Here is a 205,066-nt window from a genome sequence, read left to right on the forward strand (position 1 = left end):
CAGAGGAACTTTCTTCATGTGATGGAAGTGAAGAAGTCTGCATGCATTCCTTTTTATATTCAGCAAGTCTTGTTCTCTCAACTTCTCCTCGCTTTTGCTTCTTTATCAGTCTGTTATGTTCTGGAAAATCTGGCAAACCAATTTGGTGTGGTCCAATAGAACCAATCTTGTTTCTCTGGCCTTTAATGAAAGCAAGTTCTTTCACTGGGATCTTCTTGTCTTTAGAGCATGTACAATTAATGTGAGCTTCTTTTGTACAATATGTAGCACAGCCAAATTCAGAGCACATAATGATTTCACATTTGCAATTGAGAATGTCAAAGAGCTTGTCAAGCTTTGAAGCAAAAGCTTCTTTAATATCTAACTTGCCCCTTCCAAGAGATATGTTTTTTGCTTGCTCCCAACTTTCTTGAATCTTTGCTAATACTGTAACTCTTGAATTCACAACAGGGAAAACAAAAGAACAGTTTGCTCGTTCCCATTTTTCAAGTACTTTAGGATATATGTCTTTTGCAATACTGGCAGCTGGATAGTTTCTCATATCCTCACCACTTTGTTCTCTCAGCAACATTCCATATCTTAACACGTCTCGCAAAGTTGGTAATTCAGAAGGCAACATGTCTCTTCCACTTCCAATAAGGTTGCTCATATGTGTGAATGTTCCCTGTCTTGTTCTTTTCTTTGTAGTCATAGTGAAGCAGTTATCACTGGTTGTAGAAAGCAAAAAAGATATCACATACCGTATCTGCCACGCCACAGCCACACTGTCATTGACACAGTTGACACCGATTGCAACTCTCAAAATGGAAATTCTTCAGTCTCTGTTGGAAAAAAGAAAGGAGTATAATATTAATATTAACAAAATATAACATACTAATAGCAAAATATTAATAGTGCAGATAACTACAATACATATATAAGAGAACTACAATAACTTGTAATCAATTTTAGGCAGTTATCAACATCTGTTTTTATAAAAATTTGGGAATAACCCATACGTTTAAATGACAGAAAAAATTAAAAAATGTTAAAAAGTAGGAACTTTTCACATAGATATTTACCAAGCAAGACCTAAATATTTACAAGTAACCAAAATATATTTCAAATTACCTAATCATACCACAACTTTTTAACACCCCTCAAATCAGGATTTTTAAAGATGAAAAATTCAACACGCCCTAATGGTGCAATGTTCTCAGAGATATGCCAGAGCAAATAACAAATATATGCCTGATTATGATCCAGCACGGCCATCAAATTATATATTGTATGTAGATGCCAACAGCCTCTATGGTTACGCTATGATGGATAAACTGCCATATTCAGGGCTTGAATGGGTTGAAGATTTCAATATTGAAGATCTTAAGGATTTTGATGACAGTGACTATGGCCTCTTCTTAGAGGTTGATCTGACAATTCCTGATGATTTACACAACAAATTTTCTGATCTGCCCCCAATTCCTGAGGTTAAGTGCTCACCTGGCTCTAAACAGAAGAAGCTCATGATGACACTGGAGCCAAAACAGGGTTATGTCATATATTACAAGAACCTCCAGTTCCTGATGCATCATGGTGTTCAAGTGACCAAAATTGGAAAAGTTTTGAGGTTCAGGCACTCAAAATGGTTGAAGCCATACATTGATACAAACACAGAGCTTCGAACATCTGCAAAGAGCCAATTTGATAAATCTTTGTTTAAATTGATGGTAAATTCTGTATATGGCAAAACTATTGAAAATGTCAGAAAACATACCGATGTTAAAATAATTACTGACCCCAGCCTGAGCAAAAAATTGATAGCAAAGCCTAATTTCAATTATAGAAGAATTTATGATGAAAATATGGCACTTTTCAACATGAAAAAAACAAAGATTAAATTTGATAAGCCTATTTATGTAGGGGCTGTAATATTGGAATTGGCCAAATTACATATGTTAAAATTGTATTATGATGTGTTGAAGCCTTTTTATGGTGATTGTGTAAAATTGATGTACATGGACACTGATAGTTTTGTTCTTGATATTCAAACAGAAGATGTTTATCAAGATATGTCCCAGCCTGAATTGCTTGAATATTTTGATACCAGTGAACATACAAAGATTCAACCCCACAACAAAAAAGTGCCTGGTAAGTTAAAAGATGAGACACTTGGTGATGTTATTGTGGCATTTGCTGGGTTAAGTGCCAAGATGTACAGTTTTGAGACATGTAGTGGTGCTGTTGCCAAAAAGGCCAAGGGCATTGGCAGAGTGACTGTTGACAAAGAGCTTGAATTTGAAGATTATAAAAATTGTCTCAAATCCCAGAGTTTAATCAAAACATCAGAATCCAGAATTCAGAGTGAGGATCACTTGCTGACTAGCAATATTGTAAGAAAAGTGGCTCTGGACCCACATGATGATAAGAGATGCATTTTATCATGTGGCATACATACTTTACCATGGGGTCATTGTTATTTGAAAAATGGCAAACAATGCCCAATTACAGAGCATGATTTGAAATAAATAAACATGCCTATGAACTTATTTGGGTTCAAAAAACGGGCTGTTATGGAGCTGCCAACACCACAACCCTCTTCTGATATGCAGTCTATGCTGTCTAAACTGAGTGGTTTCTTAATTATTCATCTGAACAGCATACTTACAGATGTTGATGATGAAACAGGCAAAATATTGTACATATTTAACAATAATTTAAATCATTACCAATTACCTGTAGGTGGGCAATTACAATTTATTACAACTCCTGAGGGTGATGTTAAAATTTCAGTAGGGAGAAATATTTACAGAATTAAGCACTCAAACATGATTTCTGGCACTGTTTATACTGTTTCTGCTGGTGACTGCTTATATATTGAGGTCCCGGGATCATATGACAAGCTTATACCCTTTTTTATAGAATTAAGAATCAGATACTCAATAATAAATAACCAATAAATCAAAAATGCCTAATGATATTTTTGGCCATACAAGACATGAAGATCACAGTGATGAGATTTTGATGCTTGATGTCAGAGTCAAGAAATTAAGAAGTGATTTACAAGCTTTACAAACCACACTCAATGCCAGTCTTCAATTAGAAATTACAAATTTGCAATCACAATGCATGGACCCTCTTCTTAAAATTGATTCTGAACTCAAATTGCTGCTTCAGAAATATACTGATTTGGCCACATTGGATAATTTTCAAAGTTTAGAAGAAGCTGTAGCAGCTCTTCAAGCCAAATTTAAGACCCAGGCCACCAACTCTGAGCAATTGAAACAGCAATTGGAAGAGCAGATAAATAATGTCCAGACACAGCTCCAAACAATTGTCAAAAGCATAAAATCACAAGAAGATTTTGATCTAGTGATTTCCACTCTAAAGGAACAGATTCAGTCACTCCAAATACCTAATCTGGACCCTCTGAACAATGCCATAGCCGAGGTTAAAGAAAAAATTGAGACACTTGAAAATTTTTTGAACAATTTGCCATCTTCTGATGCTTTGAATGCAATAACTCGGAGTGTAGCAAATATTAAGCTCCAACTTGAAACATATGAAGATTTTGGAAAAATTCAAAGTTCCATAACCCATCTTGAAGGTACAATAGCAGCAGTGCAAAGTGATTTGGCAAATGTACTAGAATCCCGATTGCCTGGGATTGTAGATACCCTTGTTAGTGTCCAGCAACAAATCACAAAGCTTGAAAACCTCAACACTGAATCTGAACTGTCTCATTTTCAACACTTGATAGATGATATCCAAACAAAACTTGAAATTTTACAACAATCCACACCCACTCAGGCAGATATAACCCTGCTCCAAAATGCTATGCAAAATGTGGCTGATGCTTCTGAATTAAACAATATGAAATTGGCACTTGAATTTTTACAAAATACAGTATCAAATCTGCCTACATCACAGGAACTTAAAAATATTAAGAGGGCAGTGAATCGCATATTGAAATCAGAAGATATCAAAAATATCCAAGCAGAGATCAAACAACTCACTCAGACAGTGGCCACTCTACCAACCAATCAACATATTAATGAACTGCATGCCCTGTTTGAGGATATCAGAAGACAGGTCCATGATCTTACTGCTCAAAATTCAAAATTGGCAGTTGTTGAAAATTTGCAACAAATTGTAGCTAATATCAAGCAACAGCTAGGGACCATGGAATCCAATCAAGCAAATGCTCTGTCTGTTTTTGCCACCCAGCTACAAGAAATTGTGCAACAATACAAGAGACTTGCTGTGGACATAAAAATCAAGCCAGGCCATGATGATGTTGTTAGGACTATCAATGAGCACCTTGAATCTGTAACAAGTAGATTGCTCACAGCAGAAAAGGAAATAACAGGCATAATTGAAAATCCTAAACATACAGTAATTCTTGAATTGTACAGCATCCCCAACAAAGAATATGATTCTCCATTTACACCAGGTGGCAAAATATATATGCTGTCCCCTGCACAATTTTATTACCAGTTTTTTGTTGGGGGCACATTGAGACCAATCAAGATCAAATATTGGCTACAGCCACAGGCACACCACTACCCCACCTTATCAATAACAAATGCTGATAACAAAGTAAAAATCACCCGTGTAGAATTAGAGGATTTTACAGACCCCAATACATTAGAAACAGCCTATGTTGAAGATGATGGCTCTTTGGAATTTAAAATACATATAGGGGACAAATTATATTTAGAAAATCCTGCAGTATCAGCTGCTGAACACCCTATAGTTGCAATATTCTTGTTTACATATTATGTCTAGACAAATTATTGTTGATGAATTACACAGACAAGCCAGACATAATTTTAAGAGACTGCCAGTAGTTACAAAAAGCATAGATGATTTATGGCAGAGCGACTTGATTGAAATGTCAAGTGGACAGTTGAAAAACTTAGACAAAATCAACAAGGGCTACAAGTATCTACTCACTGTAATAGACACATTTTCAAAATTTGGCTGGGCTGTGCCACTCTAATCCAAGACTGGAAAATGTGTTACAGAAGCTTTTAGAACAATCATCAATCAGAGTGGAAGATCACCGCGCTATTTGCAAACAGATAATGGCAAAGAATTTTATAATTCAGTGTTTCAACAATTTATTAAAAGCCAGGCAATAAAACATTATTCGAGTTACAGTGATCTCAAGGCCTCAATTGTAGAGAGATTCAACAGAACCCTAAAAAATCTTATGTATAAACAATTTACACTGCAGGGTAATTATAAATGGATTAATATTCTTCCAGAACTTCTACATAAATATAACAACTCGGTCCATTCTACAATCAACATGAAACCCTCTGAAGTAACTTCATCTGATGAGCAAAAATTGATCAGCACTGTTTATTATCCTAAATACCAGCCAACAACAAGAAAGGCCAAATACAGGGTGGGTGATCAAGTAAGAATCAGTAAATATAAGCACTTATTCAAAAGGGGCTTTACAAGAAACTGGAGCACTGAATTATTTACAGTGGTTCAAATTAAACCCGGGACCCTTAACACATATATAATAAAAGACCACCGAGGAGAAATTCTCAAAGGCAGGTTCTATGAACAAGAGCTCAGCAAAACTAAACAGCCTGACACATATCTCATAGAAAAAATTATCCGCAGAAAAGGCAACAAGTTACTTGTCAAATGGCTGGGTCATCCGGAAAACAGCTGGATTGATGCAAACAAAATAATAATATGAGCACCTGGGATGTTATAAAAAGGCTGCCAGAACCTGAACAGCAGAATAAGAGAAATGGGAAGTTGCTACCTGATAATATTAGGTGTCTTATTGTTGGGCCATCTGCTTGTGGTAAAACTACACTAATGGTTGATAATTTTTTATTGGCACCCAACTGGTTAGACTGGAAAAACAGGCACTTGTATGTTTTTTCTAAGAGCTTGGAACAATTAAAATATCAGCAGCTGATGAAGCTTTATGATGGATTGGATATTGCTATTTTTGAACCAGATGTTAAGCCACTTCATGAATGTCTCGATAATTCTGTTGTTGTGTTTGATGACATTATACTGGATAATCAAAACAAGGTTAGAAACTTCTTTACACAGGGCCGGCACAAAAATATTGATTGCTTCTACCTGGCACAGACTTTTTCAAAAATTCCGAAGCAACTGATCCGAGACAACAGCAATTTTATATGTGTGTTTCATCAAGACCATACCAACCTCAAACACATACATGAAGAATATGTAGGTGGGGACCTGAGCTACAATGATTTTTCTAAGTTTTGCAGCAGGTGCTGGAATCAGGACAGTTATGGGTTTGTCACAATTGATATGACAAGAACACCCAATAGTGGCAAATACAGAAATAAAATCAACAATTTTCTAGACATTGAAACATAAATAAATAACCATGAAAAGGCCAATCATTGATGATCTTAAATTAAGAGATTATCTTGTAAAAAGATTTAAGGGATGGAAATCAGAGAACCGAGGAATTTATGAAAAACACAAACAAACAGAACAGCCCATAATTGATGCTATTAGTGAATTAGGTAAAAATATCAAAACTGTTACAGAGCAAAATCAAAATTTAATCACAGAGCTTGTACCTGTAGCTGCAAGGAACATATTAGATTATCCATTCACCCCACTTTCCAGTATTCATACACCTAGTCCTATTGGTCCTAGAAGAATTGAAGCTACTCAGGATCCTATTGAATTGGGTCTTCTTGCTCAAAAATATTTAACCACACCTAAAGACAATAAAGATGAGGTGTTTGGCTTATATGCCGACACAGAGCTTGATGGTAGCATTATACATAGAATTGGCAATTTCAGAGTAACATTTATGGGGGATGATCTAATTGTATATTCAGAACCTCATCTTGAAGAAAAAGGTGCTTTTGTTAAGTACCCCGGCACACCTGGATTGTGGGAACTGATGACTAGGAAAAGGCCTGGCAGCTATACAGATCAAGATTATGAATATTACAAAGAAATATTAATAAAATCAGATGCTCTATACCAGAACAATGATCCCACACAAAAAAGAGTCAAGTCTAGCAGTGGAGCAAAATACAACAATTTAATCAAGCCCATATGGTCACAAATCAAGACTGGAAGTGGAATCAAACAATACAACACCCTGCCTAAAGAATTTGTCTGGGTTGATGATGTCAGGAAACTTGTAGATAGGTTATTGGTGATAGCTGGGGAGGAAAATGCTGGCAACCACAATTTTTACAATGAAAAGGTTGGAATTATGGACATGATAAGCACCAAATTGTCTAATTTTATAGTGAATGACACTAAGGGGATTGGATATCTTATAAAAATTATTAATATTTTACCCCCTAAATTTTGGAATATTTCTGAGGGTCGGGGCTTGGTTAATGACATTATAAACAAGCTGCCATTTGAACTACACATTCCAGGCTATCAGTATTGTGGTCCAGGCACAAAATTGGACCATAGATTAAACAGAGGTGATCCTGGTGTTAATCCCCTAGATGCTGCTTGTAGAGACCATGATATTGCATACAACACACATTCTGATCTTGACAAGAGACATGTTGCAGATAAGAAATTAGAAGAGGCTGCATTTGGCAGATTTGTAAGCAAAGATGCATCTTTGAGTGAAAAAATAGCAGCATTGGGAACCACCATAGCTATGAGCACCAAACAAAAATTGGGGTGGGGGTTGTGAATATGTATATAATAAACCTACAATGAAGGCCAAGGGTGTTATGTATCAAATACCTTATGCAGGTCTCAAATCTCTTGGGCCTATTGACAGCCTTTTAACCAAAAAACAGCGCAAGAAAAAAAGCTCTTGTATTGCCAAGGGCCATGGTATGAAATTGTTGCTTAGTACTCCCCAATTAAAAAAATTACAGCAATCAAGAAAAAAATCACATGTGGGGGGATTTATATTTACCATCCCTGCCATCTTAGCTGCTCTCGGGGCTGTTGGGAGCTTGGCTGGGGGATCAGCCCCCATAGCAAAAACAGTAATAGATGCCAAGAAAAATAAGGCAGAATTAGATGAGCAGAAGCGCCATAACCTGGTCATGGAGAAACAAGGCAAAGGTGTTAAGAGAGCCATGAATAAGTTTAAAAAAAACAAGAGCCGCTTACAAACCAAGATATTGAAGCTTTAATCAAGCCACTGGGCATCAAACATTTTAGAGGTGTGTACATGTCTGATTCTTTGCCAGAGCAACCACTCAACAAAGAGTGTGGCATTGTTAATTTGGATAAGTTCAAAAATCAGGGCACTCACTGGATCTGTTATCTTAAATATTTAAAAGATGAGGCATTTGTGTTTGATTCATTTGGAGGTGTTCCACCTGAAAATTTAATAAAATATTTAAATTCAGCTAATCTTTATTACAATAATACCCGTGTTCAAAACTTCAAAGATGTTAATTGTGGACATTTGTGTTTATCTGTTCTTAGATATATGTCTCAAATAAATAAACCATCAATTGAAAATTTTCAAAAAGCCTTGTGGTATCTGAAACATCATGGGGGTATTCCATCTCACCAGCCAAAATTCAATATTGAAACTCAAATTGCATGATGACATAGTGTATCCCAAAACAATAGCTCTCAGAGCATTTTATGGCATGTACCTGATCCCTAATATTACACACCACAACAACACAATTGCAGTTGGGAATGAAAAAATTGTCATTACTCCAGGGCAATATAATCTGTCCACTCTAAATGCTCAATTACCCAGAGGTATAGTATTAACTCAAAATTCTGTCACTCACAGAGTAGAAATTGTATCTGCTACAGAAACAGTGGATCTGGGTACTATAGGAGAGCTGTTAGGTTTTGAGAACAACACAAAACTTGAACCAGGCATCAAACACACTGCTATGAATATACCCAAATTCTTAGCCATAGAAACTCTAAATATTCACTGTAATGTGGCAGAGGGTATGATCACCAAATCAAATGGCATAGGCACTCACAAACAAACAGGCATTATTGCAACATTCAAACCTAATTCTGAATTTATGGAGCCCATCATCTACAATCCATCCCCAACATTATATTTTCCTGTGTGCCATAATAGAATAGATTATATTGAATTGATGGTCACTAATGAGAAAGAAGAATTAGTTGATTTTGCTGGAGCCACAACAACTGCTATCATAGAGATTAACATTTAAATAAAAATACATACAAGAATAAAATGGAAAATATTGAGAGTTATGAGCTACAATCATTCCCCCCAAACAGGAGGACATTTGCAAATTTAAATCAACCCAACACAGAGATTGAGGTTGATCTTGATGTAGGGGATGGATTTATACACCCCCACAGAGCAGATCTATACATCAAATTTGATGTTGTAAAGCTCGATGGTACCGATTATCCGGCAAATTCAAATATAAGATTGGTAGATAATTTTGTGCCACATCTATTCTCTGAAATTGAGGTCAGAAAGCATGGCGTTGTTATAAACAGAGTGGATTATCCCGGCATTACCTCCACAGCTTTGGCCACATTAAAATTATCCAAAACCGAGGCTTCTTACTACAAAATAGGTGGATTTGAGGCTGGTGATAAGATATTATCCAAGAGCCACACAGTGCTGTTCCCTATGCGCCTGTTGCCAGGATTCTTTTCAGATTACAAAGATATTATGTGGAAGGGTGGTTTAAGAATCACATTTAGAAGAGCTGCAAATGATAATAATGCTTTGATGAGGTACAGTGCATTAAACTCTACAGGGGAAGCTCTGCCTAATACCCTACCTGATGAGGGCAAATGCATTATTCAGACTATGGAGCTAAGAATCCCTGTTGTTGAATATGAGGCCAGTTATGCTCTTAAATACAAAGCTGATATATTAAAAAATCCACAGATTTTTCTACAATTTTATACATATCAATGTGTACAGAAGCCCGCATCTGGTACATATTATGAGTTTGATGCTACAAATTCATTCTCCAGCATACAATATGACATGCCGGATTTTGTAGTGGTGCTGTTTCAGACTGGAAGACACAATAATCAGGAAAAAATTTCAAGTAAATTTGATAACTGCAACATCAAGAACATTTATCTTAAAAATGGCAGAAATGAGGTCTTTCCTAGAGAAAATTAAAATTTAGACATGTCCAAGGATGATTTCCTCAAATTATATGAGGCATTTACAGCATACAAAAGGGTCACTACTGGCAATACTGACATGTATTACACGCCAGATGAATTCAAAGCACAGAGACCCATGTTTGTAATCAACACTTCAAAAAGGAAACAAGTTGTGGTTAATGACAGGACAAATATTAAAATTATCTGTGAATTCCATGAGGCATTACCTGATGACACCATATGTAGTGTTATTCTCATAGGTGAAAAATCATATGTTTATGATGTAAGAAATGAAAAAGTCACGGAGCAATTCTAGAGGGTCTCTGCATATTGCATTGTTTTAATATTAGATAAACAAATTGAAGCTGGTATCCAATTGAACTTAAACCAGAAGTAAATATGTGTGAGGGGGGTATGTATGTGTGTGTGTGTGTGTGTGTGTGTGTATGTGGGTGTGTGGGTGTAGGTGGGTGTATCTTGGCTTAATTTTAAGTGTGGCCAAAAAAAATATCAAGAGGGGCATATTTTTAACAAGTTTATGGACAACAATCTCACAGAAGTGCCTTTTATAAGTGTAGCCAAATCTGCTTGAGGGGGGTTCATACTTTCCGAGAAATTCCCGAGGGCATTTTTACAAAAATCTTGGATTAGACAGGGTTCCACACTTGAGCAAAAAAGCTCATATGCTCATGTTGAGCTTGTTTTAAGTATAGCCAAATCTGCTTGAGGGGGGTTCATACTTTCTACACTTGTAAGTGGTGCTGGTTATAGCATAAACTATACTACTCACGTTAGGACTTGACTTTTCCGTCAATACATTAACTGTATGGTTCCATTCCTCGACTGCATTGTTAGACCTGTACCGCTGTTGGTAGCAGTTGTACATGGAAATGTCGAAAACAGAGTTGTTCATCCACTGTTCAAGCTATTGCTGCTGCACGTACGCAAATGTCGCTAATTCTGGTAAACAAATTAGAAATCGTAAGGGAAAATCCAAGCAGTGTCGCTTATGACGGGAAAAAACAGTTTTTGCCTTAGTGTCGCAAATGACGGTGTCGGAAATGTCGGAACTCCGACGGGAAAGGGGTTGAACGGGTCCATGAACCCCCGCTCTGGAAATTGACATCGTTCATATAAAGATACAAGAAAGTCAAAAGTTTGTTACTCTTATTGTTAAGAACAGAAATAAAGTTAATCTAGTTAGGATTCGAACATAATAATCAACTTAAAAATTCATTGGATCGAAAACATTGAGTGAAAAATACATGAACAATGTTATGTTCTACCATTTCATCCAAAGAACAAATGGTTCCACAGTTTTCAAAATTCTAATATTTTGAGTTGTAGGTGAGAGGTCACACAACAAACTTTATGAACAAAATCTTTCCCTAACATTTAAAGCTTTTTCTTGAGCAGGACGTGCAAAAGTTATTATCAAAATGCATTTCAAATACTAACTGCATAAAATGCAAAATAAATCATGGAAAATAGTTGTGCTCGTATTCACTCGTTTGGTGGATCGAGTCTCCACATTCATATAATAATACTGTATTATTTATTTTGAATAAAATTTGTTTTTAATAGTTTATATTTATTATTGCATAATGACATTTATAACCGTGGTAATAAAACTCATTGTTAATTTTTTGTGCTATTGAGCTTTCATCATTTGCCGCCCCCCCCCCCCCACTTCAAAAATTTCTGGCGACGCCCATGGTCTGAACTTGTATACAGCGCCAAAGTAGTTTGACTTCAATTTGAATTCTAGAATTTGTAAAGTACAGTCTAATTATTATTATTAAAATTAGGGAGCGGAAGTTGATGAAATGTCATCTTTTTTCTGACATCTCGGACACGATGCCCATTAAATATACACAATATTACACTTCGTCTAGAACCCAAAAAAGGTAATTTTAAAGTGCATTTCTTTGCATTTTTTGCCAATTTTCAGGTTTTAGGTCATTTTCCCCGATTATCGACATTTTCCCGTCATTTTTCGCAATATTCGGTGTATTGTTTCGTCATATTTTGCCACTTCTTTCATTTTGGTAATATTCTTGAGTCTTTTCGCCAAGGTGAATTAATGAATTTTACACCAATTCATGCAGTGTATACGACTTTTCATTAAATTGTTTGAAAATTATTCGGTCGTTCCCATTGGAAATCCTCGTTGCATATTTTAATTGAATGCGCATGTGGTATCATTTGGTGCCTTTTTTAAAAAAAGCTAGGTTGCATTTTGTTTAATTACCTTTTTTTTTTCAATCTTTAACCTGAAACTAACAAATTTAATGGTCATTTTATGCATTTTATAGCTACGTCATTTTTTCCCATTTCTTAGGACATTCTATAGGTCATATACCTATATTATTTAGGTCATCAACTTCCACTCTCCATTAATAATAATGCTAGCAATAATATCAACAATGATAATATTAGCAATAATAACAATAATAATAAAAGTTTCTATGACTGAAGAGCACAATATGAAATCCTACTCTACCCCCCCCCCCCCCCCAACCACCTGAGAAAAAAAACAACCTGAGGGCGACATTGCCTGATGGCAGGAAGATCAAAAGAACGACCGATGGAAGACTGTTACGAGGTCAGAGGCGTTGAAGGTGCCAATCAATATATCCTACTGCAACACCAGCACTAACAGCAACACTTCTTTACAGCCCCATTCAATGTTCGCCCCAGTGATCGCAAAGCCGATAGCGCTTCACGGAAGAGTGGCCGCTGGAGTTACGGTCGTCTCAAGGCCAGATTACGTCACAGAAGTCTTGTGCTTTATGCCTGCAGTAATGACATTAAGATCAAAACCATTCATTTACTTCAGGAATGAAAAACGTGCGAAATATGAATTACATTTTGAAACCAATGTGTTAGTTTTATCACTGTGTAAACTAAGCTTTTCCCCACGTTCCTATCGAAGCAGGAAAAACGCTTTTGAATGATTGATTTGGTGTTTTAAGTCCACTTTATGCACAGTGAGGCTAATCGGGACTGGACCTACAGTTTAAAGTGGAATACGAACCACTATGTGCATCCAACGGGTATCGAACCCGGGACACCTTGATTACAAGGCGAAGGAAAAAGGCACAAAACTACACGTACGCTCAATCTTTTCTTGTGAGACGGGACAAGTAAATGTATAATATTACTTTAAAATGCAGGTCTAGTCCCGATTAGACTAGATTTTCATAAAGTGGATTTAAAAACTCAAACGACACAAAGAGACTTACCAATGAAATGTGACAATTTTGCATTGAAATGAGACAATTTTCTATTGGAATGTGACAATTTTTATTGAAATGTACCAATTTTTATTGAAATATGGCAATTTTGCATTGGAATGTGACAATTTTGCATTGAAATGCTGCAATTTGTCATTGGAATGTGGCAATTTTTATTGAAATGTGGCGATTTTGCATTGGAATGTGGCAATTTTACATTGGAATGTGACGATTTTTATTGAAATGCAGCAATTTTGCATTGGCATTGGAATGTGACAATTTTTATTAAAATGTGGCAATTTTTATTGAAATATAGCAATTTTGCATTGGAATGTGACAATTTTGCATTGAAATGCAGCAATTTTTTATTGGAATGTGGCAATTTTGCATTGGAATCGGCAATTTTTATTGAAATGTGGCGATTTTGCATTGGAATGTGGCAATTTTACATTCGAATGTGACAATTTTTATTGAAATGTGGCACTTATGCATTGGAATGTGGTAATTTTACATTGGAATGTGATAATTTTTATTGAAATATGGCAATTTTACATTGGAATGTGACGATTTTTATTGAAATGCGGCAATTTTACATTGGAATGTGACGATTTTTATTGAAATGCAGCAATTTTGCATTGGCATTGGAATGTGACAATTTTTATTAAAATGTGGCAATTTTTATTGAAATATAGCAATTTTGCATTGGAATGTGACAATTTTGCATTGAAATGCAGCAATTTTTCATTGGAATGTGGCAATTTTGCATTGGAATGCGGCAATTTTTATTGAAATGTGGCGATTTTGCATTGGAATGTGGCAATTTTACATTCGAATGTGACAATTTTTATTGAAATGTGGCACTTATGCATTGGAATGTGGTAATTTTACATTGGAATGTGATAATTTTTATTGAAATATGGCAATTTTACATTGGAATGTGACGATTTTTATTGAAATGCGGCAATTTTGCATTGGAATTGGAATGTGGTAATTTTGCATTGAAATGTGGCGATTTTACCGCCCAAAATTCGTACTCTGGTCAAGGAGCAGGGCCGGGTTATGTAGCCCTGGTTGGCCCTTCTTGACATGATCAGAATTTGTAACTCGGTTACGAGGCCATGCCTAAATGTAGAAAAAGAAACACGTACTTAAAACCCGAAACTTGATCATTTAAGTAGCCGTTCTCTTGTAGGTAGTTGTGACATTGTTACCCCTTTGAACTCTCGTGACATCACTCATGCCGGGGAATATGATTTACACTTGTTTGTGGCAGTTACAATGGCAGGAAGCTATTTATGCTCCGCGGTTGAACAATAACAAGTGAACATTGTCTGCATTAATTGTTCGTAAGTGCCATCATTACTGCTTGAATAATCGAGCAGCTCCGTTTGCGGTGGCGTACACAGTAAATGATATGCCCTGCCTCTGCTATGAACTGTTCTTTCCGACGAGAATGCGCCACACAATCTACAACGTTGTTACTTTATTGTATATCTTACTTCAACTTGCTTGCAAGCAACATTTGAACCTTCCTCTATATACGTCTACGCTCTCTACACAGCGTTGTGAAAGAACTAGAATAAAGCATAAAAATTAAAAGAAAACATGTTTTTTTTGCGATGGTTATTGTTATGTATGGTAGTTGGCAGCAGCAGAAAACTAAAAAAAAAGGATTTTTTTTTTCCCCCTCTAAATTTGTATGTGCTCTCATATTGGAATTCTACAAACTGCCATATTCACATTCACATCATATATTAGCCTATGCAAGTGTACAATATGCATGAAAAAGGAATTTGAAGCTGTTACTAAAACTTTGAAATCCAGTACAAATAAATTGTCGTTGATCGTTATACAAGTACTGCGTGAGATGTATATATCAACAGGTTTCATAATTTTTTAAAATATGCGAAAGAACAGTTCTATTTTTAAAAATCTGTTATAGCTCTTTTCAGTTCTTACGGCGGGCGCTCTAGAAGCTGGCAGGGAAAGTGGGGAGCGGAGATTACGCAACAGACCAACCAGACAACAGCAGTGGCGCCGAGAGACACGAAGCGGCCGGAAAAAGTACTACGTGAAACTCGTTCTACTGGCCGCTACGTTTCTTATCGTGCTGGATTGGTCGGTTCCCCGCTCCTCACTTCCCCTGCCAGCTTTTAGAGCGCCCGCCGTAAGAACTGAAAAGAGCTATAGTGAGGGTGAGGGCACGAGGTGGTTGAATAAACAATCTTCAGAAAATAATGATTCTCTGCTGAAATATATAAGAAAATTAAAGTTTAAAATGTAACAGTATGAAAGTATTTTTATAGCTATTACTAATTTACGAAATAAAATTACGTACTAAATTATGCGTAATTTACATAAAAAAACGTAACGAGTAAATTACCTTTTCAAGCCTGTCTCTCAACCAGCGTTTCTCAACCGCCCGGGTTCGGTCCGGCGACCGGCACCGGGCGTCAATTATACCGGAGCGAGATTGATTGTCCCGACGTTTTCGATTTGCAGCCCGAGCTGGTAACCACCTGGAAAGATTGCCTTTCTTTCTGGATCCACAACCGATAAAGAGGAAATTCTTGCTCGATAGTGCTGGTGAGAAATCAAGACTTTCCAACTTGCAGCCTCCAAATTTGAATTGCAATTGTGGGGTCGTTCTCGAGGTAGGGCCGGAAGGGTGAAGCGACTTGAAGCACGAGCTGACAACCTCCTGGAAACAGTGGCGGCGATTGGGTTCCAAAACTGGGGGCGCAAGGTGCCAAAATTAGGAGGGCAAAGCAGTATATTTCCTTTTGAAGATAAGATTTAGCATAGTGCGGCAACAAAAGTGGCAAAAACGTGTGACGGGGGAGGGGGGGGGGAGGCAAATGCCCCGTAATCGCCACCACTGCCTGGAAACATAACCTTTCGTTCCAGTTTCCACTGCGATAACACAAAATGCTTTCGTATCAGTGGTGGTAAGCGATCAAACTATCTAACCACGGTCAATTTAACTTGTGTAGCAATTTCTAAAAACAAACATATTGAAGTGGAAATATTGGAATTTTTCTGAGTTCGAAATGGAACATGAAAATCAGCACATGCATTTATTAATGTTCAATTTCAAGGGTACATATTAATTTAAAGGTATAAAGTTAAATATAGAAAGCTATTTTCGAGTAAAATGTTGAAATCGGAGCAGGCATCGACTTTTAAAAAAACGAATTTATATGGCCGCAGGCTCGTGAGAGTTGAGAACGACTGCTGTACACAGTTCTCTAGTTTTAATGTTCAACCACCCTCACACAAACACACCACACACACACACACACACACCACAACTGCTTTAGTTATAATTTTGTTGCACAAGCTAATTTATTGACTGAGTTGCTGTTTTAAGTGCACTTTATGCACAGACTGGACTGGACCTACAGTTTAAAGTGGGGGCCGGCCCCTGTGGCGGAGTGGTTAGCCCATCGTGCTATGACGACAGGGACCTCGGGTTCGAATCCCAGCCTGGGCATGGATGTTTGTGAGTGTCCATTCATCAATTTCGTCATGTCATCACTCATCCCCAAAAGCCAAAAGTGTCACAAAAGCGAAGTGAAATAAAGCAAATCGATCAAGTTTAATGTGGGATCCGAACAACTATGTGCCTCCGCCGGGTATCGAACCCGTGATCGGCAACGACGCTACAGCTACTCCATTGGGGTGCTAAAGCTAATAAATAGGAAGTAAGAGAATTTACCGGAGGCTCTCAGATCTTCTTTTGACGCCAAGAGATCCATCAACACCAGCTATAAACCGCAGAGGAGTTATTATTGAGTGCTTGCTGGCGCTTTACAGACACCAATGACCATTTCTAAACAATGCATGGCATTCAAAAAGTGCTTGCTCCGATGTGAATACCTGTTATTATGGAAAGTGCCTTCGAAATTAGTGTCCCATAATTGAAAAAAATTGCCCCTAAGTAACAATAAAAACTCAAGGAGGAGGAGATGATCATTTGAAGTAGCACGTTTAGCCTCCAACATCCAATCTCCATTGGGCCAAATGGTGTGGTTACTCTTTAGATATTCCTATCTCTGGAAATTTTGACAGTTCAAAACACAGAAAGGATTTGATGTGACGTTTAATCTATTTCCGTTCGTATTAACTGAATTATCAAAGCAAATATACTTCTCACACAGGATGGCTACTCTAGGACCATGACGAAACTCAAGTATAATTCTTGGTTTTCAAGGTGAATTTTCCAAAAATTCAAGGCTACAAGCAGATCTTTTCTCTATTTCAATCTTACGTATTACCGACTCTCAACACACACACATAACGCACACACAAATATAGTAACAATATAAAGGGTCTGTGCGATTCCAATGTATCAAAAAATTCTAATTTAATTAAACGGTATATTTAAAACATTTAATTTGAGGTCCGTAGTTTACATTTGCCATTTCACATACTCAGACTCCAAATAGACAACTAGAAACACAAGTCACAAATGTTACGGTATATATTCTAATCTGCGAAAAATTGTTAATTGTGTAAGAATTTCAAACTCAAATCTACCTAATCATCATCAAGATATCTTACCTTGCAATAATCTTCCGTCTGTCAGATTGCTCTACAAAGGACACTAACAAAGAAAACGCATCGAGAGAATTCTGTTTTATTTTTCACACAGCATTACTTTCCTTCCTCGATAAAAACAAAAAACAAATTTTGAATTTGAAGTGAAAATTTTACGGGGCCCAGCCCCTTACCATAACTAAACAAAAACATAATTGTTATGTCGTGTCACTAAAATATTAAAATATTCTGACTTCCATTACAAGCTGAGGTTGCAAAAGGGCACTCAGCACACGTAAGGACAATAAACAGGACAACATACAGAATTATACTGGCCATAGGGTCAGTCGCCAGAGCCTCGTTTGTCTGCAAAATGCAGTCCAGGGTGTACTATGTGGAAGGGAGGTTGAACTGAACTGGGAAAAACTCGCCTCGGGGCATTTATAAATATGTATATATATTTAATAGGATTTGGATTAATAAAAGTTGTATTTTTTAAGCCTACTGAAAAAATTCAAGCATAATTCACGCAGAATTCTCGGAATTTAAGGAATTCCCGATGAGTAGCCGCTCTGGCACGTGTACGTAATGTATCACTGACACAAACTTGTGGAAACATTAACATTGGACATAAAGAACCTTGCTGTGAATAATATTAGTCTTCAAAGAAGAATTTCAGGTAGCTGTATTGTAATATACTTCCATTAGGCTCTGTGACACACCCCTCCCTTATGTGTCTTTATAGTTCGATTGATTTGGTTCATTTTACTTTGCTTTTCAGCAACTTTTGGCTAATCGTGACGATGAGGATGAGTGTTGAAATTCATGAAGGGACACTCTCAAAGAACACCCATGCCCAGGCTGGGATTCAAACCCGCACATTGTAGTGCGCTGTGCTAACCACTCCGCCACAGAGAAGGTGCACACAATTTTAGAGTTAATAAACGTTTTCAAGAAATCTCTACACAAATTCCTATAGTCTTTATTGCACTTTTATTTTAGTGCTACCAGTTTTAAAAGTCGTCTGCGTATTTGTTAGAAACTTAAAAAACTAGAAAAGTCAATGTGTAAGAACTATCTTTCAAAAGAGAAAGTAGTTCTTTTCATTTTGTGGGGAATCTGTTCCTATTAGCAGTCAGCATGCAGAGAAACGAAGAGTGGAGAGAAAAAAGAATAGCTGAATAGCAAAGTCAATGGAAGCTCAAATGAAGATGTAAAACGTCCCGGTCCGTCGAAAATTATGAGGTCGGCAGAGCACGAGGGATAAATTGCAAAGAAGTTGGCCAATTATTTACTTACGGTTTCAAAGTTAAAACTCTTAGATTTTTTTGACCCCCCTACTTACTATTGCTTTGCACCTGTTCAGTCACAGTATTGGAGGGACCTAACTGGTCTAACCGCTTTCGTTGGACGTTACAACATCAGCAATCAAACAGTAGTTCTCCAATTCCAGTGGAGATTCACGCTCGAGTCTATCTTCCAACAGATCATGCTCACTCGTAAGTGATCCAACTCAAGAAAAAGACGGGAGGGATTTTGGCAGCCTGTGGGGTACCTCAACGCCGAGGTCACGCACAGTCGATCCAATTCCGCGCTGAGGATCCTGAATGCCAATGAGGAAGACGTCATTCCAGACAGCGGCACGAGCAATCTTTGACCAGGGCGGACGTTTCTTAATTTGCATTCACCATTCAAGATGGTTCCCTTCTCCCTTTCAAGCAGGCACATTTAATAGTGACCAATAGACTGTATGAGGAAGCAGAGTGCTAGTGGTCAAAACTCTTACCGTAAGCAGTCATCCATCTTTCTTGTACAAACACACGTCCCTCTTCCCAGTGAAACCTAGCATTTACGACTCACGAGCAATGAATTCCATCTACATCCATGGATGATTTAAATGATTAAGTGATGGGAAATTCCTTAGAGGTTTAATTTCGTCACGCCAAATCAAAACGTAATAAACAAACAAATAAAAAAAATCACTGCTTAAAAGAACACAGTAGTCACTACTATTCAAGGCAAAGAGAACAAGGAAGAAACTATACAAAATATGCCACTGCTATGAACACACTGTTCTGCTATGTTGTTAGTGAAAGAAGGAAGGATTTATCTCTATGTACGTTTTCTATCCTTCTGTTAGTTCACCTTTTGAGCGTCTCATTACTTATAAGAAATTTTGCAATTAACTAAATCTCAATTTGTGTTCTTGCACATTTTCAATTTAAGACAGCAAATTGTTTGTTAATGGACGATATAATGATTACAATTTAGCGGAGTATATCACTATAAATATTCCTTGACATGAGTTTATCATGGTTTATCTCAACAGGAACCTCAGTTGATCTAACATTACTTTTCCACGATTTATTGTAGTTTTCGGGTTACTATAAGAAACATTTGATATTGCCATGAATTTCCAAATTACCTCAAAAACTTTAATAACCGTCTGATAATTAGCCTAAAATATTTTGGTTACCCAATTACAAGCAAGCACGCACCCACACACACACATAACTGTGTATATATATATACAGTATTGTGTGTGTGCTTGTACAAGCAAGCTTGTTTCTTACTGTAAGTATTGTGTTGTGTGTTAACAGTGCTAATTTATTAAATTCACAATAATTACAAACAAGCACACACACACATATTATACGTATATACCTATGTATGTATGTGTATATATATGGTGTGTGTGTGTGTGTGCTTGCTTGTAATTATTGTGTTGTATGTTAACAGTGCTAATTTATCTGACTTTCAAAGAATTTGTTTTCTCTCTAAAATGTATCCTACCATATTTTCGTAGATCCAATCTCTTTTAATGCTTCATCATTGTTCCACATACACAAAGCTTTTAAAGGTTTTTGTGTATTTTCCAAAGAAAATAATTCATACTGGAGTTTACAAGATCCAATGGTTGGTCTACATTGCACGAACAAATGTCATTTTAGCATTCAAATTAGACCCATATTTTTGAATTTTGAATAATAATGTAATAAGTAGTTCATTGATTGAATTTACTTATTTTGCTTTGCTATCGAATGACAAATTTATAGTGAAATTGTTTCATCTTCATTAGAGAACAACTATCTAGTTTAATTTCTAAAATATAATGCTCTATCTGGCACTGGCAATATCAAGTCCAAGTTATTGTTGCGTGCAATTGTTCTATCTGAAATGCCAATAATTAATTAGACCATAAATACCTAACCAAACAACTACTCCCTCTGTCCCATAATTATTGTCCGGTATGCCAAAATGGTAAATTTTTATTTAGGTTCTTTTGGATACTTGATCGGCCAATTTGTACTGATCCTTGAGTAATAACGTTGTATGACACATTCCGGTATTTCACTTTCTTCTTCTGTATACACCAATGTCACAGTTTGAATATCGGACAATAATTATGGGACAGAGGGAGTATTTCTTTTTAGAGAGGCTTCAATACATCAGCCTTTGCAATGATACAAACTTGCAACGCAATGGTGACAAAGGTATAATAAATATATCAAGTCAAATTTTAAAGGTCTCGCCTGAAAAAATGAAAAATTGGGGATGGAACATTTACATTCTCAGTGGACGAACTATTAAAACATTGATGAGTTTTTGCTTACAGAAAGAGGTATTTTTTTCAAGCACTGATCTTTTCCGAAGAACGCCAATTCCTTAATATTTAATGACATTTTTAACCTTTAAGAATCAATTACAAACACAACTATTACTTATAATGATTTTTCTTATCTTTGCAGATAAACCAAGACGCTTCAGCTACGTCTCCAGAGAAGAAAGCGACCTTGAACTGAAGCATGAGTACCACTGAACATAGAAAACTTCAATGGAAATCAAGACGACAATACTAGCGGCAGTGTGGTGATACACGAATCGTGTGGGCAAGGGTTCACATCAAATGTGGGAAAGGTTACGAGAATCGACGAATGCATGCGAATCAGTGACAAGTGACTGGACATGTAGAGTGAGGACGAACAGCATGTCGTGGGGGAGCAACAGACGTTGGGGAGGTGATTTCCCTTTGTCCAGCTGATCGTCTCCACGCCAGGATAATGGTGAAGTGCAACCAGGAGGAGTTCCGACTAAAAGATCGGGAGCTGGAGAAAGAGACGACGTCCAGCATATGCTCCGATCAAATTTCCATCTACAAGCAGAAAATAGACTCCATGTTCGGTGACCGCCGATCGTGCACGAGCAGCAACCCGAACAATGACGTCAGCAGCTGCGACCATCTCAAGAACCGTTTGCTCTTTCGAAATGGTAACATAGTGAATGTGGAGAAGCCAAAATCAGGTAGTACCAATAGTTACAATGAGATCAACAATGCCGTCCAGGCTCGCATCGAGAAGATGTTTGCGGACATCGTTGCAAGGAACGCTGAAGGAAGAAGAACTCACGTGTCGAAGAGTAGCAACAGCGCAGCAAGAAGCGACACCTCCAGCCAAATCAGCGGAAGCATTTCGAAAGCTTTGGCTGTGTCCCAGTGCTTGATCCATGCCAACCGTATCTCCTTGTCTTCCATGAATTCTCAATCCTCCTGTGCCTCATTAAATGCGAACCATAAGTTCTCGGTGGATTATTTAGGCTCTGTTCCTTTAGCGGATAAAGTGACCACTTTGCAAGGGCTGCAGAAACCACTAAAGGACTTGTATTTTGAATACAGATCTCTAGAGAATCAGAATCGAAAACCCGCTCCTGGTACTCTTGAGATCTCGGGCCATGGACTCAAGGTGCACCATTTCGGTGGCGAGGACAAAGGGGAACTGGAGCAGTTGAATCCGTTTCCCACGATAGCGGTTTGGGCGGCGGTGAAGTTCGTCTGCAAGAAAGAGCTGAAGCCTAACGGACAGATGGAGTTGCGATACGCCTTCCTGCCTCTAATAGCCGATCCTGACAGCCAAGAAAAGACAACTTTATACAACCCACTTACTACAAAGGAGGCAACGCTTGCAAATGGAAATCATTCACCTATGTTCGCATGCGTCATGAGAAAAATTGGTGTATCGAAGCAGCTGGAATGCCATGGTTTTGTGTGTGCCTGCTCGGAGGACGCCATCGTTATAGCAGCAAATTTGTACCAGGCATTGATAGCAAACATGAAAATTAGGCGTGGAATAGAAACATCCCCTGATTCCTTAGTGGTCGTGCACGATTCTGATTCCACTACATCCAATGTGAGGCGGGATAAACCAAACAGTGTGGCGGCTAAGAAATCAGATGCAAGCAATAGTTACGGTGGTAAGGGAAGGAATACAAGCAGAGCGAGTGCTCCCAGTGTTACAAGCTCCGCACTTAGACGAAGCGCCAGCAAGTGTAGCCAGAAGGACATAAGACAGTCTCGGAAATCTCCTCTTCCTGTAAGACCTCCGAGAAGAAAGAAGACCCCCAGTCAAAATGGAGATATTTTAAGTCGGTCAGCATCGGAGGAAGTCCTCGATAATCCTGCAGGTGAGGTGGAACCGCCAAGAAGTCGCATTTTAACCAGAAGTGGTAGCGACCCACACAATTTCATCAGGACATCCAGAAGCAACAGCAGTTGCAGTCGTAGGGGTAGAGTACGTCGTACTGTATCAGATCGAAATACGCCCAGCGTTGTGTACGAATCAGGTGACATTCTCACAAAAGTAGCTATTCCTCGCAGTCACAGTTTCTTAAACTCCCCAAAGACAAAATGCGGCCTTAATGAGCTCTTCCAAGAATTTCGCATACAGGAAGGACTGACAAACATTGACGATATCTTGAGCCAGATAATCAATCCTAACGGAATGTCCTTCAATGAACTAAAGCCGATATATAAGGAATTCCTTCTTAAACTGGCTGTAACTCTTACCAAAGATGAACTGTACCAGAGGAGCAAGAATATTATGAGGAGACAAAACAGAAGGAAAAAAGGCCCAGGCAGAGTCCTAGCGAAGTCTACATCATCTCTTATGACCGTTGAGTCAGAAACGGGAGGCTTAAAGAGAGTCTTCAGACGTTCCTTTTCGAAGCTAAAAGTAAAACCATCGAGCAGTTTCGAATTTTCTTCTGTCCTTTTCCCCACAAGAGTTAATGGCAACTCGTGTTGCGATAAGCCATACTCTTCTTCAACATCTTCATGTTCTTCATCCAAAATAAACAGCTCCCGCCGAATAGGCCTGTGCAGCCAATCCAAGAGAAGTAGAAATGGTAGGTATCAGAACCCGCCAAAACCACGGGTAACGAGAGGTTCTTTCCGTGATGCCAACAAAGCAGATTTTGGCCTTGGGATTAGTACGTCCGATGGATGCTCCGACAGCGATTTCTGCAGCGTGAACAAGCCACATTGCGAAAACGTCTCGAACATTCCTAGCGGGTCCCCGTCTCCCACGGGATACAAATCAGGTTTCGTTCGAAACTCCCAACACCACCCACTCATCCTTGCCTCTATGACGTCACGGCGTGGAACGCACACTGGTAGGTCGTCCAGTGGTTACGTTTCGTGCAGCGAATGCAGCTACGACAGCGAGTCCTGCACTTCTGAGAAGTGCTACTGCTCTCTACCCAGGTATATCAGACAGCACCAAAGTGGAATTACAAGATCCTGCGAACCAACACTAATTGACAAATGCAAGAGGAGAGGAATTCAGGACTTCTCATCCTGCGGGTGCGATACTGACAGTTGCACCGAGAGTGACAAGTGTTACTGCTCGTACCAGAAACAACAAATTGGAAAATCTTTGAACAGGATACCTGACGAATCCGATTCCTCTGACTCCACTCTGGTTGGCTCAAAATTTCGTGCTCCTCTCTACATGAAGAATCAGATAAACAAGCTTTCGCAGATGAGGCAGAAGGGTTTGGCAGGTTCTGACTCTAGCTTGTCAAGAGCAGATTCGCCACTGACAGCTTGGGAGAAAAACGAGAAAAAGTATGGTTTTGATCCAGAGCCAGTGTATAAATACTCTAAAAACACAAGTCAGCAGCATAGAAGTTACCAACACGGAAGGGGGAAGGCCATGGCTCCTCAGCCACCAAAGACGAAGAACAGTACCAGCAGCGGAGGTTTGGATTTACCATGGAAAAAGAAATCCCAGAGCAACCATGAAAAGAAAATGGACGTGTACGACAACGGATCTCGTGTCGTTCGTCGAGCGGGGACGACTTCTTTATGTGGAGGCATTCCTGGTTCTGTGGGTCTCTTCAGGAAAACAGAATCCCCACCCTTTCGCAGCTACAGCTCCGATAATCTAGCACTAGATTACGACCTATTTCTTGAGCGAAACGGCAGCGAAAGGTCCAGAAAGTTTGATTCTTCGAGTACGACTTCTGAGAGAAGCGCCCAATCCCTACCGTACGAAGACAGCGAGGGGAAGCTTGTCCGTTCCGCGTCACGCAGGAAAGTTCTTCTGGTGTCTGCGAGAGATCCTTGCGGAAAGGTCATCTACATGGGTGCCTCGAGTTCCTCGCAGGAGAAAAACCACATGGAGAAGGCTGCACAGGAAGCCTTATCAGTGAAGAAATCGGCAGAGATTGCGGCGCTGTTTTCAGATGTGAAACTAAATCAAACGACCAACATAATTGAACACAGTTCTCCGAGTAACGACACCGACACTGTGTCCAATCAAGATAGCAAGGGAACAGAGGGTGAGGCTTTTTACAATACTTTAGAACCACCAGGACAACAGTCATCAGGCAACAATAACCATTACACGGAATGCAATCTTGAAAACTCACTTGGTTATCTCCCTTAGACAAATTACACGTCGGGTGTTACCTTTGCCGATTTTATCTTGTAATATTTTCGATTGTTCGAATTCTTGTAAGATAGTAGTAAAACAAAGTAAGAATGAAGTCAACACAAAGAAGTTACCAAGAGACACTTCGACAGCACATTCTACCCACTCAGCACATACCTAATGTTGAACGTTAGGTGCCATTAATGCAACTGGTGGATACAAAGTGTAAGCCAAGTATCCACCTTCATGTGTATTCACTATTTCTCTGCATTTGAAGTTGTTTTACACAAGAAACTATGAAACACCAACAAATTTGAAAATCGATATGGACAAAGCAAATACTACATATATCCATATTCTTAATCAACACTGCAACACTTACACCTTTACGTAAAACAAACTTTAAAAATCTTGTTTAAATTCCCTAATAGTTATTCTCCTTTTAAAAGGTCAATTTATTGCTCGTGATTATCGCAGATTTATTAGTTAGTACTGAGAAAAAGTTCAGCAACAGAATATGCGAAAATCATTGAAGCGATCAAAGAATATGTACTCCGCCATAGCACCTTATTGGCTTTCGATGTTCTGCTGTCAACTGTGGGATTGATTCTCGTAGAATATATAGAAAGTTCCTCCGATGTTTTATATAATTTATTACATGTAACATAAAAGTCTAATATGTGAAAGATTACAAGGGTTCTACTGTCTGCCCAAGATAAAATGCATCCATATAATATAATTTAAGGCCAGAAGAACGTTATTTTTTCTCACGTAAATTGACATGGCGAACATAATTTTTTCATAGATTCTAAACGAAGAAAAAGCTAAGCCATTGACCAGATTAGTTGTGTCAGTCTTCACAGGCAGAAAAGCTGTAGTAAACCGATTTTGATGATCACACGCAAACTTTCGGATTGAATTGTATCGTGCTAATTATTTTCTTCAACAAAAGATAACAATAATTATATTGAGATCATTAACAAACTAAATTTATGTTGTATTTAGCAGCACGAATTTAGGATTGATGTAATAATATTTTTAAAGACCTTCAACTTTTAACTATATTCGTTAACATTCGATATTATTACTTTAGCGAAGCATTTTTTTAAAAATAATTTATTTTAACATATTTTCTGCATTTAATGACTGAACACAATTTCACTTATTAACTTCATGGGTACCATAATTGTATTTCAATCCTTTGCTTTTAAAACCACGTGTGTACATGTTATTTCTCAAATTTATATTTGCACAAACAGTATGTCAGTAATATACATATGTAAACAAAATGTAAATAATCCTTAGAGAATGTACGTAAAGACAAAGTTTGCACAAAACTGTTCACATGTAGCTAAATTTTCTGCATTGATTTCGACATTCTTCACTGTGTTGTGCAGACTTGCCTCTTCCTCTTCATATAATGCGATTTGATATCTGTCAAACGCCGTTTCAACTAATTTAAATGTAATTTATAGTTTGAAGAACGTCTGTTAAAAATTTAATGTATATTTGCTTATTTCGCTTGGCTTTCTACTTTTTAGATTAATGACAGGGATAAGTATAAACGATAGATACATAAAATATACGAGCAAACTCATGAAAATAAACATCCATACCTGTCTCGAGATTCGATCTTAGCGACGTTACTTCCCTAACCACCCAACCACGACACCAGCAAGACGTCGGTTTATAATTAAATACAGAATCATTCGTTAAAATGAATGAGACAAGTCAAAGGTAATGTGATTAGAAATTATGAATGTAGAAAATACTTGTGAACTTCTTCAGTAGTAACGCAATATTCAAATGCTGGGGAGACAAATGTTTTATTGAAACGCTTTGTAAAATAAGACCTTATATAAAAATGAGAAGATATGAAGATAATTTTTATCTTATTTTACATACTTAAAGCTACATAAAGTCATCGTGATAACATTGAAACTATCGATCATAAGCTACCAACACGCAAATTTGCATATACTTAAGATAATGTTTAAATATAATAAAGTGCAGGACGCTTACTACATTCCAGCAGAGTGAAAAGATAACCCAAACCAGCTCTTCACCCTAGCTTTGGTATTTGCTTCGTTTTCTGCCTGTGAATTCTGGAACAACTAATCGCTAACGTTTGTACATTTCTCCAACAAAATTAACATTACGGCTGGCATTCAATGTGTTACATCTCAATCATTTCAACAGTCATTGTCATTTCAAACTGTTACGTTTATCTTTCTGAAAACCTTAATACCACAGTTGATGGATGGGGTTCGTGATGCTATTTCTTACCTCCCTTGTGCAGAACGCTTTCAATAATAAGGTTTCGCTAAAGTAAATGGCATGGTGCACAAATACACATGCACATTTTCGTTGATTTTATGTTTAGTCTTGCACGGTGTGTGCGACACAATAATTATTTCTAGCATTTGGCATTGGATCTGCACGAAGTAGCTGATATTTGGTGTATCACTTGCCACAATTGATAACGATTTTTTTATTTTAGTTTTCCACGTTTATAATTTACTAAGATTTCTTTCCCCAAAAAACAAAACATGACACAAGAACAAGTAACTTTTAATGCACGTGAAACCCCTTCTCAACACTCTGCGCATGTCAACCCTGGACAATGTATAATTTTTAATTCGTGTCACAACTGCACACCCGTACATAGCACGTTTAATTTTCTTTGACAAAATACATACACTACACAAAGCCAATGGCAAATTACTGTCGCATGCAAAAACATAGCAGCTATAATGAAACGCATAGCTATGACCCCTGTGGGTAGTTTTCTTGTACATATGTTGTAAAATTACTGTGTGAATATGCGTCTGTGCTATACTTTCCTCAGGGTGATGTTGAGAAACTTCGCGAAGACAATTTCATTGAGACAAGAATCGTAAAGGCACATCTAGATTAAGCGTGGCCTCTTTTTCCAACTGGTGTGAAGTGCACGGAAGTATATGTGTCCGCCTTGAACTAGAAAGCAAGCAAGCGAGATGGTGAGCTACAAAGTTACGGTCAAGGTGAATCATGTGAAAGAAAACCAGGAAAACTATAGTCTTCGTAGGTTTGACATTGAAATTGTGCTAATACGATTAAAAGGGCTCAAGATATGGTGATCAGTGTGCAGGATCACAATGTATTTGTGGAACAATTTTTTTTCATGTAGTTATGTTGTGTAATGTTTAGTGAAATTTTGAACATGTAATGTGATGCTTTAAAACATCGCTGAACATCAATTTTTTATGTTGATGCTACATCTTATATTGTATATTTGCTCACACACTGCAGCAACTACTAAATACGTGATATGATAAATGTATGTGCAATATTATTAGTAAACATGAAATAGCACTCTTTTGGTCTCATATGCAAAATGTGTCATATATTTTATAGTTTTTGATCAGATTTTGAAATTCTTATGTGAAAAGCATGACGAGATGTACAAAATTATTTGTACTCAGTAACTTAACACGCGTTGTTGAAATGCAAGTTGTAATGGAACTGAATAAAATATACAAAAAAAGACAACCTCGTTAGGAAACATCAGAAATGATTACTAATTTTTATGTATCTTTTATATTAATCAAATATATTATTCGCTCTTGTGACACATTTTGCATTGCAGATCCCCTGTAGTGACACATGTCTCCTCACTGTACATAGAGATACCATCCATACCAATTGTTAATGATGTTTACGCTTATTCAGTTTTTGACAACAGGTTTCGCACACAATTTTTATACGACTATGTAACAATTCACAGAAGTATAATTGTACAAAGATTATATTTATTATGATGTGATAATTATGTTTATAAATCAATTGCACATTCTTCACTTTTCTCAAAAATAAATATTACAAACATATCATTTGTTCTAGTTTAATTTCTTAGACTATATCAGAAGTTTTCCTATGTTAGATTTTAAGGAAGAACAATAATAATTATTTACGATGGATGCCTTTCTTCCAATGCTATGATTTAAATATATATAGCTTTAGATTAATGGGTGATATTCAACGATCAACTTCCCCCACAATTTATTGCGCCATATTTCGTTCAAACAAATCAGACCCTGCTTTGAAAACCATACAGAGTACACAGAATTATGACGTCAAGTTGAATATCATTCATTGGTACAGGACTCTGTTAAAACTTATTAAATAGTCCTGTTTTCTGAGTTTCATCGTCACCATGGACTACTTGAGGAGTAGAAATTAATAGCAATAAAACTATTATTATAATGGTTATGATTATTATTATACAATAATAAATATAATGTAATAAACATAAACCAATTTATCCAAAATTTATAACAATAATAATTATTATGATACGAAGAGACTTTTCAACTCGCTTCAACAAATGAGTGATTATACAGAATTCTTCATTATCTTTTCGTATATTTCTCACAGTTAGTGTTCTAAAACGAATAGTTATTCTCCTATCAACTTTAACATACCTCACTCAAGAAAGAGCGAGTTTTGTTTTAAGTCCACTTTATGCATAGCAAGGCTAATCGGGACTGGACCTACAGTTTAAAGTGGGATTCGAACCACCATGTGATTCCACCGGGTATCGAACCCGGGATCTCTTGATTACAAGGCGACGATGTTCCCACTACGCCATCAGGGAGGCCCATTCAAGAAAGAGTTTCAAAGTGAAGTGGAAATATTAGTCATAAATTTTATGTTGTTTGACATCTCACATAAAACTAAATTTTGAAAATTGTAGGATCATTAACTTATGGTAGAATATGATAAAAATATAACCGGAGTCCTGCATTTTACAGCCAATTTTTTCGATCTAAGGTAGTTCATACTTCGGTTATTTCGTTCGGATAAATACTAACTGAAGTTTATGTCTGGTATTAACAATAAAAATAACAAGCATTCTGCCTTTTTATAACTTGAACAGGATATATATAACAAAATAATAAATCCAAAGTTCTTGACTTTTTAATGACTTTTTCTTGACCTTTCATCCTTTTTTCTTAACATTCATTTCATCGCCCGTACTTAGGTACAGTTGGAATCTAAGAAAATATATATTATTATTGAATGAAAAACCTCTACCAGAAGGTCGGTTAAGATGGAAATTGAAGCTGTACTTTAACAAGAGATTTAGACTTGCTTTAATGCATGTAAAAATTAAGGCTTCAGACTTCATCCTAGGTGGGGAATGGCCACATTTCTTTAATATTTTTACAAAACTTATAACACCATTAAGCCTTGTTTCCATGATTATGAAAAACTAAATATGCTGACGAAGGCAGTAATTTATTTTATTAAAAACATAAACTAAAACGTAACGTTTCAACCTTCTAGCAAGGTCTTCATCAGACTCTGTATCAAGTACAAAATGTATCAAGTACAAGACTTTTGTACTTGATACAGAGTCTGATGAAGACCTTGCTAGAAGGTTGAAACGTTACGTTTTAGTTTATGTTTTTAATAAAATAAATTACTGCCTTCGTCAGCATATTTAGTTTTACAAAACTTGACGCATATATGAATGTAATTCTTAAGAAAAGAGCGAAAAAACCTTAAATACAACTCAAAACAACTTTAGATTTCCAAATAGTCAATTTTATCAAATCCCAGTTTAGGTATATAACAATGTAAATCCATTGTATTGTAAAAAAATAGCAAGAATTCTTGACCACAAGCATAATTTCTTGACTTTTTCTTCACTACTTCTTAACTTGCTTGACTGGCAGACACTGTTGAAATTTTCAATTTCCAAAGAGGGAGGGATGACGAGCGTTTCGATTCCCCCCTCGTCACTTCTCATAATATTCTACAAGAGCAGCAACGTTTAGGGGAGACTATTTGTAATTAAGCTCTGGAAAGCTAATAGTTCCAGGTTTCATTCCTTGCTTGACGTCAGAAGGAAGAAAAGTTTAACGCCTTCCTTCCGTGATCATGAGATAAAGCTGGTTAATTCTCACAAGTCATGCTGACAGACGTGTTCTTGAGACGGGTCGTTTACCCTGAGATAAATACCCTTGTAACGACATTTGCAGCGACAAACAGACAATTTCAATTCTCCACAATGTGGATATGAACAGAGTATATTATGTATATATAATATTAATAATCTTTCACGACATGCACTAGAAATTAGCTTGTTTTGTGGCTCAATATAATGTTTTAATTCTTCTTCACGACAATAATTGTTGGGTTCTGTAAAAGGGCGTACCCCAGGTGAGGCTGATGGAGTCCCAGGCACCCAAATCCATTACAAAGAAAATGTCTAGGAAACAAAATTGTGGAAAGCTGAATATAATTTAAAGTAGCATACGTATCCTGAAAAGTACAAAATTACTCGAGAGAAAGATTTTGTTTCGTATCACTTTGTTCTATATTCCTTACGACGTTACTTACATTGCCGACGTTAAAACTATGGGGTGTCTTTTCTTCCACTTAAACCATACGTTACGATATTTTCTACATGTACATATATTCATTAATTCAAAGCAACACATGGTTAAATACTCTCACCCTTACATACACGCGCGCGCAAAATACAAAGCAAATACATAAACATTTACGTTAACAAAAACGTCCAGTCAGTATACATTAACCTTAATTAAATATAATATTTTAAGACAAGAGATATAATAATTATCACTGTGCCTTTCTTTCTAAAATCTTTCTCTATAAACGTTACCCAGTCAAACTTCTAGATCTAGTTTTCGTGTAGTTTTAACTGCTTCTTGGACGTTCCAAATGACTGATTGATTGATTTGATTTATTTTACATCGCTTTTCTGCCACTTTTGACTAATCGCGAAGATGGGTATGAGTGTGATGAAGGGACAATCACAAAGAACAACCATGGCCTGGCCGGCTATTCGAACCAGGGATCCCTGGCGTCGTAGCGCGTTGTGCCAACTCCGCTATATTAGAGCTCGGTGTTCCAACTGATTACGAGCCATCGACTTCAGGAGATAATGTTCTATATAGTTTTCAAAAAATATTTTCTTAAAAACTAATTAATCTCTTATTTTACTCTGAATCGACAATAAGAGAAAACTCGCCTTGTAATTAATGGGTTCCGGGTTCAATAAACTGTTAAGGCATAAAGTACGGTACTTCAGATACCATTTAAAACTGTAGGTCCTGTCTTAATTTGCATATCTGAGCATCAAGAGGGTTCAAAACATGGTCATTCCACGCCATTTCAACGAGGTCATGTCAACCACCAACTCCGATTTCGATGAAATTTGGTACCCTTCCTTTATGGTTGAAAGAAACTCACTATTTTTTTCACTCTATCTCAAACTGTTTTCATTTTACAGTCTTGAGACTCTCGACACAAGATACCCTTATTTACATTTTCTTTCTACTTTTACCTACTAAAAAAAATATAGCCTACACCTCGATTTCCCTTCAACATAGAATATCAGTCAGTTTTAAAACTAAATTTCAGCCATTTGCATTAGATATGCTGAAAAAAGTTTCGGAACATAAAATATAGCCTGAAATGTACTGAAAACAATGTTTTTTACCCCAGATTTCTATAATATTTCTTAGCTGAGTTATCATAATCATAGCAACTGTCTGCATACGCCAGAAATTTTGCAAGTGATGAAACAAAAATGGCCGCCATTTTCAAACGAAGTCTAGTTTTAGGAAATTTATGTCTGTTTTGAACAACCCTTGTACAGGGGTTACAACCACAAACAAACAAATAAAAAAAATGGTCGAGCTACCAGTGGTGGAGCATTTGGTACAGATTAACCCTAAAATTTTATGCAATATCCAAAAAACGTAAAATTTTTATTAGAAGGAGTTAAAAAACCACAAATTTCATTCTTTGTAGAGAAAGAGCATGTCCTTGCAATGATTTTCAACATCAAAAGCTTTTGATTCCATCATATCCCCATGATGAAAATTCAGATTTTCGTAACCTAGTTTTCCCACCACAAAAATTAGGCTACAAGTCCATTATTAGTCTTTCTATAGACATTTGTAAAACTTTTTGAGTGCTGATGTATTTTTTTCTGAAATCCTCATTATTTCATTGAACTTTGTGTAAAATTTCAGAGATATCTGATCATTGGTTAAAGAGGAAAAAAATGTAAGCAAGGGTATCTTGTGTCGAGGGTCTCATGAGTGACAGACAACACTGATTTAATGACATTTCAAAGTGCTGTAAAATAAAAACCGTTAGAGATAGAGTGAAAAAAAAGATAGGGTGTTTCTTTCAACCATAAAGGAAGGGTGTATACCAAATTTCATCGAAATCGGAGATGGTGGGTGACTAAATCTTAGATATCTTGCGTTGATTTGATGTGGAATGACAATAAGCAAGTACTTAGATTTCACCTGTGTTTTCATTTGGTACTAGTCCTGTAGTACATATCGACACAGATGTTTATCAAAGGATATTTTATATGTACGTACAGTCAACAGCAAAGATAACAGTAGCCAATCTTCCATCGCACTAACTCCATTCTCATCTCATGCGTAAAAATCTACATCAACAGCTACTTTGTACAGTAAAAACATGACTCAATGATTTCTGGGGAACTATTGAACCTGAGTGTAACGTATTTTATACGTTTGTACACACAAATAATAATTATGCACGTTAATTGAAAAATCCCTTTTTAAATATTTGTTTTGAATCTCAAGAAATGGAAATAAAGCGTATGTCTGGAGCCCCTTCGAAATTTTCACCTTACGCTCTTGGCTTCCTAAGCACGGCTCAGTGGGTGAAAATCTCGCAACGTGAACATGGGAAGCTCTGAAATTTCTCCCATTTTTTCAATTCAAACGCTGCGTGGGAAGGATACCAGTTCCGTACATTGTGGCAGGTCAGTGTTCGATCAGCTGATAGTTCAAGGCTGTGTAGTGGCTTGAAAGCAGCACCTCCTTCCCCCATTCTTCCAAGACAACGAGGAAGTGCAGCAGAAAGGAAGAGTGACCTTCTGTTCACGTGTGGCGGATGCGATGCTAGCTTTGGTATATCCCTGTACAAATCGAGTTGCCAAAACCACGATTAATGCAAAAAAGATAGAATGGACCAACTGTATCCCCCTCGAGAATTACATCGAATTTTTTCATCGATAGATGTTTTATGTCATATAAAATATGTTTCATTGCTCGAAAACTTGAAATAACCGTGATATTTGATCCCAAAGTATGGCTCGCGCAAGTTAAACTATCTCTGTGTACTTCCAACAGCATTTTTTTTTCGTGGAAGTTGATTATATGCACAGAGAGAAAAACAGATGCAAATGATAACGCCACCAAACCATTTTACTCCCAACCTAACAACAACTTCGAAAATTAATATCAGCGTCGAACTTAACACTCCTAAGCTAACAATGTAATTATATTAAGGTCATTAAATCTAACACACTTAACGATAGTCTCACTTTTACTTTCGATTTCCGAACTAATGCAATTGGTACTAATCTGATATTCCCCGGACAGATTTCTTCATTTTTACAGAAGAAACTACTTACGGTAATAAGTTCCTGTAGCATTGTCTAACATCTGGAAGGTGTTTTGTGTGATGTGGGAATGTTTCATAGCAGAAATTCAACCACTGACGCATAGCCCCACGAACCATTTCCGGTAACGTTAGGTTAGGTAGGGTCACGTATAGGTTACAATAGTTAAAAATTAGTTTCGAAAAAAATATGCGTAGCCCCACACACCATTCTCGCATAACCACACGAACCACACGAACCATTTGCGGAAACGTACGTTCTTCAGTTACAAAAACACTTTAAAAAAATAAATTAAAAAAATTGCAATTACTTTCATCAAAAAAACGTGAATGCACCTTCAAGAATGTTCCGCGAAGCAGATGGGCAAGTACGAACGTCAAAAATTCACAAAAAGGAAAAGTTATAGGTGTCAGGGGACTATCAGATTTTCACCATGCAATTTCTTCGATCACAATGTTAATGGTGTTTAGTTTCATATTAAAGGAATTCTGCACCTTGGATATGAAAGCATTGCTCTGGATACACTTCTGTACTCCATTATTTTAAAAGTTTATATATTTTACCATTGGAAATTGAACAATGATTAGAAAAAAAAAGTTCCGTAATGGTTGCTCGAAGTGAGGGAGAGGGGTGCAGGGGGATGATATATCCCCAAGCTATAGCTCTTTTCAGTTCTTACGGCGGGCGCTCTAGAAGCTGGCAGGGGGAGTGGGGATTACGCAACAGACCAACCAGACAACAGCAGTGGCGCCGAGAGACACGACGCGGCCGGAAAAAGTACTACGTGAAACTCGTTCTACTGTCCGCTACGTTTCTTATCGTGCTGGATTGGTCGCTTCCCCGCTCCTCACTTCCCCTGCCAGCTTCTAGAGCGCCCGCCGTAAGAACTGAAAAGAGCTATAGCATAATTGTCGCAAAGCATCCCCCCAGCTGTCCCATTGCCACTGTAAAACCATAGAAGCAGCTAACAATTTTCACTTCAAGCGCTGGGTGCTACGAAACCAACCCTTTGAGAGGCCCCTTTTACGTTGATGCCCTCATCGTCGCCATGAATCTACGCAGTCAAAAACCGTACGCTACATGTCGAATATGGTATCTACGTTTAAAGATACGTTATGAGAGAATCTTCACTAACCCACACATGTAACTTATCGTGGAACAAATGTTAATCATAGAATATCGTAACAAACTCACAAAACCTTCAATAACTGTGTAAGGTATGTAAATAGTTCTACTTACGTACGTTTTAAATCTTCAACAGACTGAATTATTCACTGCAGTCTTTGGCGTCAAACTGATGATGCTCGGGATATCACTAGAAAAATACACACTTTCAAACTGTCGATACATAAAATCTAACGTTTAAACTTCACTAGAAATCACTGAAATACAAATACTATGCACTTAAAGCAGCATGAAATCAACACGAGAACAGCACATTGAAAGCACCCCGCAAACTCTTAAGTTCACAAAACTGCCACTAGAGGGTGGTGCTGTAAACATATCGAAATCGCTTCCAAAGAAAAATCCAGAAAAAGGGGAGAGTTGATCAAACTCAGGGTTACGTTCTGAAGCGCGATAATTTGTAGTCCATGTGACGTCACATTTAGGAGACTATAGGAGTCTTTGTATAAGATGTGTATATACAGTAGGCTACATATATATGTACACAAACATAGGGTTGCTATATTTCGTAAGTGACGCCGCTAACTGGAAGCCTGTAGGGTAGTCTGGATCCGATAAAGTATATGCACCATACTTTATTTTCATTCTTTTTTATGGCTATACACTAAAACTGTCGTAGGTTTCCACAGATGGTAAGGTATTTCAGACACGATTTTAAAGGACGCGGAGGAAAAATTAAAACACTGCCTTGTAGTATAATTTTAGTGGGTACGTAAAAGTCGCAAAAATTCGATTTAAAAAGGATTTTAAGGATTTTCATGAAACCATTTTCTCTCGAATTATCTCAACACATAATTTTCATTGATGCATTAAAAATGCACCGGATAAGAAATTCCGATCAACAACGAACTAACAAGGACACCCACGAATACATGAATTGATGCATCTGAAGCCATAAAATAAATCTGATGTATTTTCTTTTCTGTGTGTACGTTTACTGTAAGGTAAGGGAATTAGGTAAGTGGTGATCGAGAAAGCAATTGAACAAGAGAATGCAGAGGTGCATTTAATGCGGTCATCTTCAGAATGTCAGCAGTTCAGGGGGACAAAGAGAGGCATGTATGGAACTGGAAGACAGATGAAATGTCATCGCGTTGAAATCGAAAACATAAGCACTCACGGACGAGTTGAATATTAATTTCAGGTCGGAAACTGGAAATGTTAAACTGGGCCGGCGGAAAATGAAAAATGGGCTTGAAGTCGAGACAGAACCACTATCCGGCACAATGTCGAAAAAAGCAGTCTACTAATAGAGCTGGATTGTTATAAATGTGATTTTCTTATATTACAATGCATTAGCCTATGGAGAGTCACACTTTTATTTGGATGATTGACCTGGTTCTTCTTGTAGCCTATTTCAAAAGAAGTATAATGTGTGTTCGTTTGATTTACACTTTCTTAACAACTTCGGCCTATCTCCGTTGGGAAAGGTTAGCACAGCACGTAACGACGCCAGAGGTCCCAGTTTCGAATCCTGGACTGGGAATGCATGTTCTTTGTGTGTCCTTTCATAAAATTCATCATCTCATCACTCGTCCTCATCTTTGCGATAAGCCAAAAGTGGTACAAAAGCGAAGTAAAATAAGCCAAATCAATAAAAAAAAACATTCTTAACAGCTTAGGTGTCATTTGCTCAAATATTCATACTTGTCTTTAAACTAAGAAGTGTCCAAGAACCTTGGCAGCAGATTGATTGATTTCCTTCATTTTACTTCGCTTTTTGTGCTACTTTCGGTTAACTTGCGAAGATGAGTGATGATATGATGAAACTGATGAATGGACACTAACAAACATCCATGCCCAGGCCGGGATTCGAACCCGGGAACCCTGGCGTCGTAGCCCGATGTGCTAACCACTCCGCCACGGGGACCGGCTGCTTGGCAGCAGAGTATCACTTTCCAACATCAGGGATCACGGGTCCGTAAACTAAGACGAGAGTAAACAAAAAGATGAAATTACTTTTTAAAAAGGTCAGTACGGCGTCTGACTGTCATGCGGAAGACCCAAGTTCGATTCCAGTGGTGGATGATCTAAGGTGGGATATTTCCAACAATAACTTACATAAAGCGCCTCACCCACTTTTCGATCTTTTCCTTTTAGTAACTTTCAAAACAAGTTTCTAACAATTTCCCGATTTGTTCAAATTAATTTAGCTTATTATAATTATTTTAAGAATGCATACATAACATAACACAAAATATTCACCCCCGTAACCAAACTGTCTTAACCATACCTTACCAGTACCGTACAAGAAACGTAGCTGGTGGGGGGGATGCATATTCTTTATCACTAAAATTCAAGAAACCATTTTCATATTGAATCACTGCTTCGGTGTTCCTTATATAGGTGCAGTTATATAATAATTTTAAAAATTACCATCGTTAATAAAAATCAAGAACCAATTATTGTGTGAGTCTCACACACACATTTCATAACTTACTAAATCTAAAAAAACAAAAAAACAACATATTAATGTCAAATAATTCTTAAGTTTTCGTGCCGGTGAATGATGAAGAGGTTTCTCGGGAGAGTCCGTGTCGCTTGGGCGGAGTCATTTGCGCCGAGGGTTATCGGGTCATTTCCGCCGCGACATATGTCAAGACCTTCCTTCGTGGGTTTTCCCACAATCCGGAGTGTCATTACCGCCGCGCGCACCTGTGTTTATGACGTTTGTGTTTATCTTCGATTGAAAAGAAAGGTGATTGGTAAATGAATGTAAGATGAAAGTATATATGAGGGATATACATTGGGAAATTAGTATTTATGTAAAAATGAGACTTGTAAGAGACGACAAGATGGCTGAGAATATGAAAATATCAATAGATCGAAATGAATAAATGTGTTGAGTGTGTACTTTCGAAGTACAGAAGCTCAGGCGATCTTCAAGGATGCCTTCGAGCATTTGCATACCTACAAGAATTCAAATAACGTTTGTACTGTTCTTGTGCAAGTGTATCGAAATATTGTGTTTATATATACGTAGCTATTACTTATATAATGTTTGCAAAAATAACACTGTATTTACAATGTTTCTTTGACGATTAACGATAAATGATTAATAGTTAATAGGCTGATGCTGATTTATGTATTTTGTGTTGTGCAATAAAATTGATACAAGTAAGCCTGTGTAATGTCTTTTGAAATAAGTAAAGAAAAGTCATATTTGATTCTCTGGATAGGTTTAACATTTCAGTGTAAACACAGCTTTGCAACGTCATAAACACACGTTTCATTTTATGTTTTAAGTCCACTTCGCCATTAGCCATATGGCCAGGAAAGTGAATTACAATGAACTAAATCAATCAATCAGTCAATGTGATAGCAAAAATTCTTGACCATAAGTATATTTCTCTTGTTTTTATTGACTTCTTCACCTACTTGTTGATTTCTTTACTTTCTCTTGACTTTCATGACTGATAGACATCCTGTAATTATAATAATTACAAAAATTAGGAACAGAAACTTTGAAGGATGAATCTGACTTTATCAATGCTCACAGGCCTCACGTGCTTGCACATCCAGAGATCATTCGACAACTTTATCTTCACGCGTGCAGGAGTAGATGATGTGTTATTATTCTAATCTCTTGTTAGCAATTCAGCCCACGGACGGTGATACTGGTTATGGAAGTGCATTAATAAGCCAAGGCCTGGGGGAAGAAAAGAGGTTGGAAATTATTTCGCTTGGAGGCGACTTGACCATACAGCAGAAAGGACCATCTCCGACGCTTCTGTTGTAAATCTTCCGACGAGAAGTAACTCTACCTCTCCCTATTCTACATTCCAGTAGATTTCTTAGTTGGTACCCAGAAGCGTCTCTGTGAAGATGGGAGTTGACTGCCTCAGTCATACTTGTTTTCCATTAAAATTTTCCTCCGGCAATAGCATCATAGAATGTACGCGTTTCATCTTGTTATATGGTATGATATTTTTCGTGTCTAACTTTCCAAAGAGAAAAATGCCACCGCTAAGTTTTCAAACGATATGGAACACGACTTTCTATTAGATTAAAACATCCATAACAGTAACACTGACAGTGTCAGAAAAAAAAATAGTGGTGATGGTTTATTCTGTGGGGAAGACGCATTTAGTACACACCGAAATACCGTACAGAAAATTCACATTTGGATTAAAAGAGCACACATACCAGAGGCGTATATTCTAGGCTACCTGCGAAACGATGGAAAATCGATCGGAAAATGTGCATAAAATTACTCATTTCAACGAGAAGATGATGGCGTTTCAGGAGTTGGCATACTTATTTCTAACAAGTTGTTACACTTATTCCTTACGAGTTGGCAATCTTGCCACCTTACTTTCAAATTCACAATACGTAGCATAGGCGACGACTCCATGGGGCTTGGGGGGGGGGGCTCGAGGCCCCCCAATGTTAACGATGTAAGGAGCAGAGCCCCCCCAATAAATTTTGCTTAAGAGGATCTAATGTATTATTTCGCTTCTCTTGTAAAGTTTACTCTGAATTGTGCCACATGAACTTAACTTTAAATACACATTTGAAATGTTCTAGACCATCAACTTTGGGGGGGGGGGGGCTATGACCAGAGACAGCAAAACACATGACTTGTTACTATATACTAAGTATGTAATTATGAGTATTGTTAACATTTTTACTAAAAAGAGTTTCAAAAGACGATGTGCATGTACTAGGGGAGTGGATGGGACGTTCGGGCTACAAATGGCTCTCACATGACATTCAGAACGAGATCATTGATATATTAGGGAGACCTGTTTTGCGCTCCGTGGTAGCATATATTAATAGTCGGGAATATTTTGCTATTATGGTTGACGAAACTTGTGACATATCCATCCGTGGACAATTAATATTCTGCATTCGAACTGTGAATAAAAATTTTGATATTTTTGAGGAATTCATGGGCTTTTATGAGATTCCGAACACTGAGGCCAAAACTTAAAAAATGGAGAGAGTGAGTCATTCATTAATTTATTTCAGTGAACAGAGCCCCCTCCAATAATTTTGACAAGTCTGCGCCCCTGATACGTAGAAAGGCATGGAAGGAGTCCCGTGAGTTTAGCATGGAGGTCATCTAGCATGAATGCAGTCAGTGTTGCGAACACTCTGTTCCAAGCGTGGACTTATCCCTGGAACGGGGGAATTTTGGAGCGAAGAAAGGGGAAAAGAGTTGCTTATGACAGGGAAATTCCTCCCCCTCCCCACAAGCAATTTTTTGTCCATTCGAGCATTATGACGTAGCGAGTTATACCCCAAATTCTGTACCCAGTATACGCCACTGACACATACATATATCATCGTACGAGAACCAGAGTAAAGTAACTCAAAAAATTCGCCTTTCAGTTTTGTTTAAATAAATTCCTCTGAAGAGCTCTATTTGAAGTAAGATCAACATTTCTCCACTTCTAATCCTTAGCAGCAAGGTGGAGTCACGTATCTACAATTTACTTACTCTTAAGAGCCAGACACATTCCTAAGATTACATAATTTCATCTCCCCCCCAAAAAAAAATAATGAATTGGAGTTACCTCCCTCTGGTTCTCACACGACTATACGTATTTAGTTGTATATTTTTCCTGAGGGGCGAAATGAGGGCGCCTGGTCCACCAAAGTCCGCAATTGCCGGAGTTCCGACATTTCCGACACCGTCATTTGCGACACTAAGGCAACAACTGTTTTTTTCCCGTCATAAGCGCCACTGCTTGGATTTTCCCCTACGATTTCTAATTTGTTTACCAGAATAAGCGTCATTTGCGTACGTGCAGCAGCAATAGCGACTCTGAAGAAAGTATTTCCCGAGGCTCAGATCAGTGGTTGTAATTATCACTTTAACCAATGTTTGTGGCGAAAGGTGCAGGAGTTGGGACTGACAAACGATTACAAAACAGATCCAGACGTGCTGCTCTGTATAAGAATGTGTTCAGCTCTGGCTTACCTCCCTGTGGCTGATGTCGATGATGGATGGCTGTGTGTGATGGAAGATGCGCCAAACCACGACATATTGAGGAAATTTTTGGATTATTTCGTTGAACAGTGGATGAACCATACAGTTAATGTATTGACGGAAAAGTCAAGTCCTAACGTGTACCAATTAGTGAGGACTTTAAGATTAGAAGCTGTGTACAACGACTACTTATGTGAGAGGAGGGCCTTGAATCTTAAAGGGAAACGTAGACGACGTCAGTACATTACATTAGATGAGAGAATACAAAGAGCGTTTGCCGACTATGAAATGCATAGAGATCTTAAGCGCTTTTTGAGGAGAATGGCGTACGTTCAGAAATTAGAATGAAAATAGTAAGATGTTGGTTCAACTACAAGAGAAACGACGCATTCTACATTTCTACATTGACAAGGGATTGCAGTCTGCTCCTATACTGACAAGGGATCTAAACAATCCGTCATTGACAAAGGATAAATACATCCAGCTTTTAAACACCCAGCTTCCATGATGCCAGTGTGAAGGAAAACTAATAAAGGTTTCAAAAAACACACCAGCTTCCATGATGCTGCCAGTCCTAAGCCTGGATAAAGTGTGACGGGAAGATATTTACACTTTGTGTCGCAGATGACGTTGTCGCAACTGTCATGGAATATATTTTCCATATAGTGTCGCATACGACGGTGTCGCAAAAGTCGTGGATTCGCAATTGCCCCCTGCTCTCCTTCTGGAGGGTCACAATACATTTCGTAAAGCTGATAAAATTATTTCATATTCGTATATGCCATTTTCAGCAGTCCTCCAATTTTCTGATAATCAAAAACATAGATTCCTGTTTCTGATTCCTGTCATGCCCCTCCCAAAAGGAATTACTGAATGGTATTGAAAGTAATGATATCGTTATATTGAATTGCTGTTTTAAGTCCATTTTATGCACAGAACGGCTAATCGGGACTGGACCTCACATTAAAGTGGGATCCGTACCACTTGTGCCTCCATCGGGTGTCGAGCCCCGAACCCCTTGATTACAAAGCGACGACGTTACTACTACACCAAACAAACAAAGAAAGCTTGCTCGAACAAGATATAACCTTCGGTTAGCTATATGCATTTTCAAACAACCAAAGAATAGAATGGAGTTTAGCACAAATACGCTAATACACTGGGTTTGCCGGACACTGGAATGTGCGCTACTGGAAATCGAATGTAGGATTTTCATTTCGTCACATTTTTACTTTTGAATTATAGTAATTTGTCTATCAAAATATGTTATAATGCATAACCTAGCCTACCCTAATGTAACCAAACTTAATCTAAAGCTAACATACACAGTCCGTCCAGTAGGAAAGGTGACTGATTTTTTTGCCACGGAACCACCAGTGCCATCTATGGAGAAGTGTAAGTACTACGTAGCGACACATTTCGACTTTCTTCCGGCAAAGTTGGAAACCACTAGCGTCGACGGTCGATGCATACGAATCTTGTGACTGACAGTACCTGCTGAACGTCGGTCGGAAACGGAGCAATGTTCCAGCATTAAATTCTGTTTCACATTGGGTAAAAGTGCAACAGAGACGTTTCAAATTATTCAAACTGTTTACGGTAGTAAGGCATTGAGTCGTAAGAACGTGTTTAAGTGGTATGCAAGATTTCGTGATGGTCCAGGGTCCAGGCTCTCCAAAACCGAAGAGAAGAGCCGAATCAAAACCCTGCTCACGGTTATCTTCGATTCCAGAGGCATCATCCACAAGGAATTCACTCCAGACGATCACACTGTGAACGCTGAGTATTACGTGTGTGTTTTGCATCGTCTATTGGCCAGGATTCGTCGAGTTCGGCCTGAATATCGGGAACAGGGCTCATGGTCTCTGTTGCACGACAATGCATCCGTGCACAAGAGCAGGTTGGTACGCCAGTTTTTGGCCAAAAAAATGGATAGTGGAGCTCCATCACACCCATATTCTCCAGATTTAGCTCCATGCGACTTCTGGCTATTTCCAAAACTGAAATTGGCGTTGAAAGGAAGGCGTTTCGACACCATTCCAAACATCCAAAAGGCTTCGACCGCGATTTTGGAGGCAATTCCGAAACAGGAGTACCAAGACTGCTTCACAAAGTTCTACAACCGCTTCAGTGCATGTACTGACTCACAAGGTGTCTATTTTGAATGAACGTTATTGTAAACAACCAGTCCACAACGTCTTGTCTTTCATTTGTCATTAGTACCTTTCCCACTGGACGGACTGTGTAACGCCGGATAGCATTGGCGCCCTTATTTCAATATTTCTGTAGTTAGTGAGTAATAGTGTATGTATGTATGACATTTTTTTTTTTTTGATAAAAGCCTTCTATGACAAAATGGCTGCCAAAATTTTGATTAACTACCATCAAATGTTTTTTACCCTGACTTAGGCATGTAACATCTTGTACGAAAGAGTCCTTCAAGATCTTTCTAACGGTATATGAATCACTTCTATAGGTGCCCTGATTGCCGAAATATTGCAATTTAAAGTTAAGAAGATGTTGAGGAAAAAACGGCCAAACTCGTACCTTTTGAACCCCTGCAAAAGATCTGGATCAGCTTATTTTCCTAACATTCAGTTTTTCAGTATCGCAAATTTCAAATGAATCCAAAAATTGAAAGTTGAAAAGTGCCTGTTCATTGGTTGATTTCACATGGAATGGCCCATTAAAAAGTCAGAACGAAAATCGGCTGAGCAGAAACAGTTGAAGGCAGCATATGTGGCTTCTATCTCCTTTATGGTCGTATAACATGGAAGCAACGCCTTCTGTGCATTACTCGTAGGATCTTCTAACGGTTGTGAACAGTTGTCTGGGCAATAAAACACATTCTTTCGAATCTAAAGCGCTCTCGTAAACCAACGACGTTCAGCTCTATCGTGCAATTCGTATCTGTTCAGCTTCTGCTTGCGGGTTTGAATAGTTTTTAGTTTGTAATTTCCCCGCAAAGTGCGTGTGTGAGGGTCAGGAGGTACAACCACGAGTGACCATTTACACATCCACTGGGCAAAAAAAGAAAACCTCCTTTGAAGAGATTGTTTGATTTGGTTTGTTTTACTTCGCATTTCTGCCACTTTGGCTAATCGCGATATGAATGAGTGATGAATTTTAATCTCTTCTTTGATTTTTTTTGTTTTAAGTCCACTTTATGTACGGATAGGCTAATCGGGACACTCTGTCCAGGGTCAACGGTACGTTTTGCATCACCGAGCAAAACGGAGAAGGTTCAGCGGAAGGTCGAGGCGCACCTACCGTCAGACGGAAGCCGTAACATCGCTATTTGTCGCGCGAGAAACCTTTTTGCGTTACCTAGCGAAGTGGGGCGGTTTTGGCGGATATCGGGTGCACCCGTACCGTTACATAGGAACCGTAACATCGGCATACTCGCTCGAGAAGAAATGGAACATAACTTTCTCTAAAATCATATCCAATGCATGAAACTGTCAGGAACAGGCGTAGGCCACGTGATTTACACGTGTATAAAGTATAATTTTAGGTATATTTGGCAGAAAAGGGCTCACATTTGAAGAAAAAATAACACCAATTAAAAAAAAAGGAAAACATCGGTAAGACTGAGTCATATAAGTTTAATTCCACTCCTGATATACATATTACAGGGTCCAAGTAAGCAATTCCAAGAAAAGATACAGTTTTGTATATTTAAGAAAAAAAATGTTTCATACTTGAGATCCGATCTATTCTACAAGTATGTTACTTTTAAGGGATAACGGAATTTCTGATCAGAATCATTAATAACAGTCGTTAAGCTCAAAATAACTCTAATCAGAATATACCAATAGTAATTTGGGTTCAATTTCTTGAAAACTGTTATATTATTTCGTGAACTTTCAATCCAGATGCAAGGATATGGGAAGAAATAGATATAGTATTTTAATGTGAGACAAGAAAAGTTAAACGTACTGACACCTACACCGTTTTCTAAAGGTGTCAACATTGGTGACGATGCCAGAGCAAATTCAAAACTAGATAAATGCTATTTTGCAACAAAAACACACAGAATACAAAGTGTCTACTGACTAGGGTGACCAGACGTCCTGATATTCGCAGGACAGTTCTTCTTTTGAAGGTCAAGTCCTGCGGTCTGCGATGCTACTCCAAAAAAACAGCGTCCTGCAAAACACCCAGACAAATTGTTCATCTTGGCGAAACTGTTAATGGCTTTCAAATTAATAGTATTGTACGCTTGCAAAGAAATACTTGTAGATATAAAAATTTTCACGCTCGCGACCTTCATCTTACTGTAAAGCTTATATTTATTGCTTAGAAGCAGATATTGCATTCAGTCTGTTCACGATATGATATGCAGGAGTGCTTTGAAAATTGCAAATAGCCCAATTCTGGAAACCTGCATGTTTCATGCAAACACATTTGACATGACACACATTGATGAGATGATTACTACATCTGTGGCAAGAGACAAATATATTCTCAGTATTGATTAACATTTTAATAATATTTCACAATGTATATATGTTTTAAGTAAGAACGTAAGGAAACAGTAAGAACGAGAGAGTTAGGACGGTTAATCTGTAAAATTAAAAAGCAAAATGAGGAACGAAAAATATAGAAATGAAAGGGAAATATATAAGAAGGGAAGCCCTCCTGAGATCCTTGGGTCGAATCCCGGCCTGGGCATGGATGTTCTTTGTGAGTTTCCATTCATGAGTTTAATCATATATCACCACTACAGCGCCTTGAATAACGTAGTGTGGAAAACGGCACAGTTCTGCGCGCTCTGGCTGGTTCCACTCGAAAATGATCCGCTAGAGGCGCTGGTGTTGAACCCGGTGCTTGGTATTCGTCTGCTTATAATGGAAGTAAATGGAGTTTTCGCTGCAACGTCTGATTCTTTTACATGAAGCATTTCTATGAATGTGACAATTGCTATGATATTTGGTACAGTGGTCGCGAAGATAACACAACTAAATTTTTGTGTATGAATTAGGTTAATTATTATTATCATCATCATCATCGTTTCTTTTAAAGATATACACACTGAAGCATTTGTATTTTGGATATTTAATGTCTCTTTTCTTCCGCTTTAAACTTATCGCGGCGATGATGATAATGATGATTGCATGAAACGACAAGGGGAACCCCACAAAACTTTCTTAGTGCCATCGACATGAGTGTAAGGAAACTTTCAAACCAATGGGACAAGCGACACGGGATGTTCACACTGTCACACTAGTGACACACACTTCCAGACTGTAAAATAGCATTCATTGCACATGAGGGTCCAAACAGCAAACGACACGTTCATATGGCGTATTCGTGTGCTACTTGTTACTTCGGTCGGAAAGCTCCTTAAAGGGAGGGTGCTCAGACCGAAGCGACGCGCTACAGGGGGAGTTCCCAACTAAGTGACAAGCGACATGGTGCCTTCAGTCTATTGGCAAGCATTCGCTGCTAATTGTGCGAACAACAGATAGGCGACACGAAAAACCGCACATTACAACAACAGATCTAGGCGACACGATAAGTCACACGTGTCGCTTGTGCGTCGCTCAAACTGGGCCATTTCCTCAATAGCTTGCAACATGTTGCCGTGGTTTGTTGTTCGCGCATGCGCGATGCAATGAGTGTCTTGCTTTAGGGAGATTGTGCACCAAAGCGACAAGGGGCACGCGACACTTATCGCTTGAGGATTTCACCAACCGAACGCTGGCCTGTGCTTCCCGTCATGCCGCTACGATGTGAAATGTTGCTCTTGATTGGCTCCTTTCCAAGCAACATGTGTCGCTTCGGTGTGAAAGTTGCCTTGGACCGAAGGACCCGTGTCGCTTTGGTGTGAAATCTCCTTGAGGAAACGGTGCAGTCAGAGCTTGTGTCCCTACGGTTCGAAAGGCTGCATTGATTACGGACTGCTCGCTTCCAAGCGACACTTGTGGTTTGTCGCCTCGGTATGAAATATCTCTCAGGATACTATTTATATTCTAATAACATAGAAAAAATAAAACTCTAGTACACAATCCAACATCTGACGTCCGGAATCACTTTGCGATGTTTCTTCTTGTGTTACGCACGCTATTTATTTATTTATTTTATTTTACTTTTCTTTCCAAATTAATGTCATTTCGTGACTGCAAATCACTCCACAAATATAACTGTTTCCATCAATTCACGTACCGCCTTTCAAGACAAACAAATCTACATAATATATTCAAAAAACTAACAAAGCTGCATTACTTTCATAAGAAAATTAGCACCGACATTGATCGCACTGCCACCTATGTTTCACATCCGTCTGGGGAACCAGTTTCTTGGGTCGTTTTCCACACTACGTTATTCAAGGCGCTGTAATCACCACTAATCCTCATTGTCGCAATTAGCCAAAAGTGACAGAAAAGCGACATTAAACAACAAGAATCAAATCAAGAAGAAAACAAATCAAAGAGAATTGTGAAATATTTCAAGAGACATGTAAGCAGTATGACTTTTCTCCTTTGCCAAAGAGGGGGGGGAGGGGTGCACTTGACCTTTTAGTTACAGTTGCAATCCCCCCCCCCGTACACATCCATGGATGTCTTGCCTTTCGTTTCAGAAAAACTGCTCACCCTACTACCGACGCAAATCTATTGACTATAAAGTGCGTAAACTGCTAATGATAAATTTGGGTGCATCGAAACGCAGCACATAAACGCATCAAAGCGCACGCAGAGATTGAGAAGATCACACACTAACATTTCCAACATTTCGCCTTGTAACCAAGGGTTCCCGGGTTCGATACCCGGTTGAGGCACATAGTGGTTCGGATCCCACTTTAAATTGTAGGTACAGTCCCGATGAACCTTACTGTGCGTAAAGTGGACTTAAAACAACAAATCAATAAGAAAATACACCTTTACACCAAAAGTGCATCAACCTTAATTCGATAAATTTCGATGCACTTTTGCATGGTATTTGGGAGTAGCTATACCAAATGGGACTGCCCCCTCCCAGAAAATATTCCTACCTGCTTCCCGATTTTTTACTTTTTATTTATTTTATTTTTTGCGCCGTCACTGGTGATTCTTGCTCATAACTAAAATACATAATGATACACGCCAAAAGAAAGAGCTAGAATGCTGCAATGGAGTTTCCATTTTATGCATTATAAGCAGACCTCCGATTTTTAGGTTCTAAATAGTGTACTTATAGGTTCCTATAACACTGACAAGTTTAAAAACAAGACGCTGCAAGTAGCTGTTGCGCACCTCACACAACATTTACTCACTCCCTTCTCCGCGTCGACATTGGTTCGCAGTGTTGCAACCTGGAGGGAGCGGAATGGTCTGAGGTTTTTAAAGAAATTTGTCTTCGCTTTTTCCTGGGCTATTTTCTACCTGTCGGAGTACATAAATTCAGCTCACCTTTCGCCAACGACTCTTTTTCCTTCTTTTAAATCTTTAGAAACCATCCATTTAGATACTCCCGTGGCGGCGATTGTGGACTCGACAACATTATACTTAGGTTTATGTAACTCCTTCTGATTTCACAAATATGTTGCAACATTGGCCTGTCCTCTAAGGGGCTTCCAGAGCAGATTGTGGATTTCGTTGGACCCGGCATGATTAGATTTTTGCATTTCAAAAATATGCAGCTAAGAGTAAAGAGCAAGAACATTTCAATGCTTTAAAAAAGAACACAGGCAAGCGTGTTATCAGATTGCCTTCTCGTAGTGATTGTTGTATACGTTAAACAAAGAACCCCCACCCCACTCGGCTTTAAAAAAGAAAACTAGGCCACTGCTTGATGTCGCATTCAGAAAATGAAGTCATTCATTCGCCCCGTAGTTTCTCTTCGTTATAAACCTTAACGCGGGTGCGTAAACTACAGTTTACGATCCGCGCACCGCACGCATTTTCAAAGACCGGATTAAATAAAATGAACCACTGATATAATATGAGCTGGTACCATCAGGCTACACAGTGAAAATCGTTTGTCATATTTGTTTTAGCTTAATTTTGCTGAGTTGACACCACTGGTACTCTCAAGGCCAGACTAGTACGTTGAAGAGTAGTGGGGAGGATGACGTAATAGGAACTGTTCCACAGCGATCTGCGCATATCGCGACTTAACTTGTCAGGTTATAAAATAGGCTCTAAAAATCGAAAAATAGGTTTAAAAAATCCTAAAATAGGTTCAAAAATTCTAAAATAGGTCCTGCAGTAGGTTCAAAAAAACCTTAAAATAGTTCAAAATTCCTGAAAAATGCTGATCAGCAATGAAAATGGGACACTTATATCCTGGAATACGCACCATCTTGCATAACGTTATGTGTGTTGCCTAACCCTACGGCGATGGCAGAACATACCATTGGAAATTTGCTATTAAAACCCACTCTTCGCCGTATAGTTAGGCAAAAATCTTTTTTCATGTTACCCACAGTCAAACTCCGCGAATTTGTCTGTGAGGATCATCTTATATGCTGAAAATAATCTTTCAACAAAAACATAGTCAGTGGTGCAAACTTCAATGCTGAAATGTTAGTTTGCCTTTTCAGCACCACCAAACTCCATTATTGTAGCTTTGATGAACAGCGCCTCATGCGGTCAACTTTGCAGCTACAGGAACCTGTAATGAAACGAAAAAAAAACTCCTTTGCAACTAACAATATAAACTACAGTACAATAGTTTTCTAATAATAAAGTTTCTAAATTTGGACTTACTTTAGATACACGCTGTATTCGTAGAATATCAAAACCTTATGGCCGAGTCTGCTGCCACGCACGTGTCAGAATTAAGAATAAGCTTCAAATTTGCTCCTACCACGTAATTCGTCTGCTAAGAGGATGTTACAAATATTAAGAACAGATTGAGACGAGAGAAATGCAAGTTTATGATTAGTGGGAATGAATGTACAGGTAACTTAGAACATTTTTCTTTAGAAAGCATTTAGCGATATTATTTTAATACTAACAGAACCTAACCTAACTACGAGAGCATTTAGGTTTATTATTAGAAGAATGTTGAGTTGAGTTGGTGTTTTAAGTGCACTTTATGCACAGTAAGGATAATCGGGACTGGACCCCTTGATTACAAGGCGATGACGCTACCACTGCGCCATTGGGGACCTAATCTTAAAACATTTATGTGAAAGTAATCGCTACAACTTCACAGTATGTGTTACAGACGTAATTGCATACATAACATGATGAAATCACGATAAGACAAAGACCGAGTCTTCTGCCACGCGCATCTTTTTTGAGGTTCTAGCAGAAAAAGAACGTGGTAGCAGACACTACCAAACCTTATTCAGTTTCTTCAGTGTGTTTATATAAGTATATTGAAGAAACTGAATAACCGCAAAAGCTTAGACGGGTATTTTTTGTCGAACACACAAAATAGAGGGGGCTTTTGGTAATATTTTGGAAGGGGGCCTCATTTTGTAGATCCACTGATACTTACTCGATACTTCGATTGTGATTGATTTGGTGTTTAAAGTCCACTTTAGGCACAGTAAGACTAATGGAGACTGGACCTATAGTTTAAAGTGGGATCCGAACCACCACGCAACAACCGATGAAGTTTTAAAGTGCGTAAAAACATTTTGCCTGTTAGAACCTATTTCAGGTTCATGCGACTAAATCAAGCTTTTTTTAGGTTTTTATATATGTTTTACAGAATTTTTATGTCACACAGAGGCATTTGCTTTGTTTGGTCACGAAAAAATACAATGATGAATGTGTTTGAAACGTACTGTCGATTTCCCTTCCTCCAAGTCCATGGTGGTTTTTCAAAGCTCTTCACAAAGCAAAATGTCTGGTGCCACTGTTACCTGTACAATCCAAAGTGGTCTGATCTGTATGGTCTTGCTCACTTTCGCTCACTTCGGTGCTTTGTGGCATTCACGCCTGTAGTGATGCAAGAGTCTCCCCTTTGAAGGAAATAGAGTCCGGGGTGAAATTACAAATTACAAAATTACAAATTTTTACACAATTCATCAAAGTGTAGATAATATGTAACCATTATTATTTAATTACAGTAATTCGAACTTTCTTGCATAAAACAACACAATGGTGTTGTTGGATTCACGATAGATTCCTTTGTGAGTAAAAATCTTGCATACTGGGAACTAGAGGGAATAATTATGAAGCATGAATTATAAAGGGCTCCCTTAATCAGTTTTGCAGAGAGGCCCAAGGATGTTGGTACATATTAATCATCTATTAACATTATCGACCTGTAAATATCAAGTAGATACAGTCCCTATTAGCTTATTTATGTTAAACGTTATATTCTTTGCAGTGGCGTGCCCAGGATTTTCGAAAGGGAGGGGTTATGTCTACATTTCTAAGTAGTCAGTCCTCATTTTGCCATATTTTCCTACCTTTGACGTTCTTTTTTTAAAATATTATCGAAATATTGATATTTGATGTTGCTCGAAGTTTTTATTGTTCGTTGCAGTTTCAAGATATCATCCCTTTTCTGTTACTTATCTCTTTTGGGGGAGTGGGCAAGTGCCTCTGTGTACCTTGCTATATCTGCCAATGCGACACAATATATTAAGAAATTGCCCTCTCTGGAATTGACTTCAACCCCCCCCCCCCTACAAAAAATTCCTGGCTACGGGCCTGACTACAGTACTGGCAACAATCGAAATCTTACTAGATAAACCTGACTTCTCGAGAAAGCGCACAATAATGAACGATGAGTCGACAAATTCCGAGTAATTTCTCCGCTACATTGCTGGTCAATATGACGCAACAATAAGCCCAAACTCCACTAGCCTTCATTGTCTACGCAAGAGAATTCGCTGTTCCCTGGCACCTAGGCTGGAGAGCAGCTGTCACGGGAGACGTCGATTAACGGTATCCGAGCATCTTCACTTGGGGTATACTCACGTGTCAACATGTAACATCTGACGTTTCTCGACACGGAAGTATCAGACTCCACCATGGGTAGTCTTGCAAACTTGAGAGAATAAAATTCTTTGAGATTTCTTTACAGCCTTAACCCTAGGTTTTCCGTGCCGTAAGAGAAATTTACTTACCGCCCCTCAGGCCCACACTTCTTTTAACCACTCCGCCACGAGTGCCGGCAAAAACTCTTAAAGACAACAATCAGGGAGATTGAGGGAAGATTTTGATTGATTGATTGATTTGGTGCTTTAAGTTCACTTTATGCACAGTAAGGCTAATCGGGACTGGACCTACAGTTTAAAGTGGGGTCCGAACCACTATGTAGATTGAGGCAAGAAAAAATACATGTAGCAATTGTATTCTATATATATCTAGTATTTGGAAACTACATGTACCTATAGAATTTCCCTTCAACACATCTATTTCCTTTCTATACACTGTATCACTCAATATTAACTTCAGTTGTAAAAAATACGTAAAATGTACGCCAGTTTCGTTTACTGACGCTATATTCTTCTTACATAATTTAAAAACAAGAAATAAGAACCCTTTTTAAACAGTAGACGATATGATAAAATGTCGTAAAGCCAGGTGGCGAATATAAGCATCACCTTAACTTTTCACAGTTGAAATTTGGATAAACACTACGGCTTGTTTTCGGATCAATGCGGTATGTAACTTTTATTTTAAAACTGTGTATATATGGTTTTTATATGCATTGTATAAGGGCAGACACCTGTTGTGTGCAAGTGTTAGAATCGCACAGCTTTGCCTTGTGTAATAAAGGCATGATATGCTTAATACGACAGAACATTGTCTCAGGCAAAATTGCCACCCGTAGAACAGTCCTCCTGTAATGGGTTAATATGCTCACACACGATTTGAAGATTCTGCTCGTCCGGTCCAGCAAGCTCCAAGCAGCAGAGGTGCATAAATCAGAAATCTCGACGTCAGGGCCTACTAGCACAGCTGGAGACAAGTGCCAGGAGAGAAAAACATATTCACCGGCCACGGAGCCATTCATCCAACAAGCCTCATTCAATTAGTTTGTTCAGGAAGTCTTTTCGAGTGCTTTATGCCCAGGGCCGGATTTACCTCTTTGCCGCCCCTAGGCCAAACAAGCTCTGCCGCCCCCATACGGTTTATCAAGAATGAAAGAAAATCATTATTTTCTCTATTGCTATTTTTACTATTAACGGCATGCAGTATTAATTAAATGATAGTTGCATACAAAAAATGTAACAAAGCGATATGACATAAATTATTAAACTAACTCTCTAGCTTTCTTAAACCCGAAGGTTCATGGCTGCAGCAACACAGGCCTTCCATCTGTCCCTATCTTGAGCAAGATCTATATACTCTTCCATCCCTACCGATTTCCTTTAGGTAAGTATCTCATTAACTGCACACTGAAATGCCCCAGCCCGGTAAAGGCTCAGAACATTCCAGGTGTCTAATTTAATATCCTTATTCCTAATGTAGGTTTTTTCCTTAGTCCAGGGACCTCCCAAAGTAGTCCCCGCCCGGATATCCGAATGGGGGAGTATTTTACCTCCGGAATATTTAACCTTGGGAACATCCATGGCCTCATATTGCTGTTTCTTGACATGTCTTTTTACAGTGCAGAGTTGTCAGCTACACCTAAACCCCAATATGAATGGAGGACCGCACCTGTCGTTGGTCAGCGGATCCCTCGGATCTAGCTGGGAGGATCGCATTGTAGTCCACCACTTCTGCCGATTGTGGGACGCTCATAGAGCCATGACAGGACAGCTCTGTAAATCCCAACAGAGCAAAATGGTGACCATTTCACTCTGTTGGTTGACTAACTGCAGTGAACAAGTCACTGGGCGATGAGGTCCTCACATCCCTACGCCTAGGACATAAATTATATAAATTACATTTTAACATTGACCTTGTTTTTCAGAGAAGACTTTTATTTTTACTTTATTTAACTTATATTTACAATACAACTACATTAAGTCATTCCATTCATGTGTCCGGAGAAAATAGAGGCAATCCGAGAATTAAGTATTCCTTATAAATTTAAAACAAACAATCGTGTATACCCATCGTCTATAATTTTCAGTTACTTGTGGCGATATCGTGAAGTTTGAAGTTCTGTTTTGAGTTTACTTTATGTACAGATAGGCTAATCGGGACATATAACTCTCACGTATATCGAACAAGTTTGTCGAATATCGGGGACAAGCATTTCCCCCCGACATCAGTGCCATTGGCCATATATAATGTCTAACATATCGCTAACAATATACAAAGATCCTGTAAAACAAATACATATTACGCATAAAAATATGTTGTCCACAATTGTGCACATAGTTCAATGTGAGTAATTCTATACAGCGAGACTACAAAGTCAAGTATAGATCTCTCAGCAATAGTTGAGATTTAAAAAGAGGCTGTTGAAAATAAGGAATACTTTTTTAAAAATCTGCCGTATAGAGGAATGGGAGGCTTACGGTCACAGTAAATTATTTATTTGTTATTGTAGTACAGAATCACTGTAATTTTACAGTAAACAATAGAATCATATCAGTAAGGTATCATAAGGTACCTAGTGACAGTATCATGGGAGGAGAATTTTATGCCAGGTGTCCTAGAATTACCCAAACTGAAACATGCACACACACACACATATGGTGGTCTGTATGGCTCGCGTGAGATACGGGTTCTTTTCCTGCCGTGGGTGATTTCAGGGGAATTTTTCGAGCGATGTCACGCATGGAGTAGTTCCCACCTGGAATCGAACCCAGGAACGTTCGCACCAAAGGCGAACACGATAACTATTTGCTTACGCGATAGCCCATTAGATTGAAGATTACGAAAGATTACTATTCTATCCCGTTGTCTGTGCCAGCTATTGTACAATTTACATTAATCATTATAACTGCAAGTGCATACATGTAATTACATATATCCTACAGAATAGAATGATTTAAGAAAGAAGTGGAACAATTATTAACGTATTATCACATAAAAATTATGTTATGTTGTGCATACACCCACGAGAATTTTCAAAATACGACGCCATTTCTCTTTATATTTCTTTTTACAGGAAGAGTTCAATACCAAAGAAAAATGTATTTCATATTGATGCAAAACAGCGACAACGGCTACACTTTCCTCTCCTGCCATCAAACTTGAAATTATTGAAAATATAGCTTACTGTATAATGGGTGAAGGTGCGCCCAAAAGTTCTACAAGGTTGGGAGGCTCAACTCCAAAACAAATAATCTGAAAGCAATCATGAATAGGAAAATGGGTCTATATAAATAAATCGTCATGCTTTCTTCAGGATAATGAAGCAGTGTTGCCACATGAAGGGAAATTTCCCATTTGCAGGAAAATTCTTACCGAATTTTTAGGGAAAAGGGAATTTCGATACCACAATTTAAGGGAAATTTTAAGACATCTGACTTTACAATATTGCAGTTTAGTTTACAGTTGCATATCCATATTATTTTATTAATATTTTTTTTATTTGCTGTTCTTTCTTATTGCTGGTCCTTTGAATCTATTTATATTTTTGTTAAGTGTATTGTACGTTGCTTTTCTGCATCTTCGGATAAGATGATGACCATTAACGATTTAATGGTTTCCTTTCCACGATTTAAACCTGACATCTGGCCTGGCCAGGAAGCAATGAGCTGACATGGGGGAAAAATTGTTGAACATTTTTTATTCATACGAACATGGACCAATGGAAATATTACTACTACTACTATCACCACCAATAATAATAATAATTATTATTACTGCTGCTGGTTCTGCTGCCATTTATTATTATTATAGGTGAAGGGAAAAAGTGGTCCAAAAAGGGAAATTTTGATCCTTGGAAAGGGAAATTGTCGCCTCAGATTGAGGCAACACTGTAATGAAGTCCAAAGGGGAAAGAGGTTGTGAGCCTTTGAAATTATCACCTTCCCCCTTCGATGAAATCATCGGTTTCGTTTCATTGATTTATTACACTTCGACCTCTGTGGTGGAGTGGATAGCACAGCGCTCTACGACGGCAAAGGTCCCAGGTTTTATTTTACTTGCTATTCTGCCATTTTGACTAATCACAAAGATGAAGATGAATAGTGATGCGATTGATGAATGGACAATCACATTCATACGGACAACACAACATGGGCTTCACGGAGGATTGTACTGGCCGTGAGTCAAGATGTCAAATCCTCGCTAGCATGGGCGGAGTTTGAGCTTTTGCTTTGGGGGGTGCAGACTCTGGGAGAAGCATATGATGTACCTGAGGGTTGTTGAATATCCCCTAGCTTATAAGGGGTCCGGAGACCTTTCCCCGGAAATTAAAAAACAACAACTTAAAAACACTGAAAATGTTAAATTTCCTCGCTTAAGTAAACAAATATTAATTAGTATATTAGTTGTCAGTTTTAAAAGAAGCAAAACAGTAAGATTATTGCATTTTGCATTTCATTATTTTTTTATTGATACAATACTTGTATTACTTTCAAAACTTACGGTAGGTACAATAGTAAGCTTCAGAAATTTTAGAAAAATTAAATTGAAAAGTTATTTTGATGCCTCAGCAGTAACTGTTGACTCAACACAAAGTCATTTTACGTTTTTCTTTCTTCAAACTGTACACATCAATCAAATCGTCTAAGACCCGCTATTGCGGCGCAATTACCGCACATGCCATCATGCCAAACGTCAAGATTTGCGGTATGGCTTCATAACAAGAATGTAGGAACTGAACTTAATCATGTGTTTCTTTTTAGTCTTTTTTAAGTTGGGGGCGGGGGCAGGCCCCCTCTGGCCTCTCCAGAACTTCGCCTATGCTCGCTGGTCTGCAAAATGTCCTGTGGTGCATGATCGCCTGTCCTAGCTCGCTTCCTGCGTATATAATGTTAAGTCAGCAGATGAGAAGGTGTTTGGCCCGACTTCCGCAAGGACGGAGAGAATAGACAGTGTTTGATTGGATTGTGTTGAGACAGGGAGGAGGCTTCGATTAGTGCGAGCTAGTGTGGAGCGACCGTGCACCATCATCGACAGGTATGTGTTTTCCAAAACAGGGTCCGATTCCTTATTAAATAGCATCAATAGTCCGAATTTCTATCTTTCACCTTTTACTTCCTTTAATTGTATAATTTGAGGCAGAGTCATTTGGGGATGGTTCCCCAATATCGCGGGCATACTATTTTATATAGACCGCCCCAAGGGGCTCTGTACAGTACTACCAGGGTCAGGCACGTATCTAGAAAAAAATTCGGGGGGGGGGGTTGAACCAAGTGTCTCAGTAGTAGTAGTAGTAGTAATAATAATAATAATAATAATGGTTCAATTAACATATATAAATTAATTAATATTATATTATTATTACATGAGTAGGTAAAAAGACCGAATAAGAATATAGATATCGGGTGTCCCAGAAGTCTTTCCCTGATTACAAACTTTATTCATATCCGCTATAGGCAATGTAGAGATGTGAAAGTGGTGCCAAAATGTTGTAAAACTAACCAAGTTTATTTGTTGCAGGTTTCAGTAATGTGGCTGTAGTGTAGCAGTGTCAGTTCCAAGGAATCCGAAATTAATGCTCTTGACATCAGGTGGCATCTTTTCATACAATGTTTCTTGGACTTGACAGGATTTGGGAATTAAGATAAATTCCATTTTTTAAATTCTAGACGAAAGAATTCTGTACATTTGAAAGTTCCTCTGCACTGTTATTGGTGACCGGGTCTCGTGATACCAGAGGACATGCTGAGCTTTTTCCTGATTTGTGAACATTTCCGGTTTTCTGTCCACTGACACTGCTACACTACAGCCACGTTACTCAAACCTGCAACAAAAAAACTTGGTTAGTTTTCCAACATTTTGGCACCACTTTCACATCTCTACCTTGCATATAGCGGATATGAATAAAGTTTGTAATCAGTGAAAGACTTCTGGGACACCCGGTATAACAGCACTTATTCATTATCTCGGCATAATTTCAATAAAAACAAGTGACCTGGCAAAGAAATTAATGTCACATAGATGAAGAATTGAATATTTATTGAATTAAAAAAGAAGGTTAGATTCAATTGGCGAAAAGTAAAGTTCTTGATTAATATTTTATCCATATTATCATAAATAGTGGTGCGCAAGCATAAAACTTTGGCATTGTCCTTCACAGCCTTATGATCCCGATATAATCCTTGCCTTCCAAAAGGTTCAGAGGAAATTATAACTATCGATTACACAATAAATGCTAAACAAGTATATTTTCATTATTTAATTTTAGTACGTGGTAAGTCTTTCAGGGTGTTTGGACCCCCTGGACCCCCCTAAATACGTCATTGTCAAGTGTGTACTGTGTGGAAGAGTGGTTAACTTTTGGGTGCCCCTTACACCCCTCTCAATGTTTTATGTAGTTCAATTTGAAGACATATTATTTGTAAATGTTTAATAAAAAACAGCCACTTCCTAAAATGTATTAATTTAATGCGTTTATCACAGGATTACGCAACTAAATTTCAATGCCAATGCAAATTCGAGCTACAATTCTTGCTGAAATCCGAAACAATATTTGCTCCATTCTTTCTCAATTAGTCGATAGAAATTTTAAAAGACATATTCTTGTTTTGTACATTAGCACAGCGATAGCATGACCTTAAAGTTATATTTAAATGCACGCCTGTGTGGGTACCTAACACATCGGTCCACCGAAATGAAGGCCGCACGTTCCTCAATGAGGCACGCAACAGACTGAATGTGGGAATCCACGGACGGCGTGAACTGCCTCCTTTCACGCTGGACACAGGAACAGGAGAAAGCCAAGGTCAAGAGCGAAGGCGCTCATTTTCAGTAGTGGACCTGCTCAGTCCTTGACCCCAACGACACGAGGGCCCCACTAATTAATTCTAACAACCAGGTTCAAGAGAGGGAACCTAAAAAACGGTGAGAAAGAGATTGAAAAAATGACTCTGTCCTGGGGCTATACTCTTCTCTTCTGCAATGGATTTCCAAAGAAAGTGCAGTGTGAGGTTAAAAAGAAGAAAAGTAGACTATGCCACAACACGACCTTCACGATATTTATACATCTATTATTACGATGTAACAACTTCGAAACCAATATTTTTAGGTCTTTCTGGCAATTCGTGAAAATTAAATTTCTCCCCTGTGCATCACACCGGAACCTAACGACGTAGAAATGAAGATCCACCAATTCACAAACTAGCTCTTACATATCAAATTAATGGTGAACGGGTAAAGTTTATAGCGAATAGCAGGGTGGATAAAAATCATTATTTGTATTTTAAAAATAATTTTTGATTACTTTTTATAAAAATCGGATTTTTAAAATTCAAATCGATTTTTTTTTAAATATATTTAAAAACACGCTTAAAATTGCTTGTATGTTTTTTGGCATCGTACATATAGATATAGATATTTTTTATATATAGAATTAATTCTCTCCTGGTAAACGGCCCTGTAAAACATTTGAACAGTTTCATTAAAGCAATTTTTCTGTTTCTGAACCTACTATGGACATTTTTGTTTTGTGTGTTAATTAAACTATAATAATAACAGTACTCTTTTTCCAGTGAAAATAAAACATACTATATTATTGTAACTTAAAATATTTGTATAGTTTTTATAGCTGAATTTTGGCGATATTTTTATAAAATAGTTTGCAAAATATCAGCTCCCATGTTTATTTACAACGCAATGATGACGACACTATATATGGTTTACGATGATTAGTATTTTGTACATTATTCTACACAAAATTTTTGCTCTTTTGCCTATGAGAATTATTGAATTTTAAATTAAGAGAATTTTAATTGAATTTACAGTTTACATATTATATTTCCTTTCTTATGAGCTTCACCCTATCAGTATATATATATCTTGTTATCCTTCTCTTTCTATCTTAGAACTAATAAACACCATTCAATGATTACAATATTAATTTACTTTCATCGAAAGTGATTCTGATATCTACAAATTCTTTTATTCTATAAATTATTTCTTTAAGTGATTTCAATCAGTGATTTTTTTTAAAAATTGCCCGATTTAAATCAAACCATCTTAGCGAATAGGCGATAGTAGTTGCCTATATAATATGGGTCTTATGGGAAAGGACCCTGCGATTTTTAGAGTTCCGTTGATTGATTGATTTGGCTAGGTTAGGTTCAAATTATGAAATGAACCTAAAAAAACCTAGGAAAATTAAAAATCAGGCTCCAGAAATCTGCAGTATTTGGTAATTTTAGTTTTCTAACCATTGATACAAGGCCATCAGACGTTCTGATTATTATTGCTATTATTATTATTGCATATTAATTATGACTTTTATAACGATTTTCTTTAATTTTGTTATACCAGCACCACTGCCTCTATTTGGTACAAGGTGCATAAATCTTAATCTTAAACCTCAGCTATAATATCTACAGGGTAGGATACTTTGTAGACAACTAAACCAGACAGGATGCCTTCCAATGGAGACGTTTAAACAAATATATTATATAAGCAAGCATACATGGAAATAGAATATTTACATGATAAGCTACATTCTTCTATAATTCTTGTTTACAGGTAATTTTCATCTCAATCTGTTTTTAATTATTTCTTTTCTTCAATTTGTATTTTCTTCTATTTGGGCTTCCTTCTTAATGGATGGTCTGGATATGGACTTCCTTCTTAATGGATATTCTGGATCTTGACTTCCTTCTTAATGGACGTTCTAGATCTGGACTCCCTTCTTAATAGATTTCCATTTATTTATGTTTTTGACGATTTAATAAATTCCTTTATCCTTTTCCTTTAAGCTTTGGGAATTATACTAATATCTTCCCTTGCGGCTGCGATTGGAACGCGCCGACACTAACTGGGTACAACAGAGTGTATACTTGGTGCCAAACGACTGACACGCGCATCCAAGTAGGTGCTACGGTTGAACCGCGCAACCAAAAGTGCTGTGGGGCATCGACTGGAACGCGCCGCCACTGATGTAAACAAAATTTCCGCTATGGGAATGGTAAATCAATCAGACAGATGCAATATCTGTTCAAAGCCACAAACTTGTATCAGTGCTTTGACTTCTTTAATTTTCATATTAATTTACATATGATCACTGATTTGATTTTTCGGATATATATATTAATTTATTTCTTTTATATTTATTCCTTATCTTCTTATAGTAGATTGTATTGTTTTTCATCTTTCCCATTCGTTTTATTCTTATTTATATAGTTTTTCGCATATATTATGTTAATTCTTAATCTTGCACGCCTGGTGCTGCCATCTCTATTCCGCTTTTGCAGACTATTTACATTATTTGGTCCAGTTGGGTACGTAACAAAGAGTATATTATTTTTAATCTCTGTCCCGACTTCTTTCGAACTGCAGTGATGATGTGAAAATGTGAAAACGTAAATTTGCGGAGTAAGCGACTGTGTTGTCTGGTTAGGGTGATCTTCTCCCCCTTATAAAGATCCTTTGCTACAACAATGTTCACGTAACATGAAAATTACTTTAAGTATCTTGGATTCACAAACATTTAAGAGTTCCTTTGCTGTTTGTGGTAATTAAATCAGGGTTGTTAATGATCCAGTAATCCATAAATTCTATTGGGTTCCGCTGCAGGACCGAAACCTTCTTTCCTCGCACAATTTGAGTTCGGTACAAGTTGCGAATTGTTTCATTGGAAAAAGGTTCCTGGACCGTATTTAAATTAATCCGTAAAAAATGTTCCTGGACCGTATTTAAATTGATTCGGTAAAAAGGTTTCTGGACCGTACTTAAACTGATCCGGAAAAAGGTTCCTGGACCGAATTTAAATTCATCCGGAGAAAGGTTCCTGGACCGTACTTAAATTCATTCGAAAAAAAAGGTTACTGGACCGAATTTAAATTCATCCGGAAGAAAGGTTCCTGGACCGAATTGAAAAGCATTACAGATAAAACGGTTCGTTACGGTCCAGAACCCATTTACACTTGATTCTCTTTCCTGGGCCGGAATTGAATTTATTTAAAATTCCTGGACATTTTAACAACCCTGGATTAAAATCCACCTTCAACGATAAAAAATAGATCTTTCACTAAATCCTTAATTTTTAATAAACAGGTAATCAAATTCAGTTTATGTAAATTCGAAAAGCGACAAGATGAAGTACGAAAACTTCACTTATTTGCAAAGATAATATATACATACATACATATAATATACACACAAACACACACACACACACACACACACATATATATATATATATATATACAGGGTGTCTATACCGAAATGCCCTATTTTTTGAGGCAGTTTAAAAATAGTAAATCTTTCTCGTTTCAGGTCTGACTTGTCCGTTGGGTGCAAAAGGCCTTAAAGTTGCTGCCTAAATTTTTTCAACGTGTGGCGCGCATTGGTGTTGATGTAGTTGTCCATCGAAACCAAAATGGCGTCAGTGCAGGAGAAGGCACAAACTGTGCTTTGGTACGCGGAGTTTAAATCCATTGTGATGGTGCAAAGGCACTTTCGTTGTGTTTACAGGAAAACAGCACCAGATGCCAAGAGGATAAAATCATGGCACACACAGTTTCTGGACACTGTCAGCATTCTAAAGCGGCATGGAGGGGGTCGGTGTGTCTCCGAAGAACAAGTTGAGAATGTCCGCCAAGCGTTCCAGCGAAGTCCACGCAAATCAATTCGTCAGGCTTCACGGGAACTTCAGATGCCACGTGCAACTGTTCATAAGGTCCTCAGAAAGCGGTTGCTTCTGTATGCATACAAGGTGCAGATTCTGCAGGCCATCAAGCCTGATGACAAGCAACGACGATATGACTTTGCATGTGACATGCTTAACCGAATTGACCGGAATCCTGCCTTCTTGTCAAGTGTAATGTTTTCTGATGAGGCCACATTCCATGTCTCTGGTACTGTGAATAAGCATAACGTTAGAATTTTGGGGTCAGAGAATCCACACAGTATCTGGGAAAAGGTGCGAGATAGCCCGAAAGTGAACGTTTGGTGTGGCCTCTTGTGCGACAAGATCATTGGACCGTTCTTCTTTGCTGAGGAGACTGTCACAGAAACGACGTACCTAGACATGCTGGAGTTGTTTTGTTTTCCCCAGGTTGAAGACCTGTAACCAAACCTTTGGTTTCAGCAAGGTGGTGCTCCACCTCACTGGTCGCTGGATCTTCGGAAAACTCTGAATGAAACATTTCCAGGACGCTGGATTGGACGAGATGGACTCGTGCATTGGCCTCCACGTTCTCCGGACATCACAACATTAGATTTTTTTTTCTCTGGGGCTACGTGATGGACAGGGTGTTCGCCACTGCAGTGCTGGACCTTGAAGGTCTCCGTACTCGGATTGTGGAAGTGATTGGTACCATGCCTCCGGACATGTTGCACCGGACCTGGATGGAAGTTGAATATAGACTAGACATTCTTCGTGTCACCGCAGGGGCTCACGTGGAAGTGTTTTGATTTGTTGTTGAATTTCTTTTTTTAAAAAAAACTTAACTTGACATACAACTTATTTTTGTGAAAAAATTAATTAATTTCATTTTATTTTGTATATGGAGCAAATTCAAAATAGGGCATTTCGGTGTAGACACCCTTTATATATATATATGTGTGTGTGTGTGTGTGTGTGTGTGTGTGTGTGGCCGAAATGAGTTGAGTAATTTGGCGCTAAATAAAATTCAAATCAGGTACAAGAAAGTACCAACGCGCTGAATATCTTATGCGTAAAGAAATCACCTCACGACTACTTCATTCGAAACAACAGAGAGTGAGTTAAAATATGTGGTTATACGGGAATTGCCTTTTTGATATTCCATCAATCACTGTCAAGTTTGACATTGCCTACCCAACAACCTAGTTGTTTACCTGCCTACAGCCTTCAAGAATGAAGATGGATTGGTGGTGAAGTTGGCAACATACTCTGAGCTTCTTCGATAGTCAAGCAGGTTTGTGTTCTTTCATTCTCTTGTCATTTTATGCCCCCTGAATATATATTAACGTTAATCGCATTGTACAGTGTCTCTCAAAAATTTTAGGACAACCACATTTTAAACTAGGCAACCCAATTTACACAAGGCGTTGGTGGGTTGCGTGTAGAGTTAGGTTAAGAATACTTAAAAATTGTTGTTACAACGGAAGGAAAGGGCGTGGTGTAGTGGTTAGAGTTCTCGATTGGGCTGCTAGTGGTCCCAGGTTCGATTCTCCTTACGAGATGTTCTCTTTTTTAAATACTTTTTTTTTTAATGAAGAGCATAGTGGCATTATTTGTAATAGCAGAGTAAAGTCGTTACATTTTTTTGCATCTGGTATTTATATATATAAGAAAAATGAATTGACACACGTTCAAAGGGATATTTTCATGTATAAGATCGTGAATTATGATAGCTACTCTAACGATAATTGTGTACTACTTCAAATATTAATGAAATAACTATTTATATTTGTGGCAATTCAGGACATACTAATTTTACCCATTTTCCCACTCGAGTTCAATGCAAAGATACCTCCACAAATATCGACTGAAAAGTTTTCATCATGTGAAATTGTCCATTAAATGTTTTCACCCATTCGTACTACGCGTGCCTTCGTTTGCTTTGTTACAAATAAGTTTTCTTTGCACATTACATGTAGGAGGAGAGTTGCATCTACATTTCACATTGGGCAGCTCCTTCTACCTGCTTTCAGGAGCGAAAGCTTGTAGGGTAGTGGTTAACGTTAAAGATTGTCAACCTGATGGTCGTAGGTTCAAACCCCTCCGGCGGCAAAATTTTTCGTAAGTTTTAGACATATCCCATTGTGATCATTGTCCACGCCGTGTGAAACGGAATGATTCAGTTTGGAATTAACGATGGGGGGAGGGGAAATATTGAATTACGAAATCTCAAATTTCAACGAAACAAAAAGTGGATAAATATTAAAATTACGTTCATCCTTTTAGTGATAAAATCGCATGTAAAATCAAAGATCTTACGTGGAAGATTTTTTTCTTGCTCTGTACTCAGCCAAAAGGAATTTCGCACCGATCTAATAAAAATAATATAATACATTTCAAAATGTTATTGAATGTTTCATGTCGATAATTTGATCAATGCATGAAACTCGTCTCAAGTTCCTTCTGTTCTTCTCTTCTCCCTCCCATTCTTCTTTCACCTCCTTCTCCTCTGATTTTATCTCATATCGTCTTCCCTACATTTCTCGCATCTTGTCTCCATCCCACTCTTCTTCACTCCTCTTATCTCCTCTCCTCTCTTCGATTTCCAACTTCATTCCACTCTTCTCTTCTCTTCGTTCTTCTATCTTTTACCCCACTCTCCTCCTCTCCTCTCCTCTCGTTTTCCTCCTCTGTTCTCTTCTCTTCTCTGCTCCATTTTTCTCATCTCTCCTTGAATCCTTTTCCTTTCTTCTCACTACTTCTCGTCTCTTTCTTCTCAACTCTACTTTCCTCTTCTCCTTTCGCTTTCTCTTTCTCCTCTCCTTTGTCTTCTTCCGTTTCCCCTCATCTCTTTTTCTTTCTGCGATGAAATGCTAGAGAACCTGTTTTCTTTCTTTCAGAAAGAATTTTGTCATTTGCGATATAATAGTGATATTTTAATATTCTTATACAATAATACTTTTTATTTTTTTCGCGTATTTCATAAATATCTATTCCGCATGTGGCAACCCTGAAATTGAGCCTAACTCTACACGCAACACACCAGCGCCTTGCGTAATTTGGGTTGCCTAGATTCAAATGTCGTTGTCCTAAAACTTTTGAGAGACACTGTACAAATGCTGTACTGCTGTGAGAAAAGTTTATTCTGACATAGCTGCACACATTCTTCTCAATCTATACTACTCTTTGTATTTATACTGCTATACTGTAACTAGAAAAGGGTAGCTACTCTAGGACTATGATAAAATTCAAGTATAATTCCCGGTTTTCAAGGTGAACTTTCCAAAAATTCAAGGCCAAAAACACATCTATTTAAAATATTCAATGTAAGGTACGTAGTTTACATTTGCCATTTCACATTCTCAGATTCGAAATACAGCTACAAACACAAGTCACAAACGTTACGTGATAAACAAACAAAATTGAAGTGTATATGTAAATAAATATATATATAAATTTACCTAATGAATTTCAAGAAATCTTAGTTTGCAATAATTTTCAGTCGGTTAGATAGATTGTTCTGCAAAGTACACTAACAAATTGCAATTTTTCACGTCTACGAAAAAAAATTCACGCAAAATTCCCGGTGGGTAGCCACCTTGTAGAAATGATGAAATAATCTGAAAATCAGTTACGAATTTACTCTGTTTCTGGAATCTGTGGAGCAATGCCGTGCATAACGGTAGAGAAGGGGAGAAAGCGAGTGAGCGGAAGAACGTAGTGCGCGCTGCTGTAAATGGCTGGTAGCTGCAGCCGCGTTTTCCCCTCCATGCACTCACTTCCCCTCTCACGCGTTCATTGGTAGAACCCTCCCGAGTCACTACTTGCGCAGAGGACGTTTTCGTTCGCCTTCTCCACAGATTCCTGGATCAGAGTGTAGGGAGATCTATTTGGAAGAGTCCCGTCTCAAATGTTTTCGATTCGATACATTTATTATTGAAATTAATTTCCTAAGGTCACGGGTACACGAGTGTTTTTCCTTGGTTATGGAGAAGAGTAACATAGTCGAAACACGAACTCTCGCGTAGGTTTCTGCAAAGAATTGTTGCTGCTGAGAATACTTTGTTAACGTGTAGAAAATCGCTGAATACTCTCATTTCAATTACGTATTTCCAGAAATAAACGTATCTTAGGGCAGGTTTATTGAAATTTACATGTGAGGGGTATTTTTAGAACCTTCATGAACCTGAGGTTCATGTTCTGGCAAGTAATTAATTCTTGCGCCGAAGTGGCTTACCTAATCAAGGTTCAACTGGTAACGGCATGAGTAAATAGATACAATACATTCTAACACGTGACCGACTCTACCAGGTCTCTGCAGATTTTAAAAGTGGGTAGCAACAGCGCAATAATTATTAATGGAATATTTATTACTCTGATGATACACGTGCTACAGAAAACACATATACTGTACTCGTCATTTTTTTCTAAAAAAAAGGTAATGAAAATTTCCATAAGTAAACTCCAATTACTGAAAAATAAAATAAAACTGGATTTTAAAATTCAGGCGCTATGGTGACTGGGTGCCTTGTATTTTTCTACCCCTGGTAAAGCTATTACAAATTAAGAAGTGAAGCTGGGTCAATGAAACAAGCCAATTCTAGGAAATGTTAAAAGATACTGCAAATAAAGCATGCGTCGTCAATTGAAATTATATTAATTATGCAAACCGTTCGGTTTGCCAGTATCTATATAATTAAATATATGTATATATATATATATATGTGTGTGTGTGTGTGTGTGTGTGTGTAAATAATCCACTTAATTTATTATTTAATATAAAAATACCAATTAAAAGTGGTAAAGAAGGAATTAGCGTATAAAAAAGTAAGTATACTCCCATTAAAAGCTGTTAGTGGCGTGAATGACAACGGTAAAAGCAGTGAAGATAGACGCTGATGGAAAATTACGTGAAAGAATAAAAGCATATAGAAGGTAAGAGGAGAAAAGACTTAAATTAAAACCTAGAAAAAATCAAGAATATATTGGGTTTTTGTATAGTAGCACGTTAAAAAGCAACATTCTCTCATTTTACTTGTGTGATCATTTGAAGCGGAGCTTTAAAAAAAAAGTCTCCTCCAAGGAAGAAAATGTATGACGCTCAGCTTTCAGATCCGAAATTGGTTACATTGTGGTACTTTAATGATGATGTTAGTTCGGGCACCGCAGGCATAGTTACCAAATTACTAATTTCACACTGTCATCTACAAGGCAGTATTTGTTTAATAACTAATTTACACCTGCTTATCACTTGGATTAACTTGCAAGTTTCGCATTGTTATTCACGTTTCATGAATCTCTATGTTGTAAAATTTGAAGGTGCGGAAGAAGCATTTCTCAGAAATATATAGTAGTAACTTCTTTCAAGGTGTGACAAATTTGCGTCCGTTATTACAGGCTCACAATGTCACACAGTTCTATAGCCAGGTGTTAAAATAAATGCGATCAGGCAATGTCACACAGTTCTATAGCCAGGTGTTAAAATAAATGCGATCAGGATCATTGTAAACTCTTCAGAAGTCGAGAATGAAATAATCAGGTTGCCCTTTTCTTATTTAAGATTTTAAAAAAGAGCAACGTTGCAGGCTGCAGGTGTTTCTGAGGTTTGTTCTAAACACGTTCTCCAATAGATCAGTGGTCCAATGCTGTATAGGGTGATTCTTATAGAACCGGCCTGATGAATATGCTAATAACGCTGAAGGTGATGCATATAACTGCTCACAATTACGAGATAATAAACCGTGGGCCGTGCTGAGTCGAATGGTCCGATAGGTGGCAGCACTTATGCTGCAAGGTTCAAGGACACGTACGGGCGACAAACCCCCAAGATCCCCCGACCTTACCAGCCCGGATTTTTTCCCCGTGGGGTTTAGTGAAGAACAGGGTGTATGCAAACAAACCGCGTACGTTACAAGCTTTAAGGGACAACACTTCGGCTGAAATCAGGAACATCACCGTTGAAACACTGCGACGAGTCACGGCAAATATGCAAACGCGGGTGGAGGCGTGTCTTCTTGAAAACAGGGGACACTTTCAACACATACTCTGATCACAATCAACGGCACACTATCCAAGGTGCATCATGTATAAATTACGTTAATATCTATATGGTATACTTTATATTACAGCTCATTTTGTCGGGTCGGTTATGGCATGTATCAGTGGTGGGAACTGTAGGTCTATACGTATTTCAAATTGTTTTGGGATAATTAATTTTGGCTTTCAAACGTATTGTACAGGGTGTCCCATTAGCTTTCGAACCCGAAAAAAACGTTATAATTTCCGAACGAACATACATAGGAAAATGAAATTCACAATACACATACCTTGTTTCATGCTGAATACATGATCGTCACAGCAGGTGCTGCAAGTGTCTTCCCTGGACATCCAGACATGTTTGTACACGGCGTTCCATATTGGGAAAAGTCCGATGTAGAGTCTCCGGTGTGTGTGATCTCGTGAATCGCATTCTCAATGTTGTTTCGCAACTCTTGCAGTGATCGTGGTTTGTTTCTGTAGACACAATCCTTTAAGGAAACCACATAAAAAGAAATCCGGAGGTGTCAAATCTGGGGATCTTGGCGGCCACAATCCTTTGGAGATGATTCTGTCACCAAAAAAGGAATCAATTTCTGCCATGGACACGTTGGAAGTATGGCATGTCGCTCCGTCTTGTTGGAAATAACCGCGACGCAGTTCTTCATCGTCCAGCTGATTCACAAATGCACTGAAGATGCGTAAGTAAACTTGTGTGTTTACTGTATCTTCAAAGAAGATGGGTCCAATGATACGCTGTCGGGAAATCGCACACCAAACTCCCACCTTCAATGATCCTTTACGGCGTCCAAATTCACGTTGAACGGTCTGATACGATCCCGATATCCAATATTTCTTTACAATGAACACGCGTTCTGATACGGTGTACCGATCCATCCTTGCGATGCAGGGATTCGCGTTACACTAACCCACACGCATCACTTCCCCTGGCGCCACCTACCGTCTTTGTTTTGACGCGTGTGTTTATTTTCAACCCAGCCTCGTGTTCAGCATGAAACAAGGTACGTGTATTGTGAATTTCATTTTCCTATGTATGTTTGTTCGGAAATTATAACGTTTTTTTCGGGTTCGAAAGCTAGTGGGACACCCGTTATTTTCTTGATTTACGTCGCTATTCTGTTATTTGCTAATCGTGGCGATGAAAACTATGAAAGGCCAGTCACAAAAGGAAATTAACCCCTACCAAGGAACGGAAACTTTGGGGGTGAGAAACGAACTCTGTGACCAAGGCAAAAAATGATATTTTAAATCATAACATTTCTATACAATACCTTCATTCTGCAGACTGCTGTAAGGATAAGAACTTAGGTGAGCTTTTACACCAACGCGACGACCGTGTTCACTTGGAAACGAACATTCAGAAAGAAATGCAACCTTTCGTAACGAAACGATACAAACTGCACGTGTCACTCGAACTGGGCCGTTTTCTGAATAACGTGTACCACGTTCGTCTGGTGGTTGCGTATGCGCAGTGAATGCCTTCTTTATTACAGATTGGAGGTTCCCGTGTCCCTTGTCACTTCGTTTGAAGGCTCCCTTAATTGTCATCAGGAGTTCAAATACCGTGCGTTCATTTCGATCTTCAGCCGAGAGATCGGGAGAACCGTGGCGGGCGGCGCTGACGGAGATGCCGACATTTGCGGTCTGTAATGCCCGCTTATTTTTATAGACATATGCAGACATTTATATAAATATTGCAAAACGAGCACTAACCTGTGTTATAATTTATCATCTGTAATTCATCCAAGTTCTGCCCTTATATACAGAAAAAAGTACGCTTTAGAAACGATTTTAAGAGCCACAGATAATAAAACATTTTAATCATAGTTCTGACCAGTAACGTCCTGCTTAAGTTTATATCCTTGAAAGAGTTTTGTGTCGATGGGGATCGTTTGGAGGTTTCGAATGTGCAACACTGTATCAAGATTACGCTGTAGACGAAACCGTTAAAAGTCAAGGGTGTTCGTGAGCTTCCTTGCAATCCGAAATCTCCGAGCTGGAGTTTTTTGTTCCTTCGCGACAGAGCTGTGAATATAGTGGCGAGCAGATGTAAACCAAGAGCGTGTTAATTTCGTACTGTGCGCAAGAGTGTTACTATTGGTTACTTGCCGATACTTGTTTGTGTTATTGCAGTGTGTATGTGTGTTGTGTCAGTAAGAGGATTGGAATGCCAGCCGCAAGGTTAACGTTACGAGGGGGGCTGATAAGTTCTCGGCCCGACCCAGAAGGACTTTAACTACAGGCACGAAAGTTTCAGGCTATTCAACGTATTCTCCCCGAAAGTCTACACACTTGGCACTTGGTGGATATCAGTTTGAACAACTCTTATAACACAGGTTAGTGCTCGTTTTGCAATATTTATATAAATGTCTGCATATGTCCATAAAAATAAGCGGGCATTACAGACCGCAAATGTCGGCATCTCCGTCAGCGCCGCCCGCCACTCTTCTCCCGATCTCTCGGCTGAAGATCGAAATGGTACATACAGATGAATTCTGGAACAAAAAATCATACACTAATATTGGAACTGATATCGGTGAAATCTGAAAAGATGCTTCTTTACTGTCCCAGGAGTCTATGGAGCAAACAAACGGAAGCAAGTACTCCACGCAAGTAGTGACTTCAGAGAGCATGAAAGCATGAGAGGGAAAGGAATTGCTTGGAGGAGGCAAAGCGACCGCATCTACAAAAAGTTTGCAGCAGCTTTGCTCCGCCCACTCGTTTTCTCCCCTTCATTACCGTTATGCGCGTCATTGTTCAACAGACTCCTGAGACGTAATATGTAAAAAAAAAAAAAAGCAATGACATTCTTACCACAAATACATCATTGTGCCTACTTCACTTTTTTATTGAAATTACAAAACAACTTAACTGCCAAAAAATATCTTATTACCTTTTTTCTAATAACACTGGAAAAAATGAGCCAACATACCTAGGTAATTTTATTCTGATATTATGAGACCTAAACAGCGATAACGTAACTGAAAAGAAGCAATTTAACCACAACAAAATCAGCAATACTCAATTATACAGTCACAAGTTGTGATTATTGAAAGTGTGCCTGGCAAGATTAATGTCTAGTATTGCAGAGAGAAGAGATAAGGGACTAAGATAAAATGCACATTTTTGAAAAAGTAACACCAGAAACAGAAATGTAGTTTACGCTAAATATGGACGGATATAGACTGGAAATTAGCTTGGAATGCGGAATGGAAATAATCTCTAATATCCAGGACTAAGAATCTAATAATCCCTGGATTTCGGGCCGGGAGAAAGGAAGCCAGCATCCAGGATACATTCCCTACATTTAACAACGGTGTCAACACGCACCAGGATATATTTTTGAGAGATTAAGATGGGTCTCAAAATAGGTTGCATGCATAACACAGAAACACAGTGATTTTTCTAACAATTTATTTCTGTTATTGGTTTTTAACAAAATCTTCATCCATTGCTTGGAACTTCTCTGTCAGATTTGATGGCACATCGACTTCACGAAGATTGTCCTCTCCAATCTCATCCTCAGTCCTATAATAATAGGAGATTTAATTATGTAGTTATTTTGTACAGCTGGTTTAACCGTGGTTCGGAGATGAGACGATTTGCTGGATGGAAAGATAGGACGTAAGTGCTCTGGTCTTCGTTAGAGGTTCTTGAAGGATGCCAGGGGGACAGGAATTCATTGATTTAACCTTTAACTACTATGGACTGTCTCTCAGACCGCGCTAAATATATATTTTACTTTATTTCTCGCACCCCTCCAACCACAATGGACCATTCTCCAGTTGAGGATGCTGGCTATACTCTGTCGAGGTCTCGCATTTGTTCAAAACTTATTGAATTTCTATTTACGGCGAGCGGTCTGATAGACGTACGATAGTAGTTACGTGTTATTTCTTGTTTTTGTTTTGTTTTACTCGTCCTTTCAATGGCTCAATTTTCGATTTCAGCAAAAAAAAAATATATATTACTTTGAACTCCTGCTCTTCTGAAAACATAAAAGAATTTGAACTTTGAAAAAATAAAGAAACCACTGTTGCAATTTTTGATTGATTTTCTTCCTCTTTGCTTAAATTACGTTACGTTTCTTTAACTAAATAATAATAATAATTGAAAACTCCTTGACAATAGTCTTCTAAGCCATGCGAAACACGTCAGAAATTGAAAATAGTAAAGCAGCTAGTTCAGAGTTCAAAATCAAAACAGGGGTCTGGAAGACCCCCTAGTTGTGTGATATCAATGTCCATATACTTAAATATTAAGAAAAAAATATAAATCTTATTCTTCTTCATTCGACCATTATCCATCAATAAACACAAATATTACATGCTACGCCAATTGTACACCCAACGGCGAAAGAAACAGTAGGCGAATTGTCCACCATCATTTTCATTCGGTCTGTATTACACAATGTGATGACAATGAATTGAAATAAATACGCTTGCTTCGAACCAAAATAGTTTCATTCCTTAAAACAACACAGGATGTAGAATAAAAAAGTAATTAAAAAAGCGGTGGACAATTTGTCTACCATTATCCTTGCCGTTGACTGTACAAGGTATACCATCATCTGAACCTAATCCCGTTCACAAGAATATAAGACCAGTTACCATGTAGTTCAAACATCAAACTCGTGATATTGGGAGACATTTCGAAATTGCAGCATGTCTGTGCCAAACACAACAAAACTTTTTGAAAACTTCTTGAGTTTTGATGCAATTTCCAAACAAATAAAAGTATCTACCTAGCGTACTTTTTATGTAATAAATGTTTGAAATCACGGAAACATTTTATGCTCACCCTGTATTTTTGCAATTACGAAAGTTTTTCTCTTTACAGAATGTTATTTGAAATATCCACCAAGTCAGGGCTTAGCTCGAAAGCTTTTACAGTTTGGTTATGACTTTCTGGTTGCCACAAGGCCTCACCGATGGTGCAGTGGTAGTGTCGTCGTCTTGTAATCAAGGGGTCCCGGGTTCGATACCTTGTGGAGGCACATAGTGGTTCGGATCCCACTTTAAACTGTAGGTCCAGTCCTTACTATGCATAAAGTGAACTTAAAACACCAAATCAATCAATTAATCAAATCTGGTTGCCACCAACTTTCAAAGCGCTACTTAAAGGTGTTCATTTTTCTGTTAAATAATCTATTGAGTTCAATGGCGTCCAAATACCTAGTGTTGCAAAATCGATATCCCAATGGAATCATTATGAATGCATGTACACTTTAAAAAATATGAAACTAAGTTGCCAGAAAAAGTGGTGTAATAATACCCTAATTGGTGTAACAAGACACCAAAGATCGTGCTAAAGAACGCCAATTCCGCATTGACACCAAAAGGAGGGCATTCCTGGTGGCGTAGTGGTAACTTCGCTGCCTTGCAATCAAGGGATTCCGGGTTCGATACTCGGTGGAAGCCCAAAGTGGTTTAGAATTCACTTTAAACTGTAGGTCCAGTCCCGATTAGCCTTACTGTGAATAAAGTGGACTTAAAACCTCAACTCAACCAAGATGAGTGTCCTGTTAACACCATTCTTTGCAGCAACTTAGTTGCAATATTCTTTAGAGTTTAGCTAGTAACATAAGTTCCTTATTAATCGGATCCAAAAAAAATGTTTAACAACGAAAGTGTTCATTTTCTATCCCACCAATTCATATGTAAAGGTTTTGTTTGAGTTCGTGGTGTGGGGTGTCTGTGGCAACGGCCCGAGTTACGAGTTTGCAAAGAAATTCCTTTAAAAAAACGAAGATATCGCAAAAACCAACCGACCAACCAAATAAGCGCCACAGGTAACTTGAGGACCGGACACACCCGTTAGTTTAATTACACCAAAATGTTGCGAAATATAATTGCGACCGTATTTTACGATCGGTTCTACCACGATCTGACATTTCTGCAAACACCAGAAGGCTTTCTCGGCGATCTTCGCTGCGCTGGGCGAGTTTAAATCTGTTAATGAGGTTGGCCATTAAGAATGAGGAAAACAGAACGTGCAACCATTGATAAAATTTTACTGCGTCATTAAAATTCGATTCGTCGAATCACTGTCACCGCCTGGAATATTCCAAATCTTTCGCGCTGTTGCCAACTTAGCTCTTTTGGAGCTCCATCTGGTTCTTTTGTGCACTCATTTTTCTCCTAAAATTTCGAAATGATCCAAGCTTTTCAGCTCCACTAGGGTAAATTTAGCTAGCACCTTTAGTATTATACTGCCAATAAATTTGTAGCCACAGTATTATTCATACCTAACACCGTTCCTTCCAGAGCTGCGAATTTAGGAAGAAATAATCATACTACGAGCATACTATGTGCCTGAAAGTGCTTACAGAGCTCTCCCAGCAACTCGACCAGGTTTTTTGTCCCCCTAACGGGCACAGGCGTCTGGACGGGGCTGTGATTTATTTTAGAAGCAGCAATGTGTTATATGTTAAAATCTGAAAAATGTAGTCCCTACAAAATAAAATATACCATATTGCCTCAATCTCATCTGCTGCTTTCGCGATTAGCCAAAAATGGCAGAAAAGCCAAGTAAAATAAACTAAATCTCTCAATCATTTCTTTTTAACCATTTCATTCATATAATTCTTCTTTAGCATGCGATGTTTTTGTTAAAATTACAATACGACTTATGAAGTGATGAAATGCTAAATGAGAACACGGGCAACTTTCTTTGTAACACACATCGATCAGAAAGTTTCTGAAACATGGATTTTCTCAATATGTTTGCACGTGTATTTCGTCCTATTTTTAAAATAGCGCGTTTTGAGTTATGTTACTAATCATTAAAGGGATGACTCAACACCATGACCGAGTATGAGAATTAATATTTTCCACCTCCTCAAAGTAAATAAAATACTTCCCTCTCTGAATATCCCAATAAAATACTAGCGGTCGGCTGCTTCAACAAGCTCTGTGCCTCCATTGTGACGTCACGCGCTCGTACACCATCGGCGCTCTTCGGATTGCGCTACTTATGCGTGCCCCTGAAATTATACTTCCCCTCATGAAACACAAAGGATGTTATGGGACCTCTGACAGGTGCCTCACTGCATGCGAAAATCTAGTCCAAACAGGGATGGAAACTTGCTGTAGTTATCCTAAGACCTAGAAGTTCACTTTTCTTGTATCAGGCCTTGTTTGATGAAATTATAAGTAAAAACATAATCCGTAATAGGCAAATACAGGGTGATTCACAGAAAACGAAGACATTTCTTTCCTAATTTATATCAACAAGAATGTTGCTAAACACAATTTGTTATGCCAAAAATGTAGAGTAACTTTGGGAGATTACTACCCTCTACAGCAAATGCTGAAAATGTCATTAAACACCAATGCACCCAGTGAAAGTCGGGGTTTGGTGCGCGATCTCCGCACCGAGAATAGTGACTGTGAACACTGCAGAGTACCGATGCATTTTCATGGAGTTTGTGGAGCAACTGGACGATGAAGAGCTGAGTCAAGGATATTTTCACCAAGACGGCGCCACATGCCATACATCGAACAAATTCATGGAGCTCATTGAAAGTTTTTTTGACAACCGGATAATTTCCAAGAACCTATAGCCACCGTATTTGACAACCCTGGACTTCTTTCTATGGGGTTACTTTAGACAAGAATTTACGCCAATGGTATTGACAACAGCGTTCCCAAACGAGCGGCCAGTAACATGGAACGACGTGTTGTGTTGTGCTTGGAGCAGCAGGGAGGACATTTTCAGCATTTGCTGTAGAGGGTAGTAATCTCCCAAAGTTACACTACATTTGTGGCATAACAAATTGTGTTTAGTAACATTCTTAACATTCTTGTTGAAATAAATTAGGAAAGAAATGTGTTAGTTTTCTGTGAATCACCCTGTATATTAGGGCAGGTCCGGCCCTAATGACGCTATGGTTATTTTACGTGGCTTTTCTAACTCTTCGGTAACTTGTGATGGAACGCCTAATGTAATCTACGAAGTATGACGCATGTTACTGGTTTTAAAACGTGTCGATACAAATGCAAGCATTCAAAATTAAGCTGTGAACTGGGGACGCACGCCCCATGCCTCCTATGGCGTCGTCACTGGCTCCACTCCCCATAGACCGAGAAGGAACTGATAATGCAATGAACTTTTGCCCTGAATATGCATCTTACACGTGATATTCAGAGTATATCTGCAACCTTTCTGCCTCTCCAACCACTCTAGCGCCTTCGAAAATCAAGCTCCTCGAAAGTTATTTTAGCTCAATTTAAGATGCGTGCTGGTACTTTTTTGCGTATCCACTTTGGCAACACTGACTCTTTCGCAATCGCCAAGAGGCGCCGTAGTAAAAGACTTAGGAGAGGGTTTTACTGCTCTAATGCCTGTTGATGGGATGGATACCATAATAGGTGGCTGACCACTTACTACCCGTCGGCCATAAAGCAACACTCGTTCTGCATTAGTAATGGCCTTCTTCAGTCCAAATTGGTCCTGGAGCACCAAGGGAAACTATCTTGAGTGCGTTTCTTATTTACAATCTATATATAGATGGCGAACAAATTGTCCGAGATTTCATACATACCTAGGGAACGAAAAAAACGGTTTCGTTATTGTAAAATGAGTAGAAACTCTCTTAGTGTTTAATTACTGGTAACATCCCAACAATAGTAGCATTTACTGTCCTGTGGTTCATTGGCACGTGGAGAGGGAGGAGGGGGGTTACGGGCTAAGTTCAAGCGGCACAATACGTCAATGAAGGCACTGTATTAAAATCTCAGTAACTTAATAACAAATCCTACATTTTCAGTAATACCATATTTCACCACACGATCTTAGCAGTTTTTATGCCAATTATTTTAGCAAAAAAAGGGGGGGAGCGACCATTACGCGAAGCTTTTCTTCCTCCAAAGGTGTCGGTATGGTCGGTACTTAAATATCATTTATTACTGGGCTTTGGTGCAAGATTAGGATGGACGGTATACTCGTGAATGTGTATTAAAATTGAATATACAGTAAAACCTCGTTAATCCGGACTAATGGGGGGATAAGTTGACCGGTTTAACGAAAGTCCGGATTGACTTAAATAACCTAAAAGAACAGTAGAAAGTGCATTAAAACTCCGTATATAGCAACAAAACACGTTTATTATGGTGTATTTAAAAGACATAGGCCTAAATACACTATACAGTACAGTACAAAGTCTGCGGGGAACAGAATTCCATCAGTGCTTGACTGCCTTTTCTTTGGGAAATTCTCTTGTTGACTTCTAGCCACATTTAAAACCTTGCATTCTGCCTTTTTTTTTTGCCTGTCCGGATTAAGCGAAGTCCGGCTTATCGGGATCCGGATTAACGAGGTTTTACTGTAGTCCAAATCGACGTACAGTCACCGGCAACAAAAATGTGTTGTCTAACTCTCGGGCGGTGAGCCGACTGCAATAGCAAACTTTTCAATCGGAAGTTCTGCTATCGCCGGAAAGCTAGGCAACACACATAACGTACGCAGTATTTCAGGATCTAGGTGTCCCATTTTTATTGACGGTGACTGTACGTAATTTCTTCGTGATAGTTTAGCGAACATTTTAAAAACATTCTAAAAAAAGTTAACGCATTAGTTGATAATGCATAATAATCTAAATATTAAACTGGAGAAGATTCATTACAGTGTTCCAAAGAACGGACTCAACCAAATTTAATTTTCTGTGTCCCAAGATCAGTTGGATTCGTTATTTGACGCTAATATGACGATTACGCAACGAAAGGTTCCAAAACAAATTTTTGGACCTAAAAAAACAGAGTGCAACGATAACATGGTAATATACGGTACTTGTGGAGAATAAATTAAAATTTCGCCACGGTCTAACCTTCTCCATTTTCAATCAATATTAATCCCTGTCTTCCTCCGTTTCTTCCTTAACATAGCTTTATGTTAACATTCTTTCTATTGCCTCTACCATCATCTATACATGCCTTGGACATAAAATTCGTCGTGCTTCTAAATTGTAGCATACGCACATTGAATCTGACGTTTATTGTGTGGAAGGTCCTGTGGTGTTGCTAATCGACTACAGAAGGTAATTACAGGATATCGTAATTTGAAACGTTACGCTCCCTTGCCATGATATGACCGAAATTAATTTATCAGCCTTGCAGCGGTGCAATTAAGATGCAACATTGCTAATAACAGGTCGCAGCCAACTGCTGAATAAAAACGAAACGCGAGCCAGTACAAACTTTCAGCAGAATCATTGCCATACAAACATTAACAAACAATACTTATTGTAAGTATAATGCTATGAGTTCTGGATGCAACAATGCTATATCTACATTCTTCCGTATTTTGGGTGCTGATGTTTATTTTATTTATTTATATATGTATATATATATATATATTACATGAAGTGTGGTATTTGAAGATTTTCGAGTGAGAATTAATTCCACTAACCACTTTCGAAGTATAAAATGTTCTTATATAGTGTACCACAAGGTCCGAAATCACTGCAGATTGGTGGGGGGAGGGGAAGGAGCAGACAGACAGACAGACACACATACATAAACACACACACTATATACAGGGTGGGCCAAACGTCAGGTGACAGCATTGTCATAGGAAAGGCTGGTGTGTTTGAGGTCCACTTTGGCTACATACGATGTTTGGGGGGAGGGGCAAACCCAAGGACACATGTGACCACCCCGGGCGCCATCTTGGAACCCGCCAACTTAGGTTTCTTAAATGGAACCATAGGCATGTGGCATATCATTTCCAATTGTTTTTTCGTCAGGAGTTCAATGCCGCAAACCGTTTTGTCCTATCTTGATCCTTTTGATAATTATGGCCTGTTTTATCTATGCAGGTATCACAGACTGAATAATGGTGCTGACGACCGAAGAACGTGTGGAGATCATCCTCATGTGTGGAAGTCGGAGCTCGCGTGTGCTGGCTGCAGAGTTTAATGCATTACACCCCGATAGGGATCCCATTTCCCACAATGGTGTGGCCAAACTCATCAGCTAATTCTGAAAGACGGGATCTGTGGCCGATGAAGCACGCAGTAGTCGCCCAAAAACGTCAACAGATGACGCAACCATTGTCGCTGTCCTCGTATCCTTCTCCAAAAGTCACCAACGTAGCACCAGACGTATCGCCCTTGAATCTGGAGTTAGCCGAATGTCCATACGGAGGATACTTGCCGTTAAAGTGTGGCACCCATACAAAATTCAGATGCACCAGCATCTGACAGAGGGCGATCCTGATCCTCGGGTACAATTTGCCGAATGAGCGACGGAGGAACTGGAGACCAACCCGGATCTCCCCTTGCAGGTGTTGATCTCCGATGAGGCACTATTTACGTAAATGAGAAGTGAACAAACAAAACCACCATTACTGCAGTGACATCAACTCACACTGGATTGATGCATCGCAGATCGTTGGTTCCGAGAAGGTTATGGTATGGTGTGGTATTTTTGGCACGATGAACATTGGCCCATTTTTCATCTTCGGCATGCTAAACGCCGACCACTACCAACGACTGTTGAATGAGGAGATTTTTCCTTCGGTTTTGTCGGGAGGACGGTTCGTACCCAACGTTCTTCCAGCAGGATGGAGCCCCTCCCCACTACGAACATTGTGTACGGGACTACCTGGACCAGCAGTTCCCTGGGAAGTGGATCGGGCGTCGGGGACCGGTAGAATGACCCCTACGGTCACTGGATCTCACGCCTCTCGACTTCTACCTGTGGGGCCACCACAAGGCCATGGTTTACGCCGTGAAAATCCAGAATTTACAGCATCTGGTGCAGCGGATTGTGAATGCCTGTGCTGCTGTGCGTCCGGAGACATTGCTGGCTGTGCATGAGGACTGGAAGAGGCGTGTGGCACATACCATTGTGCACGAGGGTGGTAATTTCGAGCATGTGTTGTGAGGAGACACAAAGAAGGAAAGACAGGCCATAATTAGGAAAAGGTTCACGATAGGACAAAACGGTTTGCGGCATTGAACTCCTGACGAAAAAACAATTGGAAATGATATGCCACATGCCTATGGTTCCATTTAAGAAACCTAAGTTGTGTTCAAGATGGCGGATTCCAAGATGGCGCCTGGGGTGGTCACATGTGTTCTTGGGTTTGCCCCTCCCCCCAAACATCATATGTAGCCAAAGTGGACCTCCAACACACCAGACTTTCCTATGACAAGGCTGTCACCTGACTTTTGGCCCACCCTGTATATCTGTGTGTGTGTGTGTGTGCACGTATAATTAATGTCATTAAATATGTGTCAATTATTAAATAATTAAATTATATTATAAAATATACAATATATTATATCGACTGTCTTTCATTCAAAATGTAATTGCAAATTGAAGATTTTCATGTACTATTGATGCTATGCATAATGATTTACGTAAGGTAGGAGGGACAAAAATTAAGAGACATTGAGAAGACAATAGTTTCCTGTATAAAATTCACATATAAGTGCTATTACGTGTTTTATTAATATATTTATATACTTCGTGGTTGCTAACGAAAGGCGATGAGAAATGGAGAAGAAATAAGTCGGTCTAATTTCTGTGTCCGGGGGATTGCTGGATTCAGTGTCCTAAGAGAAGAGGCTCTTTGTTGTCCGTGCTTTTTGTATGTTATCGATATTATTTCAGTCAAGTATATTCGAATCCCAAACTAATTGTTTATGTTCGTTGGTGGGGGGAATTCCCCCCTTCCCCCCCAGGATTTCGCACCCTGGTGTACCCCCATGGAACTACAAAAACTGCAAATACCATCCTGATTATATATCACCTTACGCAAGAAATTTAATAAGAAACGCGCCTGGAAAATACCATTCAGAAAACTCCAGAAATTTGCTCCATCGCTCCATTATTATTTCAAAATTATTCAGTTTGTTTGGAATCCCTATTTTATTATTTATTATGTTTTCAATTTTGTGACACGGAGAAATCGTTCCCTTTTTTCTGTATATTCTCATGTGGAAGCTAGATGAGAAAGATGAAAAAATACACAATTTTTAAAACATTGTCACTATGATACTTGCACTACGTTAATTCAAGAAATTTCTGGCCAGTTATAGCTACATATTCGTGTGTAGTTACACGTAAAATATGATTCTGAGAAGCAGAGATGCTGACGTCATCAGGGGCATAATTGCGACATGTGCAATACTTCTAGATACGAAAAACGTGGATGCTGGGTGGTTTACAGATAATATGAGGTTATTCGCTAAAAGCTAAAAGCGCACAACAAAATTGTTAAATGCTTGTCGATTTTTCAAGACATTTATTGTAAAATCATCACGTGGGAAAACAATAGCCGATATATCCTGAAAGCTCGACTACCCATTCAAGTTTAGTGCATATCCAAGTTGCTAGCATGTAAGGAGTACAAGCTGCTTCCCGCGATTGGAAACCATGTGATCGTGGCTATGTACAATGTGTAGCAATGTTAATGTATTTCGTATCGATTCAAAAATTCAACTACCATTTTTTTCGCAACGATAGCCTCGTGGATAACCCATACACCATTTAAAATTCGCCTCTTCTAACGTCGCATGGATAGACGGCCATAAATTAATATACTTACCTTATCAGAATGTCCACCAAGTTTTCACAAGCCAGCAGCGCAGCCCTGTCCATCTCCCATTTATGTAACTCCCTCAATATGAAGTAAATATTCTTGGCTCGAACAATTTCACGGGCGGGTCTAGTTGTACAGAGCTGAAAGCGAAAAAATTACAGGTTTGACCACAACTGAAAATTTGATATCTTAAAAAACTCAGAAAACAATGATTTTTTTGGAGAATAATAGTTGTATCCATAACAATTTTATCAAGATACGTATTGCAGAACAGAGAAACAAAACTACATACATAATTTATTGAATTTTAATTATTATACATGTTCAGTAAAACTTCGGGTGGCCGCGGTGGCTAAGTCGGTAACGCGTCTAAAGGTCCCGGGTTCGATCCCCGGCGACCATCCAGCGTCGAATGACATAGGTACCTGGGGAAAACCCGGGGGGGTAAAGGCGGTCAGGGGTGTGATGCTGATCACATCACCCTCACTCACGACCGGATCAAGAAAGTGTGGGGTGTTACCTTTACACCTCCTATACGTGGTGCTAAGCACAGGGGAGCACTTTACCTTTTTTATTTTACAGTAAAACTTCTCTTAACGGACACCTCTAAATATCGGACATTTGTTAATTCCCTGACAGAAATACATTGGGGATATATGGAGAGATTACTTCTTAATAACATAAATATAGTCTACTAAAGCATAAAAATATATATTCGCTAATCAAACATCTTAAAATCCATGAAGCTTTCCTGGCAACGAATGATGATGAGGTTTTCTCCGCATATCAACCAGGTGATTTCCGGATACGCTTCAGAGCTTTGGAGAGCTAACGTCACTCTCATCTTCAGGGATTGAATCAAGGAATTGAATCAGAATATGTTGTTCCCCTTCAATTCCTGAAGATGAGAGTGACGTTAGCTCTCCAAAGCTCTGAAGCCTATCCGGAAATCACCTGGTTGATGTCCCGAAGAAAGCTCTTCATCTTAAAATCCAGTTAATATTACATTTTTCTTTATTTTTGCATAAAACAAATCCACACGTCCATACATTCAGACAGTTCAGCAACTCAGCTGCTTCATGTGGGTCTATCGCAGCAATGCGCAATATACAGTCAGTCAGATAGTGAAAACCTGTATGCCTTTGGGTGTGGCAAGGCTTCCTGCGTTTCCAGAGATGTTACCACTAGTAGTTCTCTCATCAAATGGTGCCACAGCAGATCCTCTGCGGGTGGTAATAAATGACTAGTAGCTTGATGTTCACACAGAAGCTCACAGCGGGTAGCCTGTAGGCCTTGGAGGCTAAGTTTCCACGCACATAGTGCATGCGCATTGGGAGTAACGAGGAAAGGGTGTTGTGATTACAGCAGTTTCTACAACCTAAATATCTTTCATGAATAGGAATGAATTGCTTAGAATTTTGTTTGTTTGACCACCTCAACTGAAACACATCCGGAAAATGCCAAAACCGGTATGTTGTTTCCAAGAAAGAAACTGGACATTAAGGCGAACAGTGAGAGCTTCGCACAGTATACGTTTATTTTAATATCGTCGGGATGGGCAATGCTTCTGGGGGAAAAAATGCACAACAGAGTATGAATTTATCCCCAAGTTGCAAGTGGAAGCGTTTCTTTCCTTAGCTAGATACCACGTGTAAAAATCTGATGCATAAGTATTTACAGAATCCCGTGTATTACTTATGCAGAAAAAACTTCAACTTACTGCCAATCAAATGTAAGTTCCGACTCTTTCCACCATAAACAAAATCAAAATCAAAATCTTCAATCTGTCCTCTTTCCGTTCATGCATTTTTATACGCCATAAGAAATTTGATGTTCCCAAGAGAACAAATAAAATAATAGTCCTACAAGAGTAATACTTTCCAGCGCACAGACATCTACTTCTCCAGATCGCCGAAGGGAAAGGTCTGTGGGGAAAGGGGCAGTTTAGGGTCTTTCCAGAACATCGTGTCTGGCTGGACTCTGAAACTGTTCCTCATGGTCTTAATGCATGACAATTACGCATGCGCTGACTCGTCGAGTATAGTAGCAAACTACACACTGTCCCGAGGATCTCTGGAGCAAGCGAATGAAAAAAGTGTAAAAAAAAAAAAAGAAATAAGGAATTTGGTATCATTTGAGATACCGCCCTCTCTCTAAAACTATAATATAATCAGTAATCACGTAGTAAGAAAAATGTTTCTCACTTTAATCGTACAGAGCTTCTCCAGAAATTGGCCCGAAATTATAATCAAATGATAGAAAACTTTTGCTACAGTGATAGCGAATACTGAGACTATAATCTTAAAACTTTATCTTCATATAATATGTAATAGTTTCGTGAAAAAAGAACATGAGGTTACGAGAATAGGTAACTGAAATCCTCCTTAAGGCGCCCCCAAAATAAATTAGTCTGCGCACGCCTATGAGTCCGACCACAACACAGTTCTTATTTGCAAGACAATAGTGTTGAAACACATTTGTCTGTTAAGGAAACACTAATTCAGAAGGAATAATTGTGGGATGGCTGAAAATATCCTAAATTTCCAATTGGAAAATACGTTCTTTTAGTCTCTTTTATTAAACAGCAGACGAACGCATTACCAAACGAAAAAAATATGGGTAAAGGCCCCATATCTCTATTAGACTCCAATTTTTATTCGAGCAGTTACTGAAAACTCTCCCTAGGGCAGTCGTTTCCAAAGTGTGTGCTGCGGCTTTGAATTTTAAATATGTGTTTATTTTTTAACTTAAGGCAAGCAACCAAACCACACTAACTGAGTGTTGCAAGTGTTCGTCAAGAAACGAAAAAGTTTGGGGACCCCTACCTTACGGCCTTGCAAATTCTCATGCGTGCAGCGGAGTGTCAGGGGGGAGGAGGGGTTCAGCATTTCGACAGTCATATCCCAACATTAGTACGTCGTTTCGATGTGAGATAAAACAAACGCGACACCAGGATCGTAAATCTCTATGTCCTGCCGCCACGAAGGGGTGTTATTTTTCCATTTGAGAGGCAAATCACGCACGTAAAGTATGCAATTATAAACTCAGTAGGTGAAAAACAAAACGTACGTGTGCAGCCTTATAGAGTTGTTACACATGACCGTGCGCCGCTGGTACCTGTTATTCTTGCGAGATCTCACCTTAAATCACAGAAAGCGGCGAAGGAAAACCACAATACATAAATTCTTCCTTCTAGCGATCTTGTCCATGATTAAAGGGTGTTGTGTGTCATTTTGAGTCAACTGTTCCACTCTTTGCTACACACAGATGTATCCTCCGTATGCATATGGTGCGACAGCTCCATCGTTCAAAAATATCCCACAAGACTCTAGCAACAGTCATGTTCTTGCGTCAGTGCCGAATACGTTTGTTGTTAGATTAGGTTTAGTTCTCTTAGCATAAATCCATTGCAAATGTATTATTTATGTTGAGAGAACTAAACGTAACAAGCCCAACCTAACAACGAAGGCATTTAGCCTCACAATGAAAGAATTCCGCGCTGACACCAAAACACGAAAGCTGAGTCTTGCGTTCAATAGGCAAGTTTCACTGACGTCATCACAATACATATTATGGGATGGAGTCGCCATGATGCAAAACGCGTCAACAACTTCGTCTTCTGACGTCAGAATTCCTACGTTGTTAGGTTAGGTTTGGTTCTCCTAGCATAAATACACTGCAAGCAAATGTATTATTTATGCTAAGAGAACTAACCCGAACAAGCCTAACATTTACCTAGCCTAAGTAGGAAAGTATTCTGCGGTGACGTCAGAACACAAGGTTGGTCTCGCGTTGTGTGATAAGGGAGAACCTGCTAAGCAAGGATCTGGCTTATAGCACACTTCTCAAACTAGTTTTGGGTCAAGCCCCGCCCTTCGCTTTCTGACGTCAGGTTAATTGCTTTCGTTGTTAGGTTAGGCTTGTAAGGTTTAGGTCTCTTAGCATAAATAATACGTTTTTGGTCAAGCTCCGAAAAATTGCAGTGTAGTTATGCTAAGAGGACTAAACCTAACAAGGAAGGCATTCCGCAATTTACGTCAGAAGACGAAGGGCGGGGCTTTACCAAAAAGTTGTTTCAGAAGTGTGCGATCAGTCAGTTATACCCGCTAAGCAAACGCGACCTAACATTGCAGGGGCGGAGATTTTGACTTGATTTGATTTGTAACTTAGCGTCGCTTTTCTTCCACATTTGGCTAATCGAGACGATTATGAGGATGAGTAATAATATAAATTGACGAAGGGGAAACATGCTCAGGCCGGAGATCCGAATGCGGAAACCGTGGCGTCGTAACGCATTGTGCTAACCGAATATCGGCTAGATCGAGATTTAAACGCAATGGTTTATTGTGCAAAGATCGGTTGCTCAAAATAGATGTATCGCATATCACTTAATGCTCTGAAAACGCATATGCTTCTTCTGCGTATATCTACCTACGATTATTATCAAAACTGGATGCACGAGAACTGTTTCACTGGAATTGCAATAATAGCAGCAATAAAAACAACAGAAGCTTACCTGCGTAATGGCCTCCAACAGCATTCGTCTTATGTCCGGATCAGGTTCTCTGGTCTTATCTGGGGATAAGTATTGTAAATCCAGGGGCAGTTTGTCCATCTCCTCTTCAGGGAACTCTTCGGGGCCAGCAAGGGGCAACAAGAGCCGAGGCAAAATGTCCACTTCCTCACTCAGGAGCCACAGGTGGTTCTCTGTAAGGAAAAACAAGCCATTCTGGTTGGAGAAACCATGTTAGGGTTAGGTAATGCATTTTACACGTACAATGAATCAATATCATTTTTTTAAAAAAAATGATTGATTCATTTGATTTATTTTACTTGGCTTTTCTGGCACTTTTGACCGATTTCGATAATGAGGATGAATCGTGATGAGATGAGATTGATAAAAGGACAATCAAAAATATACTTGGACCAGCACACGCCACACAGAGAATTACACTGGGTGCGAGTTCAGACGCCAGAGCCTCGTTAGTGTCCAGCATGCGGTCCAGGGAGTACTACGTGAAAGAGGAGTTGGCATTTGGGTATCTTAAGAAAAGATCGTTCCTTACACCATAGCAATTACAATGCCGTAATGGCGGCTGTATAACGAAAGTTACTAACTTTGGGCTGTGAATATGAATAATACCTGGACTCGAGAAAACACAAGCCACCTGAATTAGGTTTCAATAACGCGTCATCCCAAAGAGTACACACACCTGGGATATATTCAACTTTTAAAAAAAATACAATGGGGCGTATCAGAAAGAAACCCCAAGCACGCAGTCCATCCTGAAGAAAAAATAATAACAAACCAATCAGCATCTCCTTTTTCATTCATTACACTCAGCAAACGATTTCGTAAGATACTTCCTGGGATATAAATTCTTCTGAAAGAAGAAAGAGCCTCGGATGTTTTTGGATGATCTGACGACCAGTTAAACAACTTCATCAACGCGATATTTCGTGTCGAACTAGCATGGACGGCCAGTTTTTTAATGCCTCAGTTGGTTTTATTTGCTCTGCGGAATTTTCCTACTATTACGAGCAGCATGTTCCGTTCATTTACCTCAAATCTATTTATTTTGTACATAAACTATTTTTATTGGGTTATTCACACACCATTTCGACCAATTATCAATTAATTTGTCGTTTCACTATTTTTTTTAAAAAAAATATTAATAATCTACCCACTTATTATTCCAGATCAACCGCCGGTGTCTGGCGTCAATTATACCGGGCCGTGAGAAATTCTCCTGAAGTTTGCGACTTGCAGCCCCAGCTGGTAACTACCTGGAAAATGCTTCTGAGAAATCAAAGCAGCTAAGAGGTGTAACGTTGCAGAGGGGACTGTCACCCGTGCAAAGATGGGTTTCCCATGAGATAACTAAATTATTTCGTGATAGTGGCGGTGAGCGATGAAATTATCTAACTGGGGGGGACGTTGTTTCCAGCCTCCAAATTTGTAGGTTGATGGACGGGCACCACGGCGTGTCTGCTAATCTCCATTTTTATTCAGGTCGTAGTTTTGTTTTTTTATATTTGTATCAAAGAAGTGGAACAGGAATGAAAGAGGAAGGAATGGTGCCACCCAATTTTTGAGAAGGGTAAATAGTACCATCCCCCCTTCAAATTCCTTATTCAGAATTGTACAATGTATAATTTGAGGTATATCTACAGGGTGTTTCCGGGCTGATGATACAAACTTTCAGGGACGATGGAGAAGGGCACATGTATCAATTTGAGATAAGGAACCCTGCTCCGGAAACGACTTAGCCGAAAGTCATAACCGAAAATCGGTGTATGAAGATGTAATACTTTTATTACCTGCACAAGTTTCACAAGCAGATACATTCACAACAGTAGTTCAAAGTGGCGTCCCTCAGCTTCGCTACAAGCATGACATCGTCGCACAAAGTTCTGGCCTACCCGTTGGAACAACCCTGGGGTCGTTCGAAAAATGTCACAGGCATCGAGAATTCTTGCCAGGAGATCCTCTTCAGTCTACAACAGGTGTTTCATACACAAGACTGTCTTGTCATGCCTGCAGCGAAGCTAGGGGACGCTAGGGTTCCTTATCTCAAATTGATACATGTGCCCTTCTCCATCATCCCTGAAAGTTTGTATCATCAGCCCGGAAACACCCTGTAGAAGAAAAATGTGCTGAAATAAAAACGCGAATTTTGGAAGACCGAAAAGTAAAATAAAATATAACACCAATTTCTGAAAATAATAATAATAATAATAACAACACCGAAAAATCAAGGCCCATAACTTTTACCGAGGAAGAATACTACATATATATGGCAAATCGACAACAATATTAATATAACAGGTCACCAATTTTTTTCACGTGGTGTTGCGTCGTTTATCATTTTTAAAATTATTTTCGTTTAGGTCATTCGGTGCACTCTTGTGTCATCGACCAAGGACCTCGCCCCTCCCTCGAACCTATGACTCTGTGCTAGTGGTGCACAAATATAAATGTTGGTAGAGAATTTATGTGGCTACCTCCACCCTGTATTCCGGTCCCCCTCTATAAATATACTCTATAAGTATTATCGAGTCGCGACTGGCGACACACCCCTAAAATGACCTGCCTTATAGTGTACAGTCACCGGCAATAGAAATGGGACACCTAGATCCTGAAATGTTCGCTTCCCTGCAAGGCGTTATGTGTGTTGCATAACTCTACGGCGGTGGTAGAAGTTGCAAATTGAAAATGTGCCATTAAAATCCACTTATCGCCGTACAGTTAGGCAACACACATAACACCTTGCAGGGAAACGAGCATTTCAGGATCTAGGTTTCCCATTTCTATTGCTGGTGACTGTACATTTTAAATATTTTTCAGCGATTGTTTCCTGTTATCAAGTTCTGAATCTACATTAAGTGCTAAACTAACTAACTAACTCTCTAGCCTTCTTAAACCCGAAGGTTAATGGCTGCAGCAACACACGCACTCTCCTGGGCAACATCAATCCAATCTTTTCCATCCTTACCGATTTCCTTCAGGTCCATCCCAACGTTAACCTTCGTCTTTGCCTTCCTACAGGTCTCTTACCATCAGGTTTCCCAACAAGAACCCTTCTTTCCTCTCTCGTTCGTGCCACATGTCCTGCGCACCTGAATCTCCTTGATTCTACATGAAGTCCTACGCTGTTGTTCTACATGTACGACTCCGTCACAACAATGTCTTCTATAAAAGCAACAATAAATCTTAGGAAGCCTTTACGTAAAGCTTCCACTGTTAAATAAAAAGGGGGCGACATTAGTCTATCTAATACTGTGGCTGGAAATATGTGCTACCTATTTTGCATGCACCATTATCTTGAATGAAATATGATGGGCAATGCGAGTTTTAAAAGGCACCACATCGCCAATTCGGTGAGCAGTTATAGAAAAGAAGTGGCACTTAGTGTAGCTAAGAGTACTTTCCATCATCAATTAGTGAGATGAGGAGGACTCACTGCCTTATCCGAGTTTAACAGGACACAAAAGACCCTTTGACGAGCCAGCTTTGGCTGGGAGATACCTTATTTGCAAAACAGATTCACTCTAACCGCAACAAACTTGTTACTTAAACCCGAGGATTGATTGCTCAAAGCAGATTTTATTTGTTTTCGCATCAGTCAGCACGAAAGGGTTGTAAATCTGCCTTATTCGGCGAGATGCTTATCTGCATCGTCCAATGGTCTGCTTTTTAGGTACACGCATGCTCCTATTCAATGGAAACTCAAGTTTATGGCAACGCGAATTTCAAACTCTTGATTCACTTACTTCCGCTACTGCTCTTTAGATTCTATGACGTAAAATTCTTATTAATTATAATTTCACGGTCTAACTAAATCGTGCAAACTCGTAGCAAGTCAGTCAAAATTAAAAGTTTTGACTTCAAGCACAAAATCTTGAACACTGAATCCGATCTTATAATACTATGCGAGAGCAAAGATGGAACCCAAATCCATCAATGGTCTGGGAACATGGGTTGATTTAGCGGGTTGCACAGGATCACATGCCCCCCCCCCCCCAAATCGAATTTCAAATCTCTTCCCTAGTGCTCTAGAAAGAAATCTAACGAAAATTCAACATCATTGATATGCAACAAAAAATGAATACATAAAATCATAATGGTTACATTTACCTACACTGTGACGAATACTGTAAAAATCGTAAGGCAGAAATTTACAAGTATATGGACGTGGTGTTACTAAAACATGGGTCTTGTGGTACCTAGGATGCTATCTGGTATTAAAGGAGATCATTTTTTCAAAATATTGTGTGGATTGTTAGAATTGTATTATTATTATTTTATTGATTGAATTGTTGTCTTAAGTCCACTTTGTGCTCAGATAGTCTAATCGAGACTGGAACTACAGTTTAAAGTGGAATCCGAACTACTGTGCAATGTGCCTGCACTGGGAATCAAATCCATAACCCCTTGACTGAAAGCTGAAAGGGTTAGCAGTACTCCATCGGGAAGAACCGAGCAAATTGCCTTCATGTCTTTTACGCCCTCTGAAAGTATATGGATGAAGAATGGCCACAGCCTGTATACAACCCCGTTGACGGAGGGCCACCATTGGCTATGGCCGCCGAAGGGATCGGTGTACCCTCGAAGGACCATCCGCTTTATTTACATGTACAGGGTGTCCCACTAGCTTTCGAACCCGAAAAAAAAACGTTATATTTCCGAACAAACATACATAGGAAAATGAAATTTACAATACACGTACCTTGTTTCATGCTGAATACATGATCGTCACAGCAGGTGCTGCAAGTATCTTCCTTGGACGTCCAGACATGTTTGTACACGGCGTTCCATATTGTGAAAAGTCCGATGTAGAGTCTCCGGTGTGATCTCGTGAATCGCATTCTCGATGTTGTTTCGCAACTCTTGCAGTGATCGTGGTTTGTTTCTGTAGACACAACCTTTAAGGAAACCCCATAAAAAGAAATCCGGAGGTTTCAAATCTTGGGATCTTGGCGGCCACATTCCTTTGGAGATGATTCTGTCACCAAAAAAGAACTCAATTTCTGCCATGGACACGTTGGAAGTATGGCATGTCGCTCCGGCTTGTTGGAAATAACCGCGACGCAGTTCTTCATCGTCCAGCTGATTCACAAATGCACTGAAGATGCGTAAGTAAACTTGTGTGTTTACTGTATCTTCAATGAAGATGGGTCCAATGATACGCTGTCGTGAAATTGCACACCAAACTCCCACCTTCAAGGGATGAAGTGGAGTCTCGTGGTACACATGCGGACTTTCGGCGGCCCACACCCAGGTATTCTGCGAGTTCACATACCCGTAGATATGGAACCAAGCTTCATCGGTGAACCAAGTATAGTCTAGGATTCCTGGATTGTCATGCAGCAAAGCTTGCAACCAACGACAATACGTCACGTGCTTTTCCCAATCTGTAGCCTTCAACTCCTGGACGACTGTAACGCGATAGGATACAGCTTGGCTCTTTGCACAGTTGACATCCCTGCCTCCTGTGATAATAGACGCAGGTTCTTCTTAGGAGACTGCAAAAGACGTTGCCGCACATTCTGTATTGTCTCCTCGGACATCCGTGGATGCGCGCCGCCATGTCCCGTAAGCAACGTTCCTGTTGTTTCGAACTTGTGCACCAAATGATGTATTGATGATTTCGATGGTCCTTTACGGCAAAATTCACGTTGAACGGTCTGATACGATCCCGATATCCAATATTTCTTTACAATGAACACGCGTTCTGGTACGGTGTACCGATCCATCCTCGCGATGCAGGGACTCGCGTCACACTAACACGCATCACGCCACGCAGCACTTCCCCGGCGCCACCTACCGTCTTTGTTTTGACGCGCGCGCTTATGTTCAACCCTCCCTCGTGTATTTCATTTTCCTATATATATTTGTTCGGAAATTATAACGTTTTTTCGGGTTCGAAAGCTAGTGGCACACCCGTTATTATACAATGGAATTTCAAGGCCAGAAGAAATAACTGGAGAAGGTGATAAAGTATGCTTGCAATTTCTATTTCTTCATGTTGACCCATCAATCAGTGACGTGCGGTGATGTCGGCACTTAGGGTAGCAATCAGTGGCGTGCCCAAGGGAGGTTGGTGTGAGTTATAATCCCCCTCCCCCCTTTAGGGCCTAGTATTTCTAAAAATAGAACGTCAAAGAAAGGAAATGATTACAAAATGAGGAAGGATTACTGAAAAGAAGCCCGTGTTAATCCCACCCACTTTCGAAAATCCAAAACATGTTGATTTGACTATTAAGCCAGAGATCCCGGGTTCGAACCCCGACCTGGGCATGGGTGTTATTTGTGTTTGCCCCTTCATCAATTTCATCGTACCATCTGCACGATTAGCCAAAAGTGTAGGAAAAGCGAAGTAAAACAAACCAAATGAAACAATCAAGCAATGATTTGATTTATGCTACTTAGCGTCGCTGACACATTTGGTTAATCGCGAAGATGATACAATACAATTAATGAAGAGGCAAACACAAATAACATCCATGCCGAGGTCGGGGTTCGAACCCGGAACTCCTGGTGTCATAGCATGCAGTGATAACCACTCCCCCGCGGCTGGTTGATTTGGTGTTTAAAAGTTCACTTTATGTTCATAAAAGCTAATCGGGACTGGACCTACAGTTTAAAGTGAGATCCGAACCACTATGTGCCTCCACCGGGTGCCGATATGGGGCCACTTGCACTCCTCTACGGAGGTCGGCCGACAACAAAGATGAGTGGAAAGCTCTAACTATTCGGATACGTGGGTATCGGTAAAGCAAATTGCGTATTTACTCAGTGGGATGTAATTACATTTCAATTGGATTTTTGAAACAACATATTTGTATGTGATTAACGTTTTTCTAAAAAAATTGCATTGTTTGATTTCCCTAATTTCTTCATCTCACGATCTCGTTACTGAAGGATCCGGGCTCGAGCCCTGGCCTGTGCATGAGTGTTCCTTTGTAACCATTCTTCGTCCGTTTAATTTAATCAACGTTCATCGTCATGGCAGAATTTAGGTAAAGTGATGGAAAAACAACGCTAAAGAAAGGGGGAAAAATACAAATAATTACCTCCCAGCGCATCTGCAGGGCACTCTGAAATCAGGAGTCCAGAGTTCTCTGTTTATGATTGTCCCTCGTGACTTCCATAAGCTCATTAGCTACTTATCGCGATTAAATCTATACAGCTAGAAAAAGCGATGGGAGGTGGCAAAAATTCAATATATTAGAGGAGATAAACAGGTAAAAAAAAAAAAAAAAAAATTTCTACATTTTTCACTGGTATTCATTTGGCTTTTTGAGTTCTGGGATACATTTTTCATTCCAAATTATATCATTATTCACTGCAGAGTACAACACACAGGAACAAGAATGCGCGGTCGTCACGGGTTCGAATCCAAGCCTGAATTGTTCTTTGTGAGGTCCCTTCATCAATTTCATCATATCATCACTCATCCTCATTTTCGCGATAACCAAATGTGGCAGAAAGGTGAAGTAAAATAAACCAAACCAATTAGAACGCGCGTTTTCTTGCCCAAATTAATACATCCGTATTTATGACTGTTCAGCTTATCCATTTTTTATTGGAGGCCAAATTATTAGTATATTTAAATAAAACACTACTAAAACGAGAGCTAGATATTTGTTATTTAATCATTATATATTCCATATTTGAAAAAAAGAGAAAATAAACCATAACATTTTTGTCTGCACATAATACAAGTACGTTCCCATTCATATAGAAATAAAAATACATCCCATATTATACATACATATTGTACAAAGTTTAGAAGGTTGTGTAAATACAGATAACATAAGTACTGCAGAAAAATTTCCCCCGAGTTCTTTAGAGGATTTACAATGGAATCGAATGGAAACCAATCCCCTATCTGTCCTATAGGAGATAGACTGGAGGACCTGAAACCACGGGCTTTCAACCATGGGAGCGGGGGGCGAAGGGGCAAGGGAAGTACAGGCAGAAATCTTCCCTTTCGCTTCGGGCTGTTGTCTATACCTGGAACTGGTAAGGCGGAAGAAGAGACAGCTAGGGTATTCAGCCTTGCCAGCTGATCACATCGAGGGATGAGAAGCGCGTGGAAAGAAGTGTTGCATATGAACTGAGGCTTCAAGGCAATAAATATTGTGATTTGAAAATAATTAGAGACGTGAGATTGATTGATCTATCTCTGCTAGACTAGCTACTCCTCAGTGCACGTCACTGCCATCAATTTATCCATGTTGCCCATCACTCTCCACTTCCCACCCCCTGCAATTTCGTCAACACTTCCCTAAATGATATAGAAAGGTCACAGTTCTTAACATTATCAGAGCGGTATTTGAAGGAATCAAGAGGAGGAATTCCACTTTCTGGTTGCTTTTATTCTTGGAGGTTAAGACTATGGGGTTAAGTGGTAGAACAGCCACAGGCTGAACTTCGCCCTTGAATAAAAAATATCTAACTACGTATTATATAATTTAAATACAATCACAATGCTTCGAGAGTAGTTACCGGAATTTCCGCTAACTGGATTTCTTTAAAATGCCAAACTGCTCATTATGATGCTCTATTAACCTTTATACATCCAGCTCCATTTAAAAACACTAAATCTGCTGACCAAGGCAGTTTATTAAGATTTAAAAACACTTTACAAGTACCGTTTCTACCCTCTACCAGGGTCTTCCTCAGACGAAGAACTTAAAAAAGGTTTTTTAAAGTTTTTAAGTTTTGATCTTAATAAATTGCCTTGGTCAGCAAATTTAGTGTTTTTAATATGGAAACAATGCTAAATTATATTACCAGCTCCATTTAGCAATTCGATAACTTCAACAGTGATTCAAATTTAGTGGTGGTGGGATTTAAAGGGCATCACTACACATCTTTAGTAGTACCTTCCAGATTTTTGAGGAAATTTCTACCGAAGTTTTTCTCAAGATATGTGATATTGCAAGTCTACCATCTCTATGATTCTAATCTTTACTCGGAGCCTAGGGAAAAATAGTCCAGCAACAGATTTCATAAACTACCCTATACCTCTCCTGGACATTTGCGGATGTGTGTAGCTGAAAAAGGCCAGAATACTGAGAACCTCCTGTGAAGTGTTGTACTAATGGAACATGTCACATGACTCAAGGTATCTTAAAATGGATTTCATCATTTGATTTTCAGAAAATTTCATGGCTGAGACGAGGGGAAGTCAGTAAATAAGTCAGAAACTGATGTGGGACAGCTGGAAATAGTAGTGAGTAGTTTCTAAAGGTGTCATTAGGTGACAGCACAATCCAGCTTGATTATATTCAGTCTCTAGATAGCAGCCGCACGCATGGGCAGCTCAGTTTTAAAATGCCGACCGTGCTCAAAGAGTGTACTTTAGAAGAGAAGCACATTGTTGTGCATTTTTTGTGGGCAAATTGACTTCCTGCAAAGGATATTCACATGGAAATATTTCCTGTTTATGGTGAGAAGTGTTTGCCCTATAAAGTGGTGCATAAGTGGGTCAATAAATTCTTGCAAGGACGGTCAAACATTTCATGGATGATGAAGATGTTGAAGATGAGGTGCTAGGACTGTGGCTACGACAGCAGCTTTTATGCAACAGGTTTTTGGCCTCCTCGATGGCGCAGTGGTAGCGTCGTCGGCTTGTAATCAAGGGGTCCGGGTTCGATACCCGGTGGAGGCACATAGTGGTTCGGATCCCACTTTAAACTGTAGGTCCAGTCCCGATTAGCCTTACTGTGCATAAAGTGGACTTAAAACATCAAATCAATCAATCAATCAATCCAACCAACAGGTTTTTGGGGTCTCATAAAGCAATCAGATAAGTGTAACAATGTTGGTGGAAATTATGTTGAAATATTAAAATGGTTTTCAAGGCAGTATCTCACTTAGTAAATGTTTGTGACCTTCTTACTGACCTACCCTTGTATATCACTTGCCCCTATTCCCATTTTAATTTCTTTTTGTTGAATCCCAAGATGGCAGGCAGGGTATGTAACATGCATTGGGATACAATACTTGGTCATAGATACTGCATATGGTGTAAATTCATGTCCCGTAATATTTGCAGAAATCATATGGTTGGTTCCATACCTCTGAATCGCACTGTTCTTTAAGGGATAGTTTATGTCACAATTAATTAGCACTAGAATCCAAATTCATCATACAAAATTTTGTTTTCTAGCATTTAAACTTTCCTAAATAGCCAAATCAATATAACAATTGTTCTATTTTGCTACACCCTTTTCTAAAAACTGATCTGTTAGCGACAATGGCATGCCACTGATAACTAGAGGCATGCATATTTCATTTTTTTTATGAAAACACGAAATCTGAAATAACACATTGTAATGTTAATTTTTCATGTGTCTGAAAGGTGTGAGGTGCATTTTCTTACCCTTGTCAAGAAATAATGCGAAATGAACTGCAAAATGCGAAATAGACTCTTAAACACGAAATTTAGAGTTTATTTACCAACACGACACTTTCTGACGTTTGAATTATCCTGAGAGTTATGCAATTCACGGAAATTCGATTAATTCTGCTGTAAATATTTGAGAAGGAAAAATGGACCCCTTTATACAGGAATAAACTTAATACTCTGGTAACTACATAAATGTGCTATTTGAAGGGATATGTTTATTTTGTGTAATAAGTGCAGTTTTTAAATAAAATTTAGGATTATATTCACAATTTTAAGACCACAATGTCATTTTATATACAGCTTTTTCACCGCTATAACAGCAAAATTTTATTTTATTTACCACTTTTGAACCCGAAATTAACTCAGTTTTTGTACAGAAATTTTGCTTTTTTATTTACCAAAAATATGTGCCTCTACCGATAACTTTTGGCAGGTATGCTGCCCCATGCTATCAAAACATAAACAAGACTCTTTGAGTCATTCAAGGCTTGTGGGTAAAACAAAGAGATCTTTACGAATTGTTTGTTACAGATAAAATAAACCTTAAGAACTTCCCTCAGACAGGATACATACGTATACACCTTTAGTACATGCGACCTTCCCAACTTTGGAGCATGCATCCTTGACTTGGATGGAGCATGCCTCTAGATACGCCTTATGTCGACGTTACTACCCCTGGCAACAGAAGGAGGAGGAAATCAAGTCAGGCACTAGCAGAATTTTGATTGCAGCTAAAATATGAATTTGAAGTGTTCATAAATAAAGCAAAAATCATTCTTCTGGTCCTTGCAACAACCAACTTATAGATAGATATCAGGGTGTATAATACAACTGAACACAGATTCCCCTCCTCAATCCAGAGCCAGATATTTGGTTGCAACTGTCCCTAATTGAACCAGATATAGTCATGTTGTGCAAATCAACACAGATTCATCCCTCTCATTAGAATCTAAGTTCCTGTGCTATGCTTTATCTTTACTTTCGATTGTCCATTTTTGTTTTCTTTCTTTAACTGTAATAATGGCTTTAAATACCCTAACATACTGGTAATGTGCTGATTGCTCACAATTAAATACAAATTAAAGGTTAAAAGATTAAAAATCTGTAACTTACGTGTGTGAGCAAGTATACGTGTGTGTGTATCCCAGTGTCCCCAGGGACAAAGCCGGGGATTGCTTGTATAGATGGCTAATAGACCAAAATGTTGAAATCTTGGTCGCCTGGGAATATGTCCGGTGGTTTTTTCTCATTACGGGGTACAATTACTTCTACGTTAACGATAAAATCTTCCAACAAAAAGAAGGGTTGGCAATGGGTAACCCCATTTCTGGCCTCGTGGCCAACATCTTCATGCACTATGTCGAAAAAGCCGCCATGGAGCATGTGGGGGGAGGGGTAAAATACTATGGGAGATACGTAGATGACATCCTCATCATAGGGAATGAAACCAAATTTGATAGCATTTTCAACCAATTGGGCAAGCAAGATCCCAGAATTGGTTTTACCAGAGAAGATCTGGCCAACGGAAAGATTCACTTTCTAGACTTGTGCCTTACTAAAACCGGACAACGGATTGTAACCGGGGTCTTTCATAAACCGTTGGCTGGCGAGCTGTATCTCCATAAGAGATTCCAATAGAACTAAGTTTAATATTTTTCTTAACTTTTTCATTCGTGCCGAAAGGCTGTGCAATGACGAAAAAGAGAAAGAAAAAGAAGAAGAATGGATAAAGAAGGTGGGTATAAAGAATGGGTATACTATCCGCAACATGGAAAAAGTAGCTAGGAAAGCAAAAAAGATTGTTGGACAAGAAATATCACAAAATGATAAAGATGAAGATAAAACGGAGGTAGGAAACGGTGAAAAGAACACGTATTTTGTCGGGATTCCATATTTTAAGGGTGTTTCCGAGAAAATTGAAAAATCCGTAAGGGGATACGGGATAAAATGTGGGGTGAGAGCACCTCGGAGCATTGAGAAACACTTCACGTCTTATAAGAAAGGGAGGGGAGATAGGCACGATAACCCTGAAGAGCAAAAGGGAGTGTACAGGATAGTATGTGAATGCGGAAAGGAATACGTGGGACAGACCGGGAGGAGTATGCAAATTAGGTGGGGCGAGCACGATAAGGATGTAAAGGAGGGTATACCCAAGACAGGATTATCTGAACACGTATTAGTCAACCAGCATAAGATCGCCAAAAGAGAAGTCATTAGGAAGATTAACAATAAATTGGACAGGAATTTGTACGAGGCAGCCTATATATGCGCGGATAATAGGAATAAACTCAATAGGGATGATGGGAATTTGGAAGACTGCTGGATAAACTTCTTTAAAAAATGGGATAAAGCCACCGGGAGTAGAGACGAGATGGGCTTCCATGTTACCCCTGAGGTTAGGAAAGCCGCCGAGGTGGAAGTTGAATTCTCCTTGGATTGGTGACTCATGAGCCCCGGTTGAGGAAAAACCGGGAGGGGGGAGGAGTTTTCCTTCTCCAGGTATGAGCTGACACCGTGCATTCGCCTACCCCGAGCACCGATCGGCAGTTCGCCGTCATCAGGTTTGAACGTTCTTTTGGTTTTTTTAGGGTTTTTTTTAGAGTATTGCGCGGTTTTAACAGTTAGTATGTGTATTTTACATTCCTTTTTTTAGAAAGTGTCTTTCCTATACCATTTTAACCTAAATCCTCAACTATCACTTTCTCGACGAGGCACCATGTTGGGTGTCTGAAAACATCGTTTCAACCTGAAGAAGGAGGTAGTATAACCTTCGAAACGTAGTTTGATAAACCTCATGCTCACACACGTAAGTTACAGATTTTTAATCTTTTAACCTTTAATTTGTATTTAAATACCCTATCAGTGCTCATAACAAACTGTAAATTTACAGTACCTGCTTCCAGTTTCATTTAAATGTCATTTTGTTGATGTAACTGACTGACTGGGTCACCTCAAAATGTGAACGATTTTTCTGGAAGGACATCCACAATTTGACAGACAGATGGGCACAATGTATAGCTAGCAATGGTGCATACTTTGAATAAAGCATTTGTTACCTTTCTCCCCAGATACACTTGTTTTCTTTCGGATCAGTTAAGAATTATTAAGCGGCACACCTGGTACATTGGCCTCATGCCAATAATATGGATGTGCTCTATTGATGATGTGAGAAAATGATCTTTAAAGTTCCAATTTTTAATGATTTCCAATGGAAAAAGTTAAATTTATGTAAACAATTAAGCTATTTAGAATTTGAAAAATTGGTTAGAAATTTCACCTTTGGTGCAAGTGGTGCCAGGTTTGATTCCTGGTAGGAGCTTCAAAATTTTGGTGTTGGGACAATTGGGAAGCTACTTGAAAAGAAGAACTTGCGGTCTCCGGTCTCGAAAGCTAGAAAACAGCAGTAATGGGACTCGATGCACCTACCACATGCTACACAATGAAAGATCTGCTTGGCCCCCAGAGAGCTATTGTGCCATGGAGTTCTTAATTTTTAGAATTTGAAATATAAAGTGTTCACCAAAATATGTAGTTAAATATGGACTTAAAATTGTAAAAATTTACCTTTTTCATACTATAAGACTACACAAGCTACACAAAATACAGTACGCTTGCACAGACATTAATTGTAAAACAACACAAAATGTCTTCATAATTTCTGTTTCGAAAACAATGAATAACAGAATTTTGTTGTACGTATTTGAACGTGAATTTCCTTTTGTTGTCTCTTAAGATGCATTTATATTGACTAAAACTGCGTTCAATATTGCAAGAAATAATGGGAGTGTATTTCAAATTTGTCACTTATTCACATCCCCGGCCGGTTCAAATCCGGGAACTTTTCTAACGATGGAAGCGGCCCCGGCGCCCACCCAGCGTCGAATAACATGGGTACCTGGGGGAAACCCTGGGGGGTAAAGGCGGTCAGGGGCGTGATGCTGATCACATCACCCCCACTCACGACCGGATCAAGAAAGTGTGGGGCGTTACCCCCACACCCCCTATATGCCTTCATGGCGTGGTGCTATGCACAGGGGAGCACTTTACCTTTTTTTATCACTTATTCACAAGGTATTCATCCAACTCTTTCAGTAACATGGGGAGATGTAGTTATTCTGCAAATATGGAGTATATGCTGAGAAATGTTCTGAAGTATGGAAATAATATGTAAAAATAACTAAAATATGTAAAATATGAGCCAAAACCTAATATATGCAAAAATATGAAAAATAAAAAATGGCATTTTTTGACTACATGCCAAGATACACGAAGATAATACAAAATGTAACTGATTTCAGCATCATACAAAAATATGTATTTACATATAAATCCATTCCCTGATCATAACCTTAGAACTACCACACACCCTCTTCATCAAGCTGCCTGAAAAATTGACTAGCTTTACTTCGGAACCTTCTGCAGCTGAACTCCAAGAGGGTTCTAACCAAGTTGTCACAGATGGAATGATTCAGTATTCGACATTCACTGCCGGCGTCTATGATGCAAATTACTGGAATGTCTGTTACGTACCCGCACATGTAAACCGTATGTCCCAATGCTCGTAGATGGCAGCACACGGAAGAAATATTAGGATCGTAGATTATAGTAAGAATGCTCACGCGAATTGAATGGAAGTGTTTGGGAGAACTGAAATTAATTGTGCTTACATAAATTTATGAACTGAGATAAACAATGGAGATGGATAAAGGCGAGATAAAGAAATGATCGACACGTGCAGCATATGTGATTGTATGTAAAGATTAATGAAGTTAAAAAGCGATTACAATTTTATATCTCTACCGTCTTAGTGGGAAGGAATTTTTCCCACTAGACCTTTTTGTTTGCTTTTCCAAGTGCGGCAGCAACCCAGTGGTGGCTCCCAAGCACTTCCGTTGCGGCGCATATATTGCTGACCCGGATTGAGGTCGAGCGCGGGACAGGCGGCGCCCTTCTATTAACCCCTTTTCTCTGCTTGTATTAAGCCATCGTGCAGAAAAATATTGATTTGAATTATTGTTGTATCTTTGACAAAGCCCAAAAAGAAGGGAAATATGGCAGGGAAGATACGGGAATCAATCCAATGTTTAATAAATGAAGGAATTTGGATATAGGAGCTTTTGTAAATAAAGGATATATTTACTAGAAGAATAAATATATAAAAGGCATATGACTTCATCGATAGAAGAAGAAGTATATTAAATAATAGAAGAAGTTTATAGAAGAGTAAGCATAAGAAGAATAAGTATATTGATTAGTAGAAGAATAAGTATATTGATTAGTAGAAGAAGAAGATTATCAACTAGAAGAAGTAGTAGTCTAGTAATCAAGGCGAGAAGAAGCCTATTGACAAATAGGAGTGTATTAAATAACAGAAGAATTAGTATATTGATTAGTAGAAGAAGAAATCTACTAACCAAGTGATAGAAGAAGAAGCCTATTAACCAATCGATAGAAGAAGAAGTCTATTAAATGATTGATAGAAGAAGAAGCCTATTAACCAACTGATAGAAGAAGAAGACTATTAAATGATTGATAGAAGAAGCCTCTTGACTAATAGATGAATCAGCCGAGAGAAGAAGAAGTCCATGGAAGAAGAAGTTGTTAGCCAAATAGAAGAAGAAGTCATCACGTATCCATAAAGAAGAAGAAGAAGAAGCCTTCCAGTAGATGAAATATGTTTAATAGAGATATATGTGACCAAGAAACAAAGAGACAGCTTTAAATACAATCCTGTATATAAATTTAATGTAATATGAAAATTAAGAACATACGGTGCATTGTGCCTTCTGTAGTAGGTTAAACAAGTTGTTTCATTTGGATAATGGATAATATGGATAATCTGGTTCTCCTTCTAAAATAAGTTATCATTCAGTTTTAGTTGCCCTGAGAATCTCATGTTTTACCCTGGCCTAAGCTGGACTGGTGTCACCCTCTCTGGGACGTGGCATGTCCATTGAAGTAGCCTATAGTACAGGCAATTTGTACCTCATTCTCTAAGTGTTTACATCTCCTGCAACATTCTCTCTTCTTTGATCTCTGTCATATGAAAATTTACTAATGAATCTTGGACATCTCACACGGTAGGCTTGAGCTTCCAGTGCATCTTGCCCAAACATGCATGCAGACAATACTTTCATTTTTTTAATTTTTTTTTGCCACTGTTGTGACCTCTAGCTCTGGTTGAATTCTTGATCCACAATCCATACGTTATCTTGACTGGTTTCTGGGAGACGATCTTCTAGTTGGGCTTTAGCTGCTCCTTCACTTCTGGCTCGGTTCCTGAAATTTCAGTTTCGTCGTCAGTTACGTAAAAACTCTGTTAGGCTCTTCTAGCGTGCGTTGGTTAAACTGCAGGTCGTCTCGGGAATTGTTAGAACATCTGCACCTGGAAAAGACACCTCTAGACCTTGGAGTTTCACTCTGTATGTCTCTAACTCATGTCTCATTCTTCATTGGATTCTGCCTGGAATGCCCTTCCAGGCATCACATTCATCTTTGAGGCCTAGGTGACCTTTTACATGAGTTAGGCAAAAGTTTTGGATTCTAAAAGACAACTGCCCTATCATTAGCTTGACCATCTCATCTTCACTAAAGTTATCGATTAGATTGCAATAAATATGAAGACACTAGTACTCACTTATCCGCGAAACTAGTTTTTCTTCTTCGTTCCATTAATTTCAGCCATCATCGTTGGAACTTGCTGTACTGTTGCTTGCCGTGCATTCCAACGAGGATGGTGGCAGTGGCCACTGAAATTAATAGAACGAAGAAGAAAAAACAGTTTCGCAGATAAGTGAGTACTAGTTTCTCCACACTTATATACTACCGCATCTCTCTTTTCCCAATTATGAATAGATTGCAATAATAAGCATATGCACTCAATGCACAACTCTCTAGAGCCTTGAGTACTGGGCAAGAGTACCTTCAGTTCGTGACTGCAGCTAGTTGTCAATGCTTTGATTTACAAGAGGCAAACTCATCTCGTAACAGGTTGCGGAAGTCTACATAATTTATGAATGTATCTCAGCAATTCTAGTCTGTCTCTCAGGAATCTGCATTAATTCAAAGCTGACATTTATCTCCCACAGGCATTTTATCTGCAAATTGTACCCGAATATTCTCTTTGAATTTGGAAATATGTGTGTGCATTGTCTGCATCTGAGGCATCTTAAACCTTTGACATACTCTGGGTGGGGACTCATTGAAACTGCCATGTCCCCTAGTCCCTTTTCTGCCATTCCCATTAAGGCAGATAGGTGCTCCTGGATTCAAAATCCTTAATCCAAGAGTGGAATGAGAACAATCTTACTGCATCCTTGTCTCTGACTGAATCTGAAGCTGCTGCAACTTCCATACCAGTCATTAACCCTGCTCACAAATACTCCAGCCTGTTCATTCATTTCCTCCTTATCTTATTACCCCGTTTTCAAGTTCCTCCACAATCTCCTTCTGATCCTGGACTACCATTTAAATATTTCCTGTCCTACACATAATTGTTTAGACAGCAGGATGCAGTTCTTCAACAAAAGACTCTACAGCAGATTCAAGCATTACAATATTTTCTTCCTGCTAAATACTGAACTACCTCCAGGCAGGAGTTAATATTCTTATCTAGATGCTCTCCCCAAGTAGTTAGAGATTGCAAATATTGTTGCACCTATAGACCAACTCTCTTATTTACATCTTCTTATTCTTCTTGGCTGTTTACTTGTAGCTCCTCTTCTTGCAAAAGTCACAGTTTATGAAGCAGGGTTGTGGTCCAGCAAAGGATATGTGATTTACATATGTGTCCTAGGTTTCATAAGACAGAGACCCATGGACACAATGATTTCACATTCACAATCACATGTGCTCACCAGTTATCCACATGTGGGAAACACAGTGAAACTGGCAAAAGACACTTCAAGTGCACGGCCTTGTCCTTTGAAAATGGGCACTGAAATACTTGGGGAAGTAAGAAATAATCTGCATTTTCACCATAACTTTCTTTAGGTTGGTCACACTGCCTTCAGCGCTTGTGTGTTGAAAACTGGTACTCTTGTGGTTACATGGCCGAAGTTTCACGTTAAACAGAGTAAACATGGCCACTTAGCGAGCAGTGTGCACCAAGATGAGAGATCAGTTATCTGTTTCTCTGCTCCAAAGGTGTATGAGGGGCTGAAAATCATCGCAGGCTTTCAGTACAATACGGGGACAGTGGTCTACAGCAAAGAAGTGTGTATGAGTGGATCGAGAGGTTTAAAAATGACCAGACAAGTGGGAAGCATGAAGCGGGAGCAGGACGCCCATCTACCTCCACCACTGACGGGAAGATTCAACAAGCTCACAAGATTATTCTGACGAACCAACGGGCCACAGGACGACAGTCAATGACGTGGCATGTTCTCTGCAAATCAGTGGCATGCCCAAGGAAGGGTGGGGGTTATAACCCTCCCTTCTGGCCCAGTATTCCTAAAAAAAAAAAAAAGTCAAATGCAGGATAAGATGGCAAAATGAGGACAGACTACTAAAAAAAAAAGTACACATAACCCTCTCCCCTTTTGAAAATTCTGTGCACGCCATTGTTAGTCATGGTTCTGAATGAAAGATCATACACGACAAGCTTCAGATCACTGATCTTCTTCCTCCCTTGGTGCACACTGCTAGTGAAGCAGCCATGTTTACTCTGTAACAAAAGAAAGAAAAATGGAGAGATTAAGATAAAACCTCGGTAGCTACAAGAGCACTGAAGGCAGTGTGACCAATCTAAAGAAAGTTGTGGTGAAAGTTAGAATAATTTTTGAATTGCCCTAGTAGAAATGTTAGTGGAAGGTTGGGACAAGTATCAAGTACTCTAACAGAAATAGTTTCAAAAAACCCTCCCTTTTAGAGAACAGCATCTTGTATTAGAGATTATGCTCTGAACCACAGTGTGTTACTACTGTCAATTAAGGTAAAGACACTTCTGTATTCTTCATAGCATGGCACCTTAGATTGATTAGATTTGTTGTTTTAAGTCCACTTTATGCACAGTAAGGCTAATCGGGACTGGACCTACAGTTTAAAGTGGGATCCGAACCACTATGTGCCTCCACCGGGAATCAAACCTGGGACCCCTTGATTCCAAGGTGACGACGCTACCACTGCACCATCGGGGAGGCCAACATGGCACCTTAGATACCATCCTATACAGTTACTGTAGGAACTTAGTATTTTAGCTACAGTTAAGAACTTAGTATAATAATGATTTTATGTTCAAACTTACAGAAATAAACCTCATGAAATATGTCTATGAACTACTCTGAGTTATTGACTTCAAGTAATGTTCAAATCCACTTTTTTTTCACCTGGTCTGGCAGCAACGATGCATCACTTGTGATTCACTGGCAGTATGTCCACATGCTATTTAAAACAGTCAGTAGAAACAAGAGACAGAATCACTCAGGGATAAAACAAAACAAACCCTTAAAAAGGATTCTTTATTACAGATAAAATATTGTACTCACCAACATCAAAGCAGCAATTTCTTAATGTTCCAACAATTCCTCCTCTTCTTGTTGTAGAAGCTTCATAATTTGTGAAAGGAAGAAGCCGTTGAATAATGCATTTATCCTTATCAATTATGTACCTAAAATATAAATAGATGAAAATATTTTTCAGAATACGGAACCGAATAAAAAAGCAATCAGTTACGAAGCATATAAATTTCATGTAACTTTTACATAACTGGTAGTATTCCAAGCAATGCAAATAAGAATTTGTCTTAAGATTTAGTTCTTTGCAAACTAGCATTACAATTTAGGAGGGTGCCAATACTATCTCAGGATACAGCCTTTACTTACACCTTTCCAACTGATTGATTTGGTTCATTTTACTTCACATTTCTGCCACTTTTGGCTAGTTGCGAGGGTGAGTGATGATATGATGAAACTGATGAAGTACACCCATGCCTTGGCTGAGATTCAAACTCCTGGCATCATAGAACAGGGAGGTCTGCACCTTTCTAACTTTTTCGTCTTTTCTCTCTCTCTCTCTCTCTCTCTCTCTCTGCATGTTTGTGTGTGTGCTTTTGCAAAAGTTGCATGGAATTATCATATAGGAGAAAGTCTTACAGTACCGACCGGATTACAGTTCTCACTTCCGCTGATCGATGGCAGGGTACAACCAATCTTGTATTGATTAATAACTTAAATGCAGTGACGGCAATTAAAATAGTGTGGGGTGCAGTTGTGGCACCCAATCACTGCTACTGATTAAATGTTTTAAGATAACATTAGCTTTGTCATAGTTGCATTCATGGCTTTCCTAGCCCATGTTTGATGAGGGGGGAAAGGGGAGCTGGCTCCTGATTTTTTTTTTTGTCTACCCCTGGTCACAATTGCTACGCACAGTGTCAGATAGTAGGCAACTTTGTTGCTTTCTTGTTACTTTGGCCTAACAATCATCAAACACACTTTTTTCTAAATCAAAAGTTTCACCCTCACTGTGAATGTTAAATTTCTGTACATGGTTCCGTGAATTGCTGGAAACTTCTCTAAACTTTCATCACATAATATAAAAAAATCATAACCCTTTTAATTTGCTCGATTTGCCAAATTATGCTAATAAATAACAATAAAACAACTATACTTACTTTCTAATTGCAGACAGTTGACTAAGATTAGAAAACACTGGTCCCAGATAATGAAGATTAGCACCATTCTTGTTGTACTTCTGATCAGAGAAAGCTTCAATAAGGCAATCTAGTTTCATACCATTTTTCTCTAAGATGTCAGCAACTTTCTGACATAGGACTGTTTGCCTAGTCAGATTTGACAGAATCATGCAGGCTGGATCTGCTACCAACGAGTTTGGGTCCAGAATTAGATTCATCATAACCAGAATAATGTTTTCACTATTCCCCTCATCTGTCTCTATAAGTGCCACAGAGCACGCATCATCTGCTGACAAGTTCACTAGACATAACGAAGCACTTTTGGCTACATTCAAATTGGAGTCCTTTGTAAGCTGAATCACTTTCCTTAGCAACTCGGGAAACTGTATCATAACTCTTCTGCCTTCTTCTGAACCAGTCAAATCTAGATAAAACACAAATACACACGGTTGTTAGAAAGAGGAGAATAGGAACACCTGCTGTAAGCAAAATTATGATGCGAGTCCACTGTATGAAATGGAACTTTTTTCATATACATAGAAATTGCCAGAAAATTTGAAGCTGTCGGACTTGAGTTTTTCTTTTTCTTGCGTGCCTGCATTGGTGTTTTGTTTATATTATGTCTAATTAATATATTGTAGTGTGACGTCAGGTAATGTATGGGACGTAGCTCAGTTAAACAGTTAAAGTTTCAATTTGGGTCTCGCTGGACCACCTCTATCCTGAATGGTGTGGATGAAGGATGTTCGGAGCCTTAGTCGGTTGAACGCTACTCACCCCGTGCTTCATGATCTGACCCTTGGCTTCTGATGTCGACTGGATGGAGACGGGTGCACTGTAGATGGCGGGAGATGCTGGAGAGACTGCTGGCCTAGATGTTGATGGCGATAAGAGTCGGTAGAAGATTCGTCAGCTTTATCATAGCAGCATTAGTTCTCCGGACTTGAGCTGGCTTCTGGCTCTCTATAGTCCGTGTAGTCCGAACCACTGCAATTGTACTGCACGCTTGTTGCCACCTCGTGATGTTGCGATCTCTCGGAGTGGCCTCGTTAATCAGCGTCGATCGTGTTGTAGATGATGTGGTGTCGATTTATCATCTCCAGGGCTTTTTATACTTCAGGATTTCTTCCTGACGTGGTAGACTTTGCACCTCCAGCTGATCACCTGGGGTGGAAAGTTACGGTGGAGGTGCACTCACTGCTAGTAAGGGCCGTTGCCTTGCTGACTGTGCACAGCCGAGTGGAAATGTCTTGTTGCACGGCTCTGCATCTGGTAGAGGTTGGGGCACTCAACTGGCAAGCTTCAGAGTGATGTTTTAACAAAATGGATATTTTAATTTTTATGCTCCCAATCCCTTCATCAATATAATAAATATATACAATAAATAACAGTTGTTGCAGTAAACTTAGGTCGAATTTTCAGAATACACCACTGCAATTTAATTACAACCTAGCAATAAATTAGCATTTTCAAACATATATTTATTTATTTATTTACTTCTTCTTTTGGATGGCGAAGTTAAGGTACAAGCCTTTTCTTACACTTAACCATCTCTACTTCACATTTTACAAATTTAGTTGAAATATCTAACAGTTTACGAAATATAAAAGATCAAAATACCAAAGAAAATAAAAAACACAAAAAAAGAAAAAACACAAAAAGAAAAAACACAAAAAGACAAAACACAAAAATACACATATATGCTGTAAGAAACGTAAAAAATGCACGTACAGCATGAACACACACGTAACAAAAATACTTAAAATACAGAAAAGTCGGTCGGTGTTTGGCCTGCAAATTTAGATCAAGAAAGGTTTCATTCTATTTTCTTTCCTTTATCTGACTACCAGATCACCATATTTCATTTCACACATTTTCCATTGTCTAATGTTTTTGTGATGATAAAAACATGTTTTCATTATTGTACAAAACCATTTAATGTAAAAAAATATTCCACTTTCAAAATACGAGTTATGGTTGATTGATTGAAGTTTGTTTTAAGTCCTCCTTATGCACAGATAGGCTAATTGGGACTAGAGCTGAAGTTTAAAGTGGGATCTGAGCCACTATGTGCCTCAACCAGATATCAAACCTTGGACCCTTAATTGCATCACATAACAAGGTGATGATGATAAGAATTATGAGAATATATAATTATAGGAAGGTAAAACTTGTCACTGGCCTACATCGTGGCCATGCGGTCTAAGGTTCAAGCATAGGGCTCTTGACTACGGGACATGTGCAGGTTCGAATTTTCTAGGGGAAGCATAACAATGTTTCGTGAGATTTCAGCTTGTGTATGGGACCAGTAGCCACCACCGTGAAGAGACTGCAAAGCTACGGATCAGTAGCGTAAACCAGTCATAGAAAACATACAATAACAACTGGGGGTTTATCATGGTCATGGGTCATTTTGTTAAAAATTGTCATTATTGTATGAGGGTGGATCAAATGAAAACGGAACAGTGGATGTATTGGGTTACATTTATGTAAGGTATGGCGACAACTTGTGTAGAGGTAAGGAAGGAAACCCCCTACTGCATAATGGATTCACCCTAGATAGTCGCGCGTGAACATATTATATGTGTAGACAGTCGGACAGCAGTATCGGCCGAGAAGGTGAAAAGGCCGGCAGTCAGTCAGTCGGTCAGCTCTCCACCGCGGAAGAAGTCCAAGATGGTGCAGAGTAGTGGCAAAGTGATACTGAACGCATCTGACTACCATGCTAAAGGTCCCGGGTTCGATCCCCGGCCGGTTCAAATCCGGGAACTTTTCTAACGATGGAAGCGGCCCCGCCCCCACCCAGCATTGAATAACATGGGTACCTGGGGGAAACCTTGGGGTGTAAAGGCGGTCAGGGGCATGATGCTGATCACATCACCCACACTCACGACCGGATCAAGAAAGTGTGGGGCGTTACCCCCACACCCCCTATACGCCTTCATGGCGTGGTGCTAAGCACAGGGGAGCACTTTACCTTTTTTACCCTTCTCCTTGAGTTCCTGGACAATGGTCAAACGATCAATGTTGCTTGTTACTGCAGTACCCTCCACCATTTGCATACAACAATCATGGCCAAACGGATCAGCCATGATATTCTCTGGAGTGGTTTTGCTGAATGACAACACGTGTCCACATACGCCAGCTGTTACAAAGAACATGTTGACGACGTTTGGGTGGACAGTGTTGGAACACCCACCGTATAGCCCTAATCTATCACCATGCGACTTCTGTATCTTTGGTCCGTCGAAAAAGGCACTGAAGGATCAGCACTTCACACAAAACCAAGTAAATAAATATGGCGGAAAAAATTTGCCCTGTATTATGTACACAACCTACTATACTAAGTAATTTTATGTTGTGAAAAGAACAGAGTTTGTAATTTAGGAAGTTACATAACAAAGTCAAGAACAAGTTAACTTGTATTTAACAATGAAAAATTAATAAATATTGCATATTCTGAAAACTTCATTATTCATATAAATAATCATTATCTTTTACTGGGACGCAATTCCAGAAAAATCTCAACCTTGACGGTCAAAATTATATATCAGTGAAGAGCAGTGTGCTGTGCACTGATTTAATGGAGAACATCTTTAGATTGCGAATACACAATACATGTGTTCCTAAACTGTAAAACTCTCTGTAAACAATTGCCTCATCAGGTACTACTATTCCTATAATTTTGATTCAGAAAATCCAGATTCATAAGTTACTGATTTTGTCAGAGTGTTACCTTCAAGTGTGTTTTTATGCAATGCTGGCAGAATATACTTGAAGAACTTTTGCTATGCATGAAATACTATTACACTTGAACCTTGATTTTACGTTTTTCAGGGGACCAAACTGAAAAAAAATGCAGGAATGTGTAAAATCGAAGAAAACTTTAGGTATAAATTTACAATACCGAGGAAGTACATATCTCAGATTGCTTTCAAATTCGGCGTACTCACTAATTTAGGCCTGGTGGTCACGAATCTGGAGTTAAAATTTGGCGCTGACGTCTAGAAATTGGAAAATTATGTGTACTTATTAACGGTATGATTGTCGAGACACTATTATGGTAGCCATATTTGATGATGTGAACAAGTGAAGTTCGCTATTCGTTACGCTGTGTACAGCATTGCCACATTGTTACTTTGTCACTTGGAGATCATTGATTGTAGTTGGAGATCATTGATCGTGGAAGAATGGAGGAGGAAAGGAATGAAAATATCGTTAATGTGGTGCAGTTATTGCAATGGAGTATAGAAGATGATGGATGTGGTTTGATCAAGAAATTAATGGATTTTGGTGTTCTACCGAAGGAAGGAGGTTACAAGTGTTCACGGGGCCATGTTTTACAATTATGCAAAGACAATACGGCAATTGATAAGTACGGATAGAAGTGTTGGAAGAAGGCTAAGTACAATAAGAAGAAATCAAAGCAATGTAATTACTCTGTTTCACTACGGAAAGGAACTTTTTTCGGAAGGTCAAAGTCTATGGGTTGCAAATTGTGGTTTGAATATCATATGTGAGGAGGTTGAGATATTACAAAACAGATGTTGATTGGGCTTCGTTCTGTAGGGAGGTAGTAGAACATTACTTTTACAAGGAACGTCAGAAGATTGGAGGTGTGGGAAAGACTGTAGAAATAGACGAATCAAAGTTTGGAAGAAGAAAATACCATCGTGGACATCGAGTGGAAGGACAATGGGTATTCGGAGGGATCGAAAGAGGAAGTGGGCGATGTTTTTTGGTGCCTGTAGAGAAAAGAGACGCAGAAACTTTAATATCAGTAATTAAGGAATGGATTTTGCCTGGAACAACCATCAATTCGGACTGTTGGAAAGCGTATGATCAGCTTAAGAATGAGGGTGACCAGCACCTACAGGTGAATCACAGCATCAATTTCGTCGATGAAGAGACTGGAGCATACGCACAGTATAGAATCCACATGGAGGAAGGCTAAAGTAACATTAAATGCTTTTGGAACCAAGAATTTTTTTTTCAATCTGGTTATCTTGCCAAATATATGTTCATGAAAAGGTGCCTTCAATTACGAATGGACCGGACTTTGGAATTTTTGAAACTTGTTGGAATATTGTACAATCCATAACCTGCAAGGAGAATGACAACAGTGACGATGAGAATATGGAGGGAGAAGAGGTTGTGGAATGCGGCTTAGAATAGAGGTAAGTTTGGCAACGGTGTGGTTGCTAGAGTGTTGTGCAAAAAAGTTATACCAGTTGCATGGAGCGTTCATTTGCATGTGAGAAAATGGCGTCTTGGATAATGTGGAAAAGATGTTTGCCGCACGAATCATTCACGGTAAGGATAGTAAAAATTAAGGGTTATCTCCAATTTGTTTGTACTTAGTAATTTTGGCCTCCTAATCACGAATCTGCAGTTAGAATTTTGGGCTGACGTGTAGAAATTGCAAGAAACCAGTTTGAATTCCCGCAATCATTCTCCATATTGCAGTATGGGAACGATATTTGTTGATATGGAAAATTGACGCAAATACGGGAAAACCATTGATGGATAGCCCCACTGAACATTCCGGTAAGGTTAGGTTAGGTTAGGCAAACATATGAGGTCGTAGCAATATCAGGGGTGTATATATCATTTTTTAAGTATTTGAAACAGAAAATTTTCCTGTAAATAATGAGCAATTGTGCCGATCGCTAACCACTCAATTTAGCTTATTTTGCAATTTCTACACGTGAGTGCCAAATTGTAACTGCAGATTCGTGATTAGGAGGCCAAAATTAGTGAGTATGCCAAATTTCAAACAAATTGGAGAAACTTCCAGAATTGTAAATTTGCTCCAAACTTTATACCATTTTGCTATGTTGGGGTCATCAAGAATGAATGTATGATACGGGAAAATGTAAAATCCGGGAATGTAAAACCAGTGTTCCATTGTACTCGTGAATTTCCTGGGTTGTATTTTTTTTTCATTGCATGTTTCATGAATCATGTACAAAGATATAAAGTCTGGTACCTTTGGAATTGCTCTGGGCAGAATTCAACTTGAATCGCAATAATGTATACAATACGAGGAGCACAAATACAAATATTTCATGCAAAAACTACAGGTTAATTACATTATAGCGCATTCAATTTAAGCACGTACAGTGAAACCTCAATTTTATGTTTTTCAAGGGACAAAGATGAAATATATATTAAATACAGAAAAGTATTGTACCATTTTGCTCTATTGGAACCATGAAGGCTGAATCTGCAGGGTGTTGCAATACTTTTTTTTAATATGGAGAGTTTCTATAATTGTGTTGGCAACACTTATTGATTGTCATTTACATCACATGCATGTCATTTACAGATGGATCGCTGTAGCTGTAGCTGTGAGGGCATTCTATAAAAATGATGGCACTGTTGCAGCTGCGAGACGAGAGAACATCGATGTAACTTTAATCTTGGGAGACATGATCCTATTCCATCGGCCAACGCAATCAGGATGTGGGTGAAGGACTTCGAAGCTACAGGAAGTGCACTGAAGCAGAAACCGACAGAAATATTCGTATACAGATGGAACGGGCCATGGACGATTCCATCACTGATTCTCTGAGTGTCAACAACGAAATGGTGGTCACCTGTAGGATGTAATTTTCAAAACATGAATGTGACTGTGCATATTTCGCAAATGGCAATGTGCATGGATGTAGTTGATGTATCTGTATTTAAAAATAAAAAGTAGTGTTCATTTCGTTGCATTTGGGGCATTTCAGCATTACGTGTGTGACATTTTACACACAAAATTTAAGGTTCTAGAAATGAGATTGGATCAAAATATTCATAATGAACTGATAACATAGAATTATGAAGTACTTTGTTGTGTCTGCTAACAAATGAAAAAAACTTGAGTATGATGGCATAGGCTGAATGCATGAAAAACATTAACAAAAGTGTGTTACGTGTGTGACACTTTAAAAATGTAGCAAATTCTGACTTCATTTGTCTGTCAAGCATATATGCTGCAGATGCTAGTAACTTTTATTGGTGAAATATGCAAATTATATGCATTTCGAAATATCCAAACCTTAATGCAATTAAAAACAATAATAATTTCCATATTAATTTATTTTGTTTTGAGTTTTGGTTGAATTTCCCATTTAAAAAATACAATTTTTATCCACACCCATTATAATGCAGGAACAAAATATCAGGATTCTGCAGTCTTCACTTAACCAACCTTATGAACCTTATGTCGATGGTGGCAGTAGTCATCAAGATTAATAAAACAATCATAATAAATCAGTTCCACAAAGAGTGTCAGTACTAGCTCCCATCATTTTAAAGTATTACCATTTGTCCTGAAACTTCAGTACAAATCTTACCAAGAACATGCTGAATGGCAAGAATTTTTAAATCCACACGGGCATCAATGGTTAAAAATTGTTCAATTTCCCGTAGTGCCTCCATTTTATTGTCAAAGGATCATCTGCAAATAAATAAAGTTTTTTAATAAACATCAATATAAAACAACTAGAAAAAATAAGATTATGTATTCATTGAAATTTGCGTTAATTGCTGCAAAATAGATAGAACCTAATACAATAGCTCATGTTCTTCGTAACGGTTCTGTGGTTCTTGATTCATGTTGAATTGGACTTACAGTTAGTGCATAGATGAAACAGGATAAATAAAACCAATACATGTTCAAAAGTTTCATATCTATAAATAGATCCTGTCTGTACATGTATGTACAGGAAAGCTAATCATAAATAATAATAATACATAAATATTATTGGCAAAAGTAGCACAAGGTCCTCTACACTTCCCTCCAGCTATTTTTATTTCTTTTTTTTCCGTTGACCCTTTGTGAGAGGGCATGGAAAGTGTCACATTACATCTTGTTACAAAGTATTACCCTGTATCCCTTACAGGTTTATATAATCTCGTACATTTACATTTATATTTACTATATAGATAATGCTATAGCTACAGCTATGGACAATAATTAGGGGTTTGCAGCATTATAGTGGTCCTCCCCATAGGATGACCACTTTACATCAAAGAAAGTTCCGAAAGATCAGTTTTCCCCCTAACAACCACATGTCAGGTCCATGTGGAGTGCAATAAATCGTCCCCTGAAACCTTTCACCAATAGCATCCATCCAAGAAATGACAGCTCTCATCAAGTCCACGTGGACTAAATGAGATGTTGCCAATTCAGTTTCTTTAGAGATTTCTAAACTCGAGGTTGCGGTTCTCTATCTTTGCTAGGTTGTGTTATTGTGTTTTGCTATTTTTGTTTATGCAATATAAATACCTTGGAAGTAAAACGTTGCAGTGAATGAATGGATGTCTAAACACTGCAGGTAAAAGTGGCAACATTGCTTTGCCGAAAAACAGGTGGTGGCTCGAAACCAGATACGGGTCCGGTCGGCTTCCTCTGGGGTTGTATCAAAGATGCCGAACTGGTGATACGTTCAAGACTAGCACTATACAATATGTTATGGGTTCTGCATTTTCCCTTCAGACTATGATATACAACAAGTTTTTATGATTTGATAGAAATTCAAATAGATATGATGTATGTATATAAGTCCATAACCGGATACATTTAAAATTTACACAATGTTATAGATACCTGCTTTTTCACTTGCTTTTTAAGTGATTAAACTAAAATTGTAAGAAAAGATAATTTGGCTATGCACAGTGCCTTACTTGTACAGTTTCCCAAAGTAAACTTCATGTGGGGTGTTCCCTATATTCTGATATACTGTATAGGGCTCTATTTGTGAGGTAGGTATTGATTGCCTTCGGTTTCCTATTTTGGGGAGTTATGGATTTAATGTCATTTGGCAGTTTATTATAGAAAGTTATTCTGGCATTTACAGGTGATAGATTTAATATCTTAAGTCTACTGTGTTTTGTCTTGTGCTGTAGCCATGGATTTGGTTGTTTTTTGTGCATTTTTGGTATTTATAATATATAAAATAATATATATATAGAGAGTATATAGTCATGATTTGATTTTTCTTAAATTCCTTCTTACAAGATGACCTATACCGCAGGTTGTTCATTATTCTTAGTGCCCTTTTTTGTAGCATTAATATTCTCTCTGTGTATTTTTGAGATGCCCCTCCCCAGGATATAATACCATATTCTATGTGGGGATATATTAACCCATAGTACATGCATTTATTGATTTCAGTTATATTATATACAGATAGACGTTTTAGAAGATATATTTTGTTGATAATTTGCTACATACGTTGTTGATGTGTTCATCCCATGATAATATATTATCTAGTGTGATCCCCAGGAATTTCACTGCATTTTCGGGTTGTATGTGTGTTTCATTAATGCTTGTTGTTTGTATATTGAAGTCAGTTTTTTTGCTATTATTAAAGACCATTAACTTAGTCTTATTACTATTTGTAGTTAATCCATGGATGTTTAGGTATTGTGTTAGCTGATTGATCGTGATAAAGGTGCAGATTTCTAGTTCTTTTGCTTCTTTACCTCTCAATATTACTGTTGTGTCATCTGCATAGGTCATAGTCTTCATGTTTGTGGAGTCTGATATGTCATTTATGTATAATATCGTTACGTATCCCTCATTTTCATTTTCGAGTTACGTTTAGCTAGGCAGCCTGGCAGGAAGTATAGGAAAGTGTTAACTTCAGCACCAGCTCAGCGAAAAGCATTCGCCAATATTTGCAAAGGAAAATTGATGAGAGAGAAAAAGGGGAGGAGTTTTGATTAGGAGGGATGCAAGTTGGATCTGGCTCACGAGAGACAGGGGAGTTGGTCTTGGGTTTTGAAGAGAAGAGGAGAGTGGTTCGGGAGTAAGAAAAGGGGTTTTGAGTTTTGGATATAGGAGAGTGAGTTGGATTTGGAAGGAGATTCAGGCTGGATGCAGACTTTTAGAAACTTGTTTGGAAGTGGAGTGCAGCAAAGCTGAGTGACAATTTAAGAGGTGAACTAACAGCAGAGGACCTAGTATTGATCCTTGGGGTATTCCCTTTGTTATTTTCCTATTTTCTGACCTGTAGTCAGGGATTTTACCACCTGTATTAAAACTTATTTGGGTATATTGATACCTGTCTTGTAAGTATGATTTTATTAATTGATAAGCTGTCCCCCTTTTTCCTATATCGTGGAGTTTCTTCATTAACATATTATGGTTTACCGTGTCAAATGCTTTGGAAAGGTCAAGGAAAACTGTGTTTGCGACTTCATGTTTCTCCAAGGTTTCAGATATGTATTCAATTAGTTGTGCTAAGGCTGTGTTTATAGATTCTCCTTTTTGAAAACCATGTTGAGTTTGGTTTATGATATTGTATTTGTTACAGAAGTTTACTATGTTAATTGATATTGTATTTTCTATTATTTTTGAAAATGTTGACGTCAGGGAAATTGGCCTGTAGTTTTCCATGTTTGTAATTTCCCCTTTTTTGTATATAGGTATCACTATACTGTTCTTAAGGATATTGGGAAATATTCCACTATTTAACATTGCATTTACTGCATACAGCAATGGTTCCATTATGTATCATTAGCAATATTTTACCAGTTCTGATGACCATTCGTCTGGCCCATGAGTTTTCCTTTCAGCTACAAACATTAAGAAATTTACCAAACGAAGAAAAAAGGCTAAAGAAGTTTCTTCTTTTTTAGACTTCTCACAACTCACAACTCTTTGGAGTTCATTTGCATTTGTTTCTGGTATATATATGCTATTTACCATGTATTTGAGTGTTAAGTTTTTGTGCGTGTATTCATCTTTCCCATTTTTTGCATCGTGAGTTAGTTGCGTTTACAAATTGTTCATTGAACAGATTACATATGATTTCTGGTTTAGTTATTTCTTTTTCATTTTTTATGATCTTTATGTTTTGATTATCATAGTTCCTATCATTGCGTTGACTATTTACTATGTTCCACATTGCTTTTTGTTTATTTTCAGCTCTTACAATTTCATTTTTTAGATAATTGATTTGTGTTCTTTAATGGATTTTTGTACATTTTCTTCGGGTTTTTGTATTTTTCCTGGTGATTTATGTTTTTTGTTTGGTAAATATGCGATATCGCCCGAACAGATTTCTTCAAATTTACAGGAGAAACTACTTACTGAAATCAGTTTCTGTAGCAATGTTGAAGTTCTTCGAGGTATTTTCTTTCACGGAAACTGAAAACTTCACCACAGAATGTTGCAGAATAAGAAGTAATCACTTTTTATGTAAGGAACTTGCATTTTCTGTAAAGCGACAACATTATGCCGTTGTTTTCATTATGTATCTGCAGATGGAGTGAGCATCGAAAGTCACGTGGTCTCGCCAGTGTTTCCAAACATGCCTTTTTCCTACATTTTTTTTTAACTATGCTTACCTAACCTAACCTTGCCAGGGTACTAGTTTACTATCCTTCGGACAGATTTCTTCATTTCTACAGAAGAAACTACTTACCGTAATAAGTTCCTGTAGTATTGTCTAACATCTGGAAGGTGTTTTGTATGATGTGGGAATGTTTCATAGCGGAAATTCAACCATTGACGCATAGCCCCACGAACCATTTCCGGTAAGGTTAGGTTAGGTAGGGTCACAAATAGGTTACAATAGTTAAAAATTGGTTTCGAAAAAAATACGCGTAGCCCAACACCCATTCTCGCATAGCCCCACACACTATTCTCGCATAGCCCCACGAACCATTGACACATAGCCCCACAAACCATTTGCGGAAACGTACGTTCTTCAGTTACAAAAACACTTTTTTAAAAAAAAAATTGATCAAAAAAACGTGAATACACGTTAAAAAATGTTCCGCGAAGCAGATAGGGGTACTACTTTACTATACCTGAGACACCTGGGAATCATTTCTTTCGCACTTTTTTACATTGCTAACATACTATTCTGCATTCCGGAACACTTATTTAGGTGAAATAATTGAATTTGTTAGGAAAGTAATGTATATTTCTTACATTTACGAGTACTTACTGTTCTTGTTTATTTCCACACACAACATGGCGATAGCTTACCGTTGATCGTTCCTTGAGCCAGAAAAACCATTGACATTAGCCCAAAAATTCACGATAGCCCCACAAACCATCACGGGGACGAGGTATGCCTACTAGGTTAGGTTAGGCCTGTTAGGTTTGGTTCCATTAGCACTCCTTTCGTTCAATTTAGCATATACGGACAATACGAGAGCGTATTGTGCTCTCATGCGGGAAGCAAATGGCGGCAGCAGCAATAGCGCGTCGGAAATAGATTTTCGTACAAAACCACATGCATTCGCATTAAAATGAATCAAAATTACATCCCCGAACATCAACAACGCCACAGAAAATGATTTGCGTAAGTACTTTCTCCTGTAAATTTGAAGAAATCTGTCTCAGGTATAGTAAAGTGTTACCCAGATAGGTAAGTAGAAATGTCAAAAATTGACGAAACTCAGAAGTTATAGGTGTCCGAAGGATAGTAAACATTTAGCAAAGAAACACTCAAATTTCATACTGTCACACATACAAAAAACAACCCTGACTTAAGTCTGACCCAGACTGTTTTCAATTGATACATACAGGGCAAAGAAAGCTAGAGCGTGGTGGTCAACACGTCCTCCCTATGGCAGATGTCGCTGATCACCGACTTAGTTTCATGGTGCAGTGCAATGGACGATATATAGTTTTACCTTTAAATATGGTATGTGTGTAACGCCAGGGAAAATTATCATGTTTAAAATTATTTGACAACTTTGTGTTGTCCGCCATCTAGAACATGAAGATGCAAGTTTTTAAGATAGAAGTTATTATAACGTTTTCAACCAACTTAAATCTCATCATATACTCTCCGATTCCTGCTGAACCTAATTTTCCTACAGAAAATTAAGCTACGGCCGAATTGTAATTATTATGTTGGTATATAACAAACCTTACGCTTGAGAGTTGCTTCTGTTTTCTGCTATTCTTGATCTTGGAGGAAAATCAGTGCTGCCAGAACCGCTTCATAGCACACATTCCCCCTTACAGTTACATTTTTGGGGGATTATTATTATATATTACCTGCGTTGCGCACAAAATAATCAGAATCACCGTTGCACAGAGAAGCAAAATTCTGGATTCGAGTGAAATTTTGGAATTATTTCAGAATTTGACACAAAATTGTCCGCCAACTACAAACAGAAGGACATCGAGGGGAAAATGTTGTTCTAGTTCTTTGAAGCTTTTGCTCCATTTGAATATAGTTTAGCAACACTGTCCAAGAGGGTATGGAACAGGGAGTAATGGAGTAGGGAACAGTTTCTTTGAAGATTTGTATTAGTAGGTAGGTCTACATTTTCTCTATATACGACAAAATTTTAAAAACGCCAGCGGAAAATGGCTAACTGACATGTGATTTATTTACAAAAATTATCTCCTTTTCATCGTGTTTTTATATTTCAGAAATTACACAACATCCAGATGTTTAACATTTTCATAATGCTTTTTAGTTAAAATATCCATTCATCTCATGCTGTATGAACTCGGCATAATTTTAACTGTGCGTTACCTTAAAATTTAAACTCCGATAACGAAGGGGGAAAAATGGTCTTGTAATGCAGTACTGGAATAAAATGACGGAAAGACTGAAGATGACCGAACCCCTCCCCGATTTTCTTCATATTTGGTATACTCACTAATTGAAGCCTCCTAATCACGAATCTGAAGTTAAAAGTTGTCGGAAACGTCTAGAAATTGCAAAATAAGGCGTTAGTTTTCGGAATGGAAACCGTCGATTTTCGCGGAATTTTTTGTTTCGCAAACAAATATGTACTACCACGACACCCAATTTGGTCCAAAGGTTAACTATGTTTGCCTAACATAACTGAAACTGACCTAACCACACGTGAATGGTTCGTGGGGCTAGCGCCAATGGTTCATGGGGCTACCGTCAATGGTTCGCAATTATTTTGCAATTTCTAGACGTTTCCGACAAATTTTAACTTCAGATTAGTCATTAGCAGGCCTCAATTAGTAAATATGCCAAATATGAAGAAAATCGTAGAGGGTCCTGTCATCTTCAGGGTAAATTTCTCGTATCGGACAAACGGATTTCTTCAAATTTACAGGAGAAATTACTTACCGAATGCAGTTTCTTTAGACTTGTGGAAGTTCGGGGAAGTGTTTTCTTGCATCGTGCATTGAATTTTGCCGGTAAATCATCTATTTTTCGATATAAATGTGTGACCGATGCACGAAAGCTCTTGCATCCATTCACTTCCAGGTGGATGTAGCCTGTGTCTGATGACGTAATCCCGGTCAGTGTTTCCAAACACGTGTTTTTTGTAACTGAAGAAGGTACGTTTCCGCAAATGGTTGATGTCTGATGACGTAATCCCGGTCAGTGTTTCCAAACACGTGTTTTTTGTAACTGAAGAAGGTACGTTTCCGCAAATGGTTTGTGGGGCTATGTGTCAATGGTTCGTGGGGCTATGCGTCAATGGTTCGTGGGGCTACGCATATTTTTTTCAAAACTAATTTTTCACTATTGTAACCTATAGTGACCCTACCTAACCTAACCTTACCGGAAATGGTTCGTGGGGCTATGTATGAATGGTTCGTGGGGCTATGCGTGATTGGTTTGTGGGGCTACGTAGGTATTTTTGGGTGCAGTGGGGTGGAAACACTGCATGCCGAGTACGGTAGTGAAACTGTGACCGCCATTTTGCATGTTACCGAAGGCAAAAAGAAACGAAGAAAACTTACTCGATATGTCGCAAATAGAGCTTATTTCCGTGAAATAAGCGAAATGCCACCTTCAGCAATGTTTCTCAATGCAGAATACGTAAGTACGAATATTCAAATTAAATGAACTAGCAAATTTCAGCCGTTTGTCCGATACGAGAAATTTACCATCTTCAGTCATACCAAAATGATTACCTTCACCACCTAGTGTTTGTGCTTTTCACCAGGTCTCTTGTAAAATATTTATTTCTCTCAGATAGGGACCCGATTTTCTTAAACGAAAAGCAGGACATCCAGTTAAAATTTGGGGGTCATGTGTAGAAATTGCAGAATAAGCTAAATTCAGTGGTCCGCGATCGGAACAGAAACACTGGATTTCTCCATGAAAACAATGGTTATTTCAATATTTGGTACTACTTTACTATACCAGACACGCCTATCAATGATTTATTTTGCAATTTTTTACATTGCTAACGTACTATTCTGCATTGTGGAACATTTAAAGTGAAATAATGAATTTCTAACAAAAATAATGTCTATTTCTTACATTAACGAGTACTTACTGTTGTTCCTTATTTCCCACAAACCATCCACGGGTAGTCCCAAAAACCATTGACATTAGCCCAAAAATTCACGATAGCCCCACGAACCATCACGGGGACGAGGTATGCCTACTAGGTTAGGTTAGGCTTGTTAGGTTAGGTTCCATTAGCACTCCTTTCGTTCAGTTTAGCATATACGGACAATACGGAGCGTATTGTGCTCTCGTGCAGGAAGCAAATGGCGGCAGCAGCAATAGCACGTCGGAAATCGATTTTTGTATAAAACCACATGCATTCGCATGGATCAAAACTACATTCCCGAACATGAATAATACTTTCTCCTGTAAATTTGAAGAAATCCGTCTCTGGTATAGTAAAGTGTTACCCAATATTTTAAGTTTTAAAACTAAATTTTAACCGTTTGCCTAACCTTACTATGAATGGTTTGTGGGGCACCGTAAAAAAATGTCAGTTTCGTAGCACTTGAGCGACAAATTTTAACTACACAATCGTGATCAAGTGTCCTAAATTATTCACTATGCGAAATATGAACGAATGTCTTATATTATTAATGGAAAAACTTTACAATCCTTCGGACACCTATAAATTCTTCGTTTCGTCAATTTTTGACATTCATACTTACGTATCTGCTTTGCGGAACATTCATTAAGGTGTTTTGACGTTTTTTTTTTATCAAAGTAATTGCAATTTTTCACATTACGAGTACTTTCTTCCCGTAGTCTTTTCGCTTGCCTGAGACGCAATATGGTGCGTACACCTTCCTACATAATCACACTTCGTGCTTGTGTTTTGTCGATTTTCAATCGTTACGCAGTGTTTCAACCTTCGAAACCCAAGAAATACCTGTGAACAAAGCTCATCTGATCTAATTTTTTTTTTTTATATATAACTTTTTCCCATTATTTTTTACGAAGAAAATTGTAATGTTTCGTGGCACTATCCGTGAATGTTTTTTGGAGCTATCCATCCCAGAATCGGTGGGAAATTTAAAGTAAAAAATTATTTTCGTTTGAAATTTTTGAGTCTAAATTTCCCACAGATTCTGGTCTCCGTCCCTGGGGTAATTGACCTACCGCGGCCTCACCTCCGCTCCGGCTACCCGGCTTTCTCTATAGAGTCCCTGTTAAAGGCATGTTAGAAATTGGCCCGAGTCACCTGCCCCCAAATGAGCCCCAAACTTGTAAATTTGAAGAAATACGTTTCGAGGATACAGAAAATGTACCTGGATTTCACCATGCATCCACGGCACGTCATATTAGTAAAACATAATTACAATATAATCATGCACATTTCGGCAGGTTGGATTATGTAAACATACTTAAAAACACCTCATCAATAGATAACATATATTTTTTTTCCTTTGCATTTTGTCATACTTTCATCAAAACTTCTCTTCGAATCTGCAAAAGTTCTGCACTTACAATTAAAAAATCCACTGGATCTTCCACAAACTTCACCACGCATCCACAACATGTCATGCTTCTAACTAACCTTCGTTTCAAACACAGACGGTTCAAAACACTGGATACCCAATGAACATGAACAAAACACAATCACGACGCGTGGTGTACGAAGAATTAATTTTCAACAAACAGCATGCCCGACCCTGTGGCCGAGTGGTTAGCACATCGCGCTGCGACGCCAAGGGTCCCATTTTCAAATCCCGGTCGGGCTTGGTTGTTTGTGAATGTCCATTCATCAATTTCATCATTCATCCCCATCTTCGCAAATTAGCCAAGAGGCACAAAACGCGAAGTAAAAAAATCTAAAGCAATCAATCAACAACATGAATGTCCCCTATCATACATGAAATGAAGAAATCTGTCCGAACAATAGTAAACTAGTACCAAAAGCTTATTTTACAAATTCTACACATCAATTAACAATTTCAACACGTCACCCCCACATGTTAACCTCACATACTTCATCAGGACTACATATTTTGTGAGTATAAGAACTAGGATAGAAATTATGGAAGGGTCCGTTATTATAAATTCAGAACGAGTTTACAATACCGGACCACTCTCCAATTTCTATGAAATTTCGCCTAGTCACTAATTGTGAACTCCTAATCACGAATCTGCATGTAATAATTGGCGGCCAAGTATGGAAATCGAAAAAAAAGAAAACGAAATAAACTATGTTTTCTTAACGTAACCCTACCATAAGAACAATAGCTCCACGGAAGACTCCATTTTTCTCAACAGGCAAGAGAAGGTATAGTTCTCTTAGCTAAAATATTAATTTTTCTTTGTATTTTTGCTAATGGAACCTAACCTAACCTCGTAGGCATTCCTCGTCTGACGTCAGCAAGATTGTTGTGTGTAAAGGAACACCATTAACGAATTGCGAGAGAAAGATGGTTCCGAATTGCTGTGTATGGACAATCACCGTGGTAAATCGCAAGGTTATTTTACAAGTTCTACACGTAAATATACAATTTTAACAAGTGACCGCCAAATATGAACTACAGATACGTCATCAGGACACCGAAATTAGTAAGTTGGCGAAATTTTATAGAAATGGGAGAGTGGTCCAGTATTGTAAAATCATGCCCTACTTACCTCACCGGCACTGTGCAGTGGCTGCAATTGGGTCCCAAAACTGGGGGAGGGGGGGGGGGGCAAAGACAGTATATTTCCCTTTGTAGATAACATTTAGCATAGTGCGGGGGCAAATGTGGTGAAAATGGAGGGGGGGGGGGGCGGCACTGTAGAAAAGGGAAGCAAGCATATCGCTATCAGACAAGGACACAAACAGAACCATTATGAGCATTTGCCCACCATCTAGTGGCAGTATGAGGAAGTACGATGTCCAAACATTACTCAGGATTGCTAACTCCGTAAATGTATGGCAAGTGACCGTTGAAATAAATTTTGAATTCAACTCCGTATATATACATGATTAGCACTCTTAAGTGTTAATCTGTTTTCATCTTGATTTGATACAATTTTTGTTATGTAACGTCACCTTTCTGTCACTTTTGGATAATTGAAAAAATGACTATGAGTGATAATATGAGTCAATTTATGAATGAACACTCACAAAGAATATCCATGCCAATGCCTCAGGACCACTCCACCATGGAGGTCTTCCCTTCTTGTATACAAAGGCAAATCGAAAAGTCTTTGCACCCTGCTCATTGTCATTAAGGTCTTCATGGCCATTTTCGAACTCTCACCACCACCACCGCACACTTCTCAAAGCAAGACACTATAGTTTAAATCACCAACCCTGAGACCTTCTGTAAACAAAACCACGTGCATGCAGAAAGCATTGCAAACTCATAGAAGTAAAATAATCTTCCTTCTTCGTCTTCTTTTTCTGACCCTATCAACTGGTAGTCTATTTTAGTCATCTTCCTGAGTTTTTTTTTTTTTAAGTATTTAGTTCGCTATTCACTTATGTTTCACAAGAATGAAAAAAAAAACATCTATTGATATTTATTTATACTGTTCGTTAGATCGTCAAATTACATCTTCTTGCATATCCATAAAGAAGCCATATGGTGGGAGGAGTAGGGTCCTTGAGCAGGGCAGTAAGAGATGTAGGGAATGGAATTCTATTTCGACGCAAACCACTATATAATTTATCTCGTTCTCTGTCGAAATTGGGACATTGTAAAAAGAGATGTGTAGCATCTTGATTATCTTCTCCACATGCGCAGGCTTGTTTTGTTGTAATATGTACTCGTGATAAATGATCATTAGTGCGAACATGACCTGTACGTAGACGTATTATAAAAGTAATAACTGATCTTGGAAAATTATATGGGTAGTACCAAGTAAATAATCCACACAAAAATCCAGCGTTGTCACAGGATTCATTACGTAAGGTAAAGCAACAGCCAATTTGTAGTATGGGATACGCTGCCGCAAATGACGTCTCACTTTAAACCCAATGCTCTTTCTTTTGTACTTATTGCTTCACCTTTATGGTCAACTCTTTGCACCAGTAATCATTTCCCATAAATTTGACTTCTTTCTTGCATGCGAATTGAATATATTTTAATTGCATCTTTTTAGACAAAATGACATAACATGGTAATGTATATTTCTAAGGTTTGATATAGGTAGGAGTGTATTTGAAATTTGTTTCTAGATTTTTTTGTAAATTGTATCTTATGTAAATAATGTCAAAGCACATAATATTAATGTAGGAAATGATAGAGTGGACATATATGCTAAACAGGCCAGAGATTTACAACTCATAAGTTTCAATAGGTTAATGTATACTGATTTATTACCACGAGTAAAAATCGAACTTATGGAACAATGGAATGAATGGTGCAAGGATCAATTTAAGTTTGTGGGTAACACATATAGATGGATTGCAGAATTTAAATCTAAAGTCCCTTGGTTCAATTCATACACACTCCCACGGCAAGTCATAGTTTTTATTAATAGATTAAGAACAGGACACGTACGTACACCAGCACATTTAGCAAAAATAAAAATTAAAACTCAAGATAATTGTAAATGTGGCAATAATAATCCTGATGCTCAACATTTAATTCTAGAATGTCCAATCTATTCAGATCAACAAATCATACTCTACAAAGGTTTTCAACGTTTAAAAATTCCATTTCCAATATCACTATCATCCATTTTAACAGATTTATCCCCTTCATTAATATGGATGCTGTATGCATATTCTCGAAAATGTAGACTTGAAATATAAAGTGATTTTTAAGAAACAGCAAAATGGACAAAAAAAAGTGAATTATTTTTAATTGTTATATATTTGTGATTCCGATTAATTTGTGAGACTAACTACCAACTTTAGAAGAAAACATTAAAAGAAATAAAAAAAAACAATAATGATTCCAAAGTCGACAAGATAATGCTGACAGGGACAAAAAAAGAAGAAGAAGAAGAAATAAAATATATAATGGGCATAAACAGCCATATGCAATGCTGTAAGTCCAATAAATATATTGATGATGATGATCAAAACAAGACAAAGAAAGTTCGTAAATTTATTACGGTTGGAAACTTTGACAAGCATCTTAATAACGATTTTTGTTCCGCCAAATATAGTGCACTTCGTAAAATAACTTGGTGACATGGCAAGGCAATATAAGTGTGAACATTTTGTAGGAATATGCATTGTAAATTTCAATGAGCTTAGAGATTTGTGTACATAATGATATTTTATAACATTGGTTATTTTCTAAAAATAATCACGTGAATAGCAAGGAAGTAGTGCCACTTTCAACATGGCGAGTTCTATGCGTGCGGGAAGGTCTCAGTGTTCAGTGATATATCGAATCGGTGAGACGGTTTGTTTACAGAAGGTCTCAGGGTTGCTGATTTACACTTTAGTCCCCATACTTCAACTGCATTTCCCTATGGATCTCGATAGGTGTTTGTCCCTTGCTCCATAGAAAACGAATAAGACTTTACTGCTCATACGACGTGGACGTGTTTAGTACTACAGCTATCTTTGCAAACTGACAGCAGCGCCATGTCACGGGCATCTGGGCCGTTCAGAGGAAAACCTATTGCATTGGATGTATATCATTGTTTCTCAATCACGCTAATATTTCAGCTGGAAAAAAAATAGGGGCAAAGACTTTTCGATTTGCCCTCGTTTCTCTCTTTTTCATTTCTCCTTTTGCTTATCTTTTTAATTTTACAGATTAACCTTCCTATCTATCCCATTCTTACAGTTTTTTTTTTGTGTGTGTGTGTGTGTGTTCCATCAAAAAATAATGGGAAATTTCCATTGGTAGGTATGCCCTGCCCTCATGATGCGTAAGGGAGTAGTTTGGCTAACTGCTCTCAATAATAATAATAATAATCATGGCCAAATAGAGCAGAGTTACAAGCGAAACGAGTTCAGAAAGGACAATTTCTGTAAACTTTGACCTTGAATACTTTTACAATTACAAGACAAATGAGACCCAAAATTTTCACGGTTACTAATTTCCATGCATACTTTCAAGTCTCCAAATTTCATGAAAATCGTAAATGGTCAGGTTGTGGGGTGTGATGGAATGACTCTTCTACAATGCCTGTTGGTAAACTCGTGCCCATCGCCATGTTGTGTAAATGGTTTATATTGTCTACATGCAAAGTGTACTTCATTAAAGTTTGTATAACGACAGCTTGCAATTACTAAACAAAACACAAGTCTCTACTTACATGTAGTTCAACAGGTTATTTCTAAAAACCGACATTTTGGATCCATTTCCAGATCTTTACTCACAGTTTCTGGATAGAAGCTGTTACACCTCACGTAAGTAGTGACTTTTGTTTTGTTTAATAAGTGCAGAATGTAGACAACCATTGTTTACATGCACATCTGATAGTATTGATAAGGACATGACATAACACTCCTTGACTAGAAAGGTGAATTATTGTGTCTTGTATCACCATGCGAGTCCCTGCATTTTCTTACATGTATAATTGCAGAGGTATTTTTTTATTTATTCGATGAAACTACCCACAGTTTACAAATTTACATCAGTAGGTAAGTACACATTCAAAATTTATTGATTTTATTTCTAACTAATTAATGAGAATTGTTAGAGTATTCCAGAAATAAAACATTAAGATGCTGACCAAGGCAAAATTTATTGTATAAAAAATATACACAAAAGAAGGTAATGTTTCCAGTCTCTAACAGAGTCTTCTTCAGACGAAGATTCACAATAAATATTAGCAGGACCCTGTGGCCGAGTGGTTAGCACATTGCGCTGCCATGCCAAGGGTCTTGGGTTCAAATCCCGCTCGGGCTTGGTTGTTGTGAATGTCCATTCATCATTTCATCACTCATCCCCATCTTCGCAAATTAGCTAAGAGCACAAAGCACAAAACACGAAGTAAAATAAACTAAATCAATCAATCAATCACAATAAATTTGGCCTTGGTCAGAATTTTAATGTTTTATTAACATGGAAACAAAGCTCAACAGTGATTGCGGAAATGTTTACCATGTGTGAAAAGATGTTTATGAAATGTATCCCAAAATGGGATTTGTAGCATGTGTTGGAAGTTCCTAAACTAACTATTTGTGACCATAGGAAATTAAATGTACATGCCTCCTCTGGGTTTGAGACCTGGGGAAGGCATATAGTGATTTGTATCCCATTTTAAACTGTCCCAATGAGTCTATCTGTGCATAAAGTGAAGTTAAAACTCCCATGCAAAGCATTTGAACAATTCTAGCAAGTAATTGTTTAACAATACAGACCAAAGTTCTGTAAGAGTTTGTGTCTCATTTATAGTATACTTTTATCTTGTGTAAGTCATTTTGTATTTTTATTACTTATCCCTGTTCACATCAGGTATATTAGTACATGAAATTGCTGTGTGGCTGCATGTCTGTAGTTTCTTTTATTCAGTTGTATACTAAAGACTGAATTTTGTTTGTGCAGTCTGGAATTTTTATATTACTACACAGAAAACTGTTGTAAACAATTCAAATCATGAAACAAAATAGCTGTTAATAATTTTTCTTCTTTCTCTGATACGTATAAAAACCTCTGCTAGAAGATTCTATTTGGCAGTAAAGCATCTGATGCATAGTAAGAAAAGTCAAACACAGTGAAGTAAAATTGTCAAATGTTTGGGGCTGTTGGATGCTGCAGTTGCTACTGGGCAAGGACAACTCCTTTATTCGATTTCTGTTACACTACTTGCCCCCATGATGTCAGTTTTTGTTAATTAAGTATGTAATTTTAATTAATTTTTTTCCAAATATGCAGATGAAATATAGGTTTACTATATGTTAAAATAGGAGAATTTACTTTCCAGGCATGCAATATCTCAAGTTACTTTCTATACTGTTCTTATATGTGTTAACATCTTTTCCATCTGCAAAGTTTAAGGGAGATTTCACACCAAATTAACCCGAGACATGGGTCTATCACATGAAGTAAACCCACCTGGTTAATCTCTTCTCGATCTCGGTGTGTTTTCAAGTGACATGAAACCTCCCTTAAGGTGTAAAAGACAGAAAAGTTTATCATTGACACTACTTATATAGCAAATCATTATTGAATATTTAGAAGCACGATGTTCATTATACACCATGTTTCAAAATGATGTGAACGATTTCAACCTGTTATATTTTATTCATAAATTGTCAAAGTAAGGTACAACTTCACACACATGTAATGTAATTGTCCAAGTTTGAGTGCCAGTGGTTATCGCGAAGTTAACTCTCAAATTCTCAATGTTTCAGCATGTTCTCATCAATAATTTGCACCGCTGCACTAACACAGTAGATCTAATAGAGTTCTTTGGTGGTAAATCTTGTAAAACATGTAAATCTATCCCATCTTGTTATTGTTTTTTTATCTTTTGTTATTTTTTGTTTCTACTTTATGTTGTTTCAGTGTAAAATGGCCAAATAAGACTGTATCTGAAACTCTGAGTAAATAAATAAATAAATTGTTTACAAAACTCATGTTGTACGCTCACAACCGACTTACTCTCGCAAAATGCTTTCTCCTCACCACTGGCAGCCATTTTACAATTGGTCAGCCTGGCACCTGGTGGCAACATTTAGAACAACTGGGACCATTCCAAAAGAACTTAAGGATGTGTTTGAATGTATTTCACGGGATATTCGATTGGTGATTATGTTGTATTGCTCATGGACCATGTTTTTTATCATTCAGATCATTTTGAAACACCCTGTATGGCTAGTACACAGATTTTTTCCCCCACAACATGCCATGTTAAGTGTCAGCACTTAGAGATAAATGTAGATGTTATGCAACATGCAATATATCTGTACAATGCTCAGCGAGAGAAGATCCCTGACATACTGTCTGGAAGCAGCTGATAGTTTTGCATTGCAGAAGTCCTTATTAAGGAGGGAGCCAGTTGTTGCTTTTTCAAGCTCTCTCTTTATATGAACTCTTGCCAATGCAGTTGATTTCATCGTGTTTGTTTTTCCAGCATTATCATCAATACCTGTTGTCGATCAGCAGAAGCCTTGGCTAATCCTGCCACTGCCAATGCAAATGTCCAATCTGTGACAGTAAGGTTGGACTTTGGTGTCATTGGTGGGGGTGGGAACTTGGCCATAGAGTGTGATGGTAATGTTTTCAGCTTTAGGCTCGGGAGAGCAGGATCATGTAACCTTGTTGGATTTTTGTGCAGTGTACATGTGCTGTCTGCTTTGTAAATGCACTACTGAATAAAAATCTGATAACAAACTTAACTGGTAATTTAGTTTTTTCTTTGTTGTTTTGCAAATAGCATGTTAATTGTCATGTTTTCTTCTGGTGCAAATATTCCAATGTTCAAAAATATTCCTGGTAATTGACTGGACATTAAGGTAGCTTACATGTCATGTTGGAAGTTGTGAAGCAAGACTTACCCAGTGTAATGTATGGGTTAATACCAACAATTGATGTAATTTTGAAAATTGCAAGAAATGAAGAACGTACTGATTTGATAGTCAATTTATTTTTCTTCAGATTTTTATTCAATAGTGTTTTCAGTCATATGGTGAAAGCAAATATATGTCTTACATAATTGAAGGAAATTAATGTGCAGTTTTGAGTTTGGTTTTACTAGGATAGATACGGTAGAACATCAAGGTTGACTGAGCCTTATTCCTACAGGGTAATTGAAAGTCTGACAAGCATCAGCATTTTAAGTATTTCCCATGTGCCATCATCATGGAAGCTCCCAGGAACTGCAGGGTTGCCGCTATAGCCACCTTCTGGTGTCTCGGATTTCTTTCCTCCCACATCCTCTTCAAGAGGCCCAAACATATTACAATCAATGGGCGCTAAGTCTGACTGTAAGATGCACGAGACAAAACTATCGGTGCATCTTGGCCAGAGTTGTAGCTGTCAAAATTGGCTGGGCATTGTTATGGAGAAGAATGGCACCCTTCATCAATGTGGCGGTAATATTGGCCATTAATTGTGCCTTCATTTCTCCAAAAAGTCCATGTGCCTTGCATGTCCCAGGAAACAGATCGCAAGGTCTTTCCAACAGATGGCTCTGCTCTGCAGTTCTTGGTAACATGGAACCCTTATGTCACAAGTCCATGCCGCTTCTCTTGGTCTCTATGGTGAAATGGTGCACTCATGTTGCACGTGATTGATCACCTTCAGCTTGAAACATGCTTGTCCACTTCTGACCAGATAATCCATCTTGCACAGGCACTGCAGAAAAGTAAATTCTTGTGAACAATGTCCTGCACTGTTACTTGCCGATTCTCAATGATCAGTTGCTTGACACGTGCAATATTCTCTAGCGTTACTGCAGTGGTTCATTCGTCATAAACTCTTTTTCCTTCTTCAAACTATTGACACCATTTGTACACCCTTGCTCATGGCATCCATCATTGGTTGTGTGCCTGCAATCTTCTCAAAATCTGCGCTAGTTGAACATCCTCCATCTCTCCGTCCGTTTAAATAGGCACCGCTGTTCCACACGCACAGTCACACTGGGCAATGGATACTCATGAGAAACTGTGACATCCTCTGCACCTATTATTGTTTTGCAGTTATACATTGATTTTTTTTATACACAAAAGGCTCATTCAACCTTTGATGACCCTTGTACGTTTTTCAGTGGACTGCAGCTAAAATAATTAGAAAGAGGGAAAATGTAAAATTTGAGAATGTATAATGGAGGTTCCACTGCATATTAATATGTTTTGATGAACTTAATGTACATTTCCTAGATATAATACTTTGAGTATAATGTTCAATAGAAAATTTTTGCATCCTTTTATGCATTTCTTTGTGCAACACAGATGCCTTGAAAAAGATGTGTTGTTAGGAATACATGAAGGTGTGTGTAATGTATCAATGTATCTGTTAAGTGAATTCGAAATTTTGTTTAAAAAAGAAAATAGGTAAATTTCAAGTTGTCTTTCATGTGGAAAGAAGTTTAATGGAATTCATGAAAGTCTAAGTGTTATAATGCATTCTGTGAACTTCTCTGTTTACCAGATATACCAGGTGGCGCAAAAGTCAGTTTATCCACACAAATTCAAGTATACATACAAAATACAAGTAGATACACAAAATTCCAGTTTCAGTGGTTTTGTTCAAAGTGTCCTCCATTGTTTGCAATATACATTGTGTGCAACGATCAACAACAGAATTGAAAATATGATGCAGTAAACTTGTATCATTGTCGATGACATGAAACTCATTGATAATTGAGTCCTTTAGTGCATTCAAATCTGATGGTGATGATGAGTATCTATACCATATCCTTAACAATTCTCCACAAAGCAAAATCGCATGGCGTCAAATCACAAGAACGTTATCAATGTGCTTTTTGGGTAAACTGATCTTTGCACCACCCTGTATTTATTAAGTGTTTGCTATGAAATTGTAACACAGCAACATAATCTGCAAGATAGATAATATACGGAACTGAGCAATATTGTAATACCGAAATTGAATTTGAGATAAATATATACAGGTAAAGATGTAAAGGAATATATAACCCAGACAGCTTTATAAGTTTAGTTATGGAAGTAAATGAGTAGCAATTTGTGCTTGAAACTAGACCTTGATACAAAGATGTCATGTGCATCCTAATGCATTGAGCCTAGTTGTCAGGTTGAATACTTCAATTAATAATTAAACAAATACTAATGTATGAAAAGACAGGGTTCATTATGTATCACCTTTGTAGTGATTAAAAGATTATAGAAATCAAATGAAAAATGGTTGCAGTTTGTAACAAAAAATATTTTGAAAATGGAAACTTTTCCACAAAATGATCGGCCATGTTGCTCTGTATTTTAGATTGTTATTTGTCAGCACTAAGAATAAAACATTATGAAGCGAACCGTAACCTGCACCTTACCCTTTTCAAATGCTTTCTTACAGTTACTCCAAAAACCCTGCATGTAAACAGATATTTGTTATTTTTTCAGCCTATACTATTTAGTATGTAATAAATGTCAAAGTTGTAGTTCTGAATTCTTCCTGACAGTCCTGTGTATGTTACCCTGTTGTGTTGCAAATGAAAGAAATATTACATTCCTTAGGGAGATATCACACTGCAGTGACAAGCTGCACTCAACATGCAACATGGGAGGTTAACACTGAAGAGACAAGCGACACTTGTTTCTCTGCTCATTTCACATGATGATACCAATATAATTGCATTAATGAGTTTATTAGTCACCCGAAAAAATGTAACAAGAGACAGTGTTACATATGAATCACATTGTAAAATTTATGCAAGTTATTGAAATCATATTGTAGATTGGTGCGTATTACTCGCTATTAAATGAAATAAACAATGTTAAATTGTATAAAGTTAAATTTAACACTACTTACGTGAGTGAGCATGACACTTTTTTGGAACAACGTTTCAGGGTCCTACTTCCCCCTTCATCAGGTTTGTAAATATTTTCCTAAGCACTGAACATAGTGTTAAAAGAGGATTAGGTTGAGGGTAGGGTTGAAAACACAACACTTTCCCTGACACATTCCTAATTTAAAAAAACTCCACATATTAAAAATCCCATAAAGACAAACCACCTATTTCGATTAAAACCACTTAAAAACGGGAACACTTGAAATCTATAAAAACCCACGTCAGTTGCAAGGCCAGCGCTGGTGAACAACACCAATCTGATATGAGGTGAAAGCTGCTTCCCCTCCTATTCAGTCCCCCCTCCCCTCCTATTACATCACCATTCTAACCTAAATTCTCGTTCCTCACCGGCCGCTCGGATGACCTCCGGAATAACATGAAAGCCAATCTTAGGTTTTGTTTTCATTGCCTTATCCCATTTTTTGAAAAGTCTAACACATCCTTCTTTCAAAATTGCCATCATCCCTGTTAAGTTTAGTACTCCTCCCTATACAAATATTTGCGGCTTCATAAACATTTCTACCTAATTTATTTTCCTCTTTCCTGATGACCTCTCTCTTTACAGTTTTATGCCCACTTTTAATATGTTCAGATAGCCCCATTTTGGGGACTCCCTCTGATGTCATCATCATGCTCCCCCCATCTCATGTGCATGCTTCTTCCAGTCTCCCCGATATACTGCCTGCCACATTCGCATTCTATCCTGTATACACCTTTTTGTCCATCTGGGTTTTCCTTCCCCCTTCCTCCCTTTTTATATTCTGTGAAATGTTTTTCTATATTCCGGGGCCTTCATCCCACATCTAACCCCGTATTCCTTTACAGTCTTTTCTATTTTTTCAGATACTCCTTTATAATATGGAATTCTGACAAAACTAACTTTCTCTTTCCTTTTTCTCTTCCCCTTCTTTCCTTGTTTTCCCATTAATGTCATTACTAATTTCCCTTTTAATGATCTTCTGTGCTTTCCTGGATATTCTATTCATTTCTTGGTTCGTGTACCCTATTTTTCTTCCCCACCTCCACTTCCTTTCTTTTTCTTTCCCTTCATTGCATAATCTTCCTGCCCTAATGAAAAAATTGAGAAAAACATTTGTTTTTATTTTCCCGGGATGTTCTGATTTTTTGTTTATATACAAGTCCCCGGCTAACGGTTTATGGTATACGCCTGTCTTTATTCCTTTATCTGTTTTTGTAATACTAAGATCCAAGAAATTGATCTTACCGTCAAGGAGGTTTTCCCTGGTGAATTCAGTCTTTTCGTCCTGCTTTCCTAATTCTTCAAATACAATATCGAGCTCTCTTTTCTTTCCTATTATTAATATATCGTCGACGTACCTCCCATAAAATTTAATGTTACCCGCTGTTTGCTCCAGAACAGTTTTTTCTACATAATGCATAAATATGCTGGCTACAATACCTGATATCGAGTTCCCCATTGCTAACCCTTCTTTCTGTCTATAAATCCTATCGTTGACATAAAAATAATTATATCCCGTTACAAGGGGAACCTCCTAACATATTCCCAAGCTGTCAAAATGCCAACCCCTTTCTCCAATAACCATCTGTGTAGACAGTCACCTGATTTCTCTCTGGGTACACTTGGGTAATTTCATCTTCATTCTCGATTTCTAACCTTTCAATAGATTTTTTAACCTCCACAGACAACGCTGAACTGGGTGATTTAGTTTATTTTCTTAATCCTTTTGACCAATACTTTGGCTAACCTGTACCCTGGGTGTTCATATGTCAGAATTATGGGTCTCAGTGGAATACCAGTCTTATGAATCTTAGGTATACCAAAAGCTTTTGGAATTCTACCCTCTTTTAAGTCTTTCATAAGACTCTTCCCCCCCCCATCCCCCCCCCACCCGCTTCCTAATGTAATGCTAGTTTCGATCCCTTTTCTTACTTCTTTAATAATTTTGTTGACCGGGTTTCCCTTAACTTCCTCATAATCATTGCTTTTGAGGCTGTCTCCCAATTTACTATGATATTTTCCCTTCCCATTATTACCATTTTGTTTTCTTTATCTGATCTGATCAGGTATACCCTTTTGTCCTTTACACATTTTTTAACCTTCGTAAACTTTCTCTAAGATTTTTGTTCCTTCCCTCTTTTTGCATCATACTCCTATCCTTAGTTCCCATTCCCTTCCCAATTTCACTTTGCATATGTTGCTCAATTATACTACGCACTTTTTGCCTGGCTTCTATTTTGTCCTCTTTTTCATCCAATCTCCCAATGATCCTTTCCTTTGCAATGATAAATTCTTCCTTTTCGAAATTTTCACCCTTTATAATGAATTTTTGCCCCTTTTTTTCCCCCAAAAAAGCTTCATACTCACTCACGTAAACAGCGTTAAATTTAACTTTATACAATTTAACGTTGTTTATTTCAAGTTTTTGAAACTCTGGAGAGGCATGTTGTGCATGAGAAAATGAAGAAATCATATGCACTGGCCTCAAACTGTATCCGCTAGACTTTCCAGCCTGGATAAAGCGAAGACCTGAACACTAGAGAAATTGTTCTCAACCTTCGTGAAACTATGTTCCAGTAATATTTTTTTAAAGTCAATGCTTGGATCCCAAGGATTTTCGACTTAAATACCTTTCCAGTATTTAAGATTTTACACGTGAATTAACATGTACCCATGAAATTAAATATTGGATAAATAAATTCTGGCATAATCATAAAGAGTAATAATAGTGTAGGATTGTGGACAAATATAAAAATATGGATGATGAAGTGGTAATGTCGTCTCCTTGTAATAAGTAATCCCAGGTTCGATACCCGGTGGGGAGACATAGTGGTGTGGATCCCACTTTAAACTGTAGGTTCAGTCCTGATTAGTCTATTTGTGCATAAAATGAACTTAAAAAACAAAAAAAAACACTCTCAACTCAAATATGAAATTGGGATTGTTTTATATGTCAACCACTTTCAGCAGAACATTTCACAGCTCAGTATAGTTGATACAAGGACCCTGTGGTTGAGAAACAATACACTAGAGTACTTTACCACGCTGACTGATCTATTTTAGACTCATGTGTCTCCATGTGCAGACCGTTTTAAAAAAAGCAGTCACGTCCTAAATGGCCAGAAAACGTGATAAAGCCAAAATAACATTTGTGTTTATATTTGAAAACTCTTTACATATCGATACTTTATTACATCAACAAATTAGAAATTCAAACATGTTGTAAGGCCTCTGGTTGGGCTCTCTTCTAGAGTTTAAATATAACAGTTGGGCTGAAAAGTTCATAGGCTAACATAGTAAAAAATATTTTTTTGACAAAATTCGATTTTATTATTCAATATAGTTGCCTTCGAGGGCGATACAACGATTATAGCGGTCATACAATTTTTCGATGCCATTTTTATAGTACGATTTCTCTTTAGCCTCAAAATAGGCCTCAGTTTTGGCTATTACCTCTTCATCAGTGCTAAATTTCTTTCCAGCGAGCATTCTTTTAAGGTCTGCAAACAGGAAAAAGTCACTGGGGGCCAGATCTGGAGAATATGGTGGATGGGGAAGCAATTCGTAGTCTAATTCATATAATTTTGCCATCGTTTTCATTGATTTGTGACACGGTGCATTGTCTTGATGAAACAGCACTTTTTTCTTCTTCAAATGGGGCCGTTTTTTCGTGATTTCATCCTTTAAACGCTCCAACAACACTATGTAATAATCGCTGTTGATGGTCTGGCCCTTTTTGAGGTAATCGATGAATATAATACCATGCGCATCCCAGAATACTGATGCCATAACCTTGCCAGCCGACTGTTGCGTCTTTCCACGCTTTGGATTCGGTTCATCACGTGCAGTCCACTCGGCTGACTGTCGATTGGACTCTGGAGTGTAGTTATGGAGCCATGTTTCATCCATTGTAATATATCGACGGAAAAATTCGTGTTTATTATGGTTGAATATCGCTAAACATTGCTCCGAATCATCAAAACGTTGTTGCTTTTGATCGATTGTGAGCACGCGCGGCACCCATTTTGCACACAGCTTTCGCATGTTCAAATATTCATGCACAATATGTCCAACACGTTCCTTTGATATTTTTAAAGTCTCAGCTATCTCGATCAACTTCACTTTACGATCATTTAAAATTATTTTGTGGACTTTTTGATGTTTTCGTCGGTAACAGCCTCTTTGGGGCGTCCACTGCGTGCATCGTCTTCGATGCTCATTTCGCCTAGTTTAAATTTAGCAAACCACTTCTCAATGGTTGATTTTCCTGGTGCAGAGTCCGAATAATGTTTATCAGGCCAAGCCTTGGCTTCAATAGTATTTTTTTTTCGCCAAAAAGCAATGCTTTATTAGCACACAAAATTCTTTTTTATCCATTTTTTCACAATAACAAAAGCTGCTTCACTCACAATGCTATATCTCACGAACTAATTGTCCGGCAGCTGTGAAATTTATACACGTATCTTTTGAAGGTTAGTACTAAGTAAAAATCACATGGATTTAATTCTAGTAATGCCATCTATGAGTCAGCCTACGAACTTTTCAGCCCAACTGTTAACTTGTTGGAGTGAAGCATTCTCTGCTCATACGCAAACAACAAACTGAGGGGAGACAATATTGAAAAAATGGCCCAATCCGCGAGACACGAAAGCAACAAATGACACTTGCACCTTGTCGTGTCACTTCAGTTCCAAAGGTTCAATTGATGACTGAGGGTTCACTTCCAAGTGACACGTGTCACTTCAGTGTGAAATCTCCCTTAGAGATCATGATTGCACTTGACACATGCTATCTGAAATTTTCAAACTACTCCTGTTTTCGCAAGAATTTTTATACTTACAAAAATATCTTTATTTCACAAGATACAATTGGACAATATTTTAAGACAACAGTAGCTGACACATCAAGTTCAAGACATCTATAGACTGTTCATTTCATTGTTGTCGTTTTTCTCTGAAAAAAAAAGTAGGTAAAAATGTAATGTTCTCTGTGCATATAGCACCATGTCAGGGAAGCACATTTCGGCAATGTGGGGGTAGGGTCCTACACATTCTCAATCTCTGCGATTTTGGAGGTGGTGTGATCAACACCATGCTCCGGCCAACTTAACCCCCCCCCCCCTCCAGGGTTGCACTTTATGTAGGGACAAGGAAAATACCAACCTCATGCTCTGTCCCATCTAACTGTAGAGCAGGGCCACGCACAGCGGTAGAGGAGGAGGAAATAGAGTGGTGAAATCACAGCATTTCCAACTGTACAATCCTTACCATACATGTATGGAAATTTCATGGCATGTATGGACATACGGTCCAGCCCTTAGTCCGTGCGCTAAATGTACGGCTTATCAAAGTTTGCAACTTGCTGTTTTATCCCTAATATTTCCCTTAGAAATTCTTAAACCAAGTGTACGCACCTGAAGACAAAAATACGGTCCATTTGCCATGTGCGTACGGTATTATGTTTTTCAAAAATTTGTAACGATGACATAGAAGCAGGTAACTCCAGTCACCCATTACGCAATCCCGTTTATATCGCTGTTCATTGGTGGAGGCATCTCGCGTCACTACTTGCGCAGAGACTTGTTCTCGTTCGCCTGGTCTACAGTTAGCTGGTACAGGGTTTAGATCACCAACCCTAGGAATCGAACCTGGGTCTCCCGCATGGCAATCAGATACCCTTCCGACTAGACCACTGCAGTTCTTTCTCTGAAAAAGAGTAGTTGTTGAGTTTTCCCGCGAGGACAACAAATGAAATCTTAGCTCCTTGTTTTGTAAACGAGAGTGGAGCAGTGGCAGAAGTTATTAGAAAGTTATTTTTATTTAGAAGACGATATGCCTAATGCACAGACATAAAATATAATTTAGTAGTAGTTGTTGCCTCTATAATATGTATTTATCAAAAATGTTTGAAATATGCATTTGCATATTCAATATGCATAACTATCCGGGCCTTAGCGATTGCTTTTCACAATGTAAAGTACTCGCTGGACCTGGTCTTCTTTTTGGTAGGAAGTGCAGGTGATTTCTCGGAAAAACTACAAGCAGAACTTCTTCCAACCTGCCACAATGAAGGGTGAACGATCTTTTGAAAAGGCTAAATGTTGCTCTTTGCCTTGGTTCTAGTGACTCAAACGCAAAGGTATTCGATGGTATTTGTGGAAAAATTTCAACTGATACCGATACTACTGGCATTGACTACCGATACATTGTTATCAGTATCGGTTCAGCACTAGTATTATAGGTCGTGTGAGTTGTTGCAAACCTTGTAAGTCTCAATGAAATACTGTTTCTACAAGCAGTATGCTATGATATCTGCAACATGAGACTGGACTTCCAAAAGAACTTACTTTCATAATTTACTTCAATGGCTTGCAATACCATTTAAATGTGAAGTGTCAGCTTTACACACAGTTAAATTTCTTATTTGTGAGCATCAGGTAGAGACGTAAAGTTTTAGTTTTATATCTCCCTAAATTTCATTGTTATTTTTTACTGCAATTCAGTGTTATTTTCTGCATTTTAGGGCAAAATTCGGTGTTATTTTTACATGCATTTTTACTTTTCCTTGTATTTTCACATTGGTTTAGTTCTGGAAAATTGAGACAAATTTTAATTTTAATGGCAAAAAGAATAAACTCACATTTGTGAAAAGTGACAAAATTTCTTGTATTTGGAAACCTATTTCAACTCATCAGCTACTAAATATGAAATATTTATTGAATGATATCACCCAAATCTTTGAACACAATCATACACATCACACACAGTCATAACACATTACATTTCCAAAAAATCCCTTTGCTACCTCAAATTACCATACACACACGCCCCATAACTTCCTCCCCTGCAACACAACAGATGCTTCTCTCTGAAAATTTTCCCATTCCTACGAAACTTCCCTTCGGGGAAGATCCCCCAGCGAATTTCTTTACAGGAGGAGGTTAAACTGTGCCGGTCATATCTGCACCAAACTGCAATAAATGAATCGTGACAGTCTCTCTTGAGCCTAACTTTAGCCATCTAGACTAGAAATGACTGATCTAATAGTGCTTTAGTTAGTTCTTTCAACAGAAGAAATTTTATTCCTAGTTTATATTGCACATTTTGCTGCATTTTTCACGTTGAAAGTGGAAAATTTGTTATTCTGAAAAATTGCAAAATTCGCGATTCTGAAACACCGATAACTTGCCTCCTTTACCTTCCCAAATACATTTTAAACACTTTATTTTGCTTTCCTCAACTTTTCGGTGTTATCGTTAAAACACAAACTTCACACCCCTAGCGTTAGGTCATCAGTGGATGATATTCAATTTGACGCCACCATACTCTGGGAAGAAATCGGGCAAACAGATTCATGTGTGTTTCGGAAACCATATGACAAGCCTTCTTACAGTGAGAATTTCACTATGCATGGAGATATTTGAATTTGTTAGTTGCAGGGGCCTTGAGGCTGTATGACTGTTAGATTTTATAACTTTGCAAATTAATATTTTTCCTTAAGAATGTTTCATTATTATGTTAAATCGATAACCACATATTCTCCAAATATTGAAATTCGATCTAAATCATCCTTTTTAAATGCTAGAAATCTATGCCCTAATGGTTTTGCAGAGCTTCAGTCATTAACACGAAACAAAATGTGAGGTCTCACTTATTGCACAATTCTCAAACACATTTCAAACATGTCCCCTGCACTTTTACAAACTGGCTTCAGATTCAGAACCAAAATGTTTTCGTGCAGTTTATTATCAGACACGTGATGTATGAAGCAGTCATTGTGAAGGATCAGTTGCATTTTGCACTGATGGGGTTACACCTCCTCTCGAAATTTTGAGAAAATGAAAAATAACTCGGGGGAGGGGTGGGGGATGAAAATGTGGGAAATTAAAACTCCCCTTAAAATGACTTCCGATTACCATTTTTGTCTTTCAACGGCTTTAAAAACTTATATTAGAAGTGATGATTGCAAAAAAAGAAAGAGCAATGTGATGCCAAATTTTACAATTTCAGAGTCCTCAGAAAAAAAAATCCTGGATATGCTAGCAGTTCCAAGTGAGTGTATGTGTGTGTGGGAGGGGGAGGGATTGCAGAAAATCACCTGTAGCACACATCTTTGAAAGGTCACAAGATGACAATATGCAAAAACCTTTTTGTATTGTAAATACTGATTTTATCACATATTTTATGGACAGAATGTAATGGTTGAATAAGTGCTCCATTGCACCTAAATTGAGGATAAAATTCTCTGCGCTGTGAATAAAATAAAATATCCGACCTTTGTGCCATTCAGGGCATAACAACACAGCAAGCCATGAATAGTATAACATTACTGTTACTTGCCCATTTATTACTAAAGTGTCTTGGTGCAAGCTTAGGATGCACGGAATACTCAAGAATACACGTTAAAATAGTCCAAATCGATGCACATCATTTCTTTGTGACAGTTTAGTGCACTGTTTTTCAGTCTGAAAAATGTTAGCACATTAGATGTTATTGATTTTTGCATTAAAGTCAAAATATTAAGCGTAAGAAAATCTTCTACAGTGTGTCGAACTATGGACTTACAAAATTTAATCTTCTGTATTTGAAGATTCTGCTCCACTATCATTGGCCGTTGCGACGATTACGTGTTGAAAGGGTAAACCAAATTTTAGTCTGAGAAAACAGGGTGTGACCATTATGTGGTGTAATATGATATTCTGCAGACACCCTTTGGTCGAACAGAAAAACAACCCAAAGTCAATTACGCAAGAATTAAGAAGACTAGAATCCCTAAGAAAGTACTCTGATGGAGGTATTATGATCGGCAAGTGGAAGGGTAAAAGGAATGTACTTTATATATCTGCAGAATATCAAAAGCAGTTGTTTATAAATAGAAGGCACAAAAAGCAGATGATGCCACTATCAACTGTGCAGTGCAATTGCTACATGTCTGGAGTAAATACTTGTATAAAGGACCAAATGATGACTTACCACCCAAGAGATTGTGAGACTGTAAAGTGGTATAAAAACTGTTTATATGCATACAATTGATTCTTCCAAATTCTTTCTACACCCTAACAAAATGATGAACCGATTGATTACACTGGTCGACATGGGTTTGGATGTTTTGCAGATGACTGTTGTCACAGAATAATTTCAGCATAGTGATTCCAAAAATGAAATACATTTTTACGCATCAAGTCTAGTTTTTTCAGAAAACAGCAATGTATTATGACTGTGAAATACTTCCAGAATCATCTATTGGTTTTAAAACAACTGAAATTTTTCTTGTACAAATTTCCTTTTCTGCATTCTCTATGTACATGGGTCGTTCAAAAAATAAGTTTCCCTATGTTGCAATATTTTTATTTGGTAATATATACATGGAAACTCTACATGTCTATAGCTGAAGTCATCTAAGCACCACCAGGTCGGCATGTTTGACACAACCCCAGAGGAAACTGACCGTACCCGTATTTGGTTTCGAGCCACCACCTGTTCTGTAAAGCGCTGTTGTCACTTTCTCCGCAGTGTTTAGACATCCATTCATTCACTGTGACGTTTTACTCCCAAGGTCTTTATATTGTATAAAAAAATAAAAATAGCAAAACACAATAACACATCCTAGCAGAGATAACACAACCGCAACCTCGCGTTCAGTAATCTTTAAAGAAACTGAATTAGCAACATCTCATTTACTCCAAATGGAGTTGACGAGCTGTCATTTTTTGGAAGGACGCTATTGGTGGGAAAGGTTTCAGGGGACGATTTACTGGACTCCACGTGAACCTGACATCTGGTTGTTAGAGGGAAAACTAATCTTTTGGAACTTTCTTTGAAGTAAGGTGAGGTTGGAATGAGGACGACAACTATAGATACTAGACAACTGTACTACTTTTCAACATAATTGCCTTACACATTGAGGCATTTGTCCCAACGCTGCACCAGCTTATCGAAGCCCTGGGCTAAGGCCTTGCAACAGTCATCTTACTTGGACCTTGCATTTCCTTCTTCCTGGTATTGCATTAGAGCATCAAGGGTACAAATTCTGTTACCCCGGATCAGTTCATCCACTTTTGCAATGTTCTAATCAGTGGAGGCAGTTGAGGAACGACCGGATCAAACTTCATCAAAAATCCCTACTTTGCTTTCAGTGAACATTTTGCACCACCTTCTGATCATCTGCACAGACATTACTGTGTCACCATACACAGCAACCAGCTTCCTGTGGATGTCAAGCCATTTGCCCATTCGTACTGAATCACGGCATGCACTTCTTCCTGACACCAGCTGTCCAATACACATGCACCTGCCATGCTGCTCTCCTCTCTAATGGCGCGAGCGTGGCATTTCACAATGTCCCGTCAGTTCCTTCACGTCTGCGAGAGAAACACCTATCATTCCTTGAAGGCGACAGATAGGGCTGGTCAACCATGTGCATAGTATTACTCAATTATTTTTGTAACAAATTTTAGGGCACAGGGAAACTTATTTATTGAACAACCCTCATAATAAATGCATTGTAATGGCAAACATGGGAATTTTGATTGTGAAATTGGGAAAAATCCTTACTTGATGGGAAAAAAAATTGATGTCATTTACATGTTCAGCATTCAAAATACTTCCAGATTGACCTATTGGTTTCAAAACATTCGATTTTTTTTTCTTCAAAATGGCCAGTGTTCTCACAAGACAGTTGCTGTGTTTCAAAGAACCGGACTGGAAGTTCTTTTAGGTTCTGAAAAAAAAAAAATCATTTACCAATGAAGTGTGAGCTGTAACTGTAGGGAAGAACTCCTCACAAGAAATGCCACCAATGTAAGAGAAATTCCAATTGACATAACTACAACTAACACTGCTCAGATAAATCTGGACTATGTTGAAATCCATGCTTTTACAGTTACACAAACTAAAGTAAAGTAAAAGCAACGATATTGTCTAAAATGGGTTTCAAATTAAATGTTTTTAATAAAAATAAATATATCAAAAATATTTTGTTACAATCATGTTAACTTATTAAGAACATAATTCTATTCATAATGAATAATTTATATCCCAGAGGTAAAGAATCATAATTGTGTGTAATCCGTACATGGTGTCCTTAAATCTTATCTACCGAATCAGTTTTTTAAACAAACTATTTGTTTTGTGCCTGAAGTCAATGGAGTTGTTACAAAATATATCCCCATGATTTATTGGAAACATTGACTTATATTTACAACTAATTTTGAGTTTTTTCACAACATTTTTTAACTAGCTTTGAGGTTTGAGACATAGGTTATAACTCCCAGTAACACATCTGCACATTCGTGAGTATTGCGTTAAAGTTGCACTCTGAACATTAAGTAGTCCCCTGCAAAAATATGTTTAACACCTGAAGGTTTGAGTGCCTGGTTTTAGAATATCATAGGTTTAATATACAGTGCTTCTAGTGGGGCACCATAATTAAAGTGGGGTTTACATATCTCTACACGAACTAAATATTATTTAAAACTACCAAATACACACTCAGTACCAGTTTCACTGTATGCCTTGAAAGCATTAATAGTGAAGCTGTGATGTTAGGATTATTTATACTTATCAGCTTTGTGTTGTTCTTCAAACCAGTTAGCACATCTGCATCGAAGTAAGTCAAAGAATTATTTAAAGATTGTGTCAGAGTATAAATTTTCAGTAACTGTACTTCAACAAGTTAGCATTGGTAGTGGATGAAGATATACTCATAACATGATCTATAATAGTGTCACCACTGTAATGCTTGTAATTCCAATATCCACTTTAATCAGTCAAGTCATCTGGATCTCCCCATACCTCTAAATACGAGAGTGTTTTAAAAAAGTTTTGCCTCCTATGCAATAACGTCAATAATATGCAAGATACTTACATGAATTATATGTCTTCTTAAAGCTTGTAATATCCTCTACGAGGATGTCACTACTTTTCCACGTAGTCACCATCATTGTCCAAACACAAATGCCAACGTCGGACAAGTTGTTACATCCTGTCAGTGAAGAAATCGGGCATCTTCTGACCCCAGCGACGCACATCTGCATGCACCTCCGCATCACTGGTGTAATGGTGTCCCTTCAGGTGCTCTTTCAGCCTCGGAAAGAGATAAGAGTCACTTCAGGTGCTCTTTCAGCCTCGGAAAGAGATAAGAGTCACAAGGTGTGCGATCTGGACTATACGGCAGGTTGGGTAAAATCTCATGGAATTCGACAACTGCGTAGGAGACTGTTTTGAACTTGGCCATCGCTGTGAAAAGTGAGATGTCCCAACTCACACCTGATGAGGTGGATGCAGGTCCGGATTAAGACTAAATTGGGCCTGATGCTTGAAATCTTCGGTGAACAATAAACACGACGACGTTATATAGATAGACCACAAGGAAAAAAAAACCTTGGGACGAAAAGTCCCCACGCAGTTTTCCCTTCTTCCCTCCACCTTGGGCCATAAGGAAGCATGGTCTACTCTCCCCCAGCCCTACTCGCAGGGGTACGGTGCACAGGAGTCACGGGTCTGCGCAGGTTGTTTTGCTCGTGGTTCCACTATAGTTACGTCACAGCATAAAGAATAATAGTAACTGTATAATAATTAATGCTGTGTGGCATCCAAAATTGGGGCTCCAAATTTCATTCTAAGATTTATTTTCAGGTTAATATAACAAATGAAAAATGTTCAGCTTTCGAAAAATTCTCTTCTGGTTTCATCTGGACCTATTTCAGGAATGGGCCTAATGCTGCAGCATCAGTAGCACCCACCTTAATCCGGCTCTGGGTGGATGGGTATTTGATGTGTCCCACATCGTTGGCAGAGTGTTGTGCATACTCTGGGGGACTATTTTGAGGGTTCACTTCTTTCTTTGTGTGCACTTCTTTTGTTTTTGTACTACCAGTGTACCCTTGTGTCCAATACATGCATGAAGAACGATACTTTTTTAATGATTTTTTGGCACTTTGCTACCAACGCCTGGTACATGTGAACTGCATTATTTGTACATTGTCCAGTTCCATACAGTATCCTCTTTTATTTGTATATTTTGAAATTTTGAATATTTGTGTCGGTCCTGCATTCTCGCAAAAAAAAAATAGTTTTCAATTTCAGTTTTCCTTTATTGAAGGGCGAGGTTCAGGCTGCAGCTGTTCTGCCAAAAAAAAAAAAAAAAAAAAAAATAGAGAAACATGAAGACAAAAAGAACAAATACAAAAGCAAAAGTGAGAACATGCCATGCCATGCCATGCCATGACTTATGCCCCAAACCTCATACATCCTTGGAAACATCCTCTATTGTGGTGTTTCATTTTACGTAAACTTAGACTACGGAAACCTGTACAATAGATCCACCAACCCATCTGAAACCCTGGCATGGGAGCAGTGGCGCTAGTGTCGCTAGTTAAAGTTACGGGAAGCCTGTAGTTTGCATATTTTCTGAGGTTTCAGAAAGCTTGGTGGATCTATACAGAAGACTGAAATGGTACATGTGTAAAAAGTTAAATTACCTTATGTTTGACGAAGTAACAGTCATGGTAACATGTTACTTTAGGAACCAAATTAACCGTAAATTATCCAACCCTGCATCCTGTCAAGTTGTCAAGAATCTGTCTGTACGTTGACATACATTTTTGAGTTTGTAATACATGCATACACACAGACACACACAAAGATTTTAAACAACGATGATCTGAAATGGTTTGTAGTGGTCTGGATTTTTAACTTTGTGGTATTTTTTATATTTTTGTCGCCAGTAATGACACGTTCATGTACATATATAAAGATTTAAACTAGGGCTGAGCCAATGCCGATGTGTCAGTGTTGGCAGATACCAGTAGTATTGGTAAATATCGGTTAGAATTTATTTACTGATACCAACAATACTTTTCCAGTATTTTGGTATTTCACAAATTCTGTGTGACACTTTCACAGAATAATTATCCTGAAAATTGTGCAAAATTCCATCTTTTTAAAATTGCGTGGAAAGATGGATTTGTGATCGCATAACATGTAATTTAATATTCTGATGTAATTGAATACAGTGAAAAACTCGTTAATTCAAACCCCGATAAGCCAGACAGGCAAAAAAAAGGTCCTCTTTTTTCCCCCTCTCTCTCTTCCTTGCCCCTCCCTGGAAAGAATCCTCCCCCCTTATCATTCTTGATGAGAGAGAGAAGGGAGTTCTCCTCCCCCTACTTCACCTCTTTTTCAACCCCCACCTCCAGGGCTGCCTTTTGGTGTCCCCCCTCTCTCTCTCTCTCTCTTTTATCTTCTTTTATTCTCTCTCAGATAAAGAGAAATGGAAAAAGGAAGAGAGTGAGAGAGGAAAATCTATCTCTTTCTCTATCTCCCTCCCTCTTTCCTCTCTCCCTTTCCACTCTTTCTCAGAGTGACAGAAAGAGACAAAGAGGGAGAGAGAGAGATAGTGACGGAGGGACAGAAAGAGACAGAGAGAGAGAGAGAAGGAAAGAGAGAAAAATGAAGATAGAGGATTTTCTTCTCTCCCCCCCTCTCTCTCTCTCTCTTTCGAGAGAGAAAGAGAGAGAGGTGCCCCTATTCTTCCTTCTTCTCTCCTCTTTCTCTCTTGCACCTTCCTTGCCCCTCCCTCCTTTCCTCTTCCAAAAAAACAAAACAGAATGCAATGTTTTAAATATGGCTAGAAGTCAACAAGAGAACTTCCCAAAGAAAAGGCAGTCAACCACTGATGAAATTCTGTTCCCCGCAGACTTTGTACTGTACATGTATTTAGGCCTATGCCCTTTAATACACCATAATAAATGTGTTTTGTTGCTACAAACGGAGTTTTAATGCACTTTCTACTGTTCTTTTAGGTTATTTTGGTCAACTTATCCCCCCCCCCCAATTAGTCCTGATTAACGAGGTTTTACTTTATTTTATAGAAAAAATCTTGGTAAATTGATGCAAATAACTGGAGTAAAAGAATTTAACACTAATATTGATCAATATTTTAAACATCTTTTAATTATTACGATTTCCAAGTATCTGTGAGAGTACTGGCATTGGTATTGGTATCAGTTTAAAGTGGTATCGCTTCAGCTCTAATTTAAAGACTTGTGAGGTATTTCTGTTATAATGCACTATTTATTGTTTCTTTCTAGTGTAGGCTGCCAATTTTTTGGTAAGAAAAAAATGGTTGAAAAACGCAAAGCTTGTGATGAACCAACAGGTTCTGAACCAAAGTGCCCTCATTTGGAAAATGCATCTGATCACAGTGCCACAGAAAATGGAATAGTGAAATGTGAAGTTGAAAGTGACTGTGAGAGTCCGACAAAAGTGGATTCTATGCAAGAATGTGCAAGCAACACGCAGCGTGAAGTGACAAAAGACAAGTGTGAAACGAACTGTATTCCAGATAGATCTGATGTGTACAATTTAAAGCCACGCAGGACAAGTGCTTCCAGGGAGTTTGATGTGTTAGATGAATTTGATACTTTAAACCATGAGAATGACGATCAAGAATCCGAAAATCGTTCCGAAGAAAGCTGCGACTCGGATGTACCTGATGAGGAAATAGAGGCGATGCTAGAAGAAGGTATGTTATAGTTGAAAATTATGCCCCCATTGAACTATGAAATTAAGCCTGTGCCTTCAGTTACGGGGTCCTGGGCAGTGGTGAAGCATATCACTGAAAGGATATGCACAGGTGTGTAATTGGGGGAGGGTGGAGTCAATGTGGTTATGGCTGTGATCTTTTAGTAGCAATGTTTTATCGGTTATAACACACAGTCCAACAATTAAGTAATGAGACAGTAGTTATAAAATGAGAATGTACCAAAATATTTGCCTGTTTATTACTATAGGTCCTCTCTACTCTTACGGCGGTCGGCCCTCATGCTGGCAAGGAAAGTGGGAGCGGGGAATACACAGCAGACCAACTAAGCAACAGTGGTGGCACTGAGAGTTACGACATGGCAGGAAGAAGTACTACGTGAACCTCATCTTTCAGGCTGCTGCGTTTCTGCTGGATTGGTCATTCCCCGCTCCCCACTTCCTTTGCCAGCATAAGGGCCTACCACCGTAAGAGTAGAAAAACCTATTAAAGTACATCCCTCGTGTATCAATAGAGAAATTGACCCGATTGACAATCGATTGAAACAACATCTGCAAGTCTTCATGTGGTATGACTAGAAGATTGGACCTCACAACCTGTTCGATGTTCCTGTGTTCGTCAAAAGTGTGTAATTTCAGCAGCAGCTTCACTTTCGGGAACAGGAAATAATCGCAGGGGAATAAAAATGGAAAGTAGAGAGACTGGTACAACACACTCACTTTTTATGGGCTAGAAATACCTGGACAAATACTGTTCGCTGGCACCATACATTATCATGGAACAGGAACCAATTGCCTGTTCAAGATACTAAGGTCGGACACAGTCAGTTCTCTTTCATAATCATTCAGAACACTGATAGTAACAGCCATTTACAGTTTCACCATCAGCAAGAAATTCATGATGAATAATCCTTTGCTGTCGTAAAAAAAAACACAACATTGTTTCATCTGATTCTTGGAGCTGCATTTTCTTGCCTCTGTCAATTTAAAGACTTCCATTCTGCAATTTGTCGTTTCGTATGAAGATTGTAACGAAAATGCTCTGTTTCGCTCTCCACAACAATGGAATTCAAGAAATGTTCATTCCTGCAAAAAGTTTTTGAATGTCTTTCAAAAAACTTGGAAACTCGCCGCAACGACACATGTATGCCTCCCACGCAACACGGTGGCATAGTTCGCTGCATGCCTGTTCAAGATGTGTGGCCTGGTTTAAGATTGTGGACCACACTACACTGTCATGAACATGCTACTTCACGAACAGACTCCACACATGGGTCAACATAAAATCAGTTTCATTATTTAATTTTTGGACTGTGTATGATAAGAACCATCCATACAAACTAAATATTGTATATCCTCAATCTCATTATAGAAAAAATATTAGGTACATTTAACACACAGTGTGAAATTTCCAAAGCTTGCCTTCATTGTCAGTGGAATGAGCCTTAAAATATCATTCATATTTGCAAATATCACCAAATCTACTTTTCTTAATTATTTATTTATTTATTTGTATTTGTTGTACCCTAAGCTTACACATTGACCACCTCCCCACAGCTGAAAGAAATATAATTACCAAGATGCCTATTACCCCAATCATAACAGTCGACCTTGGTGAGGAAGATATTAGCACAATCGCTATGATGCTAGAAGTCTCAGGTTCAAATTCCATTAAGGGTTTTATTTGTGAGAGTCTGTTTGTCAGTTTCATAACATCACCACTCATCATCATCTTTGCAATTAGACAAAAGTGGCAGAAAAGTGAAGTAAAATACACCCAATCAACCCAACCACATCACAAGTCTATTGAAACTGCAAACTTTACCTTTATACTATTATGCACTTTATTTAATTTGCTGGTTTATTGAACAGTAAAGAATTCACTAATTCCCATACCTATGTACAGTCAGCAGCAAATATAATGCTAGGCAAATTTTCCACCACTATTTTCATTGCTGTTTTATTCTACATCCTGTGTTGTTTTAAGGAATGAAACTATGTTGGTTCGAAGCAGGCATTGTTCTCTGATTATTGACGTCATTATTTGAATTCATTGTCATCACGTTGTGTAATACAGACCGAATGAAAATGGTGGTGGACAATTTGCCTACTGTTTCTTTCGCCGTTGGGTGTACCTGTAAACTTAAGGTTTTTTTTTTTTCAAAATGTGTAATTTGTTATGTTTGAATTTTTACTTTAGTTTTACTAATGGTTAGATGTATTTTTCTGGGTTAAATTGTTGTAAACTTTAATTAATATTATCTTTGTTGTAAATGACAATGTGTTGAATTTCTGTGTTTACTTTTAATATGCTCAAGATATATATACAATAGTATATACAGGGGTTGGACAAAATAATATGAACACCTACCTAATATGGTGTGGGACCGCCTTTGGCTTTGAGAACAGCCTCAATCCTCCTGGGAATGGATGCATACAAATCCTGGATGGTAGTCAGTGGGATGCTATACCATTCCTCGACAAGAAACTGCTCCAATTCCTTGAGATTGGCTGGCAGAGGGAAATGGGTCCCTACTCTGGTTTCCAATACTGATCACAATGGCTCTATAATATACAAATCAGGCGATTGTGCAGGCCAGGGAAGATGTATAAGTGCGTCATCGTGCTCATCAAACCAATCTTGGACAGTGCCAGCAGTATGAATGGGGGCATTATCATCCTGGAAGATGGTATCCCCTGCTGGGAACAATGGCTGTGCCATTGGATGGACATGATCACCTAAAATTTATTCATACCTTGGCAGTTACCCTTCAGTGTGACAAGAGGACCCAGTGAATGCCATAAAACGACCACCCCCACCATTACACTACCGCCACCATGCTTCACTGTTGGCACCAGACAGTCTGGATTGTATGCTTCGGCTGGTGTTCACCATACGTAAACATGTCCACTGGTGGGGAATAGTGTGAAGGTTGATTTGTCGGACCACATGACATGTTTCCATTGGTCGGTAGCCTAGGTTTTGTGCTCCTGACACCACTGATGTCTCCGTTTGGCATTGTCCTGCATTACAAGAGGTTTGGCAATAGCGGCTCCGCCATGGATATTCTGTTTATGCAGTTCTCGGCGCACTGTTTTCGTTGACACTGCATTCTCGACATGCATATTCAGCTTAGCAGTCACTTTGGTTGTGGTGGTCTTCCTCTGAGACCCAATAATCCTCCTTAATGCCCTCCTGTCTCTCTGTCAGTTTCATCCATTCTGTTTTGCAGATGTCGTTTTCCCTTGCACTTTGTATGCTGTCATGACGGTAGATACTGTAGCTCGCGATGCCCCTACTAACTTTGCGACCTTTGTTACGGATGCACCAACTAATCGGGCACCAACAATTTGCTCTCGGAAGTCTGTAAGGTCAGACATAATGGTATCGCAACACAACACGAAGCCATTCACAGGCTTACTGGTGGCTCATACCTCTAGCAGAGGGATCATAGGACACGGAGAAAACAAAAGATGCATTCCGTGCATGCCAGTGCAGTCAGCACACAACTCAGAAAATGGGGCTCATGTAATCGGGTGTTCGTATTATTTTGTCCATCCCCTGTAACTGCAACATTTAATGCAGTACTATGGTATTACAATCAACATCCCATACAAATGGTGGAATGCCACCCCAACCCTGGTAGTAACAATTGATCAATTGATGATGTACCATATAAAGAACATAAATTGAAATATTATGCTCTTGGATTTTTTTAGGACTTCCAGAGGAATTTAAAGGAAGGCATAAAAAGGATGAAATTAAGAAAGAAGGGGATGACGAGTCAGCATATATTGCAAAGAAGCGGCTTGTATTGGAAGGTAATGTTTTTAGCCATACAAACCATCTAAATTATTCTAGTTACGTTTATTGTTAAGAATGCAGTTGATGTGTTCTGCACTTTTTTTTTATCCCCCTCAAAATACATTCATTTGACTGCACAAAATTATTGGCAGAAGTATTTAGAAAAATAAATAAATTATTAATTATGCATGCCAAATGATACTGCCAAAAGTCTTAATAAAGAATTTATGGCGTGAACTTTTATGATCAGAACTGCAGCAGTGTATGGTTTCCTTTACATGTATAAATTACATATTACAAAGAGAACAATAGTCTATTACAAAATAATACAATAAATGTTGCTATTAAAAGTGTTTTTGATATTGTAACTTTTTCAAGCTAACACTATCAAGGCACACAGTCTTACATGATAATGCAAAATACTGCATTATTTTGAAATAACTTGGAAAATAGTGTTTTTGAGTGATTGACACAGTGACCAGGAACTAGATGGTAGCTTTCTACAAGAATCAGGCAGTTACGATTCCACCTTTGACAAGGAATTTCAGAGTGTGACATGACCAATGTTCAATATTCACTGTGAATTATTTCTTAGTTGCAATGACAGGCTTTTTATCAATAAAATGTGACTAATCACTATGGAACACAGTTTTTGGCACATGAAACGTATATTGTGTTTCTAATGTAAAATGTTATGCTGAATTCAAATGTGCACTCAGAATTTTTGTATCACCCACAGTTTTTGTGCAATAACATTTTTTAGTATTGCTTTTTCAGAATTTTAGATATTTTTTCTGTGATAAGTAATGTATGTCAAACAGTATTTTAAATGATTTCAAACAGAAGGTGGACACAAACAATAACCTTAAAGAAAGTACAACAATGCATGAAGGATTTTATTTCGGGGGAGGGCTGAATTACATTGAGGGGGGGGGAGAGCTCGTATTTGATGTGACTTTAATGGAAATGGAATGGTGTAGCTTGAACCACGAGATCATTCATCCGACTGTTATTTCTGTATTACATAGATAAAAGGAATAAATAGTAATGCAAATATACTGTTTAAGTACCCAAATTTGCCATCTGCTATGAGATGTACCACACCCCCCTACATATCTAACTATAGAAGATGAATGGGAACATGAGGCAGCTACCGAAGTTCAAAATGAGAAGCAAGATAATTCTACTTTCGAAAGCCTTTTCTGGTGAACCTCATCTGTTTAAACATGGTGAATTAAGCAACCTTGTTCAGGATTTGAAATTGGGAAAGATACAGGCTGAACGTTTTGATTGAAAAGTAATTGCGTTGTTAAAGGGTTTGCAGCTCGGCTATACTAAATGCTTTTGATTCTTGTGCGAATGGGACAGCAGGGACAAGAATAGTCATTACATCAAGAAAGAATGGCCAAAGCATAAATCACAAACATATCAACAGAAAAATATTGTACATCCCTCACTAGTCAACTCATATATGATTATTCTTCCTCTGCTTCATATAAAGTTAGAACTTTTCAAAAACTCTGTTAAGACGATGGACAAAATTGATGCTGGGTTTCATCATTTAAGGCAAATAATCGTGTTGGGATGCTAAAATCAAGAAAGGAATTTTTGTGTGCTTGTGTGCAAATTAAAGCTTTGATAACGGATAAAAAATTTAAAGGTCTGTTAAGCGAAGCTGAAAGATCAGCTTCGAGTTCAGTTAAAAGCATCGTGTATAAATGTTTTAAGAAATCATAAAAAGACTCCGAACTACTGTGAGATTATGGGTGAACTGTTGCAGTGATACAAAGATATGAGAAAAAGCACTAAGTTGCTGACCAAGGCAGATTTATTAAGAAATAAAAACACTTAACAAGTAACAGATACATTTTAGTTTAGTTCTTCGTCTGAGGAAGACCCTGATACAGGGTTGAAACGTTACTTGTTAAGTGTTTTTATTTCTTAATAAATCTGCCTTGGTCAGCAACTTAGTGTTTTTAATATGGAAACAAGGCTTAATTCTATTAAAGATATGAGGTGTAATATGTCCCTCAAAATACATTTCTGGACTCTCGCCTGGATTTCTTCCCTGACAATCTTGGTGGCGAACACGGGGAGTGTTTCTACCAAGACATCTCTGTCATGGGAAAGAGATGCCACCGTGCCAGAGACAGTGGAGTGCAAGAATGCTTGCTGATTACTCTTGGATGCTGAAGAGGGATATTCCACGTGCAAATACAGAAGGAATCAACAACTCTCACATTTTAGTTAAGTTGAATAGTGTCATGTATGTATATAAAGATACACAAAAATGTTTCACATTCAACCTGGACGTCAAAAAAACTGTGGGTGATGGAGAAAAACTACTTACATATTTGAATTCAGTGCAAAAGTTCTATTAGGATCAGTTATTTTCCTTTGTGTGCCAAAAAAATAGTTCAATTTTGTTCCCCAGTATAACAGAATACTGGTAGTTAAGGCAGTACCATGCAATTAAAATACTTTATTATATATTTTTCACCAAACACATGCAATTCTTAAACATAAATTAAATTTGTAAGATTTTTCTTTTTTTAGATTTAGTAATCAGCATACAGGCTGAGATAACTTGGGATAAAATTCAGCAATTCTTTGGACTTCTATTTCTGTATATTTTGAAGGAATTATGAAGAGATAATTGTACAATGTACTATCAACGTTAAAGTATTAAAATCGATAATGAAAATAGTTTTTTTTTCTTGAGCAAAAGTTAATTGAATTTGGTACTTAAGAGTTAATATTTTTTTGTCTTGAGCAAAAGTTAATTGAATTTGGTACTGAAGAGTTAATAATCTGAAGCTGTGGTATATGTTTGGTTCATTATTGTCTTCATTTCAGAGAAGGGACACAACCACTTTGATCTACTGCCAGAAGGTTGGGTGCAGATATCTCACAACAGTGGTATGCCTGTGTACTTACATAAGCAGTCCAGAGTGTGCACTCTATCCAAGCCATATTTTTTGGGACCAGGAAGTGCCAGAGTAAGTACCTCTTGGGCCATAATCATATGGAGAATGTTCCTTTGTTGAATCTGCAAATGTTATATTTACACAAGATGAAACTGCATTTACTATGCAACTGCAATGACCCTCGCGGGTACTGATCAGAACATTGTCATTGCACCCAGTTACGATTTTTTTAAACAAATTTCTAATTTCAGTCCTCAGGGTCATGTATTGATTGTAGTTACAATAAGGGGCTGGGCCCTGTACAATGTTATGGGTGCAAATAACCTAAGTGCTGAAGCACCCAGAAAAATCAATCGATCAGAATAGGGCTCAGACACAACCATAAAACTGTCTTCAGAAATCCATGGCCCTTGATTTTTAAGAACCATTCTTTTTCATTCATGATTGGGAAAAGAGAGACGCGGTAGTATATAAATATGGAGAAACTAGTACTCACTTTTATCCGCGAAGCTGTTTTTTCTTGTTTTTCGATTAATTTCAGTGGCCACTGCCACCATCCTCGTTGGAACTTGCTGCGCTGTTGCTTGGCGTGCGTCTTTTGTTCGTAGTTCCCTGGCTGCCGTTAGGTGCGCTGCTAGGTGCGCTGTGCATCTTGGTGCGTCGTCTGCTATTTCCTGGCGATAACTGCTGCAGTAGTGGAATCCAAGTATGGTGCGCTTGCCCGCTATCGATGTTTAGTTCGTGCGGGAAGTGCATTATGGCGTGCGTTTCCTTGATTTTGGTGTCTATGAGCGTGTGGGCAGTGTGTTTGACTCGAACCTTTTGAATTTTATGGCTATTGTATTTGATATGTCTAGCAAGACCAGTAGTGGGTTGGGCTTTTTTCGCATCTGCTAGGTGCTGTTGGATTCTTTCATTGACAGATCTGATGGACCTGCCGATGTAATGAGCCTTGCATTCACACTCTGCATCATATACACCTGGGTTGTCAAGGGGGGAGAGGAAGTACCGTTTGTGCTTGTTCAGTTTATCCGTTATTTTGGAGTTGGGTTTGTGCGCCACTTTGATGCCAAATGGGAGAAGGGCTTTGGCTATGCGGTTGGAAGTGGTGGGATGGTAGGGGAAGGCAAACCATTTATATTGGTCACTGGGGGTTGGTTGTGGCTGGGTTGATTGTGGTAGGTTAGGGTGTCTGACCTGTGTTTCCGCCTTACTGCACCAGGTGGAAAGTTGTGATTCAGTGTAGCCATGTTTCAGGGCTATTTCTGTGATGGTGGCTATCTCCTCTCGTAGATCCTCTTCTTTGCCACAGTGGGAGAAGGCTCTTCGATAAAAGTTTAGCCACACATTGGCTTTTTGCTTAGGGGGATGGCTAGAGAGAGCATGTATGTACTGGTTGCCTGCATCCGGTTTTCTGTAGACGGTGGTTGTGAATTTGTTAAGTGCACGGCTGATGGTGATGTCCAGGAAGTTGATTTTACCAAGTTTTTCATGCTCTACGGTGAAGTTGAGCCTGGGGTGGATGTTATTTAGTTTGTTCACTAGGAGGTTGAGTTCTTCTGCCTTTTTGTATACAACTATTGTGTCGTCCGCGTACCTTCCATATCGGATGTGTTGTAGTTCTGGAGTGTGGAGTATCTCTTTTTCAGCCAGGTGCATGACGATGTTGGCTAGAGGAGCTGATAGCGGGTTGCCCATCGCAAGGCCCTCGGATTGGTTGTAGAATTTATCTTCAAACTGAAAGTAATTGTGTTTTAGACAAACTTCCAATAGCCTGGTTATCTCTTGTACCTCTAGGGCCGGGATTCTGTTAGTTGTCAGCCATCTTTCCACCGAACTCAGTGCTAGGTCTATGGGGATTGAACTGTACATATCTACTATATCAATGCTGGCTAATTTTGCACTGTCAGCTTGCACTATTGAAGTTACCAGATTTTTAGCATCGGCACTGTTGCGGAACACGTATGTAAGCTTGTGGTTGAAAAGAGATATTTTGTTTTTTAGCCAGTTTGTTAGGTGAACTGTGGGGTAATTGAAGCCAGCTATTATAAGTCGCATGGGGATTCCAGGTTTATGAGTTTTAGGAATGCCATATGCAATGGCAGGTGAAGGGTGGGGATTGAGGAGGAATTTGTGGTCTTGTTCACTAAGTATGGCACTAGATTTCACTGCATTTTTCACAATTCTATTGTACCTGTCTGTGGGGTCTTTTTTGATGACACTGTACGAGTCACTGTTTAGTTTGTCTATCACTTTCGTGGAGTAATCACCTTTGTGCATGATTACGAACTGATTTGTTTTGTCAGACTTTAGACACCAAACATCATTGGTGTTCAGCCATTTGCCAAAATCGGAGAGGACAGAAGAGATTTCTTGGTGCACTGGATTAGGTTTCCTGGTTTTACTGTTGGTCATCACTTTTTGAAAAATTCCGGCTGCTGATGTTCTGATGTTTTCCGAATCTTGGGGTTTGGGAGCAAAACAAGCTGCTTTTTCTGCCGCACATATGAGGTCGAGGGTGGGTGGCTTACTGTTTTGTACATTAAACTTATCGCCGTAGGCAAGGAGTTCTTTGAATTTGTTGGGGATTGAGAGATTTGACAGATTTATTATGTTTTTTCCATGTCCGTCATCTGGGTTGATTGCATTCTCACTCGGCCATGTTCCTCCCAAGTGGTGAAGTTTGTTGCGTAAAGACCTAGTTTTTTGGTTTTCCAAGATTTGTAGCATGTATTCGATGTTATTCTTTGCATGCTCCCACTTAGCGGGTGATAGCGTGGTTTCCAGTCTATTTCTTTGTCGTTCGCACGTGTGAGACAGTCGGCGAATTTCGGCATGTTTGTCGGAAATAACGGCGCACGTTTTTGTGAAATATGGATAACGTTCTTCATTCTGTAGCTGCTATTTTGCACTTTCCACTGGATGAACTTGGGAAAAACATCGCACCGTTTGCACGCTTTTAAGAAAATTACGTCCAAACGACGCACAAGTAACTTACGTTCGTTCCGTTCGTATTCCCGTAATTCCTTCACACGCGAAGGTTCTGTATTCATGATTGGGAAAAGAGAGACGCGGTAGTATATAAATATGGAGAAACTAGTACTCACTTTTATCCGCGAAGCTGTTTTTTCTTGTTTTTCGATTAATTTCAGTGGCCACTGCCACCATCCTCGTTGGAACTTGCTGCGCTGTTGCTTGGCGTGCGTCTTTTGTTCGTAGTTCCCTGGCTGCCGTTAGGTGCGCTGCTAGGTGCGCTGTGCGTCTTGGTGCGTCGTCTGCTATTTCCGGGCGATAACTGCTGCAGTAGTGGAATCCAAGTATGGTGCGCTTGCCCGCTATCGATGTTTAGTTCGTGCGGGAAGTGCATTATGGCGTGCGTTTCCTTGATTTTGGTGTCTATGAGCGTGTGGGCAGTGTGTTTGACTCGAACCTTTTGAATTTTATGGCTATTGTATTTGATATGTCTAGCAAGACCAGTAGTGGGTTGGGCTTTTTTCGCATCTGCTAGGTGCTGTTGGATTCTTTCATTGACAGATCTGATGAACCTGCCGATGTAATGAGCCTTGCATTCACACTCTGCATCATATACACCTGGGTTGTCAAGGGGGGAGAGGAAGTACCGTTTGTGCTTGTTCAGTTTATCCGTTATTTTGGAGTTGGGTTTGTGCGCCACTTTGATGCCAAATGGGAGAAGGGCTTTGGCTATGCGGTTGGAAGTGGTGGGATGGTAGGGGAAGGCAAACCATTTATATTGGTCGCTGGGGGTTGGTTGTGGCTGGGTTGCTTGTGGATGGGTTGATTGTGGTAGGTTAGGGTGTCTGACCTGTGTTTCCGCCTTACTGCACCAGGTGGAAAGTTGTGATTCAGTGTAGCCATGTTTCAGGGCTATTTCTGTGATGGTGGCTATCTCCTCTCGTAGATCCTCTTCTTTGCCACAGTGGGAGAAGGCTCTTCGATAAAAGTTTAGCCACACATTGGCTTTTTGCTTAGGGGGATGGCTAGAGAGAGCATGTATGTACTGGTTGCCTGCATCCGGTTTTCTGTAGACGGTGTAGACCTGCCATTGCATATGGCATTCCTAAAACTCATAAACCTGGAATCCCCATGCGACTTATAATAGCTGGCTTCAATTACCCCACAGTTCACCTAACAAACTGGCTAAAAAACAAAATATCTCTTTTCAACCACAAGCTTACATACGTGTTCCGCAACAGTGCCGATGCTAAAAATCTGGTAACTTCAATAGTGCAAGCTGACAGTGCAAAATTAGCCAGCATTGATATAGTAGATATGTACAGTTCAATCCCCATAGACCTAGCACTGAGTTCGGTGGAAAGATGGCTGACAACTAACAGAATCCCGGCCCTAGAGGTACAAGAGATAACCAGGCTATTGGAAGTTTGTCTAAAACACAATTACTTTCAGTTTGAAGATAAATTCTACAACCAATCCGAGGGCCTTGCGATGGGCAACCCGCTATCAGCTCCTCTAGCCAACATCGTCATGCACCTGGCTGAAAAAGAGATACTCCACACTCCAGAACTACAACACATCCGATATGGAAGGTACGTGGACGACACAATAGTTGTATACAAAAAGGCAGAAGAACTCAACCTCCTAGTGAACAAACTAAATAACATCCACCCCAGGCTCAACTTCACCGTAGAGCATGAAAAACTTGGTAAAATCAACTTCCTGGACATCACCATCAGCCGTGCACTTAACAAATTCACAACCACCGTCTACAGAAAACCGGATGCAGGCAACCAGTACATACATGCTCTCTCTAGCCATCCCCCTAAGCAAAAAGCCAATGTGTGGCTAAACTTTTATCGAAGAGCCTTCTCCCACTGTGGCAAAGAAGAGGATCTACGAGAGGAGATAGCCACCATCACAGAAATAGCCCTGAAACATGGCTACACTGAATCACAACTTTCCACCTGGTGCAGTAAGGCGGAAATACAGGTCAGACACCCTAACCTACCACAATCAACCCATCCACAAGCAACCCAGCCACAACCAACCCCCAGCGACCAATATAAATGGTTTGCCTTCCCCTACCATCCCACCACTTCCAACCGCATAGCCAAAGCCCTTCTCCCATTTGGCATCAAAGTGGCGCACAAACCCAACTCCAAAATAACGGATAAACTGAACAAGCACAAACGGTACTTCCTCTCCCCCCCTTGACAACCCAGGTGTATATGATGCAGAGTGTGAATGCAAGGCTCATTACATCGGCAGGTCCATCAGATCTGTCAATGAAAGAATCCAACAGCACCTAGCAGATGCGAAAAAAGCCCAACCCACTACTGGTCTTGCTAGACATATCAAATACAATAGCCATAAAATTCAAAAGGTTCGAGTCAAACACACTGCCCACACGCTCATAGACACCAAAATCAAGGAAACGCACGCCATAATGCACTTCCCGCACGAACTAAACATCGATAGCGGGCAAGCGCACCATACTTGGATTCCACTACTGCAGCAGTTATCGCCCGGAAATAGCAGACGACGCACCAAGACGCACAGCGCACCTAGCAGCGCACCTAACGGCAGCCAGGGAACTACGAACAAAAGACGCACGCCAAGCAACAGCGCAGCAAGTTCCAACGAGGATGGTGGCAGTGGCCACTGAAATTAATCGAAAAACAAGAAAAAACAGCTTCGCGGATAAAAGTGAGTACTAGTTTCTCCATATTTATATACTACCGCGTCTCTCTTTTCCCAATCATGAATACAGAACCTTCGCGTGTGAAGGAATTACGGGAATACGAACGGAACGAACGTAAGTTACTTGTGCGTCGTTTGGACGTAATTTTCTTAAAAGCGTGCAAACGGTGCGATGTTTTTCCCAAGTTCATCCAGTGGAAAGTGCAAAATAGCAGCTACAGAATGAAGAACGTTATCCATATTTCACAAAAACGTGCGCCGTTATTTCCGACAAACATGCCGAAATTCGCCGACTGTCTCACACGTGCGAACGACAAAGAAATAGACTGGAAACCACGCTATCACCCGCTAAGTGGGAGCATGCAAAGAATAACATCGAATACATGCTACAAATCTTGGAAAACCAAAAAACTAGGTCTTTACGCAACAAACTTCACCACTTGGGAGGAACATGGCCGAGTGAGAATGCAATCAACCCAGATGACGGACATGGAAAAAACATAATAAATCTGTCAAATCTCTCAATCCCCAACAAATTCAAAGAACTCCTTGCCTACGGCGATAAGTTTAATGTACAAAACAGTAAGCCACCCACCCTCGACCTCATATGTGCGGCAGAAAAAGCAGCTTGTTTTGCTCCCAAACCCCAAGATTCGGAAAACATCAGAACATCAGCAGCCGGAATTTTTCAAAAAGTGATGACCAACAGTAAAACCAGGAAACCTAATCCAGTGCACCAAGAAATCTCTTCTGTCCTCTCCGATTTTGGCAAATGGCTGAACACCAATGATGTTTGGTGTCTAAAGTCTGACAAAACAAATCAGTTCGTAATCATGCACAAAGGTGATTACTCCACGAAAGTGATAGACAAACTAAACAGTGACTCGTACAGTGTCATCAAAAAAGACCCCACAGACAGGTACAATAGAATTGTGAAAAATGCAGTGAAATCTAGTGCCATACTTAGTGAACAAGACCACAAATTCCTCCTCAATCCCCACCCTTCACCTGCCATTGCATATGGCATTCCTAAAACTCATAAACCTGGAATCCCCATGCGACTTATAATAGCTGGCTTCAATTACCCCACAGTTCACCTAACAAACTGGCTAAAAAACAAAATATCTCTTTTCAACCACAAGCTTACATACGTGTTCCGCAACAGTGCCGATGCTAAAAATCTGGTAACTTCAATAGTGCAAGCTGACAGTGCAAAATTAGCCAGCATTGATATAGTAGATATGTACAGTTCAATCCCCATAGACCTAGCACTGAGTTCGGTGGAAAGATGGCTGACAACTAACAGAATCCCGGCCCTAGAGGTACAAGAGATAACCAGGCTATTGGAAGTTTGTCTAAAACACAATTACTTTCAGTTTGAAGATAAATTCTACAACCAATCCGAGGGCCTTGCGATGGGCAACCCGCTATCAGCTCCTCTAGCCAACATCGTCATGCACCTGGCTGAAAAAGAGATACTCCACACTCCAGAACTACAACACATCCGATATGGAAGGTACGCGGACGACACAATAGTTGTATACAAAAAGGCAGAAGAATTCAACCTCCTAGTGAACAAACTAAATAACATCCACCCCAGGCTCAACTTCACCGTAGAGCATGAAAAACTTGGTAAAATCAACTTCCTGGACATCACCATCAGCCGTGCACTTAACAAATTCACAACCACCGTCTACAGAAAACCGGATGCAGGCAACCAGTACATACATGCTCTCTCTAGCCATCCCCCTAAGCAAAAAGCCAATGTGTGGCTAAACTTTTATCGAAGAGCCTTCTCCCACTGTGGCAAAGAAGAGGATCTACGAGAGGAGATAGCCACCATCACAGAAATAGCCCTGAAACATGGCTACACTGAATCACAACTTTCCACCTGGTGCAGTAAGGCGGAAATACAGGTCAGACACCCTAACCTACCACAATCAACCCATCCACAAGCAACCCAGCCACAACCAACCCCCAGCGACCAATATAAATGGTTTGCCTTCCCCTACCATCCCACCACTTCCAACCGCATAGCCAAAGCCCTTCTCCCATTTGGCATCAAAGTGGCGCACAAACCCAACTCCAAAATAACGGATAAACTGAACAAGCACAAACGGTACTTCCTCTCCCCCCTTGACAACCCAGGTGTATATGATGCAGAGTGTGAATGCAAGGCTCATTACATCGGCAGGTCCATCAGATCTGTCAATGAAAGAATCCAACAGCACCTAGCAGATGCGAAAAAAGCCCAACCCACTACTGGTCTTGCTAGACATATCAAATACAATAGCCATAAAATTCAAAAGGTTCGAGTCAAACACACTGCCCACACGCTCATAGACACCAAAATCAAGGAAACGCACGCCATAATGCACTTCCCGCACGAACTAAACATCGATAGCGGGCAAGCGCACCATACTTGGATTCCACTACTGCAGCAGTTATCGCCCGGAAATAGCAGACGACGCACCAAGACGCACAGCGCACCTAACGGCAGCCAGGGAACTACGAACAAAAGACGCACGCCAAGCAACAGCGCAGCAAGTTCCAACGAGGATGGTGGCAGTGGCCACTGAAATTAATCGAAAAACAAGAAAAAACAGCTTCGCGGATAAAAGTGAGTACTAGTTTCTCCATATTTTAACCATTCTTTATTAAACTTTTTAACAAATAACGGGTAACACATTGTGAAAGCTATACTATATCTTGGTTAAGTGACTGGATAGCATAACTTTAATTCAAAATAAGTTTCTTTAGTTAATCAATATTTTGAAAATAAGATATATTTCTTTAATATTTCAGAAACACGAAATTCCTCTCAGTGCAATTCCATGCTTTCAGTACAAGAGAGCTTTAGAGCAGGAGAAGCAAGCAATTGAAGCAAAAGAGAAAGCCAGCTGTGATAATACTCCAAATAAAGAGAGTGAGGGAGATACTACCTCTTGTGATAAAGGTATTGCATTTGCATCTTTGCTTTATTTATTTTAAATCAATAATGGATTGTGAATGGTGGCAAAGTGTTATCTAAATCGTCAAGTGATTTTTGTCCTGATCATCTAAATAAAAAGTATAAACATTGTACTCACTTGCAAACTCTTGACATATTAGACCACTTGATGAACTTTGATTTCATTTTATATAAAAGCATTATTCCTTCTGGGATATTTTTATGTTCCTGATGGATCTGGTAAACAGAGTTTCACTATTGGGTATGAGAAGTTTTCAGGTTGCTAATTTGATTGTTTTTTTGTTTTTTTTGTTTTTTTTCCAATTCATTTTGAAGGCTCACTGCCTTCATTCATTGAGGATATGCTGTCTTGGTCAGAGGTGATAGTGCGTCACTTCTTTGTTTGTCCTTCTCCACATCCACTTCACCCAGCCATCACCTTCATAGAAAATGCCATCATCCAACAGAAAGCAGCACTGAACCTAGACAATGGACAGGCACACCCAACCTGGCACCTTCAAAAAATCCCAGACTACAAAAAGAAAGGGGAAAAAATGCAGCTCCTTTCTCAACCCCTGTTCACCTATCCAAAGAACACAAACCATACCACACCTAGTAACACAATGCAACGAGCCGGCCCCCGTGGCAGAGTGGTTTGCACATCGTGCCATGATGCCAGGGGTCCCGGGTTCGAATCCTGGCCTGGGCATGCATGTTTGTGGGTGTCCATTCATCAATTTCATCATATCGTCACTCATCCCCATCTTCGCAAATTAGCCAACAGTGGCACAAAAAGTTAAATAAAATAAAGGAAATCAATCAATCAATCAATCAACAATAGATGACTGAAACCAAAACAACTGCCAACAGGAAACACACACTAGCGCCTCCAGATGGGAGAAAATTGAAATATCACCGCTTGGTAACAAACAAAGAAGTAACGCACTACCACCTCAATGGAAGAGGGCATACTCTCAGGCACATTGAAAGAAGGCAGTGATCCTTCAAAATTAATCAGGAAAAACTATCAAATTAGCATCGTGGAAACACAAAATTTCTTACGCACAATACTTGAATATATTCTCAACATTTCGATATTTCAAACTCTCAAAAGCTTCTACTGCTTCAAGAAGTTTATCTTTAGATTTAACAATTATGTCTGTGTCATCGTAAGCAAGACAGTATGGGTAGAGGCACATATTTTTGATAAATAAAAGAGCAAAATTTCGGTACAAAAACAGTCGATTTTGGGTTCAAAAGCGGTAAATAAAATAAAATTTTGGTGTTATAGCAGTGAATAATCACATTAAAAGTGCTATATAAAATGACATTTTGGTTTTAAAATTGTGAATATAATCCTAAATTTGATTTAAAAACTGCACTTATTACACAAAATAAACTTACCCCTTCTAACAGCACATTTATGTAGTTACCAGAGTATTAAGTTTATTCCTGGGTAAAGCGGTCCATTTTTACTTCTCAAATATTTACAGCAGAATTAATCAATTTTCCGTGAATTGTATAACTCACAGGATACTTCAGACTTCAGAAAGTGTCATGTCGGTATATAAATGGTACATTTCGTGTTTAAGAGTCTATTTCGCGTTTTGCAGTTCATTTCGCATTATTTCGTGACAAAAGTGGGTAGAAAAATGCGCCTCACACCTTTCAGAAACATGAAAAATGAACATTACTGCATGTTATTTCATATTTCGTTTTTTCGTCAAAAACTAAATTTGCATGCCTCTAAGTATGAGTCATGAGTACGACAATATTATGCAACCTAGGTTATGGCTCATGTGGTGTGATTAGATTAACTATTTTCCACCGTGTGATCCATTGAATTTTGTTTGAAGTGATACAGTTCTATTTATGAGGCTATGTAGTAAATAAATATATCTGATTACAGGAGACATGGTGTCTGCAAATGGAACAACTATTCCAAGTGCACGCATAGAAACAGCTCACGAAAACCAAGAGAAACAGTCCTTGAATTATCTGCAAGTTCGTGAATATTGTCAGAACCTTTTTCGATTTAAAGTGATGAAGATTTTGAGGTTTAAGTAAGTATTGTGGTACAATTTTTTATCATGGTAGAGTTGAGAAAATCTTAAAATATCCAGCTTAGATTTAATTGAATATTTCAAAGTTTAAATTTATTTTCATTTTCATGTAAAAACTGCAGTAAGTACAATTTACATAAGAAATGGAACTAATAAGAATTGTTTCCTAAAGTGAAATGAGTTTCAATGCATCATGGAAAGGTGTATTAACATGCTGGAGGGAAAAATCATGGCATAATCACATAATAATGTATGCCTGTATTTCTGGTGTCCACATTGAAGTTGCATATGTCTAACTTTTACATTATTCAAAAATTATTATACGGGATGTCCGAAAAGTTATGCAACCAAAACTTTGACCATAGTGTAACTTTCGTACAAAAAGTGATAAAGATATGAATCTTACACTGGTATTAACTTAAACATTAAACAAGGAAATAATGCTACATGATCGTTCAGTATGCAGAAAAAGTTACAAAGCTGCAAAAAAGTTTTTGTACGAAGTAAAAACAAAAAATAGATAAAAGCCACTGCGGAGTCGCTTGCAAAATTTTTGATTTATATTGATGGTCTGTGTGGGTATTTATTGAATTGAAAAAAGAATGATAAATCTTTACACATTATATTCATTACAAACTATTTTCTGATCTTTACACATTATGTGCATTACAGACTATTTTGTGGGGTTAATTATAGCACATTCATAAAGTGTTTTTTTTTTTTTTTTTTTTTTTTTTTTTTTTTTTTTTTTCTCAAAATTACAAGATGTACAGGCAACATTGGTCATGTGAAAGGGCAGTACCAGGTGTGTATGACATCTGGCTATGTTTTCCAATCTATGCCCAGATAAAATTTAAAAAATGGAAATTTATTGTACAAAAATCGAACCTACCAATTTTTCTGCACGATAAATTTCAACTACCAATTTTTCTGCAGGATAAATTTCAACTACCAATTTTTCTGCAGGATGAATTTAAACTTTTTTATTTCATCTGAGCATTGATTGAATAACGTAGCTGTTGTACAGCTCACCGCTCATGAGAAGATCTCCAAATGAGGGGTGAGGGCGTGCAGAGGGTCAGGGGAAAACCGGTCTATTTGCAGATTTTAGGGGTAGAAGGAAGTCTTCCGCTGCGGTCATTGTTGTTGTGGATTTGCTTCTGCGCAGGTGTTTAATTGTGATTTCTTTCGGATTTGTTGTGGTTTTCGTGGTGTTGTAAGAGTTATGGTAGTTGTATATTATTTAGCCGTGTTGTGTCTGAAACGGTCGAATAAAAGAAATGATCAACAGTGTCGATATGAAACAATCATCCCGAGAATTTTCATGCCAAACCTAGACCGACAAAGTAATGTTTACCATTGTTGACATTTGTAGCTTCTTTGCACATTGTAAGTGCAAATAAACGTTCTCCGCTTTCGCAACTCTTTTTATATTTTTCTCTTTGCCATTTGCTTCAAACGCCAGTACTGTAACAGCCAATTCCGTCGTTGAAAATATCTTAAAGATTGTAGTTAGTATTTAAAAAAAATAGAAAAATCGGTGTACTCTGTCAAGAAATCAACACCCGATGGACGATTATCATACCTTTACCGCTAATGTGGATACCCCCTGACCGTGCGGGGACAGTGAATTGAGCATAGATGTGAATCAAGCCTTAAAGCTTACAGCGAGACCACAGTGCTTGTTTCTGACCCAGGGTGCACTCCCCCAACCCTAATAGTGGAGTCGCCTGCCGCTACGTCACTTGACTTCCGTCAGGGATCTTCTCCTGAGCGGTGGGCTGTACACACCTGGTACTGCCCTCTGACATGACCAATGTTGCCAGTACACCTTGTAATTTTGAAAAAAAAAACTTTTTTATGAATGTGCCATAATTAACCCCACAAAATAGTTTGTGATGCATAAAATGCATATAGATTTATAGTTCTCTTTTCAATTCGATAAATACCTGCACGGACCATCAATACACATCACAGACCATCAATACACATCACAAATTCTTGCAAGCGACTCCGCAGTTGTCTTTTATATCCATGTTTGTTTTTTTTATTTCGTACAATACAAAAACTTTTTTGCAGCTTTGTAACTTTTTCTGCATACTGAGCATTCATGTAGTGCATTATTTTTTTGTTTAATGTTTAAAAAATATCCACATAGACAGAGTTAATACCCAGTGTAAGTTTTATGTCTATTGCTTTTTATACAAGAGTTACGTAAGTTTAAAATATCGATTACGTGACTTTTCGGACAGAGTTATTTTAGTTTCCAAGCAATTCTATGTTAAAGTAGTAAGGATTAATAAAACAAATGTATGTCATAACAAATAATTGAATAGAATGGCATTCTAGAAAAATGATCTGTCAAAAAATTTGGTATATAAATTGAAATAATTTAGTCCTGATGATGTTCAAATCTGTTTGTGCTTATATTTGCAGATCGTGGTCAGAGCGAAGAAAATATTCGAAGAAGTCGAAGCAACTGAAGCAAATGCAAAGACCAACATTGCCTAAAGGAACGAAATTAATAACTTTTCCTATTCAAAACAATGGTATGATTTTGATTTCAATATTTTTTTATGTACATATACTGGTACACAACTCTTTTTTGGTATATCAGCCACCTCAGTGGCAGAGCCAATGAAAGTGTTGGGTTTGACTCACAGCTGCTCCTATGTGACTGTCTCTTCCTCATTTTCATCCGATCATAATTCATCTTCATTGCCGCAATTAGCCAATAGTGGCAGAAAAACCATGGAAAACAATAAAAATTCATTTCAGTTTTTAACAAATACATCATCTGGATGTGAGAAATTGTTTTTTGTTTGCACAAAATACAGCAGTTTTTGCAGTAAGGTCCACTGCATGTTCATTATGTTTGTTTTTACTGTAGTACATTGGTATTGTTTCATTGATTTTTTTAAAAAATGCTTGTTTTTTGTTCATTAAAATTTTCCGTGCCCACTTGGAGTTTAAATTAGAGGGTCCACTGTATACTGACCATATTTTATAATTTTAAAACTTTCTGAGGAGATGCTATCATGAGAGTTTTCATGTCTGACCTCTACTGTTATTTAATTTACACTTGTATTTCTTAACTTCACTCTGTAACTATCCAATAAAAATTGCCTATAAAAATTGCAAGATATTACTATAGAAACTACAGTAAAACCTTGTTAATCTAGACTAATGGGGGGGGGGGTAAGTTGACCGGTTAACAAAAGTCCGGATTAACTGGAATAACCTAACAGAACAGTAGAAAGTCCATTAAAACAGTTTATAGCAACAAAACACGTTTATTATGGTGTATTTAAAGGGCATAGGCCTAAATACACTACAGTAAAAAAAACTCAATATGCTGACCAAGGCAGAAATTAATTTTTTTATACAACATAACATTTGTACTTGGTGCAGAGTCTGAAGAAGACCTTGCTGGAAGGTTGAAACGTTACGTTTAGTTTATGTTTTATAATAAAATAAATTTCTGCCTTGGTCAGCATATTGAGTTTTTCATATCATGGAAACAAGGCTTAATGGTGTTATATACAGTAAAGTACAAAATCTGCTGGAAACAGAATTTCATCAGTGGTTGACTGCCTTTACTTTGGAAAGTTCTCTTGTTGACTTCTAGCCACATTTAAAACATTGCATTCCAAGTTGTTTTTTTTATACTTTAATTTTTTTTTTATTTACCTTTTGCCTGTCTGGATTAAGCGAAGTCTGGCTTATCGGGATTTGGATTAATGAGATTTTACTGTATCTGTATTTTATAGCATTCCAAAGCCATTAAAATTTATTATGACTTGTGCTCTTGTTATTGAATTTTTTTTGTACTGATGTGTATATAAATCCTGTGTATACTAATTTAATTTCTTTCATCTCAGATAACGAAAACAATTCAGCTCTGACAAGGTCAAAGAAAGAGTGGATAATGAATCCAAGTGGAAAAAGCTATGTGTGTATTCTGCACGAGTATGTTCAACATGCCTTGAAAAAGCAGCCATGTTATCAGTATAAAGAACTGGGTATGTTTCAGCATGTTGCTTATTGTTTTGTATATTCATTTTTTTTTTATTATTTTTTTTTAAGATATACATATATGGAAAAATTAACAATATCAGGGTTTGTGTAGAAATACTGGAAATGTCAGGGAAATTTACCAAGTTTCTGGAAAAATCAATATTTTTGTGCTAGGAACATTCCAGCTTTACGTGTGTGACATGTAAGGTTATAGGCATGAGATTGGATTAAAATATTCAAAATTAACTGATTTCATAGAATTATGAAGTACTTTGTGGTGTCTGCTAAGAAATGGGTATGATGCTATAGCATGAAAAGCATCAATGAAAATGTGTTACATGTGTGATGCTTTAAAAATGTAGCCAAGTTTGACTTCATTTGTCCGTGAAATATGTAGGCTGCAAGTGTTTATAATTTTTGTTGTTGAGTTTATATTTTTTGTTGGTGAAATATGCAAATTATATGCATTCACAATAATTTAACCCTAGAACACTATCGTGTTCCAATATTACAGTGTAACTAGTGCTACGTAAATTTTATGTACATGAAGGAAACTATTTGTAAACCAACCTGTACATCCTGAAAACAAAATGACGATTCTTTGTGAACATTATTTTGTTTATTTTCCTTATATTGGAATGTTATTCTTCATTTTAAAATGTATAAACATGGTTTAATTTAACATAGAATAAAGAGAATGTCTTGATTGACATGCCCGTACGTAAATTAAGAATGAAGGCAAAAAGTTTGAACAATGAAAAACAAACAATAATAATATTCATAACGCTGTAAATAAAGAACGAATGTAATTTTAAAGCCTTACAAGAAAATAGTGCATGCTTCTAAACTTTTGTTTTCAAAATCTAACTACCCAAATCAAATTTACGAATGTCAAAATTACGTGAAAGATTTTTCTCGTTTTACTAGAGCTACGTAAAATTGACGTACAGTGCACAACATAACAAACCAAATCAAGACGATCAGTGCTTGCATCCTCCTTACCACACTGCTGCCTCGTGTCTGACAGAATGCCCGCGCCACTGCTAGGCAGAGGGGTGAGTGGGTGCGAGGTGGGAGGTAGGGGAGGGATTTGAGCACAAAGCATATGTAAATTTTACGTACGGTAGTGTTCTAGAGTTATTAAACCTTAAGGCAGTTAAAGAAACAATAATAATTTTCAGATTAATCCATTTTGTTGTTCACATGGAGTAGGACCAGTAGTGCATTAAAAGTAGTTTTCGAACAAAGAAAATAAAGGACAATCAAGACATTTTAATTAGTAGTGGACAAACTGTATTTCAATTAGCTATACTGAGTTTGCTACAGTAGAAATGGCATACCTTAGGAAAAGAGGGTCACGTTTTGAACCATTTTCATGTAGAAATTTACTACAGAAAGCAGCTATTGGCACATTCTTGTTGCAATTTTTAGTTTGTGTTTGGTTCATATTAGAATTAATACATATATTAATAAATTTTACTGTAATTATGTATTATTTATGCTATAATTGTCATGATTTCTTCAATAAAAGAATTATTCTTTGTTGGCAGGTATTATATAAAACTCACCCCGATACTCCTATCCAGGAATCAATTTCTGTTCAGTTTTTCTCCTCGTTATTACTTTTAACTTAGTGAAATTCTTGAGTCTGGTGTTTAGCGAAAATGTAGTGACCTTCTTATGCACATGTGTAAATATGTACAAGAATTGCCCAAATGACTTGGTGTGGAAGTCATAGAATTTTGTTTTTACAAAATTGTAGACACCCTGTATATCTGAACAAATTGACTTTGTATTTTTAACTTTTAATTGTTATTTAAATTGCACTATTTTTAATTTGCCAACAACTGATACAAAAGCAAGTTATTTTGAATAAAAGTGATATCTACATGTGGCACGCATGCAAAGACAGCTACTTCAAGCAGGTTTGTGTAAATTAATGATTGCCAATAACTTTTCTGATCTGAATTTAGTGCAATATGTTGTCATTTTATTATTAATGTTATGAATAAAAACATATAATTTGTATGCCCTGGTTTTGTAAAGTAAAAGTCTAAATGCACAATGTCTGTCTTGAGGTAAACCTCATGGTAATCACATAATAGCAAAACTTAATTAAGGAAATTATAATGAACCATTAATTAGTTTCAATTTGCAATTTTATATTGGTACTTGGCGAAAATTAAATGCTTTTCCATCCCTAAAAAATAGTTTCTTATTTGATAATGTTTTTGCTGTTGTTAAGTAGACTATGTGACAAAGAATGAATTGACCTTACTAGGTCTCTTTCAATCAAGCATGGGTCATTTCACCAACCCATGTTGCTTCACCATTTTTAAAAATATTAATAATCAAGCTACTTATTTCTAAAACTTTAAAGTGTTCAAAACTGATATTGAATTTTTTTTCAGCCTAGCATTTGCCAATTAACACCATGGAGTGATTTTAGCATTGTCAGACATTTACAAAAATCACTATAACTTCTGTTCTGTAGTTCCAAATGTAATGATTCAAAAACCATTTCCATCACAAGCAAATTCAGCTTATTTTTGTTTTATCAACACTTTTGCTCAAAGTAGTACTTTCCATTTCGTACTACAATGAATCCTATGGATATTTTTTCATTTTTGAGGTATGAAACACCTTAACCACTATTGCCAGGGATTTTTGTAAATGTCTGAAAAATGTTGAAATCACAGAAAAAAAAACTAATTGAAAATGGCTGCCAGACTCAAATACAAGTCTGGAAAAACAAATGTCGCTGTCAGTTTTGAACACTGAATTTTTTTATAAGTAATTAGTTAAATTATTAAATTTTGCTTGGAAAACCTTAAATGTACACCTCGATTCTGCACTTTAGTATGCGTTTCTTTAATTTTGTTCACCTACATACATGGTGCCACAAAAAGAATGAATGTTTTTGGAATAAGTGTAACGTCGTTGATTTTTTAAGGTACAAATGTTTTATTAACACCAAAACCATCGGTAAGAAATGCAGTTTGGAAGGTATACAGTGATGTTTTAAGTATGGAAGTTGATGTCCTTCTTGCTGTACACACATCCAGAGCTTCTCCTCTAAGTTTCGCATTTCCCTTGCCAACATTCCGTCTGGCACAGCTGTAATTTCTTCATGAATGGCAACTTTCAGCTCGTCGACTGTACGAGGTTTGCGAACGTAGACTTTCGACTTGAGGTAACCTCACAGAAAGAAGTCGCAGACACAAATCTGTGGAGCGTGGGGCCAAAACATGAGATTACTTGGTGGGGAAACATTTGATGCGGAACTGCCATCGTAAGCCTTGCTGTGTGAGCGATGGCTCCAACTTGTTGGAACCACATGTCTGCCATGTTGACCCCTCGACGTTGAAGTTGTGGACCCAAAAGTTTGCATTGCCAGACGAAATGTTGGCAAGGCCAATGCAGAACTTTGAGGAGAGACTCCGGATGTGTGTACAGCAACAAGGACATCATCTTTCTGATATCATCTTTCGTTCTTAAAACATCACTGTATACCTATCCAAACTGCATTTCTTACCGATGGTTTTGGTGATAATAAACCATTTGTAACTTGAAAATCAATGACGTTACACTAATTACAAAAAACATGTGTTATTTTTGCACCACCTTGTACATGTAAAGCTTATTCCTTTCTATCCACATTTGAAAATGTAGATCTACATTGAAGAAACATGTGTAGATGGTAGTCTGGTATTTACCAATTATGATTCTGATGATGCATAGCATGAAGTTTAAGGTTTTGATGAGTAAAGAGTGTTTTCTTTACAGAGAATGCTGCCACACCATACGCCGCAACCGTCATTATAAATGATATGCAATATGGAATTGGCTACGGGACGAGTAAAAAACAAGCTAAATCGGAGGCTGCAAAGTCAACCCTTGAAATTCTGATCCCAGAAATGAAAGACAAGCTGAGAGAAGAGAGTAGTGGAAGAAGTAATGAAGAACCTGATCTTTCGGTTTGTACAAGTGCAAATATATATTATGCTTTTATTAAGATATGTTACACATCAGAACCTTGATCAGTAGCCTAACTAATGGTCCTGCTTGACACCAGAACAAATATAAATTAGGGACGGGACCGATTAATAGGTACTCTATCGGTATCGGCTGATCTAGGCATATCGGTGTATCAGTTTATCAGTAAAATTACCGATTATTTTACTGATCCGATATATCAATAAATATGTGATAAATTAGTGCAAAATTCTGCCATTTTTTTGTAATTTTTATGGATAATCTCCATGCTCTAATTTCTAAAAAAAAGTAAATGTCTAAATATGCAACTTCTCTTGCACTGCAGTCACATTGAAACAATTTATTAAGGAGGTCAATGAACCTCTCAGGTTCTTCAAGGACCACTTCTAAATTATATCAGATCGGTAGAATATCGGTATCGGTAAATTTAATATCGGTCTTTATCGGTATTGGCTGAAATTTCATATCGGCCCATCCCTAATATAAATTAAAAGAAATACAGGGTGTCTGAAAAGTCATGCAACCAAGACTTTGAATGCATGTAATTTTTTGTACAAAATGTGATATTTTTATAGTTATTGGCAAGCATATTCAGCCTAAGTAAACACTGTACTCCACACTCTTAGCTTTTTCTAGCTCTGTGTTTTTTCCTTACATTTTTTCCAACTTTAACACGTTCTCTGCCAAGGTGGTTTGACCAATTCTTTCCTCCTGTGCAAAGTGTTTATTGGACTTTATTTCGCAAATTTCGCATTTTTTCCTGTAAAAAAATAGAACAGCCAAAATACTTTTATGTGCACTCGACTCCCCACACCTTGCCGGTCATGCAATATCATTGTTATACTTGTGACCGACGGCATGCTAGGAAAAAAACGTGCAAGCCACATGTTTCGGTCATAATGACAAACATGGTGTGATTGGTATGCACCAGTTTCGGTCATGATCGTGACAGAGAACATGTTAAATCCTTGCGAACAAGGAAAATATTATGCTAACTCTCAGTTGAATACAAACAGAATATCATGTTATTGGCTTATTAAATTATGAATATATTTAATTAAATATGATTTTCATATTGGTAAATTCTGTTTTAGTTTTTTGATGTGATCAAAATAGAAGATCCACGAGTTGCTGATCTTTGTGCCAAAACCAGTGAACCTTCGCCATATTCCATACTGTTGACTTGTTTACAAAGGTGAGTATAAATTGATACATTTTTGTAATTTATGTATAATTTGTGAAAAGGATTCATTGGCTGATAGTATTTTATACACCTCAGAAAATGTTTAATAATAAATTGAAACTGATACTTAGCCATAATACACTCACTTTGTTGTTATTTTATGTTTTATTATTAGTGTTAGACATTTATGACTATATGATCCATGATTTTCCACATGATACTGTGGTTAATAGTTGGGTACATGCTAAGAAAATTCTGGACTGCTAGTGTGGCAAACCAAGAATATATCCCACTAAGAGTCTCTATTTCCCCCCCCCCCTCAAACTCATTATTTCCAAACCTATCAAGTGTTGCACGTGACTTCTATTGGTCACGTGGTAGCATGGAGCCATCAGAAAACTGCAAAATATGACCCTGTAATAATTTCTTATAACCTCTTCTCCCCCAAAATCGGCATTCTGGATAAAAATGCACTCCAATTTCAACCAATACAGGAAAACCTCGTTAATACGAAGTTCAAGGGACCAAAAATGTCAACTTCGAATTAAATGACTTCGAGTTATCCAAACTTTTGAAGATGGTGCCTGTTTTTCAGGTGTAAATAAAGTAGAGTATAAATAACCCCCACAACGGATGTTTTATACTTGGTGGTAGCTCACAAAATAAGCTTTATATATACAGGGTGGGAAATAACCTTTTGCTAGGGGTCCACAGTAAAATGTAACAACAATTAAGAAATTATGGTAATACAAAATATTTACTACGACAAATGTGGTTACAAAAACAAAATTAAAAGTTAGTATGTCCGCCGCTTGCTTCCCTCCCAGCACGACGACGATCAGGGTAGGAGCTCAGAAGATTCGCAAACAAGTCCGTATTCCATTCCTTGTCACGGAGGACTTGTTCCAAATGGAGTGTTGCCCGGCAATAGCGGTCCGGTCCACGTTCCACTATCATCAAGGACTCAACTGCGTCCTTCAGAATAGCCCCAAAGTGCTCCGCTGCATTCAGGTCCGGCCATTCAGAACTGCTGAAGAAGTCAATGCCACTTCGCCGAAGAAGGTCTTGGGTAGCATTTGCCTTGAAGCAAGGTGCTTTGTCGTGAACTAACTTTTAATTTTGTTTTTGTAACCACAATTGTCATAGTAAACATTTGGTATTACCATAATTTCTTAATTGTTGTTACTTTTTCCAGCAGACCCCTAGCAAAAGGTTATTTCCCACCCTGTACTATATAATAATATTGTACGTTCTATAGAAAGTGTAAAAAGTGTTACACAAAATGAGAACACGGACCTTATGCGGACACAAAGATTCCAAGCAGACGGTAACACCATTTATCCTGCCTAGTTATACAACCGGTTATGCACAGGATGCATGTTGTGGCAAAAAGTATTTTAAAAAAAGAGGTATTTTCTTTCAATTGTGCAAAGTCGTTGCTCTTCTACGAAATTCTTACAATTTTAGTTCATAAGAAACCTGTTTGCACGGAGACATACTCAGTTTGAACACTTTCGTTATTTGCACAAATATATTTGAATAGTGAACACAAAACAGTATTTGTTAAGATCAGTCAATTTCACAGTGGTGATTCTCCAACCAGCGTTTTAGCGCTACGAGGGAGACACACGAAAGCCCGTCTGAAAGCAAAAGTTGAAAGTTGTTCTAGGTAGGGAATATATGGAACTGGAGCTGGGGGTTTCGTGACGTTATTGTGTAAGGGGTCGTCCTCACCATCCTCATCCTCAGAACCTCGATTTTATTTTTTTTAGAGGATGAAGTTGGAAAAGCTTAAAATGCGGGAAATGTAAAATCTAGAAAAATTTTATTTAACTGTGTTGGGACCATCAAGATTGAATGGATGATGCAAAAAAAAATGTAGAATCTGGGAACACAAAATTGAGGTTCCACTAAAAGCAAAACTTTGATAGCCTTATAAGTAGGGAGACAAATTTATGGTAAATAAAAACTGAGGAGAGCGGTAAATAAAATGTTTGATCAGCGGTATATACCAGCGGTGAAAAAAAAAAATTGGCACACACTTTTTCATCATGAGAGGAAACAACATACAAAAGAGCTATAAATTGATAAACTACTTCATTTTTATATACTGTACACATACACAAGTACTTAGCTGTCCAACCAAAAATAAAACATCCACACAAAATCACTTCATTTCTAAATTGCATATCTCAAGTGATTTATTCATTGTATGTATTTAAAGGATGTCCTTGCTGTCCAACAAATAAAATAATCACTATTGCACAAACACAAACACATGTTGAAAATCACATGATGATAAACAAAATTCATTCATGACTGAACACCGATGACACCATTGTTTCCCTTGATGTGCGGGAACAGACTAATCTTATCGCTGCTACAGCTAGCAAGTTCAATGAAACTGGAAGTTGAGTAGACATTCAGGGGAAGAAAGGAATGCAGCTTCATAGGGAGCGAAGTTTTCGAACTGAGATTATGTGCATGGGAAATCCCAATTTGCAGCGTCTTCCTGATGTGATCAAAGATAAAACGTTCTTCAGCTGCAAGTGGTAGGAAACTTTAGGCAAACTTTTCGTTACAAATCAACAGTTTGCGCGCACAACCTCGATTGCCGGTTTTTGCGTGTTTTCTACTTAATTTGATGATATTTCAAGGTTATTTCGCAAAAAAGCGTTCATTTCGTGGAAAAGCACACATTTTGCATTACTTCGTGAATAAAACTCATGCATATTTCATCATTGGGGGTGTAGTTACGTGCAGAATGTTCCAAATAGCATCTTTTTCCCACATTTCGCGATTTTGCGCATCGCGAAAATTCAATGTCCCTACTTATAAAGTATAGTTTCAGTGAAAATTGATGTGTTAAAAGTTATAAATTGTATTCTTAACTACTTGAAATGTTTTCAGTTTCAAAGTATCAGCACTGATGTTTTTAGAATTGTTAATTCGTTGGTGATTTACAAGACCACTGTTTTTCTTAACAGTTGGGTGGTTCTGTAAGAATCTTTGTGTGGCACTACAGCTGTTGGTGAGATTTGGCCAGCTCAACAACATTGTACCACTACTTTCTGTCTTCGACTTGTCATCTCCAATTTTTAACTTTCATTCTTCGTAAATCTTCTTCTATGTCAGCTTCCCATTTCAGTTTTGGCCTTCCTCTTCATCTAGATGCAATACTATTATTTTAACCTCTTTCCTGTTTGTTTTAACATTCCATGAACCTATTCAATTTATATTTAATTGCATAATAGTTAGAATGTGGAGACTTCTAGAATAGCACTTTTTTCTCTTGTCTTTTTAACAAGCCTCGGCCATCGTAACATATCAGTCTGCACATTATTCCTTTGAACTTTTTTGCGGTTCAATTTTTTTTTGCAAAGATAGGTTCCTGGCCTAGGTCTAATCCAATCATATGCATTATTTCGTGACAAAACAAGGTAGGAAAATGCACCTCATGCCTTTGAAAAACATGGAACTTTACAGTGCGTTATTTCACATTGTTTCCTTCAAAAACGAAATGTGCATGCCCCTATTGATACTGTCTTTCTGTTCTTCCATTCAGGAACTTTGGCCTAAGTGATATGCATATAAAATATGAAGTGAGTACTTTGAGGCACCAGAAGAATGAGTTCACAATGACTGTTGGGAAACATAAAGCAACAGTCAGCTGTAAGAACAAACGAGATGGAAAGCAACATGCTTCTCAGGCTATTCTTCAGGTAAAAACTTTGTCTTTTTGGAAAGGATGTTGGGGAAAGATATTACTATACACTTTTTTTTTAAGAAAGGAAAATTATGAAGCTTCCTCATGTGTACAAAAGCTGCAAATAAAATAAAATTTCAGTGTTATAGCGGTGAAAAATTGGATCAAAAACAGTATTCAAAATGACATTTTGCTTTTTAGGTTGTGAATATAATCCTCAATTTGATTTAAAAACTGCACTTGTTACACAAAATAAACACATTCCTTCTAATAGCATATTTATGTAGTTACCAGAGTATTAAGTTTATTCCAGTATAAAGGGCTCCATATTTGCTTCTCCATTATTTACAGCAGAATTAATCAGTTTTCCATGAATTGCACAACTCTCAGAATAATTCAAACTTCAGAAGAAAGTGTCTCTTCGGTAAATAAACTCTACATTTCGTGTTTATAAGAGTCTATTTCACATTTTGCAGTTCATTTTGCATTATTTCGTGACAAAACAGGATAGGAAACTGCACTTCACACCTTTCATAATGAAAACTTGACATTACATTGTGTTATTTCACATTTCGTGTTTTTATCAAAAATGAAATACGCATGCCTCTACTCATGTGTAAAATATAGTCCATTCCCACACTCAATCTTCTTTTGGTTAAGTTGTGTAAATCACCCAAGAGATTAACAGAATATCCAAATGAGTTTTGTGAAAAGAAGTGGATCACAGTTTTTTTCTATTTATTTTCTGTACACTGTGAGAATGAAGAAGTCAGCATAAACAAATACATGTGGCTTCTAAGATATCCTGTTGGTTGTTTGAGCTGCAGCGGTGTAGTAATCTCGTGCATAGGGAAATTGTGCATGTGCCAATGTCATACTGCTTAACGTGGCTACTATATTGAAGTTGTGGGACCTTATATTACGAGCTGTAAAGCTATAAACAATATATTCGTGGGCACAATAACTAACATACAGAAGAGGAACAGCTACTTGTATCGTCACATGAGTGCCAAAACCACAAATTTGCCAATTTTGACTTTTTCACCTAAGTGTGAACTTATATGAGCTAATAAAGAACCATATATAGGTACACATTTTTGCAATTTCGAATGACAACATTTATTCAAATGTAAAATAGTTTTTTTTTTGTTGTTTTTTTTCAGGAAATCAAATATTATAATGCTTTTATCTGAAAGTAAGATTTAGCACATTTGCGGTTTTGGTATTGGTGCAACAATATGTCATGTGGTTTTATGTACAGTCTTGGAAAGAAGTACTTCCCCCATAAGACTACTGGTATTAAGGCTCTATGGCAGTGGTTCTCAACCTTTTTCAGTCCGGGACCCACCTTGAATGATATTACACTTCATGGAACTAGGGTTGCCAGATGGCTATAAGGGAAATGTAGGACATAATGTCCCAAAAATGTAGGACACACAACATTCACAATAAATAATACACATTTCCAGAACATGTTAGAAAGTAAATTAAAAATTAGAGTTTTCAGATTTAAAAAAAAATATTTCTTAATCAATTCTTGTAATCATGTTTTAACTGATACTTCTCAGAGAATCCAATTTTCATTAAAATTTCAGGTTTAGTCAAACTATATATATGAGACACTGAACAGTCAAAGTATTTGAAATTATATCGAACTCCAGTACCAAACTTTTTACAGGCATTTGAAAAAAAATATTCCTCTCATGACTTCGTTATGCTGCTGGTAATAAAAGTACTCTCTCGTTATGACCTGGAATGGCAAACAAATATTCAGCAATTACCATAACTTGAAATGGTTCCAGACGTTTCATCTAGGGTAGTTTTTAGTTCAATAATAACTTTGTTCTCTATACCCACTGCTTTAAGAATGGGAAATGCCTTGTTCCATCAGTATAAACCACAAGGCAAGAAATTTCACTCAGGCACTGAACAGTGACATCATCAGAATGTGGTCCCAAAACTTTGTTCATTAATTGCTTCCGTTTTCATTCTAGCAGAAACTTTTCTTTTCTTTTTGGATAATGACTCAATCAAAATAAATTTCACTGTTGAGTTTGGAAGTAGTACATAGACTTGTAACGTGCATGATTTCTCTTTGTGTAACTAAAACATGCATTTTCCTAATCAATATTATGTGATGCTCAAAATGTAGGACATTTATGATATTTTTCAAATTCCTCCTGGACACCGGACATAATGCTAAAATGTAAGACATGTCCGAGGAAAACTGGATGTCTGGTAATCCTACATGGGACCCCATAAGCTTGGGTGCCGGTATCTGAGTGCACGTCAAGTCTTAGAAGCAGAAGGTGCTTATGTTCACTGCCCATTTCGTCGTACAGCACAGAAAAAAGTCTTGAATTTAACAGACGAGCTTTTATAAAGTTTACGATTTTAACCCCAAACAGTTTTAAAACCATTCTGCATAGCCAATGCCTTCCGAAGAATAAGAGAGTTTAGACTGCGTACAATGCGAGTTGAATTTAGATTGTTAAAAACAATATATATTAGTAATTTAAATGTAATAGGTTTTTAAATGTAAATAAATTTTCGAGCCCAACTTCGCGACACACCAAATACCCCCTCGGGACCCAGTAGTGGGTTGTGCCCCATAGGTTGAGAAATGATGCTCTATGGGGAAAGTACTTTTTTCTTGACTGTACATAAACTTCCTTCATGCAGCAACATTCTCTAGTTGAAACAGTCGAATGAGGTGCATTCAAATTTCAAAATGAACATTACTTATTCTATTCAACTGGTTTATTCATAAATAACATTGAAATTTCTTACTGATTGTAATTGCATATGAAATGAGCCAGCCTCTATAGCAGAGTGGCTACGATGTCAAGTGTCCCAGGTTGGGCAAGGGTGTTCTTTGTGAGTGTTCCTTCATCAGTTTCGTCATATCATCACTCATCTTCACGATTAGCCAAATGTGACAGAAAAGTGAAGTAAAATAAACCAAATCAATAAACAGTAAGCATACTTGCGTGGCGTCATGAGAAAGCACTTCATAGTTGTGCAGAAATATCATTAACAAAACAGAAAATCATAGAAGGTATGGTTTGACATTCACACAAGTTTCTATGTATGAGGGTGGATCAAATGAAAACGGAACAGTGGTTGTATTAGGTTATATTTATGTATGTGTGTGGCGACAACCCTGTGTAGAGGTAGGGTGGGAGGTAAGGAAGGAAACCCCTACTGCATAATGGACTCACCCTAGATAGTCGCACGTGAGCACATGATATGCATAGGCGGTCGGGCAGCAGTATCGTCCGAGCAGCAATCAAGGCCACACTGCCCAGCCTGTTGTCCTCTGGAGTGATTTTGCTTCATGACAATGTGCGGCCACATACGTCAGCTGTTACAAAGAACACGTTTCTGACGTTTGGATGGACAGTCTTGGAACACCCACCTTATATCCTTGATCTATCACCATGCAACTTCTATATCTTTGGTCCATTGAAAAAGGCATTGAAGGGTCGGCACTTCCACTCGGACAATAAAGTCATGGACAATGTTCGCAACTGGTTCAGATCTCACCCAAAGGAGTTCTACGAGCAGGGTATTCACTGCTTGGTGAAACAGTGGGACAAGTGCTTGTGTAACTTTGGAGATTACGTTTGAAAGAAACCTTGTTGATTTCATTCTGTGACACCTGTTCCGTTTTCACTTGATCCACTCTAATATATTTAAGCATTAAAATGTTGGTTATATTTATATATGTATATATATATATATATATATATATATATATATATATATATATATATATAAATCAAAGAAGGAGAAAGGAAACACTCACGGGACAATGGAAAAAAACTTCCGGTTCCGTCTCTTTCGTCTCACACCGAGGACGCTACTAAGCTAGCGAAAATTTTGAATTTTTGCACTGTCCGGTGCGTGTTTCCTTTCTCCTTCTTTGATTTTTATTTAGCCCTTTTGGCCCTCCTTGCTTTTATCATATATATATATGAATGATTATTTTTGTGCACTTGTTCTTGCAGGCACTTCATCCACATATCACAAGTTGGGGTTCTCTTTTGCGTTTATATGGGAATCGCTCGGTGAAGAGCATTAAGGAAAAGAAGTTGGAAGAACAAGAAATAACGCTGCTCCAGAGCAAAGCTTCTGTGAATTCACCAAATTTTGCTATTTTAAATAAGCTGAAACAAGAAATGACAAAGCTCAAGGAAATGAGGGTATGTGTGATTATCTCAAATGCTTTCAATGCTTACATATTTTCTCTTTCGTCATTGGGTTGACCAACATCAGATGTTTCTTCATCTTTTCTGGCACTGCAGTCCAGAACAGACCCTGGCCTCCTTCCGCCAGCCATGTCTATTCACAGCCCTCCTTCTCCAACTCCTAATTCCCAGCACACTCGGAACCTCTTCCGCCGAATAAACCCACCTTAAAGGTGGTCTTTCTACTTTTCTTCCATCCATATTCGTAAAAGTGATCTTCTTACACACCATGTTATCTGGCATTCGGTATATATGGCCCAACCACCTTAGCCGTGTTAGTTTAATTTCCTTCACAATTCTATAGCCTGATAAAGCTGAAATAGTTCCTTCTTCTCCATAATTCATTTTCATATATCAGCCCATAGATCCTCCTCAGAATCTTCCATTCAAAGATTCCGGTCATTGACTCAGCCTTCTTGGTTATTATCCATGTTTCACATCCATACATTAAAATAGGTCTTAATACGAGGGTCACTATTTATATTTAGAGCCTAACAATGAAAAAACAGGAATTTGGCATTGAAAACTGCTTTATTGTTTTTCGAAGTATTCTCCTTTATGGTCAATACACTTTTGCATTCGTTCGAACCATTTGTCAAAGCAGTTTTTCCAATCTTCTTGAGACACCTCCATAATATGGTTTTTGAACGCATCAACGGCGTCTTCCGCCGACGAAAATCGTTGTCCATGCAATTTATTCTTGACATTCGGGAACAAGAAAAAGTCATTGGGTGCCAAATCAGGACTGTACGGCGGATGACCCATCAATTCAATTTTTTTACTGTTCATAAAGTCGGTTGTTATACGAGATGTGTGACAGCTGGCATTGTCTTGATGAAGAATGATCCTATGGCGTTTGTTTGTTTTCCGTATTTGACCGAAGACCTCTGGCAAACAAATTGTTGTGTACCATTCAGAGTTGACCGTTCTACGTTCCTCTAAAGGCACAGTTGCCACATGACCAGTTTTCCCGAAAAAACAGGCGACCATTTGTTTCGATGTGCTTCGAGCACGAACAACTTTTGTTGGATTGGGTTCATCTTGAAACACCCATACAGTCGACTGCTGTTTACGTTCCGGCTCGTATGCATATATCCATGATTCGTCACCTGTTACAATATTATATACGTCTTTTGAAGCACCACGATTGTATTTATTGAGCATTTGTTTGCACCAATTGACGCGAGCGTCTTTTTGAGTTTTTGTCAAATTGTGTGGGATCCAACGAGAACATACCTTTCTCACAGCTAAATGATCATGTAATATTTTATATATGCTGGTGGAACTAATGCCTATGGTTGCCTCAATCTCACAGTATGTCACATGACAATCTTGCAGTATTAGGTTTTGCACAGCATCAATGTTTTCTTGAACAACAACTGATTTTGGACGACCTTCGCGAATCTCGTCGGTGAGTGAATGGCGGCCACGATTAAATTCGTTATACCAGCGTTTCACAGTCGCAAAGGATGGGGCTTCATCGCCAAATGTGGAAGCAAGTTGATCGATGCACTCTTGTCTTGATAATCCACGTCAAAAATCGTAAAAAATCATCGCACGAAAATGTTTACGAGTTAATTCCATTTTATTGTTGTCGCGCAATCTCGAAGGCAACATAAACAACACAAATTAAGCTATTGACAAAACATTTGAAGTACGTTATGGTCAATAATGCCAGACGATTCCGTGCAAACGTCAAATCGCGCCTAACTTCAATCAGTGTTGCCAAGGCTCAAAATATAGATAGTGACCCTCGTAATTTGTCTTCCTCGCATGGATTGGAAGAGGAACATGAGATAGTCACACAGAAAGTTATACGCGAGGAAGACAAATTATTAAGTAGGAATGTTTATGAGGCCTCATTTATATGTAAAAATAGAGAGAACGAGCTGAACAGAGAAGATGGGAATATTGATGAAGTATGGCTAGGAATGTTGACAAAATGGGAAAAACATGAATATAAAGAAATCTGATTCAAGGTTAACCCAGACATTGAGTGGGAGGCATCATACGCGACTTATCGTTTGAAATAACGTAATGGAAGGAAGAAGGAGGAAAATTGACTCACTTGCAGCACATTTGAGTACATACCAGTTCCAGTCAACATGTGAATTGTGATAGGATAGTAACACGGGTTTTAACAGTTTTTATATGAGTTTTAAGGGATTTTAACATGTGGGAATAGTCCTGTTTGTCATTTGTTATCCTAGCATTCAACCTGTCCACGTAAAAACCTATATCCTTTCTAAATGACAAAGCTTTGTGGATTTCCGTAAAGCCAACTTCTTGACCTGAAGAAGGGGGCAGTTGCCACCGAAACGTTGTCTTTGACAAGTATATACTCACTGTACGTAAGTAAATAACAAATTTTGATTTTATGCTTATATATGATAGTAAGTCGCACGCATCCAAAATATGAAATCTAACATGTTAAGATTTGTGTTTACTATCTAAAATTACATGGTCTATCTGATTACTTGATCCCCATCCGGAGTTCTCCATGTTGCTTTATGCATATCTTTGAGGATAAAAGGTGCCGGCTGTGATCATTTGATGTCTATTTGCGAAATCAATCAGTTTTATTCCGTTATCATTACTCTCGTTGGCAGGGTTTTAATTCCAGTCACTGGTCTAGCCCAGGTTTTCTGGCCTACCTTTGCATTAAGATATCTGAGGATTATTTTAATATCATATCGATAGAGGAATCATAGGCCGCCTCTAATTTATCATAGTGGGCATCCTCTGTTGGTGCGTGGGTTGTTATCAAGCTGTAGTTATGAAATTTTCCTCTAACTCTTAAAATACAGGTTCTGTCATCTATTGCCTTAAAATCCATTACAAGATTTTTTCGTGTCCTTCTCCACAGCTATAGTATATTACTGTCTCTTTTTGCTCCCTGTAATGCAAGAATATCAAGCATGTATTTATTGCTCTTCGATAAGATTTTTTTAGGGCCCAGGTTCTGTATAGGGATAATATGTTTTTAATGTAACCTTTTCCTTGCCTGTTCATATTACATATTCCAGTCATCTGGGAATGTTCTGATTTGAAGGCTTCTCAACTGTTGGTGTTTTTTACTGCGAGAAATGGTCAGTCCCACACCAAACCCCCCAAACTTTGGGGACCAGGATTTTTCTGTGGGGTTTGCTCCCCTAGGGAGGCTGGCTTCGCTATGCCTTAAAGAGTCCTCCCTGCCCTTGGTTTTCTTTCAGGGTATCCTTCCCTTAGCCTTTGGGGATCCCTCCCCTCCCTGCAAGGAGGGGGCAGTGCTTATTTGATGGCGGCACTTCCTTGCCATGTCACAGTGTTGTCAGTGGGCTTTTCTTGAGGATAGTCCTGCCACCGGCCAACCCCCACAGACCCTGTTGACAATGCTGCCTCGGTCCAGGACTGCTTATTTGGTATTTCCTTATTCACAGCTAACCACCATATCTGATGGTCGTTCGCTATCCACCACCTGCGACCCGCCCAGTAGCTGAGGCCTGCCCTGGGGCATCAGATGTTTAAAAAATTCTTACGCCATATGCAAGCAACATTCTTGTTTAAAATATGCACAAAACAAATAAACAGCACTGTACGAGACATTTTAAAATTTGTCCAAGCTTTCGACTCCCATCTCGGAGTTGTCACCCTACCCTGATGGTGACTCTGAGATGGGGTTGAAGTGTCTCATATAGTGCTTTTTTTTGTGATTTTTTTTAAGAAGAATCAGATGTTTATGTTATGGGACATTAGCCACAGTCAAATATGAATATTAGGCTAAACCAATACCAATTCCAATCTATTGGTATTCCAAAGGAATTCTTTGATTATTCATTCATATGTTGATTTATGTTGCTTCTGATTGTTGACCAGTGCAGTGGAGTATGCTGCAAAAACGTTTGAGGCTTTGATTTGTAAATTTTGGGAGTGCATTCCAAGCCTTGGGTGCTGTGTAATGAAAGAGGCTTGCTCAAACATGTGACTGATGTTAACTTTACTATACAGGGTGTACACAACGAAGTTTGGGTGTTGTGTTTGCGTCATGCTTGGCAGCGCTGTCGTCGCTTTTGTGGAAATGGCATCTGCTCGAGAGAAAGCACACGCTGTGGTATGGTTTGCGGAGTCAAAATCAATTGTTACAGTGCAGCGTAAGTTTCGGCGTGTCTTTAACAAATGTCTCCAGTGGACAAGAGCATCAGGGCATGGTACAGAAGTTTTCTGGAAACTGGGACTGTGTTGAAGAAACGAGGGGGAGGAACACCACTTTTCCAGATCATTGAATCGGGTGAGGCAGCTGTATCCTCTGGCCACCATGTAGCCCAGATATCACTCCTCCGGACTTCTTCCTCTGGGGGGGTATGTTACGGACACAGTTTACTCAACGAAGGTGCCAAACGTGAATGCTTTGCGTGACCGAATTGTTGCTGCCATTGATACCATCCCTGGTAACGTGCTGCTGCGCGAAGTGGAATACTGTCGGGACATTCTTCGTGTCACTAAAGGTGCTCACGTAGAAGTGTGGTAATTTTTTGTAAGAAACTTTTTGAGTTGCTCTTTGCAATAAAATTACAAAAAAATGTGCACGGGTCTTCGTTTTAATTTCCTATCACTTCAAAACCTCGGACGTTCATCGTGTACACCCTGTATTATGTGGCTGAGAAGTGCAACAGAACAGAACGGCTAAACTTAGAACGAAGACAAAAGAAACGTTCAACTACACAAAAGTACCCATGTGCAGTATAGTTCACAGTGTTGCAATCTCACAATGAATATCAGTGGGCACTGGTACCCCATGCATCTAACGGAGAGGTAGAGTACCGGTTAATCGGTCCCACCCATATTATATAGGTATATGATTATTATTATATTCCAAAATAATTTTTGATTTTACAGGCAGCTGTGCAGCCCATAGGAAAATTTGTCCCTCCAGACGACGTTGACCTGCCTTCAACATCAGGAGCAGATCTCAACAATGTTGACCTTTGATGTTTGTTCTTGAAGTAGTGATCAAGTCACCCACGTATTATTCCAGTATCTGTACCAGGACCAGTAATTGAATGTTAATATTGCTCATAACCTGTTAGCATTTGTAGGTTGTTAAGAAAATATTTTTAATGTGTTGATATGTCCAGGTATATACATATGTAGTTTTGGTAATGTACTTTCTAATTGAATTTGACACTCGATATATACATATATACTTATAAGCGTTTTAATTTAATGTTCGCAACAATATGATTGTATTCTGTACAGTGCTAACTCTATTTCTGTTAGTGATTAAGACATACCAGTGTTGTGTTTGAATGAGAATTTGTAATTGTGAGAGATTTTAAATGTTCTATGGCAGAGTGTTCTAGAAAATGTTAATGTAACTCTTACGTAATGAATTTCTACAATCATTTTTTGAAACTATTGAAAACTCGGCAATTTTTCATTGCCAGGCCAATGTATGCACAAAACTATGTTCATTTGTTTGTAGGGTGGGAGTATAACTGATAAAAACATGCATAGGGTAGATTTTTCTTCTGTGATATTGTGCATTGAGTTGCTTTTATGCATGACACTTGAGACACCATAGAAAAGTTATCCAACAATCTGACTTGAGACCAGAAATGCTATAAGTCATTATCCAGTATGACAGACCAATTCATGAAATATATTCGGAATAGGCCAAACTCATTTTTCTGAGACCAATAAGGTAACAATATTAAATGTACCAATATCCGGTATTCTACTAATCATGTAATTGATAGCAAATATTCTGCGACGACTTTGAATGTTTTATTCATGTAAGCAATGGCGAAGGAAATGGCATATTCAGAAATTTATTTTACAAAAAATATGTTACATTTTATCTGAACAGAAGTATACTTTTATATTTATTTAAATAAAGAAAGACACAGCAAGCAGAATTGTGCAATTTGTTACAGATATCTATAGAAACGTTTCATCTGTCAAATATGGCAGTTTCTTATATCCTCTGGTAGCTAAGCTAATCAACACGTAAAACCAGTGAACTTGTTGATGAATTTCATAGAAAGCCTTGTAAAAGTTAACCAAAGGAACAATGAAATGATCAGGGATGAATTTTTAGCTTCAAGATTATTATTTCTGACACGTTCGCATAGAACGGAGTAGTCACTAAGTGAATCTGATTTTTCTTTCCTATTAATGCAACATGAATGAAATGAACTAGAATCGATTGCATTGAAAGATCACATGTACATTGCAAAGGTGTGTTGAAAATTTTATTACCAATTTGTTGTATATATTAATGTCGATGATAGTAAAGAAGAATAAAAATATATGTTATTGACAACAATGTTAAGACAAAGTTGAATAACTTGTGCCAATTTTTTCGATATGAGTCACTAAAATGCTTTTCTTAGTTCATCACAGATGGGTTAAGTTCTGCAGCATTTCACAAACATTGCCAGTGAAAGAAAGAGACATGTGATAGCGTCTAAAGAGCATCAGGGAAGTCCCCATGCCCCTAGATTATATCACATATTATCCCTACATATATAAATGTCGTATTTATTTACATTACAACATACTTGCGAGCAAAGAAAACAACAAGAAGTTACCATGACAACGATATAAGAAATAAAAATGTAAATCATGGTGATTCAGCACACTTTCTAATAATATTAAACACATGAGTTAGTTTTCTACAAATTGTCCTGTGGGTATGAAGAGAATGTAAAGTTGAAGACTATCGACCAATTACCAACACAGTTGCAGCGTGATACGTGCAAGTAGGGGTACTGGGACTTATGGGGCACACTGTAGTTTAAAGTTCAGCCCATTCGTAACAAAAAGTGTGTACCTGTTGAGAACAGTCTTTGTTTATTATGTACTAAGTGTAAAGACATAAGAGATGTGAAAGAATTATGATAATTGGAATGAAAAACAGAAACTGTTTATTAAAAGCTAGTAAAATGTTATTCAATGTCAAGGACATTTCATTCAGTAACTTTACATGGCAAAAGTGGAAAATGATGACTAAATGAAGTTATGATTATAGTCATAAGTGAAGTGTGATAGAAGTTATTTACTTATAATTTTTACTCAAACTGCAAAATAACCGGTAGATACTTTCTTTCTGTGTAATATCTCTCAAAGCTTGTGGTTGTGTTTGAAGCAAAGGATAATGTGCAGTCCATCTGATTTATATACTGTACTAGTCATTTTTTTCTCAATGCCTTGAAAGAACCCCATTGAGTTCAAGGACACTACACGTAAGTTGCTTATCGATAAATGCCAAAATATTTCATTGTGTAAAAATACTACAATAATTTGTGTGCAAACCTTCATTATACATTTTGTTTTTGTAATTGGATGGATGCTTTACCATGTAAAAAAGAAAACTTTTTTTTAAAGAACAGTGATAGTTTATAGAATGAATGAATTGTGTTATGGCTTTTTTTATGTAATTGTGTTAATATTATCATAAACTATTATAAAACTGTATTTGTTGTAAAATCATTATGTACAATTTATATTCAAACCTTTTTTACTAACAGTGATTTCAGGTTTGAGTGGTAACAATATGTTTATGAAGTTCTGTATCACCCACACAAGTTTTTTAAAGTCATTTATGCACAGAAAGTTTTAATTTGCACTGAATCTGCAGTTTAAAGTGGAATCCGAACCACTATGTGCCTCCACCAGGTATCAAACAAAGGACCCCTTGATTACAAGGCCACGACATTACTATTACACCATCAGGGATGTTGTGGAGACCTTATCAAGCTTTAAGGAACTAGTGCAGGAACTCCCTTCACCTTCAAGCATGTGAAGCAAGGGGGTCAAGGTGTGTGTGTGTGTTCCCTCTTCATCAGTCTGTAAATTTCTTTTATTATACAGTAAAAGTTTAAGAAAAAGGTCACGAGGACAGATATATTGTAGTCACTGACACTTCTGGGTTGTAGCAATTCCATTGAAAGTTAATGGGGTTATTACAACCCAGAAGTGTCAGTGACTGTACATGCTGAAAAATGTTTGTGTCCATTTTGCAATAAAAGGTAAGGAACCAAAAAAACAAGGCTTTATAGTATTGGGGAAGAGAAGGTAGGCCGGTTGTCATTCAGTTGCCTTTTCCACTGACTGGCCTAAGTAACGCAGTTTCTTGTGACGAAGTATCAGCCTAGTGGAGGGTGTGGGCATTATTTCTCTCACTTATCGCACAAGACTCGACCTCCTGCCTTTTCTGCAGTTTTTCGGCTCTTGATCAACAATGTATTATTTATGCTAAGAGAACTAAACCTAACAACAAAGGTACTTAGCCTAACAATGAATTCTTTTCGGCAGGGAGGAGTTGGTTCAGTCTTGTGCAATGAGAGACGCTGGGCACTCCTACCAGTTCCTTTACATGCAGCAGGCATGTGCAGTGTATCCAGTAGGCTGCTCACCCATAAGTGTCAATGTGGTTAGCATTATGTGAAGCATTTAAAATTGGTCACAAAAATATTGACACGGGCCCAAATCATCATGAATGAAAGATGACCTGGGAACTGCACATTCCACGAGTATACTACATACCCTGTGAATGTGGGACACCATGTATATGACAAGCACCATTGAACAGCAGCAACCTGAACATCATTTTGAACGACAGACTGTTCAAACTAGAAAAGTCGGGGCTAGCAGAACGCAGCTTCGGCGAGGGCCACAGAATTTTATATTCGGACATCAAAATCATAGCTAAATGTATCTGTTACTGGGACAGAGGAGTAAAGGAAATCTTGCCTGAAGAACTGATCGGTGGGATACTGATTGCAGACCACCGATGAGCCATTACATTATGACCCACCTGCCTAATGAGCATTGGGGCACGACTAGGCCTTCGACTCCGCAGTCCCATGTGCCGCAGTGTTCGATGAACCATGTGCTATGAAACATTATCTTGGTCACCACTGTTGTACCTGTGGGTGATTTCTCACACTGTGGCCCTGTGGTTGCATGACAGCCACTGCTGGCCTCAGTCATCGATGAGCCGCTATGACCTGCTGTTGACACACGAGTGGACGACATGTTGTCGTTTGCCCATTGTTGCAATACTTTCGATACACTTTCACAACAGCAGCATGAGAGCTGCCAACAAGTTGCACCGTTTCAGAGATGCTGGTACCAAGGTGCCGTGCCATCACAATTTGACTATCAAACTGGGAGTGGCCACTTTTCCCATTCTGACACCGAAGACATTACTAACAGTGAGCCTGTAGACCTGCCCAATATATACCATGCTGCCAGCATGTCACTCCGCACTCCAGGCATGCTAAATGTTCCTGGGGCAGTGTGGTCATAATTCAATGGCTCATCGGTGTATGTTCCCCGGTAGTTTGATTTCATTTTGTGGACTTTGAATGGTCAGCTTGATCTGACGTGTGAAGTCTCGAGAGTGGGGGGTTGAAGCCACTAGAAAAACGAAGTTACAGCTATCTCCTATGCATTCCTTTATGCCAGGAAGGCACATAGAAAGGCCCCACATTCCCGATCTCGACCATAGTAGAAGTGTTGTGATCAGTATGATGCTCCAGCCACTTTCATCCTCGGGTACCTTAGAAGGTTTATCCTTGAACCAGTCCCGCCACTGGGTTAAGTCCAGTTTACCCTCATATAGGCTAATTATGATTGGACCTACAGTTTAAATCAGGATACTTAAGTCTAAACTTTAATTCTGCAGCAAAATTAATTGATTTTATAAAAAGGGCAAATTAAAAATTAAACAATGAAGGTTATAAAACACACACTTTATTCAAATATCTACATATAATACATGACAAAAATCTCAAAAGTATTATCTTTTTGTGTGTATATATATATATTATATAGAATGATATATATTTATAAAGCAGCACCACAATCTAAGCAAAATATTCTTCACTGCTGTTACATTTTGCCTGAATTTCTTTTTTTCATCATGGGTATCTAGAAAATCTAATTTCTTCAAGAATAGGCTTTGACACTGTTTACAGTAAGTACAATTCAATTTTATCTAATAATTATAAAAATTATAACAGTTGCCATGAGCACACTTACTTTCTATATGAATATGTGTGATTGATGTAACACTGAAAGCTTCCACAAGTGAAAGACTTTTAATGTAGTGCATAAACATAAAATTGTACAATTGTTATTAATATACAGTAGAGCCTCGATTTTACATTTTTGAGGGGACCAAGGCAAAATGATGTAAAATACAGGAAAATATAAAATTCCAGAAAATTTTATATTTTTGTTGGGACCATGAGGAGTGAAATGTACATGTATAATGAGGGGAAAATGTAAATTCGGGCTTTCACAAAAATTAATTATTAAATACTTTGGAAGCAAATGAAAATGAACAGGCTTTATGTTAAAATATTTTCAATATATTACATACATTTGATTTCACCTGGATATCTGAATATGCATACAAATAGAAAATTTTCTCTATTTTCATTCTAAACTTAAGAAAAATAGATTGTAACTAAAAACTAGGTGACAGTACACAAAGAAGTAAATGAAAATAGAAATCTATATATCACAGAGCAAATTAAAAAATACACATATTTACAATGGCATTGAAAATAGGACAAGTAATGGTCCTATTTTTATTAGCCTAAATATGTTCTACAAGCATGTAATTTCAAACAAAAAAAGAGCAGAAGAATTTTTTTGAGTAAAATAATGGAACAAACATATGAAGGGAAATGGACATGAAGATTTTTTTTAAAAAAAGGGGTATGGATATGTTCACTGCCCAGACAATCAGTTAACACTGAATCCATGTTGACATGTGGTAACTACATCAATTATGTAATTAGAAAGTTTTGTTAATGTATACATAAAGGAAGCACTGCTGTGTGAGATTAAAAAGATTAGTTGAAGCGAAAGGAGAGAAATATTGCTATTACAGTGGAACCTCTATTTTGTTTTGTTGGGACCATGATGAAAAAACTTTAAAATCTGGGAAAGATTTGTACCATTCATGATGAATGCACGGTTTGTATTACATACGTTACGTTTCGTGTGTGGCCGCGGTGGCTCAGTCGGTAACGCGTCTGACTACCATGCTCAAGGTCCCGGGTTCGATCCCCGGCCGGTTCAAATCCGGGAACTTTTCTAACGGTTGGAAGCGGCCCCGGCGCCCACCCAGCGTCGAATAACATGGGTACCTGGGGGAAACCCTGGGGGGTAAAGGCGGTCAGGGGCGTGGTGCTGATCACATCACCCCTACTCACGACCGGATCAAGAAAGTGTGGGGCGTTACCCCCACACCCCCTATACGCCTTCATGGCATGGTGCTATGCACAGGGGAACACTTTACCTTTTTTTTACCTTTACGTTTCGTGTTTCCGTGTTGCACAATTGATTTTTTTTTTTCAATTCAGGACTAAAAGGTTTGAATGTATAATGTGATAATCAAGAATTATTAAGGCTAGGATTTTGATGCTTTGGGGGGGGGGGGGGGGTGCATTTCTCACATGTTCATGGGTTTCACAACAAAAGCAGCTAAACAAAGCATCTTTGATAAGCCATTTTTGTCGATTTTGCAGGATATTGCATTTTAAGGAGGTTTCATGGTATTTAGTGCATTTTTTAAACAATTTTTAAAAACATTCTTACTTTTTTATCTTTTCATGAGCAAAGGGACATTTCGTAGTGTTTGTTTATTTTCTTAAAAAGAGGCCGCTTGTTTCTTGCCAGTACGAAAGTTTCAGAACTACTACTATGGTTCTAGGAAATCTGGTAAATCCTTCTTTCTGGGACTAGGAGATAATAGTGAAAAAAGTAGTAGCAAGCAATTTGGTAAAAGTTCATGAAAATGTGGGAAAGGAAATAACCAAGAAAAATATTCTGGTTTTGAACAAAATTGAAAAGCTTAGTATGCTATGTTCAAATGATGATGTTTTGTTTGAAGATTTTTTTTCTACTAGAGAAATACAAGGGGATTTGCAAGCTGACGACATAGTTTACTTCCAAGTCTTTGTTAGGAGACAATCAGCAGCCGCTTCGCTTTTACAACTTACATATGGTGTTAGTAATCCCAGCACAACAGCCCGTAAGGGCCAGAGCCTAGCTACTGACAGGGGCCACCTCTGGAGGTGGGAGGTCATCTGACCAGTTATGGGGTGATATACGGTCACCACAACAAACTCCTAGTCCTTGCAGGTTTCCATGACCGGGTTAAGCTGCTTGTTCATAGCTCCCCAATTTCCTCATGATGGTAAGTGGCCACCATCCCCATACATAAGGCCAAAATGTGAGGAGAAAAGTTGCTATGCTTCTTCCAGGAGACTGACCAGCACGTCCCGTAGCCGGAGTCCAAAGCATTATGCCTTAAAAAGCACAGCCACGATGCAGGACTCCCTATATATGCAAGTTAATTTTGTAAGCCATGAGGGAACTGCTGCACCAGAAAGAAGAAACTGACAAGTACCGGGTGTCCCACGTAAAACTGGCGCGCCTGTTCTGCATGAAAACACACATGGGTCAGTTTTACATGGGACACCCTGTAGAATAAAGTGATTTGTTTTGATGATCAATATCTGATATGATACTGATAAAATGTATACCTTTTACACATTAAATAAACAACATATAAGATAAACACCAAGAGGAAGAAAGTATACTGTGTACTTAGCATGGTGTGATATACAGTGTGTTCCATAAAGGCATGTTCAAAAGTTGAAAAGAGAAAAGTCAACATAGATCAAGAAATGCATTGTTTTATATTTGCAGGCACAGGAAAACCACTGCAAATATTGGTTCTTATACAGAATCCCATATCAGCCAACTGTACCACAATTTGGGAGAAATAAATTAGAAGGAATTCCTTTTTGTACTACTTTCTTCTGCATTTATGGTAAAATTCTCTCTATTAAATTATATTTTTCATCTCTGCAACACTAATTTGAAAGAAAAAAAATTATACATTGCAATGAGCATAATCTTTTCTGTGACTAAATCAAATACATTAAATTAACAAAAGAATAAAGACTTTAGTGGCTAAAGACTACAAACCTCTACTTACAAGACTACAAGCTACCGCATAAATATATGTGCATATATTTACATGTTCATAATGTACTAACGTTATATCACAATATTCTTTTTGTCTTTGCTTCCTTGTCTGCAACAATGTGGAAAGCACTATAATAATTCTGCGAATGTTACTGTAACACAGAATAAGTTACTTCTCCCTAATCGACTACATTCACATTTGTTGTAGAGCTCTATAGACAAACAATGGAAACTACCAGTGGCGTATTCTGAAAATATGTCCTGGTTTACCGCAACAATTCTTATTTATTGTAAGCGCCATCTAGATTAATTAGATATAATGGAAGTAAAATAGCAAAAACAGAAGTCCGGCAACTTTGAATTTTCCGATTTCTATTTTTTCATAAAATCTCCCCTTTTAACCTAAAATTGAACACAGATTTCCCTGCTTCCCTTCACTGCCTCTGCCAAGTGTAGCACAGAAAGCAGGAAGGAACAAGCAGTGTTCTCCTGCCAAAGCTGTTTCCAGCGGTGGAACTGACCAACCAAGCTGCTTCTATAAATAGCCACTCGGCTCTCTCGCCTTCCCTGCGTACAATCGGGGAGGAAACCGGGTCGTCAAAAGGGTGCTATGGAGAACGATCAGTGGTGTACATGAACCAGTCTTGAAGTTCTTTAAATAGTTTACTTAAATTTTGGTTTAGAAGCTTATTTTAATATTCTGCATAATACAAGACACACTCAAATGAAAATCTTAATTTGTTTTTTGTTTCTTATCTAGTAGATTTGTCTGTAGGACAAGTTTGCTGCATTTTAACACAGACCTATTGCTGATCTACATACAGTGTGTGACTAAATAACTGTACCACTTAACACAATGGAACGTAAACTGTGTTTTAGGTGATATGTAAACAATTATACCTTTTATGTACGCATTGCTTGCATTATAGAATTATTTTCCTGTAGTTTACGGTTATTACAAGCATAAGAAAACAGTTTTTCTTTGTGACGTTTCAGGAGAACACACGCTCATTTAATCAGACATTTATTTTCATTTTGACTAAAGATACAGTTATAACAAATGGTTAGTAATTTTTTAAACAAAAAGAATCCATTATATAATGGATGTTGTCAATGTTATATTGTTGTAATATAGCAACTTAACTGTGAAAAAAGCAGTCTGTTTTATTTTTATTTCAGATTTTTTTTAAATTATGAATCCCAAATATCATCAGGAAATTCAAATTCATCATTGTTTTCACAAAGTCTCTTGATGTTTTCTGTTACATTAAATTTTAAAAATGGTGGCTTACTCCATTTGTGAAAAAGAAAACTCCATACTGGATCTATGTTACCATTTTCATTATTTAATTTATTCCAGTGTTCTTCTGCAATGAATGAAGCTTCCCAGACATTCAACTCTGTGTTTCCCATTATTCTTCTCTTTTTAATCAAATGCTTCTCTTCGATGATATGATTTGACAAACCTGTTCTTGGGTTTAGATTTATAATGTCCAAATCGTGTTCGTGCCATGAATGGTAACATAGATCCAGTATGGAGTTTTCTTTATTATTACAACACAAATGACACACATAATTTGGTATGCCACCCCTTACAGGTGGCAGCCATTTGCACACAGACGTCAGAGACACCTGTTGGCAGAGAGTGGTGTGAAAGACAGCAGTGCAAAAATAACAAAAAAGAAATGCACCAAGGAACAATCCCAGGTGCAATTTGGCAATGGCCATTGTTTTGCACATTATTACAATGGCAATTTAAACATATTTCAATATTCCCCTCATTTTTAGTGGTGGTGTAGTTATTTTGTTACAGACTATATGTATTTTCAACTTTGAGTTAGTGCTTATATACCTTAAGAAGAGTAAGTCTTTGGTACCCACGTGCAGTTGCCTATGAGCCACTGCGAAGGCCTTTCCTGCGAACTGAGGCCATTGTCAAACTTTCTCCTGCATTAGTAAACTTGATGGTGTCGTAAGCATGCACAGAGATATTGAATTTTCATTTGCCAAGAAATTTCTGTAAGTTTTAGGCTGACAGAGGGCAAGAACACACTCCTCTCTACTGGTGCAAGTATAAGAGGTGCCATCTTTAAAACGACAAAAATGACGTTTAGAAGTTCACTTCATTAGTGTTGCAGCCTTGAGGTTGTTTTGTAAATAACAGTTGATACTTCATGTAAATTCAAGCTGTATACAGTCTGCCTTATATTTTTTATTAAACTTCTGAGTTTTCATTTTAATCATATAACATATAATGAGCAATTACACATACATTAAAGCTAAAGGTATGAAAATATATGACAAAGTTGGTTTACCAGCGGCAAACGCAGTAACACAGAGAATACGCCACTGAAAACTACTGAATAACAATGTGTTGTGTGCAGCGAATGTGAATCACACATTTAGGTATCAGGAAGACATGCCAAGGTAGAATAGCTTCAACTACCAATATTTTCGTTTCTCTCATGTAGGTAATATCAAATGACTAGGCACTTTAAAACTAACGTTCTCCTACTCAGTGTATGTAAATGTTACCCCTTGAACTCCATGTTTTTCTCGCATGCAAACACACTGACTCAATATCTGTCTTGGAACAACAGCAAGAAATAATTAATATAATACCTAGTACAACTCGGATGATACAGATAAATGTGAAGAAACATACAGGACAAATACATTCCACTGGAACCTGCCAAACTTCTAACAATGACAAATACATTCTTTGCATGCTCATTTGCTGTTCTTGTTTACACAATATAACACTTACTTCATAACATAACTAGGGGTGTGCGGGATCCTGAAAAGTCGGGATCGGGAAAAAAATTTCCCGTCCCGACTTCAGCAAATGACTTCCCAACTTTTTGGGATCCTGCGCAGTCTGGAAATACTGAATAAATAGTCATTAATTCTCGACGTTTTCTGCATTGTATGTCAGGAACTTTTTGGAAATTGTTCTTCCATTTCTGGTACAGTCACAGACACTGCCGGCTTGTAATGAATACATTGACTTTCAATGGAATCCGTTTCAAGCCGACAGTGTTCGAGACTGTACAAAAACTAACAATCACTTAAGGTGAAAATAACATGTAGAATTTGAGATTTTCAGAGCTTCAGAAAATTTCGAACATTTTCCGTTCCGAAAATTTCCTCTTTTGTCGGGAAATTGCAAATTTTCCCCATCCCGAATGTCGGGACTTAAAAAATTTCCCATCCTGACCCAAAAAATTCTGTCCCACACACCCCTAAACATAACACTACATGACAACGTATCAGTGTTATCTACAACCATTATACTACAATTTAAAAGATCGAACTGTCATAAAAAAGTATTTGACAAAATTATCAAACTGCAAGAAGTCACAAAATCATTGTAATTCATCCTCTAACAAACGATATTTACAAAATTCGACTCAAAGACTCTTTTAATGTACAGTATTGGGTGTTTCATAAATACTTGAGAGGTTACAAATATTTATTGCAAGTAAAGTATTGAACTCATGTTAATAAAAGCAGTCCAGAACAAACGAGGAACTCAGTTTTTTTTAACACATACAAATGTTCAATGTATGCACCACAGGTAACATGGCATGTATCAACACGATAGTCTACTTCTTGCAACATTCGCATCAACATGGGCCTGTCGATAGTGTCTATCACTACGATGATACGATCCCTTAGTGCTGCGATGTCACATGGCATCGGTGTGACGAATACAGTCTTCGATGAAACCCCACAAAAGAAGTCACATGGTGTAAGGTGCCATGATGTAGGGGACCAAAACATTGCACAAAACTATGGGAGTGATTTGAGTGTCACCTAGTGGCACGGATATGAACTCTCAGCTTAAGAGTGGCCTGGAGGTTGGCATGAAAAGAGTTTTCCTGCCCCGGCGCGATACAGAGACACCTAGCGACATACCAGGGAACTAGCAATTCTTCTCGCTTGTGTCCTAAACTACAAGAGGAAGAGCACAGGCCGGGGGGCAGAGGACCTCCCCCCTGCCTTCACCAACCCCTCTCCTTTGTGATCGCTGCGAAAGGGCGCCACCTGTTTCATTTCATTCTGGTTCCCGCTTCTTTCAAGATTTCTCCACTGGCAAAATATTCACTGCAAGGGAAGTGGCAACGGCAAACAGTCAGGACCTTCAGAAATGAGATTTGGATTGAATAAATGTTGTTGATTACAGTGGCTGCTATAATTATGTGGAATTTCTCTTTGTGCGGTTGAGATTATAAATTGATAGTAAAGAAGGAGGTAGAGATTATCAGTTGAAAGTAACAACGAATCAAGTAAGAATAACTAATTGAAAGTACGCTGTGTAAATGTATAGCATACCAGTGGCAGTGATAACAAGGCAGAGGCATACTAGTCGCCATTTTCTTTTTTTCTTTTCTTTGTAGGGGGTTTCGTGTTGATACAAAATTTGTATCTAATAGTAATAAGCACAAAAATAGTAACAGTTATTATTTTAACTACTACGAACAGTGCTGATAATAATTCGAGATGGACGGGAGCGAGACTATTTCGAATTTAAAGGAAAAAGTCTCGGATATGTGGAATGACCTAGGGATAATCAGAAGAGGCGAAAGACAAACCAATGGAACAAAATGTACAACTACAGTAGTAGCAATGATGTAAGGTAACGAATAGGTAAACATTGAACTTACAGTATATGTATTACCCATCTTAAAAACAGCTCAAACGTATTTGAAACTTTCTACATGTTATCATTTTGTATCATTATGACACATGCTTTCTCTCGAACTAATATTTATTGTTGTTAATTTCCTTTCTCGTTGCACAAATGTTTATTGCTCTTTTAAATTCTAGAAATATTTTTAATGTTATTCGTAATACCTTTAATTTGCTGCGTGATTTTTGTGTTAGTTAATATTAAGACCTATTACTGATGATGTCACATAATAGTGACTCACCTGTATGTATATATCTTGTAAGACCTGATGCTATGGTAATTATGGACTGTGTTTAGTTTTTACCTTTGGCTTTCGCACCCCTCAGGATAAGTCACGTATCATATCTGGTCATCTTGCTCCGAAATAACTACAAGTATTACGGTCACAATGGCAGTCTTACGGATGACGTCAAGATGGAATGTTTACTGGAATCCGAACAATTGAAATGTAACACCACCGAGAGTGTAGATACATTGATTGATTGGTTGATTATTTTTCGTCGCTTTCTGTTACTTTTGGCTAATCACGACATAAAATGGTGATTACATGGAATTGATGAAGGGATACTCGCAAAGAACATCCGTGCCCTGGCAACTTATAATCCCCACCTCCCCATTTCTTTCAATTGATAATACGCACCTCTCCATTACTATCATGAGTGAATATATTTTACAGTATTTTTCAATAGCTGTTAACTCGACATAAATCTTCTTTACTGAATTGAGTTGATTTTTGTTATTTAGCGTCGCTTTCCCGTCACTTTTGGCTAATCGCGACGAGTTTAAAATCCTTTTTACACCACAGTAAACTATCTTATGAACATGGACGTCCGCAGGATCTTTTCCAGGGCACGGGGGGGGGGGGGGGGGGGGGGGGGCAAAGAAGGCAGATTT

At 38.2% G+C, this 205,066-nt stretch overlaps 3 protein-coding genes across 4 annotated transcripts in view; 2 read left to right on the forward strand and 1 right to left on the reverse strand.

Annotated features, from left to right (window-relative positions):
- LOC146002366 (uncharacterized) overlaps positions 1-29,393 on the forward strand; it is a 235,815-nt gene extending 206,422 nt beyond the window's left edge. Inside the window, exon 4 of the mRNA XM_083140088.1 lies at positions 21,596-29,393. Coding sequence (XP_082996214.1) covers positions 21,908-25,567 — 3,660 coding nt within the window. The 5' untranslated portion in view covers positions 21,596-21,907 and the 3' untranslated portion in view covers positions 25,568-29,393. The remainder of the gene's footprint in view (positions 1-21,595) is intronic.
- Positions 29,394-73,126: 43,733 nt separating this feature from the next.
- On the reverse strand, positions 73,127-121,840 carry LOC146002709 (co-chaperone protein HGH1 homolog). 2 transcript variants are annotated; one of them, XM_083140665.1, is made up of 7 exons: positions 121,716-121,840; positions 116,175-116,278; positions 108,811-109,255; positions 107,684-107,805; positions 87,791-87,981; positions 83,281-83,414; positions 73,127-73,254 (listed from the first exon to the last, which is right to left on the reverse strand). In XM_083140665.1, the coding sequence occupies exons 2-7, from the start codon at positions 116,257-116,259 to the stop codon at positions 73,149-73,151; spliced, it is 1,083 nt and encodes a 360-aa protein (XP_082996791.1). In that variant the 5' UTR covers positions 116,260-116,278; positions 121,716-121,840; the 3' UTR covers positions 73,127-73,148. The 2 variants fall into 2 exon arrangements, with proteins under 2 accessions (XP_082996791.1, XP_082996792.1); XM_083140666.1 differs by having other exon boundaries at positions 121,721-121,762.
- A 207-nt stretch (positions 121,841-122,047) lies between these two features.
- On the forward strand, positions 122,048-193,931 carry pasha (microprocessor complex subunit partner of drosha). Its single transcript, XM_083140089.1, has 13 exons — positions 122,048-122,108; positions 151,463-151,896; positions 155,634-155,735; positions 158,575-158,717; positions 167,127-167,277; positions 169,181-169,334; positions 171,771-171,883; positions 173,216-173,356; positions 177,138-177,328; positions 178,442-178,542; positions 182,096-182,252; positions 186,247-186,441; positions 191,362-193,931. The coding sequence occupies exons 2-13, from the start codon at positions 151,494-151,496 to the stop codon at positions 191,452-191,454; spliced, it is 1,944 nt and encodes a 647-aa protein (XP_082996215.1). The 5' UTR covers positions 122,048-122,108; positions 151,463-151,493; the 3' UTR covers positions 191,455-193,931.
- Positions 193,932-205,066: the final 11,135 nt, after the last annotated feature.

This window comes from Lepisma saccharinum, chromosome 18, assembly GCF_977018435.1.
Source record: "Lepisma saccharinum chromosome 18, izLepSacc3.1, whole genome shotgun sequence".
In the NCBI taxonomy this organism is placed as follows: Eukaryota; Metazoa; Arthropoda; class Insecta; order Zygentoma; family Lepismatidae; genus Lepisma; species Lepisma saccharinum.

Bases quoted from the DNA above. Each gene is read 5' to 3' on its own strand.
- LOC146002709 (XM_083140665.1), bottom strand. From the start codon at position 116,259: ATGGAGGCACTACGGGAAATTGAACAATTTTTAACCATTGATGCCCGT. The intron at 109,256-116,174 runs GTAAGATTTGTA...TGTTTTATCTAG, and splicing joins TGCCATTCAGCATGTTCTTG to ATTTGACTGGTTCAGAAGAA. The intron at 83,415-87,790 runs GTAAGCTTCTGT...TTTCGCTTTCAG, and splicing joins TGTTGGAGGCCATTACGCAG to CTCTGTACAACTAGACCCGC.
- pasha (XM_083140089.1), top strand. From the start codon at position 151,494: ATGGTTGAAAAACGCAAAGCTTGTGATGAACCAACAGGTTCTGAACCA. The intron at 167,278-169,180 runs GTATTGCATTTG...ATCTGATTACAG, and splicing joins TACTACCTCTTGTGATAAAG to GAGACATGGTGTCTGCAAAT. The intron at 178,543-182,095 runs GTGAGTATAAAT...TCTTCCATTCAG, and splicing joins CTGTTGACTTGTTTACAAAG to GAACTTTGGCCTAAGTGATA.